General features: G+C 35.4%; 8 protein-coding genes and 5 long non-coding RNA genes across 28 annotated transcripts; 5 read left to right on the top strand and 8 right to left on the bottom strand.

Annotated features, from left to right (window-relative positions):
- Positions 1-70,795: 70,795 nt before the first annotated feature.
- Positions 70,796-78,604, bottom strand: LOC100870968 (uncharacterized). 2 transcript variants are annotated; one of them, XM_031920426.2, is made up of 13 exons: positions 77,070-78,604; positions 76,695-76,883; positions 76,319-76,554; positions 75,983-76,194; positions 75,690-75,766; positions 75,337-75,533; positions 75,089-75,249; positions 74,557-74,725; positions 74,244-74,437; positions 74,036-74,165; positions 73,663-73,852; positions 73,429-73,571; positions 70,796-73,363 (listed from the first exon to the last, which is right to left on the bottom strand). In XM_031920426.2, the coding sequence occupies exons 1-13, from the start codon at positions 78,292-78,294 to the stop codon at positions 71,309-71,311; spliced, it is 5,178 nt and encodes a 1,725-aa protein (XP_031776286.2). In that variant the 5' UTR covers positions 78,295-78,604; the 3' UTR covers positions 70,796-71,308. The 2 variants fall into 2 exon arrangements, with proteins under 2 accessions (XP_031776286.2, XP_086769639.1); XM_086913513.1 differs by having other exon boundaries at positions 76,695-76,880.
- A 4,368-nt stretch (positions 78,605-82,972) lies between these two features.
- Positions 82,973-83,825, bottom strand: LOC105737300 (uncharacterized). Its single transcript, XR_015293744.1, has 2 exons — positions 83,527-83,825; positions 82,973-83,318 (listed from the first exon to the last, which is right to left on the bottom strand). It is a non-coding gene; the product is annotated as an uncharacterized LOC105737300 (long non-coding RNA).
- A 36-nt stretch (positions 83,826-83,861) lies between these two features.
- On the top strand, positions 83,862-90,214 carry LOC100866134 (cytochrome P450 6j1). The gene is made up of 5 exons (XM_003690731.4): positions 83,862-85,593; positions 85,865-86,435; positions 87,688-87,909; positions 88,821-89,072; positions 89,539-90,214. The coding sequence occupies exons 1-5, from the start codon at positions 85,246-85,248 to the stop codon at positions 89,694-89,696; spliced, it is 1,551 nt and encodes a 516-aa protein (XP_003690779.1). The 5' UTR covers positions 83,862-85,245; the 3' UTR covers positions 89,697-90,214.
- Positions 90,215-90,891: 677 nt separating this feature from the next.
- Positions 90,892-102,204, top strand: Pi3K68D (phosphatidylinositol-4-phosphate 3-kinase catalytic subunit Pi3K68D). Of its 3 annotated transcripts, XM_086913491.1 has the most exons (26): positions 90,892-91,287; positions 91,823-92,064; positions 92,185-92,394; positions 92,484-92,718; positions 92,846-92,890; positions 93,183-93,444; positions 93,542-93,762; positions 93,836-93,941; positions 94,028-94,186; positions 94,284-94,513; positions 94,588-94,687; positions 94,778-95,197; positions 95,298-95,499; positions 95,588-95,761; positions 95,822-96,082; positions 96,180-96,368; positions 96,464-96,689; positions 96,785-96,931; positions 97,008-97,256; positions 97,370-97,806; positions 97,888-98,044; positions 98,670-98,905; positions 98,974-99,174; positions 99,962-100,158; positions 100,238-100,485; positions 100,585-102,204. In XM_086913491.1, exons 2-26 carry the CDS (start codon positions 91,823-91,825, stop codon positions 100,756-100,758), a joined length of 5,328 nt encoding a protein of 1,775 aa, XP_086769617.1. In that variant the 5' UTR covers positions 90,892-91,287; the 3' UTR covers positions 100,759-102,204. The 3 variants fall into 3 exon arrangements, with proteins under 3 accessions (XP_086769617.1, XP_086769615.1, XP_086769616.1); XM_086913489.1 differs by lacking the exon at positions 92,846-92,890; XM_086913490.1 differs by lacking the exons at positions 90,892-91,287; positions 91,823-92,064; positions 92,185-92,394; positions 92,484-92,718; positions 92,846-92,890 and adding an exon at positions 92,891-92,947.
- On the bottom strand, positions 99,163-99,755 carry LOC147656709 (uncharacterized). The gene is made up of 2 exons (XR_015293745.1): positions 99,631-99,755; positions 99,163-99,562 (listed from the first exon to the last, which is right to left on the bottom strand). It is a non-coding gene; the product is annotated as an uncharacterized LOC147656709 (long non-coding RNA).
- On the bottom strand, positions 101,509-104,142 carry LOC147656708 (uncharacterized). The gene is made up of 2 exons (XR_015293746.1): positions 103,828-104,142; positions 101,509-103,134 (listed from the first exon to the last, which is right to left on the bottom strand). It is a non-coding gene; the product is annotated as an uncharacterized LOC147656708 (long non-coding RNA).
- Positions 104,143-106,222: 2,080 nt separating this feature from the next.
- Positions 106,223-117,919, bottom strand: cad (homeotic protein caudal). Of its 2 annotated transcripts, XM_031920429.2 has the most exons (4): positions 116,834-117,913; positions 114,260-114,328; positions 108,425-108,570; positions 107,332-107,995 (listed from the first exon to the last, which is right to left on the bottom strand). In XM_031920429.2, exons 1-4 carry the CDS (start codon positions 117,483-117,485, stop codon positions 107,723-107,725), a joined length of 1,140 nt encoding a protein of 379 aa, XP_031776289.2. In that variant the 5' UTR covers positions 117,486-117,913; the 3' UTR covers positions 107,332-107,722. The 2 variants fall into 2 exon arrangements, with proteins under 2 accessions (XP_003690784.2, XP_031776289.2); XM_003690736.4 differs by lacking the exon at positions 114,260-114,328 and having other exon boundaries at positions 106,223-107,995; positions 116,834-117,919.
- A 13,152-nt stretch (positions 117,920-131,071) lies between these two features.
- On the top strand, positions 131,072-136,051 carry LOC100871291 (protein arginine N-methyltransferase 9). 4 transcript variants are annotated; one of them, XM_086913503.1, is made up of 8 exons: positions 131,072-131,210; positions 131,523-131,748; positions 131,813-131,939; positions 132,060-132,461; positions 132,567-133,568; positions 133,689-133,842; positions 134,332-134,394; positions 134,496-136,051. In XM_086913503.1, the coding sequence occupies exons 2-8, from the start codon at positions 131,586-131,588 to the stop codon at positions 134,835-134,837; spliced, it is 2,253 nt and encodes a 750-aa protein (XP_086769629.1). In that variant the 5' UTR covers positions 131,072-131,210; positions 131,523-131,585; the 3' UTR covers positions 134,838-136,051. The 4 variants fall into 4 exon arrangements, with proteins under 4 accessions (XP_086769629.1, XP_086769630.1, XP_086769628.1 ...); XM_086913504.1 differs by having other exon boundaries at positions 131,153-131,748; positions 131,834-131,939; XM_086913502.1 differs by having other exon boundaries at positions 131,153-131,748.
- On the bottom strand, positions 134,849-136,161 carry LOC105737108 (serine hydrolase-like protein). Of its 2 annotated transcripts, XM_086913506.1 has the most exons (2): positions 136,070-136,161; positions 134,849-135,991 (listed from the first exon to the last, which is right to left on the bottom strand). In XM_086913506.1, the coding sequence occupies exons 1-2, from the start codon at positions 136,145-136,147 to the stop codon at positions 135,056-135,058; spliced, it is 1,014 nt and encodes a 337-aa protein (XP_086769632.1). In that variant the 5' UTR covers positions 136,148-136,161; the 3' UTR covers positions 134,849-135,055. The 2 variants fall into 2 exon arrangements, with proteins under 2 accessions (XP_086769632.1, XP_012349754.1); XM_012494300.3 differs by lacking the exon at positions 136,070-136,161 and having other exon boundaries at positions 134,849-135,946.
- Positions 136,162-136,333: 172 nt separating this feature from the next.
- LOC100867035 (polycomb protein Sfmbt) lies at positions 136,334-146,530 on the top strand. Of its 6 annotated transcripts, none has more exons than XM_086913501.1 (12): positions 137,896-138,032; positions 138,541-138,720; positions 138,810-138,869; positions 139,252-139,520; positions 139,627-139,861; positions 139,948-140,147; positions 140,219-140,413; positions 140,577-140,841; positions 140,951-141,687; positions 141,841-142,096; positions 142,431-142,780; positions 142,940-146,530. In XM_086913501.1, the coding sequence occupies exons 3-12, from the start codon at positions 138,851-138,853 to the stop codon at positions 143,267-143,269; spliced, it is 2,856 nt and encodes a 951-aa protein (XP_086769627.1). In that variant the 5' UTR covers positions 137,896-138,032; positions 138,541-138,720; positions 138,810-138,850; the 3' UTR covers positions 143,270-146,530. The 6 variants fall into 6 exon arrangements, 5 of the variants coding, with proteins under 5 accessions (XP_086769625.1, XP_086769627.1, XP_086769626.1 ...); XM_086913500.1 differs by having other exon boundaries at positions 139,228-139,520; XM_086913499.1 differs by lacking the exon at positions 138,810-138,869 and having other exon boundaries at positions 136,334-138,032; positions 138,640-138,720.
- Positions 146,531-148,445: 1,915 nt separating this feature from the next.
- On the top strand, positions 148,446-287,914 carry crp (transcription factor cropped). 3 transcript variants are annotated; one of them, XM_086913381.1, is made up of 7 exons: positions 148,446-148,791; positions 163,507-163,831; positions 283,635-283,785; positions 284,762-285,027; positions 285,276-285,338; positions 285,432-285,730; positions 287,402-287,914. In XM_086913381.1, exons 1-7 carry the CDS (start codon positions 148,709-148,711, stop codon positions 287,730-287,732), a joined length of 1,518 nt encoding a protein of 505 aa, XP_086769507.1. In that variant the 5' UTR covers positions 148,446-148,708; the 3' UTR covers positions 287,733-287,914. The 3 variants fall into 3 exon arrangements, with proteins under 3 accessions (XP_086769507.1, XP_086769505.1, XP_086769506.1); XM_086913379.1 differs by having other exon boundaries at positions 285,276-285,730; XM_086913380.1 differs by having other exon boundaries at positions 148,566-148,791; positions 163,510-163,831; positions 285,276-285,730.
- LOC147656707 (uncharacterized) lies at positions 159,515-160,451 on the bottom strand. Its single transcript, XR_015293759.1, has 3 exons — positions 160,140-160,451; positions 159,962-160,072; positions 159,515-159,875 (listed from the first exon to the last, which is right to left on the bottom strand). It is a non-coding gene; the product is annotated as an uncharacterized LOC147656707 (long non-coding RNA).
- Positions 255,224-256,184, bottom strand: LOC147656706 (uncharacterized). The gene is made up of 2 exons (XR_015293718.1): positions 255,862-256,184; positions 255,224-255,640 (listed from the first exon to the last, which is right to left on the bottom strand). It is a non-coding gene; the product is annotated as an uncharacterized LOC147656706 (long non-coding RNA).
- Positions 287,915-288,358: the final 444 nt, after the last annotated feature.

The raw sequence follows: 288,358 nt of genomic DNA, 5'->3' as shown, positions 1-288,358 counted from the left end.
GGATCTCGTTCGGCGGGAATTTTTTCGACCCGCCATTGGCAATGTAAACTCGCCTCAATCGTGTATTATGCATGCCGGGAAATAGAGCGTGCAGAACGGTTTCCATACGATACGATTTTCGACACGGGATGCATGTCCATGGGATCGGTGGCGGGGCTGCGAATTCTGATAATCACGTTACACCGAACGAGTTGTAAAATTCATGCCTCGTAAATACGAGTTCGGTATTGGCGGCGGTTCGATCCCACCCCGATAGTCGTGCTTTCTTGCCGTTTCACAAACCGTTGAAATGGATTTATTTGCTTTTCCCTACGTAGCTTAAGTAAAAACGTTTTCGATCGTGGCCAGTTATCGATGGAATTTGATGAACCTCGATGCGGATAAAGCTCGAACAATTCCTCGTTGCGACCAAGTAAACATGCGCGTGTAATCGTTGAAAATTTACCGTTGAAACTCGTGTGAATATAACGAATATAAACGTGGTGTTCAATATGCTTTCTTTTTTTCTTTGTTCGAATTCTTGTTCAAATAATTTGCAGTAAGGATGAAATATCAATCGATCGTCGTTGAACAACGAGTTACATGAGATGCGTAATTGACGATCGTAAATAAAAAAAGACCAGGTCCGTATACGAAAAGAAGATTTTTCAAAACAAAATCTCTTTTTCTTACTACACTTCTCGTTGCAAAATCGGGTATTTCGAAGCATTTCTTTGATTAAAGATTTTTAAGGTTAAAGGTTTTAAGCAATTTCTTTCATAATTTACATATTTCACCAGTCGAAAAATCTACGCTTACCTGTCACAAAGCATTTCTTCGCGGATACACTTCAATTTTTCAAGGAAGAAAAGAAACACAGAAATTCGTGGACCGTGAAAGCGAAAACGTTCGATAGAATTTCAGCGGAAACGGCGGTAGAGTCCCGTATCGGGTCGAGGCGAGCACGGGACCGGAATCCATCGTGTCTCACCCGTTCTTTTCTTCGTCCACGCTCGTACGCCTCCTCGTTTCCTTGGCGAGTCGAAAGTCAATAATCTAGAGTAATCTGTCTTTCCGACAAAAGCTATTTTCATTGTACTCGAGATCCGGCAGTGAGTCACGGTCGGCGTGCGTTAATCAACTAAAAGCGGGTAGTCTGAGTTTACACACCGCGTCTCAATAGCTACTATCGTCTATCCCTCATACCGATAGCCAACTTCTGTTGAATATTAGCCGAGCAAGATGCAGATACGATCGAATCGTAATAATCGCGCGATATTAGCAGATTATAGCACGATAAACTTGAATCTTACCTTATGTTATGTTAATCTTTCGTCGTAGAAGTTCGATTTCTTTCGTCGAGAGGACTGTATAACACAATTTCTCGTAATTATCGTTTAAAAATTATCTACCTTTGCGAAATAAAATTGTGGAAAATTATTTCGCGATAAAATTCTTATCATGTGTGTATACGAGTTTCACACCGACTTGGAAATCGACAATAACCGTCATTGCGTATAACAGCAGCGCATCGTTCGATTAATATCCATCGTTCTCGAACGAAAAATCGCGCCTTGAACCGATTTCTTCGTCGTCTCGAAAGATAACCGAATTCTCGATGCCGGACGGTTTGTAGGCGAACGTGTAAATTCACAAGCTGCGATGTAGTGGGTGCGATACTAGGAGGGGGTACGAGATATGTTCTCGAACGAATGCCGTTGTAGAAAGAGACGACGGGGGCGCTGTATCGTGGTGGAGGATACGCGAGAGGAGGAGGAAGGGAAAACGTTGTGCACGCTACCGTAACTTGGCGTCACGGCCGGTGAGCTTCATCGATCACCGGCCAACTCAATTTGTCTCCATTGATACCAATCTGCTGAGCAAGCTCGTTCCCCCCTTCCCATCCCTCTATTCACCCTCCCTGTCTCTCCCTCCCCTCTCTCTCTCTCTCTCTCTCTCTCTCTTTCGCCGACGAAATTCCAGCTCAGGGCGTAACACACGCCTAGACGATGTGGATCTTTGTTGCCCGGCCTTCATTTAACACCAGCCTCGTCGCGTGCGCCTCCACCTGTTTACCAGATCGAGATGTATACTAAGATGAAGCGAGATGTGTCGGTCGATAGCTGTGCAATTTTTTTTTCTTCTTCTCTTTTTTGAGAGAAAAAGAGAGAGATTTCGACAATGACAATCAGTAGTAGTAGATAAAGAAGATAGAGGAATAATTGGATGGATTTGGAAGAATTTTATTTATTTTTTGGGGAGAGAGAAGGAGTAACAAAATAAGATGTTGGAAAGAAAGAAGAAGAGAAGCAAGAATTAGAATCAGAAAGAATTTTCTCTCCTCGTACGAAAGGATAACAATCCATAGTCACCGATATATTTTAGACAAACGAGTTGAAAACATTCGAGTCTCGTCCAACGCTCGTTAAGATTCCGCGATCCATCCGTCCTCTCTCTCATCTTTTGCAAATCGATATGTACATCCAAAGTCTCGGAAAACTTTCCATCGACTTACATGCATAATAAATCGTCATCATCGGAAGATCGAACGAACCACGTTGAATCCGAGTGATCAACGTTAGTGAAAACGATCGAATGTTGTAAAGCACGATTCTTGTGTGGAAATTTCTCACTCGCGGTGGAAAGCGAGCCGCGACCAATCGTGAAAAAAAAACAACGAACGAACGCGTAAGATGGACGCTCGTGTGGAGGCGGATGGATGGGAGAGGAGAAGAGGCGCGAGAGAGCGGAACGAGGATGGGTATCGAAGCGGTACAAGCGCGGTACGAAGCGGGTCTCTATCAAATTATAAGTTGTCACACGGATGACGACGCAGCAGCCGAGCTGACTCCTGGCTTAGCTTTCCCAGTTAACGCCGCCGCCAATCAGACCCACCACCTTCCTTCCCCCTTTCACCCTTTCGTATCCAGAGCAGCCTCTGTTTCTTCTCTTCGCCTCTCCTTCTCGGTTTCGCGGGGTCGGTCTCTCTCCCTCTGATATTTGATCGTTCTCCTCTCGCCATCCTTCTCCATTCTTTTCGTCTCTCTCTCTCTTTCTCTCTCTCTCTCTCTCTCTCTCTCTCTCTCTCTCTCTCTCTCTCTCTCTCTCTCTCTCTCTCTCTCTCTCTCTCTCTCTCTCTCTCTCTCTCTCTCTCTCTCTCTCTCTTCGTTTCCATACAGTACGCGACAGCGCTGTCTCTTCCGCTTCTTGAGCGCCCACACGGAAGGAAGCAACGAACGACTCCGCTCGTAGGCGCTTCACAGTCACCGACCTGGGGGATTTGCATACGAGGAATTTATAATTGGCCACTGTTTATCTTATGCCAGGTAGAGGGAGGGGGGAGGGACTGGCACTTTAACCGTTGCGTGGGCAGAGGAACGTTGATCCATCCACCTTTCGTTGCCTCGTTCGTTAGCTCGAGTTCACCGGTGGAATCGGAACGGTATTAAATGACGAAGACCTTGGGAAGAATTCGTCGCGCCTGGAATCACGGGTCTTAACAAAGAAGGTTATATATATATACGCTGTATGACGTATATATTCGCGTGTTCGTAACGAGGAGAGGAGTTGGAGAAATGAAATTTGCAGATGATTTCCGTGAATCCCGACTGAATATTCATTATTCGTTCGTTCGGGGATAGATATTAACATTCTGTCAATTAATTCTGATTAAATTGTGTCGTTGCGATAACAGCAGGGTGTAATATACGATAATATACGTGGGATCAGTGATTGAAAATTTGTAATCAGAATCGTTTTTTGATTAGGCTCGATTTCCTTTTTGTTTTCTTGTCGAAAACAATGATTTTTTTTTTTTTTTTTTTTTTTTTTTTTAGTAATTTCACGAGAATTGACGTGCGGATCATTATATACGTATATTTGAACAAATCGTTCTCCCACGTCTATCGAATAATAAATAAATTTCTAAAATACTCGATAATCATATCTCGAAAAGTGATCGTCCCAATATTATTCCACTTTTAAAAGTTTTCCACCGATAATACCAAAAAAATTTAATAAGATATCCTCGCGTGTAATAAGAATTTTCACGTCGAATGGGATATTACGCCGGTACCGTGTGTATTCTTTTTAAAAAAAAAAAAAAAAAAAAAAACTATTAGTTTCCCGGAATATCCTAGTTTGCCAAGGATTTTTAGGCGATGTTCCAAGCATATGAGGCTCGAAACGAGCCCTCCACGATTTGGCAGTTCTTCCATTCTGTAGACACACCCATCGGGGGTGAAAAGATATCGCGATATTATACGATGATAATGGGGCCCGTTCAATAACACCGTGAAGAATAATAGCAGCGGCATTGTGTTTAATGGCCGGGGTAGTCTACGAAGGGAATCGAACCTCTCCGGTTTATCGTGACGGGTAGACGTTAGGGTTCCCCGGTGACGAATAGCCACGTCGAATCGGTCTTGTCGGTTCCTCTCTTCTGATTTCGCGACTCGAGTTCACGTTTTTGCGACGAAACATTCCTCGTGCGTGCGCGAGGAACATTGTGGATTGAACGAGTCATCGCAATTAGTACAAATCGACTATCCTTTGTATGTACATTTCTACATTTACCACGATGATTTGCGCAATACGGTATAAATTATACAAGTGTTAAACGAAATACACGACACTTCTTTCTATTCATTAAAATGTATTACAGATCTATCGAAATGAATCCTTTCAAGTGACTTTCAACTCGAAATCGTGGCGTTATTCTGCGAACGTGCATTTAAAAATCTGTCGGGGAAATATCTAATTGAACCGATCGTTCTCACCAGTGTTTCCACTTCATCGAGACGATCGGATCACGAATCGTCTCCTCGTCACGGATAATCTCGCCCGTAATCGGTTGACGATGGAACAATTTCAAGTAGCGAGGTAATGTTTGCAGTTTACCCAACCACGATGGATCTTGGTGGAATGCAAACTCGATGGCCGACGCGGAGCGGTCGCCTAAAACATCGAGGCGGACGACGAGAGCGAGAGAGAGAGAGAGACGTTGTCACTATCGTTGTCAACCTGGCAGCGACCGGGTTAACAACAACCGACGACGGCAACAAGAAGCAGCAATGGCAACTTTGAGGTCAGGGCGTGGATGTAGCGGCGGCGGCGGCGGCGGCACCAGCCTCTACCACCCCTCAACCAACCAGCGCCGCATCAAGTATCACTCTATTTACCCGTCAAATATTTGTGCTTTTACCGTGGAGCGCGTATCCGAGACTCCTCTCCTCGCTTCTCCTCTTAGCTATCTACTCTATCCTCTAGTGCCACTTTGTATACAGTGAACACCGTCGGCTGAATTTCCCTAACGAAAACTTGCCGAAAATTTGCAATTCGTAAAGAGGCAGGGCCGCCCTTCTTGCCAAAGAAACGGGGAGGGGGGGAGGAAAGAAGAGGGAACGAGCAGCTCTCCTCCCGCCTTCTGGAACAGAGGAATCAGAAACGTTCAACGGTAACAAGAAGGGAAATGGAAGAGGTTTAAACGGTGTTTCGTCCGAGTTACGTTTCGTTCGTTTCGAGAAAGTTGTCCACCTATCTCTAATCTTCTCTTCGTTAATATTTTTCTGAAGATAGTTGTTCGATTCATATTCATTGTTTCTTTATATTATATCCGGAAAAGTTCTTATGCATGTTTGTGCAAATTCGAATTTTTTGGGCGCACATTTTCTAATCCGATAGTCTTTGTTTTAATTATTAAACGCGATACTGTTTTCTTTTTTTTTTTTTTTTTTTTAAATTAATTTTCCTGTGTTCCTTAAACAGGAAAGGAGTAAACATTTCCTAAGATGTAACGTTTTTCAGGAAACGATCCCCTCTACGCGGAATAATCGTTAGAAAATGGAATGGCAAGAGAGCGTGTCCCAAAAATATAGATTTCTTTCGCGAAGAAATTAGATGACGAAGAAGACCTGTGCAGCCGGTAGGCTGGTCACGGATGTGACGCACGAACGGGCACCACATAGCCCTTCTTCCTTCTTTTTCTTTCTTTTTTTTTTTTTCCTCTCCTACCTTTTCGTCTTCCTTGGCCCCTTTGGCCATCCACCCCTGGGAATCCTAATATCCACGTTTGACGTCATGCCAAATACGTACCCTTACTCGTCTGGAATAAGTCACGAGCGACGCCGCAATAGAGGATCGAAGCAAACGTCGAGGAGGGAAAGGGACGGCCTGTAATACAGATGTCCAGAATCTTCTTGACGACGTATTGTATCGGTACCTGGTACAGGGCAGTTATCGTTAAACAACCGAAACGTAATAAGTACGATTTCATCCCCACGTGGACACGCGTGGAATTTATAAGCGACCGATGCACGGTTGATCGGGTTCCGTTGAAGAAAATTCGAAGATGACGATAATAATTTCGATAATTAAAACCACAAAAGTGGAAAAGTGGATAAAAAAAGTTTTGTCGGTATTTATATTTAATAGAAAGAATTATGTAAATATTCGTCGTCGGTGTTTGATGATCACAATACAATTGGAGAATGTTCGTTTTACAGAGTAAGATTTGTAAAAAAGAAGAAAAAAAAAATGAGAAACGATAGATTCAAAGAGGCCTCTAATGGTGGAAAAACAATTTTAAAATGCAAGGAAACAGCTGTGATGACGATACTCGTAGTGAACGGGTATTCAGGAAGGAAAGACGGAAATATGGAAAACTCTTTTTCATTCCTTCACATTTCATGGAAAAATTCATGACGTAGACGTAGAATAGAAAATTCTCGTGACGCATACATCATCCATCACGTTGAATACGTTAACGAGTACCGAATACGTAATATTATTCTCAAAAATTAACCTTGTTTCTTTGCAATCTCTTCGGTTCAATTTATCAAAGACGAAAAAAAATATCGATTCAAATTGAGAGCTTATTCGTTAAATCAATGACCAAAAAGATACAATTGCAAGAGATATCTCGACTCTCGTCCTCCCTGGCCACCGAATTATCCGTCTCTCGTTCGACCAGATGTCGTCTTTAACGTTTTTTCTCGATGGGGAGGGGAGGATAAACCGATGGAAGGAGAAAAAATCCACGAAATTTCTGCTCCTCGCCGATGGATGATTTCTCGATAGAAATGGAGAAAATTATCGCGGACGATGGAAATAGATCCGGGTCAGGTAAGCGGAATCGTACCAACAGGCTTTCACGCGCACGAGGCTGGACGCTGGCCCGATTTGAATACATAACTGGCCGGATATAAACGAGCCTATGAATAAAATTTAAATTCCAATCAACGGTTGAACAATGCGACAATACCTGGGCTCGTGTACGGTAGAAATCAAGTCGTATAATGCGCGTCCGCCTGTCTAGACGTACTGTCGTTTATAATCGGACCAAGCGTTCTTTTTTTTCCTTTTTTTTTTTTTTCTTTATTCTTACGCACAAATATATTTGTGACGATTAAAATGCTTATACATCGTTTACTCGTAATTTAAATCGGCAGAGTATGTATTCATGGTGTTTCAAGAGTAAGGTAAATCTCTAGCTTAATCCCGTTCGTTTAAATTTTAATATTACATTTTTATAATAATATACATGCAGCTCTAAAATATTCCAAATTCTCTTCGTAATATAAACTTCACAATCCTTATTGTATCTTTTCCGATTCAAAAAAAAAAATTTACTTCATCATCTATCGAAATGTCTTCATGGAAATCTCGGTAAAGAATTGCCAAAGGACAAGAGCGTGTAATCGAACAAAACTCTTGACTCATTTCCTTTAACCGAAGATGGGAACGTCGAATCCGATGCGGGTTGGAATTACTAACGAAACCGAGGTTATTAACGCGTTTCACGAGCCAGCAAGCAACGGCATCGACGAAAAGCAAACGTCATAATTGCCACGTAATTATGCGCATTTTAATTTGCGAATCTCCCGTCCCCTCGATACAAAATCATCCCCTCCCTACCAACCAACCAACCACCCCTCCCCCCCGGTTACTTTGTTCGCGGTATCACGCGGACACGCGTTGCGCAGCGCGTGCAATCGCAGCAAATTACAATCATGCCTGTTTGACGTGCGTGAGAGTTTGATTTATTAATCATCGGCCCGCAACGGGACAGTTCCCCGAATATTTTCGCCTCCCGCCGTAATTTTCCCCTCCGACCACTGCAAATTTATTTCCGCGCATTATCCCTCCCTCTCTTCCTCTTTCTATCTGTAACAGACACTCTCTTCTATTCGTGTCCCATTTATTCGTTCGTTGTTTGATAGCCTATACCGGGAAATCAGAAATTTTTCTTCCGTCCTATCCATTCGGTTAATATCGTTGGAGAGCATAACGCGTTGAATAGTTTATTCGAGGTAGAAGAAAATATCGGATAAATACTCTACAATTATTGCTCACGAAAATGCATATACTCGATTGAATCGAGTAATTTTTATTGCAGGTAATTCTCTTGCAAGAATCGTCAAATTCGCGACAAGCTAAACACGCCAAAACGCTGGTGAACTGAAATTTTCAACGGGCGTAGATTCTTAAAATTCTCGGGTCGAACATTCGCCGAATTGCTCGCTCGATCTTTTTCATTTCCTGGATCGAGCGATTTCACGCCGCCCTCCCCGTCGATTTCAAACTGGCGGCGCCGAGTTTCAACGTGTTCCCCGTGTTAAACGATTATCTGTATCAGCGAATTTTCCTCGAATTAACGGGGACCCGCGAAAACTCGGGTTCCGGCCACCGCGGCGCGGCCATCGGCGCGACGACAATCGGGGGAGGTATGGACGCCCCCTCCCCCTTCGTTTTCGACTCGACGATTTTCGATTTTTCCCGACGCGGTCGGCTCGGCTCGACTCGAAATTTCACTGCTGACACCGAAACGCCTCGTTAATGTCGATGAATTCGAGAAACGCGGCGGGAGACGGCGTAATGCGGCCCCGGGTATGCGTATCGAATTTGTGAATGACACTAACGAGTAAATAATACGCGGGGGCGGGGGCGTTGACGCTGGCAAACAAGTTGGTTCATTATGCCCGTGTTTTCGCCGTCGTCGGTGTACCGTTTGATTACTAATATTTGATCGATTTCGTTCCATCGGATTGCGTTGAAATTCTCGTCGAAATATTTTCAATTATCGCTTTTGCATTTTCGATCGTTCCGGGAATCGTTTCTGAAGGTTTTCTGTCTCGTTTGGGGATAGATAATCCACTTTTGGTTGTTCAACTTCGTTCGACTCGTAGCTCTCGCGTTTCTTGAAAAAAGGAGGGGGAATTAAAAGATCGATTTTCGAAAGAATTCCACCATTTTATAACAGGTAGCCGCCTTTTCAGCTTCGTTGTATACTCGTCTTGAAATTGAATCTTTCCTCTACACGGAGGAAAGAATAGGAAGGTAAATAAAGATCGAATAACATAGCCGATTGACTACTCTGGTAAATTTTGTTAAACGCGACAAAATGAGAAACAGGTTAGCGGCATTACTTCGAGTCCTGTACTTTCGGTCGGTCGGTAATGAATCGTTTCGGCCACGGTCCGATTCCCCGTTCGCGGTATCCTTTCGCGCTAGTTCACGCGATTTAGATCGAGTATAATAACTGGCGGAACGACGTCACTAACATCGACGCCGGTTAGTTCGAATTTTAGTTTAATTGAAGTTAAGTGTCCATTAGAAACTCTCCCCCGCACTCTCTCACTCTCTCTGTCAGAGCATACCGCCAACCGATGTTGGCGTTACAATTCAAAAGTATCCTATTCGGGGAACCGCACGATGCCCGTCATTTAAATGCGGTCACCAATATTACCGACCGCGCGGCAATACTCTGCCCGCGTTCCATACTTTACGAACACCGCGCTCCGCTCCCCCCGCGTATTTACAAATTTAACTTTGCTCGTTGTGAAATCTACGATCGTTTACCCGTTTCTTTAAATTTCCAAACGTTACAATTTTCTCCTGTTATTTCCCATTTATATATATATATCTGGAAATAGGGATGGGATCAAACTGGATTTGCAAATGCAAATCAAGTTCGATGGATTCGAGCGCTGCAGTAATATTATTAATAAGATGCAAACGACCGATTGCATGTGTATATAACGATTATGAAGTATTATTCCTTATGTATAATGTTGGCGGCCATCAAAATATTTGTATCGACGATGCGATTCCTCGACACACGTAACACACACACACACACACACACACACACTTGGAATCGAAAAGAGGATGTTGTAAGAGGAGAAATAGCAGGTTTCGGAATTGAAACGAAGAGCGTTGAGCAGCAGGATTTCGAGGAAGTCGACCGAGACACGAAGTTAGAGGGGATGGGGCGGAAGCGGAGGAGAATAAAAGAGGGATGGAAAACGAAACAGCAGCCGTTGAGTGGAAGTCGTATACGAAGCTACGGGTAACTTATCACTTTCCCTTAATCCGGATCAGCGGCACGACGATCCGGAACCCGGGCGATGTTCAGGGCTTGCACCGTTAAATATTCAGAAGAAGTCTGGCTCGGTGTAAATCAGAGGAGGCGGCCGCCCTCTTCCAACCCATTCTTGGAACCCGATGCATTGCTCCCACGTGGGATCCTATCCCGCTCACACTTCGTCCCACACCCACGAAACCGACCAATGAGATTTAACTACCGACTCTTGTTATTTACACCGACCGTCCCCGTGAAAAAGGGAAGGGCAACAACAAAGTGCGTGCAATTCGAATAAAAGTACCGCCATTTAATGCGGCCCGGGAGTAATTGTTTAATTCCATCCCCGGAACGATGCCGCGGAGGGGGGCAGGGAGCGGGGATTCGGGGAAAGGATTATATATCGATCGTAATTAACGATGTACAACGAACGTGACTCTTCTTTAATAATTGACACTTGTAACTATTGGTAACTTGAGATTTTTAGATCCAAATTGGGGATATGAAAAGCAACGATCTGATATGTTTGAATGAAGCGTGAAGCGTGCTATACGTGCACGTATATCTGGAAACGCGTGCTCTCCGTTTTATAAGGGAAAACACGATCGAAAGGGATTAGATTATATATCGTATCTACGCCGAAAGCGGTAGAAATCAGCCGGTAGATCAAGATGGAGGGGAGTTCCTTTTGTCTCGCTGCGTTTCCTGCGGATAATAACGTAAACGGTGGTAAATCAAAATGATCGATGTCACATGGCGCACGCGAGGATTCCAAGGATGCGGGTGGGGAGGGGCGGTGAATCCTCTAAGGAACATGGAAAAGGGACTTGGAAGGTGGAGAGACAGTGGAGGATAGCTATTACTATCAATTTGCATGCCTCCGGTCACTCGACCTGCCTTTATCGTCCTTTCATCTTGACGATGCCAGGGGCTTATTTCCGCCTATATATTTCTTGGACCCCAATAAGAGACTCGCAACTACCTTCCTTCACCCCTCCTTCTGCTCCTCTGTCCTTCGCCTTCCATACCACTCCTCGAGAATAGCACGAAGAAAGTTCCTCCTAACCCACCACGAGAATTTCTCGCTCCCCCGTTTCGATTATAAGCTGATAATCTTGAAACGAGTTAACGCATCTTAAGACGTCGTGGACCAATCGTTATTAACCGTAGATCATCGGCCAAGATATAATTAATAATCGTAATAATTTGAAGGAATTTTCTATCCGTTCGTTTAATTAGAAAAAGAGAAATCGATGATTTCGTGGCAAAATTATAACGATTCTGTACAGTTGGATCGAAGAGAAGAAGAATCGCCCCCCTTTTTTCGAGCGAGATTGGGCCGAGAGGCGATGCATGAAAAAGATTTTGAAGCAGCGGGGTGGCCTTTTCTCCGGCTCTGGCTCGGTCAAAGACTTTTTCGCCACGTAGAAGTTGGCCGGTGGAAAATACGCCGGTACGTATAGGAACCACTCGACCCAAAAAGCGTTCGAGGAGAGGAGGTCGTCGACGAAATATGAACGACCGGCATGAATATAGCCCCCGCGGTCGGGATCGGGTTTATTCATTCTCCGGGCCCGGCTTGTTTCACCAACCGCCGCCCGGAAAGAGTGCAAAAGTATGGCGACCTCTTCAAAATCCGCGAAGAGCATCACTCGAAACTTAAAACTCGGGGGAACGTAGCGGAACATGTGCTTCTTTGCCTCACGTATTCCATCACGCGGGGCGAGATATGCGCCTCCCTCTCCGCTTCTGAAGAAGATCTTCCAGTTCCCATGGAACTGCAAACTCGGCTAGGACAACTTCGGTTTTGACCCTGTTTCGCGTTTATACACGTTTCTTTAATACTACGTATCGTCGGTGGCGATGCTTGAACTTTGGAAAGCGTTCCATAAATATCGCTATCTCTGGATTTCTGGGGAAAGTTGCCAGACTTTTGATCAACCAGTTGTTGAAAATTATACCGGATTGAATTAGGGAGTTTATATTCGAATGTAACTATCGCTCGATACCATGTTAAATAATTACACTTTTTCGTAAATGTCGATTTTCCAAGGATCGATTCTGGATGATTAAAAATAAACGTTGTGCAAGCCATTTCATTCTGAAGAATAAAAACAAAGAGAATTTCAAGTATCGATGAGTTGCAGTTTTTCCACTCTCTCGACGGAAGAAACGATTTGAACGAGTTCTTCCATTTTTTATCATCACGACGTGATAAAAAGAATCCGAACAAAGATTCGATTCGTTTAAATGCACGAACACTCGGCGATAGATTAGCACTCGTTTGTCGTCTTAACGTCTGCTTAATACGATTCGTCTGGGGGAAAAATGTACGCGAAGGAAATAAAATAATTTCAAGCTCAAAGATTACGTCGCAAACAATCCGTGAAACCCGACGTGTCAATGGGAGGATTAAGATTCATCGTCTCTCGCCTCGGATACACGCTCACAATGTTTTACGTCACACAGGAGAATGTGGTATTCTGGTTGGCTCAGTCACAGTCCCTGATGACTGTGCAAAGAGCTTCGTATCCATCAACCCACATTGTTTCCCTCGCCCTCCCTTTCATCCCACTCTATACTCTATCACACTTGCCGCCGCCGCTTGCCGTGGAACTTCTTTGTCCCGAAAATGGGATCGTGGAAGCATTGAGAATAGCTGGATCGTTACACATTCTCGCTCTTTAAGCGCAATTTTAGACAGTTAGCCTAAGTCTAAATTGCCACGGATCATCCAATGAAACGATAATCCAATGAAAATTTACGCGTTTGAAAATTTTATTCCGAATTTAATAGACGTGATCCAATTACTTAAATTCGATTCAAATATATTATCCATAAATCCATCTTCTTTACATCAAAAAAGTTATGTTATTATTCGTTGTTTCATTTTTGTGTTAACTCTTTTTTTCTTTTTTTTTAATTAGGCTATCGTCGTTGTGAAATAATAATCATCTCTTGAACGAGTAAATTTAAACTTGAAATTAATACTTGAAAAAAAGAAACGTATTGAAATCTTTCCCGTTTATTCGCGTTTTATTAGTTCCTTTATCGCGAAAGGCTATTGTATCACATCTGAAAGCTTGATCTTGTTAGAATATTCTGGAAATCAAAAGGGATTTCAACGTTCTTTGGCAATTAAGATATACCGTTCCTGAGCAAACTTAAAAAAAAGGGGGGGGGAAGAAAAGGAGAAAAGGAGGCATAACGAATTTCCCAACGAGCTTTCAAGCTTTTCATTGAATATCCAACAAATTTCCGCAACGATCATTATGCCTGTCTACTCGGTCGTGATGAAAATCTCATACCGGATAACGAAAATCATTCAAATTGTATTTATGAATTCCAAAGTTTTTCCGACAAACCACACCAGCCATGTCCGTGTCCGTAAGAAACTTTAAATAAAATTCATTTGGGAGATTCGTGATCCGGTATTACCATAAATTTGCAAGCTACCCACCGCTGACTTGGAATTTATTTCAGCTTCGGCTAGCAGGACAATCCTGAGAGAATCTCGAAATTTTACCTCGAACGCACTTTCGAACTTCTTTCTCGTCGTAATGGTACTTATAAGTTGTTAGACGTATAAAGAAGAACGTTGTTATACGTATACAGGATCGTTGAAATATTCGTGGACATTTTTGAAGAGTCGATATTCGAGTAGACGAAATTTGGCAAAAAATGTCGATTGAGATTTGAACGAGATATATATTATTATTCCGTCTTTACGTATCGTCATAAACACACGAACAGAATGAATGGCAAATTGAAATTTATCAATCTGAATGAGTAATTAAAATTAAGAGCAGGAACAAGCGTGTCCAAAATTGAATTAAATCGATATCGTTGTTTCCACAATATTATAATAAGATTCATTTACATCAACTGACGAAACTCGAGCGTTGCGAGGGGGAAAATTTTTTCCAACCTTTCCATCCTTTCTCTCTCTGTCTCTCTCTCTCTCTCGGGAATGTTCACTTAAAAAAACAAAACTCACGCGCCAAGGAAAAATCTCAACGAGCACCTCGAAATTCAATGATCTCGATCTCGCTATTAAACGCGACAAGGGTCGTTCTACTTGTGCTCGCAATGTCTAAACGCGAGGTCGTGCCCCGGCAACTACATTATCCCCTGTTGCTACATCCCCCTGACCAATTGTCCCGGGCGTAAATTACGAGAGGGGAGGGGGCCAGTCCCCGAATTCCGCGCGGGATTCCTCGTCGTCGTCGCACTTAGTCGCACGTGTGCGTGCTCTTGAACGCGTAAACATCTCCAAGGTGAGGATTATGCGCGTGAATTTGGAAGGCCGCCACTCTCGACGCGACTACTACGACGATACACGCGGCGCCCCATCCTCGTGACGGCGTGAAATAATTTCGCGGGGGTGAAAATGAATTTTTAATCGCATCACAACTATATTCCTTCGCATTTCATTTTCCTTTCTCTCGTCGTCGTCGAGTTGTTATTGTTATCTTATTACACGTTTCTCATTCGTGGAAATTAACGAGTCTAAAGGGGAGGAAGAGCGAAGATCAAAATAAATCGAAATAAAGTGAAATTATAGGCGTGTTAAATTCTCTTCGGTCGATATCGTGATATTTCAAATAAAGGACCGCCATCGTTGTAATAACCAAACTTGCCTGTAGGATGCGCCACCAACTTGGCCAACCACCGAGATAAATTACTCTCCCCTTTTCTTCTCTCGTCCATCAACAACTTCAACACCGAAATGAAATGGAAGCAGAACTCTTTCGCACCTCTTTTTACCTCTTTTTTCGCTTCTAAATCTCTAACTCTATAGATATGTTGCTCCGCGCGCCCGAAACTTTCGACTTTCGAAAGCGACTCGAGGACGCGCGAAAATATTCCGTTCCTTCTCATTTCCACCCTCCCTCCTCTCCACATCTTCTTCGCCCCAATTCGGCGAGGTGGCAAATGGCGGCGCCATTACAGCCGGAGGAAATCAAGAAGAAGAGGGAGGGGAGGGGAAGGGAAGTTAACCCGAAGAGAAACGGAGAGGCAGAAACCACAGCAAGGCTTTAGGTATAATATCTTCGCAACGGCCGAGCCGCGATATTACAACCGCAATGCGTACCGCTTCCTTGCGACGCATGCGCACCCTTAACGGCGTGCATCCGGCCTACGAACTCGAGGCAACTCGAACACAAGAAGTATCGGCTCTGGCCGAGGGGCGGAGGAGGAAAGGAGGAAGCCGTAGCGCAATTGCCGATATATCGTTAGTACGAGAACCGGATGTTAAATGGGGAATTATACCAGGTGTGGAGGAGGGAAGAAGGTGGTTGCATAACCGTGTAACCGAGGAAACGTGCGGAGATTCCGCCGATTCGAGCCGAAGTTTTTTGTTCCTTCCAAGAAAGGAGCGAATGGTTTCGTAATGAGGATGAGAATATTTTTCTCCCTGACGTGTGGATTATTCGCATCGTCGCAGTCTACGCTTCGAAAACTCTTAAGCAATTGTTCGTTTCAACAAAATTCCCGAATAAAATATTCGTCCGCCTATTAGGGAAAAAAGAAAAGAAACGATAAGAAGAAGAGAGAGAACAATTCCACCGCTCGTCTGATATCTGATTACCCAGCCTCGCCGCCTCCTCCTCCTCCTCCTCCTCCTCAATGATGGAGCAATTAACAAACCGGTGAAATCTTAACCGGTGGAGAACGGAGGTGATGGTGGTGGTATCCTCGCAAAACTTCGCCAACCCATCCCCGCTTTAAACTACTCGCTCGATTTCTCCTCCGCGTTTACCGCCGCCGATTATTGTTTCCGCCACGCCTCGGCATATATCCGGCCACGCGTTTCGCGCGGTATTAAGACGCCTATTTCCAAGACTACGCTCCTTACACCCCTAACAAGCAAGCGAGCTCCTCTTCGAGGAGAAAGGGGAAAGAGACGAAGTTGTTCCGCCGCCGTTACGGCCACGGCCCACGACACAACAACCGCCGTGGCCCGTGCGAAACGGAAACGACAACGGGCTTCTTCTTCTCGAAACGGATCGCCTAGCAACTACAACGCGGAGGGAGGGCTTCCAATTAACCGCCCACATTCGAAGCCCAGCTTCGAATACAATAACATAGCCCGGGGATTCCTTCTGCATCGGTACCCCCCCTCCCCCCCCCTCGAAGAAGGATACGGGAGGAAGAGGAAGAGGATCGTGGAGGTTGGAAGGAAAGGGGGAAAGGGATCTCGGCGAAGCCTTTCCTTCTTAATGTAGCTGCATTAATTAACCGCCGAAGTGAGACTTGCCCGGGAATATTTCTCGTGGAATCGTTTCCTGAGAAAGAGAGAGAGAGAAAGAGAGAGAGAGAGAGCGATATCCTGGGGATACCCCGGTGAATTTCCGGCACGAGGCTGGAAAACGTAAATTAGAGGCCTACAGGGATAATTCCCTGTTGTTGGGTGGTGGTACAACGCGTCCTAAGGGGATGCCATGGTTTTTGCTGGAATTGAAGTTAGAAAGGAGGGAGAGGATAGGAGGTTGTGTTGAGTGATATAGGAATTAACGTGAAAGTGAAGAGTTCTATATCATCTTGAGTTCTATATTAATCGTAGTCGATGGTATTTGAAATGGATGATCATGAGAAGTTGAAAGAGTTGTTTGAGTGCTTGAACGATGCTGCGGTAAAATGAACAAATATATCTTTACACGTATTCCAAACTTACCGCCCCCCGTCTGTGTTATTGAATCGTAACTTTTAATTTGAATTTCTACACGAAAATCGAGAAAATACGCAAACGGAATCAATAACACGCCCTACGTCTGATCTTACTTCGAAACTCGTGCAAACAAGGACCACGCAACTTCTCAAATGTGTAGTAGTATAAGAAATTGAGGCAAAGTAGCTGCAAAGTTTCGATCGAAGCGTCGTTAGGTTAAGAAGTTTCATTTTCGATAAACCGTTTATTTCCCATAATTGCGAACAAACGTGTCTGTTCGTATCAGATAAATATCTTCCTCTCCCCTAACACTGTCCATATTCTACTCGAATTAAATTAAAAAATCACGGGCAAAATAACATTATTTTGAACGAACAAATTATACCTACTTGACACTCATTCCAAAAAACACAATGCATATATAATAATAGAAACACCTTTCGAATTTCCATTCATCATGGAAACATTTCTCTCGATTATAGCACGCGGAATATTTCGTGTGCGGTTCGTTCGTTCGGCTTTCCTTGTGACTCGTTTACCTCCGATTCTCGCTGTCTGCCGTTCCCTCTTGATTTTTTCCGGACGAGCCACGAGAGGAGAGGCTGCACGGCAAAAGTCTCGCCCCATCATTCCCCCGGGTAAAGGCATCCTGGACCCTTACCTCTTCCTGAGTCTTCACGTTGCAATAAATGGTTTCATTCTCAGCCTTGCGTCTCGCGATATAAAAATCTCTTTCCCTCCTTCTCGAATGAAGAGAAGCACGGACAGGGAGAGAGAGAGAGAGAGAGAGAGAGAGAGAGAGAGAGAGAGAGAGAGAGAGAGAGAGAGAAAGAAGTAGAAAAGGCAAAGAGAAACTGGAGCAACGGCGTGCGACGATGAACGAATGGAATCAGAAAAATGCAGGCATCTCCGGGGAAATTAACGTAATGAGGTAGTTCGATTCTTCTTAGAAGCCGAACCTTGCTATATCCTCTTTCCTCTGCTCTCCGCCCCTCCCTCCGTCCTCCCCTCCCCCCGTAGTTATCGGTTTCTTCGAATCGCTTACTTCCTTAATTCGTCTGGATCAGCCGGCAAGAGGACACCGGGTGTCTCGTTAAAGAGCAACCCATTTCCCTCATCGAAATTAATCCCACTAATTATCGCGAGGATGGGCTGCACAATACTATACCCCTGTTTTTTAGATGAATTTAGATGGACGGGATGATTAAAGGGGTGTTTTGTTGCAGACCGAAGACTCAGAAGCGCAAAGAAGCGACTGGTAATTGGTGTAAGTCTAAACAATCGAATTTTCGTTTCGGAGATCGATTGGAACAGTTTTGGAGGATTGGAGTGTATACTCTTGTATATTACGCGTATTCTTACTTCTTTGTTAAAGAAAAAAAAAGAAAAAAGTAGTATACGTGTACTTTATAACGCGATGTAATTTTGTAATTTTCCATATGTATATGTATAATGCTTATCAAAAACTTTGAATTGTATCAATAACGAAAAAAACGAAGTGATTGAGTACAGTTTGTTGAAACGCGCGTATATTTCCCGAATCGAGCATGTAACCGCAAAACCCTCCAAAAAAAACGCGGTCCCTTTCACAGTTTCGAGAGCTCGTTATTTCGCGACATATCAATAGCGGTATTTGATATTACGATCAGTTGAACAAAGGTAAACATATTTCACCATCGAATAACTCTCGAAGTTGCAAACTCTCATTACGAACTCTTTTCGATATCGTAACATCCGTTAATTAATTTGAACGATTGCATATTTTTTTTTCCTTCCTTCCTTCCTTCCTTCCTTTTTCCATCTTTTTCTTCTTCTTCTTTTTTTTTTTTTCCTCCTCCCCCCCTCCGTATTAAATCGTACAAAATCGCGACACGAAAAAACTAGTTGCTCGGAGAAAAGGGAACCGATCGACAACAAAATTCGCCCCTATCGATGCACGAATTACAAATTAAACTCACCTTTATTGGCCATTGAAAGTTTGCCTCCTTCGATTCGGCATACGTTAAAGGCAAATGAGATCGGCCATTGAACGGTGGAAACTTATTTGCCAACTAACGGAGAAAGGAGATTTCTTTTCATCGAAGTCTCTCTCCTCGAGTCCGAGCAATTACGCCAGAATAGCTGTTGCAAGAGTCAAGATTCTCGCATCGTTATTCGATCTTCTCCTTGCCCTCCCAGTATCCTATCCCCCTCCACGTAATTCAAGACCGCGATGAAAGAAACGTGGACCGGAACCTTTTCAAATCCGTTAGTTTTGTATACCTCTTTTCCAATCAATTTCCATCACCACCACGTAGAAATCCACCGTTGCGTTTCACGTGGTTTTTTTAAACATTTTTTTTTTTTTTTTTTTTTTTTTTAGTATCAATAATTAATCTTCTCTTATTTGGAACATTATTCCTTACAAAACTTTTAATTATTCAAAGAATTTAAAAAAAAAAATTATACAATTTATATGTTAACGATAATTGATGAAAGGTAAATAAGATCTACAGTAACATCACGTTTTATATAATCATTTTATATAATTAATTGCGTTAATTCTTCGTCAAAGCAATCACGTTTACAGACGATGCGATATGTCTGTATATATATATATATATATATATAGCGTTATTTCATCTCGATTCACATTCACGTTCCTTCATCCGGCTCGAATAGTTGTTTAAGAAGAAACTTGATCCATCCTTCTCCCTAACCCGGGCCCCTCCCTTAAGCTGGCATTGCAGTTCAATTGTCCGGGAGAGGCGGGGGAAGGATTCTATTAAAAGTTGACGACGAGGACGACGACGGACTTGCGAGTTTTAATGCACTTGTTATAATCGGCCCTCTTACCCACCATCGAAATACCGAGGGTGGTGGGTAACGAACACACCTCTCTTTCGCCGTCTCTCCCCTACCTAATTCTCTTCCCTTCGCCTCTCATAGGCATTCTCGCAAATTACGAAAATAATTTACTCTGCTTTAACGAACGAAGGCTCACGAATCGACTCGCAGCCGCCTCTTTTCTTCTCCCTCCCTTTAGTTTCTTCGCCTTAGTTTTCTCCCCTTAAGAAAACGTACGGTTGGAAATGAATTACCATTTACGGGTAATCATGTTTCTCTCTCCAAATCCTTCGTTGATAATTATATATTTTTAATACTTTAACGTGTACGATTGAGGCTATCGTTGTTCGAATTCGTTTCTTGCAAAGAAAAAAAAAAGAAAGAAAGAAAAAGCATCGTAATTAATAAAATACAAATATAACAATAAGTGAAGACACTGCATATTTGTTGTATCTCTAGATAGATAGATGAGTATAAAAAAGAAAGAAAAACAAGATATCTCCAAACCATTACAAAACCGGGAGATATTTAATTTCAGTAATAAAGTTTCCGCATTGCGAAACTCCATAACCTTGCACTCGCTGATTCAGAAGATAAACTCTAACTTTATGAAATTGAAACCGTAAACTGAATCCTGTACACACTTTTGTAGAAACTTTTTGTATCATCTCGCGATATATATATTTCAAAGAGAAAAAAAAAAAAATTGCGCTTGGAAATCGCTTCGTATTTCCAGAGGCACGACGAGATTCGTGGAGGAGGAGAGGGGGAATGAATTTTTTAACAGCGGCAAAAGTAACGGGGGTTGAACACCTAATCTATAAGGAGCAATAAGAGGAGGAGGGTTACGAGAAGCCAGATTAATAATACAGCCCTACAGTATCATTAGCCGCGGTAATGGTGTGAACTTTTAATTAGTTGTGCAGTTTCATTCGGAAACACTTGCACGGGCGGCAAATCCATTGTGTTTTTATTCATGGGCCAAGAGATAGGCAACAGTCCTATCTCCTCCTTGGAACCGTGCTCTCCCTCCTTCCCACTAACCGGAAGCCCCCAGGGCCCGAAACTTGTAACTTTCTTCTATCCTCCTCTTGAGAAAGAGGCGTTACGCGTATTTGTCCATTTCGTAAGTTTAAAATCGATCGTTGAAATCGATCGATTAATCATAACGGAGGAGGACCGAGATTTATTCGAATATATCGCTTTTGGAGAATTTCGATGAATTGCCTCTGAATTCGTGAACAGCGGTAGAAGAAGTTTTGTTGAGACAGGAGACACGATTGTGCGAATAAAAATTGCATTAAATTAATCTCGATTCGTAAACGAACGAGATGTCTCTCATTTATTAGGTTGAAGTCGCTTAAAAAAAAAAACTCGGAATGAGAAAACGCGAGAGATATTCAATGAGCGAACATTGTTCCATTCATCGTGAATACCAAATGGCGGGCCACGGGTTATTTTGCCCGTGATAAGCGTCACACAAGTGGAAGGGATGATCGAAACGATTGAATCGCGTGTTGGAGGGGAAAAAAAAAATTATTAACCAAAAAATTTCGATGTGTAAATATTATCGCGATTACGCAGAGATCGATAACAAGTTAAGTTCCGTGTTCGGCGTCACAGAAATTGGCCATGAACGAACAGATCCCTTTTCCAGATAATGGCCCAGTCCCTTAAAAGGATTCGGTTTGCTAATCCCTTCACGATCCGCCCATAAACCCAAACACTCTTTGCCTGAAACCATCGTGGTCCATCGGAATAGAACCGCGCCGCGTATAAAACGAGTTTGGATGGGTTTAATTACTCAGCTCTCGACCGGCGATGTAAATGATGGCCATTAAATCGCGGGGCTCGATGTTTACCTCGAAACCACGAAAGTGGAGAGCAATACGTACGAGGAGGAGGAACAGTTGATGGTACCGAACAATGGGGCGGAGGGGGAGTTGATGGTGTGGCGCTCGATTTTTATCAGAGCGAGATACCCTCGAACGATTTTCTCGATCCGCGAAATCAATATGAGCAACGATTTCGATTTAAATCGAGTGCCTTTCCCCTCCCTCCCTCCCTCCCTCGAGTTAATTTGCTTAATGGGAGAAGTGGCGGAATGCGCTGACCGGAGCGAGGGAGGGGAGGGAGGGGTGTGCTATTTATCACGATTTTAATTGCCCGCTTACTGCTGGCGCACGAGCCGGCCGGCACATCCACCTGGTAATCCGTATAAATGTACGACTTAGGCTCGAAAGGTTGTGACGATTCTTTCGTCGAATCTCACTTTATACCCTCCTGTTAAACAATTTAGCCGCACGATTTAATGGGAGATTGGATAATATCGACGATTCGATTCGATGCGAGACATTCGTTTCAATTTTTGGTATCCTTTCTTAATTGGACGCATGTATATATATGTACATATATTTACATATATATGTACATATATATGTACATATATTTATTATTATTTCAAATTCGATTATTTCGAAAATTAATAAAATGAAAAGAAGAAAAGGCAAAGATTTACTTTTTTTTTTTTTCAATTATAATATACGTACGTAATAAGCGCGGTAATTCGTGTAAATCTAAACACTTTTCGGAATTGATAACGAAATACCGATATTTAAACGATATTGAATTATTCATCGTATAAATAATTAATTCGAAAACTGAATCGGCCCACGATAATTACGGAAATAAATGGATAGAGGAAACGCGAATGGTGAAATCGGTGGGTCGAAAAATTCTCGATTTATCGGAAATAAGAGGGAGGGGAGAGGAGAGAATTGAGAGGAAGCATCTCTCGGAATGCATAATTCGCGGGTTACAATTTTACGGGATATCTATGGGTCTCGGAACTCCCTCATATTATGCGTGTATCCACTATATATCAGTCTTACAGCACTCCTGATAACAATTTCATACGAGGATTACGGGGACAGGGTTGGCGGGGTGGAGGGGGATGAGAAGAGACACACGCATGAGTGCACCACTCTACCGAAAGCGAAAGGGATAATCCCCTGAATAATGCGCATGCTGTTACTGCAATATTAATCGGTTTCGAAAGGAAAACAGAGAGAACGCTTTTGACTCTCGGCCGTTTATGCAAAAGAACCGCGTTTCACCCTCTTTGAAAACAAGCGAACCGTTCCACGTGCTCCCTAATGTCACGTGCCCCAGGATCGAGAAGACGAGAGTGCAAGTGAGCCGCTAATCTTCTTCGGGATCGATTCGGGATCGAGGGAAATTTAAAGGGAAACTGCTTCGAACGCCGTGTTTAATTTATTGATGAGTAAATTTTAAAATTCATTGTCAATTTCCGTTGTACTTTCGCTGAACTAAAAATTTCGCTGAACCAGCAACGAGATCAATTGTCGAAAAATGGAAAGCTTTTTATAGAAACGATAAAGTTTCGTAAAAGTCGATTTGGACGATACCTCTTATTAAATTAATTTATTTGAGTTTAACGTGCAACGCAACGTTACTTATATTTAAATATGTATATTATTCGGAATGCAAATGGATTTAATTCCAGTATCAAATTTAATGGTTCGATTAATTGGTTGATTAGTTAAACCAGAGAAATAATAACCAGGGGAAGAATTTCATTAAACTCGATACCCCATAATTAGAATTATTATATCTTCTCGTAATAATTCTATAATATTAATAATCCAGTCCTCGATTTCTCGATGATAATATCCTTATTAACTTATTAATCCATTCCCCTCCCCTATAACCTATAACGTTCTATAACAACGGCAAATTGAAAATGTTGCTCAAAATAATTCGAGTTAACGGAACAACAACAAATTCTCCGGTTGAGAATTTACAAAATTTACAAATCGGAACAAAATTTTCATCAAAATACGCTTATATCTTGAAAATCTTGAAAATCACTTTCCACGCACACACACGCGCACACGACGTGGGAATAGCTTGCCTCGATATCGTAATCGAGCCAAATTCTAGGGGTGTGTAGGGGTGAACAGGGGTCGTGAGCTTTTTCACGGTCGAGCCGTCGGTGATCGAATTCGCAAGTCGCAGGAAATGACGGGACCCCTTTATCCAGAGGCCTGACTGGATGAACTCTGAAATGGTGGTGGATTACGATGTCACATGGTGGCCAGGGGGCGCCAAATATATTGTCTGTCGCATGCATCGCGTACGTACGTACAGCCCTGAGGCCAGCGAGCGTAACGCTGACGCGACAGATTGGCTCGGATAAATTAATTTCATTTACCGGTGATTTAGGCGATCTACGAATACAGGGAGATCCCTGTTTCACATTCTACGCGCGCCCCCTCGTTTCGATTCCCAGGAATCCGCGCCTCAACCCCTTTCCAGCCTCGAGTGCAGCCTCCAAATGCAATTTTTCAACCTGCAAACGGTCGAAAGTATAATTTTAATCCTTTGGTTCTGATTGAAACTTGACGATGGAAACCGATGATTGATCTTAATTTTTTGGAAATTCAGGAATTTGTACGAGTCCACGCGATGGATGATAACGTCGTGTTGTTTTGTATAGATCCATTTTTTGTAGGAACGTACGAAAATTTGCTTATAAATTCTGATAGTATTTAGAGTAAAAATATAGCCTCGAGTGCGTCTAAATGCAATTTTCAGCCTGCAAACGGTTGAAAGTATAATTTTAATTTCTTGATCTTGATTGAACACGTGCCGATTGAAAGTTCACAATTGGAAATCGATGATTGGTCTTAATTTTTGGAAAATATATCAAACTTTGTACATAGTCGACAATCACTCGAGTCGAATGTTTTCCTTTTATCTTTTTAGGAGAGTTTTTTACTTTTAAACTCGTGTCTTTCTGTACGATGAATGATCAGTTAGGTAAAATTGATCGATTGCCGCTTTGTGATAATTAAAATCGGTGAATTAGAAACACCGCTTGTTTCCGCACATCATCGAATGCTGAAGGAAACAGTTTGGCTAGCGGTGATCCGCAACTTTCCAGCTGCGCAACTCTGGTTTTAATACAATTAAAAACCTAATATCCCACGGGAATGCTGTGTTTGCGCGTCAAAGATAGGTTTCCAGATCGCGTTGGAAAGAAAATCGGAAAAGCGAGATATAATTAATTCCAAATAACACGTAAAATACGAGTCGAGCAAAGAATCAAATCGTAACGAAATATCTCGATATATCTAGCTTGCCTTAAAATTCGATCGTAAAATAATAAATCATCTCCCCTTAACGTAAACGTTGGAATATCGTGTATCGATACGATAACACGTATTGTCCCAACACCGTAACATTATCCACTAAAAGCTTCCATATTTCTTTCACATTTACTACGCTACACACATCCCATCGCCTCCGTCGTGTGTGAACTCTCGATCGAGTCGAAGCTGTAACCCTCTCGGCAACGAGGCGTGTAAGAGAGCCGCTTCGTATCCCCGCCCCTTGTAAATAGTAAACGGTTGCCTAAACCTGCTTAGAAAGGAACACTCGCTCGCGGAGGAAATCGGTACGAGCGAGAAATTCGTGGGTCGAACGTCTCCCTGGGGACGTGTTGCATCGCCTGCCGGAAGATATGAATTTTTCGCTTCGAGAAAGAAAGGGAGATGGAGGGGAGAAAGAAAAGAACAAGGAGAAAAGTAGCCTTGCGAAGAGGGACGAGGAAGAACAAGGAGGAGGAAGGGGGGAGAAAAAAGTGGATTGTAAGTTGGAGCGATATAAAACTGGGAAGCGGAAACTCCAGACATTGCGTCGTGTAGTGGCGATATTTTAGAAGCGGTCGGATAAAATTATACGGTGGGGGAGGGGGGGGAGGGAGGGAGGCGCAATTACAAGTTGAAAAAGTTTTTTTCGGGGAAAAAACACGGAGTTTAAGAAGCGACATTCGTCTCCCGAAATTAACCCGGGGGTCCCGGGCACGTGCTCCGCGATACGAAATTACGCCGCCACCTTTTCAAGGGCTGGCCGTTCGGCGTGAAAAGGAAGCGAGGATGCAACATTAGGCGGTGGCACAATGAAATAGAGAAGGGGCGAGCGTGCAACATCCCTGACTCTCGACGAGGGGCGCGTCGAGAGATTTGAACATCCGAAAGTTTACGCGGAAATTATCTCCACTTTTCCCGTGGAGAGAGTCCACCGTTGCGCGCGGGATTATATATAATGGACGTGGAGAAAAGTTGTGGAACGGTATGGATTCCACGACGGGAGGATGTAAGTTTAACCACCGTTACTTAACCGTGTTATCTCCGTGGCGCGTAATGCGTGATAAAGAAAAGGGGTGTAACAGGTGCGCGTTGCATAATTTAATCTCTCTCGTTCTGCTTTCTTGTTGCGAGGATCGGATGAAAGAAGAGTTAAAATGTCGATTACGTGATGTCAAATATTATAATCAGAGTTTCGATGAGAGAGATTCTTAAGGAAGAAACAAGATACACGATAATCTCTGATTTTAAGTCGTATTTATTTGAAACGTGACATGATATTTGAACAGTAGAATGGTAACACGAATATAATGCAATACATTTCTTTTTATATCAATCGATCGACTTTTATATCCCAAAAGAACGAAGGGGGGAGGGGATCAAGATAATTACAATTAAACCGGTGTGCAATGACGTAAGTTTGGAAGCTCATTTTATTCCAATTTGGAGAATTTAAGCGGTGCGACCGACTGCTAAAACGGTCGGTATATCCCTCCCCTGGTAGCATCGATCAGGTAGGCCAGAACGGTGTAACGGTGAAATTGGTACTTTGAAATTTCATTAGTGAAGTCAGGTGGCGTCACAGATTCAATTAGCTTTTTATTGGATTTCGAACTGTGCGAACTGTCAAAGCGATAACCGCGTGCCTACTGCCGTTTCACCAACACCCCCCTGCGTTGTATATACGAGTGTAGGAGTATAGATCAGCAGACACCTTAAACGATCACTTTTTCATTTATTCTCCACTCTTGTCTCGTTAATGGCGAGCTTTGATTAGAAAAATAAGATATTAATTTCATGGATGAATTTCGATGATGAATTCGATGATAAATCATTTAGACGTTACGAAAAATTTCGGAATCGATTCCTTGTGAAACTGACATATAGGTGGAAAAATTTGAAAACATTTTGAAATCCTTAATTTAACAAATAAGGATGTTAAAGTTGTCAAGTGTTTAAAACTTTTTTTGGAATTTTTATAATTTCTTTATTCTAAAATTTAAAATTTATTATTACTTATCCTCAGTTTTATATATATTTCATTGGCATTTGTTTTTACACTTATCCATTATATATATGCTCTATACAAATTTTTCAATCAAACACAGTTTTTGAATATAATTTAAAATGAAAAATTATATTTTGACAAAAGATTTCCCGTTGCGTATTTTTATGAAATTTTCAGCCGGTTTCGAACAGAGCATTGGAACAATAATTTTCATTAAAGGGCTGCTCTAATCGTAACGGAGATCTTGTTTGTGTTGGATCATCCAATGTTTCACTTTCTTACCTCCCGTCTTCCGAAGGCAGTTTGTCTAGACAGGAAAAGGAAACTCCATTTCTCGTTAAGTTTCCATTGATAATGAGCGGGCTTCCCTAATTATTCACCGGCTCTAACAGAACGTCTTACAAATAAAACTACTACCAGTAAATCCGTTTCTTTCCTCGTTCCTTTTTTCCCTTCCTTTTTTCACTCGTTGAACGCACGATGCCTTTTCATACAATCCAAATCGCGCTCGTGCAAAAAGCTTCGAAGTATTCAAACTCATTTATAAAATAAGAAATACCATAGTCTTGCGTTCGTGAATAGCCCGGCAAGCATTTGATCACAATTTCAATATTCCATCTCCATTTTAAATTCTATTCAACGAAATAATTAATTTTCATATTTTTCGTCTTAACGTCTATATCCTCCGGAACTTGTTCATTGATCGAGTGCAAAAATATAAAAAGAAAAAAAATATATGTAAATAAAAATTATTATAACAAAGTTTAAAAAGGAGAAAAAAAATCTGTAACAAAAATTAAAGAGATTTTCTTGTGTGAATGTAAAAAAAAGAAAAAAAAAGAAAAATCGCTCGATATATAAATTATCCTCAATCTCGAAAGTATGTTCGGGTCACGGTCGATCGAGCCCCGCGTTCCCCACGTCTTGACAATTCCGTGAAAACGAAAGGGAGAAGATGACATCGAAAACGGCAAAAACTGAAACTTGGCGAGGATGCTCGTGCATCATAGGTTTATGGTTTCGCGATGGCATTTATAAGGTTTGCTCGACTTGGCGAGTAAGTTCCACGAGCGAACTCAGCCCCCCAACGTTTGGGGTGGCGATGCTGCAAAGCGCGTCATTATCGTCGTGATATATATACCGGGAGTGCCGTTAATGCGTCTCGGGTTTCCTTATTGAAAAATATTGCGCTCATTCCGCATTAAAGCAACGGCTCGCCCTCGCCTATCCCATCCTCCTTCCAACTTTTTCCTTTCCACTTCCACTTTCTATTGCTTTGTGGGTCAGCCACGAACCAGTTTTCAGTCTAAGAGGGGAGTACGTTATTGTTTCTCTGCCTTCGAATTTCAACAACAAGCCTTAACGATGCATTTTTCTCTCTCTCTTTTTCTCGTATTGCGCATCAATTGAAACGTCGTTGTCGCTTATTTATGAGAATTTTCAATAATTTCTTTCTCTCTAACTTAATGTTATGGCGACCGGTGACGCGACACTAGCGCCACACGTTCATTAACTTCTACTAGTACCTAAAATATATCACATATACATATATTATACTTTTATTTCTACTTTTCAAATATTCGAGTGAACTTGAAGTGAAAATTGTGGTTCAAATTGCTATAATCGGGTGCTGAATCGGTGATTCCTCGTTAATTTGTTCATCGATTACGACTATAAATTGACGAAAACACCTTGTCTCTGTTTCAGGAAGAGGCAAAAGGAGAAGAGGATGATACGCTATACCCAGACATCGGTAGCGTCGAAGGGTCAGAAGTTGCGATGGAACAACAAACATCCGGGTGACTGCGGGACGCCTCTGATAAATCACGGCGGAAACGCGTAACGCGCTCGAGCAGCAGGCGGAGGAAGACGATTCGTCGCGTGAGGTGGTTCAGTTTTATCAAGCTCTCTTGTGTATATGTGTGTGTATGTATATATATATATACATACACGCGTTACCCTCCCAATGAGACACTAAATTTCACCGGCAAAAAGAATTCCCTGTTTTTATCTCGAAACGAGATGGCGTTAAGCTTAATTTTCTTTTAGCGAGCCGCGGCGGCGGAGAGCGTACGCTTTGAATTTGTGTGCGAGCTTGAGGGAGAAATTTATTGGCAGAAGTAAAGAACTTTCGAAGATTAACCTGGCCGACAGTTGGATATTTATCTTTCGGCAGATTGTTTGCAAGAATGGTATTTCGCTCGTTACGAATACGTTTTATACGAGAGAAGGTGCACAAATATAAATATCGCGAATCTTTTGCGAATTTTTCCGAAATCAAAATAAACAAATGGACAAATAATAAATCTAACTAAAAGCCTGTCGCAAGTATTTCAATTTGCGGGAACGAGTCGGATAGAAACGAGTATAATTCGCGAACGAGCAATTAATTCCATCGTTTCCGTTTAATTCTATCGTGTAACTCGTGAAGGGAGCGTGAAAATATCAAAAACACGTACGGTGTTTGTAGAAAGCGAGCGAGGGAGCGTGACGTTAGATAAAAAGGGGTGAGGAGAGGAGGAAACATCTGTTGCCGTGCTCTATCCCGATTATGGGTGGCCTCCTTGCGCGTGGAGGAACGTGTTATTTGGCAGAGCCCTTTGCCCTGCGCGAGAAGCCGCGAACGCGTTCGCATCGCGAAATTATGTGCTCGTTTACTAGCACGGCCTCCGTTATCATGCGAACAGTTATGACGCCGCGAGCCACGACCCGTGCGGTAAAATTACATTTCCAATTCATGAAACGTCAGTTATACGGGGAAGGGAGGGCGAACAGAATGACTGAACATGGCCCTTCCTGGCAACGCCATCCCGCGAAAAGAGCACGCAAAAGCCAGTCCTCTCCTCCCTCGCCCTCTTTAGGCCACGTGTTTCGAAACAATGAGGTCGTTTAATCGGATGCCTGTCCAATTCCGGCTAGACTGATGTCGCTCTTGAAGTTTCCGAATTAGCTGTTTTGTGTTTCGAATAGCCGTACAAGCGAAATTGCGATGGAAGGGAGGGGGAGGATGATACGATCTCGTTCGATAGGATGGGATCGTCTTTAATTCAAAAATCGTTGTTTCGATTTACGAAAAATTTGTACGTGAGATTTTGCATTCGAATATTGTGAATTGTGTTTCGAAAGGGAGAATTTAAGATAAATTTTCAAAATATTAGTAGGGATTGATTTGTTGTAGGGGGAGAAATATTTATTTCGAAATTTTTACCTCTCCGCGAACGAAAAGGAACGAAATCGAATCTTGGCTTCATCGAAAAGAGGGGAAGGGAGATTCTGGCAAAACGTTTTCAGAAGATAATAAATTTTTCCCTTCTTTATCTTTTACGCATGAATAAAGATAATGATCTCGAGTTATATTGGAAAACGGGGCGGCTGGAGGTGGAAGTTTTATACTCATAGCCATCGATAAGTATCTCGGGCAATATCGATAACTTTTACGGGAAGCAAATTACTGGATGGCATTTTCGGAGATTCGATCATATACCAATATTAGTAATATTTTTTTCTTCTTCTTCTTTTTCTTCTCGAGGAAGGATTCCGGCAAATCTTCTCGAGAGCTCTCTCTCTCTTTCTCTCTCTCTCTCTCTCTCTCTCTTCGTGGTATCGATAAGGTCCCAAATCTAAAGGACAGGAAAGATAAGGCCGCCTTAAGGTATGAATCTTCCAGAAGTCCATTTCAAAGGACTTTTCTCCTTTCCCTATCGAATCGAAAAATGTTAAATGATATCCATCATTTCTGTGTTTGTGAATTTAAGGAAAATCTATTTACTCGAGAGTGTAATTTTTACGAACGAGAAAAATATCTTCTCGATTCGCAGAATTACTACGCAAAAGAATTTGAAGGAGAGAGAGAGAGAGAGAGAGAGAGAGAGAGAGAAAGAGAGAATCGTATAATTACGAGGTCGTCCAAGCTAATCAGCGCCAATTTGTCCGCATCTTGTTGAGATTAAGCCTTAGGAGGAGAGCGTAGTGTCAACTGTTAGTATACACAGGGATGACGGCGTTACCCTTGCGAACCGTCGTAATCCGCAGTGCAAACAAATCCTCGGAATGTTCAACGAACATCCGGTAAATAAGCCGATATATGTAACGTCGGTTCATACGCTTAACCGGTGCTTCGTTTCCACTTTATCCGTGGATGTGGTTACTCCTCGTAATCATCGGCCAGCTTGCTTATAACTTTGCCTAATTACGTTCCATTTAAATCCTCGAGAAACACAACGAACTTTGCCACTTGGCATTATCCGATTTAGAGTTCATCGTTTGTTTTTAATCGTCTTTTCGATCGTTCGAAACGAATTGAAAATTTACAAATTGTCGACGATTAATTATTTTAGAGAAGGAGGGATAATATTGAAAAATCCGTGGCCGATAATATAATAATATCTATGTTTGAAAAGTTTGATCGAAATAATCTTTTATCCGTTTCCTTGAAACTAACCTAAGCCACGTAACTAAGTTCACCTCATCCGACCAATCTTCCGCTCTCCAACCGCGACCAATTTCGTTTTTCTTTGCTCTGCAACCCTCTTTTAAACGGGGGCCATTTAAATAAATCATATAAATACAGCTGCGTTTTCGCCTTCTTTTCGCGCGACCATGGCCGATGTCGTGTCTCGTTTCAACGCATTCGCCGTTTTAATCTAATCTGGAGGCGCATGTAAGAATATATTAAAGAAAAACTTTGCGCAGTGCTACGACGTGCTCTTGAAAATTATACCGTCTCGAGTGGGGGTCGAGAAGTGGGCAGGGAGAAAGAAAAGAAGAAGGAGAAGAAGGAGGAAAAAGAAGAAGAAGAAGAAGAAGAGAAAGAAGAAGCAGGTGAAAAGATGGATGAAAAAGAGAAGAAGAGGGGGAGAAACTAAGAAGGGATAGAATGAAAGAAGCCAAAGTGGTTTCCACATCCAGCTCCACTCCTTCCATAGCTTTAGTTACCGGCCAACTCCAACCAGGCAACTATCCAGACCCATACATTTATTTACATGTAATTACGTTACACCCTCGTCGTCTCGTCGAGTCGCTACAAAACTAATAAACTAATAAACTTTCCCATAATTTATTTATGACGACGTCTGGACTGACTGGTGAAAAGGGATGTATATATTAAGAAATTTAATGTGTCGCGTAAATAATGAATGATACGAGCCGTTTTAACGTCTGGTGAAATTGGAAAATATTTTTTTCAAATCTCCACGATTCCTCTTCCTCTTTCGCATTCGATCGAGATATATAATAAAAAAAGAACATCAAAAATCACGTAAGACTATTCTCTCAAAAATTATAAATAAATTATAAAAATAAATTCTGGTAAGAAAAATTATATCGAACGCGATATGCAAAAACCACGAGGAGAGGAGAAATGTACAATGATAATAGAAAAATTCGCGGGTCGAGAATTTTTGCCTTTAATGCCCTCGGAGGATGAAAGTATTGACACGCGAATACAAGAAGTCCAGATGATGACTATATATATATATAAGCGAGGGGATAAGGCGTCGTGGAGGCGTGTAAGGCGCTCGGCACACGAACAGCCATGCAAGCAGACTCGAGAGAGGGGTAGGGGACGTTAGTAAGCGCGACTACGTGGGTCTGGCGAGACCGGAGGAAAACGGCTGCCTTATCTCCGCGCACCGAGATTGACTTCCTTTCTATCCATTCAACCGCTCAAATGAGTTCCTTTGATAACTGTTGTGTGATCGAGTGTGCTGAATACTGAAGGGTTTCGAGCTCCGGCCCGCGAATCTGCCAGGGATGCCTCGCCCTCTGACTTCACTATCGGAAGCCAGCCTTCGCGAAAAACTTTTCGCCGACAGTTGTCACGCCATCCTGCCCTTGAAATCTCGTCCACTAATCTTCTTGTGAAAACCTCGGCTTTTTCTTATTCTTCTTCTTCTTTTTCGAGATAATTGACGATATATTTGACGAGTGATCAATGACGTCTAAATGTGAATTTTTATGTTAAAGGAAAAATGTGCTTTTGCTTTTTATTATTGTTTTAGTTTTTGAATTAGTGTTTAATTTCTGAATTATTAAACGAATCATTAAACGAACATCTGTTAAATTAAATTTGGAGAAATGTGAAAAATTATTTTAATATAATTTTCTTGTTTTATTATCTAATTCGAAAAATTCGAGCAATTGAAAGCTAAAATTTTTTTTTCTTCTCGTATTAATAATTTTTTTTTTTTTGCAATCAGAAAATTAAAAGTACGATCTTAATTACGTTCGCAATATCATTATGATGCCGTTTTTATGGTAATGATAACCGAATCGTGTACTATCCCGGACTTCGCAACTTTAGCCATTCCAGCCTGAAATATCATGGACCATGACTACTGTCCACAACGTGGGATTTACTGACAGAGTTTATTACAGGGAATAAATCCTTTTGCCGATGCTTTAGTCACGTAGTTGAATTATTATACGTTGGAATTTGAAACGTACAAGACTTACTATGATTTCCTGACGAACAAATCAACCTAATGTTACGAATAATAGTTATTTAAAATCAGCAAGTAAAACTTTCAAGTAATTCAGAATAATCGTGAAAGCAAACAACTATTACACATCAAAACTCGTTTGAATTAATCCAACATTTCATTTCGTTCGATATCAAAAAAATATTACATTTCATAAAATAAAATAATAATTCACCTCGCAGAAAATTATCAGTAATTTTTTTTTACTATCATATCAAGTATAAAAAAATAAGCCAACTAGATAATTGGTATTTTTCCAGTTATTGTTGATAAATACTTTTTTCGCGGACGATACACCGAATACGCGATTGCTGTCTCCGCGCGGAAAATTGCATCCTTTCCAACCCTTAGAAGCTCTTAATTAATGGCGCCGACATGCCAACCGAGGTCTTTCGAGGAGTAAGGAGGGTTTGCGCCGTGGACTTGTAATCTCATGATGCCGTAACTTATTCTAAATGCACTAGTGGGAGCTGCGAGATATCCTTGCTCTTGTCTGAAGGAGGCAAGTTTCCACCTTCTCCCTTTCCTTTGCCTCACCGTTACTGGTCGATGGTTAAACACACCTGACATTCCGGCGGTGCCGGCCAGGAATGCCGTTGGACACCTGTCTTACGCACTCCATTACCGATTCAACTCGCCCCCTAATTAAAACGAACGTGTCTCTCTTAAAAAAAAAAAAAAAAAAAAAAAAAAACAAACAAACAAACGTGCTTATATCTTGCTCGTAGGAAAAGATTGATTTTTCCATGATGGGAATGGATGATTGAGCGACAGATTGAGAAATTTGGAAAAAGTGTATCTCGAGATACAATGTTTTCGGCCATAGATTTATAATTTAAACTCAATTCCATTTGTCCGGTTAATACGTTTTCGTAATTAATTAAAGAAAATAAAACAAATGCTATCCTGTGAGAGGAAAAATTATAATTATTCCCCTTTGTTGGAACGGGGCGTCGTTTAAATTTTGATCAAAAGAAAATATCTCGAATGCACGCCTTTTACATTACAATGCGATTGCGATCAGAGAGACACGCGGAATAGGCGCAATCCGTATACGATGTTACAAGAGCGTGTCACCCTCGAGGACACGCTCGCAAAGATTCTTGGAAGGTCACGCGAGCCCAAGGACCATAGCGAGTAACGAAGAGGTCGAGGGGTGATAATCGCTGGGATACCATGAATTTACCCCTTGGCCCCACGAGGCCGTAGATTACCAACTCTGCCTTCCTTCCGTCTTCCCTTCCTCTCGACCAACCCCTTCTTCCCCTCCTTATTGTGCCCGCTGTCCGCTTAAAATATACATTTGTACGGATGCCATTCTCTCGTCGTCTCCCCCTCCTTCCTCCGACGTTTGATTTATCACGGTGACAATGGCGTTATTAAGTCCGCGGTTAGATAAACGCGACGTTCTTTCGTGGACGCGGCCTTCGTTCAACTTTCTTGCTCGGCGAAACGAATGATATACTCTCTATCTTTTTTTCTCCCCTTCTTGAAGACATTGAATCGAATATCATCGAAATGCGCAGCGCAGGATGGATCGCGTTTAAGAAGCCTTTGTCCTATCTAATAAGGAAAGAATTTTAGTAGTATCCTTATTCTTCTGAAATTTTCACTAATTACATTTTTCTAGACGGTGTCTCGATCGAAATACGACTTTGACGACTGTTCCTGGCAAAATGTCGATCTATTTTTTATTAATGGAACGAAAACTATTTCATAAACTCTCGATTCCATTCACACGCGAAACATCAAAACTGTAGCGTCAATAAGTGACTCGAAACGTCGTCCAAACGATCCCAACACGGGCGATTAATCAACCGCGCGTTGCGTTTCTCCCTGTCGCAATTAACGTTCGTTCGTGTGTTTCACGCTCGTGTGTCTTATATATATATATATATATATACCCAGTTTCATAGTCGTCGTGGCCTCATCCTCCACCGTTCAACGATGGTCGTTTCGACGAAGACAAAGCGCTTCCTCGCAAGATCCACGGCCGTTTTCCATACATTTCCACATCCCTCTTTCTCCTCCTCCTCCTCCTCCCCCTCCTCCCGCGTGTTTCGAGTGCCACCCTCGAGTGGATCGCGAAATGAAATCCTGCGATATCGCGCCGCGTGCCGTTGGGATGGAGACAAGTATCGGATGGAGAATAGACGAGGAGAGAAAGAAAGGAAGAAAGAAAAAGGCGGCCGCTTTTCGTTCGATGTCACCGTTCTCTCTCTCCCTCTCCCTCTCTCTCTCCGTACGGATGGATCGAAGGCATCGCGTGATTCCGCCGCGTATTGGTGGCCGGATATACCGTATGCGAGTACACGATCGAAGGAAGACGTTAGTCGCGGGAACTAAGCGGAAGGATCGCGAGCACGCGTTCGAAATGCCGACAGCCGTATTTATGCCTCGGTAAACGTTATCACCGTTGATGCTGCACGGTTTCGTGTATAAGATGGAATAAATCGAACCGCGGAGAGAAGAAAGTTCATTCTTTATGGGGGAGATGGTGTGGTGTCTGTTTGGCGTGGCGTGTGATAAAAGTTTCTCTCCTAGGAAAGCTTGGAATAACGCGTGTATTTGGAAAATACAGATTACCGATCCATTCATAAAAATGTTGAGATGTCGGAGTTATTTTTTACGCGATCGATAATTATTTTATATGTTTTAAAAGCTCAGTTTTAAAAGTAAAGAGACAATCGAATCTTCACCTTCGATTACGAATTTATTTTCTTCCGATTCTACAAAATTTTTTCTAGATTCAGAAAATATATAAATCGCAAGTTATAAAATCAAACATCGGGTATCGTGACTTTTTTTCTTTCTTTTTTTTTTTTTTTTTTTTTTTGGTTAAAATCAAAAGGAAGAAAAGTCGAGGAATCCACGTCCTCGAGGAAGCATTCTTAATCGCGTCCGTTGAAAATACCAAGACGACCAGGACAAAGGGAGGGTGGCTTGGTCGCCGGCTCATTGAATACAAAGTGCATTACCTCGACGAATGGCGAGGGCGGAAACGGACCAAGAGGTCGTAACAAACTTATATCCCGCGCCTATATTCCCAAAGGCCGTGCGGCCTTTCGATTCGAGATTGTAAATAGTCCCGATGTCGATCGGCCGCCCGCAGGGGAGCCAAGTAATTTCCATCGAATTCGAGAGACGACGACTGTTAACGCGAGAAACGCCCGATCCCGGCGCGGAAATGAAGCTTGTCACTCAAGCGGAGCCAGAAATCGCGAGAAATTCCATCCGCTTCGTGAATTTCTCCGCAATTTCTTGTCGCCGGGCCCGGACCTCCTCCCCACTTTCTTTAACAACGCGTGCGTGCACGCGACCGATATATATTGTGTGCGTTTGTTGTACATCTCGTTCCGATCTGTCAACAGGGATATTAACATTTTCGCCAACCCAGGAACGAGGCGCGAGCTGGGAAATTGGAAATGGCTCGTGGGGTAGGTGATAAGATACGACGGTGAATTGCGCGTGAAGGGAAACGATTGGGGATGATTGTGCGTGATACGAAATAGAATTCAACTTTGAACAATTCATCTTAATATTTTTCCTTTTCTTTAAGATGAAAGAAATTTACGAATCGTCAAATGTCGTCAAGGTGAATAGTTCACGCCGTTCTTCCTGCGAATCACTTATGTTATCAATCAGTTACACAATAGTTCAATTTGAATCAATTCAATTTCCTAAGAGCCTAATATCCCTATCCCCCACTTTCAGGAGTAACCACCTCCGTCCTCCTCCATCTACGAAAAGTACGCACGATCCGGAACAGACATTCACCCTTCACCCTTCAATCAGGCACAATCGCGCGAAAATCCAAACGCGTCCCAACCCACCACCAATTTCACCGTGCTCAACGACCGTCATCGTATAGTACAAGAGAGGCAGGCGAAGGGTGGAAGGAGGCGAACAAACTCCCGGAACAAACCCGAAGAATTAGTAGTTATTAGGGGTTTCTGGATAAAGGCTGTGGGAGGAGGAGAGGGGGCCAGAAGAAGAAGAAGAAGAAGAAGGCACCTATCCATCCATGGTGGCGCTCACTTTGTCTTTCTTGTCTTGGCGATGGTGTGTGCGGACCGGATGATATAGCGCGTGAAATTTGTCGCCATTGTGCCACGGCAGAACTACGCGAGGGTAATGCGGCGGTGCCGCTAACTAGCCCTTGTTATAACGCCGTTCGTTCGTTGTTCGTCGTTCACCGTCCCACCGCCGCCTCCTCCTCCTCCTCCTCCTCCTCCACGTCCTTCCCCCCCAACATCTATCCCGCCGAAGCGGCGGAGGCGCAGTGTTTCATTTTGACGGGCCAGCAGCCAGTGGGGCTGGTCGCCTGTGCCGAGTCGTCGAAACTATAACAGCTGTAAATGCCCTACGCTCCATGGATTTCGCCGAAATCCGGTAATTACCTCCATTCTCGTCAAGTGAGGAAGAGGCGGGGGGGGGGTGGGAGGGGAGGGGGGCGGTCGAAGAGGGTGAGGCGGAATTACTCGAGATCGGCGAAGCTTTTGCCGGCCGCGGTCCGAATTTCACTGAACGAGCAATTTTCTATCGCACCGACGCTCTTCAATGCGAGCGTACACCTATACTTTTCCCTCTCTCTCTCTCCCTCTCTCTCTCTCTCTCTCTCTCTCTCTCTCTCTCTCTCTCTCTCTCTCTCTCTCTCTCTCTCTCTCTCCTCCCCCCCCCCCCTCTCTTCTCCATGTGTGTGTGTGTGTGTGTTTTTTCTCTCCATTTTTCTCCCTTCTGTTCCTCTTTCTCTTTCTCTCTCGCACACAGATTTCATTTCTTTCTCCGCGTTTTTTTTTTTTTTTTTTTTTTCTCCCTCTGCGTAGATATTTCTTTTTGCTCGTTGCTCATTCGTTTTGCACCCTCTCCCCCTTGCACTCTCCCCTGTGAACGTATATGCGTGTGTCCATGCGCGAGGGGCATCGAAAGCCCGTTTACACTGTTGAGTATATCGTTGCCGCGATTCGATGGAACGTTCGATGCGCCTCCTTTATGACTGGTTACTTTTTTTTTTTTTTTTTTTTTTTTTTAGTACCTTTTTTGACTTTGGACTCTTCTTTTTTTTTTCTTTTTCTTTTTTGTTAGCGTTACGATGGAACGATGATTTTATTAAAAGGATTATGTTGTTCGAGGTTTCAACACTTTTGAGATTGGAGGTAAAGGTAGGGGAAAGAAAATAATTGGGAAGGGAAAGAAATATTTATCAAATAGTTTTCGACTCGTTGAAAGAATCGTTGAAAGAAACGAAATAAGATAGAAATTCAGTACGAGTTACGTGGGATTGTTAATATTCTGTCTCGTGATTAAATAATATCTAATCAATTTATTTTTTTCTATATATATATTATTAAAATAAAACGATCGTACGAGAGTTGTAAATTATATTAATGATGGATACGTCAAATCGTATCGTCAACATGCGTGTGAAAGAAATAGAAACTGTAGTGTGACTTAGAAGTGGCGGTACAACGTTTCATATTAAATAACCAGGGACCTATCAGTCCCTGTGTTACTGCAGATGTTGCCAGGAAATATTGTTCCCCGTTTTCGATATTCACTCTTGCATAATTCTTATGTTCTGTCTTACGATCCCTTTATCCTGCCTATATAGGTAAAATATTTTGAATATCTTCGCAGATTTTAAAACGCGTATGCTTTTAAGTGATAAAAATTACAGATATATTAATTTGTATTCATCCAAAAAAAAAAAAAAATTAATATCCTCTTCATTTCGAAAATCAAACGCCCGTTACATCTACTAAGGTAGCAGAAATATTACACGATACTTTTTGAATTTTCACTTTGTCATCCGTATTTCATCCAAAGAATAACTTTAGACCAACGAATAAAGTTAGAAGCAGAGTTGTCCACTTTCGATGAATTGCACGAATGATTTAGCGAAACGGCGGCTGCATGGCAAGATTTAAATGAGCGGGCAGCACCGTGGCGAACCGCTCGCTGTTTCGCTTTGCCGACCGTTTTGAAAATCGGTGAAAATGAATTGGTGTAACTTTTTGTATTCGAATGGATGAATGGAATCGGATCCAATGTGCAGAAAATTCAATATTTCCCAAGGAATAATCTCGGAAGATAGATACACGAAACGAATGAAAAAAAAAAAAAAAAAGAGCCATTTGCAAAGAATCCTGATGTTATTGCGATGCTCGGATTCGGCATGGCGTGGCCCTTTGTCCACAGAAGGCATACCACGAGTAAATCGGTTTCTTTGAGCGATAGGAATTCAGCATACGTCTTCCTTTTCACTAGCCGTGGAATTTCAAGTACAGTGGACAGTTGTTCGGCTAAGAAATTCAAGCTTCGTGCCCTTTGTGAAACTTTAACTCGCTTGAGACAAAGTCCTCAAATGAATCAGAAGTGGGTTGGCCTCCTCCTCGGGAAGGGAGGAGAGGGGGGGGAGGAGGAGGAAAAAGCTCGATGGCCGCAAAAGAGAAGGGATGAAAAGAGATTCGGCCCGATTCCATTTAAAAAATTCATACGGCTGCTTCACGGAGATTTTTGAAGCGGCCATTAGCACGTAAAGTACAATTTTACGGTAAGTGGTTGACTTCTGACAAGCTCTCGTTATGACTGCTTTTTTTACGCCTCGCCATCGACCACGTGTTTACTTTTTCAAACTTCCGCCACGATACGCAATCGCATCGGTAACAAGTCTCTCGCGTACGATTTTAAGATCGAAACTCGTCACGGTGGGAGAGAAGTATTCTAATTAGTAGAATAGTTGAAAAGTTGTAAAGTGAGCACCGTATATTTCTTTAGAAACTTGAATTCCTCGTAGATGGAATAGTAGATAAAGTTTTTGTTATAAATTCATCCGAGGATTCGATTATTTTTTCGCCAAAATCTATTCTATAATTCATATTCCGATTCGAAAACAACAAAGCACGAAGAAAATTATCCACTTTTCACTTGTTTTTTCCATATTTAAAGAATCGTTCCTCCGAAAAAAAATATCCTAGCCCAACTACCCTTTATCTAAATCCTGAATTATGATTAATTCAGGTCTCGTGTCAACAGGGCAGATTTGACTTAAACGACGGTAAAATAAATTATTTCCACGCTGTCGCATAGGGGAAAATGGGGGAGGATTCACGGAGCCGGGCGTGAAAGGAACGACAGAGGAAGCACCATATTGCGTGGCAGCATTGCGAAAAAGCTGGATTTAATGCAGCAGATATTGTAGAACTCGGGGGGAGGGGGCAATAAGATGTCGACAAAAAGTGAACAACCGGTGCATGGCCTCGGTGTTACGTGGGCCAGCAGCACCTCTCCTCAAGTCCGTGGAAGAACAGCAGGGTGACAGGACAATTTGTGCGCATAAATCACCGGCCTGTTTCTTTATATCGTTTAATATGAATCTACCGGCCTGTCCCGTCCCCGTAACGTACGAGGCGTCGAGAACAACGGTTGTGCAGAGATTGATTGCGACTCCGCTCGACAACGCGGCCAATTTGAGAAATCATCCCCCGTGAACCCATTCGTTCGATCCTTCGATCGATCTGCGTCACGTGGGATCCCCCGACGCTTTTCATACATCACGATATTCGAACGGTTAACAAGCGGAATTAGTAAAACGTCAATCCGATTTTTTAGCTTTTGCTCTCCTTGTATTTTTCGAGGCGGCACGGGAACGGACAATTTGTCGAGAAGATAAATTCTCTCGCCGATTTTATCGAGTTTGTCGAAGTATGTTTGTTGAAATGCTTCGATTTTATCACGCAAGATTTTTCCATGCGCACAGTTATAGGATTTTTAGGATAATTACGTTATTTGTGCCAAGTATTGAGAGGGAAAAAATTTAAATGAGCGTTAGATGAATTTTGTGAAAAAAATTAAAGGAATAGATTCGATCAATCTTTGGAACTCGTTAAATCACGATAATCGCTTTTTCGACAAGTTCACCAACGATAAAAGAAAAATCTTCCACGCCATGGAAGATCGAAAGTGCAAGATAAGGCATAAACTCTCTTGTATATTTTCCGTTTTCCTGTTACGTCACGAGTATGGAGTTTAAGGTAGTGGCGGCCGCACCGATTCGGCTCACGTTTACATTTATCCTTTTTGCGAAATGAGTGATAATTCGTTGAAATCGAATTACCAGTCTGGCCCGGCGTGAAAAGCGCCCAAGTTAGCCGCAACGGACGGCGCGCAACGCGTTTTCGAAATTCGATTATGACGTAGTGCACGTGCACGAAGGAGGCTGGCGTCGTGCCGTACATAACTGATACGAATTCGTAAGGGCGCGTTCAGGGTTGGAAAAATGGGCAGCGTGAAAGGCCGAGATCGTGCCTCCCTCGTGTTTCTTGATCGTGTTTTCATACGAAGAAACAACTCTTCTCTTTTCAAACAAATTTCTATTTTCATCATAAAATTTTCAATAATATTGAACAGTGATATTAACTATCTAATACGATATAATTGGTGTTTGAACCTTTTCAATGTAAAAGCATTGATTGTGAAGGAGAAAATAAATTAAGACAAATCAAGATAATTATAACTTACTAGGGATTTACTAGGGAAGAAAATTTAAAAGTGACGCATTTTTTTTTATTATTATTATTATTAGAAATAATATATTTCAAAATTCTCGAATTACGAAATCGAATTACACTTCTTTCCCCCTTTAATCGATTCAATCATTCGCAACTGCGTGTTCGTAAAATCTCGGGCGAGATACTCCCCCTCCTGAACATTATCAAATAAACGAGTCGAAGACGCACGATCGTCGAGTTATCGGGCAAAGTCCCATAAAACGAGAGAAAAAGAGCGTAAATCGGCTGGGGTGTCTCCTCTCGGAGCGAACGATCGCCGGGGAAACGAATTGCCGGACGTTTTAAAGTTGTCCTCCATCCCTTACGTGGCTCGGCTACGAGCGATTCGAATTCGGCGAAATATTCACTTTGCAAGATTGACCATTCGTATAAGCCGCCATAAAACGCATATGCTCTGGATGCACGCGTGGATCGCGCGCCGCTCCGTGTGCACGCACCCTCCTCCGACCAAAGAGAGGAGAAAGAAGGGGATGCAAACTCTGAAAAACGGGTCTGTATATCCCGCTCGGATCGAATCCGGCTCGGAATCCTTGAAAATTTATATCGATTTATGCCGACGATATCGGGACGGGAGCGGGCGAAGGAGGGCGAGGAGGAGAAAGGAGGAGGGAGGGGGAGGATGGGTTGGTATCCGAGACGTCAGTTTGATCCACCCTAACTGCGTCCCCAAGCTCGATTTATTACAAAGACCGATCTGCTCCCGGAGACGCATTATCGATAAGGCGAGAGGCCGGCTTCGACGGCTCGAAAACGACCCGCTGATATAATTCCGCAAGCTCGATTGCTTCTTTTATTTCTTTCGCTTCCCCTTCTCTCCTCCTTTTTCGTCGTTATTACACGAATCGAAATTATTCGACGACGATGATATAGCGAAATTGCGCGAAGTTGGTGTGGGTAAGATTTCTCCAAGGGGGATGGGATGAAATTCTGTAAAGCGTATATACGTTTTATACGTTCCCTTCCTCTTTTTGTTCCTTTTTTGAAATTCGTGAATGCGAAATTCTGGAAAGCGTTGGTACGATTATTTATGGTTACCGAGTGACATAACTCCCTTAAGGGGGAGCTTGTAAAGCTTAAAATGGAATACGCTTTGTGTCGTCTCTTTTCCAAAAATTCGTGAATGGAATTCTTATTGTTGCGATATTTATGATTTATTTATCAAACGGTGAGTGTTCGTCTCTTGGATATAGATAAGCTAGCTCTCTGTTATTTTAAGGAAACTCGTAGAAAGGAAACTTGGATTTCTTTTTTTTTTTTTTTTTTTTTTTTTTTGGAAAAAATTAAATAAAGGGAGCGATTCAAGGGGAAGGAAGAAAGAAACGGGCCATAACATCGAGAAGGTCGATAAATTTGCTAGAAGTTTAATTTCATTTTATAGGCGTGATACTTTAGCGAAAGCACCTTCACTTTACACTAACAGCGCACTGCTACCCATCCACCGCTAGATGTTCGCCCTCCACCGTTGAGCCAGGAATTATACATTACGTCTCGCCGTCTTAAATCATAGCTCAAACGCTACTTCGTGTAATTATATCGTCGTTTTTGAAACCACTCATAATACACTACTATAGGCCGCACGATTCTGCAATTTCTCGAGTATCTTCTTTCCTCGTTTCCCCTTGATTTACTATAAAAGTCTTATGTATGTCTTATTTCTTTTTGCACGTTAAAAATTAGATGCGTTAAAATTTATATTTTTACATATATATATATATATTTTAAAACAAATTCCCCCCATCAATTTTTGCGATTTGAAACATCTCTTGAAATAATCTTTTAAAAATCTAAATCCAATCTAACTAATTCTAATTTATCAACAATCATAAATAATCTTTAAGATTCCAATTAACCATTTTTATTTTTAATAAATCTTCCTCTAAGGTTGTTAAAATTGCGGCTGTTTATAATGAAGCTAGAAGTGGAAGATCGATGCGAAGAAGAAATGAATCCCGCGGCAAAGAGCAATGGCGGACGTGAAAAGGGTGTCTTGAACGAAGGCCCCGGATTGCCTACGAGCGAAGACAATGAATACAAGGAAAAGCAGGCACTGATCAAACACTTGATTAAAGAAAGTTTCCGATAGGTACTCCGCGAGAAAACCGACATCGGCCATGGTGATTGGATAAGGTAAGGCACCAGAATTTTCAGCGGCACCCTTCCTCCGCGCTTCAACCGCTTCAACCCTCCTCGCTTCCCTCCACATCCCCTTATCCCCCGTACTTGAAAGTTTTTCGACCGCGCCAGGAGACTACTCGGCTGTTTTCCCTTCTTGCCAATCCTTTGTTTCCACCCGCTGGAAATTCGTAGTTTCGACGGTGCTTTAATTAAATTAATCTTCGACGCCAACAAATTTTTTTTTCTTTTTTTTTTCCTTTTTTTTTTGTTTTTTGTTTTTCTTCTTCTTCTTCTTCTTCTTCTTCTTCTTTTTCACTCTCTTGCCCTTTACACTTTTCACCCGAACTGCGGAACGGTCGAGGTAAAACAAGCCCACTAATGAGAAACCAATAGCACCCAGGCTAAACTTCCCTCATTTCAACCGTAATTACCGTCGAATCGATGTTATTCCTTGATTTTTATTCCTACAGATTTCAGACGATTTCTTTATTCGCATTATTTATGTTTATTCGGTCTGAAAGTTATAATAAATTAACGATGAGAGTTTTCGTTGTCTCGTTAACGAAGTGAATATTCCGAGAAATAATCTTTTTTTCTTCTTCTTTTTCTTCTTCTTTTTTTTTTTTTTTCTTAAATCCTTACTCTGTTTAACGCAGCAATTTCTCGAAATCGTAGACATTACTTGCCTTAACTTGCCTCCGGCGCAATAAACGCCATCTTCGTTTATGACGATACACTCTGCTCTGTATACGATAGGCTTATAGGATTTCGTGGCTCTCGCGAATTAATTTTCTACTCGATTATCGTCGTCTAAAGAGCTGGCCGAATTGCACGAACGTGGATCAGGGATTAAGTCGAGAAATAAGTTCGATTCAAATAGAAATCGCTTCGATGCTCGAAATTGTTCTAAGAAACAGTAAAGTGCGGGAATCGTGAAACAACATGGAACATAAAATCTGAAAGATTTATTAAATAGGCAGAAACTTCACGAGTGTCGTGTCAATATTTTCATAACCATCAATTTATTAGGGGATTTTATGAGAATTCCAGAAGAGTAAAGTCAAGACAGCATATGTTACAGAAACATCGATGTAAAACGTAGCAAAGTTTAGACAAACCGTAGATAAAGTTTGCGCCTGTGCAAACGACAGACCAATATCGTAATTGACTTCAGAACTGTTGGCACAGAGGTCCTCAACTTAATATCAGTATGTATACATTCGAAGATAGTAGTTCGCAACTTAATTTTATTAGATTTCCCTTCAAATATACATATAATGAGATCAACGTCTGGGAACAGGAAATGAAATATTCCATCGCCTCTTCCGGTTGCTGCATTAGAAAATTAAATCCTATCGCATAGTGGCGTTCGTAAAAAGGAAAGGAAATAAAGGAAGAGGAATTTCTTTTCGATATATCCGAAATAAACGAAGCGATCATCTCGTGTAAATTAATTAATAGTTATATTGTATGATGAGTAATTATTGTTTTCACACATTGCCTGCATTACACTACACCTGTAGAGGATCGATTTTAAAGGAGAAAATGAACGCTGAATTGAATATGTAAAAATATCAACTCGAAGCTTATTATTAAGTTATGAGTTAATTTGAATGGCATCTCATTCCGTCCTGTTTAAATTGCTTATAACTTGACAAATAAATATTTTTCTATACAAATTCGTATATATAACAATATTCTTAACATAACATTTGTTAATATATGCAGGAAATCTTCTTTTTTCAGCAAAGATGTTTCGGCATAAGAAATGACAAATTAAATTAAATTTGCTCGATTTTTATTTGTTTTCGCATACGATAGCGAGTATGCTAAGCAATTGTACAAATATATTATAATTAATATCATCTATCTAATGAATAAAAAATAATTTTAAAAAATTGAAAAATACAATCGAGCGAACGATATTCACATTTGTCGAGCAGCGAAATTATCATTAGTTGCGCATAGAATTTTCGAAACATCCGTTTCCAATACAATACAACATTTTCGGTACGTTTCAAGTAATCAAATTTCAAGACAGTGTTAACTGAATTTCGATATGTCAATAAATGCAATTTCAAGCCCGGACAATCGAATTTCAAGGAAAAAGGTTACCGTGAAAAGGTTAACGATATGCAGATGCGAAAGACCGCAGTTTTTAAATGACCCACCCTTGAAAAAAAAAACGAAAAACGAAGGAAAAAAAAAAAAAAAAGAAAAATAGAAATGAAGCCGAACCCAGCACCAAGAGCGGAAGTGGGTTGGGATAGATGGTTGGGTTGGATGTGGGGGGAGGGGAGGAGGAGGTGGAGGTGGAGGGAGAGGGGAGCGAGACAATTCCGAACGAATGAAATGTAAATCGGGAAATAAAGGTAACGTTGCGGAAAATTAAATACCATTTGAATAACGCAAATGGTAATAGAATTATCGAGCTGATCGATTAAAGCAATAATACTGCCTATCTTCCCCGCTATACTTTTCCATCCACTCCACCGCATCTCTCTCTCTCTCCCTCTCGAAATAGGTCTCCAATCGTGTTTCATTCGTTATATCCTTCCTTCGATCCTCCAGCACGATAAAATAGATACAATTTTACATCGGTAAAATTCCACGTCAACTTAATCGTTTCATACGTGTGTACACGTGTGCTAATACGAAGATAGATCCCGATGATAATGATAACGGATATATCCCAGAAAAAGAAAATTTAATAAAAGGAAACAAATTGGATCTGTCTTTCTCTCCCTCAATTCTTCATACGAGAGGAATACGTGGAAAATCGATTTATCCTGTTTGTTCATGTTCATTCTTTGTGTTGAAAGATGTTTATGTTTCATGTTCAGAAGGAGAGAGAAAAAAAAAAACCAGAAGAATCTAAATTAGGGATAGGGAAAGAAAGAGAGAGAGAGAGAGAGAAAATACGTTAGCCGGCCGTATTAGTTGTAAATAATCACAGTGGGGAAACAAACGTCTTGGTACTCGATGGAGGGTAACTTGACTAGAAGCCGTGAATCTTCGCTATTGCAACGAAGGATGAGGAAACCCTCTCTACCCCACGGCTTTCCTTAACGAATGCCACGCAGGTACGATTGTTTAACGCAGCGAGCGTGAGGAGTGAAGCTTTTAGTCAAGACGAATGAGACGACTAGCTCAGTCTCGGCACCAACAGCAGGAAATTGCGTTTCATTGTAGCGAGACGGTGTTTGCTTCCAAGCTACGATACCTAGCAGCCACCGCTTCGTTCTACTCTACTCTATGCCCTTCCCCTCTCTCTTTCTCCCTCTCTCTCTCTCTCTCTCCCTCTCTCTCTGTCCTTTCCACCTTTCCTTTTGCCTCGTCCTTCGTCCTTCGTCGCGGCTGCTTGGAATAAGATACGAATGACAATTACACCGAGAGCAGATATCAGGACTTGGTTGGTTCGCCTAGAGCCTCGTTTGCAGGACCTTAAAATTCTCCCGGTCGCCCCGCAGAAAACTCATTTCCATTGTTTCTCCCCTCGCTCCCCCACCCTCCAACTCGTCTTACGAGCCAGCCTTACGAACAAATCGATCCGCAATGAACAATCTCCCTCGTATCGACGCGTACTCGCAAGAGATGCCCGTGATCTTTCCACCTACGAGACACGGATCTATTTGTTAGAAAGGATCGAATTGGTTCGAGGGTGCTCTCGAGCTTGTTGTTCTCTACGTTGTCTACTTCAACTCGATCGTATCGATCGAGTGATTTTTATTTATTTAAGAACGAGTATCGGCAAAGAAGTCAACTTTCGTGCTTCGGTGTAGTAACGTGAAGTGTAAATGTGAGAATAGCGGAGTAGTAGTAGTGGTCGAGTTCAAATTCGTAGTGGAATTTTAGATAAGAAATTTCCCTATGGTAGAAAATATCTATAGCTAGTAACATTTTTCAAGAAAATTCATGATATTCTGCAAATAATTTGCCGTTGTCAACTTCGTAAAACTGCAAACAGAGAGGGAAAATAATAACGATCGGCCTATCGATTGTTGCGCAACGAAGGCGCAAAGAAGAAAAAGAAAGCAAACAGATTGGCGGAAGAGAATGGAAGAGAGAGAGCAAGGTATGCGGTCGGCTCTCAGTTATTTATATTCATATCGATGCATGGGAAAAGTTGGCAACCTTCTTGCGCGGCCACCGCCATCACTCCCCCTGCCCTATCTTCAACCCTCCTCCCCTCCCCCTCCTCTTTTTCCACCGGCTTCCCCTCGCCACTAGTCGCATCTTCGCCGGCCATAAATACAAAAAACTCGCAGGGACAAACCGCCCCGCCACGATTTATTGCATATGAGTTCTCGGATTTGTCAATCGCGGCAACGTGCCTCTATCCTGTAACCGCAGACCCACACCTTCCCTCTCGAGCCTCGGTTTCGAGCCCTGTCCGCTCGAGAGGTTCGCGGTCGGGCGCTACTTATTTCCCCGGAACAAACGCCATGAATCAAACTGCCTGCCCCCGCCACGAGTGCTCCTCCGCAGATATCAGAAGCGGATGTAGCGTGCCGGCCATCCGAGACTTCTCGATATCGTGCATTTTCGCCCCCTGGTTTCGATACAGAAGGAAGGAACGTTTCTTTTCTTCGAAAACGATTGAATTATATTTATTATTTGAAACGGATGGTGCTCGTTACGACGTGGAAAGAAAACGAAGAGACGCAATACCTTGAAACGCGCGTAAGGAAATCATTTTGCACGCTTGTTTTGTGGTTTAATTTTAATTTCGACTTTCGAGGTATGCATGAGGAAGGAAAAAAATGGTGGCTCGAAATATCCTCGAGCATACTTCAAGATTATTGAAATTATTGAATAGTTGAAACTTAACTTTGATTAATCGGAGTGATGATAAATAGACTCAGAATTGCATGTAAATATATCGTTGATATATTTCTCGTTACTAGATATTTAATTGCAAGATTTCCTCGAATAAAATTGAAATCATTATTAGTATTATTATCACGTTTCTTTTATTCTTGATTGGGAGGCAAATTCTATCGGTTCTATCTCGCCTCCCGGAGAAAACGTTTTCACGGGTGTCTTTATTTTTTCCGACATTACGTGCACGTCGTGGGATGGCCGGTCGATTTATCAAGCGAGACAATTTATGGTGGAAGCAGCGTGAAGCTTATCTCAAAGCAGTGAAGGTGGTAGATCGAACTTGCGGCCACCCAGAAAATGGAGTGTCCTGAAACGGGCCGAGCGTGTCGGCCAATTTATGACACGTAATTAAAAAGTCAAGCGCCCGCGGCGGCGTCGTTCCTCCCAGGCACACTCTCGATCTGGCGCAAACTCGATAAGACCGATAAGTGGATAACGCCAATTACCAATATTTTGATAAGAAATAAATCAGTAATTCGACGGCCATCCTATGCGTATGTATCCCACATTTTAATTATTCTTACAAAAGATTAGTTCAGTTTAATTTCGCTCTTGGGAGGAGGAGGAAGTGTATATTATTCTTTTATTCTTGAAATATGAAGAAATCGTTATCGATTTAGTCTCGGTTCGTATGATTTTTTTTTTTTTTTTAAGATTTGTATTTTCTTTTTTGTTCGTGAAAAGAAGAAGTGAATTGTATACGAAAGTATAATAACGAAAGTACGATGTATAATCTTTTTGCAGGATGAAAAATCGTTGGAAATTTGTTCGAGGAATCGATTTAGCATTGCATTGATCATAAAATTTGTGTTGTTATTAAACGTAGAAGATATTACGATACAGGTTTAATCGAGCGAGGGCTGTTTGATTAAATTTCATTCGCGCATATAATGGCGTTAATGTTAATATGTTCAGAGGTAGAAAAGAAGGACTCGAGATTGTTAAAGAGAAGAAAGAAAATAGTTTCCTCCTTTCATCATGGCCGGAACACGGTCGAATGCTAGAGTACCATTCCATTGGCAAACTTCCTTGGAAATTCAGGCTGCAAAGCAGAAACTTTTTTTAATTTCATTTACTCTAATTTGTAAAGTAACTTTTCAATAGTAATTCTCTTGCAGCCGCAACGGACGATAGGAAAAGAGAAATGTTGGTGGAAAGGGACAGAGGAGAGAGTAGAAAAGAGTGAGCGACAAAATCAAAGAGTTTTGTTATCCAATCGGATCTTTCTATTTACTTTTATAAAAATAAATAGAATTTAAATATATCCCTCGAGTGTACGATAACAAGTAATTGTAAAAAAAACGAATCGTATTAAGACATTTGTTGTCGGATACGACAAATTAGAAGATAGTGAAAGTGAATCCCTCCGTTGGCAATCCTTCGAAGGAAAAACAAGAATCGGGAGGGAGGTAAAGAGGATAGAAGTGGAAGAGGGATCTCCCGAAATCGTGCGAGATTAATCCAGAATGGCGTGCCGCAGGCGCAATTACGAGCGCAAACAATGGTGCTATGACAGCGTCATTGTCCTGCATATGATATTAAAAAGAAGAGAAAAGAAAAGGGAGGGCAAAAAAGAGCAAGAAGATAGAGAAAAAAGAGAAGAAAATGTAAATGTTCCTTAGTTTATAATCACACGCTGCAAAATGTCCGAGTTCGCTTCGAGTTCGAGGCTATAATTTAAAATGGCGGAGAAGAGGAGCCGTTTATCGGTGTCCGATATCGCGAGTAACAACGAAATAATTACCAACTTCTCTCTCTCTCTCTCTGTCTCTCTCTCTCTCTCTCTCTCTCTCTCTCTTTCTCTCTCCTTCCACTTTTAAACACTGGCTCGCGCGAATTCCACACACGTCCATGTCATTTTCAATTTAGAAATTCAATGTTATATACACAGAGCCGGCACGTTTCGAAGCGCGGAGGAAATTCCGCGTTACAAACGCGGGCGTCGCTTTAACCGCGGAATTATACATTCAGAAAAGGTCCTCGCTGAATTCTAAATTCGTTTGCATTCCACCTTTTATTCTTCCTACGTTCAATATGTAACACGGCGAGATTAAGTCGCGGGAAGAAAGTCGGCCGGGCAAATTTAATCCCTAACGTTTCTTACTCGCGGACCCCTTTTACAACATCCCAGGAATTAATTAATTCGTCTTTAACTAGAAACCTTTCAACGGATGGAGAATCTGCCCCTCTTTCCTTTTCTTTCCCTTTCTTCCCGCTTTTTGTCGGGAAAGCTTCGGCTATTGGTCGGTATTTAATTAATTGAGAATAATCCGAATTCGTCTCGATCCAAGCCAACTACCACCCCATCTTTGTTTCCCCCTTTTCACTTTCTCTTTCCAATTCTTGCGCTGCCTTCCACTAGTTTCTTGCGCCCCATTGTTCTTGTCCCCGGAGCGATCTTCATATCAAAAGGTATTTCATAATTGCGCCGTTTGAAAAAGTATTTTATTAAGTGTCATATACGCTATTATTATACGAGGCTCGTATAATCGAATCGAATTTTGGAGAAGCGCAGCTAAATTGAATTAGATATTGAAATTGGAGGAAGATTTAATGTGGCATAATTATCCTGATAATTATATGACGCTACGAATATACGTGCTACGTGATCGAAGTGGAAGTACGAAGCGAGTTTCACCGGGAAAAGAGAACGTTAAACCGTTCCATTTTGGCCTGATGAAAACACTCGAGTCCAATTGAGCGAGTCACCCTGTTATTTCGAGTAATGGCGTGTGTTTATGCACGCGAAGTAACTAAACTTACTTACCTACTCCTCAAACCGAACGAACCTAACCCTAACCTCGTTTCTCGCAACGATATCCCGTGCCTCTTCCGCTCGTTCGTTTGCGAGTTCCTCCTTCCTACTGTGAATAATAATAAGATTGGACTCGTTAGAAGTTTCATTAGAGCTTTGTTTGTTTATCGTATTTAACTCGGATAGTTCTAGAGATGAAACGAATTGGCAATTTCGAGGCACAATTAAAGAGTAAGAGGATAAATGAATGAAAAAATATATATATATATTCTCAAGAATGAGAAGACGAGAAAATTTTGATAATTTTGATAACTTCAACAAGCCTTTTAAATCTTTTAAAATCATTCATAATGAAATATAATTTTGAAATTAATTATCTTTCCTACTATTTCACGTCTTTTCGTGATGAGTTGCATTATGTTAATAGAATTTGATAATTTCGTACGAAAAATTCATATAATTTAATCATTGTTATTTCGCGTTTATCCATGTGCGATGCGTAATTGCATCAAATCACCAGAATTAATATTTGTACTAAGAATATTTTATCTTAACTGGAATTTCCTTATCGACAAACTGTTGCGTAATATATATTATATTTATGGGATATAAAAATTCTCAGAAAAAAAAAAAAAAGAAAAAGAAAAATTCTACATGTTTCCCTTCCTTTCCACGAGCGAAGGAAACGATATGAAAAGCATAAAAAATTAACTTTGACGTCGATACCAAAGAAGACAATGATTTATTATCCTCTTGAAGTGCTCTTCCCTTTTTTGTCCAGAATTGCGTTTGAATTCGTTTAATTTTAGAGGAGTAATTAGAAAAAGAAGAAGAAAAAAAAAAGGAAGGGAGGGAGAAGGGACGGGCGAAATCAGAGAAGGAGAAATTCGAGCTGGCAACATGAATATCTTTTTATCTCTCGACGGCCGTACTCGAAGCTAGGCGTAAGTGCCCATTCATACCGGCATTCAAATTGCGAGATGGAAGCTCCGGAGCTCCATTATTTTTTATGGTGAATACGAAGAAAGGGAGGTGCTCGCGTTTGTACTTCTCGAAGTAATTACATCCCGCGTTGATCGCCGTGATTTTTTTAATTTCGCAATGATTCGCCCCTCGTCCCTTTGTTCCCTCGTTTTTCAACTGGGCAAGCCTCCTCCTCCTCCTCCTATTCTTGGTCTCCCTATTCTTATTCTTAGAAAAAATTGTTTATGGTGGAAGGATGAATTGGATTTTTCTATATGGAAATTATATCCGCGTTATTTGTTATTTGTTAACGCGGATAATTTCGATCTAGAAAAATATTTGAACTTAATTCTTCATGGTGAAAAATTCGATGAGTTGTTGTAGCATGTAATATAATAATAAAATTAAATAATTAGAGACGAGAAAATAGATATTATTTACACGTATTAACTATCGTTATCCTGCATGTATAAAATTTTTATGAATTTTTGATGGATGGGATTTTCCTGGGATAAATGAGCTCAAGAACCAAAACATCGAAATCCTTTTGTGATATTTCTTCAATACGCATCGGTGTATGCGCACGCTTTGCGATAGATATTCAGAATTCGTTTCTTGACGATAATAACGCAGCGGCAGGCAGAGAGGCATCAGCGCGCAGGCCTTTAGGCGATATAAGTTCTTCACAATGAAACCGGAAAATTAAATTCCGAGCCTGCCAGTATTCAGCAACTTGCTTCTACGCACCTCTGCCCCACTCACGGCGGTGACGTTAGCATGAAAATAGAAAGGAAGGAAAAGGGATCACCTACTTGTTAGAAATCTCCATTGATTTGGCCCTTTGTCAAAGTGAAAATTCATCTGTACGCACGGCTAAACGTATTCTACGTATCAAAGCGCGGAAAATTCGATTTGGAGAAGAACGTAATTGGCTCGCTCCTTGACTTGACGGGGTATCCAAACATTTTATCATTTTTCAAAATACAATTATTTACGCGATATTTTAAAATACTTGAATTTATTCCACGGTAAAATAAAATCAAATATCAACGAAAATAAGAAATCGATTTATCCGATTAATATATCTATATATTAATTAAATGTATTTAAAGGAAGAATATTTAAAAATAATAAAAAACGATTTCTCCGCCGTTGTAGAAAAGAGAAAAAAAAATTCAGCTCAAACATTCCTTCCATCCTGCCAATCCTCTCATCATAAATTAATCGCGCGGGAACAATGAAATTTTCCGTAAACGCGTAAACGTGTCAATTCGTAGAATCGATATCGAGCCGTGGACGCGGTTTAAACGGGATTCGAGACTCGGTACACGGCATTTTAGGTGGAAATCGATAGAAGAATCGGTACGGTGGTAAATCGATTATAGGGGTTGCCACCTGCATCACGCCGTGGGCGTGTTTCAGATAGGAGGGGAGGCACGAGAATGGAAGCTGACTTATTATCGCGACGACTGGGTAGATTGGCCCGCGGTATGAATGATAAATCTCCACTAGGCAAATACAGTAATTTAACATTCGCTAACGAGTCATCTATATGGTAAACAGAGGGGTCCGCTGGCAGCTCACGGCCGCCTATACCGCAACCACCTCTGCTGCCACAATATTAAATACCTCTCGCCCGCGCATGGATTTAACCGATGAGCTAACATTTGGGCGAGTTCCCAAATTCACTTTTACCACGATACACGCCACCGTTGCACGGTGGAAAGGACGTTATTTCGTTCCTCTCCCTGGAATAATATCTATCGGCCTCGGACCAACGAAAACAGCTGGCCTTTTCACCGTTTATTTTGCCCTATAACTTCTCGATCCCTCGTCGCATAGACAAAAATACGTGCAAGATGCTGCAAAAGTTTTGATGGGTTTCGTTCGTTTTCGATTACTTTTCCCTTTTTTTTTTTTTTTTTGTAATGGATAAGGAATTTAATAATAATCGTATTCCCTTTTTTGTACTCTCATTTTTACGAAGGGGGAAATCATTAATTTTGTAAAATATCGAATAACTGGGAAATGGATTGGAATATTTTAATGTGTTCCCTCTATAGTATTAAATAACGCTTTCAATTTATTAAGAAATATCAAATTCTTGAGAGAGGAATTATTATTATCGTAATAATTACAAACCTCGTTCTTTCGAGAGTTATTCATATAGTGAGAAAGCTCTATCATCCGCAGATTCAGATGACAGTATCAATTTTCAAGGTCCAACTCTGGAAAGACTTTTCTTCCAGGAGCAGGAGATGGCTCTTCGATAAAGCTTTATCGAACGAAAGGAAAGCCGGCTAGGTATGCCAGGGCCATTTTTCCATAGCTTGATCTATGGTATCAATTTGACCGCGGCGAATTCTTGGTTGACGTTCGAAATCGTTATTTATTACTCGCAAGTCGATGGAACACTGAGCCAACCGTGAAACGAATCCTACCGAAAGATCGAAAGTGAACGAAAGATTTCGTTTCCGTGCACTTGTAAGTTTAATATTAGCTTTCAAAACGCGTTTCAATTTCGATATTGATGAAATTTGAAAATATAGATTTCAATGCACGAATTTGTATGAATTTATTGGGGGGAAAAAAAAAAAAAGAATTATTGAATATTTTCAAAGAAATTAAAATATAAAAAGTTTTTATTTTAATTTTGGATAAAACCTATTTTTAAAAGTGAAAATTATCGGGATACGAATTTCCTGCGAAAGATTTCAAAATGATTTCTCTTCTAGTTCCGCTCCAGATTGGACATTCTCCAAATTACTACCAATTTTAGGACAGTATGTTGGCACGATGACATCGAATGTGAAATACGCATCTATAGATCCAATTTCACTGTAATATATCCTATATCAAGGAGTCTCATTCCAGAATATTTGTCAAGCTCTCCGCTATGACTACTATTTTTTTCTAAAAACTCGATCGAATTTGCGCATTCTTTGCAAGCACAGACGTGACTAGTAATTATTGAAATTAATATATATTTTCTTAGTTTAAAAAATCCGAAGATTTTTCATCGCTTTCAATGATTTTTAATGATTCGACAAATATCTTAAAAGATACGCGCAAAATTCGATTGATAATTAAATCTCTCTTTCATAGCGTTAATTAAATTCGGGAAAAAATTATTCGTTTATACAAATATTAAGAAAATTATCGGGAAAATCGTGATTATTTTTCTTCTAATAAAAAAATAAACGGTATCGTAGAAACGAGAAAAGAAAGAACTCTGTCGAACCGCTCGCTGCACCCTTAATGAGACTGACATCAAAACTTAGATGTTAGACACGGAATGAGTACGTTGTTAATTCTGCACTACAATTTTCCAGAAGCACCAAGCCTGTTTCCTAGCACTAATTGCAGTTATACTTTCATACGTTCAGGTTGTTACAGCGTTTACCCCTGCCTTCCTTTGAAGTATACTTCACGACCGAGGCACCCTCAGAGTCAAGGTGAAATTTAACGAGACCTCTGTCACGGTGAAGATACAAAAGCTAAACGCGAGACGCATCACAAACCTCATATAATTGGCCGAGAATTTAGCAGGCGGTAAACAAAGCGGATGCACCAGCCCGTGAAACCGCACTGTTTCTAGCTCGTGTGTCCGAGATTAAAGCGGTTTCCATATTCGCCAAAAATTTATTTTAGCCTAATTTGCACCCGCAAAAATATCCTCGTCTCGTTTCCCTTCTCCACGTTTTATAATTAATATTAATATATAAATCCCGCATCTCGAACAGTAGTTGAAATACAATTCGGAATATTTCTTTTTTTTTTTTTACTTTAATAATATCTTTTTAAAAGATCCTTGAAATCCTAGAAAAAATTCAAACATATAGATACGTATAATCTGTATATCTGTTTCTTTCGAAAGATTTTAATGTTATAAAAAAAAAAATCCTTGACGCCTAATCGACCAATTATGATCCAATAATAACTATGGACGCCCTTTCACAAAATGCGGATAGTTTAGCGGATAGATCGAGCAATGGGTTACATCGGTTTGGCCGAGACAAAATCCAGGATGGCGGCCCCTTCTCCAGAAAACCTCAAGAAAGATTTCGAAGGTTGGGGTAAGAGCGAACCGCTGTACCATGCAATGGATCGGATTAAATATTATTATGAGGAGGAACGAGACGTGTCGTGCGCCGACGGTACACCCTTCGTTCCTCCTTAAACCGCCCCTCCTGACCGCCCCTCCGCGTGTCTCCTCGCTCGAAGAAGCTGCGCCCGAGCCTGGTGGAAACCGAAGTCTCGAAAGTTTGGCCCCTTCCCAACCGTCCCGCCATCAACTACACCGCGAGGAATGCATTTTTCATATCCCCGCGATATTATCGCTCCCGTTGGTTGTATTAATCGGTTTGGAAAGGGAAATAACGAAGGGAAAACTTCGCGCGGCTACGAGGTGAATTCCAAAAGAATTATGTAAACGGGAGGGGGGTTGGACGGGGATGGATGGATCGCGTATTAGATCGTGATTACGCCGCTTTTTCGACGGATCATCGTACGAAACGATGTATTCCTCCAAGAAAAAAGTATCATTATTTAATAATTTAGAATACACGATATGAATTATAATGATTTACTTTGTTATATTATATTTTTTTGTCTTTTTTTTTTTTGTTACGTAATTTGAAGTTGGATAGAGGAATATAAATCTATGTTGAGTGAGGAATACAAATGGTAAAAGGAATCAACTCATTGAGTTCTACGTTGAACGTTAAAAAATGTCTATTAGGTGATTCCATGAATAATATCGTTTTAAATAATAATTTCAATAATGAAGTTCTTCTAGAATCATTCTTCTAGAATTTTATATTAAAATGATTTGAAATACAATGTACTAATTTATTGATGCATGTAATATGTTAATAATATGCAAATAATTTTTATAAATATAATTGTACACGTAAAATTCAATTGCAAGAAACGATTGGCACGATTAATGCGGAATCGACTCATCTCTAGATTCACGAACGATGCGCAAATAAAGGTCGTCGACTTCCTAATAGCACAATACGGGGAAAAAGATCGGAAAGAAAGAAACCGGGCTGCCGATCGACAAGTAATTAAAGCTGCTCGCGAATCAAAGAGCGGTGGAATTTAAAGATCTTTTCTTCGCCTTTGGAAACGACTTTCTTATTCATTGGCCGGGTATCCATCGTCAACGACCACGATTACCGATATTCGAGGAGTAGAGAGCTCCCGATTGCTCGTTAAAGAATCGGGGACGATCTTCCTCTCGCGGAAGCAGGCTTCATTCCAGCAACGATAGTCACCCGATAATTCCGTGAAGAGGTCCAATAATTTTGATATGTAAATACAAGATGGTATCCTTGCCTCGGGATATCGACCTGATTAAAATTTCTCAAGACACGGATTATCGTGAATCCTTAGAGGTTGGCCAGACGTTTTATCCCCGCTTACGAATTCTTTCTCCTCTTCCCCCTATATTCTTCTCTCCCTCGTGATTTAAATTTCATTGTCGAATCATCGAAACTTTCCGCTGAACAGGACCGTCTTCGTTTAACGAAATAGAAACCACGCGTTTTATAAAAAAAAAAAAAAAAAAAGAAACAACGAGAAAGAATTTAGACAAAAAAAAAGAATTGATCTTTCAAATCAAAATGAAGTTGAAGCGGGAAAAAGATCGAACGATCCTTTCGAAAGAAAATATCAAAGGTGAGCTCGAGTCTCCGAGTGAAAACACTTATCGAGAAACAGTCGAATAAGCTGTCTCAAAATATGATCTCCAATTTAACACGGGCCGTGCTCCAATTACGAAGTTCCCTGCCCGGCTCGCTCTTTAAGAAAAATGTACAACGAAGTTTTTAATGTTTAACGACGATCTCATAATCTCATTATTCCAACGACGAGCAAGTTTATCGTTTATTATTACTCGTGGAAGAGACGGATCGCGGAAGATCGAGGAACGGAAAATGAAATCGAAAAGTAAGAAAGGAAAGGAAACCGGGAAACGATGAGGCGTGCGGCCCCGATAAGGGGTGAATGAACAATTAATAGTGAAGATGGAATAAGAAGTGCGAGCGGCTCGAGTTATAATGACGAGGCATTAAATAACAACGAGAACCGTTAAGGGATGACGAGATAAAAACCTTGGTGGATCGTTAGCAGGCGTCTCGGCTATTTCTTATTCTCTCCCCGCCTATTCCTCTCTCTCTCTCTCTCCCCCTTCCTTAAATGGACTCCTCCTCCGTCCAACGTCTCTCTTTCTCTCCGCGTACCAGGCCGCGAGATCCTCTTCCACCCTCCCCCCGATCTTGGTCTCTCGCTTCGCTCGAGATTTTCTCTCTTTATCCCAGTCTTCCCGCTCAATTCTCGCGCCCCTTAAAGAAACTTTTAATGTAATTGCCGCGGGACGTGAAAACCGCTGATACCGGTACCCCTGGCCCTGGAAGAAATCCGATCCGTGAAAATAAGTCGAGATAGCGTCCCACCTAAAATCCCACCCACTTACCCTCTTACGCCTCGCCGTTTCCTTCGATCTCGTCTCTGTTCCTTCTCTCTCTCTCTCTCTCTCTCTCTCTCTCTCTCTCTCTCTCTCTCTCTCTCTCTCTCTCTCTCTCTCTTCTCTCTCTTTTTCTTTCTTTTCACACCCTTGGGAGAGGTCTTCTCCACCTTTTCACCTCCCGCCTCGGTTCATCGAAAAATTGTTTCATCCGCGATGCCTCGTTTAATTTCCAACTTTCTCCTTCGCCTAGATAACACCCGAATCGAAATATCCCGCGTCATCGTTTTCTATCTCTTTCATCTCGATAACGGTTTCCTCCATCGTGGTGGAAATATCCTTATCCTCACTTTCTATCGCGTCTCCTTTCCATCGATAACTGATCACGAAGTTGAAAAAAAGGAAAAATATCCTTTCTATAAGTATCCTTGGTATAAATAATCATGGAAGCTGGATGGAAATATTCTTTCTGTCGCGACTTAAATCTTGCGCGTCTCTCTTTCGTCGAGATAACAGTCATCGTCGTTGACGTAGATATTATCCTCCGCGGATCTCCTTCGATCTGAATCATCGCCGATGGAAATATATCCTCTATCATCGTCGATGCACACACGAGAGCATGCATCCCGTCCCACCCCGAAATTGTTGGTCGTCAGTCACTTTGTCGTCAATGACAGATTGGCGGCGCGTGGGTCGCGGCGTGGCCGCTTCAACGCGCTGGAAACAAAACACCCCTACCCCTTGTTTTTCAAACGATTTAGGCGTTGTTTGCCCGCTGTTGGACGCATCAGAGCGCGAAAAAACGGCCCGTTTATTCCGTGGAAAATCTCGGAATTTTCGATCCCGCCGGGAATGAGCGGAACCGAACATTTGACACGCGCCCAGGTCGAAATTGATTGCGTTACACGTATCGTTACTTTCTTCGTCGACCACGTGACGTGTCCGTCATGTTACATCCGCCCATATGCTCTTTGCAATGGAATCATTTTCTTGTTTCTCTCTCTCGATTTGGGATTCAATTTTTTCTAAAATCATTGTACGTCGTTCGATTGCTTTTGTTTCAATAATCGTCGTTTTAAGGCAGGAGGAGCAGAATATTGTTTAAAATTTCTTTTAAAGCGGAAAGATATTTGCGTGAAAAATCTGCGAACGAATTGTATATAATGTAGAAGTAAATAATCACTTATCTTATTCGTTCCATCTTTAAGATGGAATCTTATATACGTCTGAATATAATAATTCATTTTGTAATAATAAATATAATCGATCTTTTATTCCAATTTTTTCTCACGTCGCATTTTAATTCCAATCCAAAATTTAATCATAAAGTTATTTTTCATCGTATTATTCCTTATACATCGTTCCATTCAGTAAAATTATTAGGTCGCTTGGTTGTTATTGGACACTTATCCTATCTCCCTATCTACCTGTTACGTAACGATAACTACAACACTAATTTCCTACATACTCGCCACTTATTGCTCATCCACGAATCTGGATCTAACACGCGCAACACGTAAAACACGTACACGTATATCTCTCTCGGGCCGACGCTCAGGACGTTGAAGTAACGAAAAGAGGCCGGTGCTCGCAACGGCGAAATACCTCTAACGATATTATTACACGGTTCATTTAAGTTAGATAACAACAACTGTATAGCCGAGTCGGTGGCGTGGCAAGGTAACAGGCAGCGTGCTACAATATCCGCTACATCTCTCGCCTGCAGCCTAATTACTTTCCGGCCTCCGGTACCGACGCTCGTAGAACCAGGGCAGAGTTACAGACACCGTTACCTCCATCGACTTACCGCCGCCATTTTCGATGTAACAGTCCACAGTTACGCTCCCAGATAGACGGTCTGCATTCCTCTTGGTGGAAACGTTGGAAGGATGTCGAAACGGAACGCGCATCGATCTTCGCCCCGAAAGAACGATAATCATTCTTTCTTTTATTTCACTTCTTATGCCCCAGTTTAATTAGTTCCCTGATAATACCTTCTATCTCTTCCACGCGGTGGAAGGAAAATAGAATCCTTTCTCCTACTTCTCCTACTCGTTAACCTAACCGTTACTCCATTCTCGAATATTTATTTAATATTTATCTAAGATATTCATGATGAATATAGAATGTTAATTTCTTTTAAATTTTCAATAATATTGACTTTTCCTGAAAAAAAGGATAGGTATTCTTCGACTTTCGAAATATATATATATATATGCGATATAGGCTCAATATCATTTAATGGAATATTCTCGAAGGATTAATTTTAGACATCAAGTGAATGAAGAATGAATCGAAGATGTTCTCCGTGCATACATCTGTAGATACGTAAAGCTTATTTATTCCAAGCCAATTGTCAAATTGTCAAAAAATTTCCAACCCGTGGAAAGAACACAGCGTTTAACGTCGTCGATAATCGTGGAATCGAACCGGTTCGATCCGGTACAAAAAGGGAGGGCAAATCCTGGTCTAGCCGGTGTTGAATGAAAAAATAACGAGTATTTGGAAATCGACGAGTTGAGGGATCGTGGAGTGAACCAGGTTGATGACCATAACTCGCCACGCCGCTGCCCTTCTACACTACAAAGTTTCGTGTCGATTTTCCAGGGCAGGTTTCCAACCAGAAAACGATTCGAGCCGTTCAAGTCGTATGTTTGTTTTGGAACTTGCGCACCGTCGCTTTCCAGACCACCGGCGGCCCCCCTCCTCCCTCCAGCCGCCATCTCGACTCTTCACCCAGGCAACCGGCAATATCTCGTGCCACCCACCCATCCACCCGACCGATGGTGGCTGGGTGAAAGAGCACCCTTTTGGGGTTTGTGATGCGTGCAGATGGCCGTGCACAGGGAAATCACGCGTGGCTGCGCTCAACTGCACGGTTGCACCGAATACATGCCCGACCACCGGCGAAACGTTCGACCGACCAACACCAATTAAGCCAATGACGTTCTCCGACACCGATGATAATGGTAACGCTGCATTTTCACTACCCTGTATCCTATAACGAGACGCCAAAAAATCACTGATACGGGAGAGGGAAAAAAGGTAATAGACGAGAATTTCGGATGCGAAATTCGTTTACGCGCGGATCAAACGTTAACCTTTGGTTAATCGGAATTAGAATTGCTTAGCTGATTGAATCGCGATTCGATCGATTCGGTTATTTCTATATCATCAAATGTGTTACAGATATTTTAACGTTCAACGAGAGATCTCTCAGAAAAGATCCATGATTTAAATATAGCGTTTTCGCATTAATATTTGGATAGGATTGATTAGATAAAGATTTGAATCGCTTTGTATTTACTCGTTACTATTCATTTTTCGCGAATATAAATTTTTAAATAAAATTCAATATCATCGAAATATTCGGATAGCACTCAAATTAAATTTTAAATTCACGTTTAAAAATATTATAATAATACACACATTGTAAATGAAAAATAATCTCTTTTCTCTAGTGTTTATCGTACTGATATCTTGTCCCAAGATGATACGCTTAAACATCTAAGATGCAAAATAATTACACAAGATCGCATTTCGATCAATATTCGTCGATTAAACGTCTTATTGCAGATGTTTCTTGAGTCTTGTACTCTTTCTAATAGACACTCCCTCACCTTTAATCCGGATAATAGTGTTGCTAAGTAATTAAGCTCTTTGTCTTTTCTGTCTTCTCGTATTTAGTTACAAAGAAAATGTCAAGAAGCTTCGTGACTTGTTGCACGAACTGCCATATCATCCGATGAAGCGTCCTGTATAAAAGTTAAAGCACCTTATTCGTCACAAAAGGACTTCCCTTCTTTGTAATAGATCACGAGACCAACCGTGGAAAACACGATTCCTTTCTACCTTTCCAGCTTTGTTTAACTTTCAACCATTCTCGTGAATTATTTTTTTAAAGTTGTTTCTCCGCTATAAAAAAAATTAATAAATTTTAAAAATTCATAAGATTGCTCCCGCCTTGTTTCATCGTGCATGGACGATCAATTTCGAATATTTATTTCTTATTACGTCGAGTTGCCCTAGTTAGAACTTCTGTTCACTGTATTGCATAGCAATAGTTCCCAAAGGAGGATAGTAAAGTAGAATCGCTTCCCTCTTATGCACCATTGGGAATCACGTTGTGTCAATTTGGCTTCCAACATCGTAAACTACAATTCAACGATACACGTTCCTTAATCAAATTTTATCTTTTTAATCTTTCCGATCCTTTCTCAATTTCTCTTTAAGTTATCAATTTTTGACAATGATACAACAACAACAGTTTCGTTCTCGTTAATTCGATCGAATTTTTTTATAAAATTCTCTTCAAAAATTGGTAAAAAAATATTAAAGTACTATCCTAAATTTCCACTATATTTAATAATTTTCAATTTTTATAAGAACATATATATATACACGCGTATAACTAATACAACAGTACATACAATAAGCAGCTACCCCAATAAGCAGCACGTGACTCCAATCAAATATGCAGCTAGAAATCCCTTCATAAATATTTCTATAAACGAGTTAACGCAAGAGGTAACTCAATTTCGTTCCAAAGAAATAAATAACACCTTACTGTTACAAAGATTTAAACCGTTCAACGGAAAAATTAGTGGATCCCACGAGGACATCGATTCATCGAGATGGGTGAAGGGACCGATGCCTTTCAGTGGCAATGACCCGCGAAATTGCTTTACGCAATCGGCCATTATGCGTCTGAAAATTTCGCGAGGCATTCGAGATCAGCCTGCCGTTTGATGTGATACGAATATTATATATTGTTCATTGTCGGCCGCGTTTGATTGCACCGATCGCGCAATTATCGACACCCCTTTGTCCTGTAATAAAATTCAACCGCACGCATCCGCGCCAGAGGATCCGCGTGAACATATCTACGAATAAACTGTTTTCAAGCGTGGAGGAATGCGAGTGAGAGAAGATCGATCGGAATAAGACATAGCATAAAAGATAGATAATTAATATAAGATGGATTTCTATGTTAACATTTATAAGAATTATATTAAAAAAAAAAAAAAAAAAAAAAAGATATAGTTTTCGAGATATTCGAAGGAAATTTCGAATATTAATTGAGTTAAAATTAATCGTATCGATGAGAATTAAAAAATAATTTCAAAATCATAATAATTCTAGATAATCTAGAATCGAGAAATCGGATTTGCTTATGATTCAAAATTAATGCTATTAATTTCCAATGTTATAGTTCTATGAATAGTTTCAGGAGAATCAGTGACATTCTACCTTTCATTTGTGAATACCACTATTATTCGATCCTGAGATGATTATTAATACCCTTCAGCGTTCCAGGATTTCGATTCAATAGTTATGAGCGATTGCATTGTTCTCAAAACGAGCTTTCTCTCTTTCGATCCGAGGTTAGTATTGCGTTCTCGTAATAACTTTGCGTCATCGCGAATCTTTTTTTTTTTTCCATTTAGAATTCTATAAATACGATTCGATATAATGCAGTAATAAAATGTTTCTAAATCCTTGAAAAGATGTGTATCTTTCCTAATGATTGTTTCATAGACACAGTATCCAAGCAAAATACAGCTAAAAATCGGCAAAAGTCTCGTGACTTCTCACTGTTGTCATATTTAAAAGCGTGCGCATCATTGCGTGCGATTTATAGAAAGGGAGAGGGCGGATAGAGTATAACAGAGTGGTTGAATTTGGAGGGGAGAGCACCTTTTAGGAGCTTAGAGATTACACTTGGGACGAGCTAGTAGTAATGCAGAGGTGAGTCTCACAAGAGCAAGCCGCTCATTCCCACGAAGGATTCGGCAGAACTTATAATACCTACGATGTGGGATCGGTTGCGGCACGCTTCTACCACCTACTGTCACCCTCTTGACGCTATCGTTTCGCTTATAGACACCCTTCCTTCCCTTGCATCGCTACGCATTCATAATTCAATGTCAAGCACCACTTATCGGCCTCTTCGACCCTTTAACCCTTGAACGAGTCTGATTTATTCCTCGTTTCTTTTCTCTTCTCTTGACACAGCCTCCATGGAAAATGTATACGATCTCTTACGATTGCGTAAAAATACGATTACTAATCGGAACAAATATTCCACGTTCTTCGAAGTTTTTCACATTTAATATTTCATTTCAATAATTTTCTAGCGATAAAATTTTAAAGTTTCTAGATCAATATACCGAGGACGATAGCGATCCAACTTAAAATCTACTCTTTGGATCGAAAAATTTTAAGTAAAAATAACATTCAGAAAGGATATATCATATCGTTAAATCCATAGCGCGGATATTCTCTCTGGCATATCGAAACGACGATACTCGAGCGGGAAGCGAGCATCGTTGCGTATAGAATATTAGGGATGGGGACAAAGAAAAAAAAAAGGAAAAGAATTAAGTGTCGCATCGAACCGCAAAATCTTCTCCTCGGTTGGATATATACGGAGAACGTCATTTAACGCGAGAAATACTTTGAATAGCAATATCCATTATCGCGAAGTTACACCCGAACGAACACCTCGTTCCGTGGTAATCCGATTAGGCCTTGAAAGACAGAACGAGAGAGGCCATCGAGTTCAAGACAGATCGACGAGGACGCGTGCAGGCGGGAATGGAAGGGACCAGGAGACGATAAACGGATAGAGGATGAAGATGAAAGAAAGGAGAGGAGAAGCATTCTTCAAAGTAGACGAAGTATCGCCCTCGTAACAGGAGAGGGGGGGAGGTATTGCTTTAATCTGCCTTGGGAGAAAATCTTGTAAATAATCGAAGCAATTATCCAACCGATGCCTGGGCGACACGAACACAAAAGAAGCGTGCGAAACACCCTCTCGAAAATAAACGGTGAAATAAAAGTTTTACTTCGTGTTATCAGCGTTATATCGAAACGATATTGATAATATCGAGTAGATGAGCCCCGATGCCAAAACCGTCTCTCCTCGCAATGTTAAGGAGATGTCTCCTACGTGTTTAGCTGTCTCCACGCTCCACGGGAAATTGCTGCGCCGGAAATTGGGTGGCAGACCTCCCTGCGCGAGTGTTTGACGTCGAGCGATAAATTGAAACTTACTACGAACGACTGAGAAAGATCCGCGCGATGATATTTTATGAGCTCGGCGCGAACAATGCCCGTCATATTCTAAGATATTGCTTCTTTCGATTTATAAATAAATTTTTCTATTTAAAATTTATATCGTCGATAAAATCTTCGTATCGAAGAATCTGGATCGAGGACTGGGAGAGAAGTTCTATTCGTTAAATTATTCTTCGAAATAAGTTTTTATTATTAAATTAGAAACTAAACATTTCTGAATTGTTTCAGATCTTTTTTTTTTTAAGAAAAAAGCAAGTCTGGATAGAATAGAAGAGTTGTGCATGGAAAAGAGATTAAATTACAATTAATAAATTATCATACGTGTGTTGTCAACTTTGTGAAATAATTGTAGCAATTTTATCGAATGAGTAACGTCCAATGTGTATTATACTCATAGTTTCAAGTGTACTCAACGTAACAACAACGTATCTACAACCTCTTCAACGTTCTCTCACTTACTTTGCGAGAACTGTTGCGTATTCGCACAACAATCCCGGATCGTGTAATGCGCCGACGAAAGCTTTCCTTGCATGAATACCCAAGTATGCAAATGCCACCACGGCATTAGACGTTTCTCTTCGCCTTCGAACATCACTCGAGGATCCTTTTCGTTAGACGTTTCTCTCCCCTTTTCCTTAGCTAACGGTAACCATACATTATAGGTAAAGACTCTTTTCCTCGAATCGACTCCTTGAACAACAATATTTCCCATCTCATCAACTCTATAACTGATATTGTTCATACGTATTGGTTTATCAAATTGGATCAAAATTAAAACTTGTAGAAAAATATGGAACATTTCAGAATCAACAAATAACAGCACAATATTCTTCTTTTACACTTGAAAAAAAAAACTCGCTGAAAAGTTTGGATAATCGTGTCGAAGTAAATAAATAAAATTCATAGGGCCTCGAATCTTATCGATAAAAATCACGTACGCGGCGATGCGAGAGCCGCAGTCATCTTTCGTCCACTTTAATTGTTCGTGATTAGCAGGAGGCGAAACGTGTTCGACCAAAGTAAATAGGTTGAGTGGCCAAGGAGGCGCCTCTTGCACCGGTAGTCGGGGGCTAGTCGACGACTGTGGCGGAGTGTGGCGGATAAGACAGAGGCGTGCCCCAGGTTCACGGGTGCATCGGTATTTATTTTGGCAAGTACATCGAATACGGTCTCCAAAAGGAAAGCCTGTTGTGTGCATGCTGGAAACGCTACAGGCGCAACTGTAAAGGAACGCATTGTGGAAATCACCGATTTCCGCAGTCTGGCCACGTCGTTCGGTATGGGGAGAAGAGGGCTGTCTCGTGTTTGCACGATCCGCCAGATGCACTGTGTATGTATATGTACATATATACAGGGTGTCTCAGGAGGACTATCGCTTCAAATGATACTTTGGGTTATATAGGTATGATTATAGCAATTGTAGTGTATACAGAGTGGAACGTGTTTGTAATTGGAAACTGTTTTCATTACTGTCTGCGAGTAATGATTTTAGTTGAAAATTGTTTTGGATAAAAGTTAAATAGTTTTGAAGATTTTTGGTTGGATTTGAAATTATCTTTCTTTTTTTTTTTTTTTTTTATATGTGTTTCTTTGTTCTCGCTTGTACATCTCTACAAAGTTACGTATGAACTTTCTAACTTTATCTTTCCAAAATGAAAAATGTGTGGAACTTTATGAAGTAATCCGTTCGTTATTCGCTTAGAAGTTAATTTTGTCTTGTTAAAATTTAATGCGAGAAAGATAAAGAACGTGCAAAGTGGAATTCTTCTGTTCCTCGTGAAACAAGTTCTCGACTGTTAATATTCGAATATCTTTTATATGTAATACATATAAATATACAAAAATAATATTTTAATATTATTTATTTAGATTTTTATGATCGTCTCGACAAAACTAAATATAATTTTTCTTTTTCTACGAGAAGAAAAAAAAACGCTTTCCCTTAAAAATAGACTGAAATGCGCGTAAGAGAATTATTATAGCCATGTGTGCAGCATCATAACCTATCAGTTTAAACGTTATATCTCGAACGAGATATAGTTCGGGACATCATGTACACAGCTGCTGGAATTCGTGTACGTATGTGCACGTGTATCAACAAAGGCGCGTGTACACGTGGACGCGGGGCAGGAAAATCAACGACGATGGGGGAACACGAGGTTCGCATAGCTCGTCGAGGAGGAAAGCGGATAAGCAGACTACTAACGAGACGATGGACAGAGAGATCACATCCGATGGATCGTGTTTTTGACGAAACAGCCGCGATTTCAACATACGTGCCATCAAAGGATAAAGGGAATAAGTCTGAATAAGATTGGAAAATCGTTCGAGGAAGGACTCGATGATAAAATAGGAAGAGACACGATAGAATTAAAAGAGAGACGAATGTTTTTTCGAGAAAAATGGAAAAGTTTTGCGAGCACGTTAATATGCCATTGAATGAATAATATTGATGAAAAATAAGACGAAATAGAAATTCTATGTTGTCGAGTTGGACATTTTTGAAATGGATGTGAGATATTTTTTATAATTAAAGCGTGGATTTATTTTTAAAAATAAATTTAAATTAGAAATAATATAAGTATATAACTGTTATCGTGAAAGCAAAATAGATAAAGAATAAAGAATATTCGAATTTTATCTTTCCTTCTCTGTGACAAAACATTGTAACAATTTAGATGGGAACCAGAATCGTCAGAAGACGAAAGTAATAATACGAAATCGGTTTCCATCTCGAGTCGAGATAAAGGGTTAAAAAAGGATGGTATTCTTGCACAAGTAAACAATCAAAGATTCGAAACACCTGAATCAGAACCGCGGTCGCATTCCTATCTTATGAAGGGTCGTACAGCTCGGATTCTAGAATCTCAAGAGTCCCGTTCCAAGCTTTCGCTCACAGCCACGGCACCGTGGTAGTCCAAACTGGTGGCAAGTGATCCGTGGAAGGTCGTACCGTTCGCGTTTCGACCGTTTCGAATTCCTCGAACGTCCGTGCTCACGATGGCTATGCCATTTTGTGGTTTCATACCTGAGAACGCCTAGGGACTGGAACCACTTATCGAAGTCCTCGAGTATTCGTATATTTCGCGCCAGGATTCTGTTAGATAATTTGATATCACATCGCCCCGATCCATAGCTCCGTTTATACGTATAAATTCCGGCTACATTCATGTCCGGCCTGCGCCGGGACAATTGGGGTTGAAAGATCCACCGGATGGCTCTCATTTGGTCAATTGTTACGAATTATTGAGATGTTATTCAAATGTGCACCCGAGTCTGTCATATTTGCGTGTATTTTGTTGCTTGTACTTCAAGAAAATTAATCCCTGGATCAATTAATAACTTCAATCGAACGTATCGAGATTCAACATTAGATTCACGTGTCTCGATTATCTTCCTCTTTCTTTTTTTTTTTTTTTCTTTTTTGGCAATTCCGTTAATAAAATAGAGAGAGATCTAAAAAAAACCACGAAATTCGATACAAAAGTCAAAATCAAAACCAAATTAGAAGCACAAGAAGCAAGAATTATACATAATTTTTCTAAATCGCAAGAATCTCGTATTCGCTGCGGAAAGTATTAGAAGAGTGCAGAGGAAGGAAAGGAAGGTTAATAAAAAAAAAAAGGTTGGAGCATGAAATACGGCGTATCCATGATCTTTCGATCAATTTAGCTCGAACGTGTAGGCGAGTATCTGATCCATTCGTGGGATGTGTACGTGGTATGAAGACATCGCTGATCCCGTGTGACAGGCGTAAACGGGCCAAGCCACGCCGATCGAGCTTGCGATGCAATGAAAAGCACTGTAAGCGGCCATCTCCTGCGGTCGCTTCCTATGCTGAACGGAAGTAATCCCTACGGCGCTATAAACGCGCGTGTACATCACCCGCCCTTGGATAACGTCCACAACGAGAATCAGCTTGCGAACAAACGGCGGCCATTATGTGCTCGTATGAGCTCTTTACGAGGCCTCCTGTCGTAAAGTAACGACGAGGGAGGGCAATCTTTTCGTTTTACTCTGATTTCATTGCGTTCGGTGATATTCTTTCTTTAGTGAACCAAGTTCTTAGTAGATCGTAAGTTATATGCAAACGAGTATAAGAGTCGATGAAAATTGCTTGGATGATAGGTGACGTAAGAAGACTTTCTTTGAAATTTATTGAGTCGTATTTGTCCTATAATCCAGATGCTGTTTGGATATTAATTATGCTATTTGCTAAACTTTGCTTTTCTTATTTTATCATTTCCGAAAAAAAGATCGAAATTCAAATCGTATGGAGTCGAAATTCTTTGGAATTTCGTTTGTATTTTATCGAACGTAAGAAAGAACAGAATTAATAAAAGAGAATTGTGCGTGATTAAAATTAAGAATTTCAAAACAATATAAATTCACTATGAATATATATATATTGAAATAAAATTTGATTAATTGTGATATTTTCAAAAGAAAACTTCGTTACATGAAGTTTCCATTTCTTCAGAATCATTTTATTATCAATATTTTTACAATGAACACGTCTCGTCAAATTTCAACAACATAATTAAGTATAACGGGATATGGATAATGAACTTTTGTTCAACGAAAAATAGTTTTTTACTTTGGTCTTGTCATTCATCCTTCAACATCCTTTAAAATTTCAACAACTAGAGAACTATAGAGCGGATACAAATCGTTTCTTTTTTTTAATACACGTAAAGATAATACACAGATTGTAAAAGTATCTTATAAATCGACTCGCTCGATACATACTTCTCACAAAGGAACAGCGATTCGAATCGTCGAATCACCAACTTTTCGAAGATTCGCATTCTTCCTTTCAAAATCCGCCATCAACCTTTCTCTCCCATTCGTCGAAAAATTCGTCCATTCTTCTCTGGAGGAGTCCAACCAATAACTTCCCCACGAATAATTTACCTCGTTATAGTTACGTTTATTATCTTTTTTCTTGCTTCGATGGATTTCACTCAAATCCATCAAGTCTCTTCCCTCTCCCAGATCCATTCAGTCTCCTCCAATTTACTCCTCGGACTTGTTTTATAAACTTGCTCGTCCTCGGATGGCCAATTAGACCTCGAGGAGTCCTCCTCGACGTCCGATGATCTCAGGCCAAATTTGTTGCTCTCGAAACTCTTGCTCCTCTCCGTCGACGAAGATTCCGCTCCCTCCGATCTCGAACTCCTCGTCGTGTACTCCTCCGTGTCGCTACTTCTACTGTGCGTCAATTCCGAGTCATCGTCGGGGAACGCGCCTGTATCCTCGTACTGCTCCCCGCCGCCTTCCTTTTTAACCTCCTCTCTCGACGGGGGATCCTCTCCGTCTCTCGATTTCGCCGTCTCCGTTTTAGATTGTTGTTCTTTCGGCTCTTTGATCGTATACGCGGCGGAACCATCCTCCTCGGAACGAGATTTCTGCATCTGCCAAGCCTTCTTGAAGGGATGTTCCCGCTCTTGCTGAACGAGCTTCGGTCTCTCCACCACGAGATATTCCGGATCTTCCTCGCTGGCCTGGCTCCTTATGATCGACTCGCGTTTGTACAGACCCGTGGAGGAAGATCTGGCCAATCCTTCCCCGCTGTCTTGCCTCACAACGTTCCATCCGGATTCCGTCAGATCAGAGTCATCCCGGGACAGCTTCGAGAGATCCTGCAAAGACTTCTTTCTACTGTCCTTCGTCAGCACGAAGTTATAACCCGCAACGTCGCTGTCCTCCTCCACGGAAGTCACCTCGCTGCTGCTCGCGTAAGACGCCCTCATCCCCCCCTCCCCCTCCCTCGGTGGCGGCGCTTGCTCCCGATACTCCCTCCGCCGGGACGTGTACGCGACATCCTCCTCCTCGTCGGCCTCCTCGCTCCGCTCTTGGGACGAGCCGAGGTGGGCGGCGGCGTGCGATCCAACGCTCACCGTCCACGAGTCCATATTATCGTCCGAGCTAGGCTCCTTCAGCAGGGCTATCTTACCCTCCGCCGAGGATCTCCTTCTCGGGGAGCTTAAATCTTCCTCGTCCTCGAAACGATCCCGGATCGCGTGCTTCTCCATAAATTGTTTCCTCCGTATCCTCAACTCGCTCTCCCAATCCTCCTCGTCGCTTATCCTCGGCTCCACGGCCGGATGGAGCCTTTTTTCAATTTTCCTCTGTTGCGAGGACACCAGCTCGTCCTCGTTCTCCGACGAGCGAGCTCTCCCGTATCTCGAGAGTGGCGGTCTTGTTTGTCTTTGGAGCGCAGCCTCGCGCTCCTCCGATTTTCTCGAGAGCCTTTTAGAGTCCGGGCCCCTGGAGGATGAACGTTCCTTGCCGACCAACTCCCAAGAACGATAATCGTCCGATTCCGTAATCACGGATCTCCCTCTGGACCGAGATCTCCTGTACCTCCTTCGATCCTCCTCTTCTTCCTCCTCCTCCTCTTCCTCCTCTTCCTCCTCCTCCTCGTCGCTGCCCCGTGTTGACAATCTCTTAGCGTCGAAACTTCTCGAGAGCGAACGCCTGCCTCGCTTAACAGCTTCTTCCCGCTCCTGTTGCATTCTGGAAAGAGTCGAGGCGTCGTTTCCTTGCTCCCGATAATCCCTTTGAACGCTTCTGCTCCTCTTCCCTTGCTCCCTGCTGTCGCTTGACCACCTTTTGCTCGTTGCCCTGCCTCCTACGATCTCGGCCTCCGCCTCCGAGGTTGGCTCGCGGCTGATGAACGATCTCCTTCGGCCGATCGACGCCTTCAAAATCGGCATGTGCACTTGTTCCTCGTCCTCCACGTTCTCGTTGTACCTTCTATTGCCGCCGTCCACTATGTCTCGTTGCCAATCCCAACCGGTCGACGCCACCTCGTCCTCCTCGAACGCTTTCCTCTCCCGCGTCCTCGCCTCTTCCGTTCTCTCGAGCTTCACCGTTTTCGCCGATCCTTCCTCGGTAGGCACGCTCACTCTCAGGATGTCCGTGCTCTCCATCAACACGTTTTTGATCTCTTGCATCGGAAGATCGAAGAGCAGAGTGAGAACGATCGATATGGATATCGTTGCACCCGCCTCCAACGGATCTAACTGTTAATCGAGATTGTTAATATATTGTATGTTGGTTGAATATTTGGTTTGGTAGAAGTACGTACGAATCTATAAAAATGGAATTCGTTGGAGTATCTCGCGGTTCCAACGTTGTAGAAAAATACTATGAATTGCGTCAAGTATACGGCGTACGATATCCTGCTGAAGATTATTAGCCAGTGATGCGAGAGGAATCGGTTTATTATACCTGTAGAGAATTAAAAATGTGTCGTTGAGTCGAGATTCTACATTTAAAGGTGTTATATTTGATGAAAGTTGGGGGAAAAAAGAAGGCAAACCTCCATGATTCGTGTAGCACGCAAACACGATCCAAGATAAAGCCAAAGCTGACACAACTGGGCTGATCACGATGTAATTAGTTGCTTCTACAACATCGTAAACGTAGTCCCTTCTGGCCAACTGCCAGGGTGATCCTAACGACCACGATGCCAAGGCCATTGCGATCAACCATCCCAAGATCACTAACACCTGAAATTAGTGCATCAAGTTTGCTGATCTGGTCGTGATCTTGGTTGGATTATGGAACGAAAAGTCACGACAATGTACGCTGCGTACAAGAAAAATCATCATATTCGAGAAAACCGAAGTTTATTTGAATAGTCATCTAAATTGAACAATATTCTATAAAAATAATGATTTCCGTGATGATACCTTGGGTATCCTTACTTCTTGCCCGGTGTAACGTAATAGCACACCAAGCGTCACACCAAACAAATATGGCGTGATTCTGTATATAGGTACTATGTAAACTAAATTGACAGTCTTATAAATGTGTTTCAATCTAAAACGAAAGAATTAAATTATTTTTTTTTTTTTAAGTATAAATTAAAAAAAATTAAAAAATATCGTATATACTTACGACATTCCGTGGAAAACAACGATAGAAAGATAGTTACTCATCGTTGTTATGTAACGGAGCGTGGCTGATAATAAAATGAAGAAAAATATTACGAGAATCCCAATGATGGGCTTGCATTGCAAAAAGAATACCAACATGGGTGCTAATAACGATAATTGCACGTCCAAAGCCAAATGATGGGTGTGAGTTGCGCACTATCGGTGAAGAAGATAAAAAAATTGAATTGTATAATAATATATATGAAAAAAGTTGACAATTTTTCTTCATTCAAGTTTTAAATAATTCGTGATAATTAAAAAGGGATTAGAATTACCTCTTCTTCGAAGGGTAAGAAATTTTGTATGTACAACAAATTCATCCACGCGCTGCTCTTGCAAAGATCTGCATTTCCTAATATAATGTCGTTCCATTGTGGTCCCGATCCGGTATGCTCCATTATAAATGCGTACCAAAACACCACTACGAGTAACATTGGGGTGAGTCTGAACAACAACAAGTAACAACGAATAGTAAATCAATATTTTTCCAAATAACGGCAATATGAGCAATAAATGTTCCCTATAAATAAATAAAAATGAAAAATGCTATTACGAATTTAGTTTCAAATTCATATTATTTTATACTTTTATATTACATTTTGAAAAAGTAGAAAAAAAATATTGATTTTTTATCAATAATTAATCGAACGAAAATTCAGTTTACACAGTTTAAAGTTTTCTGCAATTTTTCGTTGTGCATCGTATTCGAAATCATTCTCATCCTTTATTCAAGAGATTACTAAACAAAATGGCTATCTAAAAACTCGTTTAATAGTAAAACTGTCGATTAATCGATAATCAACTTACCTGATGTATCTGGCAATAAAACGGCAAAACCAGCGAATCTCACCTCGTGTTATAAACTCGTGTGCCATGTTGAAAGACGTTAAGGTACCGCTAAGTAATAAAAACGTGTCCGTGTAAAGAAGTCCACCCCTTAGAATGGTAGTTAGAGGATTGTTCGTTATCTATTTCAATATATCAATATTTTATGAAAGATCAAAAAAGTGAACGAAAATTAATCGATTTTTTTTTTATAATTTTTTCATAATTACCTCGGTGAACTCGATTCGATTAGAAAATGGTAGCATCGAGATTGTTATAACTTGATGGGAGATGTAAAGCATAATCGTGATGAGCGATCTGATCCCATGAATGCATGGGATCCCACCTTTGCCCGATTCCTTCTTGAATAAAGATCTGAGCGTTCTCCGTAAGGAAAAAGACATTATTATTCTCTCCGAATAATTTCCTGCAGAGAACCGTGAAGAAAATCAATCGTAACATCCCGTTTCAAACATTCTATATTAATTTCTTTCTCTTTGAATGAAAATGCGTAGAAGCAAAGCTAAATCTTCGTAAGCGCGTCAACTTGCAGAAAAATATATAGAATGTTATGAGAATCTACCTTTTCCTTCCGATACCACCAAATAATCCCTCACGGTCGCTACAATGGCGAGACACACGACCATTGCGTAGAAATATCTGTAAAAGACGAAATAGAAAAAGAAAAAAAGAAATTAGAATAAAAAGAAAATTATATCGGTATTTATATCGTTCCTTCGATATAATCTTCGATTAACAATCTTTTTTTTTTTTCTCTCTCTCTAAGAAAGATTAAAACGAGTCGAAAGCGAATGTTTCTTTTTTTATCATATTATCTCAATTTGAATATTGAAAGTCGTAGATACGGATACATACAAAACACAGATCGTCTCTTTTGAATAGCTTCGTGATTTTTGTTTGACATAGCACATTTTAGGATCGACATCTACTATAAATTGAATTCCTACAGTAGAATTATAGCCGTTCAACGCCTGTTCAACGATGCTTTGGGCGTCCTCCGCGGTGCACGCTGCCGGAAGACACAATGCCCACTTCACGGTCTGGAATCTTGGAATAAAATAACCACTCTGAAAAGTTGAACGTTCGTTACGATACAAGATTCTCAAAAAAGTTTGATCGTTCATCGTTACATTACGGCCGGATACCAGTCTTAGTAATAATAATTAAATTTTCAATTAAAAATGTACTTACATCGTGCATGCTCGCTCTGATAGCGGCACGTGCTTGCATCATATTGACAGGAAGCTTCATGCCTGGATGAGACGGAGACAAATCTATGTACGCCAAGCAATATTTGCCTTGGACTTTTATCGTATTTTCATCTAATTTCACGTGCGCCATTACACCCAAACACTCGTCAAAGTCTCCAAATTGATTTGTATTTCCTCGCAATAGACCCGATGGAATTTTTGCGCTCGAGTCTAGCACTGATTCGTTACAATAATATGATAATACAAAATTATCATTGTGTGAAAATCGTCTTCGTTCAATCATAATTTTTGAAATTTTAGAATTTTCGAATTTAATGTGAATGAAATTTCGCAATGTGATAAAAATGTCGACTTACTTTGCAACGTCCATAACTTGTGGCCCCTTAACTGTCGTAGGAAAATTTTGATATGCTGCTGACACTCGAAATTTTCAATGGCTGTGAAATTTGGCACGAAGGTCGGCACGCGTAATATCGCATCGTTCAATCGAGCCAAAGCGAAAGCAGCATTCACGTGCGTTTTCGTTTTTACTTTCGTTTCATCTTCTATAAACAATATCATAGCCCTTTCATTCTGTACAACAAAAATTAAGAGAAAGAGAGAGAGAGAGAGAGAGAGAGAGAGAAACAACCGATAATTTTTTTCCTCGTCTTCTTAGATAATATAATAATGCATAAATTCTGAAAATCAAAACAGCCAAAAATGAATATTCAATCTTTCACGATACTCACTGTCGGATCGTTTGATTTTTGAGACTTTAATTTGAGCAGATTCAGGACTCGTTGTTTCTTCCTTTTTCGACGGTTCTCGCGTCTTCGACACTTCCGGTTTCACCGGAATTTTCGCTTTTTCCGCCGGTTTCATCTTCAATTTGGACGATTCTAATTCAGGTTTCGTTATCTTAACGGGCTCGATCTTCTTCGTGGCTTCAACCGGTTTCGACAATCCCTCGGCCAACTTTTTCTCATCCGTCTTCATCGTTTCGATCTTACTTCTCGCAATTTCCTCTGGTTTCCTCTCTAATTTTGGTTGCTTAATCGCATCGGTTTTTGGTTTTATCACGTTATCAACTTTTGACTTTTCATCGTGTGTAACTTCCACCGATTTAATCTTATCTTTGTCCGCGTATCTAACTTTTTCTAGTTTTTTCGGTGGAGGAGTAGGAACTACTTCTTTTGATTCTTCCTCTTCGTCTTCGTCTTCATCCTCGTCTTCCTCTTCGTCTTCCTCTTCATCATCATCGTCATCTTCGTCCTTTTCATCTTCATCTTTATCTACCTTGCCTAGCTTCTTAGATCTAATTATCGATCCTTCCTCTGGACTAGCTTCCTTCTTTAAATTCATCTTCCCGCTTTCCTCCTCTTCATCCTCTTCATCCTCCACACCGCTATCCACAATTCTCCTCTTCACCGTTACTCTGCTTACTTTTCCCCGAGAATCCTCCGCATCTTTCTCCTTTTCCTCTTCCCCCTCGTCGTAATCCTCCTCGCCATCATCCTCGTCTCCCCTTTCATCATCGTCGTCCTCGCTCGACGCGATCTCCTCCACAGTCTCCACCTCCACAATCGCCTCCTCTTCGTCCTCATCCTCTACGCTCCGCGACGCCCTGGCATCCTTCATCCCCCCCGCGAGCCCAGTCCTTTCGTGTTTCACGCGCGCCCCCTCCAACCCTCCCCCCTGGTCGAGCGACGACACAAGCTCGGCAGGTGGTTTCCGAGCGATGCTGGCGCGAGTCTGTTGTGCCGTGATGTCGTGCCTCTTGGTCAACGTGATCCTCTTCTCCTGGCATCTACCGGAGGCAGAGGCGCAAGCAGCGCGATGCGGCTGCTCCGCCGATGATGTGAAGGCCGTCGTTTGCCCCATCGTGTGATCGCGTATGCGGAAGGCATAGCAGGTGTAGAGGAAGAGCACAAGAGCCAACAAACCGACGCACTTGGCCGAAAGGGCGACAGCCATATCACCGCAACGTTTCGTATCGTGTTCGTGTCCACCACCACCACCGCCACCACCACTACCACCACCGCGATGATGAATATATGATGTATTATCCGCGCGAGGAAAAAGAAAAAGGAGGATATATCTCGAAAAATATGTATGTATTTCTTTGACGTTACGCTCGAGATCCTCTCTCTTCTTCCTCCTCCTCCTCCCTCGACGAGAGTTTCTTCTCCGCCACGAAGAACAGGTAAGCCGGACAGCTTCTCCGGATACTATCGTATCATCCGCCTCCAACAATGTACCAACCAACGTCCCGGGCTACCGACATCCACCAGCGGCCTTCGTGAAAATTAGAACGCATGGCATCGTCCCAACCAGCTAGAAGTTTTATTTAGCATCAACATCTCGGAAGCTTTCGGCTTGCCGCTCGTTCGTGAGCACGCAGGCGCCTTCCACGGAATCGCCGCGCCATGTGGTCCCCCACGTTTCCGCCAAAGGATTGCGCAATGCTTCCTCCACGACCGTTCACTGCCCAACTTCTCCTCCTCCTCCTTATCAACGACGGATCAAGCGTTCTCAGACCCTGAGCATTTTTAGAAAGATTTTCAGAACAAGATTTCCTTGGGAGTTTTTCTCTATAGAGGAGGAATTTTCAATCGAGTATATTTATAAATTGTTGATATTTAACGAAGTAATCAACAAATGTTTTTTTTTTTTTGTTTTTCTAATAAAAGTATGTTGATTAATTTTTGATAGGTTCGAAGATAAATCGTAAATGCTAGAGATTGTAAAATTTTGTGTTTTGTAAAAAATTTTAGAAAATTTCTAAAGTGGTGCCCCCTTCTCTCTCGATGGCTTAAGCACACGCTTGTTTTACTCGTTGGGTAATCCAGCATTGCGAGCCACGCCACTCCATGAACTCCATCAAGTTTGTAATATCGTGATATTGGAAAGTATCTGTTTTATTAGCTAGGTGAGACGATACAGTTTCTTAATCGATTCATTTGACGAAATCGAATGACGATAATGATGATCGAATCGGTGATTTTATTGTGCATGATTTTATTCTGCATAAATTTTCTTTTTTTCTTTTTTCTTTTTTTTCATCTTTCATTTCGAAAATAATTATAAAGCATCAGGATTGTCTCTCATTGTCACTCATAGTTTTAAATATAACTTGTTATAATATGTTTGAATAGGAGATTACATTTATATGATTTACATCTCGTACGTTATACGCGTCTTTGATACGATGCATCATGGACAGAAGGCTTTAACAAAATAAACCAAGTGGAGAAACGAGGCGAATGCGGCCCGGAGCAGCCAATTAAGCGTCCCTAGTTCAATCTAGTTTTCTCGACCGATTGCCCAGCTTTTCGGATAGAGTTCGAAAATAATGCCCGCTTGCTCGCCCACGACACCACTTGCCTCCGCGAAGGTTGTCGCGATTTTCTTCTGGCATCGAGTCTCGTTGAATTAGCTCGACGCTGCGCCGTCTGGTATGCAACTCTTGGGAATCGTCCAGATACCGAGAAAATCTGATATTTCGATCGAGATCGAGAGATGTTTGATTTATTAGTCATTTTTCCGGGAAGAAGGAATCAGAGGATTTATATTTCAACGGGTTTTTCGAGAACAGTTTTTTCTGCTTTGTATATTTTTTTTTTTTTTTTTTTGATTTGTAGAATTTTTTGATCGAAACCGTTTTTGGCTCACGCCAAATTCGAGAAAATCTATGGTAGCTTTCATCAAAATTAAATTTGAAAATTTATATATTAACAAATATATTTGGATAACATCTATTTAGATATAAAATTATTCTTTTACTTGATTATTAAATTCTTTAATTGTGGAAAGACATTTTATAGTATTCCATTTATTATAAGTAAAATTTTTTCAACTATTCAATCTTAAAATTTTTCAATTTTCAACTGTACGTACCAGTTCTATAAGAATCCTATATAAAAAATAAACTGCACAAACTAATTTCTTTTCCTTTTTTTTCTTTTCATGAGAAAAACATTGCAATTAAAAAATTTTAATTATATTTTACTTAAACGATAATAAAAAAATTAATCAAAAAGAAAATTGCATAAGATGATCGGTAAAATTGGAAACGATACTGAAATGTTATACCGAAGCCCTCTATTAGGTCTATCCTGTACCATAGGTGTGAATTTTCTAGTGTAAGATAGAGAAGGAGAAGAAATAATGAGAAAAGGATAGAGATAGAGTAAAAATATTGAAATCAGCGCCATCTTCAGAGTGCCGCAAATGAAACTCAAATTTAGACAAAGAGCAATAGTAAGAGAAGGATAGAGATAGTATAAGAATGGACTATCAGCGCCATCTTTAGATAATTCCTAAAAGTATTTCCTCAAAAGTAGGATAAAGTAGAGAACAAATAAGAATTAACAGTAAGCGCCATCTCTTGAGAATTTTTGGAAGAATAATTCCAACGAAGTATCTTTAACATATAAGAGATGGCGATAGTTGCTAATTCTTATTATATCTATCCTTCTTCCACTATTTTCTGTCCTTTCTTTACGAGTTTCATTTGCGGCACTCTGAAGATGGCGCTGATTACAATATTTTTAATATATCTCTGTCTCTCTTTAAATATTCTTTTTCCTTGTTTATATGTGTTTTATCTGCAACATTAAAAGATGGCGCTAATAATCAATTCTTATCTTCTTCTTTATATAATGTCAGTGAGATATTTAATAAACGAATTAAATAATTTTATATAATAAATAAATAAATTAATAATTAGATAAATAAATAGATGAATATATAATATATAAATCAATAAATAAATAGATAAAATAATAAATAATTAATAATTATAAATAAGTGAATAAAATATATAAAACAATAGTAAATAATAATAAATAAGAAATAAATAATTAGAAAAAGTAAACAAAATAAATAAATGGGAAAAAATGAATGAATTATTACATAAATCGAAAAATAAGTGAATGAATATTAAACAAGTAAAAAAATAAACGAGAAGAAATAAATAAATTAATTTTAAAAAGTTAAATAATAAATAAATTGATAAAAAAATATAAAAAATAGAAAAATAGAAAAATAATATCATATAAATGTAAATACATTTTTATATTTTAATATATTAATTTTTAATTGTAATAGATCATTACAATCACTTATTAACAATAAAAAATAAAAAAAATAAAAAATAAAACAATAAAAATCGATGAATTATTATATTTATAATAATATATCCATATATTCGAAAAATTAGTTTTAGTATAAACGTTTAACAGTCACCTTTTATATTTAATATGATTTTATATAAATACGAGGAGAGTTACGAGAAAGTCGTCATTTACTAACGAGTTCGCTTCGCGAATAGATCAAAATTATAATACTTTGATTAAATTTTTATAATACAAAGATTTATAATAATTTTTTATCACTTATTATTATAATATTTATTTTAAATTAATATTTAATATTGTTGTAATCATATTGTATATTATTTATCATTTTTATTTTTAATTTATATTTATTTGTTATTATATTTACATATTCATTTATATAAATATTTTTTATTTATTTATTTATTATTCTAATTATTTATATTATTATTCTAATTGTTTATTTATTTACTTTTCATTATTAAATTATTACATAATTAATTTATTTCTAGATTTATTCTTTCATTTATTTATAATTTTTCAACAATTTTTAACAATTTATTTATTAATTTTCTTCTTTATTTATTTATAGTTTTATTTATTCATTTATTCTAGCTTCTATTTAATTTTATTTATTTATTCTTTTAAAGACTTATGGTTATTTGTTTTTTTTATTTATAAACTTATTGATTCTTTTATTTATTATCGTTTATTTATTTATTCATTTAATTATTTATTTAATTTTTTTATCAATTTATTAATAATTTTCTTATTTATTTATTTATATATAATTTTTGTATTTATATTTAAACATTTATTTAAAACAGAAAATCGTTAAAAATTATAGAATCTGTGAAGAAAAATGCCAAATATATTTTTTCGAATGATAAAGGGATAAAATTCTAGGATAAGAATTAGATTGCCATCTCTTGAATGTGAAAAACATTTTGTCAGAAATAACGCTAAGTAAATAACGCTAATATCTAATTCTTATTTTATCTTACCTTATTTTTTGAAAAATACCTCTAATATTTAAGAGATGGCATTGATGATTATTTCTTAACTATCTCTGTCCTTCTTATATTATATATTTTCCTTGTCTATTTGTGTTTCATCTACGGCACTCTAGAGATGGCGTTGATTTCACAATTTTTAACTATCTCCATTCTTTTCTCATTATTTGCTTTCTTTGTTCTTGTGAATTCATGGACTGAAAAGATTGTAGTGATTTTTTGATGAAGTTTATCGTCAATATCCAATTTATTAATGGGATTAAAAATGTCAATAAAATCCATTTCATCTAATTTTTATATTTTCTAGGTATATATATTTTATACAAATAAATTTTTGTATTAATATATAATTTTATATTTCTATATAATATTTCGCATATAATATTTTATATTTCAACAAGAATAACAAGAAAAATAGAAAAATAAAATAAAAATGTTAGACTAAAAGTTTTTACAGGTAGGTTTTCAATACAATTATCTCTTCGTTTGATAAGACATGGTAATTGACATCACTTTTCAAAATTCTGATTTTTTTTTTTATTTTTTTTAGTTTATAAAATATATACGAAAATGTTTTATAAATTCTAACCTAAAATCATTTCTTTATAAAATCTAGATGCATAAATATTAGTATAATAATAATAATAATTATAATAATATTAATAATAATAATAATAATAATAATAATGAAAGAAACAAGTCAAGAATGAAAAAGAATGTCAGGTGTACTGTGCCAACGAATTTTCATTTGCATTGCTTCTATTTTTCTGGTAACCTAGTCTCATATATCATAAGGAGATAGAAGGTAGAGAAAGGCACGCAGGAAGAAGTCGAACGAGCTCCTTCATGCTCTACCATCTGTTTTCATCTAAAAGCATAAGAAGAAGAGTTCAAACTCGCAGTAAAAGTAAGATCTATATTCATTTGCAGCAGATTGCTGACAGATATGCGTCCAAATCGTGACGTAAACCATATTATCTATAATATATAACATAAAACTACATTCTAAAAATCTGGTATGACGTGGAACTACAAATTTAATCTTTTTCTTTTAGGTTTGTATAAATTTCACTCACCATTCCATTTTATTTTTAATACTTATTATTAATCTAATAGTTGATATCTCTTTTCAAATTGATATTATTCATAATTCATCTGATTAATTATACAGCACAATGAATAAAAAAGTACATCTATATAGAATCTAATAGAAAGTTACGAATTATTTTGAAAACGGAAATTTGTGAATAAAATCAAATCAGCTAATGATCTAAAAGGAGAAAGAGAGAAGGAACGAGAAGCTAAACATAAACACGCGACATTCGACCGGAACACGAGTTTGGATACGAACTGGCCGAAGCAGGAACACAAGGTCTCTATAAATGCGTGCGTGCGTGCGTTCATGATTTCCAGTCGGTGGGAGGTCAGCCTTTCGGCAAGAACGATATTCGTTGCGTATGTGTGACGTTCTCTATCCCTCTATTTCTTTCGATCAATTTTCTTTCTCTATCTTTTCTTTTTGTTCTTAAACTTGTGCAGTGTACTTTAATAACGTTACGTCCTTTATGCTCGCGTGTATTCACATATACGTTTATTCAAGAAAAGCATCGTGTTTATGTGTGATAATGTTAATTTCATATAGAAATAAAAAAACATTGAAACGGAACATTATATAAAATGAAAAAAAATTTAAAATTAATGCAAAGTGATAATCAATTATAAACATCTATATCACAAAATTAATAAAAGATCAAGTGTTAAAAATTTATAAAATATAAATTATTGTTTTAAAACAAATTCTTTCGAATATATTCCTCATAGATATTCGATCAAAAGAAACGTCTTAAAACAAAATTCAGAAGAATTTTTCGTTCTGTAAATTTTAATTGTAGAACATTATAAAGAATGCATGCGAAAGCATATGAAAGTTTCTTGATGTAATTCTTCATACAATAATAACTGGCTAATTATTTAAAAAGCACTGTTTTATAGTTTTCACATTCCAACGATCGTAAACGAAAGCGTGACACGCTCATCATCTTAATTAGACGCTGGAAAAATATGCGCGAAATGCGCACTTGGTAAAATGATTAGTAAAGCGATTAGAATTCAAATAAATAGTGTTAAATACAATCATTAACATACTGTTAACATTCGAATATTGAAATTGATGTTTGGTAATCACGTGCTTACACGAAACATCTGCGCGTACAAATCGTACCGCAGAGCAAGAAAATTCGAGCGAACATCTATCATTGACATTTCACCAGGAGAAACAAGAGAGTGCAAATATGCGCGCTCGTGAGTCAGTCTCACCGACAAGTGTACTTCCACTTTTATAAACAGCTCTAGGGATTCGATTGGAATATCGAACTGCGTAATTCGAACCGCGACAAACATCAAGTAATCCTTTGTTTTATTATTACCGTTGACCTCGCATCGATAACGTTGAACCGATATCCGGTGCACTCTGACGTTCCGGTAAAACGTAATGTCCTGTATGTATAATTTTATTTCAAAATGAAAAAGAAAAGAGAAATGATATGTAATAAATTATTTATATATATAGTGAGCTATTAAAAAGAAAAAATTTTATAGTAATATTTATCAGAGTATTACATTATACACATAATCTTTAATACGATACATAATAAATATTACTATTAATGTTAAATAAAAAAAAAATAAATAAAAAATACAACAATCGTGCTGTGATTATAAATATCATATTCAAGAAGATAATTATATAAATACAATATAATAAAAAGTTCTAAAAAAATTCTATCGGGTTCAAAATGTGGAACATAATAAGAGAATTATTGGAACAATTTCTTTTACCGGGATTATTCCTAGGTATTTTATATTGTTTTCTTACTTCCACATTTAACTTTTGGAAGAATCGCGGTGTACCCTTTCGAAAACCCACTGTATTATTCGGAAATTTTGCTCCCATGTTATTGTTCCGGAAATCTTTACCAGAAGGTATAAAAGAAATGTACGAATGGTTCAAAAATGAAAAATACTTTGGAGCATTCCGTGTTAGATCGCCTGTATTGATCGTACGAGATCCAGATCTCGTGAAGAACATTTGCGTAAAAAACTTTACTTGTTTCTCGAATCGTGGTATACCAGTGAACTCCCAGGTAAAAGAAAAATATTTTGCTTCGTAAATGAATTTCGTTGAGAATTGGTTTCAAGCATCGCTGATTTTACATATTAAATATTTAAACCATAATTTTATTTTATTTTATTTTACTTTTATTTTATAAATTACTTTTGATATTAAATTTTTTTAACTAAAAAATTTCATTGTTTAGAAAAAAAATTTCGCTAAAAATAAGTTAAAAAATGTAAAATACATAATGAATAATATTAAAATAAAGCTAATTAAATAATATGTTTTCTTTTTACCAGGATCCATTATCTGCCCATCTGTTTAACTTAGAAGGGAAAAAATGGAAAAGTTTGAGATCAAAATTGACTCCAGCCTTTTCATCCGGAAAATTGAAAAGAATGTTCTATCTGCTAGCAGAATGTAGCGAAGAATTTCAAAAATTAATCGATACATCTTCCGAAACCGATCGGCCATATGAGATTCGCGAATTGGCCGCAAAATTTACAATAGACGTCATTGGTACTTGTGCCTTTGGCATACAAATAAATGCGCTTACTGATGAGGAATCTGAATTTCATAGAGCTGCTAAGAAACTTTCAAAACCAAGTTACAAAGCTACTCTTTGGAGGATGCTCAGAACTGCTATGCCAAGATTATACAAATTTTTAGGGGTTCAGGTGATAGATCCTGAAGTGACCGAGTTTTTTAAAGATGTTGTATCGCAGATGATTAAACAACGTGAAGAATATGGTATTAAAAGACATGATTTTATGGATTTATTAATTGAATTAAAAAATAAAGGTACTTTAGATGAGTCTGGAAGTGGATTGGTTTGCAATGATGAAGACGCAGAAACAGCAGATGAAATAGGTATGTTAATTTTTTAAGCATGTATGCAGATAAATGATAATAGTTCAAATCGAAGAGGAAAAACACGAAAATACTTGCGAAAGTGTTGAAACTGGATAAATTTAGTGTATCGCTGTGCTTGTATCATTTATATAGATTACTTTATACGAAGATAAATTGTACGTTTTACAAGAGAAATGTCGTTCGTTTTAACATGTGGTTTGATAGTGTTGCATTGTTTCATCGTACGGTAATACAAATTTTTTTTCGAAAAAACAATAAATTTCTAATTTCTTGTAATGAATTTTTCTTAAATGAATTTAGAGAAATATTAATCAATATATTGAATATATTATCATTTTTTATTTTCAAATATTAAATATGATAACGAATTAAAAAAAAATTCATCTGATAATAGTTTTAAATTCAATATAAGAACAAAATTAGAACAAAATATTAAAAGAAATAATAATAGATAAAAAATATTAATAGATAAATATTTAAAATATAAAAATTTATAAATTTAGTTCTCATACTATATCACCTTTTTGAAATATTACATATATATAACATTGTAATAGAATAAACAATAATTGCAAATAAAATTTAGAATATGTGAAAATTATTATTGGAGATATACTGGTTTAATTTTTATACTGATTCGCACTGTTTCCTAGTAATTTAATTGTATCAATGAAAGAAGAAAGTTACATAATAATTGATAAGTCTCTTCACTCAATATAAGCTGTTCATTGCATGCTTCAAACAGTTGTAATGATTAACTACAAACGATGCAATTCCCTAACAAATTAATCAAGATAAAATTGACAGTAAGTGCTTTCCATATGTATAGTTGTCACAAGATTCACATAATAGCAATAAAATTGTTAAGTTAATAAATATTTCATTTATAAAACAGGAACATTATCAATTCATAATTGAAACTTGCATTTAATTGCGAGATTTAAATTTTTTTATACAAGAAAAATGGAACAATTTATTAAATATATCATATTTATTTAATTTAAATATAATCAATATCATATATTTCAATAAATAAAATATACTTATATGATTTTTATAATAATCTGATTCGTAACTAATAATAAAAAATTAAAAAATTAAAAATCCATTAAAATTAAAACTTCATTTTTTTCTTAGAAACATACTTATATTTTAGAAGAATTTATGACGTTTAATCATTAAATGAATATATTCTATAAAGAAATTTTATGTTCATGAACTTTATCATATAAGGCGCTGTTATTTATAGAATTGGACGAGAACAGCATTGCAGCACAAGCGTTTGTGTTTTTCGCCGCCGGCTATGAAACATCGTCGAACACTATTGCATTCTGTCTTCATGAGTTAGCGTTGAATACTGAAATTCAGGAAAAAACGAGACGCGACATACAAGATGCCATCGACAGCAGAAATGGCAAACTGACTTATGATGCTGTACAAGATATGAAGTATCTTGATATGGTCATTGCAGGTAAAAATCCATTTTCACCTTCATTTTCTATAAATTATATATTTTGAAATATAATTATATATATGAAATATTCTTACTGATTTTTTTTTTATATCTATTATTCATATTAGATATACATTTTTTATTATATGTTATGATTTCTTCGAATTGTTTGTTACTTTAAACTTCGTAATAGATATAGTGTATGATTTACTCATAGATAAGTTTAAAAATATCATTGAGATTAAAAGAGATAATTTTTTGAATATTGAAATAGCTAATAATTTTTTAATAAAAAATTATATTGATAAAAATTATTTAAAATAAAAATAAAGTATAGAATATATAAAAAAAAATATTTTATATCATTGATATCTAAGTACATATATATATTTTATATTTTATTAAGTTCTTGCCTACTAAGTGAGATGTAAATAAAAATATATTTCATTTAAAGAAACAAAAATATTCTTGAGATTTGCTTAATACTTCCAGATAGAAAGTGATAATTATTTCATATGATGTTTGATATTTGATAAAATAATAAAATAAACAATTTTTTTAAGAATTTTTGTTAATTAAAAAAAATTAAAATTATAAATATAATACAATTTTATAAAATGATGATTTATTATAATATTAACTATAATTTAACCATTTTCAATTAAATATTTTCTTTAAATCTAATTATGAAATTATATACTATTTTTATTTTGTCTTAATTTTAAATCATACAAATAATAGACGATATTAGATTTAAATTCTGCTGAAATCTCATCATCTGAAATTATTATTTAAATCTTTCTTTATTTATTTAATTCTACCTTTTTCCATTACTATGCTGTTTAAATAATATTACTATGGTATTTAAATAATATTAAAATATTATTAATATTACCCAAAAATAATTTAATTTTTCAAATTCTTTTTAGAAACGCTTCGAAAATATCCTCCAGCTTCAATGCTATCTCGGAGATGCGAATATCAATACCAAATACCAAATAGTAAGGTCGAATTACCAGCAGGCATACGAGTAATTATACCGATTTATGGACTTCATCATGATCCAGATTATTATCCAAGTCCTGCAATGTTTAATCCTGAAAGATTCACAGAAGAAAATAAACGAACCAGACATCCATATGCGTATCTTCCATTTGGTGAAGGACCACGAAATTGCATAGGTAATTATCATATTTTAATTCGATTCGTTATAAAAAATAAAATAAATTTCATTTTGTAGATTATTAAAATATAAATAATAATATAGAATTACTTATAAAAATATCTTAAAATTAAAAAGCTACTAAAATTTTATTTCTGTTTTTAAATTATTATATAAATCACTGATAATTATGCATTCAATTGCAATTGAAATTGCTTATGCACATTATTCTTAATTTTTGGTATAAATAACTTTTTATTGTCATGCAATATGATAATATATTATAATAAAATGTAATCTTAAAATATAAATATATTTGTAAAGTTTTTAATCATAACATTTATTATTAATCCGATAAATCATAACTTTTTACAATTTGTAATCATTAATTAATATTAAATGACAGAGATTAAATTGAGATTTAGATTTAGATTCAGAGATTAAATTGTTATTAACTATATTTAATAGCATCGTTTTTGTTCCAGGAATGCGATTTGCATTATTACAAATCAAAGTGGGAATAATCTCGTTTCTTAGAAACCATAGAGTAGAAACATGTCAAAAAACAATTACGCCGATAAAATTTAGTAGACGTAGTCTCGTAACAACTAGCGAAAAAGGATTTTGGCTTAGAATTAAATAATATTTTTAAACTTAAAAAATTTAAAAAAAAAAATTATATAAATATAATATTTATTATGTACTTAAAATACCTCAAAGAATGATCAATATTAATAACTTTTCTGTTAGTATTCTTAATATTAGTGAGGCCAGTAAAAAATTTTAATTTTGATATTTATATTTTATTATTTTTTTTTTTACTTTTATACATTATTGAAATAATTAAATACATTATAATTATTTATTTAAAATTACAATAATTAAAAAATTTCAATGATACATTTTAGATTATCATCAACAATAAATGTATGTATACTTATAGTTCTAAATATATAATTATAAATATAATTAATATTTTTTTGAATTGAATACAATTGTTTTACATATCTTCGTACTTGAGAGTAATTAATACTATTGTAATGTATAAATATTTTTGAAAATGATTCTATTATAAAAATAAAACATTTATATTTTTGTAAACATTTTATACATTAATATAGATTTATATATATATAATAAAATATTTTATAATTAATCTTATAATATACTTCTTAATTTATAGTAATATAATTTATTATAATAATTTTATTCCAGTTATTTTACTAATAAAACATATATATAATATTATATAAAATATTATATAATTTAATTTAGTTTACTAGAATAATCTATTTTGATGTTCTTTTGTAACATAAACTTTTGAAAGAACATCTTTAAATATTTGTATAATATTATCTATTTCAATACAGTCTATTTCATAAAACGTCTTATATTTGATTTTGATTTATTTATATGCGTATTAGTAAAAATTATAAAAAAGAAATTTTCAGTATGTTTTTTATTAAATAATTTACTATCAATAATTTAAACTTTTATAAATCCATAGATTTGTATGAAAAATATATAAATCAATAAATCTATTAAAAATCTTAAATAACATATGATAAATATTAAAAAAAAAATATTCAATACGATTGTAACTATAAAATATAAAAAATAAAACATAAACTTTTGATATAATAAAAACTTTTAGGTATAAAATTAGATTTATAAACTTTTTTCCATGAATAAATATATAATGCATGTTAACACAAAATTAAAATTTCTAACTTTAAGCAATCCCACACGTTTCATATAGGATATAGCTTTAATCAAATAAGGTTTGCTGGTTAAACAAATTAACTATCCAAATAGTCGATACACCGGAAAGAGTTAATGTAACCTAACTGTATACCATCACCACTTTCAATTACATCCGCACTATAGTCAGTCTTTCGTTACATCGTATCGTTGTATTGATTATAAGATGTATTATATATGTATGTATATATAATACAGTATTTCATTGCATATACGCCAGCTATATTTGTTATGTCTTTTGCCAATGCATTGTCTATCGGTGGCAGCAGCTTCAAGTCAGTGCACTCTTCGTAGAGCGATTTGTATATGGGTATTCAAGTTGAGTGTACAGTATACGACAGCTAATTATACGATCGAAAATGTCATTTTCTTAATTAAGTGATAGTGCTTTTTCTTCAAACTGTATTCCTTTTCTGCTTGAAAATTTTCTGCAATATATAAAAGCGAAATACTTCGCTGAAAATAATGCCAGGGTGAGCTATAAATCTGTTTACGTAGATGCATAACGTGTCTGTCAGCTTAGTAAATAGTATAGTTTTAAACGATAAAGTATATGCCAATATTTCCTTCATTTTTCAAAACATGTGCTATGATTACAATCAATATAAATAATTTTTTTATGCACATTTTTTTACTTTTTTATTATAATTTTTATTAATTAAAAATATAATTAATTATAGATTAATATCTTTCATAATTTATTAATAAATTAATAAATATATAAATAATTTATTAATATTAATATTATTTTTATTTTTATTTTGTTTTCAATGTATATAAAAAATTATTACTTATTTTTATGCTTCAAATATAGGTTAAAATGTTCTCTTGTTATTCTCTTGTCCTGTATTTTTAAAATATATATTTAAAATTTTTTTTAATTAGTACCTATTTATATTCATGTCATATTTAAATCTCAAATGTATTTATGTATATATGTATATATGTTTATAACATATCTGCTATTTTATATATATATGTGTTAATTAGCTTTTAATTTAATTATAGATGTCACACTACAATAGAAATACAAATAATCAAAGATCTGCGGTGATTGATTATGAACGTCAGTTTCAAGAAGATTTAGAACGTGCTCAAGCATTAAGTTTAGAAAGTTTGGCATTAGAAAAATTTAAATTACAAAAACAACGATCAGAATTTAATAATATTCAACAACAACATATTGCACAAAGTCATGAACATGGAGGAAATAATAGTTCATCAGACAGAGATAACATACAATTTGAAAAGTAAATAAAATTTTAATATTGTTATCTTATAATTATCTTGTTTTATATTATAAAAATCATATTTATTTTGTTATTTATTTATTCTAGAAGTTAAATTGTTTATAATAAAAAAAATGATAGATTTCAGTGTAGAAGCAGACCAAGGCCTGGTTTCTGTAATACTAATCAATCTAAAAATGCTGTGATATTAGCACCACCACCTGTTCCATCTAGAAGAAATTCAACAACAGCTACAACAAGTCAAGAACATACTGTTGATTTGATTAATTTTACAAGTCCAGTTAAACAAGATAATTTAAATGATTATTGTTCACCTCCATTTCCACCTCTGTAAGAATAAAATTAGTTTTACTAATAAATTACAAGTATTATATAAATATTTTTTAAAATTATAATTATAAATTATATTTTCATAATAGAAAAACATCTCTGGAACCAAAATGGGAAACTCATTCTTCATTGTTGAAAAAACAGGGAAGAGTATCACGTAGCTCTAGTTCTGCAGGTTATCATTCCAGAGATTTTCGATATCAATCTCTTTCTCCAGGCCCTAGATCTTCTACTGCACCTTGTACACCAGGAACTCCAAAAATTAGTCCTATCATGTCAAGATCTAGTAGTATTAACAGTAATGTACCTGATATAACACCACAAGTAAGTAGTATGATAATATTTTTTTAAATATGATAGTATAGAATGTATTGATATATTATTATTTTATTATAGAAGTAATTTTATTATATATAATTTTATTATATTATATATATAATAATTCTTGCAGCCTGCATGGAATCTTAATGATTTTAAATATTATTTTTTTACACAGGTATATATATATGCAAGAATTTTAAATTCAGTTTAACCTAATATCCTAATATTCCTAGTACGTATATTTTCTTTCCTAACATCCTTTATAATATCCTAATAATCTGAAATTTAAAAAAATATTAATTTTAGATTTATTTATGATTTTTTTCTAGAAAAATATAAAATTTATTATTTTTATAAAATTTATTATTTGTATTATTATTATTTATTTTATTTTAAATTTAATATTGTAAAACTTATTATTTGTTAGATATAAAATCAAAAATAAAGTTTCATAATTCGTTTTACAGATACCTCCACTACCTATAAATTACAGATCAAGTATTACTCCATCTATATGTGGTGTTCAAAAATCTACATTTTGTACTGATGATGAACAATTAAATGTATTAAAAGTGATAGAGAAAAAGCCAAATAATAATCTTATAGATTTGAGTTCTTTTGATCAAGTAGAAGATAAAACAAATGTTCGAGTTAGTGTACTAGAAGCATTTGATCCATTACTTGTTAAGACTGAAGATCAAAATGATAATGCACAGGTGCATAAAGATGGTAATATTTTTTTAAAAATATATAATTAAAAATAATTATATAAATATTTTATAATATAATATAATCTCATAATAATATAATTAATATGTGTAAACAGAAATGCAATCACAAGTTACTGGATCGGTATATGACCCATTTGATCCTTTTGATTATATGTATAGCACAAATGAAAGTGTTAATTCAGATCCAGTATATGTTGCTGTTGAAAAATCTGCTAAATCTCCAGCAGTATCTCCAGCTGCACCACCTCCACTACCTCCTAGAAATTCATCAGCTTGGAATACTATTGAAAGAAGAAGAACTTCCTTAGATAGAAGAGTACATATTTTCAATAATTAATTTTCTAAATGAATAATAATTAATAAAAATGTTAATAATTTTAATTTTTTAGAAACGACAAACACGTTTATATGACAATGTAACAGTAAGGAAAACTAGACCATCACTTCGTGATTGCGATCTTAGATCTTTTTATGAAATGATAAAATCTGTACGAAGTTAGTAAAATATAAGAAATTTAATGTTTTTATAACATTTATAATTTATATTTATATATTTATATTTATATATAAAATATGTTTAGGTGAATTTCCATTTAATAATCCTAGTACAAATATTGGACATATAATCAGTCCAATGATGGAGAACTTATATCCTGAAGGCACAAGTATAAAATTAGTAGTACATCCACAATTAATAGATTCTGACGAAAATACTCCGTCCATTTCGTTTACGTGTGATGGTAAGCTTTTATATACAAAAATTTTATAACATAAAATCATTATAAATATTAAATAAATTTTAATAATTTAATGTATAATATACATTTTTTTTTTCAGTAAATTGTAGTGTTGAACATGTTATTCTTAATGTCGCTTGTTCCTTAGAAGATGAAGGCACAGTAAATATAGAAAAATATTGTTTGAGAGTATGGGGTTTAGCAGAATATTTTGCACCTAGTACAACTTTAGCGCAATACGAATATATACATCAATGTATCAAATTAGAAAAAGATATTGAATTAGCTATTTTAACTAAAGCACAAATAAAACGATCAATAGCACGAACAGTAAGTACACGCTTGAATATAAAAATATTTAATTCAATCACTATTGATATTACATTATTCAGTTTTCTTAAAAGCTACAAGATGATAATCGTGATCAATGTCTTAAACTAGAAGATATTCTTCCAAATGAACCGGTACAACCTATTTCATATGATACGCTTCTTATTTTGTTAGGTATCAAAACATTATTTTTATGGAATTATGTAAAAAAAGTAAATTAGAATAATTATAATAATTAATATTTTTATATATAAAAAATTATAGAAACTGTAGAAAAAGAAATGGAACGTATAGAAACTGCTGCTATACAATTAGCAACTACTAATCATGGATCCAGTCTTTTACCACAATTACAACCCCGTGGTGTTGTTCAAGCAATAAAAGCAGTGTGTGCATTAATGGGAAATATAGAAACATTTGAAATCACAGAAGCTGTTGATAATTTCGTAAACGCATGTTGTCAATTTTTACCTCAAGTTCATACAACAAATATAGAATGCAAAAAACCTGAAATTTTACACGAAGATGGAGATTATTCAGTAGTGACTTTAAGAACAAAATTTCCAGACGTTATTGCATCTCATTGTCGAAAAATTCGGAATGCAATTCAAGATCTTGTAGAAACTTATTGTCATGCATTTAAAGTTGATTTTGAATTAAATAGTAAGGGGGAAATTCCAACAAGTAAGAATATTAGATTTATAAATTTATATTCAAATATAATAAATTATAATCAAACATAATAAAACAAAAAGAATTAATTCATATTATGTATTTTCAACAGATATATTAATCTCGTCTGAAGTATTAGATACTATTTTAGTTCGTGTTGGAGCATTGCACAGATTACCGGGATCATGGAAACATGATGATTATATCATTGCAGCTCAGATATTTCATGGAACAAGACCTGTTGGAACTCCTGTTTTATCTGAACCTATGGCAGTCAGTTCTAATTTTTATCCGAGAATTTTATTTAATGCATGGTAATGATTTTAAACATTATTTTAAATTTATTTAAAATTATTTTTTAAATTTATGAACATACAAATTATGTTTTTATGCATATAAAAGGCTAGAATTTCGCGGAATAAGTGTATGTCAAGTACCAAGGGAAGCTAGATTAGTATTGGTTTTGTATGGTCGCACATTGCAACCTACTGAACATGAATCTAATTCTTCAGCAGAAAATACCATGCAGAAAGAAGAATTAGGATGGGGAGCAATTCAATTTTTTGATTATGAAGGGTAATTAATAATATTTATAAAAATAAAAAAATATTTGATTATATCTTTTTTTCATTACAGAATTATGAGCCAAGGAAGCTTTTTTTTGTCACTTTGGCCAGCAATTGCTGATAAAAGATTAGGTCCTGCTCCAGCACCTGGAATTCATCCTCATGGAGATACTCATGCTATTATTGGTGTGGAATTACCTGATTATGGAGGAAAAGTATTATTCCCGACAGAATTACGTGATTATGATGTAGAATCTCTTGATTTTAATTCATTGGATCAGAATACACAAGAATTATTAATAGATATCACACAACAAACTACATTTTCAAAGTAAATTCTTAAATTTAAATATTGATTTGAATTTTAAATATTGATAACAAAGATTATTTATACATATATTTATTTTTTTTTTTTATTAATTAAATAGACCACTTATTGAAGAAAGAGAAATTTTATGGGAAAAACGACATTATTTACATGATAAACCTGAAGCTTTACCTAAAGTACTTTTAGCTGCTCATAGTTGGGATTGGGCATGTTTACCTGATCTTCATGCATCTCTTAGAATTTGGAATCCTTTGCCTCCTGTTCAAGCTTTACAATTATTATTACCTTGGTAATTTGATATTCTAAATATATGAATCATTAATAATTATAATAATTATAAAATTATAAATCATCAATAATTATAATTAATCAAATATATTTTAGTTTTCCAGATATGAAAGTTAGAGAAATGGCAGTTGGATGGATTCGAGAATTGAGTAATGATGAACTTGTAGATTATTTACCACAATTATTACAAGCATTAAAGCATGAAACATATGAAACATCTCCACTTACAAAGTTTTTATTAGAACGAGCATTACTCTCTCCACGTGTAGCTCATCACATTTATTGGTTATTAACCCAAGCATTACCAGGACAAAGTCCTCAAGTATGTAATTTAAATTGAAGTGATTTTTTAATTTCTATTAATTTAAAAAATTAAAGAAATATATTTAGTATATTTTAACATATGTTTATTTTTAGAATTCTGCTGAAACTACACCAGAAGACGATAAAAATATTAGTTCAGCACGTTATCATAGAAGGTTGCAATTAATGTTACGAGCATTACTGGCCGTTATAGGAGATGCATTAAGAAATAGTTTTCTTACACAACAATTACTTGTTAAAGTAAAATTTTTTAACAAAGTATTTATATTATATTTTTTTATAAAGTTGTAAATTAATACATTTCATATTATTACAGAACTTACACGAAGTAGCAGAAAATATTAAGCAGACAAAAGAATCATTACGTTTGGATACTCTTAAAGTTGGTTTACAAAATATACATTGTCAATTAATGGAAGATGATGGTACCTGTTTACCATTATCTCCTAGTAAACAAGTATTTGGTATAAATGTACAAAGTTGTTCGTATTTTCCATCGCTTACTCTTCCTTTGAAAATTAATTTCATTAGTTGTGATGATGTAATTTGTTCAGCGATTTTTAAAGTAAGTTTAATAAATATGTATTGCAATAATTTATTATAATTTTGTTCTATATAAAATTTTATAATTATTTAAATTATTAATGATTAATTTTATATCAAACTAATATATTTAAGGTTGGAGATGATTTACAGCAAGATATGTTAACTCTTCAAATGGTTCGTATTATGGATAAACTCTGGTTAAAAGAAGGTCTTGATCTCAAAATGGTAACATTTGCATGTGTACCTACTGGTCATAAACGTGGAATGATAGAAATGGTTACAAATGCAGAAACATTAAGGAAAATACAAGTTGAATTTGGTTTAACTGGATCATTTAAAGATCGTCCGATTGCTGAATGGTTGGCAAAGCATAATCCTTCAGAATTAGAATACGAACGAGCAGTTGAAAATTTCACAGCATCTTGTGCGGGTTATAGCGTTGCTACTTATATTTTAGGAATTTGCGATAGACATAATGATAATATTATGTTAAAAACATCAGGTCATTTATTTCATATTGATTTCGGAAAATTTTTGGGTGATGCACAAATGTTTGGAAACTTTAAAAGGTATATATATTTATATTCTTATATTCAATATCTGTAAAACTTTTTAATAATATTTTTCATATTTTTCATATTTTTAATTAGAGATAGAACGCCATTTGTATTAACATCTGATATGGCTTATGTTATAAATGGTGGAGATAAACCATCAGCTAAATTTCATCATTTCGTGGATTTATGTTGTCAAGCATTTAATGTAGTACGAAAACATGGAAATTTACTTCTCCATCTTTTTGGATTGGTATTTATTTTTGTATTAAATTATTTATATTAAAAGTCTTATATTGTTATAGTAAAAATTTGTATCGTAATATTATTTGAACGATAATCCATTCATATATTTCATATATTTATAATCCATATATTTATTCATTAAAAAATGATTTATTTTATAGACTTTATTTTATAAAATAATTATTTTTTAATTTAAAAAAAATAAAAAAAAATTATTTTTAACTTGTTAATATCATAATTTAAATCTAATTTGTGTTATGAGAATAACAAAACCATAACGGAAGAACTTATCTAAGCCTTTTATCAGAAAGCGGTTCGCGTATCACGCTAAACTATATACAATGCAGTTAATTAGCATTTATCGTTAATGAATCGTCCTGCAATATCAAATAAGCAGCAGTGTGAAAAGTAAAGCAAACAAGTGAAAACTAATAGATTAATAATAAATAGTTGTTAATTTAATACAATTTTAAGAATTAATATTGATAAAGATGGATGGTTTATTGTCTCAAAAAAATATATATAATATGACTGATTTATATAAATTGCATATTATACAACAAAAGCTTAGTGACATTGAAATTAAAGAATTAGTAAATAAATCTAAAATGAATAATTATACAAATTCACAGATGACTTCATCTGGTATTTCTGGTGTGACTGTGGATGCAGTTAGTTATGTACAAAAAGCTCTTCTTCCAGAGCAAACAAATCCTGAAGCAGCTGCAACATTTGCTCGAATGATAGAAAGTTCACTCAAAAGTTGGTTTACACAATTTAATTTCTTTCTACATAATTTAGCACAACTTAGATTTTCAAATGATCATAATGATGGAACATTATTATCTTTTATACCTCGAACATATACGTAAGTTTAGTAATTTCTTCTTATAATTATATAAAAATTTGAAATTATTTATACATACGTTATTATAGAATGCAACAAGAAGGACAGTTAACAAGCGTTCAAGTACATGGATATCAAAAGCGATACGATCCTGAAAAATATTATATGTATATTTTGCGTATAGAACGGAAGGGTCATGCAGATCCTACTTATTTATTTCGATCATATAAAGAATTTTGTGAATTTTATCAAAAATTATGTATACATTTTCCTCTTGCAAAACTTGCTAGGTAAGTAAAAAATATATTATTTTATTCTTAACAATATAAGATTTTTTATTCTTAATAATTTAAATTTGTTTGTGTCTTTTAATTTTTTATAATAATTACATATATTATAAATGATTTTTTTATATCTATTGAATAAAATATAAATATAATATCATTTGATAATTTACCTTATTTTTATATTATTAAGATGAAGATTTATTTTGTTTGATATCAACATTAACAGATTTCTTAAAATTATTATTTATACTTTTTTGGGATTTATGCATAGCAGAATCAGTTTGTATTTTTCGATAAAATTCAAGCATAATTGATTTCTTAGATGAATTTTTTTGTACTGATATTTGAGCATGAAATGGTTTGTTACCCATTTTTAATTATTTCAAATTTCCTTTAAAAATCAATATAATTAAATCTCATATTTATTTAACATATTTAATTTGATAATAAAATACATACCTGTTTTATTTTTATTTAAATATTTTAAATCAACACTGCAATAATTATAAATATTAAATAACAATACGTTTTATTATTACTTTTGTTTGATTGATATTTTATATTATGATATCAAAAATTGTGATGTATTATCTTATTTCATATTATCTAATCAGATCAAAATTTATGATACATTTTTTTTTTAAAGCTAAATTTAAACTTAGATTAATAATAAATTATAAGATAATAATAAGTTAAATTATATTTCTATTTTCAATAATTATTTTAAAAAATAATTTTATTATTTTATCATTATAAAATAATGATATAAGTAATAATTTATTTTATGTAGCTTACCAAGTGGTATTAGTGTCGGAAGATCTAACATAAAACAAGTTGCTGATAAAAGACGAGCAGATATTGAGAAATTTCTTGTAAGTTTATTCAAAATGGCACCGGAAATTTCTCAGAGTGATTTAGTATATACTTTCTTTCATCCACTATTAAGAGATCAACAAAATGCTGATATTCATTTAAGCAAAGTAAAAGGTATATAAAATATTGATAAAGAAATTCTATAAAATTTATTATAAGCATTTTAATTGTCATTTTTTTCCTTTTTAATTAGTTGGTAATTGGTGGGCTGAAAAACGAGTAAGAGATAACGTACAAAGCGGACAAATTAAAATGTCTCTTCATTATACACGTGGAACATTTTATGTGATGGTTTATCATGCTAGAGGCTTGCCTAAAGTAGCTAATTGTCAAGAACCAAATACATATGTTAAAGTTTATCTTAAACCAGATCCTACAAAGAAGACAAAGCGAAAAACAAAGGTTGTAAAGAAAAATTGTCATCCCTCATTTATGGAAATGGTAATGAATTTAAGTAATTAAGTAAATAAATCAAATTTTTCAAATTTAATATATAAATAAACATATAATTTATAAATAATATATATTTATTTATTACAGCTAGAATATAGAATGGCTTTGGATGTTATTAAAGAAAGAACTCTGGAAGCTACAATATGGAATCACGATACTTTACAAGAAAACGAATTTCTTGGAGGAATACGTTTACCACTTAGACGTTTTGATTTAACAATTGAAACAATTGAATGGTTTTCACTTGGAAGTATTCGATGAATGAATTGTCACAAATTTAAGAAAAGATTTATTAATGTTTATGAATATTTGCTCTAAATAATACGCACAATACTAACTATAAAAATCTTTTTGAATTAAAATATGCACAACTATAATAGTGCAATAAGAAAAATAGAATGATTGACACGTGCTTTTAATATTTAGTGAAGATGCTTCTTAAAAAAAGTTGTAACATTATACAATCTATCATAAAATTACATTCAAATAATGTATACATAAACAAAAGAGGCATATTTCATAAAATTATTCTACCTTTGCAAAAATTGCCAAAGTATGAAAAATAAATATCTCGTGTTTAACGAATCATAATATTGATAATTTTTAATTCGATTAATATAAATGTTTTAATAAAAACTGTAAAAAATTTTAAGTTTACAGTGCTAAATCTATTAATAGAATTTTATAAAAGATATTTCTACTATTTCTTCCGAAAGATAATCTCTAATATTATATAATATTAATATATAATATTAACAGATGTTAAAACTTTGCTATTCTATTCTATTATAGCAAAATAAATATAAGATTTCTTAAATATTTATATGAACAATATAGATCTTTATAAGTGCATAATAGAAATTTTATTCATAAGTTACTTGCTTATAATTATCTTAAACAAAAGGAAAACTTTTTTACTTTCATATAAAAATTTAAAATTATATATAAGAATAATCAAAATATGATTCTATCTATTAAAATAGAAAAATCTATATAAGAAAATTGCATATGTCAATATTTAATAGGAATTTTTTATTGCATGAAAAAGGAGAATGAAATTATGTAAATATGCTTTAAAATTTACAAATGTTTTTTATAATTATTTTATATACTGTAATATTTCATGGCGTTTTTTTCTTGATAAATAATATAGAGTATTATAATAAATCAGATATATGTTAATATATTATCAACAGGTAATTATTAAATTAAATTCTAACTTTATAACTAATGGTTTTTTTCAGTTTTTTCTTTTTCATCTTTAAAGATTTTATTATTTGACATATGTATTGCAAGAAATAGACTTTTATTATCATGATTTTATTATCTCATAAAACAAATAATATTGCAAAGTTGAAACAATATACTTAATTTAGTCTCCTGTTGTTAATATATTAATATAATTAACTTTAACTTTAATTTTTATTATAAATATATATACAATTTAGTGAAATAATTTAATGGTACAAGTTGTATTATTTACAATTGCGTAACTTTTATATTATAATTCTAAGAAAGGAATTGCGCTAATAAATAAATGCTCAAGCTTATTGCTTTTGCATTACAAATGCTTTTGCATGTGCTTTCTACACTCTTTATATTGTGATATAAATTTTGATCATGTAAATTTTAATAACTTATTTATATTTTGGATTTATTTGTGATTTTTCAATTATTTGACATAAATATAGACAAAGATAATTTAAATGTATTTTGATTTATTAGATTTTAATAATTCTTTTTTTGTTTTCAATATTAATTGTTCTTAAATTCCATATTGAAAAAATATATATATATATAGTAAATATTGATATTAAATATTGATATAGTAAATATTGATTTAAATTTTTGCTATTGTTTCATTTCTATTTACTCTAAATTTATACACAATAATAGTTCGAAGTATATATAAATAATGACAATAAATAAGAATATAATAATGTATTATTAAATAATTACTTATCTAATTACTTCATGATTGATTCGATTTAAAAAAAAATGCACGAACAAATTCAATTTAATATGAAATACATGAATAAATGGAACTTTACCGACGAAAGAAACATTTTTGCTATGCCAACAAAAGGAATCCTATACCTGAGTCGGTAGCACGTAAAGTAAGGGCGCACATTACTGTAAAAGGATTTCAGATACATACGTAGAGAGAACGTTTTATTACAGTTTTCATCCGCAGATTAGCCCCTTTGGAACCATCGATACTCAATTCAGAACTTTATTGCCCTCCATAAAAGTATCTATTTGGTGTTTTCGGCTGGACCGACTGGACCGAGCAATTCGAACAAAAAGGTATCCTCCGTGCATCCCTCAGAATTTCTCAGTATACGTGAAACGTTGTACGTTTCAGGGTCCAATTACGTACGGATTGCCGACCGGCATCGTACGCACACACAATTCCAAAGACGTTGCGCATCCCTTTCTTTTTCTTTTTATCTTGATTTCTATCGTCCATAGTGAAACATGCCTAAATATAATACACACTGCTCTTGAGGTTATATTTGTATGTATCCATGAAAAAGCATTTTTTAAGTTTGTCGTGAAGTTTATCCTTGAATACGTTGAGAATTTTAGTTTATACCATTTCAGACGATTTTGTCAGTTCTATGTCGTAAATCGTAGCTAGTAAGAGAAAAGATTGGAAATCAAATTTTTATCGTTCAGACTAGATATTTATACTATTAACTGGAAATTTAGAATCACTATCTTTTCTTTTATTTATATTGAATCTTTTTTATTATTATTAATGTAAAAATAATGTTACAGACATTAATAATTTTTTTATTTAATTTGATAGATTCTTGATAACAGAATTTTATATGATGAAACTTTAATTTTAATTTTAATTTAAATATTTTTTAAGTAAATTTATATTTGAATTTTATAAAATTGGTTATTGATTTCAAACAGTTAACCAATAATGTTATGTATTTAATTATATATTTTAAAATTATAACAAAAATTAATTTAATTAATCATATTCGTTTCTTTTATTTTCAGGTTATATATCGCGATCATCATGTCATAGTAATATTTTTATATTTTATAGAATATCATATTTGAAAAGAATAAGAAAAATACTTTTTACTAAAAAAAAAAGATATTAATGAATTTGAAATTGATGAAATTAAGTTTAATAAAATATAATTGTGTCAATTTTTTAATAATATAGAAATTAATGCAATAATTATTTTTATGTATTTGTAAGAAATTGATCAAAAAATAGCATTTAATGCGAATAGTGAAAGTTCTTAATATAAATTGGAATAATTTTAATATAATTCATTACAATCGTAAATATAATTGTCAAAATACTTGGGAATATTAATACGAAGTTTGTGCGGCCATTTGTGATAATTTAAACATCCTTTTCATTATTTTCGTATTTATATTTTTATTTCTAACAAATTACGCAGTTTCCTTTAGTCTTGATATTTTAATTTTATTGAATTTATTTCTAAAATTTTTTTTTTTGTTTTTTAATTCTTTTATTTTTTTTATTTTCAATTATTAAATATATTAATATATGCGAATTTGAAGCAAGAATTTCATTTTTCTCGAATATTTATTCTTATTTCTGTTTACTTTTTTCTAGCATCTAATATTGGGAATAACTTTTATAATGTTTTTATAAATGTTTACAATAAAATTATGGATAACTGTATGTTTAATACTTATTCATCTATCTTTTTAGGAAAATATTCGAAATATATCCATCTGTGATGTTTCTTATTGACCTATTATTTCTTCTAATGAAATGAATTAAATATTAAAAATAGTGAAAAATTTTGATGAATTTTTATGAATAAAACTTAAAAAATATGATGACGATTGAATATAATACAAATAAGGATATACAAGATTGTACGATAATAAGGGATAATGTTTTCCGGAACCAAGGATCCATTAAAAAAGTTTTTTTTTTTATGAAAAATATTCATATACGGTATTCATAACAATATAAAATAAAATATAAAAGTAATTAGAAAGAATATTTATTAAAAAATATAATAACGCAATTAATAGATCACTTTTTTGATCATGAAAATATATATATAATAATCTGAATTACGATACACAAATTTCTCGATAAGCGCAATAATTAATCAATCTTTTTAGCTAAGCACGTGTGACTGAAATGTGAAAAAGTTTCTAAATATGAAAAATATTTTTATCTACTTGACAACTTTTACAAGTAAAGATTTGGTAGCATTTCAATTATCAAAGATGGTTAATATCTGGCATTAGGTGCCTATCCAACATGTCGCTTAGCATTAGTGGAACTTCTGCACCGTTACATTCTAACACTATCATCTGACAAAAATAAAATTTTATAGAAAGGTAAAAAACAATTATTTCAACTTGGCTTTTTAAATTATTTCGAATTTATTAGAAATTTATAAGTTAGCTTAATCTGATTTCAGTTAATTTGATCAAATATGAAAATAATAAAATTTAAATTTTTTTATAAATTCTGATACATAAAATCAGAATCAAGGTATCAATATTATAAAATGAACTGAAAAAAATTATAGGAAAGAAATCTGATAGAATAAAAAGAAATAAGAAAAGGAAAACAAATAGATATTTATAGAAAAAGTGAAAAAAGAAAAATAGAAGAAAAAAAATGAGAAGATCAGAGGAGAGGAAACTATGTAGAGAGAACTTGGTTGCGTGTAAACAGCGGAAGTTACTTTCAGGGGATAAAGAGAGACTGGGGTCGGACATCGATCTGGTAGTTAAGTTCAGGGCTCTCAAGGGACTCGTTGCTACCTTCGCAGCTTCGTCTCCTCCTCTTGCTTTATTTGCACCACTCTTTGTGTGTATTCTGCAGATACATGTTGGCATCGGTATCGTTTCCTTGCCATTCACATAAACCGCATTACACGTTTTTACATTCGTATTTATGTACAATTTAACGAGAGCCATTCGAGCGACCGTCGCGTTGCTCGAGATGAAACGAAAAATTTTCTATCTCGAAGAAATCGCAAACAAATCGAAAGATCGTAAATGTTATTACTATTCTGCGTTACTATTCTATAGATTTAATCGTATTTCATGATAGTATCTCGATAAATTTTAATAGAATTTTAATAGTTATTGCTTGTCGATTTTTAGTAATTAAGAATATTGTTATGAATTATGGCATCATAAACTTATTTACTATATCTAGATTTAATTATTAATCATATTTCACGATCGAATCTTGCCAAATTTTGATTAATAATTATTATCGATAATTTTCAGTAATTGAAAATATTGTGTACAATTCTATAGATTGATAAAATTTGATAATATGATAAATTATATTTAGTAATGTTTTTATGAAATAGGAATATTATCACTTTATGCTTAAATTTTTATTTATAGTAATTTTTAATAATTTTAATATTTTAATAATAATTTTAACGAATTAAATTATATTACAATTTAAATTTTTAAATTATGTATATTAGGATTCGTATAGGATAATAAAGAGCTAAAGGATTATTATTAAATATAATGCTATCTATTTTGATCACATATCAGAATAATGCTAAATTTAATGATTATGTAACATTTACACTATTATATTATTAATTTGTTACAATAATAATTTACAAATTGTAATTATATATATATATATATATATATATATATATATATATATATATATGTATATATATATGTATATATATACACAATATATCCAATCATATACAAATTCACATGCACATTTTCATTCAACATTTTCATTCATTTATATCTTCATCTATAATAACATTATAATTGCAGTCTATGTATAATATTTAATTAATAACTACGCTTTCAAGGCACGCATAAAACATCAGCAATTTTTTTTTATTTTTTTCCGTCTTATTAACAATAGCGTCATCGTTCATTTCTTTTATTGTCGATTAAAATTTGAAATTTCCATGATCGAAGTTGTTGCAATATATATACACATAAAACATGTTAGAATTATAAAAAAGATTAAAAAGAAAAATGAGTTTAAACGAGAAAATTGAGAATCATAATAAAATAGAATCATAATAAAAGTCGATGATTAAAATTAATAAGTCTAAGAAAAAAAATTACATAAAAACGATACGTTCTATCTTTCATGCTCTTTTGAGGCTTATTATAAATATATATATTTATACAAAATGTTAACATATTCGTGGGATATCTAGAAGGGATAATTTTAGAAGTCAAAAAATAAACACAAAAATCGATGATGAAGTACAAGATGAAGTTTTTAGAAACAATTTAAAAGCACATTAAATAATATGAAATAAACTGATATAGCTTTATTTCCATTATATTATTGCCTAATTGTTTCTGTAATTTAATAAAAATTACAAATAAAAAATTTCTTAAATAAATAAATAAATATCAACACTTTCTATAGTAATTTTCGCGTTTGTTTTGTCTTCTAAAATCAACTTTAAAATCAACTAAAAAGTGTCCCCCGAATATATTAATAGTCTATATAAATGGAATATTTATTATAAATATTTATTTATATAAAAGTAATTTCATATTTTTCTCTCGAGGCGATTTCAATGACTGTATTTAAAGAAAGATATATCGCATTTTTCGATAAAAAATGCATTATGATGTTATAAATTTTTACTAATTTTTCAATAGAATTTGCTAAAGTTAGTATATAATTGCACAACTTTCTTTTAATTTCCTATTAATAGATAGATAGACGTAAAAATTGACAATGATAGTATTGCAACCAGATAATACAATAAAATTACTCATCGTAAATTATAAAAATTATATTTTTATAATTTATAAAGAATAATTTTGTAAACGGATCCTTAGAAATAATTATCATAATATACATTATATTATTTAAGAAATAATTACATATGTACATTTCGATGTTTGTATCTTTAACATATAACTACGAATTTTTCTTTATATAACATATTCAATAGAACCTTGAATCAATCTTATTTAAACTTAAATTATCGATAATTAGACAATAAATTATTTAATTATGAACGAAGAAAAAATATAATTAATTAATAGGAGTAATTATGGAAAGCTATTTTCACGAGTCCTCAAATTATCGTGAGATCATATATCACAATATATATCTATTTCTACTTTTCTTTTTCTTATTCTATCAATATCATTCTTTCTGTATTGCATATATTATGACGGAAAAAAATGCTTATGGTCAGTCATGATTGGACCAAGTTACTGATTGTTCAGGTCATAGATTGTTTGGCATGGATTGCGTCTGTGGGGCTTGCAAAGTAGAGGGTGCGTGGTTCAAACTAAACATCTGTGAACTATGACCCAGGGAAGATGAGCTACCGTTGTGCATCAATCCACCCAGCATTCCTCCAAGTGAGAGACTCGCCATTGCACCGCTCGCGCTTGTAACACTTTCTGCTGCCTTCAACTCTCTTTCTCTTTCCATCTCTTCCCGTTTTTTCATCTGTTTGCGTTCTTTTGCCCGACGATTTTGAAACCAGATCTTCACCTATAACATGATCAACGAAACATTCTCTTTGTAAATAAAAATCAAAAATTTGAAAAGTATAATGTATAAGCATAAAATTTTAGATTTATTAATATTACAATCAAATGAATTTTGCATGAGGAGAATTTTTTAGAAGTTTTAATAAATTTTAGATGATTTAATAATGAAAGAAGAAATAATTTTCAAATAATTTGATGAATAATAATATTTTAATAAAGAAGAATATTAGATGTTTTAAGAATAAAAGTAATTTTCACGAATAATTTATGGAATTATAAATATCGAAAGTGAATTATCAATTATTTCGATTTTTTTCATGTATATTGTCTAAAAATCTTCCTTTTTATTTATCGTTTTCTGCAACTTATATTTCGTATTAATAGGCACATGCTTTGTAAATTAATAGATATATGTTTTCGATATACTCACTTGTCGTTCAGAGAGCGAAAGACTGAGTGCAAGTTCGGCCTTACGGCGGATTGTGATATAACGACTATAATGAAATTCCTTCTCAAGCTCCAGTCTCTGATGATCTGTATAGACCACTCTATATTTATCTTTTGTTCTGGTTTTTCCTGCAAAAAAAAAGAAAAAAGAAAATAGAAAACGAAGATAACAACTGACGTTATTACACATTTAATATCTGCTTCCCTAATTCTCTTGTCAATAACGTGTTTAACAGAGATAACGCTTTTGACGATCGTACTCGTAGACACATCTCGAACAAAAAGGAATTAATAAAGTAAGTAAAACGAGATTTAAAAAATGTTCAATACATGCAACAACGTGTGAATCCATACGAACGATAAATCATGACAAAAAAATAAATAGATACTAATCATTATGTAAATAAATATCTATAATATCTATTAAAATATTATTAAATTAAGGGAACTGAAATATGCGTAATTACTCTGATATCAATTATTAATAACTTATCTATATTAATCGAGAATTATTTATAGAAACAAAAGAAAAAGAAAAATATCAACTCTCTCGAAGTTTTCACGGGGAGAAAGGTGAAGAAAATAGCATGGAATATTTCTTCGCGGATTACGAAGTTCGATGGAGAAAATAGCAAAAGAGAAGCCGACAAGTTGATGTCGATGATAGTGTGAATTCAACGTGGCACTTGAAATGATTGTAATAACAGTATGAAATACAAAATGAGAAAAGGATTGAACACAGTGAAAGAGAATAAGAGAAAGAGGCCAATGGTTGGGAATGGGACGCAACGGGAGAAAGGAAAACGATTAGATAAGACCAGGCCGGCAAGATCAAAGGCGTGCACGTTAATCCACCACTCCTCGATAACAGTGCTCGAGGCCTTCGAGACATCACGAATAAGCTTCGACCTTAGACTTTTTCGATGGTATATAAGTTGAATTCAGCATGGCTGGCACAAAATCATCGAGATTACAGAGAATTTGTGCCAAAGAGAAATCGATTTCAATTAAAGAGACGTCCTTGATAAATATGACAACTTTGTGTTTCGAGTTTTTCTCGTAATATTTTAGCATTTCTGTTTTATCATTAAGCTGTATTAAAGTAGGTATTTAATAGAGATTTGACTATTGCAAACGAATGAGATTCAGAAGATATTTATCGTGTCTGTTCAAATATATTATACGTTGAATTTTGTCCAGATTATAGTTGAACATCGAAACATCGAACATTTTTAACTTTTCACGTCGACGATTATGCTAAAACGAAATAACGTTAAACGAAATAAATTATTGCAAATATAAAATAAATTATGTTTATCGATATCGAATATGGATAAAATTTAATGAGACATTTTGCAAAATTACGAATATAATTACGAATTCTATGAATTTCATTTTATTTTATTTTTTCAACAAGAAACTTCGTAAAATTTAAAAATAATACATATCATCCTTCAAGTTAATATCATCGAGAATTCACTCATGATATGTTCGAATATCATTTCATTTTCAACATTGTTCAGAACCACAAATATTTGTCATATTAAACACGATCCTTGCTGAAAACCGATGGATATAAACAAATGTAAAACATTAAATCTTATCGACAGACGTTTTATCTTAGAAGATTGTCATCAGAAACAAAAACAAAAAAAATTCCAAATTTTATGCGGTGTTACATCTTAATTACAAATCTTCCTATGCACGATGTAAGTATTTGTACATATTTTAAGTAAAATCCCTTGAAAGATTTTATTCAATAAGTTGTTAAAACGTAACGTCTTTGGTCAATTAAATGTTATAAGAAAAACATGAAACTAAATAAATGGATAAAAGATATTAGAAAATATTAGAAAATAAAGATAACAAACGAGATCTGCAGAACGTAGGAATTAATCTGTGTCGAATCATAAACCGATTTCTTTCGTGGCACTCCGATTTTTAACTGTTCAAGTTGTACCACTTGAACTTTTATATATCCGAAAAAGTCTATCGGAATCCCAACGGAGAATGTTGTTTGAAGGGGAGAATAGTCGGTTTTTCGATATAAGAAACGCGTAGTTGTGTGAGTCGGCAAGGATTACCGTCGGTCTTTTTCATCTTTCTGATATCGAAACTCGCACCTACGATTATCCGGTTCTGGTTCCTTGTCAACACTCGATCTACTAGTACTTTGAATAGCGTAATTGTTACACCAGGTCAGTCAAGAGTATATATATATATATAAAATATAAGAGGAAAATATTTTCTTTAAATTTTACATTTTAAATGATATTCATCATTATTTAATTATTTCTCGAAAATTATTCACGAAAATTGTGTAACTCGTATTATAACAAGAACTCCTTCGATAAGAAAAAAACAACGTAATACCCATGAATGTAAATTGTCAGCACGGTGTGTATGTACTACAAATGGAAGAATTTGAGCATTACATAGAAATATCGTGCGATATTTGTTCAGAGATTACAAAGAAACTTCTTTCGAAATACCTGTCTTAGCATCAAATGTATTCTGTCGTTAAAAATCAACATACTCGTAAAAGAATCCAACGCGAGATCAACCCTAATTTTTACATGGAAAATCTTCCATAACGCATCGAATTGGTAGAAAATATATGTCGACTTTTTTTATCTGTGCAGCAATTTCAAATAAATATCTCAAAAAGTCAAAAACATAGTGTATTATATTATGTTAAACATATAACTTTTACACTTTTGCATTTACGCAAATTTTAAATGATTAATCTTACTAGATACTTAACTATTTTCCTGTACGTATAAAATCATTATTAGACATCACGATTCTTGAACTTTAATTAACCAAATCCGTACCACGATTTCGTTCTTCGATATTTTGATAGAACAAGAGAGATGAATATTTTGCGTACGATACAGTAGAAAAGTGAGACAGAGGAGAAGCGAGCAAGGGAGCAAAGAAACAGGACTCTTGGGGCTCGTTGCCACCCCATTATAGCATTTGCTCTTCCATTTCGCATAGCGAAATGGTGAAAGCGCGTGCCCCGTTTTTCCTGCCACTCTCCACCGATGTTCTCGACTACTCTCTGTCACCCTCTTAACCGCGATCCCCATACTCCTCCGCTTTAACCGATGCTTCTGGATCCGCTCGGGTACCATTCGTCAGTGGCATTACCTCTATTGTACCGTGCAACATTTGTATATTGCATATCAAATATCGGACACTCCTTCCTTGATTAAACTTGTTACGTATGAGATTTTTCTGTTAATTTAGTTAGCACATTGTTCAACTCTAGAAAAAAAAACTATGGAAAGCAATATCTATTGAAAAAATAATAGAATTTAACTATTGCTTCAACTACTAAGCAACAAGCAACAACAATTATTAGCAATTAATTTTTCAGCAAAATATTATATTTTACTATTATTTAACATTTTACATTTTTTTTTGCAGGTAATATCATCGATTGGACAGTATAAGTTGTAATTGCAAAAGTAAAGATGACTTTACATAAAAAAAATTCTTTGGGCCAAATTTCTCTCTCGAGTTCAATTTATTCCGTTTGCATGAAAGATTAAATTTTTATACCTAAATCTAAGTTTAATGATCGAGTAAAAACCGTGAAATCATAATGCAATGAAAATAATAGTTATACACTTAAAATTCCTTGACACACATGTCTCGCTTTTTCGCACATGAAGATCAAAATCAAAGAGTAAAACGCAATATACATAGTTTTCTGAATCGTAGAAATCGTTATCTGTAAGTATGAGATATTTATCTTCGATAGCAGCACTTACGCGTGTCACAGCGGTACCATAGACACTAACGTTTACAAAAATCTGATTCCACTGATCCCACGAATTTAATTGAATTGCAATCTCGAGTGCTTCGCGGGTATGTTTCGTAGTATGAATACGTAATACAATGATCCTCCCAACATTTAAAATTACAACGTTTAAAAGTACCAGAATGCAAATTGCAAATTAAAGTCAAAAGATGAGTAATAAATAACGACAGCAAATCCGGAAACAATCCATGTTTCTGGACAAAAGAAACGCAAGAAACAATACAGGGGATTAAAATATCATCGATCCTTTAGACACTCTAAGTGTCGAGAAAAATCCCTACTTTGACCCTCATCTTATTATTATATTACCGTGCAAAGAAGTTTAAGAGTCGGTTCTTAAGTTGTGGCCAAAACCGAGCAAAATAATGTAAGGAGTCAGGTAAGAGAAGAAATGAAGAAATTCGATACCATTTACTGGACTTTAAAGATGTTTTTCTTTTAAAGGGATTAAAGATTAAAATGAATGCCAAATGGTAAGTCTCCCGTCGATTTTAACTGGTGACTAACTTTACTGTTGGCAAAACAAATCGTTCGAAAATATTTTACGATATAATTATATAGATTGATGTTGAATAAACTTGATAATTTCTTTTTTGGCGCGATAAAATTAGTATACGGTTAAAACTAGTCTAATAGAATTTTTGAGTAAATGATTAAATGATTTTTCAAATACTTTTATTATATGACATTAAATTTTTTAAGATTTATATGATCTGTTTTAGAAAAAGAGTAGATGTAAATTCTACGTTAAACTATTAAAAAATTAGAGCTACTTAAATATTTTATATTTCTAATAAAATGATCATATAATTTTGTACGAATATTTCATCATAACTATTATCTTATTATCTTTTGAAGTGATAACTAAATCAAATTTCTTTTCATCCTTCTGTAAAGATTATTACTATTAAAAATATTATTATCCGATCGTTCACCAATCTTTTCACGATGCAACTAAAATGGCTTCAGTAATAAAGTCCGGAGAAATCGCGAATATACCTATTTCTATCGAAGAATCGAGCAAACGCGGTCGTTTCGAAGGACTAATAATTACGAGGAAAAATCGCACATCGACAGGAATATGCGAATACCCGCCACGAAATTGTAATACGTATTCTGAATGCGAGAGTCGTCTTTATACGAGGCAACGGCTGCCTGCAATATAACCATAAAATGCAGATAATAGCCGCTAGAAGGTATTGAAGGGTCGCACGGTTGTGAAACCGTAGAAAAAAGAAAAGAACAGGATGAAATTGAGCAGCAAGAAGAAAACAGGATAGAGCTTTGATGCTCGTCGTTCTGACGTCTTCAACGATTATTCCGTATACATGCTACTACTAACTGTATTGTCTGTATTTGAATTGTTGTCAGTTGAAAATAAGGACCTTTTGTGTTTATATTTCCGTAGACAATTTGAATACGACGGTTTAAAATTAATAGTTTTATGTTTATATACGAGAAGAAGACAGTAGATACGAAAATAAACTAGAATAGATGTTGAGAATTTTTTTCGAATTTTTTTGAAACTGATTGTTGATACTAATAATTCAAATTAATCAATGATTCAATATAAAATTAATTAAGAAATTAAAAATTATTTCAATCTTAATATCATTTCTATCTCGTTAATATCATGCAATTAAAATTTGACAATATATATATGAAAAATAATTGAAGAAAATTGAGAAATATTTGAAATATTTAGAAAAACGTTTATCGTGCTACATAGAGCATCGTCATATATTATATTCATATTATTGGTAAAATAATTTCTAAACAATAAATAAAATTATATAAAACATGCTGAAATTATATAAAACGAGCTTCAAAATACAAAATGATTAACTGATAATTGCTTCAATATAATTTATAATTGTAGCATGCAAATTATAAAATATGCGAGAATGACACATATCTATATGCATTCATATGTATAAACATCTATTTAAATTAAAATAATATAAAATAGCAAACGATATATTATCGTACCAATACTATCAATGATGCAGACTTCATGAACCGTTGAATCTGCATTGTTGTTTATTGTTATGTTGCATGCTGCAATGATAGAAAATATATGACTAAATAATTAAATATTTTTAATCGCGATATAAATATCCTTGGAATCCTAATTAATAGAAAATAATCGAATAATATCGATTCATCAATTATATCGAATCAAAGTTTTATCTTTGGAATCTAACTATTAAAATTATTGAGATCTAAGAGATGTAGTATCTAAATTTTCTTTTATAAATTTCTAATAATTTATTTCGTTCTTCTTTATCTATTAATTTTCTATAAACATTATATTTTCTTCAATTCGAAATTACATCGTAATTTTCTAAGCCATAAATCTTTTCTATCGTAAATAGATATAGTACTATAATAGGAAGTTCAAACGATAAATTAATTAAGAAATCGAAAAATTTAACCGAAATAATTAAAATCCATAATATCGTAAATCAAGAAATATTAATTTCAATATAAAAATTTATAATTTTAAATATAATTTTAAAATATGAATTCTCAAAATTTCTATTCTATTGGCTTGACCTTTTGTTTATTGAATATACGTATCTATATAAAACTTTTATTCGTTACTTGTTTACTAAATTTTTTTTATATAATCTAGTTTGAAATTTTAAAATTCAATTCAATAACATTACTAAAATGTTTTCATTTTAATAAATTGTAAATAAGTTTTTAACGAAATCTTTTGTCATTACATGATTACTGAAACCACCATGACACGAAAGAGTAGCATTCCTGCTTTCGTTGGTCCGGTTGAAAATCGGGGCGACAGCAAGAGAGGACGGAGATTATCTCACAAATATTTGAGAGCAATTAGATGTTTGCTCGTCTGTTACCGTGTTTACATTGTTCTTCGTATCTAGACCGCAGACGTGTTTGTAACCGTGCACGATGTACACCAAGTTCTCCATGGTTATTTCATTTAAATTTTCTTTCATTTATCCGTATATTCGTATAATTAATCAATTTATAATGTTATAAAATTTAATTAATTAATAATTAATAAAAATTTAATTATGTCGAATTTATATTTTTTGTATTATAAAATTTCTTAACAAGAAAAATTCGGCTCAAGAAGAAATTCAAAACATCTTCAAAATATTAAAATTAATCTACAAGATATATACATCAAAAATCAATGTAAGTAGATATACATATTATTTTGAATTTTTTGTTGTAAACAAAAAAACATCGTATTAGTGGACTTAGAAAACTAACGTTCTGCAAAAATTAACGTTGAAATATATTTCAAAGCAAGCAGATACTTTAATAATTATAAAATACGACGTAATAGTTGAAATAAAATTTATTAAGAATATTTCAATCGTTTCTTCGTATATCTATTCATCAATTTCACAGGAATAATATGATTAAAAAAATAAAATTATGTATAAAGTACGCAGAAATGGAAAGATTTTGTGATACGATCGCGACTCCTTAACGCGGACATTTTATCGGTATTAAGAAATTTTCGGTAATATTTTAATGTGGCAATTAGAATTCCGTTCAAAGAATTTTTTTTTTTTTACATGAACGAATCATGAGCAAAATAATTACGCTAAAATAATTATGTAATTTATCAATTTATATATTTATATATTTTTCAAATCGAAAAATTGATTTCTTATACCATTAACGTTGTATAAATACGATTGATGTCGGATTTTATACATCGAAAAGAGCATTAAGATTTTAACGAATGATTTTGTAAAATTTTGTTATCTATCGTTTTCTTTTCATTACGTACTTATATCAATCTAACGAATTTAACAATTCGGATCTTTACACGAATTTTATGGGCAAAAAAAAAAAAATAATTTCGTATCTACATCCATTTCCATTTCTATTATCTCGTCATATGTAGATTAAAATTTAACCGATAATGATTTCATAGAATATTATTTGGGATTTATTTGTATTTAGAGTTTAAAATTTGATTTAGAATTTAAATAAAATAGAATATCAGTAAATCGAATGATTTAATTATATTAGATAGATACATTGAAAATTATGAAAGTAACATTATATATATTTTTCGTTTCTCTATTTGATTTACTAATTCGAGTTTAAAGTAATATTTGGTGCAATTCTTGATGACTTTGATGAATATCTCGACATAATATATCTTACAGATCAGTATTATCAATATTATCAATTATTAGTTATGTATTATTAGTTAAATGTAAAAGAAAAGAAAACTGAACTTCAATTTTCAGACCTTGAACTGAAGAAAAAATAGAATGATCTTATAGAATATTAGTATATCTTGTAAATATGAACATATTTGTTTTTTAAATTTTATTTTTTGTTCTATCGCGTTATTTGTTAGATACTACATCATTATATCGATATCAAATTATTTATTTATTGCAATTCATGGTTTCAAATTTTTAGCGAAAATTTGATCAAAAAAGTTGATTCAAAAAACTATCATAACGAGACTATTACGATAATTTTTTTAATTTAATAAGAAATATTAAATAATTATATTAGTAATTATAAAAATTGAATAATTTTTTTCTTATTTACCTGGATTAGGCTGGCTCTGGTATGATGTCTTCTTCATCCATTCGTATGGACTTCTAACCTGAGCTGGTCTCGGTGTTGTGCTGTTGTTATGCACATTGGTGTTGGTGTTGCTCACGCTGCTATGATGTACCATATTATTGCTATTGTTGTTTCTGTTGTTAGGTGAAATACTATTGTTGCTATTATTAGTCGGTGGAGAAGTTGGATTGCTGGAATTGCTCATTTCGCTTCCGCTGATGGTGTTTGGCGGACTTGTCTCTCCAGCTCCAACCCCTGTGTTTGCTTCATCGCCGGTCCAATCTGTCACTCCGCTTACTTGCGACTGTTGGTATACCGGCTGATGATGCTGGTATTGGAGGTGTGTGTACGCGTGAGCATGATGTGACCAGCTCGGTAGAACCTCCGCCGGATCCAAATACTGCTGTCCAGCAGCCTGGTGGTGTACTCCGTGCGGATGTCCATGGTACCCGTACCAGTATTGTTGGCTACCGTCGGCAACAGATGAATTATTCGCGTGCTGTTGCGTCTGTTGCACTTGAGTTTGTTGCATCTGTTGCCCTAATGGTTGTTGGCCAACAATCGGTTGCTGTTGCCGGTACATTGCGAACGGAGTGTAATAAGACATCATACCGAGCCCGCTGATGTCCGCCATTGAGGTAAGATGATATTAAGCACTTGTACTATATAAATATATATATATATTTATGCCTATCACTAGGCTGTATTAATAAATATCCCAGCTTATCAACGAAGCTGTATTAATAAATATCCAGCTTATGAAGCTGTCGTCAATATAAAAATATTATTAATTGGTCAAATCTTTTACTATTAATTTAATCTTGTGGTTTAAAAGTCTATTTCTATTATTTTTATGGAGCACTGAGAAGAATCGAGAAATATTAACACTTGAGTATATATTTTATATATTTAGCGAAGAGGCTATTTTCCGAAGTGGAATGATGCACGCACGGATTCCCGGGATGCACTACACAGAACGAATGGTACTGGTCATTAGTTAGATGACCGTTGAACACCCGGGATCTTATTGAGATCTTGGTTACGACTGCTTTCTGATTTGTGACCAACGAGTGAGGATGCGACGACTTTACTTAAATAGCAAAGTCCGCCTACAGCGTGCTTTTGTCCCCACCACGCGGTCACTTTTCCGCCAATCGTCATTCGACTCTCCACTCTCCAACCGTAATGGCCGTTCGACCATCGTCCCGACGCCCAAACATGCCGCTATTCGATAAAATACGCGCAGAAGGCGGTCCTCACGCCTCCGAAAACTCGATTCCCATGTAAAAGATGCGAAATAGACAATATTTTTCCCGCTTATCGCACTTTACCAGCACTTGTCCACGTTATGAAAATATATCTTCTGTCTTTGTGTGTTTACATGACCTCTACTTCTAGTGGGAGAATTCTTTTAATTGCATGCAAGAAAGTTAAAATTGTTAGATTTGACTTTCACGATATTATTTTTAGTATAGTATAATTTTAATTTTTAATAATTTTTTTACATTTTGCTTTCCCAAATAATGCTTTCTTATTAATTGAGAAATTTTTTAATATAACTTTTTTAATTTTTAAGTTAGTTTTAGTTTTTTTAATCATATAAATGTATACAACAAAATTGTTACCTTGAAAGTTTGTTATTATGTAGTTATATCACAGTTAATTTCGTTAAATATCATCAAAATATCATATAAATTAAATAACATCATGGTTCTAATCACTTTTAAAGCATCATAATCAACAATTTCGTATTGTGAAAATGAAAAATACAAAATTTAGAAGGAATTTATATAATCAATTCCATGCAAAAAAATAATAGAAAAAAATACATTTATAGTACCTTAAATTTTAATTTTATTTTACTTTTATGAATTGAAATATTTTAAAATTTAAGTGATTATATTATTACAGTAAATATTATAATTGTGAACGATAATATTGAATTATTATATTATTTTATTTAATATTACATGTAAATAAGTATATTTAAATAGTTGATATTTCTGAGCTATATATTTTTGAGTTATATATATTGATGTATGGATGGGAAACGCGTTCGTTGCACCTAGCCAACAAATTAGTATGATATTTTATTGCGTGGTCGTAACAAAATCATATATAATTAAGAATGTATAACAATTATAAATTGCAACAGCTCGGTTCATAAATCACCTCGCTGTGAAAATGATTTAAAGCTAAAAACTTGAATTTGCCGCGAGTATGATTAAGATCGATCATCATCGTTTATTACGTTTACATAACCATTAAATGACAATTAAACATTTGCGCATAATGATTGCACGGACAATCTATATTCAAACTATTTTCAACAATAATATAGATATCCCTTGCTTATCAGTATATTCTATATTTGTTTCCAGTGACTTGAAACTTGTGTTCTTTACGTTTCATTCGTGTATAAGAATATATGTATACACATAAATACACATTTTTCTTAAAATTAATTTAAGCTATATAATTTACTAATAAAATTTATAAACGTAGATATCATATCATTTAAATATATTTTGGAAATTAATTTAAACGCATCATATTGTATTACTTTTATTGGAAATTTTATTAAATGATAAAAAATGATTGATAAAAGAATTTGAAAATCTAGTAAAATTTTTTTGTAAGTTTTTGCAAATACATTTAAAAAATTATCTTTTACTTCTAAATTAATAATAATAATAATAAATTAATAATAAGAATAATAAAAATATGTATATATTATATGATTTTATATCGTTTTATGACTTATAATTAAATTCAAATTATCTACTTTCTGTCAAAATATATAAACATATGTAAATATATTCTTTTTCAATCTAAATTCAATTAAATTTGATTTGATAATATATTAAAAGTTGATTTTTTTTTTTTTATCTATATCAAGTATATTTCCAGAAATAAGATAAGAGAGTTTCAATAAAAATATCTAAGTACTTACTTATTTACATATATTTGATTAAAATATCGATTTTAAACTTTTCTAAAATTTATTTTCTAAAATAGATGAGTAAATAAGTATTTTATAAACTGATTATAATCTAAGTAAATTTTCCTTTTTACATTTCTAATAGTAATTTATCCTACAAATAAATAATTTATCTTACAAATCCTTATTATACAAATTCCAATTATTTGTAAAATTATAGAATTATTTAAATATCAGTGTCTTTATTTAGATCATGAAATATTCAATTAAATTTTTATCGATTAAATTTTTATTTAAATCGAAAAAAATATTTATAAAGAAAATATTTCATGCTTCAGAGGCATATTTGTCTTGATATTCAAGGTCATAATGTATCACGGTCATAGTTTTCTTAAATAAGAATTTTTTTTCTATCATTTTTCATGACAAATTTTAATTCTCAGATAAAACAATTATTAATTTATAATAAATATGTTTTTATTCTTATTATATATTTTTCGATTTGATTTTCTGTTTCTGATTTAAAATAATATATATACTTATTTATCTACTATTAGATTGTTCATCTTTTCGTTTATTTCTTAAAATTTAATTATAAAAAAGTTGTAAAAAAAAAATCTATCCAACAATTCAAGATCAATCATCTATTCTATAATTTATTTTACAATCAAAATTAGAATCAAATCAAAATAATAAATTATTCATAGATTTTCGCGTTTATATTCGAGATATGAAAAATGATATATTTCGCCAATAATGATACGAAAAATGATGTGAATGTCAATAAAAATTCATATAAATATCATAAAAAATCACATCTGACGATGAGGCGTAAGGTAGATTACATTAGCTGTTTAGAAGGCAAAGATAATCTTTTGGTATAATGGCAGCTGGCATAGGCCCACCGACTGCGACGTGTGTCACAATATTGACTGGCATTGCTAGTGCTTACGGTCCCTAAGCTCCTTTCGTCCACCAGTTGGAAATGCTCCGCCTACGGATACCCGTTCCCTCTCTTTCATTCTTTCTTATCCTTTTTCCTGTACTTTTCCTTTTCTCCCTCCCTTTGGCCTTTGTGATTTTTTCCCGTTTACCGACCGGCATTTTCGACCTCCACTTTGCTCTTGTCCTCGTTTCTTCGTTGTAAATACACAAAAATAAATATGCAATGATTATCAATATCTTATAATTTTGTTTTATAAATTTTTTTTTATATTATAATTAATAATTTTTAGAGAAAATTATGAAAAATTGAATTTTAAATAATTGTTAAAAAATTAGATGCAATATTATTTCTTTTGAAAAATTAATTAGAATTGAGACAAAGAAACAACAATTTTCTGATCAATTTTTATAGTTTTCTTTATAATTTTAGATATGATTATTGAAATTTTTTTATTTTTTATGAATGATGAAATTTTATGATGAAATACAATTACTTAGGTAGATATTTGTTTATATATAATTATTGAAATTCTATTTATTCTTCATATGTTTCTTTTTTTTTTGTTTTTATGAATGATAAAGTACAATTATTTAGATAGATTTTTATTTATTTAATGAGATTTTAGATTATTTTATTTTAATTTTAATTATAATTATTATTTTTATATATAATATAAATTATAATTATAATTATTTTAATTTTAATTATTTTATTTTAATAAGATAAAGAGATTTATTCCAATAATTCGAAGAATATGAAATGGTGAAGTGTGTGCTCATAGAAAGTGATTGACTTTTTCCTTTTGCGGTTTTTTTTTCATTTACGTAATAATTTCTTTTTTCTACAATGATCAATGACGTAATAATGTGACAAAAGATATTTGTCATCGTGCCAATGATTAGTGAGACTAAAATAGTTTGTCAAAGTGTCATCGCAATACTTCTTGTAAAGATCCTTTTCTTCAATCCTGCTGTTCGGTACACAAGTTCATAGTAGCTGTAGTAAATTCCGTAATTATTCGGTTAGTTTACTATTTTGAAGATGCGAAAATGTTTACTGACAAGTAAATACACTAAAAAAAATCTTATCTTTCCAGTTACAAGTGATTTTTATCATTTTTTATCTAGTATCTAAAAATTTGACAAATGAAAAGATATTACCAAAAAAAAAAGAAAAAAAAAAGAAAAAAAAAAGAAAAAAAAAAGAAATGATGAAACGATTACGAATTATATTTTCAAATTTAATTTCAAAAAATAGAATAAAAATTTTATTAACTTTATTAACTTTTTGTCTTACTTTTCCTTCGTTATATCGATATTTAAGAAAAGAAAGTTTAAGAAAGTTTCAGTTTTTAGAAAAGTTTCTAGAAAATTCAAAAGGTGCACATTTTCTTCTGCCTTTTAAAAGTAATTTATTAAGGTTTAATTGTATGCACGCTTTGTAACTATTTTAGTAAATATATTTTAGAAAGTAGAAAATTTTTCATGAATATGTCAATATTTGAAAGAAAATTGATATGAATAACGGTACAGACGAAGGTCTGAATACTTCTGAAACTATTCTATTCTATACTATACTTATTTCAATTAGCAATATGTCCAAGTGCAAAATGTGATGGTATTTCGGAGGCAATTTGTCTCTATCCTTTGTCTGCATTATTCATCAGCCAATTTAAAGAAAATAATTACTTCATATTGTAATTTCTTATATTCAAAATATTTAAACCCAACCAACAGGTCATAACCTAATTGCCATAAAGACCTGCAAGAACCTTCTCTAAACAATACCAATGGTCTTGGTTCGTTTCTAATAATAAGTAAAATTTCTACTATTGTTATATTAGGTGCAATAAATATTCATAGAGTAATTATTTATGTATCTCTTTTATAAATTTTTATTATTTATGTCAATTTCTATAAATTTATATTAATTTTCGATGAACGAATAACATGTATAAACAGACATAAAATAATTTCTTGTGGAAAAATAAAATAAAATTTTTTCGTCAAAGACTTCATTTTCGAGAAAATCCAATTTGAAAATTTTTTGATCGAATATAATTTTCAATATGAATGAATTATCGATAAAAAATTATTCTACAAATGAAAATAGAAGTAAAAAAATGTAGAATTTTATTTTATTTAAAAAATAAGAATTTTAAAAATCATTGATCATATAATTTCTTATCTGTATATATCTGTTAATAATCTCGATTTTTTAAAAATAAAAATTTAAAGAATAAAATTTTTGAAAACATATTTTAAACATACTTAAGAATTTTATATTTATTATTATAATTTTATCATAATAAGTATTATTATATAACAATCATTAATATGTAATATTAATATTTTATAATTTTATGACAGTACTATTTATATATATACGCAATTATCCTTAGATCTATATTCTAGATAATATTTATAAAATATCTTTTTTTTATATTTTTCTCTAATATACATTGAAAATTACATAAATATTAAAAATTCGTTATAATTTATAGATAGTTACATGTTATTTTTATAAAAATTTAAAACGGACAACAGATATGTAAATATACAGTTCGTAGGTATATCTAACTAAACGTCGTAACAAATTTTAACTATTATCTATGCCTAGAAATAAAGAAACTTACTGACCCACTCTTCGTGAATTTAATGAGAAGTAATTTCAAAGTCAAAATGTTTGCACTGCAAACAAGCAATAAACACCCTCATAAATGACCGGTAACGTGCAAGAGAAATACTTTTACCTAACTGTCCATATCTTTTATGAGGTTAAACAGCATGTTTCCGAAACTAACTGAAAAGGATTAAAACTGCCAGAAATTAAAAATTTATCATCGCCTATAAAAATGGCGTCCCGAGGTTCGCAAACAATAAAAATTGATTTATATAAGTACAAGTTGTACAATGAAGTTCCCGTTTTTTTAGGAACTTTGAAATTCTTCTTTTGAAAATCGAAAGATATCCATTTAATGGAAAAAATCGAGGAGAAAGAGAACAATTGAAACACACACGTACGCGTACGAGGAGATAAAAGATAAACTGATACGTCACATAGTCGTATCTCTACACGGTATTACGCATGCTTAGGAGAGTTTTCAAAACGGTGACATTTGCGTCAACCATTTCTTTACGCAGATTAAATGTAATCATTGAGAATACAGCGAATATTTGCATGCCGAAAAGCGTGCACTGTAATGACTCGACAGTTTCATTAAAGGCTAAAATTATAATGTATAAAAGTAGAAAAAAAAAAAGTTGCTTTATGTAAGAGAGATCGTAATTTTATGTAATATCTCTCGCTTTGAAAAAATAATGCAAGAATTTCTAAATAACGTATACTTCTATACAATTTTATTGTAACTATTCATATAATCTCATATAATTTCATACGTAATTTATAATTTTATCAAAGTATGATAAAGAATGTTTTTTTTTTCCATTCGTTTTATTAACAAATATTTTTTTATAGAAATAATTGTTTACGTGAAAAGATAAAGAAATCATTATTTACGTCTTATTTTTCTTTGTTTTATTTATCTTTCATTTCTTGCGCGCATCGCTCCGCCGACGAATACGACGATCATAGAGTTACATGAACTCTCAAACATTAATTGACGAACATCTTCGTTTCTTCGCCCAGTCGACTTTAATGATCGGCACCGTAAAAGTGTTTTCTATTTTTATTTTTTTACGACGCCATAAACACGTAACTGATGAAGAGGTATGCACGCGTACGCGCTCGCGAATCCTCACGAATACTCCCTGCGCGATGCACTTTGTTTATATACGGAGTTCGTTGTATTATCCCTCGATATAGTTGAAAATCAAGCGGCATTGTAAAATACTTCATTCAATAAACGATAAATCTGTTTAAAAAAAAAAAATCACAAAAGATTTATAACGAGTTTGTAACGATTACATTATTACTTAATGGCACTGTTCATTGTCTTTCGCAGAGTAAGAGATTGCCGTGATCGAATAATGCGATAAATCAAATGATACCACGATCGAATAATAAATCAAACGAATTTGAGAAGTTTACATATATTTATAGAGATTATAAATTAATATAATATATCTGAATAAAACACTTCGTTCAGCTTGATAAACGATATTTAATAATAGGTGTCTTAACATTGACAATAAAATAAAATAAATAAAGATTTTAATTTACATTTTCTTTGTTTACAAAACAAATTATTATCTAAGATGACGAATATTCTTAAATTTTATATCGCGATGAAATGATAGTATAAAAAAAAAAAAAAAATTAATTAAAGTTAGACGATGGACAGAGTTGACAAAATCTTTCTTCGATATCGAGATAAAAAAAAACTTGTTGACATGTTCGAATGTGTTAGTTACCCGAAATTCCTTGCAGAACATTTAGTTATACTGCAGAGCACAGTAGCTGTGAGTCGCAAACCCTTGATTATGGCACCTGCGGGAAGCATGATAGCACATCAGGGCACTGCAACGTCTCGTAACTTTACATAAAATTAGTATCTAAAAGCCCTTCTCCTTTATGGAGCCCATGAAACAAATGTGTCGAGGCTAGTTATTATACATGTATCTTTACGAAAAATTATTTTATTTTACTTCTAATCGAAGCTAAGCTAATAAAAACAACGTAAACAACGATTCAATGAAAATGTTCAAATTTATATTAGACAATTGCGAAAAATATAAATTTGTTTTAAATAATCGAAATAAATCTTAGATTTTTACTTACTTTCGTTAAATCTATTTGTGTGGATTTTGAATTTATTTTCAATCGATTCAATCGAGAAAATATTATTACGATATGAACAATTTAAGAAACATTGTATATAAATTTATGATTTGGTACTAAAAAGTATCGTGTTTTTACAAAAATGAATTAAACTCGGTATTGAACTTCTAAACAATTGTATATTTTATATAAGAAAATCTTTAACTCTCACTTTTTACATTAGAAACGAAATTTATAAACTTTAGTAGAAACTTTTATTTTATATTTTTAGAAATTATTTGAATCTTTTAACGTATCTTTAAGCGCTAATATTTTCATAAATTGATATAACTCAAGCACCAAATCACAGAAACATATTTTATAAAATTTAATTGCGTTAACGATAAATTGATAGTAACAACATATAGTGAGAACATTTGATACAGTTACAAAGTTTGCAGAAGTTAAATTTTTATTTAAAAATAATATTGTTCAAGTTAATGTCTGAATCAATATTAACTTTTGACTTTTCAATCTATTTTGGATTATAAACAATAATTATGATACGCTATAAATATAGATTAGAAAAGAAGATAAAATTAGATTATATTAACTTAGAAAATAAAATAATTTAACCATAAAAGCTTAAATTTCTACTATGTTGTAATACAAATCGTAAAATTTTATAATCTATCGTAGGTGATAAATAAATAATATTATCGATAATAATATGAACGTGATTGAATAATATGATATAATATAAAAGAATGTGAATTATATTGTCATTTACGATCAAAATAAGAAATCAAAATGGATAAAATATGTAATACAAATATAAAAAAGAAAGTAGAAAAATATTGTAATAAATCATTTTACAAATTTGTTTTCGCAAATTTAGAGAGATTTCAGCGATGAATATTTCTTTTAAGCGAAAATGAATATTTTCTTTTATCAAAAAATAAGGTAGGAAAAAATAAAAAAGAGAAAAAGGAAAGAAAGAAAAAAAGGAAAAGAAAGGAAAAATATTTGACAATGGAAATTAGTAAAAGCTACGTAGTTAAGGTAAAAGATTAAAACTGCTTATTTCAGGCTTAACAAGCCATGTTTCGTACATTTGTCGAAAAATGTCCAAGGATGTAAGTACAGGGACAGTTTCAGCTGCATTTAAATAATATTAATTTTATTGCATGGTAATTTGCAACCGTTGTTGCCTGGATCCGTACTTTCAGTCCCTCGACATTTTCTTATTCTAGCTTGTGCAGGTAAATTTCGAAAATTTTACGACCGGGTTTGTCTAAACTTTGGTTCAAAGAAAAAATGTTTTATGTTGGGGAAACCTGCGCCATATTCCATAACCCGGGACCGACATCATTCAACCATTTTACCTTACCTTATTCCTGTACCTTGAAAGGTACTAAGCTGAAAACGAAGCAGCTAAATGCATTTTATTCCCGAGACAAAGCAACGAACGAGTCGCCGATAATCCTTTGCGTGAATACATCCCTTTGATTTCTCTTGTTTTTTAGCCTTCTCACTACAATTGTGCATTCCAAACGGAATTTCTACCGCTACCGAATGAATAAGTATCGAGGGAAAAAAGAAAGACAAAAAAAAGAAAAATACATAAATAGATATTTCGAAAGTAACGTTTCCTGTTGGATTGTTTATTAAACGTTTGATGAATATTTATAAATACATTTAATACGACATCAAAAATCGAAATGGATCTTCAATGGTGAATATGGATTTTTAATGAGTGCAAACTGATGATAATTTCTAATGTTAAATATATTAAAATGATATTACATTGCGTATACGTAGAAAGAAAATCAGATATGTGTTTTAATATTTTTTTCCATCTTTTACATTTCTTCAAGTAAGTGATGCGATTACACGTATCAACCGTTATAGAAAGTAAGAAATTTATATGATGCGTACGTTTACCCGCATTGAATGTGTTAAAATATTCTATATGTAAGAAATTCTAATTTTAAAAATATTAAGTTTATTTTGAAGATAAGAGAATTTTTTTTTAGATGTTGTAATGATTTTATGAATCATTAGCCATGATGGTTGCTCGAATGAAATTTTCACCCTTTCGAGAATCGGTTCTATTAAATTATTTTATTAAATTAATTTTTTTTTAATGATGTTTTAAAAAAAATATGTTTCAACCAAAGGAAAAAGAAAGATCTATAGATACGAATTAATATCTTTCTAGTACATTTATGAATTGATCTAAAACCCGGAACAAGACTGTTCTTACTGATTTATATCGATATATTTTAAATCTGATTATATATTTTGAATCGACATACGCGAGTTACGATTTCACCATTTGGCTCCGCCTATAAAGACACATATATTAAAGCTTTTGATCCTTTTGAACATTCGTCTGAATGCAACATCATAGGAATTTCCATGATGGGCAGTCCTAAGCTGAAGACATACCCTGGAGCAACCGGTTCGACCACTCTGAAATGAAACCGGGACTCGTCTTTCGAGTAGTATGTATATGAAAAATTAGAAACGACAGATCCAAAAATGGTAGCCCGATCTTGAATCATTGATAGGAATTTTGATAGATTATCTTTTGAAATTTATCTATTAAATTAAATATTAAATTAAATAGAAATTAAATTTTCATTTATGATAAGAACAATTTTCGTCCGATTCCGAATCCAATAATGTTTTTACTTATAATTTACTTTAGAACTGATGCGAATTTTATTAATTTCAATGCAATATTAATAGATATAAATATTATTAATTAAATATTAATTCGTAGATTCATCCCGTGATGAAAATTAACATGCTTTGGGTTATATTTCTAAAAATAAAATATTCTTCTTTATTCTTATTCTTTATTCTATATTCTTTCAAATTTTTGAATTTAATGTTTTTATATTGTAAAATATTTACAATATATGATTGTTTAAATATTTAAAAATCATTTATATATAAATTAAAGAATTAAAATATAATAAGATGTAAATATTTATTTATATGCTATCACGGGACAAATATTTCTTCTAGAATTATAAAAATTATTTGTAGAAAAATATATTTATATTTGTATATTGTAGAAATATATAAAAGTAAAATCGAAATGAAAAATTTATACTTTTTACAATAAAAGTTGAGATATATTATAATTTTAAAAGAGAAATAATAAATATTTAATTAACATTCTATATCTTGTCCATAATCGCGCCTAGAGCAAGTATAAACAAGGAGAACGAATAATGAGAAAAGGACAGAGAGAGAGTAAAAATATTGAAATCAGCGCCATCTTCAGAGTGCCGCAAATGAAACTCAAATTTAGACAAAGAGCAATAGTAAGAGAAGGATAGAGATATAAGAATGGACTATCAGCGCCATCTTTAGATGATTCCTAAAAGTATTTCCTCAAGAGTAGGATAAGGTAGAGAACAAATAAGAATTAACAGTAAGCGCCATCTTTTGAGAATTTTTGGAAGAATAATTCCAACGAAGTATCTTTAACATATAAGAGATGGCGATAGTTGCTAATTCTTATTATATCTATCCTTCTTCCACTATTTTCTGTCCTTTCTTTACGAGTTTCATTTGCGGCACTCTGAAGATGGCGCTGATTACAATATTTTTAATATATCTCTGTCTTTCTTTAAATATTCTTTTTCCTTGTTTATATGTGTTTTATCTGCAACATTAAAAGATGGCGTTAATAATCAATTCTTATCTTTTTCTTTATATAATGTCAGTGAGATATTTAATAAACGAATTAAATAATTTTATATAATAAATAAATAAATTAATAATTAGATAAATAAATAGATAAATATGTAATATATAAATCAATAAATAAAATAATAAATAAGTGAATAAAGTATATGAAACAATAATAAATAATAATAAATAAGAAATAAATAATTAGAAAAAATAAACAAAATAAATAAAGGGGAAAAAATGAATAAATTATTATATAAATCAAAAAATAAGTAGAATGACTATTAAACAAATAAAAAAAAATATAAAAAAATAAATGAAAAGATAAATAAATTAATTAATTTTAAAAAGTTAAATAATAAATAAATTGATAAAAAAATATAAAAAATAGAAAAATAGAAAAATAATATCATATAAATGTAAATATATTTTTATACTTTAATATATTAATTTTTAATTGTAATAGATCGTTACAATTATTAACAATAAAAATATAAAAATCGATGAGTTATTATATTTATAATAATATATCCATATATTCGAAAAATTAGTTTTAGTATAAACGTTTAACATTCACCTTTCATAATATGATTTTATATAAACACGAGGAGAGTTACGAGAAAGTCGTCATTTACTAACGAGTTCGCTTCGTGAATAGATCAGAATTATAATACTTTAATTAAATTTTTATAATATAAAGATTTATAATAATTTTTTACTTATTATTATAATATTTATTCTAAATTAATATTTATTATTGTTATAATTATATTGTATATTATTTATTATTTATTTATTTATTTATTTATTACTGTATGTACATATTCATTTATAAATATTATAATTATAATGTTATATATAATTATATTATAAATATTTATTTCTTGATTTAAATAAAATTTAACTTATAGACAAGGAAAGCAAATGAAAAAGAATAGAAAAATTTTCTTATTATTCTACTCCTGCTTTTGAAGAGATATCTTTGACAGAGAAATGATATTAACAATTTTCTTATTCAATTTTTATTTGTTTTTTTATTTATATTTGAGTTAATTTATGGCATTTTAAAAATGGCACTGATTTCTTAATTTTTACTCTATCTCTGTTTTTCTTTTATTATTTATGCTTTTCTAATCTATGCTTGTTTTACAAAATTTTCTATCTATTATAACATAGATAAGATACAGTATAGACATAATATCTTATGAAACTTTTATATATACTATTATATATTCTAAATAAAAACTAGCAATATTGAAAAAAGACGATATATCTTATTTAATACATAAAAATACAAAATGAGATAGAAACCGTCACCAGTATTGGACGGACTGTCACCAGAGTTAATTTGTTGAAAAAATAATTAGTTAAAAATTTCAAATAGTTAAAATTATTTTAAGTAATTACTTAAAATATTTGAATGTTTGAATAATACTTATTTATAGCTATTATCCATTTTTTTATTGATCCATTGTTTATATAACGTCAATCGTTTAGCATTACAGTTATTTGATGTTTTGAACAAATGATTTGTAGAATGATAAAATTTGATGTTTTAAATAAATTATAACATATTGAAGTAACTTTAATTTTAATTTCAATTATTAAATTTTGCTTATCTATGGCCGTCATATTCTATTCCCAGCTCATACTTCATCTAATACGAATTTAAATTGTTTATTAATTAATAAATAAATCAATATTTTTGTATATTAATTTTTATATTTATTTAACTTTTCTCTAGAATCTTCCCTAGAATCCTTTGAAAATATTCTACAAATATATATATATATATATGAAAATTATAAAAATAACAAAATGATCAGGTGACTTTTATATTTCTATGACAAGCAATATGTATCATATATATTCTGTATATTTTTTGTTTATGATTATGATGAAATATTTTGATTTTTTGTGCGATCAGAATATTTAGGAAAATTTCATTAAATGCAAGTCTATCTTGTATCTTGTCTGTGCCATTAGAATGCAAGATAAAAATATATGGGATGATAGATCTACTTTATATTTCGTCTATGCTATAAGTAATTCTAAAACATAATATAAATTTAATTTTAAGTAATATAAAATATTGCAAGGAATTTGTCACATTATTTCATCGAATCTGTATTTTCATATTAATTTACAAAAGTTAGAAATTATTTTAAGAATTGAAAAATTAAAATTTTTCCATTTTGTCAATTGAAGATTAATTCCATATTATTGGTAGATAGTATACCAATATTTTAACAATTAAACAATTTTCTAAATTATTTATAAAATAATTAGATTATGTATAATTAATTAAATTTATGTATAATTGTAATTAATAAATACTTTTATTTTATTTCAAATAGTAAAAAAGGGTATGTTTCTTTATGATAAATATAAATCAAGAAAAATATTAAATATCATCAAAAATGCAGAAAGAATTAAATAATATAGTTGAAAAATCATTACAAAAAGCTTATGATCATGATAGAACTGGGAATGTAGGAAAAGCATATGCGTATTATACTGTTGTAGCAGAATTATGTCCTAGAAAAAGATCAGAAATTGAAGAAGCATTTGTTGATGTTCTTTGTATGTTGCTATTATATCTATAATTGTTTTTTTTTTTTTTAAATTTAAAGATATTATTTTTTAGGTCAATGGGGAATTCAATTAGCAGGAGAAAATAGATTTGCAGATGTTTTTTTATGTTACAAGCGTTCATTAGATATTTATCCAAATAATTCTCGTATGTTAAATAATTTTGCAGCTCATCTTTTAAGGTAATTAAACTCATTGCTTATGTAAATTTATTATCAGTCAATTTAAAATTGATTTTTTGATATGACAGATATCATGACCACTAAAATTCCTTATAATGAGGAAAAAATATATTGTTAAAGGAATAATGATCCAATAGAGGCAATAAAATTCTTAAAGAGAGCTCTGCAAGCCAATCCTAATTTTTTACCTGCTGAAAGGAACTTGCAAAATGCATTTAGCATGGCTGTAGATAGATGGCATTTTCCAATGTTGAATGATAAACATAGAAATGCTGCATTTGAATGTGTAATTCGTAAAAGAATTGCTCAAGGATATGATACTGTATTAGATGTGGGAACTGGTACAGGATTATTAAGTTTATATGCACAAAATGCAGGTGCCAAAGAAATTTATGCTTGTGAATGTTCACCAGTAATGTTAAAAATTGCAAAGAAAGTATTTGAAACTAATGATGCTAAGAACATAATATTATTACCTAAACTTTCTTCAGATCTTGTAATTCCTACAGATATTAGAGAAAGGTTAGTTTTATAATAATAAATGATTAATTAATATAATAAACAAAATCAAATTTATTTTATGTATAAAAAATTTTAATTTTATTCAAAATATTTTTCTTTTTTTAGAGTAAAATTAGTAGTTACAGAAACTTTTGATGCTGGTTTATTTGGAGAACATGTGATACCATCCATGATAAGTGTACATTTAAATGTTTTAGATAAAAATGGTATAGTGATACCAATGGGAGCTACACTTTATGTAGCTGCTGTTGAATGTGAATATATAAGAAACAAATCAGCTGTGATTTTTGATAAAATAAAACATTTTTGTCCTTTAAACTTTGATAATATATCTGTATTATTAGATGAGGAATACTATGATACAGAAAATTTAAAAAATGTGGATGTTACTTACATAGTAGAACCTACTGCTTTTTTTACTATTAATTTTAATGATTTATCAGATTTACAACAATTTAATATTGATGGCATAAAAAACATAATAAATAAAACATGTAAATGCAATGGTACTATAGATGGTTTAATAACATGGTTTAAATTACATCTTGATGAAGAAATAACAATAGATACCTCAGAAAAGAAATCATGTTGGCAAGTTGCTATTTTTCCTACAATACCAAAATTATTGAAAAAGGATGATATAATTATAATTAAAGGAGAAATGTTAAAAGGAAAACTTAAATGTTCATATACATTGAATAATTGTCAATATGATGATTATGATTATAAATTTTTATACCGTTTACCAAAAGAAGTTGTAACATTTTTAAATGATACTGAATATATAAAATTACTTACTGATGTTAGTAAATCATTTATTAATAAAGAACTACATAGTATTTTAGATACTTCTCCATTTCCTATTTATGGATTAATATTATTAAAAGAAAATAAATACAGTGATGTTTTATATTATAAAAATGAAAATATAATGTTTCAACAATTTATTAAACAAATAGCAGAGCAAAATGGTCTCAAGAATAAACTATGTATTATATCGAAATATAATCATATTAAACATTCTTTAGATACAATATTTATTCATGATTTTGACATTAAAGGAGAATTAAAAGATTATAGTGAAGAACACAATCATGAATTTTTCAGGTAAATTCAAAAACTATACTAATTAAATAAAATATGTAATTAAATATTTGATTATATTTTAATTTAATTTAAAAAAGATCATAATTTAATTGTAAAAGAAAATATATGATATTTTTACAGATGTTTACTTAAACCAAATGGCATTTTATTGCCTGAACAGATATTTTTTGTAGGTCAACTTGTATTTTCGGATGATTTGCCAAATATGGTTTATGTAGAAGATAAAAATTTACAAAATATATCAATTACATTCAATACATCAAATTTTGAAAAGGTATATTTATAAAAAGATATATTTAACAATATTTATTTGTTTCTATTAAACATGTTAATATATCATATATCTAATTTACCATGCTATAATACTTCTCTAGTATGATAGTATGTAATTTCATTATATATCATATATTATTTTTATACTATTATAAATTATTTTTAAAATTACACAATATATCAAAAATATATTTTTTTCAGTAGTGTAAGAATTTTAAAATTTATTTAACTTAAAAAATTATAGAGATAAAAAAATTATATTATTTATATATAATATAATATTTATATATAATTATATATATATATATATATATATATATATATATATATATATAAATATAATATTGATTATAAAATTATATATATTACTATGACATAAAAAATTGTTATGAAAATATTTGCTATGTTAAAATAATTTTTGTATTTATAAATTATAAAAAATATAAAAAATAGTATATAATTATTTTACAATTATTTTCTTTCTTTACAGGAAATTCATAATAATTTTAATACAACTTCTTATGGTATTGCACAATATATTAATGAATTTAAGGTAAAGTACAAAATGTTACAAAAAAAAAACAACTTATAAATAATATAATTTATGAATAATACAATATAACTTATGAATCTACTGTATCTATGATATTACAGATAAATCAAATTTTCGATTTGAATTCAAGTTTATATTTATATGAACCTTTATCTGATGTAAATGTATTGATAGAAATGAGAGAAAATGAAGTTGCTGAACGTGTGATAAATTTTGGAAAAATTAGTGCCACTAATAATAAATTATTGCCAAATGCTTTAGTATGTTGGTATAAAGTTAGATTAACATTAAATCACAATTATGATACAAAAAGAAATGGATCATTTATGAATCATACAGCAATATTATTAGAAGATGAGTTAAAAAATTCTATTTTACAAGGTAATGAGGTATGTATAAAAGTTCAGCAAGCTGAAGGAATAATTCGAATAAAAGTTAAATAATTTAAAATGCATACAATTTTACATAATTATATGTTAATATACTTAAATGTACATTTACGTTTACATACTTCAAAAATTGAAGTACAAACAAAATAAGAGCACAATGTACATACAATAAAATTTATATATATATAAAATAAAAAATTATTTATATCAATTTATCCTATATTTCCATATAATGATATAATACCATCAATTTTTCTTTTTTAAAAATAAAACTATAATTTACTTTGCAAATCATTAGTATTTAGAAATTTACATATATGAAATGCTATTCTTTCAGGATAATTATTATGTACATCATGATTTCCATTTACAAAGATTACAGAAATTTTATTTTTGTCAGAAACATTAAGAATTATTTTTAATAATTTTAAATTAATATTTATATGACTGGAATTATCTGCAATAATTATTAATGTTTTAGTTGCATATTTAATAAAAAATTTCTCTTGTTCTTCTATTGTAAAATATGGTTTTACCATAAATCTTAATCTTGTATCACGATTATATTTGTACAAATTATTAACTTTAGTAACAGCACGTTCAAACATAGCTTCTGCAGCATCTAACTTTAATGTTTCTTGTCTTTTAAATTTTAAAGCATATATTATTTCATCTTTAGTATAAAGTGTTTTAGAGTTTTTACTATAAGCATCTAAATTATATTTATCTTGAATATGAGAAACAACATTCTCAACAGGAGATGATAAAAAACCATCAATTGCTATTATTTTTTCAAATCTTCCAGGATATAAAATATTGAAATGTATCCCAATTTGAGCTCCAAAACTATGTCCTATATATATGCAGGTTTTCCATTTCAATGCATTTAAAACAAGCGATATTGAATATACATAATCAAAAAAATGTAATGGTGTTCCATATGAGAATGGAGATGATAATCCATGTCCTGGTAAATCTACGTTTACATATTGATATTCTTGTGGAAGAAGTTCAACTAACCTATCAAATGATCCTGCATTATCTAAAATACCATGTACCATTAAAATTTTCTTTTCTTTCAAGGGACCATAAACTTTGGCTGCAATATGACCCCATGGTACTGGAAACTTTATTTCCATTGATGTTTTTTGTATTTGATCCATATTGTGATTTGAGTCAAAATAATCTTCGATTATTATTTTATTTTTCTGTAAAAAAAAAAAATTTTATTAAAAAAAAATGAAAATATATTAATATTAATAAAATAATAATTTGTTTTTAATTACAAAATAATTATTATTACAAGCGTTGTAATTATATTTGAAATATACATATACATACATTTGAAATAAATATAAATACATATATTAAGAATCAAAGATCAGAAGAAAAAAGAATAAGAATTTTACAAGTCATTATTAAAATGATGTCATTATTTTAAATGCGTTATATATATATATATATATATATATATATATATATATAAAGTATTAATATATAAATTATTATTACTAATATAATTTTACATGTATTGTTTGCTATCTATATTGATTAACAAATCGAGTCTTTAGAACTAACCAAATAGTTTGACAGATATTACAATTTTAAATATTGAATATATGAAACAAAATATAAAATATTTATAAAATATACTAATCTTTATCGATATAAATTTTGCTATATATTTAATTTTCATGAAAATGATTTGTGTGTGTCAATTTATATTAACATTAATAACAAATAATTCCACGAAATTTGTGAAAATATAGTTTTATCAGAATTTTAAAAGTTATCGTTTTTTTTTAAATTTTGATTATGTGATTTTATTTATTCGATAATTTATTGTGTTAAATAATGTATATAATAAAATATAATATATATAATTATTTTTTTATATAAATTTATATATAAAGTATATATTATATATATATATAAAATAATATATTTATATCAATTTCTATAAAAAAAAAATCATTTTTCAATTATATATTTCTAACATATTGATTATTTTGATTTTAAAATTTAGAAATCAAACATTATAATGTTTAAACTCTTTTTTTAAATGTTTTTATAGATTTGTACATAAAATCTGAAAATTAGGTCATTTATTGTCTGAATTTAATGATTTAAAAATTATTTACGTGTAGAGTGTCGCATTTTTGTGAATTATATGACATATTAAATCTTTTTATTCAATTTGATCCATGATTTAATAAAAATCTCAGTGTACAATTGAAAAATTTCATATGATGCAATTAGTATTATAATATATAATTATTTATTCAATAAAAAATATATATTATCATAAATAATATACAAATTTATTGTTAATTTAATATAAATTAAATTAAAATTTAATTCTCAATCATTATAAAATGGCAATATTAGAACATAATTTAATTTAAATTGATGATAATATATTTTGAATTCTTTATTTAAATGAATTTGAATTTGATACTGACTATTGTTTAATCATATATTAGATAAAATTCCAATATGAGATTAGATAAATTGTAAAAATTTTTTTACAAATATAGATAAAATTTTTGTAATTCATATAATTTCATATTGGAATTTTATCTATGATTAAATAGAAATGTATGATTAAATAGTATATTAATATATGATTAAATAGAAAGTTACAATTTTTTTAAATTATTAAGTTATACATTAACTTTTTTAATTATTATTTTTGAATTCTGGATATCAAAATTTATAAAAACATAAAAATTCAAAATTTTTTATGACTTTTTCTAAAATTTAATTAAATTATATATATAATAATAATAATTATTATTATATTATTATTACAAATAATAGTTATTATTATTATATAAATACATAAATGATTTTATGTAAGATTTAATGTATTAAATAGTATATGAAATATTAAAAAAAAATAGCAGAGAAACAAAGATATATTATTTTATTAAAATTAATATATAAGCAAATTAAATAGAAATAAATTATATTTTGAATAGTAAATTAACCTTTTTTATTTTTAATATAAAAAAACTTAGATATAATAATACATTTTCAGATAAAAAGATAATATATATATATATATATATGTAATATTTAATGTGACTAATTTTTCAAAAACAAATCACTTATTATAGTAATGAATAGTTTACTAATTTTTATTATAATAATAGCTATTTTTAAAGGAAGATATCATTTAATCATAAATCACAGATGGATGAAGATTTAAGGAAAAAATGAAAACAAGAATTTTAATCATTTTCATTGGTATGATAAAAATTATTATAATAATATTATTTCTTAAAACTATTTATAAATTATAAACTGTATACGTTTAAGATAATTATGAATAAATTTGATTAGATTTATTATAAACTAATTTTATCTTTACATATTAATTTGAATTTATTGTTTAAATGATTGTTATAAATGATATTATAAAATGATAAAAAAATATATTTAATTTCAGAAAAGAATACAACTTTAAACAAAATTTATCTTCTATTAAATGTTATATAATTATGTAGATAGTAATGAAATTACAATTTAATATTAATATTAATATTATTAATTATACTAATAAAATTATTTTAATATTTCTTTTTAATATTTTAATATACTATTATTAAATTATTAGATTTTAATTTTAATTATGTGATTTATTATTGATGTAAGTAATTAGTAATTATATTTAAATTTATAATTTTCTTTTATGAAATTTATGAATTTTAAATTAAATAATTGTTGATATATTTTGATCATATTTTTTTCTTAGATTCTTTATATTAGATTTTTGATATGAAATAATAAGAAGTGAAGAATTAAAATTTCGTTTATACCGCCCAGTTTGTGTAATAACAATGATTCATATCAGATGGCGTTGCAATTTGTACATCACTTGAATATACAGGAGTTTTCTGGCTCTGCTTTGTCATGGACATGCAAGCTTCTAATGGTTCGTACTTGTTTTCCTACGCTATGTGATATGTTCGCGCGTTAAATTACATCGTAATTTATGATCTTGGGATTGAATACTTTACACAGGATATGGTGTATCTTCAAAGAGAATCTTCTTCTTTTGAGACATGTTTCCCAGTGGAAAAGGTTGAATAAATGTTGATTTTCAAAGCTTCGGCGTCGCTTTGAGAAATAAATCATATTGAATTTTTTTTTTTTTACATTTTATATTATATAGAATAGATTTAAACAGTATTATCAATTTAAAAAACTGTTTTTGTATTATATATTATATAATGTATTGTCGTTAAATTTTGTATATACTAAGAATCGTCTTACCTATTAAGTATCTTAATTTCATTAAATTTATTATATTTATATAAAATAATTTGTTTCATGTTGAAATGTTATTATTTCAATTATAATAATTCGTTATTTGATACTAAAAAATATTAATGTACATAATCTGTCTAAAAGTAATATTTTAATCATTATGTGAATATAGGAATGGATATTTGTATGAATTCAGTGTATGCTTCCATCCCTGGATTACCGGAATTAGGGATGGTATGGATGGGAGATATGATGGTACATGGAGAACCAACACATGAACTTATGTTGGATCCACGTCAAGCTGAAAGTCCATTCTTTTCTCATGGTTCAAATCCATATGAAGATATTAGGAATCATCAAATTGCACCTACAACTATGGTACGATACCTACCACCTCAGTTTCCTAATGAATGTTCAGAACCTGATGAAGCTATGGAAGCTGTTGATGCCCAAGAAATACAACAGGTAAATTTAATTTCTTAAAATATGATATGCATGTATATTGAACTTACAATATATATATAATATGAAAGTTTTATAATATAAAAGTTTATTTATTATTATTTTCTAGGAATATGATTCACAATCTGAAAGGCAAGAAATGACAGAATATTTGACATTAGAGGATTATATGGGTGATGAAGAACGGGAACAAGTTGTAAACAATGCAGCAACACAAACTACTCAGGACAATCGTAATAGAAAAATAAAACCTATAAAACATCCTGGATTGGTTTTAAAGACACCAATTGCATATCAACCACATACAGATTTAAATTTTATTCCCATTCGTAAGGATGGTATAGGTAAAACATAGGATTTAATACATTATATTTTAATATACATTTTAAATATAAATAGAAATTATGTATCATAAATTATTTTTTTATAGCTGTTTGTGAAAAATGTGGTGCTATTGGTGTAAAGCATGCATTTTACACCAAAGAACGTCGATTTTGCAGTAGAGCATGTGCAAGATCTTCAGAACATACTGCTCCTACTGCTGATTCTACATATAGTCCATCTCATTCAATAGAAGCACCTACATCTCTAAATTCATCATCTCCAAATGAATCTAAAGTAATGAAAAATGTAAGTAGTAATTTCTGTAAGTTTGTAATTGTAATTTAAAAAAATTATATAATATCTTTTAAATTTTTTAGACTGTAGTGAAAGAAGAAACAGATATAAAAGAATCTTCTGAACTTGAAAAAGAAAAAGTTATATCTGAATTAGTAATGCCAGAGGATTTACCTGTAAGAAGAAAAAGAACTGCTGAAATGGCAGGCTCTTACGATTGGACTCCTCAATTAATTGAACCTGGATTTTGTGCTGCTCCAGTATCTTGCTTTAAACATGTTAGTGTTCTACTCAATATTAAAATGATTTATATATATATATATATAAAATTCATAATTTATCTTTTATAATTCTTAATTTGTATGTTTTGCAATGTTTTTCTATTATATTTTATGTATCTTTCAATTTTTTATGAATTTTATTTAAATATTTATATTTTAGGCACCTATATCAGAAATATGGGATAATATCACAGTTGGCATGAAAGTAGAAGTAGAAAATACTGATTGTGATGAAGTATGTGAAGCTTTTCCAGATTCTTTTTGGGTTGCTACTGTATTACGTATATCTGGATATAGAGCTTTGTTAAGGTATGAAGGTTTTGGACTTAATGCTGACAAAGATTTTTGGGTATCATTGTGCTCGAATGATATACATCCAGTAGGTTGGTGTGCAACAATTGGCAAACCTCTTATTCCACCTAATAGTAAGTAGATATCTTTTATAAAATATATTTTTTCACTAATGTTTTCTTTTCTTTTATTTTCTTTTTTTTTTTTTTGTAAAATAATAATAAATTAACAATTTTTTTTCAGCAATTGCTAATAAGTACAAAGACTGGAAAGATTTTCTAATGAGACGATTAACAGGTGCAAGAACACTGCCAACTAATTTTTATAATAAAGTTAATGATAGTATGAAGTCGCGTTTTAGATGTGGACTTCATTTAGAAGTAGTAGATAAAAATAGAATCTCACAAGTAAAAGTAGCAACAATACAAAAAATTGTGGGTAAACGACTACATGTACGATATTATGATTCACCACCCGAAGATAATGGTTTTTGGTGCCACGAAGATTCTCCGCTTATACATCCTGTTGGTTGGGCTAAACGTATAGGACAAACATTGGATGCATATCCTGAATATTTAGAGCGTGTATCAAAATCAAAATTGTGTGAAGATGATGCAACTGAAGATCTTTTCTATGTGCCAAAGAACCATCATGTACATCTTGGATATACATTTCGAGAAGGAATGAAAGTAGAAGCTATTGATCCTCTTAATCTTTCTGCCATATGTGCAGCAACAGTTATGCAAGTTTTAAAAGAGGATTATATAATGATCCGCATAGATAGTTATGATGAAGATGCAAGTGGTGCTGATTGGTTTTGCTATCATTCATGTTCACCTTGTATCTTTCCAATTGGATTTTGTTCTCAACATGGATTACCACTTACACCACCAAAGGGTTATGATCCTACTACATTTACATGGGATGCATATTTAACAGAGACAAATACTATACCTGCTCCTGTGCAGTTATTTAATAGGGTAATTACAGAAACAATTTTAATAATAAAAGATAAATTTTTTTTAATAAGATTTTTATATAAATAAACATTTATATATCATAAATTATTGTATTTTTATATTTTGTATTTGTTTATAAATTTATTTTTAGATAAATAGAAATTTTTATTATAGGAAATACCTCAACATGGATTTATTGAAGGAATGAGACTCGAAGCTGCTGATTTAATGGATCCTAGATTAGTTTGTGTTGCTACTATTACTAGGGTAATTGGAAGGTTATTAAGAGTACACTTTGATGGTTGGGAGGATGAATATGATCAATGGTTAGATTGTCAGAGTCCTGACATTTATCCAGTTGGATGGTGTGATCTTGTTGATCATAAATTAGAAGGGCCCCGTGTACTCAATAAAAACACTAGTCCTACTGGTAAATATTCTTTTCATATTCTGATATTCTAATTTAGCTCAAAACTGATTTTTTATTTTGGTTTTTTATTTTTTGATTTTTTTCTATATAATAGTCATAATTTATGCTATATATAATATGTGCAATTATACTTTGTATAATTATTTTTATATGTAAGATATTTTTCTATATGAATTGTAATATATTTTAAATATAATAAATATAAATTTTAAAGAATTTTTTAATTATAATAATTGTGATAAATTATAAATTAAAATGATAAATGATTTAAATATTCATTAATATTTGAATATATTTATTTTATTTTATTTTATTTTTTTTTTTTTTTTTTTAGTAAAATCACCAAGAGGCCTTAAACGTAAAGCTAAGAGAAAATTGAAGAAAAGCAACAAAGTATCTTGCGCGAAAAACATTCTACCTCGGCACAGTGAACGTATTAGCATGGCTCGCGAACGCGAACGCGAAGTTGAGCCTGCTCAAGGAATAAAAATTGAAAGAGAATGTGATTTGGAAAGTCTACCAGAACAAAGAAATAGGGAACCAGAACCAGCTGAAGAGCCAGCTGGACCTGATCAAACTTTACCTAGTCCTACTACTGGACAAGGTCAAGCATTAAATGATACTCAAAGTGAGATACAAAGTCCTCCACCACCAAAAGAACGAACTGCAACATCATATATTAATGTGAGTATGATTTATTTTTTATTTTGCTTACATATTTAGAAATTTTTAAAAAATTATCAATAAATTTTTTTATTGAGATATATCTATTAAATATAATATCAAAATCTTATTTAATAAACATTTTTAAATATAAATTTTTAAAATAATTTTTTTTCATAGGTAACATCTGCCTCTAGCAAATACATCCCAAGGCTAGCAGATGGTGTTCAAAAAAGTTCTGAATCTGGTGACTTAGTGCCATCTGAGTGGAATGTGTTTGACGTTGCACAATTTCTTCGTGTTAACGATTGTGCAACGTATTGCGATAATTTTAGTAAACGTAAAATAGATGGAAAAACTCTATTGACACTTACTAAGGACCAAATAATAGACCTTACAGGTTTTAAAGTTGGGCCTTCTTTAAAAATATATGATCTTATTCAACAATTGAAAATCAAAGTGAATCCAGCTCAGGAAAGGTTGAAATTAGGATTGAAAAAATTATTATAACAAAGATAGTACATAGTTAATACCATGAATAAGTTCCATCATTGCATACAAATAAACATGGATTTACAGGTAAGGCATGTAGATGCAAATAATTAAAATTCATGTTTCATAATGGTTATATACAGTGTTTGTTATATGCTTTATTATTAATATATATATATTTGTATATGTATATATATGTATATATGTATGTACATGTGTATATATATATATATATATATATATATATATATATATATATATATATATATATATATATATACACACATATATATATACAGGATGTTCGAATGAAATACATAAATTTAAGGAATAATTTTAAAAACTGTGAAACAAATGTAAAAGTTGATATGCAAAAATGTCTGGTAAAATTTATTTTTTAAATTACAAGCAAATTAATTTTGCACTAGATAAAGCGAGATGGAAATAGAGTATGACAAAAATAGAACAATTTCACTTTATGCTTTTTTTAGTACAAAATTAAATTATTTATAACTTGAAAAATAAGCTTTCTTCAACAATTTCTTCAAAAATTTTTGCACATTAATGTTTGTATTTATTTAAGCCTCTAAAATTATCCCTTAAATTTTCTATCTATTTTGTCCAAACATCTTGTATAAATATATGTATAAATAAATATATATACACATATGTATCAAAATTACTAAAAGAGATTTTACTCTCTCATCAATATTAATTTGAATAGCATTCATTTAAAAAAAGAAAGAGATTCATTAAGAAAAAGAGGGAAATTAAGAAAATTAATTATTTTGTTTTGAAATTACATAAATAATTTAAAATTGAGAGAAAGAAAGAGATTTTATTAAAAAATATTTTATAAAACATTTTCTCTTCCAAAAATTTATGTTCAAGATTATCTGAAAATTAAATAGATAAATTTTCTTAATAAATAGCAGAAACACTGTAATATTAAATATATTATTTCTTCCTACATTAAAATAAAATACAATAGCTATTTCAATGCATCCAAATAAATGAATTCTAAAATGAAAAGATTTATATAAATTCATAATTTTATGCAGTTTGACTTTTTAACTTAATATTCTAACAATCTGATAGAAAAATAAAATGAAAATTCGTATTTATATTTATGTAAATTGTTATCTAAAATATTAAGAGGAAATCTGTCATGTTGCATTTACATATTTTGATGTATTAGAAGTTATTTTATTATTCTAGCAATTTTTTACTTTTTCACGACGCCGTTATTTGTAAATCCATGCTTTCACGTTGCACTAAATTGATTGCAGATGCATGAACCACATTTAAAAAAATGCTAATATATTTAAGAATTTTTTTTAAACAAACAGAAAGTTAAAGAATGTAATTTAAAACAAAAATTTTAGGAGTAAATCAACAAAAATATATGAGAAATAAAAATATAGTAAAATGAATCATAAAGTACAAATAACTTCTTGAATATCAATTCATTACAGTTTCAATCATATTTGCCTTAATCATATAATTCGCAATATTAAAATAGTTTTATGTATTTTAATAAATTTGTTGATTTACTCTTTATTGTAATCAAGAGCCACACATGCGTATGTACATAATTAAATAAAAAGAAATGGTCAACTTCTAATCAATCTTGTAAATATAGCATTTAGCACAGTATTAGGTTTAGCTACTTTTTTTGAAAAAGAATGAAGAGATAACCACAGTATAAAAAAAGCATAATTGTTAGAAAGTGGTTGATGCATTTGTATAACAAATATTGTATCTATATGTAGCTTTATAATCATTACAGTAAATCAAACCAGTCGAGCAAAGTCTGAGACTAATTTGCCTTAGGCTCCTTATATGCTATTTTTAGTATGATAGAGTAACATTAGTTACTCTCTTTATTTATTCAATATTTTGGAATCTCATGAGATACCAATTTAATTTGGTTCCAAACATTTTCTTAGCAGTTAATTGATAAAATATTAGATTCAAAACATATAAATGATCATCTAGATCTTATAGTCACGATCATACCAGAATTTGAATTGAAGTACAGCAAAGTATTTTCTTTTGTTATGATAATGAGCGATTTTACATTAGCAATGTAAAAATTTATTAATTCGGAGAATATTATATAGATATATCTGCTGAAGAAAAAATAATGTTTTCTTAAATCATTGTGTACAAATTGGGAGGCATTATAAATAGTATTACAATTAGAAACATACAAAGGATTTGGATTTTGTTTAAAATATATTAATCACACATAACTGTGAGTACAAAAAAATAAAACAATATCAATTACAAATTAAAAAACAAAAATAACAGATTTCTATGTGTTATATCAATCATTTTTCGTTTGAAAACAAAATAACGTCCAGTATAAAATTAGTATAAAAACTAATATAACAATTTTAATCTTTTCAGAGAAAAGCAATGTCTAATTTAAAAATATGAAAATATTTAAAAAAAAAAAACATTTTTCTTTTTAAAAATTGTTTTATAATAATTAGATAATTTAAGATATGCAAACGCACTAATAATGGAAAATTAAATGATACGTGTATTTATGCAATTTTTTTACACGAAACATTGAGCATTTAAATAATACTACATACTAATTAAAATAAAATTGAAAAAAGTCTAAATGTGCACTTCTCTTTTTGAACGAAAATATTTTTTACTCAGTCAAATAATACTGAGTAAATAGCTGTCTTATAATATAGTAGTAAAAATGCTTCATGATTTCATACTTGCATACATGTCATTCCCCATTCACATTAAGAACATTTAAAGATTTAAGATTAAAATAAGATTTATATTTTTAAAATTGCAAATATAAAATTTAAGTTTAAAAAAATCATTTTCCGGATTAATGAATGAAACGAAATAAGAATAAGAAACGAAAAAATTGTTATTTTCATTTTAAACATTTAAGGCGTATTCATAGTTATCTCTTTCTAAATTATAATTGTATGCAATTTTTATTTTATATGGTGTAAAATATTAATATAAATGAATATTAAATAATAACTATGAATACAGTCTCTAAATATTATTTTTAGCTTATATCAGAATATAAAAGAAATATAATTTAATCGACAGTATTTATCGATAGGTTTGAAAGTGAGAATATCTTTATTTCCTCTTTTTATTTGTAAGTTCATGACTTCTATATTTTTTTTTATACAATTAAAGAGAGATTGATTAAAAATAAATGTTTTTCATATATTGTAAAAAAATTTGCAAATGATGAAAGTACATTGTTTATATTAAATCATCTGAGTATTTATATTTCGGTTGTCGTTCCGTTATTTTTAGCATGTGCAATAATTGACCGTTAGATGGCAGTAGCTACACGATTTTTGAGAACTTATTGATTTAAATAACAAAATTAATGAAATTTCTCTGAAAAAATTGTTTAAAAAAATATTTTAACAAAAATTTACTTGAATTCTATTATAAAGAATCAATTATAATAATTAAACTATGTATTTAAACACTTTTAAAAATTATTAATTTTCAGTAAATAATCAAAGCAGATAAAATTCATGAAGTACTTAAATATATGTGGTGTTCTGAAAGTTTATTATTTTTATACTTATATTATTATATACTTATTTTTTTATACTTATTATTTTTTGCATATTATTAAAAAATACATTTTAAAAAATAATCAATTTATAAATGAAATGTATTAAAATTATTTAAAATCATATCATATAATATGAATTAAAAATTTAATATTATTTAATCAAAAAACATATATATATATATTTATATATCTAATAAACATGATGAAATATATAAATCTAGATATTTAGATTCGTAGTTTTAAAACATGAAAACTAAATATTAATTTAATGATAAAATTACATATAAATATATAAATATTACTAATAAATATAATATAAAATTTTTTTATTTATTACTTCATTTTACATACGTATTTTTCGTCAATCATCTTAAAACATATTTATATAAAAATAAGCAAGATAATCCACTTAGGATATCTATATCATATATATATATATATATATATATATATATATAAAGAAGCAACGAATTTTTATTATAGTTTCGTATCATGTAACATTGCGCAGAGAACTTGATGAAGGACCAGGATAAAAGGTTGTGTGCGCGCGCGTCATGGATGTACAGATGACTTAACGTAGTATATGTGCGTTTACTCGCGAAGTGGGGGAAGTGGGGGAGACTGGCGTATTCTATGGGCGGGGCCTCTGCCAGCTGGCAGATGTTTCCCGCGCGGCCGCACCATTCCTCTAGCGTAAACCTACGCGACATGAAAGTAGTCCCTTCTATCGCGTTAAATATTTCTAACAATAGCTCGCTAAGAAGTATCTAGATATACCAGTGATCTGTTGTAAAGCAGTAGGTAGCCTGTTTACAACTACCTGCAGAAAACTGTGGAAACGCAATATGAAACCAAAGATGAGCTGGTGTGGGATTGGTCCAAAGAGAGTCATTGTCCAGGGCAGAGTACGATGTAGAGTTCACCCTAACCGCGTCCATTAAACTTTTCGCGAGTGCCTTGAAAATGGTTTTCGAGCGTTTAATACCGTGAATCTTTGTGCACGTCTGCAATTGTGTACCTGCAAATGTTACTATTGTGTTTTATCAGAATAGAAAATCGAGACAACGAATTTTATTACGCATTCGATTATATTTTCATTTATATAGTTTCACTACTACAGTGTGTGAGTGATATTTCCATCGATAAAGCATCCTGGATAATAATATTTAGTATGTGTCACGTGATGGTTTTGTCGGCATATATGTACAAAATTATCTTATAAATCGCGATGATGTTTATAGGACGATTTATTTGAAATGTAGTACTATTTTATGGAATATTGGACATTATCAATTCATATTTTAAATCTTCTAGTGAAATTTAAGTACTTTGTTAATATTCTTATTTATGCGTATTGATATTAATTCCACTGAACAAATATATACGATTAATTGAAGATATGTTAAAGTGCATACACGATAAAAATAAGTTGTATTAAAAATTGAACGTGTTTGACAACATTTAAAATTTGCAAAGATTTTGTACAAATACAGAGTGACGCATATTTATAAAAGAGAGAAAGGGGCACTGAATGGACCATAAATGGTGACGGCCCTGAAGCCGGTGGCGGAGTGATTCGTGGTACTCTGTGGGGGCCCTCAGCTGTTTCCCGCCAAAGATCGCCATTACAAAACGCGTTCGGGCGTTGTGTGTGCGCCGCGCGGAGTGGCTGTTCCGTGGACGAATCTCGGTGCGTGCCACCGTGGTTTAAAAAATTAATTAACGAGTTCCGGAGAATCCGCGTCATAGGCGTGAGGTGTGCGCGTCATTTTTGTGGAGTGTGCGAGAAAAGCCCGTCGTCTTTTCGCTGCCGCGACGACGGTTGCTGGGACGTGGAATCGCGCGGCGGGATTCTCAGTGTTGCGGACTAACGAGATATGTCAGTGTTTGGTAGTGAGGATCGAATTCTACTTGAAGAAATTGTTGAAACCACCGAGGAACAAGAAACTAATTTGTGCGGGTAAGTTTTTCATAGATTAAACGATTTAAACTAAGCGTGAAAATTTTGAAGTAATCGGAATGTGCAAATGCACACACGGCCATGTGTCGACTCTGAAAATTCGTGTGAGTTACATACGCGTTCGCGTGTACGTCAGCAATATATAGTGTATATAGCAGTTCAGTTTGACATGCCACGTCATTTCTGATTTTAAATATATGGTATAGCGTTTTCTTCGCGAATTCAATAGCTAAGATGACACAAATTTATTGGTAAAGGAAGGCTTGTCCTCCTTATCAAATCATGCCAATTGCGACTGTAATAATGTCTATCACCTTCTCGTTCTATTCGCCATCATGTCGATACCATCGCTAACATCGTCATCACTGTCGACGTCGCGGTGTCATTGGCAAGTCTCGGTAATCGTGACACGGATAAAACGTGTACACAATACAAACAAAATCCTAGTCTCGATAGCCAGCTGTCGTGAAGCCGGCCGGCCGGCCGGCCGGCATAATAGTCTTCATCTTCTATGTGATGCAATTAGACGAGATTATTTCATTCGATTCATAATAAATTTTTTTTTTATTTTTATTTTAATTTTTCTAGTATCATATTTATTATATACGTGTTAATCGGAAGAATATTATTTATTTTGAATTTATATTGAAGATGTGTCAAACGCATATACCATCGTTCACGCCCAAACAAGCATGGCGCGAGAATCATACTTTAATAACTATTTTTTAGCAATAATAAATATACAATTATTTAAATTCAATCGTAGATTTGAAAATGATTAAATTTTATTTTTTTATTACTTCTTTTTCATTATTTATAATATCATAATAATTTAAATAATGTTTTATAATATTTTATTCAATTAATTTTTTTATTATTTCCAATATTCTTGGATAGTCTATTATATCATATTTAGTAAAAATTGTAATGTATTAGAAATTTAATGTTAATTGTTAAAATAGATAGGTATTGCTATTAGTTGTTTATCATTATTTAAATAATTACAGTTATTTAAACAATTAAAATTTAAAAAGCATATATGCAGTATATACCATAATAACATTTATATTCAGACTTTGTATATATTGTATGTATATATTATTTTGTTTTTTTCATAACACAATACTGCTTCTGTCTCTTTCGATCATTTTTCCGTCATGAATTCGTCAATCAACAAAAGTTTCAAAAAATTTTTATAATATACGATTCTTCACAAATTTTTGTTTACTAACGATAGAATAGATGTGGTTTTTGGTTTTTTTTTTTTATATCACTCAAGATAAATGAGAATGTTAGAATTTGAAAAAAGAAGTATTTTACTAAAATAAAGACGGAATAAAGGAAAAAAAAGACGAAAGGACGAGGAAAGCGAGTTCCTTTGTATACGGCCGAGTGACCGACAGACCGGCCAGGGTATACTACGTGCGTTACGTAAAGCCACGTTTGTTGCACAATAATGGGTCTCTATAAATAACTCGAAGCATGCCGCATCGGCGCGACTTCTTGTTTACATACGCTCATCACCGTGCTGCATTACGTTCACTCATACGGGGATGTTTCGATTTATCGTGCCTAGCTTCGTATGCCTACCATTCGGCTACAATCTATCTCACGTATAGACGTGAAATTCACGAACATTGAAACCGTTGACTACTTGTCGATATTACGTATGTAGTTGGTCTCGTATGCTTTCTTTATTCGTCTGGTTTGTTGTTTGACGTGCACGCGATAACGCGTAGGTAATACGTAAAACTATTACTCTTCGCATATATGGTGTAAAGGAACGCTGTACAGTGTACGCCATAATTGATAGAGCTTGAATGAAGCAGTCGCGAGAAAGCGGTAAGAAACGTAGAAAGACATATGCGTATGATTTTACGCTATAAAATTCTCGTTGGAGGTATCAAGCGTAAATTATTACATCAATGTACGCGGCATACCTTACGTTCATGTTCGTATTATATTTATTTATTTTTTTATTTTTATTAATAAGATCAATATGAAAATTTGAGTGAATAATAATGAATATATATTATGCGTATTATGTTATATGAAATGAATTGATTTAATCTTATTTTTTATTTTATTGATTATATGCTTATATTTGAGATACGCTTATTTTATTTTTGTTAATAAAATGCATAATAACATTAAATAGTTAGTGGTATATGTATAGATATAGGATTTGTATTTTGTTTTGTAAAATCTATTTGCAATTTCGGATATATTCTTTTTTTACTAAAATAAATAAGAAATAAACTGAATATCTAATAAGATTAAGAAGTAAATAAATTTAAAATATGATATATACTAGTATAGTATGTATATAAAGAAAACAATATATTTAATTTTTATTATATATATTGTTGTCTTATTTTTATCTTATTATATTTATTATATATATTGTTGTCTTATTTTAAATTTTTGGAAGCAATTTTAAACTTCTTCTGTTTTAATCCAATCTTTTTCCCCTTGAAATAAAAAGAATTGTTCATTTATGATGAGAACATCTGATATGTGTTTATTCTCTCACCACGCGACCTAGTGTATCAGCTGATTAAACGTTCTGCTATTACGTAATCAGACACAATTGATACTTCGCCGATCGTGATAAATTTTCTCTCGTGGTTATCACTGCTTTGCACGGATGGAACGTTTTATGTATATATGTGTATAATGTATTATTTTAGTCATTGAAACGATGCGTCACTAATTTATAAATAGTCGGATAATTATGATCAAATATTAACCATTTTTTATTTTTATGCTGGTATAAATATTTGGAATAATCGATGTAAATTTATATTTACTACATTATACTTAATAACTAAAATTTTTAATAGTAAAAAAAATTGAAAACTTTTTGCAATTTTGCCTTATAAAATTGGAAAAATAATTAATAACATGTATAGATCTGTATACACATATTTCAAAGGTTTCCTTCATTCTTTTTTTATTATCTTATTATCGATTAAGTTTCTTTAGTAGTTACAAACTTGCACGGAACGAATTATTATCTAATCTAAAATTTTCTATATATTTTTGGATTATTAGTTTATAGAAAAGAAATCGAGCTGAGGTACATCCGCCTAGTTTCTTTTTTTTATTACGCGTTACAGATGAAATTACTGTCGCTCGATGCCCTATCGATTTTCTTTCGGTATTTACGTCAGCTATTCCTTTGTCGGTGTGCGTATCACGCCGCGCTTAGTAATTATTATCACCACATCGTTTATCAACCGTTGGAGAATAAAATTCGCTCCGTTGATGGTACTTTTTCGTTCGCTTATTTGCACGACTTAATAAATCGGTCGAGCCAATCCTGACCACGGTCAATGTGGTTGCACCATATTGTACGTCGTTGCCTTTTTACGTATACGTATCTCATACACACCTATAGGTATGCATGTGAATATATCCGTAGCGACTAGTCGGTTGGAGTAACAAAGATAACTAGTTGATGTGCACAGAAAGAGAAAAAGAAGAGAGAGGGCTTGGATTGCGTATTGCATGCACTCGTATTAGGTTAATCTCTGTATATAAGTGCACTTGTACTTAATGTAAGTTTAAATACGTAGTACGAAGTTATTATTATTATTATTATTATTATTATTCTTTTTTTTTTAGTACTTTTTTTGTTTTCTATTTTTAATTTTTGATTTATTTTTATATTTCAATTATACTATAAATATTAACACGATATTGATCGTATTTAATATTGATAAAATTGTTATTATTGTAGTAATTTGAAATAATTCTTGATATTATAAAAAATTATAATGGTAAAAATTAACTCAAAAAAGTGGGATAGAGTGCGTAATATAAAGATTATTATAATAGTATAGTATAATATAGTATTTAATTATAGTATAGTATTTAATATTGATAAAATTGATATTATTATAATAATTTGAAATAATTCTTGATATTATAAAAAATTATAATGGTAAAAATTAAATGAAAAGTGGGATAAAGTGTTTAATGTTTTTGAGATTTATAATTTTTTTCTTTTAATTCATTGTCGAAATGAAATAAAATATTTTTAAATTTATATAATTAGAGAATTATGAAATGGAAAACTGGTATGATTTGGATTTATGATAAACATAAACCACATTGTTTACATTTATCATAAACCCAAACTTGCGTATACCATGATAATTCTTATCATATCTATTAGACTATAGTCTATGTTTTCTAAAATAATAAGAAACATTACATATGAAATAGAGAATATTAGTTAAGAAATATGTTGTAATTACTTTTGACATCATTGAAAGGTTAATATAAATAAAATTTATCTAAAATATTTATTCATTATAGATTTTTAATTTTTACTTGAATGAATATTTCTATCATTCATTATAAATGAAAGAATAAGACAAATATTGGAAAATTGATTAATTTCTCAGATTTCTTATCATTAATTTTTAAAATATAACAGAAAACAGAAAACAATATAATGAAACGAAGAAAATCAAAATATATCGAAATCCGATTAAATAATCTGATATATTTATATATTATATATATTATAATTTGATAAATTATTAAATTTATTAATAATAGAAAAATTATAGTAGTTTTAAATTATCTATTATTTTTTATAGGAATAACTATATAGACATAAATATACAAGTATCTGTTTATTCTTTTTATTCATTTACTTATATGTTTATTGAAGAATATATATTAATTTTCAAAATTTTATTAAAATGTCTAAAGTAAGTTTTGTAAATTATTTTTGATAAAAAAAATATTTTTATATATAAAATTTTCTGTTTGAAATGATTCAAATATTATTCATTTTATTTAAAAAGTTTTGATATTTTTAAACATACTGATTTTTGAATCATATAGTAAATACTTGATAAGAAACTGGAATTCGTACAAAAATTTTTTTGCGATCATGGTTAATTATAGAATTGGGTAAAGTGAGATAACGTGTTTTATCGAGTTGGCCCGATACGTTTTCTTACAAAATCATAGTAGAGTTAAATTTAATTGAAGAAAATGGTTCACGATCTTTTTAGAACAGATAATATTACATAATTCAAATAAAAATTTTATTGTATATTATTAAAACTTCATCAATTCTTTATTATATATTCACTAATGTAATTAAATTCTCATTGATAAATATGATATAATAATAAAAATAATTTCAGAATATTTATAATATGATATTATTAAGATATTAAACAAATTTTCAATCAGGTATTTATTTGGAATATTTTAATAGATTTTAGAATAACATAATTAAATTAAAATAGAAAAAATAATGAAAAATTGAAATAATCATATCAAATGAAATTTTCATAAAATTTTTAAACATTGTTATATAAGATTTGCAATAATAATTAAGTCCAAAATTTCCAATAATTCATAATAAAAATTTAATTGCAAGCTGCGATGCTCATCAGTATTTATCTGTATATGTAATTTCTACGATGCATTTTTAGGATAAAAAAATAATTCGTCGCACATATGATTCCAATTTTTCTGAATAGATTTTATATGAAATAATAATAATGTTGTTCCTCTAATTTGTAAAGAAAAAAAAAAATCACGATGACGCGTCCCGTCATTGCACTGCAAAATCTCAGCACTTGACTGGCCTCGTCTAGGAATGGACTTAACACTTGCTGCAACTGTGCATATTTGAAAATCTCGTTATCTGTCTGTACTTGCGGCCTTAAGGGTTAAGTCGGTTGAACATGCCCTGATATTGATTCCCATATTTTTCACGTATCTCTCACGTGAAAAATCATCGACTTAAATGAAAAAAATGCCGTTATTAGATTACCGAAAAAGTATTTTTCAAATGTTCATATCTTATTTTTAAATTATATTTGAATCACATGAATCGTCAAAATTAGTAATTAAAATAAAATTACCATACAAGATAGACATGATATTTTTATGAATTTTTACCTAGTCGAGTTTTATGATGTTCTTTTATAATACAATGATGTCCTTTTTTTTTTAATCCTTTGAATTTTTATCTTACCATAGCAGACAGTTAAACTGCGAAAATGGTCTGTACAATCTTGAAACGCCTTCCAGTTCTGGAGCTTGCCAGCAGACAACAATGGTTTCTCTGTTGACCTCTTACGCTCCACATACCCACTGTGCACCGCAAATTCATATTACATGCACATGTGTATGTGAGTATTACTCATGGATAAAGTCAAAGGGACCAACCTCAGACGGGAATAATGCCTCTGTCTGACGCTCTTCCTTCTTTCTCTCTCTCTCTCTCTCTCTCTCTCTCTCTCTCTCTCTCTCTCTCTCTCTCTCTCTCTCTCTCTCTCTCTCTCTGAGTACCTACTGATGTAGATATAATGTAGATGTTAATCTCATCTTCGAGTAAAAAAAAAAATCAATTTTATATATATATATATATATATATTTCTCTTTATTTATGAATAATTTGTACGATAATTGTTTGCGTTCTCTCTTCATTGAATATTTTTTATTTCAAATAAAATTGTAAATCCCATTTCATATTTCAATTATTAAACCTAAAGTTAAAAGTTAAATTAAAATGACATAGCTGAGTACAAAAAAGAAAAAAGGAGTTGTAAAAAGATTATAAAAACGAGCCTAGTACCAAATTTTTTTCAAAGTCGACACCACCTCGATACCATTCGGACATTCAGAGATTAGCTTAAGATCATTTCTGTGTATTCAGCTGACCCATTGATCCTTTATAAAAAGATATTTATCCCTATAGATCGCAACTACCTGAATTTTTAACTATAGAATATGAAGCGAACATCCAGTTGCTTCTTTATTCGTTGATTTTCGATGATACTTTCAATGGTTCAAAATTGTGAAAGGAAGATTTAAACGGATCGTAATGTAAAAAGTGTCTATTTCTTTAAAATTTATACGGAGAAAAACATTATTTAACTTTTCTTATTCTTTAGAATAGTTATGAATTCCAATAAATTTTTCGTTTCACTTTTTTCCTTCAGATTCAATCCTCTTAATTTCGAACAAATGAAAAAAAATTGTTTAATTTTTGCAATAAAAATTTTATATTTATTTGAAAAAATATATCTCAAATCCAATAATATTTAAATTGAAAAAAGAAAATAGAATATACAAACGAAAGTAAATGGAAATATTCTTTTTATGAAGTGGTATGAAAATATCTATTAGTAATTGATAGTTGCAATCAAAATTCAACAGTTGATCGACTAACATAATTTCACGCATCAAAACATTTGCATTTCAATCATCATCAATATAAATTATCATTGTTTTTGTGGCAAGTATTACATTAGCTAATTAATGGCTTAATGTATATACATTTAAAGAAGAGTATCGATATTCGAATTAATTCGTCTGAATAATTCATATTATTTTTGAATGTCATTTGAACATTTTTGATGTCACATAAAAATCAAAATTTATACATACATATGTATAGTTTTATTTTGATTAAAAATACAAAAAGATTGTGGAAAGTTTGATCAAAATTTTTAGAATCTGTTTTATTTTATATATATATATAAGAATTATTTTTATCTGAATAATTTCTTTCAAAAGTATTTATTGATGATTATGAAAAATTTTCTTAACATAATTTTTTTATTTTTCTTTTTTTGCTCCTTTTTTTTATTTTTATTTTTTCGTTGAAATAAATATTTTTTACTTTGCGAATATAATCCATTTTTTTTTAACAAGTTTAAACAATAGAAGAAAAACTATCACAAATACAATCGAATACAAATTTGTCGAGCTCACGTTTTATTTCTGACTACTATCTACGGATAATGTTGCGTCATATTACGAAATAATACAAGTATAATTAAATAATCTTCGTTTGTATTAGTCACAAATACCTGACTGTATCCGTATATACGTTGTACCAAATTGCAATTTATCATACATTTATTGCATGTTGACTTGCATAAAGTATCGTGCCAATCAATATAACATTTAGTTATTCAATACTTTATTTTTAACAACTTTGATAAATGTAATTTACTATTTTATTATTATTATTCATACATTTAAAAAGATTTTTAACTCAAAGCAGTAAACTCCTTAATTTTTTTTTAAAACGTATATTGCGTGTAAATTAAATTGCATCATTTTAAAACAAACTTTTTTGCAAATATTTATTTAAAAAAAAACATCTTGTATTACATATCTTGTTAAGAATATCAAATTAAATAAAATATTTATTCTTATCGAATTATCAAGCTGAAAGTATTCGTATTTATAGAATAACAATATCCAACACGGTCCTTTAAGGGTCTCATATGAGATTGATAATATAATATTATTAAAAATATTTACAATAATATTTCCAATATACTTTTACTGTGATATTTTTAATCTGTTTTCCGAGACCGCACACAGATCAATATCTATAAATATTGAAAATATTATATCATGTCAATATACATGGGTGTTGGTATATTCATAGGACTTTAGACAGTTCTATCTTCGTAATATCACTGTTGTTTCTGTCTCGTTTCATATAATACAAACTTAAATTGTTTATAACTTAATAAATAAGCTTCAATCGATATATCATCATTTGTGTTTGTCTTGACTTCTAAAATCAATTCTCCAAAGGGTATATCTTACGAATATATTAATATCATATATAACGTCATACACATCAATATATTCAATTTTAATTTCAACATACATAATATGCGGATTTTTTTATAGCTCTGTCATTTGCAAAGTAAAAAAAAAAAAATTTATTTAACCATCGATATATTTCACGATGAAAACAGTCCTGGTTTTCCTTCCCAAATAAAAGATTAAATGATAAAAATAGAAAATCGATTTGAATCGGTACACATTTCGCGGGTATAGACAGCGATTCGACACTGCAAAGACTCGAATAAACGAAGAAGAGGAGTAGGAAGATGAGAAGAAGAGACTCATGTAGACTCAACGTGGCGCCCGTTGGCCTGTGCCTTACGTCACATAGCTAAATATATGCCTGGCCGTTCCCAATCTCATTCCCATTCTCGTTCTTCATTTCATCCCGTGTGAGCTAATACGACAGCGGGCATCCTTACTCTGGCAAAGACATTCGCGAAATTGGCCCCCATTTTTCCCCTCTTGTTTTGTTCCTCGCACTTCTGTAACCCGATCTCTTTTCTATTTTCTCATTATATTTATATAACGATATCTTCTAATGAGATTTTATATATAATTATTATTTTTTATCTTCACTGGCAAAAATTGATAAATTAAATTCGAAAACGTTTGTCAATTTTGGAAAGAAATAATAAAATGTGATATTGAAAGATAATGTATATATAATATGCAAATAATATAGTTTTATTAGAATAAAAAATAGGAGGTATTATTTTTTTACAAATATTTTTTATGATATCAAGATTTTGGTATTCATGTAAAATGTAAATTTTCTTGTAAATTTTTTCAAATTTTGATAGTTATTTGTCATTATTTTTAAAATATAAAATTGCTTAGAACATCTACAACAGAAATATTTTATTACTTGCATTAAATATTTCTTGTGTAATATTGTAATTAATATTCAAATTATGAGAAGTCCATTCCAAATTTAATATAATGTAGTTAAAACGAAATTTAATTAAATGCAAATAATTAATCGTTGAAATTTAAGAACAAAACGTGGGTTTAATTAAGACTTACGATTACTGAGATATTAAAAGAAAGAATCTAGTATAAAGAGAAGTCATGGTTTATACCAGTCCATTTCGGGGTTTGTTCTTGATCCTGTTAACATCTGTCGTCGACAGCTCCGTTTCCAGAAAAATTCTCGTATAACAGCTGCTGCTGGCAGCAATCTTTACGCTTATTTACTCCTATTTTTTCCTCTGAAACCACTTTGCTCAAATATCTTCCTAACTAACTGTAATTGAAGGAATTGAATACAAAATGATTAATCTTTGAATTGAATTCACATTATGAAACTTATGACAGGATAAAAAATTCATTTTATCTTCAAATATATTTGAAAAAAAATGCATTCATTTTAATTCATATCACATATCTAAATATCAAAATTCGAGCGTTAGTATGTTATTTATTTTAATATTTCTATTATATAGATTTCTCTTTAAAATTTATTTATCTTCAATTTTGCATATTTTCAAGTATGCTTCATCTGTATTATTCATATCATTATATTAAATTTTTCTTATTAAGACATGAGATAAAAAGAAATTGAAGAGAGTTAATCGACGATGTAAAAGAAATAAAATAAAAGGAAAAAAAAAGAAGATAGGTCTCCGCAGTGCGTCTGATAGGCTTCGTTCATAGGGAGGTTGGGAGGTAGGGAGGTTTCCGAGGTTGGGTAGTTGGCTAGGGTGTCCAAACCCCAACATAAACGAACAGACGCACATAAATGCGCAGATAGTAGGTAGAGGCACCTATACAAGTCTGTTTCACGACCATTCGAAGAACGTCGTGCAGTTCCCCTGTTCTACCTAAACTTAGCCTTGGATATGTATACCGGGTGATTTAAAAAAAATTCATTTCATTACTTTTATGCTTATATTTCATATTTGATTGAAGAAATATATATATATATATATATTTATTTATCTTTTCTTATTTTATATTTTTTTTATGAGTTTAATTATATATTTTATCTCTAGATTTATCTCAACGCATAATATACGCAATAAAAAATTCTTTATTCAATTTTTTCCTCTTTTTTTTTTTTTTTTTTACAAAAAACTTGTATGGATAAGGAAAAAAAAAGATAAGAAAAAATATTATGATTTTATTTATGGTAATAGGATAGTTGTTGACACATACTCAAAGTAAAAAGAGAATTATATAATGTTGAAAATGAATAAAATGTTATTAAAACGTAAACAATAATACTAACGGATAGAAGACGGATTATATATTAAAATTCGCATGACGTAAAATTTTTTCAATTATAAAATAACAAATCGTATATGTACAGTAATCTCGATCGCGTATTAAAATCCATTCTTGGTATCCGGAAAAACCAAAATTATTCGCGCAAGATCAGCGTACGCGTATATCGACAAACAAATGGCGTAACATCAGATCGTTGCATCCAGCAATCGTGGAACAGATAGATCCTAAAATAACCAAAGTACTCTATGAACGGTATTCAAAGCGGTGAATGAAACGGCCAAGATTCTCAAACGGTACGAATTTACTCAACTTTTCAATGAACCTTGACCTTTTCCGTTATACGACAGAACGTTGTGGCGTCGCGTAACACGTATACCCAAATATTTCCACCCGGGGAATTACTCGATCATGGGCATGGAATCTGAAGTGAAAACGGAAGCGTGTGATCTTCTTGGTGCGTGTTTCGACTACGTGTTTCATTTATATACCGGACAAGGCGATCAGGTTGGAAGGCTCGAAGGAACGCCAACGCCATCGTAGACGCCGTCGCGTAACCACGACACTTTTTCTCCCGGGTTTTTTTATAGAGCTCGACAAGACGTCCTTTCCGGTCGTTTTCCTAGTTGCTCGCAGCTGATAGGCAGCCAGAGATAGCGAGGCTCGTGCGAAGGCACCGGTAACAACCAGCTGAGTGGCGCCAGCCATCAGCTGTTGGTGACTCACGCGAGCCGACCGAGAGCGGCGCGTCGCCGACACACAACCGCACAATCCGCGTGTCTCTCTCTCGCGGCTCTCTCACTAATACACAGCCGCGCGTGCGCGAGAGCACCTAGCACCGACACACACACGCGGAACGCGGACGTGGCACCAGATTCGAACATCCGTGTGCGCGTATATGGCGCAATTCCGCGGCGTATTTAGCTGTGTTTCTTCGCGCGCGTGAACGCTCGCGCGCCCGCGTCTGCACGTATACCGCGTGAAAACATTCGCACGCCTCCTCCATGTTATGTTTTTCTCGTTTCGTTGTTCGAACGATTGGACGATTCTTTGATTATGTATATCGGAATTTCTTTTATCTTTACGCGATTTATATATTGTTAATGATAGTCGTTGAATTTGATTTGAATTTTTTTAACGTTACATATTTACATATACGTTCGAGAAGGACGTGAGAAGGAAATATTGAATTGGTATAGTTACATAATTCGAAGTTTTCAAAATATTAGCTCAATAATGATAATGTAGTAATATTGTCAATACATACATAATCTCTTATATAATAATAGTTGCAAAATAAATTCTATCGTGAATCGAAATTTTTGAAATTCAATTTCATCATTTTCTCACGCAAATTTTCTACTGACATTCTACTGGTCCAGCATCCGTTCTACGCGAAGAATCTTTTGAAAAAAATCATTCAATTTCAACGTCGCCACTATTATCCGATACGATAACGCTTGTTCAACGAACATGTGTGGTATGATAAACTCGAGTTTCATAGAAAATATTTATCGTCAACTTGAAATCGGAGTAGCGACGTAAACTTATTAACTTACAAAAAAAAAAAAAAAAAAAAAGAACGTCATAGATTATTTTCAGGTAGATCGTACAAAAGCGACAAACTATTTCTTCGTTCAGGGACCGACATTCTTTTCGGATGACGATGGTGTTCTAAGCTTTGAGCAACGTGGGCGATGCGGGTCTGAAATTTTCGTATCTATTAGCAACGGCTCGTTAACCGGATGAATCTTCTTTTGAAAGAACAATACATGTATATGTATTGTGTGTGTATATATATATACATGTAGATCTACGATGAAAAGGAAGGTAGCCACCTACTTAGTCGACCTACTTCTACGGGACTGATCCGAGAGAACTCAGCGGGTATCCGACGAACGAGCTGACGTCACAGCAGCCAACCATCCAGCCAGTAAGCCGTCGGCGTACCAGCTGATCTAATGTAACCACTCGATGGGAGAGTACCATGTGGAATTCCGCAGCATGGACCACGTGTTATTATTCCATATCCTGTAGGAAGTCCAATGACTTCATCAGGCGTTGATCAATAATAGTACCCATTCATATTCTCTCGAGTTTTACATTCATATATGTGTAACATTTTTTTCATTTGTAGTATTTATTCTTATATTTCGAAACGTCTTGTACATGCATAATATTTTTTCTTTAATTTTCGTTTCAATTATTTCGTGACAATCATTGTATCAATCATATCGATATAAATCTAAATACTCAAAGTTCAAAAGATTGTACGAGAGAGATATCTCTAGATGTTTTAAACAATGAAAAATTTTTTGGATGTAATATTGTTACGCCATTTAGATTAAAAAATTATCGCTTGTAAATCCAATTGTGATATACGATACGAAGTATCGAGATAAGATCGTGTTCTGATTTTACGAGTATTTTTATAAAATTATCGTTTCATTACATTATGCGCACGGTATTTGCACTCACACAGTTTTCTTTATATTACACGTATATACGTATGGATATATTCCATTTCTATTATCGGCACGCGCTGAACGAATGTTTCAGAGAGCAGGGCACAAGGTCACGGTCTTTCCCTGCTGACTCATCTCACATCCGCCATTCCAATCTTTTCCCTCTTTTCTCTTTCTCTCTATCGTCTCCGCCACGTCTCCGTGTAATTTTACCAGATGTTTCTTAGTGGAGGCTGCATCACTTATTTCCCGTCCTTCTTTTCCATTCTTCTGCCACCGTTTCTCCAGAGAAACGTTCATCTCTTCGTTTCTAAAGTATTCATTACGTTTACCATTGCAATGATACGTCGTTTCGTTCAATTGTTAAGTTCCCCCAAATGTGCATCTCCCTTTCATTAATAGTGACTTCGTGAAATGAAATCAAAGATATTTGTTTACGTTTCTCTAACATTTCTAAGAATACATTGGTAAACCAAACTCTTCTAACATTGCAATTATTCCTTGTCATATTTAAGTAAATGAAAATAATTATAATTTATTACATAAATACAAATTATGTTTATTTTTATGCAGATATAAAAAAATTCTCAGCCAACATTGTCTCGGATATCTACAATCTCGTTTAATTATTTTTCTTGTACCCATTGTTGGAAAAACATTGGAAAAGGAATATTTTAATCTCGGCAAATCATTGCGAAACACGAAACGTTGACATTGAAACACATACAGTGTGTAGAAATTTTCGTAACACGTTGCACAGGCTTGTAAAAAAAGAATTTAAAAAAGAAAAAGAGATTGTGCAAGGAGACATAGGAGTAATTTTACGTGGCGTGGCATTGCGTGCAGGCTTAGTAGAACCTTTGAAACTTGTAACCACAATGACGTCTCGCTTCATTGACCGCGAATTTAACTGTCGATAAGTCCGTGGCTTCCATGTAGTTGAAACAACGTGATACAAACTGGTAGGCGCTTTCAATTTTCTTAAAAGCCCTTGGATCCAGACAGACAGCCGTTTTTTTTTTTTTTTATATTTCCGTCTGCGCGCTGGTTTCTGCGCGCTGTATCTCACTTTGGTATCTACTTGGTAAATCAAATATTCAGAGCCACCACAAAACTCGGCGAAACATGAACGTCATATGGGGCGTATGCGAGAGAGAGAGAGAGAGAGAGAGAGAGAGAGAGCCGGTTGTTTCAGTGTCCTCTTTGATTTTGTATCTCTTTGGTTGCCATGCCAAAAGAGATTGCAACCGGCGCTTGTTGCGCGCCATCAAACGAACGTATTCATTACAATGTTTGCACAGTGACAAAATTTCCCTCTGACACTTGTTAGTATCCTTTATTTTATATCGCATTGATTTCTACATATATTATATAATTGATATATTTTTTGCAGAAGCATTGGAACAGTGGAGGAGGGCTCGGTGGCCACGAGCGTGACGATCGCCGAGGTCGTTGATTCGCAAGAGCAGCAGCAACAGCAATCAAAGAGCAACGGCGCAGTATCTCGCCGTGTTGCTGGTCAAAACGTTGCGCTGAGCAACGGCAATAGTACCAGCAACGTCGGCCGTGTGACACCGCGAAGCCACATGGAGCAGGAGAAGCGTATGCGGCGAGAAATCGCCAACAGCAATGAACGACGTCGGATGCAAAGTATTAACGCCGGTTTCCAGTCATTGAGGACGTTGTTGCCGCACCACGAGGGCGAAAAACTTTCTAAGGTAAGTGGTTAAAAGCATTGTGTTCCCTCTCACTCGATAACCTACCAATTATTATGCTATATCGGCAATCATCCTTGTACAAAAGTATCATCGTTTTCTCGTTTTCAAATTTATGACGAATTTTTTGAGAAAATTTTGGCATGAGAAGCAAAAGATTCCTATAAACTTTGAAATGTTCGATCAGAATCGAATTGTCTGAACAGAATAAAAGTTAATTTAGGATACTTTTCGTAGGATGGAGGAGAGTGTATGATTGATTTAGTTTATGATCGGTGTAGGTTTTTCCAAACGAACGCATACATTTGTATCATCATCTTTCAGTAGTTTTAGAGGCTTTACCATCAAACGCGATATCTATAACGCTTCCTCCAATAAGTTACCTGTGCTGGAGGAAGAAATAATCTTCGGCTTATATATCATCTCTTTTTGGCTTACTTCATCAAAATAACTAGATTGACTCTTTGAATTCGTAATGGTTATTGAACGTTTGATCCCTTTTTATAGATAGTACTATTATAAATATATATATATACATATATAGAATGAATTCAAAGAGTTAATTTCTCGAATTGTAGTCATATTAGCCATCATTTGCACGTACAAAAAAAAAGGAAGAAGTTGATATTTACAAATAATTTTCTTCCTTTAATTTTTTTTATTTTTATTTTATCTTTTGTTTTTCTTCTTCTCTTTCGTAAAATTAATCATTCACAATTCACTAATTCCAATACAACATATTTTTTCCCTTTATTAGAACGACTAATCCGATTGAATGCAAAATGTGCAATGCGTACAAAAAATTATTCTTATGCTGTACTTTTTGCACGTGATTAAGATTGATAATGAGCATACTACATACTGCACGAGTGATGTACGATTTTTAAATAATACTACTCTGCAACACTTCATTCATCCGATATATTCTTTCATTCGTCATTCTGAATGGTACGTGTTTGATGAGACAATGAGATGACGAAAAAAATTGTTTGTTTAATTTTTAACAATTTATTCATTCAATATTACTGCACTCGATCAAAAATACTTAATATCAATAATAAAAATAAAATCATCACTGTTAATAACCAATAACGAATGAGAAATGAATAATTGATCTAGAATAAAGTTAACTCGATATTGTATATGCAATATTTTTTTTTTTTTTTTTTTCAGTAAGACAAATTTTACGATCATCAAGTACAGTTTTTATCGCAAGTAATTAATAGAGTAGTAATTAATATAATTTTTTTTTCTCTAAAAAATATGATCCAGAAAGAATCGAAATATTTACACGTATATATTTAAATCGATTATTTGCAAGAGTTGTTGGGAAACAACTCTGTTCATATCATTTTCCAATCAAGGAAAAACATATAGTATAGTTTATTGCATATATTCGAGCAATAAACGATCTCATTAGGTACCGTTAAGGCGAGAATAATTTATTTTATGGGCGTAATGTTTCGCCTCGTACGGTCACGTTAGTGGCTGACGATGTGTCCTTAACAGGATGTCGCTCCTACTAAGGTTAACACGTGGACCGGAAACGGTAACCTGTTTCTCTTTGGTAAGGTGAATTCGCCAATAAAGCCCAATCGTTTTCGCGTGAATGTACTAGAATATTACGCAATGCCGACAACGACGGGTTAGCCAGCGGTGGCGGCGGCTTTTACGAATTGTCGCGCGGCGTTGTCCGACTAATTTTAGCATGTGAAAGTCGTCGGCCCGATCCCACGCCGTTAAACTAGACCCGCTCGATCCGCCTCGTATGCCTAGTCATGTCGGTGCTTTAATCGTTTGTCTCGCCCATAGTCCACACCGTGTGACACTGACCGCTTTAGTTTGCCCTTATACGGTTGCTTCTCTATGACGTTGCAAATATCAGCTGACGCCTGTTATCGTTTAATTGGAAGATACACGATGAACTCTACCGAGGCTCTTGGCTCTCCCTCCGTACGTTCGTCTCTCCCTCTCTTCCTCTTTCTTCCTTCCCTTTCGATTTAAAGTTATTATTATTATTATTATTATTATTATTATTATACGGAACGTAAGCAGAAACGTAAGGAGATTTTTTTTTTCGTTCGTTTTATATCAAATGAATGTATATTTTTTTTTATATTTCAGTAAAGCTTGTGACTCATGCGTCTCATTTTGAAATCTCTGTCTCTTTTCTTTTCAACTTTTTAAACTTATGACGGTTTTATCTTTTACACGGATTTTTTTATTCCTTCATTTTTATACATTGTTTGTATTATTTGATAACTTTTTGAGCGCCGGGGCCGATAATTCTTTCCATTCAGGTTCGTCACTTGATATTTTGGATAGATAATGTAGAAACATATGTTATATCGAATGAGTTAATATTATTCAAATAATGGCTTGATATCGAGTAAAAGTTGAAGAATTTTAAATCGTACGGAAAATATTTTTCAAATAATTATCAACTAATTTGTTCGTATCTATTTATGTATCTAAAATCTAAAAATAATTAATATTTTAAGCTTCGTTGGCGTAATTGTAAAATGTACATTTCATGTATGCATAAATAAAAACAATTATCAATTTATTAGCGGAAAAGATACACGTATTCAAAAGTCATTATATCTTTTTAGTATCATTAAAATATTTACATTTGCCTCATCTTGTGACGCGATTTGTCGAAACAATCCAACATTTGTATAAATTTTCCATTTCTGAAAGCAATTTACTCGTTCGTTACGATATTTGAATGCAACGCGTATATAATATACTTGTATGCGGAAAATCAGCTGTTAATTCACAGCAGTAGTTACGAGTCATGCGGCACTCGGGGTTCTTGTCCCGACTGACATACATGCGCATTGTGCGCTTACTTTTAACGCCAGTAATTTATTTCTAATAATTGAAAATCGTAGAAATTTTCGCGCGCCCTAATTATGATCGCGTTTCTCGATACAATTAATTCTCTGCATTCTTTTTTTTTTTTCTTTCTTTTTGATTTCTCTTTTTAAATTTATACGAATATGAAATTGATCTTCTATAAACTTTTAAGTTGTATACAAAATTCTCATTTAAAATGAAAACTAACGCTCGGATAAATAGAATCGGGAACTTTCATATGCACGCCAGTTTCCCGCAGTCTCTCGTCTCTCTCTCTCTCTCTCTCTCTCTCTCTCATATATATATATATATATATATATATATATATATATATATATACACGCTTAGCTTCCTTTTCTCTGTGGGTGTACACGTACTTTCGCAATGCGATATTTCGCGAACCAGTCCTCGGGCCACATGGTTCAATTCCCACGCATTTCTCTTAAGGAGATCGCTCTGCTCCTTTTGTTCTTTCACTCTTTCCTTTTCGCCTCTGCTCTTCCTCCCTCCACCAAGTACTTCACCCTTTTTTGTCCTTTTCCTTGTATTTGGCCTCGCTTCCTTCCCTCCACCGACCGATTCTCCTCCCCATCTTCTTTCTCTTTCTCCCGATACGATGAGACGAAGGCCAAGCTCGGTCAACGAATTTTGGCGAAGCCCTGGCCCACTAACAATCGCGTCTCACGTGTGTACACGCCCGCGAGGTTGCCTTCCCTTTCGCTACGTGGCGAATATTAACGAGACCGGTGTCCAAATACGAACGCATCCCAGTTTCCTTTTTTACCGGCCGGAACTTTTTGCTCGTTACACGCGGCAGCGTCGAAAAATGGACCCTGGAGAACGTTTTCTTATTAATCCACGAAACGCATCGGTGGCCGTGGGTTTCACGTGCAAAGTTTCCAAACGCGTTTTCGAGAAAAAAGAAGGAAAAGAAAAAAAAATAACAGGGGAGGGGAAAAGAAGGGTGGCCTATGCGATATATAGGCGTAATGCATCCCGGTGCTCGTATATACGATCTCGAGTAGTGTCGCGCCTTTTGTAGCGACAGGAACAGCACCACTTTGGTAAAGAAATAAAAAGAAGGAGCGCAAATGAGCACAGACGCCTCGACCCATTTTCATTTAGCGCTCGCCAGACAAAAATAAAAATAAACCGCTCTTCTCTCTTTCTGTTCACGAGGCTTTTAACGAAACTTGGATCGTGCTTACCGCGGTTATGCCCGTGTATTTGTGCCGGGGTTGTTTCGCACGCATAATCATGGCCTTTAATGCCACGCGAGATCGATATCGGATGCGTAATACAGCCTTCGAACGTGTTTTCATTGAAACAGTCTGATTAATGGTAATGACAACCCGTTTTCTACTGTCACCATTTGTTATGCTTTACCGTTGACAAACTTGTAGTTGGGAAGAGAAGGAGGAGAAGAAATTGTACGGATGTTTAAATATCGTGGAAATTTTTTCTTTAAGAATTATAGCAGACACTCGAGTCAAAGTCGAGAGTAAAATATGACAAATAAACAACGGTTGACGGTTCTATTCATTTTCATGAATTTTTAACACCGTTTCGAGATTGCGTTCTATCCTTTCAGATCTGCACAGGTCTTTTCTTCCCTCTTTCTCTCAGCTACGAGAAATACAAATTTACTTTTCCTACGTCTTTTATTTTGCTACTTCTCTATTTTAAACTTCTTCCACTTCTTCGTTTCTTTTTACCACGTTATCTTGTTTTATTCTCGCTTCCTCCTTTTATTCATTCCCTTCTCTCGTATTTTTTTAATTCTCGTTTGTTTTTATTACGAATTTGAAATTTCAAGGAAATACAGCAAGATGTAAACACAAGTGGAATGTCGATTATGCGAATTTCGGTTATTCAATTATCGAATATATATTTAAACTAGCACATCTGAAAGTGTTTACATTCTGGAAAGCACAATATATAGAACCGATTGATTTATTTTTCTTTAATAAATTCGCTTGTCCAAAAGAAATTCGTCGAGTATTTTTATTCGAAAAACGAATATTGGGATTGGATTAAATAACACCCGACGTATCTTCGAATAAGAAAGAAATCGCAGTTTCTTTGCATAGGGTTTTGCAAAAAAAGAAAAAAGAGAAAGAGAGAGAGAGAGAGAGAAATGAAAAGGAAAATTTGTGCAACGAGCAACGAACGTTTTGTTCGTTTCCCTTAGCTCTTTCTCCTCGCATCTTGATCGTATACGTGTGCGTGTTTCGGTTCGGAGAGGAAAGAACGGCGGGAACCCAGACGTCACGTGCTTCACCCGTCGGCAAAGCCTTCTCCTCCTTCCAGCTTCTTTCGTGCCAATAGTAGTAGTACTACCGCGAAACACAGAGGAGAGTGCAATAAGTGCCTTTGCGTCGTTGCCAACGTCGCGTATCCCAACCTTTTTTCAACCTCACTCATTTCTCGCGCCGTACTTTTCCTCCTCCATTCTACACACCGTGAATGTTAAGACTTTTAACCGTCTGAGAAAGAAACGCGTATATATACGTAAGTACGAGCGTACTCGCGCGTTCCTCGACTTGGTTAGCCGGTTTTGCAACAGCGATTCATTCGGTTCACGAGTCATCCTTTCGTTGAAAATCTATCCTCCGTGTCGAATGGCACGGTTCGTTCCTTGCTCTACGGGGTGTTTCGAAAGAATACGAAACGAAAGGAGAGAAATAAACATTTTACGATTAAAATTAATTTATGCAAAAAAAGTATATATTTTACACATCTCTACAGTTTTGTATTTTTAGCAGTAACGTGTAATGGCTAAAAAAAAAAAAGAAATTAATATAATACATCGTATTCACGACATATTTTTTGTATTAAATTAAATGAAAAAAAATTTGAAAACTTCTTGGAAAAAAATCTAAAACGCGACATCTCTTAATCTTTTTTTCGAATTATGAATCGAAATTTATGATCCCGTTTTCAAGGAAAAATTCGGAAAAATGTGGCGAGGGTTTGGAAGAAATTTTTTCGAAGAAAAAACTTGTTTGTATAGCAATTGGTTGGTCGCGTAGCCGGGCCCAAGCGAACACGAGCTGAAATGTATGGGCCCAAGAGCATCTGGGTCACTTTTTCTTTGCTCCGCGGCCCCCCTTTCCATCGGCTCGAACCCTGTTCGTCCCTTTGTCTCGAGCTTCCCTACGGGTCCCTCTTTCTGGTTAAGCCGACCGACAAAGGTCTTGGCTTCGGTATATACCTGCCGCGTCGCGTCGATACAGCCGTTGCTTTCTACAAGGTGTCCCGAGCAGACAGAAGAGAAAGTTGCACAAGATCTTGGACGGGGACCGCAATACCGCGAGCTTTGCCGATTATTTTCTTTCATCTTAAATTGAATTTCGTTTTGCAGTTTCTAATTACGCGCCGTATAAGCGGCTCGGATTATTATTATTATTTTTCCTATTCTGCCCAACTATAGAGAAAAAGCAGTAATACTATCTGGTAAAGAACGTATTCCTCTCGCAAAATCGCATAAACTTTGACATCTTCGTTTTACGTTTAATTGATTTTATGATATACCTTGACACACACGGATGGCCAATACCTGCGTGTGTATAATATATTGTGAATGTTTACATAACGTGTGAAATGTAGAGAAAGCTGAAATGGTTGAAATTCGAATCGGTTCGTTTTGCCGAAATGTGTTTATTATTTTGAATCGGCCGATCGAAAACAATTTGTTGGATCGTTATTCGTCGCGTAAATTTTATTCCTTATTAACACGATTCGCTCGACAAAAAAAAAAAAAAGAAAAAAAAAGAAAGTAATCTTGCAATCTTCTTTTGAACGATTCGATTATAATTTAAATTTCAAAATTCCTTTTCGTACACAGAGGAAGAATTCGTCGCATCGAATCATCTCGTCTGAAGCAAAAATTATCGAGAATTATTTTTCGTTGATGAGTACTGTTATTAAGAAAAATTACTTTAAATTAATTTAAGTAATTTTTAAATTTGATTTGGAGCTTGCAAGAATTTTGCCCTCTCCAAATTCATTCGTTCTTTTATATTAAATCAAATTGAATTGTTTCGAGTAAAAGTGAAGCGACGTCTCAAAATCGATCGGTCGATATGTAACGTTATTTTCCATTTTTTTTTATTTCCCGTGAATAACGCTCGTTGCAACGAAAGCGTACTGCGTATTTCTGCACCGGTCGGTGAAGTTATAACGCAGGCCGTTATACGAGACTGCGGCTTCGGATTTCCTTCTGCATTCCTAGGTGACGAAGCGCGTGCACATTCGTACCAACGACACGCTTCTAAACTACAAGGCCGGAGAGATACACGAGAATCGTTATTATAATGCAATCGCGTTAATTTATTTTCGCGGGTGATTTAATTATGCATATGGCCCTTGTTCTTCGGACACGTTGCCGCGCTTTTACTCTTGTTTTCATAAGTAGAATCGAATTTTCTTTCGATCCTGAATATGAATCCTATATGTTTTCTTATGTCACATTTGTATCAATAATAAAATAATATTTCAGTTTTATATCAATATACCACTTTTATAGTTAAAATTTTCGAGACGAGTGAAAAAAAAAAGGTTTAAGCTTAGATTTGTATTTAATGACGTATACATCAAGTATTGATTTAATAAGAACAAATTTTGCTGCGAATAAGTGCGTTATTGAATGATTTTATTCAAATAAACAGTTTGGTAAATAATAATCTAATAGTAATGATTTTTCATAACTGTTAAGAGAAACACCGCGTTATTTTGACGTTTAATTTTGTTTATATGTGTCGTAAAGTTAATAAGTAATTTGACGAATAAAATTAAATAATATTATTTATAATACACAAATGTGAGGCGATATGTTCGCTAGAATATCCAACCTTGAGATAAAATTCTCTGCCTATTCAACTTTAGATTTGTTTTTCCATCTTTTTGCACGGTTGACGTTGACAGAATTATTTACACGATTCATGACCAGCGCAAGAAACTACGCGCATGATTAATTCCTCCGCAGACCTCGTGTAAATCACGTTTACGCGCGTTGCCTATATAGAAATCAGTCTGTCTTTGCTTTGTCACGTAATAGCGCGAAAAATAGATCGTTCCAGTTATTAAAAGCGCGTGTAAAATTGCATTTGTGCGCTAAATATACGATGGAAACGAAAAAAAATTAACATAGAGAATCCCAATAGAAATATTCAATAAAATAAATTACGTATCGATCGTTGTAAAGAAATTTTTTGTAAGACATATGTTTTCTCTGATTCTGATTTCTAAAAATTTTTTGGATCTGGATAAAAAAGATCATTAGCTTTTTTATTCGTAAAGAATGAAGTTTCTATTAATTCATAAAATGGCAGTATTTTAGTTGTTGTTTATTTAAGAAAAATTGTAATATTTTTGTTTTTTCAATAAATCAATTTCAGAATATTTTCTTATTAATTAAACGCTTATATTTTATCATTTGAAGATATTAATCACTTTTTATTGAAATCTTTAAACGGCAGTTTACGATATTTCGAGTTTTACAATAGGATAAGCTGGTAAGCCAGTTCACACCTCGATCGAAAGAAAATGGATGCAGGTCTTTCTCTCGATGACCTGTCTCCAGACACACCTTGCAGTTAAGAGTCATCGTGCGTATTTATAGAACGTGACCGGTGATCATAGTGCCATTTGTCGTTAACAACTTACCCTTAATGACACCATTGTATGTAACGACTTTGTGTACACCCGTATTTTCAGTCTTACGTACGAACAGATTTTCAAAGGCCTTCTCTGTGCGATATCGATACTTCCTTGCATTGGATCCTTTCCTTTATTCGCTAGAGAACCAATTGCTAGAAAAAAATCCTTCAACATTACAAAATAATAATTTTAATTCCTTCGCGGTTTTGAAATTTTTATTATTTTCCTTATTCTCCCGATTATAAGAGAATAAATTAAAATAATAAATTCTGAAAAGAAGAATATTAGCCTTTGTTTATCCTTATCTCTTTGCTTAAAATTTAAAAAAAAAAAATAAAAATGAAATAGGATAATTTTAATCAATAAACAAAGAAAGAAGAATATCCTATGAGTTTTGAGCGTAGAAAGATATAATGGAGAGACGTCGGGTGCATATAAATATAACGGGGTGGGAAAGAATGCAAGTTCTGCTTTAATCTAACGAGACACAAGTCGAGGGGTGAAAGAAGGAGGACAGTAAAAAGAAAACACACGAGGTAGGCGATACTCTCGATCCATTTGACCGAGTTTTTCTTACGTTGCTTGCCTTTTTGCCCGATCTCCCACTCGTAGCACGAACCCGCCTTACGAGATCGTTGACCGAATGACACGGTGAGCAGAGTACGGACTCACTCGTTCACTCGCGACGTCGTTAAAGCCAGAGGAAACAACTGACTTGGTTTTATCGGCCCACGTGGGACAACCTTATCGGATGCACATCCGCTTTGTGCACGTGCATTTATCACTCTTGGTCGTTCGATAAAAACTGCGTGGATGCGTCTCGTCTAATATTTCTCAAAAGGAAAAGAAACGAATGGTGGAAAAATTCGAGAAATTTGTTAATCGAACGTCGATATAAATTCTATAGAGTTGTCGATTTTTTTTATTATTGTTAGTGAAACTCAATCGAAATTTGTTTGTACGCGAGTATTTTGCAACGTTTGAATGATTGTGTAATATATATATTTTTTTAATCAATTCATTTGAACAATATTAATACGAAAAATACATTTGGTAATTTTCTGATCGATTAATTAAATTAATTTCTTTTATTCTTTTCATAGATAGTTTTCATAGATAGATAGTTTACGACGACGTGTAAATTTATGTTGTAATTTTGTAGAATTTTTTCCAATTCGGTTTCGTCATTTTGTGGAAATGTGAAAGTTTAGTGGTGTAAATAATTTTAGCATCACGTTAGAAATCTTACGAGAAGGAATGTTACGCAAAAAAATTGAAAATAGTATTCTAAGAAAATGTGTTGAAATCCATAACTACGTAAACTTAATGTGTAAACACTAGGTGAATGAATCTTTTTACACTTTCGTAATTGAAATATTATACTAATACTTGTTACAGTATTTCAAAAGATAGAAAGTTACAAATTAAATGAACATGCGTATCGTACACAATATTTTTTTTTTTTTTGCTTTGAATCCAACTTTCGACGTTATAAGGAAAAAAATAGAAAAAAAAGAGAGATTCAAAATTAAAATTGATTAAAATAAAGTATTAAAAAAAAAAATAAATAAATAAATTTATTTCGAGTTGTACGACAGATTATCAAGAATATTCGTGTATTCTTTAAAATTTTTTTCAACTTCAACGATATAAGATCGGTAACAACGAGTCGTTTTCTAGAGTTTGAGAGTTCTTCACACCGAGAAATACGCTTTTAATATCCACTGGTGAACATGTCTCGGTAAGTTTGATGATTTCTTCCGGCATTTAAGCGGACAATATGGCCTCCGTTCGGCCACGTTACCGCAGATTATTCCCCAGTCAAACGAGTGGATAATTTCGCGGGCAAAGAGGTAAACAGGCCAATAACTCGCGTCTGCGGTCGCTTTCTTTGTTTTCTGCGGCTTTTCTTTCGCCAAGTCTGGTTTTTCTTATTTTTTTATCCCCTTAAATCTGCTTGAGATTTTCTCTCGGACGAAACAACTCTTTCTTCCATCGCTTTCGAGTTTGTGGATAAGATGGCGTGGCCAAAATCGTTGACCATAACGATTTCGAAATTGTGCCTTTTCAATTACGAATATTTTTAATCGTGGCATAAAATATCTTTGGACGATAATAATTTAAAAACGCACGCGCCATCTATAATTATTATGATTACACCAATCCTCGATGAATTCGAATCGATGTGCATATTTTACAATAATTTTACAATAATTTTATAGAAATAAAAGTGGTTTTGCATTGTAGTTAAATTATCGCTGAAATTTGTCTTTAACAATCATTTACGGCTACAAATAAGAATATTTGTAGTTTATTGCGAATAAACAATTATACGAGACAGCGAAATAAGCAAGGAAACGTAAAAACGTTGTTACGTAAACAGATGTCACTAAATAATTAAAATTATAGCCGATTAACGAACAATAATTTGATCATTTATTATCGGCGTATCACCGATAATTACCAAGTACAGATAATATCAATTGTTTTTTTTTTTTTTTGCATAAAATATGATTATTTATCGAGCGATTGAATTAATTGATTGAAGAAAATCTTCGGTTCGATAAAAAAAGAAATATTATAGTGAAAACATTAATAATTGATTTTAGTGAATTGCATTAGAGTATCTGAATCCATCGTACGAGGAATTAAATGGAAAAAAGAAAAATGAGCAGAAAAGAAATTATACAACATGACTTATATACCATGCTATTTTTACGAATAATGAACGAAGATTGTATTCGTAGAATCTTATTAATCTTTGATCACTGAATACATTATTCACCGATTTATAAAGAATGCATTGTTCTATAAATAATTATTAACCTTCAAAATTAGATATTAAAAAAAAATAAATAAATAAATAAAATACCATTGAAAAAAAAGTAATTATTTTAAATAAAAATGTTCGTCAATCCATAGATTCAATTATATTTTATTACAAAATTACTCGTAGATTCTCGATCCATAGTTTCCTTTAAATTATCCGGTGAAACAATGACAGAACGTTTCTATTCTTTTTTTTCGCACAACTTTTACGTAAGAACGTTTTTTTTTTTTTTTCTTCTTCTTTTATATAACACTGCGCCAACAAAATTGCAATAAAAAGAGAAGAAGAAGAAGAGGAATGGAAAAAGAAGAAGAAAATGTTAATGCAATCGATAATAAATCGTATAATTCGTCACGTGTTAAATCGAAACCAAAACGAAACGCATCTATCTAACCGTGTCTATCTTGTCGGTCATCGATAATTAGAACTCAATTAGAGTTCGACACGGTGACATGTATGAATGTACATGTGGAAATGTTGCGCGTTATTCAGCCATGGTGACATGCATAAATACATGAGAATACTCGCATGATATAACTATACAGCACAATATAATCGTTCTTACGTACACGTGGCAACACGAAGGAGCAGGACTTCGACATGGCGCCAAGTCTCGTCGCGTGCGACGATAATGACACCGTATTACGTACACTCGTTTATTCGAAAGCGGAGGCATGTAAAACGACGTTCCTCTTCTTTTTTTTTTTTTTTTATTTTTTTCTTTCTTTCTTTCTCCTTCTTTACCCTACACTTCAACTCCACTATCGTTTGTTCGCGCGTACGCCGTGTCACGAAAGAACCACAACCCTAGAGGAGCGGCTCTCTTCGTGACACAGTTGGGCAAACTTCCATTTCGCAAACACGTGACCGGTATGATGTAGGAATTTCTACGTATCTTTCGACAGAATTTTTAGTTTTTTTTCTTCTTCTTCTTCTTTCCCTCCTTTTTACATACACGTCGAGGAAAAGGATCGATACTTGGTTCGATCCAAAGATGGATCTAGAGATTGGTTAATCTTGATTGTTATTCATAATGGGTATGATTTGAAGAATTTCTGCATGACGTGCGTATCGTGTTTGTTTCTCGATAAATCTTTCTCATTTTTTTCTTTTTTTTTTTTTCCTTTAAATCGACGTTGAGGAAAAAAATTCGATTCGAAGAAGGAAGGCGAACATCGATTACCAATCATCGTCGGTACGATTTCGAAATTCCTGCATATCATATACATATCGTTTAGATCTTCGTCGTCTCTTCTCTTTGATCTTGAGAAAAGAAAAAGAATCCGATCCAAAGGAATTGATCAAAGAATTTGAATCGAAACGAAAAAACTAATAGGCGAAAAATCAAAAATTGTTGTTTCGTTTCGATCCATCGATTCGCAATTTTATTTTATCCCCATCCGTTTTCCACGCTTCGACATTAGTCTGGAGGATTAGTTTCCGAGAGAACATTGTGCCCGTGACGTGGCCATCGTAACGCGATAAATGTCGAAGAAGAACGGCTGCAATTTTAAATATTCGTGCGTGTTACGAGCGTGGAGGCTCGGTTATACGAGCATACCTTCGACCACCTCCAACGGGGCAGTCATAAAACGCGTACGCGTGTAACCCCTTGAAATCCTGTTGTGAGAAAACGTGTACAAGCTTGTGCAACTCCTTTCAACGACGCCTCAAAGGAGAATCTTCACGTGCCTTCGAACCGCCCCAGCAACAATTTCAATCGCGAAATGCATTCATTAACTATGAAATATCTATGTAATAAGAGGCAAAGCGGTAATTTCGTGAAAGAGAAAAATAACCGATTGAAAGATGAGTTTATTGCTTATTTGTACAGTTGGCCTTTAAATGACGCACAAGTTGATCAACAGTGGTCGAGAATCCAATTAACAAAATAATTTTTAAATTTTTCACCACCCGAGATTTTTATACTCTACTAAATGATTTTACTTTCGAGACAAGCAAGAAAAAAATTTTTAAAATTACCATTTATGAAATTTAATTTATGACGTATAAACATTGATATTACGATAACGATTGTGAAATCTGTTTGGGAATTGTTATTACGGAATCCACCTTTCATATCGTTCTTTGAGAATCAATCGTACATTTATTATAAATCCACATTTCTCTACAAATTGATTATTGACATTCCTCTTTTTTCCTTTGACTTTTTTCTTATTCTATTTATTAAAAATTAAATAAAGCAATCTGAACAAATTATCCTCGCAATTCATCTCTCCCTTTTCTCGCGCGTGATTAAGCGAACATCGTTTCGAGATGGACAGAACGAAAGAGCCGCAGCAAGGGTTGCAGCAAGCCACAAATCATTATACGACGTTCAGTTGTAAGTCGTTTCGGGACGTATTTCCTTCTTTTCTCGTTACATTCGAGATTGTATTTATAATTTACATCAATAATGGACAGACATTCGCGACAAGCGACGTTACTTCAGGTCTCGCACGATTTCTTTGTCTGTCTTCGTTGATATACCTCTACGCCATGTTTCGTTCCCACAGTGATAAATAGAACCGATAACACGAGCATTCGTGTGATGTGAAATTTGATTAGTAATCAAAGTATGAATTAACTGTCGTATTGAATTAACATCGTGGACAAGCGGAAGAAAAAAGCGGAGCGGTAATAAGATTTGATAAATCAAAAGATACAATTATCTTTTCGTAAATTGCACGTATATATTCTTTTATAGATATCGATCATAGATACGTTTACATAAATTCGAATATTTAACGTATATTCTGCTAAACTACAATTGTGTATCTAATATTTGCGAAAAAAAAAATACATCTGATCGTATAAAAAACTTCAATGAAAGAAAAAAATTCAAGGATGGTTAACAAATGGCACGAACTATGGAAGATTAATTACCGTAATTGACTCGTTGCGATGTTACGAGTCATCGTTGATTCATGCATTCCTCTTGCTCGTGATCTCAAAGGAGGATATTTTTCCAAAAAAAAAAAAAGAAAGAAAGAAAGAAAGAAAGAAAAAAAGAAAAGAAGGAAAGAAAATGAAAAATGAAAAAGAAGAAGATCGAGTTGAATGATCGCGGACTTATTCGCTTGGCAAACGTAATGGAGGGTGTAATGAACTAGTCTGTTCGTTGTTGACAAACATTCTATTTACAAATAGCGAGATCACACGGTTCTTGTGCTCGTTTGCGGCTTGATGTACGAAAATAATTACTCAGATTCCGTAACAGATGCCAAGGGTTATAAAGTTTCGAAGCACCGACTATGTAAAACCAATGGATTTATCTATGGTAGTATATTTTTTTTTATTCCCTTCGTTTCTCATGGTCGAGAATCGAAGATACTAATTGAAAAACAATGCTAAATCTAATACCAACAACGATCTATTATATTCGAGAGCTTATCCAATGCTCATTTAATAATTTCAACCCTTATCAATACACATGATTGAAATATTTTATTTTTCTATCAAAATATTTTTAACTTTAGACATGTTTATCTCGATTTAAATTTCAAATATAGAATTTCATTATCAAAAGAGGAAAGAAACCAAAATCGATAGAATAAAAGTTAATTTTGAATATTAACATGGAGATATTTTAAAACAGATATAATTTCAAGAAGCTATCTCTTCGATAAATTATCCCTTAATAATTACGAATCGTACGTTTTATCAGATTAAAAAAATCCTTTTTATCGTCCCTTCAGAAAATGAGATTGCCGCTGAAGAAAATTGAAAGAAACTCGAAGTTTCTTATTTATCGTGAACCGATAAACGAAAAGAACAAACGAGCAAATATTGGAATTGGGCCTTTTTATCGGAATGCAATTCGTTCTCGACCTCCTCGTGGGCATTGCTCGCATTGTTCCGTACGTCTCGGTGTAACGTAACGTTGTTGTAGTCGAACCGCAAGGAATTCGCGGTTCAACAGTTCGATCTATGGATCGATCATCCATTCCACGCACTCGAAGCTGCATTTACGTGCACCGAATTTCGCGGTACAATCATGGTATGTCGCGAAAGTTTATGTATGCCGGCCAGTTCGAGGTGAACGAACCCGAATTCTCCTTCTTGTTTATCGTAAAATCAATTTATAATCGATGAACATTTCTTTCGTCGTCCCCGATCATCGATTCAATTTCCATCATTTAAAGATCTATCCTGATAAAAAAAAATATACTGGAACTTATATTTCTCATTATTAATCCATTCCCGAGGAATGAATTTCCTTTAACAAAAATTTATCGAAACTGTGCTGATAGATAGTAAAAAAACTTTTCGGCAAATATTTGTTCTTTAAACGGATATAGATGTTTCGCCAAAATACGATACGTGGTCTTAATTTTTAAATCGACGTTTAAAAATAACAGAAATATTTCACACAGCGATTGTATTATTCGATATAACTTCTAATATATCTTGCGTAATATCTATTTAATCGTAAGACAGTCACTAATATTACCCTCAGAACAAACAACTCGATAAAAGTGTCGACAATCGCAACATTTTCCATTTCTATCTCCCCGAAATAATTGGCTTGAACTCGATCGTGATATAAACAAGTGTTTACGATACACTTGTTAATTTTCGAGACGAGATTCCAACGCGCATTCCTTACGATATGAAATTAGAAGTAAAAAGAAAAAGTCACACGTAACTGTTCAATAATCATTAAGGTAATGAGCGTGGATCGACTTAAAAAAATTTCTTGCCGTTTTCTATCTGCTTTCAATGTGATCGATCGTCACATCGAAAACGTATCTAACGTTAACACATTATCGATAAAATCCGATAAAACGATGGAACGATGATATATCGGTATAATATGTAACGTAGCGCAAGCATCGATATCATTGCGCGTTTTCATCGGACGCTATAATCTGTAAACATAGTACAATATTATCTGATATTTACACGTCGATTCGTCAATATCGGGACTGTCTCTAAGATAACTCAATATCTCGAAGATAACGAACTAATTTGCAGCTAGTTGCGTATCGGGGAGAAAAAAATTTCTATCGAAATCTGGGTCATCTCAAGTACACGAGCGGAATATTTGAGTATATATTTCATCTTTCTTTTTTTTTTTTTTTTTCTTTAATTTATTTTTTAAGATTAGATATGCGAAATCTATCTCAAAGTATATTTTCGCGTCAGATATATTTTTCAATTTTCCAAAGAAGCTCGTGGAATCGTGTTGGTTCATGCAAAAGTTCTTTGAAAAGTATCTGTCGCTAAAAAAAAGAACGGTCACGTGCTGTAGTAGTAGCTTTTTGCATCAGTCGATAATCGATTTCCTCTGATTTATGATGATTGGTTGCTTCTTGCTGGTGGCTCGAGTATGATCAATACTTTCTCAAGTTTACGATTCGAAGGAAATGAGATACTCGATTCGTCCGCTTAACTATAAATTCTCCCATAAACGTCTCGAAATTATAAAAGAAGTTAAAACATTTTAAATACATTTTTCTTATTACAAAATTGAAGTTTCCGGAGCGTACACACGAATATATTGAACTCAACGAGTATCTGAATTATTTTGTACGGATCATCGTATCGTCGAAATTGTAAAAAAAAAAAAAAAAAAAAAAAGATAAAAATAAAATGAACGAACGAATAAATAAAGGGAAGAAAGAAAGGAAAGGAACAGATTATAAGTAATTTAACGAAGATACTATTAACGTGTATACTATTTATTCAGCTCGTGCAAATACACCTTGCCACCCTTTGCAGTAAAAGGGTTAACCTTATATCGCGGGTTTCGCTCCGCAGGGAGAGAGCTAAATAGGGGAGGAGGGCAACAACTGACGTAGAGAAATTACATAACATTATTAATTGTAATTAACGTTGCGTTACACGCTCACGCAATAACAAGTTGATTATAGACGAGAGATCGTGTTCACGCGTGCATGTTCGCGAATCTTACACGCAACACAATGCCTATATATATATATATATATATATATTCTTTAGACATTAGGCGATTTTAGCGAAGTCCTCGACCGTAGCCTGGCATTGTAAGTTTCCGGATTAAAGCCTTCCTTTTGGAGCAAGTAAATTGGTGGATGCTTCGAGTAGAAAAGCTTCACGTTATTCACAGTTGAGGAAAATTAGATATACAGTTGTAGCGTAAATATCGCGCCACTGGGATAAATAGTATTACTTACTCATTCTTGTTTTCGTGCGCGAAACTTCTATTTTAGAAATCTTTACAATTTCTACAATTCAAAATGTAAATAATTCCCTCTTGTTATTCGTCGTGTGTTCTAATCTTGGAGTGGAAGTTTATTTCTTTGATTCTCCTTTCTTTTGACTGTCATGCATTCCCTGAAAAACGAAACACAACTTTGATCGATCCTATCTTACGATCCTAAAAATAATCCGATCGACTTTTGCGAAGAAAGAATTTCTGTGCATCGAATTTTTGATCATTCTCTCTCGCCCTAAAATTTCGACAAGACGAGAAAATCTTGGACGAGTTCGATCGTATTATTTTCAACGGCTAGATAAGCTTGGTTATTAAAAGAAAGGGGGATTTACGTACAACGTGTCGACGTTGTGGGTTCGTAGCCATCGCTGTTCGCGATTGCATAAATTCAGTGCATAGGCATGAAGCGTAGTAAGTAATAGATATAGTAGTACGCGGAGCGTACTATGAGTGGCCACTAAATGGAAACGTGAATGAAGCTCGGTGCAACTGTTTCTGCGATTCAAAGCACGGATAAGGAAATGCGCTGATTACGTGGACGGAGGAAGGAGGAGGAAGATGGTTGCCTATTATTATGTGACATTACATGCGTGCTACGTCTTATCCTAATCTGCCGAACCGACGAGCAGGCCTTGATAACATCTCTTTTAGCTCTCGTTTTGCGTTGTGTATTCGCAATGTGTCCGAGCCATGTATTTGCGTGATTCGTCCAGTCACTCGTTGCGCGATGAATGAAACGCTTTCAACGTTGGCGCGACTGTTTCGCCAATAAATTCGTCTTTCTTTTTTTCCCTCCCCCCCTCTCTCTGATAACGCTTCGTATATTTGTGTATACGAGCGAGTGAGACAGTGTAGCTATGATATTTCTTACAAAAATGGAAACAAACACACGAGATTTGATATTGTTTGTTCCCTTCTATGCGTTGCCATGCGATAGAAGTCGATAAATTAAAGAAGGCCGATTAAGAATGGAAATTTTTGTGAATGTATAAAAAAAAAAAAAAAAATTTGCAATGAAAATATTCCGCTTTTTTTTTCTTTCTCCTTCTTTTTATTGGATCGTACATCAAAAGGAAGGATGGATGGTTCGTATAAAATTTCCATTGAGTTAATTCGAGTCGTAGAATTGCTGATTTATGGAGAATAGGTCTTACAGACCAGTTTCGCTATGGATAATGGATAGCTTCTAATTGGAAAAGAAAGTTCGAAGCCACGGTTCTCTCATTATCGAAGAAATGTGCGCCTTAAATGACATTTAACATTGGGATTACAAGATCGTTTCATTGATTTATAAAAAGATTTATTCGCGAAAATTACATGTAAAATTACAATAAACAAGCTTCTTAACCTGTTACGTACATGGTTTTATCGAAACCATCACCAAAATTAGAAATTTATATAAACGATACGATGGATATCTCCGGTTAAATATATTGCCAAATTTAATAACGAAATTTCTAATTTCCATTCGAGTTTCAAGAATATCGCAACGCCAAAATACTTTAATCGTCTTTAAAAATATTCCACGTTTCTTTGATTAATCTGTTGTAAATATCATTGAAGAAATTGTCACAACGATAGTGCGAAAATTTCATTTCATATCTGTTAAAATCTATTCGCTACATCTAGTATACGAAAATACGAGGAAGGGAAAGAATGAAAGATGTGGAGAGGTAGAGTAGGAATAAATAGCCGTGCTCGATTGACCCGAATCTTTCGTGTCGAAATCGATTTGTTTTTTAACGAAGGATATAAGAAGATACGTGGAAATCCGGAATGAATTTGACAAGTTGTCTGTGCGGTCATTTTCGCACGATCGAGGGAAAGCTAAGACGGCGGCTTATTCGATTCTTAACGAAGAAACTAAAAAGTCGGTGCAACCGCGTACGTCATCGTGAGAACGTTCCTTCCATTCTCGGGTTCAAACCTGATCCGAGAGAAAGCTGGTTTGAAAATGCGATATACCAGACAGCAGCCGTAAACTGATTGAATCGATGACTCGAGGCAATATTATCGTGATCCAATATTATCGTTTTAGACGTTTATCGTATACGCTCGAATCTCGGTTCGGGATTGCCAGTATCGATTATTTGATTTATTTGTCCTGATATTTTTAACGTGACGTACGCTCTCATTCATAAGTAACGTAACCACCGTGAATGGAAGCGATACCGAGAGGTCATAAATTAAAACGTTAAACGGTGACACCAATTGATCTAGCTGCATTTAGAGCTGTTATGTATCTTTATTGAGGAAATTCTTTATCCTCGATTTAGATATTGTATTTTCTGTTTTTCGCTCGCGAGAAGAACGAGGAGCAGAGAAAAGTATATGTCGTCCATTAATAAGCAATATATGTATGATTTTTTCGCACGTAGATGTAAATTTTCAGCTATGTACGCCTTCTTCTTTTTTAGGATGTTATACTCATTCTATTCGAAACAATCAATCTTTCTTTCACGAGACTTCTCTTCAGAAGATTAAATGAAAAGAAATTATTATTTGAAAAAAAAAAAAAAAAACTAGCTTTTGAATAGCTTATTTTCTTCGAAATTTTAATATCTATCGTTTCAATGCATATTATTATTTTCTAAACTTCTTAATTTTTACGTATTGTGAAAAATATTCTTGTACATACGATATAATGCTTGCAAAAATAATCATATTGGGGATAAATGTATAAAATTATTCAATATAATACCATTAGACATTTCACAGCAATAACAATTTACACAGAACTCGCTTTTGAAAAGCTGCTTACGTACTTACGAACAGGAATGTATACATACACGATATGGAGAAATTTATACGATAAGAAGATATACATACGATATCATATTACAGCTCGAACGATTTGACAACTAAATTCAATTGCACGCGACTACTTTTTTTTTTTTTTTTCCCTCCTCCCTTTTCTCGAACACGTATTAACGAGCGCGTTCCTTCTTAATTTGATAGATACGTTTAAAATTGCACGGAAGAATGGAAAGAAGGAGAGGTTACATTACAGAGATTGGCTCGTGATATATGCAAAACAGGGCTTTGGATAGGTATCGGTCGACGGAACGTTTACAAAATATTCTTTGATCGAGAGCGTTGTCCAGGCTGGCGTTCCCCCGTGTATACGACATTCCAGTGGACGTGGGCGGGTCTACAGCCGTGTATTTCGCGAATATTATACGATTACGTTCTCCCGAGCCATTAGGCTCGCCGCGAAAGAATGCAGAAGGGAACTCGTTAGCTGAGGAATGTTGGTTTATTGATTTTACAACGACCATTATCGGAATCAGATGCAGTTGTTGCACGCTCGCGTTCCATGTGTGCATTCTACGAATGTAGATTACAGTTCGAAATATTCTCTTCGCGCGAAACGAATACGAATAGAAATATTCTCGATTGAGAGAAGATAGTCAAGGTAGTAAAAATTAAATGCTGTGTAAAAATTGCAGGAGAGATAAGATTTATGTTGGACGAAAAATAAGAAACAACGATTTTTTTTTTTTTTTCTTCAAAGTTTTTTTTTCAAAGACGTAAGATGATACAAACGCTCCTCGAAATTTGAAATTAGAAGAAAACGATTCGAAATATGACGAATAATTGATACGTATTGATACAATAATCGGGCAACATTCTCATACATATAATTACACGCGGGTTAATCCTCTTTCACGCGGCGAGATAATTTCCGATTACGCGGGGCCCGTTTTACCGTGGCGGTTAAGAGACGATAAAATTGGATTATAATCTATGGAGGAGAACGGAATGTGCATTTACGGCGCGTTAAATGGTCGGCTCTGATTGTACAGTCACTCACCCTCGTTTATTGCGGTCCGTATCGACGGCCAGTCGTACAGAGTCCACGGCAATAACATCAACAACAGTAGTTATCGTGGTGAAAATAGGGTCAAGTACAAGTTTTACGAGCTAGTCCGCAGACAAGACTCGGGATTGTTTTGTATCGTACGTGCTCTCCCTCGGTTCCATTAAATAACCTTTCGAACGAATTAACGGCTCTACCGCATCGGGAACTTTAAAAAATCGATTTCAAGTCCTTTCATCTCTCTTTTTTTCCTTTTCTCTCCTTCCCTTGAATCTTCCATCCTCCTCCTCCTCCTCCTCCTCCCCCTCCCCCGTTTTATTCACTTCCCTCTCGCGAAAACGAAATGTGTACCGTTTTATCGCGTTTTAGTCGGGAACCATTTAATCGAGCGGAGGGCGAGAGATTCGATTCTGTTAATTAAAAGATCAGTTATCGGGATATCGCCGATCCAAGACCAATTTCACCCGAAAAATGCAATTTGTTTTGCTTGATTGTTTCAATACACTGTTTCGCTGCGCGATGGATATGGCGAATAAGAAGATATTAAATCGTGGCGCATGAAATATGCGTTTGCCTCTTGATAATGGAACTTGGTCCGATAGAAGTAATCGTTTCATTTGTGAAACGAATCGATAGAAGTTCGATTTTTATGGATAAAAAAAAAAAAAAAAATTGTGTACTTAAAACTTTGATAATCGTTTTTCAAGTTAAATATAAAATGCAACATTTGGATTTTGGAAGTGTTAATATTGCATTGAATTTTGTTTTCATACGGTTTTTGCACAGCGTGAATGATGGAAATCGTGTGATAAATATTTAAACAAGAATAGGATTATTTTCATTAGAAAAAGAAAAAAGAAGAAAAATTGATCGATATCTCAGTTCATTGGTGTTATGTTATAGAAATACCATTGAAATTTGGATTTGTACACACCAAGATAATAATATACCTTCCTAAAATTTCGTCTTTTCGTTTCAAATCATCGTAATCCAAGAGGCCAACTGTACCACGAACCGCTCGAATATTTTTATCACGTTTTCTCGAGACTTTCACAAGTGTAGCCATCTTTTTCGCGGGAACGATCGGTTGACCACAGCGTGTTGTCTAGGTTCTCGGATGTCTCGAGCTTCGTTAGCAGCGTTGCATTTCGCAATGGTGGCCTGGGGGGAGGGGAGTGTGCAAGTGATTTTCTAGTTGTTTTTTCTTTTTTTTTTTTTTTTCGATAATGTGTTTATTCTCTCGATTATAAATTGTAAATTGAACTGTACGGATCGTGAAAAGAAGTTGAATTTAAATTTCGATTTTCACGTATTTCAAAGTACGATTCCAACGTTCCATCGTTTTTTCCTAAATATACCTTGCTTCCTTAACTGCATAAAGTACATTTTGCAACTTAAATCTCTTTCGCGGTGTTCGATAAAAAATTCGATAATATGAATTTCCTCGAATCGAAAAATTGTAACTTGACAAGCGGACGTATTTCAACACGTTCAAAGAAATTCAAATTGCATCGTTGAAAATAAAGATTTCTTAGAAGCGATCGCATTGTATCATAATGCATACGAGAGAGAGAGAGAAAAAAAACAGAAAAAAGGAAAAGAAAAATGAGAAAAATCGTTTTCGTGAACGATCGAGATTTCGTTTTGATCACACCTCCGGTACACGGTGATCGTGGAGAAGAATTTGTATTCGAATCGAGAAATTCAATCGACGATGACGACGAGCGAACAACAACCGACAACGTGAAGCAAAGACAAAGAGTATAACGCGAGAAGAGAAAGATGGCCGCTGTTTCAGTGGTGTGTGGCGCGTATACGGTTTCAGATCGACGGATAGACGAATGAGAAAGGACGGACTGACAAACGGATAAACGGACGAACCGACTGGCGGGAGTTGGAGTACAGACGCCACATAGCCAGACAGTGAGTGCCGTGCTATTTTCAGGCTGCAGTCGTCTACCACGCTGCCAACCTAACCTTACTTAATCCTAACCTCAACCTTACCAGCCGACCGAACTCTCTTTTCTCTTTCTATACTGTACGTGTATGCCGCGTCCACAGTCCCACTCCCTTGCATTCTTTCTCTTTCTTCCTCTCCGCTCGGTGTTTCCTCTCTCCAACGTTGTCTCATTTTCAACCGTTCCTCGTTTCTCCTCCCCCCGCGACTCGTGCCGTCTTTCCTTTGCTTTTCAGACCGCTTAATGTTGCATGTAGTCTCTTTTCTCCCTGCTCCCTGTTATTCTTATCTGTCGAACAGCCGTTTTTGTTACGGATTCCGCAAATTTTTTGGGGACCACCTCTCTATGCTTTTCCTACGATTCATAGACACGATATTAATATTTCTCTTTTTACTTGGAAATCTCGAATGTTATCAATGTGCCCTTGTATTCGTTTCGAAAATATTATATCATTTCGAAATACGTAATAATCGATACGATATGGATAAACGAGTATGGATCTTTTGTAACGAGATTTATAATTCGCGTGGCCGATGCATCGATTGAAATTCGTAAAAAGAAGAAAACGGAAATGATAAATTATATTTAAATCGTATTTAAATCGTTCGTTTTCAATGACGTTGGTGATTTGCATCTCATTGGACGTTTGACGCGTTTCGCCGTGTCGTAAATAAAGTTATTGCGACTAAACGACATTCGACAGTTTTGGTCGGGCAAGATTTATTGAATCGTCGCGCATAGCCGGACCGAATTATCCAACTGTCGACTACAATCGAGAGCAGTTTTCGCGCGCGAGAAACACTGCTCGTCGAAAGAAGACGACACCGGTATTTTCTTCTTGTTCGTTGTATGGTGAAAATTATCGTGATGATGATCACCGGCCGGGCCATCGGATGTGTTCAACCCAGGCCCGCGATGATCGTCGTAAAAGTAAATTGGAGTGCGGGCAATATAAAAATAAATGGGAATGATGGTCAGCCTCGCCAGAATTTTTGCATAATTACGCTGGGTCCCCCGGAAGTAACGAATAAGTACGCTCCACTGTTTTGTAATATTATCTCGAGTGATGTTATTCCATTAACATTTTATTATACATCACAGTATTATGTCTTAAATTTTCTTTTTTATTTATTTATTAGATAATCCTTATAATCATATCCAATATTCTCTATAATTTGAAAAATTTGAAATCAAAGTTTTATTTATTCATCGTAGTGATCAACGAAAAATCCTCGTAATTAGATGATTTTTAATTTCATCCTAAAAATTCGAATTAGACACATACATGCTCGACGTGACAAGTTTGTATCTTGTTACATAAGCATAGCAAGTGTTATAAATATTTTTCAGCGTTATTTTTACTGCAATATATTTATTTCCTCGTCTTATATATTATGTATACCTGTTTCATAATGCCTTCTAGTTTTAACTTCTACTTTATTAATTTATCAAACGTGAAACATATATATATATATATATATATATATATATATATATATATTATTTTATTTCTTCAAAAAACGCATTTTTCACGCACGCTTTAACAGTTGCAGTTACGTAAAAAGCTCTTGACGTTTATTTCCGGCAAATGCCGTCATTCTTATTCTTACTCCATAGTTAGGGACGCTTATGAATGAGTCGTTTGTTTTACAAATTCAACGCGAGAGTGCTGCGTCGGGTTAGCGACTCGTGGAAAGCTCTACTATTAAGGTTATCGATTATAAAGTTGATGATCGTGCTCGAGTAAATTGAGAGCGTACGAGAGAAACTATCGTCCCATTCTTAACGATAGAAAGTCCCTCGTAAAAAATTGATTACGCTCAGTTACCAAAGATGGCCCATCGTTAAAGGATACTTTTAATATCTCTATATATAACAGAGTAGAGCAACTTGTACCAATCCATCGACAACTTTCGTTCTTCCATATTCAAATAATGTTATACCGGATAAATAATCGCCACTTCTTGATATTTTCAAAATTCAAACAAAATCATCTTGTTTAACAAGATATGTCACGAAATTATTTTTATTCAAACATTAATTGAAACATTTAAATATTTATATCGGCGTGTACGTACGTTCGAAGAAAATTGTTGCCAATATCCATCGAATTTACCGTAATATCCATCACCGGTGTTGAACAAGAGCGCACACGCTCGTCTCGTTAAACCGTTTCACTATATCACCCCTTTAGCCGGGCGGAATTTAATAGTCGCGTTACATCGGTGTCCCGGGGAAAATGTCGGAGAAGTACCCACGTCGAATAAAAGAATGGGGAGGAGGGGTGAAAGAAGAACGGGGAGAAGGTTAAAATACCAAGGAGGCGTACATGAACGAAACCGGTTGGCCGGACTCTCTCTCTCTCTCTCTCTCTCTTCCTCTCCCTCTTCTGTGGATGTGGTCGCAGAGGGACGAAACCGTCGCCGGTCGTGCTCGAGTTCAGATAACGAGGTTGCCGGTGCAGTTTTGCAAAACTGGTTTTTCGTGCAAGATTTCTGGCCAATGGGCCAGCGGTTCTCTCCGCTGCTCGGTCCGTTGCTCTACCATCGCTGCCTTTTCGAGTTCGCGTTCACCACGGTGTTCGCGTGTTTAATTCCTCGGGGGTCGATCCTTGCCTCGCCGAATGGAACAACCGTGAGAAGAAGGGGGGGGAGGACGGGGTTTCTAGTTATCGTGTTATATCTGCCGGTGGGTGCCGTTGCGGTTGCATTTGCGGCGTGCCTCGGCTTTTTATACGGCCTTGAACGCGGCCGATCGGAAACCAGGACGAGAATACTCGCCTCTGCCCCGAGATAGCCAGCTGTCTCGATCGCGCCTAGTCTTATTTCCCGGCTCCGCTTAATAATTCGATACGCAATCGGTTCGCGACTCTTCTCCACGGCTACTGGCCGATTCCAGAGTGCGAGGTGTCGGGTTGCGCGAAAAGCCGTCCGTTTCTCTCGAGTTTTTTTTGCGTCCTCTAGACGCGAAAATATTGGAGGGGAAGAAATTGGATCTTATTTTAATTGGATCGACGGTGATCGCAGAGACCGGGTGGAGTTGTTCGCTTGAAAATTTTCGATCGGATCTAGTTTTCTGAAATATATTGTTATTTATTTTTTTTTTTTTTGTAATTAATCTTTCAATGCAATTTTTAAAATTTCCGAAAAGAAAGGACAACATATCTTTGGAAAGCAGATTATAGTGATTCGAGGCTTGCATAAGAATCGCGCGTCACGTGTAAGCCCATCGTGCTTTAAGCAGATTTTTATCGAGATCAGAATCATTTTCTCGTATCGCGATAATTCAATGCACAATGTCTTTGGGACAAGTCTAATGACTTATGATATCTCATTTACCTGTTCTCTAAAGGTTACCGAATCGTTTCTTCTCGATTTAAACAGTTCAATGTTCATTTATCGCGTGGAATTGTCCATGTATCATGGAACATGACAGCCAATTGTCGGTTCTTTTCTGCCAAGGTTTGAAATACCTTGTTTAGGCGAGCGTGCGCTTGTCTTCGTGATGGTTGAAACGTGTACACAGTCGTGTTGCTCTCGTCGAGACTATTGCCACGAGAGGCATTGGGCGCGGCGAAAATGTTTAATTGCAACGATCGTATTATCCTTTTTTTTTTTTTTTTTTTTTTTTTTTTCAATTGAGAATCACGAAGTCGAATGCACTTATCTCAAAAGTGTGACTTGCCGGAGCGCAGTTTCATAATCAACGGGAAGAACAACAATTTTCGCGAGACGCTCGAGACTCACTAGTAGAGGCTCTAGAACTAGATGAAACGACGTTATTTCTTTTAAACTTCCTTCGTTTATCGTCGAAATTCTCGTTCCTCTCTCTTTTTTTCTCTTTTTTTTTTTTTTTCCATGAACGGTAAATTATGACTCTTATCGTTTCTCTGATATGAAATGTGTATTTCGAACGGAAATTCTTGCTGATTATTTGCGACTGTTGCGAAAATATTAACATCGTGTATCGGCAAAACAGAAAAAAAAATATTTTACGGATCTCTCTGTTTCTTTGTTTAATTAATAAGTTTTTATCGATCCCGAGGAAGTAGGGTAAAAAAATATACATATTTAGACAGATTACTCTACGTTCAAACGTATTAAAAATAGTATAGATTTTATTCTGTAATTTCTAAAAATATTTCGTATATCTCTTAAATAATCTGTGTACCCTTAATACCATTGATATTCTCTTTATAAAATGATATTTAAAGCCAAGACAAGACAAGAATCTGTAAAGACTTGTGAAAAATCGTATTCATTAATAACAGAATGGAACGAGGAGTATGACTGTGATTTTCAGAAATAAGAATTTGCGAAACCATACTTGAGAATGGTTGAATGGCCGTCGTAACATCTCGTTTGTAAGTAAATATACATACAGATACGAGTATAAAAACTATTCCTCCATTGGATCCATTGGAATATTTTTTAATTAAGGAAAAATTATTCTCTCCACTCTTGCTTGAACCCGCTCCCAAATATTTACACTGTTTCCGTTTCCAAAAACTGCTCAGTCAATTAAAGAAAATTCATTTCGACCACGTTTCACCAATATCGATCTTTCCCTTCTGACCAGTGACCGTTAATCCTGGACTCGAAGATATTTTTCGGCCGATCGAAGGATTCGACCGATCGAATTATTCCCTTTCCAGCCGGCTTGGACTGGACTGTTTTACTACCATCGCGCCTATATATAACAACAACCGACTCGTCGATCGGTTGCATTACTGCATTACAATTTCGGAAAATAGATAATGATAGCGCTCGTTCGATACTGTAACGGCCGGGAAGTACGGTTGAATTTACTATGGGTTGCGCGCATCGATAGCGATCAGCCATTAGCACACAATTTCTCTCCTGGCGCATTAAAGCGGGCGCGCGCGTACAGACAGGAGGGAGGAGGAGGAGTAGGAGGAGGAGGAGGAGGGTGGAAAGTGAAGAGAGCGGTGGTCGAGCTAAGTTTAGAGATTGCGTATTTATGCGATATAAGGAGTCGTGTATTCGTGTAACGTTGCCAATTGGGATTCGCGAGTGGATTTGGCGGGAAATCCGAGGAAATCTGGAATTCGGAGAATGCTTCAGATGGTTGTTTGTGCGTTAATTCGTCGAACAGATCTGTCTCAATTTCTGAAGATGCTCCGTAATATTATTACGACGTATACACGTATCTTGGTGGATTTAGATTTCGTTGTAAACACGTGTAAACAACAGGTACGCGCAATTAAAACGGAGCAAGTGTAGTAATTATACCTTGCCTCGACGTACGTGCAATATATTTTACGTTACGATAATTGAGTCGAGTAGAATGAATCGAAGCATCAGGATCGACACGTCGTAAAATTATCGTTCGAAAGTCGGGTGGAAAAATCGACTCGCGATATCGGAAGATGGATATGTTGATCAACACGCGAATCGCTTTTGCGAACACAGGAGGGAAAATTAGGTGAATTTTCGTGTAATTGAAACGTGTAATTTTTTTCTAATTTCTCTTTCGCTTCTTTTTCCCCGTAAAATTATTTCACGTTCCACCGAGAATATGGAATTATATCTCGACGATATTATTTCGAATTGTTACGATTTTTAATTTATAGCGAATTCGCTCGCGTTAAATTATATTCGTGTTTTCTGTGGAAACTAGATTAAAATTAAGGATAACGTATGGTAGTAATAAAATTACTGCGCTCAGGTAGAAAATTGCACGTTAATTCGCATTCGCTCTTACGAGACATATGTTAAACCCGTGTTGAACAATGCAATCTTCTCAAGCATTTCTTCCACACGTTGTTACGTAAATACGTTAATAACACAGTTTAACAAACCAATTAAAAATCTTTTAAATTGTACAAACGCTAGGCAATCATCATTACGAAGTTCTATCTTTCAAGTGCATGTCAATTAATCTTGACACGTTGTTGATAGTAAACCAGTCCGTATATTTTTTTCAAACGTCCGGCAAGCGATAAATTAAAGTAAACGTATATTTTTCTTCTTAAATATCTCGAAATTTATATATATCGTGCAACGATATTATATAATTTAGATGCCTCTTAGAAGAGAAGAAAAGAAGCAATTTTTTCTTTTTTTTAAATTTTAAAATGTCCCGAAATATCATCGCATCGTTGTTTATAAAACGAACACAATCATTTATCAAAATTAAATTATCACCAATTAATCGGATCCACTCACAATCGTTAAGCTCGCTTCTCTCTCAACGTGCATAGTAGATGCACAGAAAATATTCTGTCGCATCGTTCTCTCTGCAGTGCGCGTAAGAGGAGGAACGGCCGCGAGAAAGAATACGCGTTCTGCTCGTAAAAGGCCAGCCTGAGGCTGGCAGGGTGCGGCATACGTCTCTCCCTCTCTCTCTCTCTCTCTCCCCCCTCCCTCCCTCTCTCCCCGTGCTCGCTTACTTTTATGAATGAATGCAGTTCGAGTGGGTGTGCGTAGTTGTGACTGCGCCTCCGTGCTTCCCGCCGCCTCGGTGTGCGTGTTCCCTGCGTGTTCCTTTCGCGTGCACGAGGTGCGTACACGAAGGCGACGATGATTCCGGCCTGGACACCATTCCGTGGTCGAATGCGCGGCTTCAAATCGTCGCCATCCTCGCGTTTCCACGCCCGTCGATCGCTTCCAATCGTCGGACAACGAAGCACGTTTACTTACATCCACTCTGTATGTTATATTGACGTGTTATACTTGTTTGGGAGGGGGATTGAAAGCCCCTGAAAACGTTTCTTTCGATGATGAGAAAAAGGAAAATAAGAGAACGAAACGTGGATCTTGCAGACTCGTAAATCGATGGCGGGCTAAGGAAAAAGATGGAACATCGTTGGAAAGTTTCGATCCGAGAAAGGTGTGTTTTGCCAAGCCGTGTATCGAGATGATTTCTTCTTCCCCGTGAGAAGAATGTCTCGGAAAGGATCGACCGCCCTCGCGGCCCAACATCTCGTTGCACGCTTCGAAACGAGCATCGTAAATCACCGTTGGACAAGCTTAAAAGTCTTTTAACTCGTTGGCTCGTCCAGCTTGAGCCGGACGTGTGGGCCCATCTCGCGGGATCGAGATCGGTTCACTTTTCGTGCCTCGTCGCTCTCCACCCACCAGAGCGTGTGCGCGCACGTGCTTCGTGCTGAGGGTGTGTATATATATATATATATATATATATATATAACTGTACCGTGTGGACACACCGTTCGTGGAAACACGGTTCGAGGCCTGTCTTTCACCACAAATATAGCGCTGCGAACGATCGTGTTTCGACGGGTGGGAAAATCGAGTAGGGGAAGGAAAAAAGGAAGGAAGAATTATCGATTAAAGTGGAGAATAAATAAATTTCGATCGATGATCGATCTTGTGCGATGAAATTTCCAAAGATTCCCAATAACGCTTCTTTTAAACGTTTTTCGACACGCTTCGGTCGAGATTTCTTCGAAGAAAAGAAGAAAATAAAGTGATATTCTTTCATTTCTTCCCCTCTTCTTTCTTTTTTTTTTGTTTGTTTGCTCGTCGGATTGAACGTTTGATTTGATCGAATAAATATGATACGATTTTCTCTAAATTTAATCTATTCACAATACGCGTTTTTGATCTTGTTTAAGAAGCTAATATTGCCTTTAGATTATTCTAATTCTTCAATTAAAGTGTGAATTTATTTCTAGAATAAAATTAAGTTAAACACATCATTAATGCAAACACATTGTTTGAAAAACTTGTTCTTTTCTTGTATTAATCGAAAGTAGTTACGAATTGACTAAACGAACGAATAATTTATCGTAGAAAGATATTTTATTTCTTAAAGTATCCGATAGCGTAGCTCGATTCTGATCTCGGTTAATTTCCATTCCTCTTTTACCTCGAAACGGCCGAAGGAAATCTAATCTTGGTGTAATTGAAAGTTAAGGTAACGCAAAGCAAAGCGGAGCGATTCATAATTCGATAATACGTAATAACAGTAAGTGGAACGGCGCTAAGATTCATAAGCAGTGTTCAATGGATACCACGTTTCGCCTGGAAGATTTAAACTTTTTAACGAAGAAATTATCGAGTAAAGGTCAACGTTTTCTTAACAGAATATTTCCCTCCCTCTTATTTTTATTTACACATTTTTCTTTTTCCATAGAGATAGATTTTGTGAGATCATATCAATCTTTTATATAATATTTTTCCCTCTTCAAGAATTATCGCGAAGATAATATAAAATCTAATTATTATTTCAAGATAAGGAAAAAAAAAAAACGAGAACGAATGCTAAAAATAAATCAACCAGTTCGATATCTGAGAATAATCTGAGAAAGTGGAATTCCTACGAAAAAGTAAGACACGCATCGAAATGCGCGGAATGGTATACAAGACGAGAATCGAGAAGGCATCGATGCATGTGGTGGACAAGATAAATAGTCGCTGATCAATTAGCGCTTGAAGGATAAATAATGTATCGATGCGCGATTAGATCACGCGTCGCGTTAATTGGGCCGCTAATTAATCGAGGTCGATTACTTACCGCGAGAGTGAAACGACATTCGTTGAATCCAAGCCAGCTCCCTTTTCAGTTCTTTAAAATTAATTATAACTCGTATAATCGGTTCGATGGGTTTTCAATTTTTTGTACACGCATTTACACGTCGATCGATTAACCGTGTAAGTTACGAATTGCATTTATTTGTCGACAAAAATAGTATCGGTATTTTTCTTATCATTTTTCTTCCCGTAAAATAGAAATACGCGCTTTACGAAGCGATGGAGCGATAGAGGATAATTTTCCATTTATTCTTCCGGTATTGTTACATCACGTTGCCCCATTATTTTTAGACAGAAATGGAAAAAAAATAGCAACGTAAATATACATCAAGTTAAAAAAGAGAGAGAGAGAGAGAGAGAGAGAGAAAAGATTTACCTTATAGTACTACAGGCTATAATGAAATCAAAATGAAACTATACAAGGTAAAAAAAAAAAGGGAGAAGAGGAAGATGTATTAGAGAAAGAAGCGCGCTTCCTTGCTCATGCCAACAGCGAAATTACTGTTTCTCTTTGTTCAACGAGACGGTTAATAATGCCTTCTTGCGGCACACCACCTTCTTTTCTCTCGGCAGATTGGCTTTGCCCCCTCTCCCCCCCCCCTCCTCCCTCCGTCTCCCCTCGCTTTTTATCCTTGCCTATCATCATTGTTTTGCCCGTCTGCCTCCCGACCACTGCTGTCTGCCACGTATCTTCGTAGTAATTTGCGGCACTCTGGAATCCAGAAATTCCGTTCCGGATCGTGGACTAGTGTGAATATCGCCGCGATTCCGCGCAAATTGTCTTGTTTCCGCGCTGATTTCTTCGCCGTCCCCCCGCGGATCAATTGTTTGCTCGAGGCCCATCTCAAAGGGATTCTTCGTTTCCTGTTCCTCGGCTTCGAAAAACTTGATACGCTGGATATTTCATCGCGGAGACGGTATTGTATCGCGTGCACAACGTTTACTTTGTCATTGAACTTCGATTATTCTATGTAATAAAAGCTCGACGAAATTACGTAAAGTTGGAAGTTGGAGAAAAGTTGGAAGGTAAAAAGATGTATTTTTTCGATCGTAATCAACGCGGTCGATGTTGCATTACTTTTATATTTTTTTCCAACTCGAATTATCTGTATTTCAATTCAAGAGGTATAATTGATTTTCGTAAGTTAATTGATTCTTGTAAGTTATATAAATATAAATTGGTATAAATAATTGTTACATTCCAGAATATTAAACATCTAGAGAAGTATTTCTAACGTATTCTCGTCCATTCTTACTTTATTCCAACTTTATAATTTATAGAGTTGATCACCTTCTAAGCGGCATAAATAGCATTTTTAACATTTTTCGAATACGCTCAGGCCTCAGAATTTAGTCGTGCGAATATAATAAATTCGCATTTCCTACGTGTTTTATTATTATTATTATTATTCTGAAACCTGAACAGTTTTTTCGATATTTCCGTCAACCGGCTCGTTCGATCAACGCCTGCTGAACACGTTCCAGATATAAATGTCCCTCGAACAGCGCAATGATCTAAGGAACATCGATATTGCGAGCCAACTTCCGGGATTCTGATAGAGATACAATTCATGGGCGATTCGTAGGCGTGGGCGATACGCATAACTTCGTGAGAGCCTTTTGTCGGATAATCCGTGAGCGTAGTATACGCGTGCAAACAAAGAGAGAGAGAGAGAGAGAGAGAGAGAGAGAGAGAGAGAGAGAGAGAGAGAGAGAGAGAGAGAATCAAAGCGTCGATCTTATCGTTCCTCTGTTACACGTTGCGATTAACCGTGGGGCACGATCTGCCCGATGGTTCCAGGAATTTCGCTATTTCTAATAACAAATCGTGTTGTCTTATCATACCACGGGGCCCCTCGTTATTGACCGGTCAATTAATTTTTGAGAGTCGCGTCACGCGTTCGAGAAGAAGTTAAATATTGGAATAAATTAAGTGTATCCTTTACGTTAGCAACGGTCTGTTGGGAAGGGTGATATTTTTAATTCAGTCGTTTGAATTAGTCCCTTTGCGCGATAGAATTTTTAGAAACGAATCGACAAAACTGACTGAATGGTGTATTCTTAATATTAAAATTATTATAAAATTTTATAATCCGTGCAGATATAGTATTTTTTTCTCTCTCTTCTCTCAAGTTTCTTCTGAGATGGATTTCAAGTAAGATCGAGGTGAAAAAATTTTCTCCCGCCAAAAAAGTGGGAAATTGATAACAAATTGGTATCGTTTAAATCTTTTTTGAAACGCTTCCGAGGCGAAACGAGACAACAATCTGGTTTTCTCCGGGGAAGTTAAAAATCCGGCAATGAGAGCAGCCTCATCTCATCAAGATATCGAGTCAAAGGGGATCTTCATCTCTACGTTTGAAGCGGACCTGAACATAAAGTTGCACTCTGTCGAGCATCTCGTCCAAGTCCGGTCCAATATTCAAAGTATACTTTCCAACGACAGTTCCAAGCCGGTTACTTCAAGGCTTTCATGCTAAAAGCGGCCTCTTCTCTCCCTGTCTCCTTTACATATATATATATATATGTATTCTTGTTTTCTCTTCTACTGGCCATCGGTACACCGCGATCTCTTCTCACCCTTTGATAAAATAATGCGGAAGTGGTCCCACTGTCAGCCGCCTCCTTTTGATTTTGTTCCACTCGCCTTTCACAAGGCGTTTTCGACTGTCTTTAATAATAAATATCCATAATACGATAATTGGTGTAAAACTCGGATTCCAAATACCAAAAAAAGAAAAGAAACATTGGATCTCGATATAAAGTGATATAGAAAGAATAATATATGTTAAAATTTTGGATAATTTTTCCGTTTTATATATATATGTATGTACGTTTTAAATAATTCAACAGTTGTCGCATCTTTAACAAGGCGAAGGGTGATAAGTGTGATAAGGCTGGACGATAAAGTCGATAGGTGAACATATGTAGAATGGTTGTTGGAAAAGCCGATATCAGATGTAGAGTGAACCGCTACCAGCATACCACGAGTCATACATCCTACGTTCTACCACGTATCGGGATATATCATTTTGCTTCGACACTCGTTTATGTGGGATTGGCATTGCTTTCCGCGTATTAACTGCGGAAAATTCTAACTGTTGATGAGAAATAATTTTTGCGAAGAAAATATGTATGTCGATGATCGGTGAACATGGTTAAAATTTTTTTACAAAATTGTTCATTTTTTTTTTTTTCCCTAAGATTTTCCCATCTTAAACATCATTGGAAAACAATCTAAAAGTTAAATTAAATTAACGATTAAATTAAAAAAATAATCTGATTTTATTTATATGATTCAAGAGTGCGGGTAATGAAAAGTTTTATCCTTTTCTTTTTCATTTTTTTCTATTCTTGACACGACGGATTCGATGTGCAAAGTCTTTATAGAGATACGTTTTTATAAGATAATCGATGCCAAGCCAGACAAAAGGCTAGAAACGATTTAGTTCCTTTCTAGACGATGGTTAAATGTTTGCGATGGACTCGTGATTAATTTATGCATTCATGAAGCGCAACACTTTTCCTATCGTTGCATCTAGGGTCTCTCGATGAACGTTGTTGAAGACATTGAAAACTATGCAAGGTGAAACTGGAATATACGATTACACGTTGCACAGCTAAAATATATATATTTCGGCAACAGGTTTTTACTATAAACGACAAACTTTGAAGGAAGAATCGAATTTTTCAATATTAATTAACTTGTTGACTTAATTAAACGAATCTTCTCAAGTTCGTATATCATGTATATCATATATTTCGAAAGATTATGTAATGAGATGGGAAGAATTCGATGCAATTTCATGGCAAATTAATTATTTTCAAAGGATAAATTTTGAAATGTGAAATTATTCTAATATCACGTTCTTTTTTGCAATAATTCTTCCTTTTTTTAGAATCGCATATTTTCACATTATTCCAGAACAAAGAACAATGCATATAATTGCACGTACGTTTAATAAAATTAACTCTCCTCTTTTTCTTCCGCTTTACGAATTTTCTAAAGAATTCCTTTTAACAAAACGTTAAAACGTCATGATATATTTTCATTCCCTTTTTTTTTTATTAACCTTTTATTCTTCGGCGCGCATAACAGTCGTTTGACCAAATATAAAGCCAACTGTTGGAAAATTTTGTTTCTTTTTATTCTACCATCCATTGTCATCCGCGCTCGATAATATCCAATAATCTCACCGCCAATTCTGGCCAAACGTTGTATTACACATATTTCGAATATAACAAGTACGTTATATTTTCCTCTCGAGGATTAATTTGATCAGATTTCATGGTCTGTCGAATTTTTAAAACGAACGAAATTATTCGTAAAAAAATATTTAATACGAGGCGAAGAAAGAAAAACTAAAAAGAATCGTACTGTTCGCTCCCTCCCCGTTTTAAATATCGATGTTACGAATACGAGCCCCCGACAACAGATCCGCGCAACATCCACCCCTCCACCAACAATGCGACCAATAAACTACGTTCTAGGCAATCTAACATACAATGAAGCCTCTAACTCCCCGACCACAACTCTAGAGCCAATCCCTTGCCCCTTATTACACTTCCACGAACTTTGTGGAACCTCGCCCGCGCAGATATACATCCACCACAAACGACGTTACCTTCGTTATTACAATTCGGATAGCCGCGTCTAAATTCGGTCGCTCGACCTTTTCGATCGGCCGAATGCGATCGTACGAAGGCGACAAATAGGCGGTGGAAGCGTGGTGGAAGGTCGTGGAAGGTCGGGCTCGGGTTGAACCTCCTCTCGCTTCCGGACTGATCTTTGGTCAGAGCATTCGGTCAGATCTCAGAATGGATCTCGGCCACTCGGCCGGGTCAGATCCTTTGAACTCGTGTACACCTGTACGCTCTCTGATCGAGGAAAATGGAAGGAACGATATTGGAGTCCATGCTTGGAGTCGTGCACAAGTCGCGCAAGTTTCACATCTGTAAAAGCGTGTATCATGTATGTTGTACACAAAAATGATCGTATTATAAATTGGAAATAAGTAGAAGATTTCGAATTGTTATTATCGTGCGTAGGTTGATGTAATAGGTTATGCATGGTAGTTACGGATAATTACGGATATCACTAGAGTTTTTAATATTATTATTATTTTTTTTTTTTGAAATATAATTTAGTAATGGTACGAGATAGAGGAGAATTTCATGTTATAAAATATTCAAATTTTTTTAATGCTCTGATATACTGTGCGTTGTAAAAAGTAGTTTCGTAATAAAATGAGAAACAAGCTTGATTTTACGCGCTCAAAGAGTTTTTGTATCGAAAAATAAATTACTCCGCATATAACCTATTATATTCCCATATACACAAATTTAAAAATGGACGAATTTCCTTATAAAACAACAGACTAACTAGAGATTATCTAATAATTTAATATTTTATTATAACTTTCAATATATATATATATAAATTTTAATATTCCATACGACAAGTTTTTCCATTTTTCATTGAATCGTAGACGCCTCTATTATTCATCGAGAACGTTAACGAGATTCCATTTTTGAGCGAGTTCCTCGTCTTTGATGTTCGGCTTATCGAGCCGGCTCAACTATCGATTCGGTTTGCGTTTTGGATAGCCGCGAGTGATAGAACCAGAAGGTTCTACTATATTTTTGTACGTACGACTGGGGGATCTGACGATGAACCGAGAAAGGCTAATGACACGTAATAATTTGTTACGAAATTTTCTTTTCTATTGCGTTTGATCGTGACGTAATTGATCGACGAATGAACATAATTTCGCTCGTCTGATATGATAGTCTCGTACGACTATCAATTTTTTAATAACGCCGACAGTGTAATATGGAATAATAGAATATATCGTATTGTCATGCGTGGAGTCATTCCATGGTAGAGCAAGAAAATCAATACTGGGTATGAATATTTTTTAATAATGAAAAGATTTTATTTAATTTTTAATATATATATATTTAATCTATCTTAATTTGATCTGAAAACAATTAATTCTTTAAGAGATTCGAGGTAGTCGAAAAAATTGGTTCACCAAACTCAGACGACACTTTGTTTCTCTATTAGAAATTACGAGTAGTGAAAAAGTGTCTCGTTTTACGAATCGATTAACGAAGGGATCAATGATCATTTTAAATTAATAACGACAATAGGAAAAAAGAAAAACGATAAACAAGCAATTGAAACAATCTTACTAATTTCCCATAATTTCTTCGCGAAAAATCCTCGAGGAGGAATTCAATAGTTTTTGACGAGTCGTATTGTGCGAAGAGCACGTAATTATAGGATTGAGAAGAGGGGAAAGAAAAGTTGTTGAAATCGGCCGATGTATCGATTCAACTACACCTCGCCCGCCCCACGAAACATCGTGGTGGAAGCGTGGTGGAGGAGGAGGAGGGGCCGGTGAAAGAAATTACCAACTATTATCGGCGGAGGTTCATTGAGAAAAATTGGTTTGTATTGGGAATTGCGGAAGGGGATCCGTATCGTGGCTCGTTAGAAGCTCCGCATTCAGGGCCGAGTTTACGGCGCATCGAGGTTTACGAACTCTCGATGCCGTGGTTTCAGAGACGCGAAACTTTGCAGTTTCTCCCCGGCTTTGTGTCGGTGCGCACAAACACCACGGTTTCGTCTCGATGGAAACTGATTCTCACGACAAATATTTCCTATTTTTCTTTCGAAAAATTTCCCCTCGCACGAATTTAAAACGCACGAATGGAAACGTTGCGCGAAAAGATAAAAAGAATCTCTTCGTATCTCTTTTTAGTCTCTCTGGATGGATGCTCGTCTCTCTCTCGGTTATTACACACAACGTTTCATTTGTAAATAGGGAAGAGCCTTAAGAGAATTAAAAAATTGAAATTCCTTTGATTTTCGTGTACGCAGTTTCTGTTTCTCCACTCGTCTTTGGTTAAATTATTTTATTTAAATCGGTTTCGCCGAAGAATTTTCGTGCTACGGAATTCTACTTATCGAATAACAAAGGCGAACGATATTAAATAAAGTTCAAGGAGAAATACACGCCCAATGAAATTTACCATCCCTTAACGCGTTTATCCCGATCGATCAATCCCAACGAACAATCTATTCCCGAAACGAGGAGAACCCTATTCGACCCCTCCCTCCCCAACGAAAGGGAAAAAGAGAAATCGATCGACAAACGCGCATAACCAGACCAACGAGCGTATAACCAACGACAAATACCGCGAGATCAGGTGGAAAAAATGGCGGAAAGCGATCGAGGTCTGTGGGCCAGCCACGGCGAGATGAGAAGCTTTTCGGTCGGCCGAAAATTTCGAAAGGACGGAAGGATGTTAGAGGGAGAGAAGGCGGCACAGCATATCCGCGTAACATCGCGTGGATCGAAGGATCTCGAGGAAGGCATTGGCGGCCCAGAAAGCCTCGTTGGCTGTTGTAGGAAGCGCAGACCGAGCATACCAGCCAGTCTGGCCGCCTGGCTGGCTGGCTGGCCAGCCGGTCGATCAATATTGCCATGGCTACGACGTGCAACGTGGAGGAGAAAGAAGAGGAGGCGAGTAGGTGGCGGCTGGCTGGCTGGCTAGAGAGGACTGGTGGAGGGGTGGTTGCTCATATTCCGGTTACACACGAGAGGGTTGAGAACCAGGTCTGATTCCAGAGCGGCAGAACGCCGGTTCAGACTGGACGGGGGAGGGGGAGGGGCGGTGGGGGTGGTCGATGGATGGCGCGGCGGCGGTGGAGGGTGTGCACACTGGGCCGCCGGGATGTACGGAGGTTACAACGTAGTAGTAGAGAAATACGTACTACTACGTCACGAGACCTACACCTTGCCCCACCAACCCAGCCAGCCACCACCGAACCGTTCTACTCGAGCGATTCATGACGACGTAGAAACTGCTCCGCTTCTCTCGCTTCAACCGGCGGCGGCGACGCGGCCGGCTACGTTGCAAAGAAACGCTGACACGGCCCCGGCCTTTCTTCCGTCTCCTCGCTTCCTCGAAACCCGATCGCGGAGACACGTTTTACGAGTGGCAATTCCGCAAGCTTGTTCAAACACGCGGGAGGGAACGTGCGCCACTCCTGATCGCGTATTACCTACAAGATGTTGCAGCTACCGCCCCCTATTTGCCCAATTTTCCGGATAGATTATATAATGTGCCGCCAATGCCTGTGATCGCCGATAATCAGGGATTCGCCTCCCTTCAGCTTCGTATTTGGACCCGTGAATTTGGAATTTTAGAAAATGTGAAATGTTCGAAGGGAGTCATACGCACGCAATTCGAGATTGTTGCGGTGGAAATTTCTACCGCAATTTGTAACCTGTTTAATGGGTTTGTGCACGGCTTTCAAGAGTAACGCAGTAACGGGCTACTTCGTTAAATATTATTTATCGTTTCAATTTGGCCGCCGGTTGTAAATGTATCACGTTTATAGCTTTCTAGAGAGGCAAAGAAAGCGTATAGTGGTGTATCGAGTTGCGCACGCGCACAACGATTCTTCAGCCACGATAATATTTCGCTACTTTGCGGCGAATAAAATTGCAACAGCCTCTCATTTATACCACGGCTGAAAGTTGTTGCCCAAGTTGTCCGTCCATACTCGGGCGACACGCGGCTATTTTTCTCGTTTCGCTTCCGCATAGGAGAAACGAACGACCTAGACGTAATCTACGCGATCTACCGAGATCCGATGATTCAACAACTATCGTATGATGTATCGTTGCTGGAAGCAATACAGTCGAGTTAGAAACTAATCCCTTAGGTGGCGGTACCGATTCATACGGCAGAATTATCTTACGCGTTAGTTTTACAAACTAAACCAAAGCCAAGATTTTCGAGATTTATGGAATTTTTCATTTGTTCGATAATAAAATTCTAAGCCTGGAAATCGATGTGATAATTATATCCGTCTCTGGATTTAAAAATCTGTTTAAAACCTTTGAGAAAATTCTATTCAACCGTGATGATGGTAAAGTAAAATTAATTGCCTTTTAATAATGTCGTATCTTCAACCAGCTATGCGTATTTACATTCGTCCTCGAATCGATTCGTCGATTGAACAATGTTGATTGCTGCATTGTCTTCCGGCGAATGCTCGTTGAAGAGCAGGAACGAAAGGGGAGTTTTCGAAGCTGGATTCGCACTCGTGACTGATATCCATATTGCAACAATATAAAAGGAGAGAGACTTTAGTTTCTGCACGCGGGCTGGCGTGCAAGAAATTCCTCTTTTCCGTTCCTTGTGTTTTGTAGATGTACGTACACGATTGCTGCATTGTCTGTCGACCTGTGAAAAAAAAAAAAAAAAGAAAAAACAAGAGTAAAAGAAAGTGGATGAGATGGCAAAGGATAAGGGATGAAGCGAAATTTAAGCGAGATTAATTTTTTTTCGGAATATCACTACTCGAGGTGTACTAATTTAACGATAGAACGATAAATATTATTAGATTGCAGAAACATTCAACAGTCAAAGTATGATTTGGAACAAGATTGAACAAGATTTCGCGTAGATTACTCGTAAATAAAATACGAAACGGGATTAGATTCTACTAAAGTTTATTTTAGATTCGTTTTATTTTTGTTCTAACTTTCCGTAAAATTTCATAAGAGGGAAGACATAACAAGGAATAAGTTTTCACTGTGTGTAATAAAATACTCTACGCTCCATTTCGAGGCACCGCATAGATGATGCAAAGTAACTGTGTAATAATTTCAAGATGGACACATTCCATGTTCTACACAGGGCTGGAAGTGCATATGCCGTGTTATGGCTACAGAAGGACTTCAACTTCCTTTGTTTCACGGTTGGTTGGGCCGTGAAAGCAGTTACGTGCAACATTGTAGTACAAGCTGCACGAAAGTATACGTAGGCCGGCGAGTCGATGAGCGAGAAATCGATTGATTATGTAGCAAATGTGTAGCATGCAACTCATGTGCCGCAAACCATTTGCGATCGATCGATTCTTTCCTCTTGCAACCCACGCCAAGGCTTTGCAATTTGTCTCAGCTGACGTACCATCAACCTGTTTTGTTGTTGTTGTTGTTCTCCTTCTTCTTCTTTTTTTATTTTTTATTTTTTTTGTCAAAGTGCATTCTCTTAATTCTTCGAATTTAAAAAGCAGCCACGATACGACCGGTTGAATAATTGGAGAGCAATCAATAGAAAGTGGAACTATGCTGTAATTTCATGTTATTTCAAGCTAAAATGGTAAAAGGTTATTTCAAAGTACTGTAATTTCACGTTATTTTAAGCTGCTACCAAAGATTATTTCAACTAAATTTAAACTCGACACGACACATCGTATGTGTAAAGATCTTTAAAATTCTTTCTTTTTACGATATCAATTGAATACGAACGATTTACAGTTCTATGGCGGTGAAATCATTTCGATGAAAGAACATTTAATATATGACTGATATTTTCCGACGATTTTCTGAATATTATCGAACAGTTGCCCGTCGTACAACAAACTAAAGAGAAACATGAATTAAATATGAGTAAGAAATGATTAAATGTTTCTTTTGCATAATTGACGAATAAGAGGTCTCTTTTTCTTTTGCATTATTTGAATAAAATATGTTTATTCACCGATTTTCATGCAATATATTCTTAATTATTCAAAATTATATACCCTATTATAATATCATTAATAATTTGAAATAGGGAAACGTTAATATAAAAACGATATTTGTTTCGATTAAAAGTAAATTTAATCAATAATGCGCGATTAATTTAGTCAAGATTAATATTATTAATTAAAATGTTGTAATTAGAACGTTAAACGTGCCAATCAAAGATTATTTCATCCTTTGTCGCGAAATGTCTATAAAATTGTCGAAACGGTATTGTAAGTGCGCGTAAACTTTCTCCCGACTCTTGAGCGCAAATAACGAGTGTTTGGAATAGAACAAGTACGAGTGGCTGCTTGTATTTGAATAGATTCCAGAAATGCACTGTAAAGTTTCGAGTACAAGAAGATACATAACACGAGATAGTTTCAAGAGCCCGGTGCAATCGAGCGAACGAATTTAGTCAGTTTCGAGAGTTACAGAGTTTAATCAGTCCCCTATCCTACGTTTCCACGACGCATCGGAACATCGTTAATTGTCTTGTTCTGTGGGATGTTCTCTAACATAAAATTAGAGAGAAAAATTATTTTTTTTAACTTGCGTACACGGACATCTTTTCTTTCTTTCTTCTTTTTTCATTTTTTTCATACATACAGTAAAAAGTGTGGACGAATCGTAAGAAAGAGTTCGAAGAATTTCTCTTTGAACAGGACGTTGTTTTTAAAAAAAAGAAAAATCGTAGGATCCTTCTTTATACGATCCTTTTTCATCCTTACTAGAGGGTAGTAAGAATAAACTATGCTTTTAAATTTTTCACTCGTACAAACTGTTATTTTCTCTGCTAAAGAAGAATAAGTATTAAAGATCATTATTTTTTCTTTTCTTTCTTCTTACTCCATATGATCAACGATTATTTGAATCGTCGATATAAAATCTTCGTATTCAAACATTACTACACGCATGCCATATATATCTTGTTTTCGACGATTTATTACAGCAATCGTAATAGATAATCTACCGCTTCTGTCGCTTCTATTACTTAAGAAGCCGCGTGTCACGTGTCATAATTCCCATGTACGTGAACGTTAATGGTCGACGACTCGACCGAACGTTCAATCTACGTACGCGCTACATGCAAAATAGATATACGTAGACTTTCGAAGAATCGTATAGATACTAAAGATCGACATTGCTTAAAAGAACCATCGCAATCCATTACGATCCTAATTTTAATACGAATCGAAACGAAAACAAAGACAACAGAAGAAGAAGAAGAAGAAAGGAAGCGAGAAGACGATACGATACGAAATGTAAAAGAAAGAAAAAAAGGAAAGAAGAAAGGAAGGAAGGAAGGAAGGAAGGAAAGGGTAAGCTGTGACAGCCGAGCTAATTCGAGGCTGGTTACCGTAGCAGAAACAAGGTGGCAGGACGCGGTATATCGTATCCCTCTCGGCTCTGTATACACGATATACACATTTCACGCGTACATGGCCGCCACTCGCGGCCGAGTACACGGTAGTTGGTGTTGGCGTGTGTGGTGTGCATTATCGCGGGCAACACGAAGCCGGGACGGGCACTCGTCGACGAGGAGAGCGTACGACGAGCGTCGACGACACACGAGGACCGCGGGAGTTCTTAACGTGCACGCAATTCAACTCGAGTCGAGTCGAGTCGAGTCGAGTCGAGTCGAGCCGAGCCGAGCTTGACTCGATACGCGCGGCGAGCACTTTCTCGTTAATGAAAACTTTGCTCCGGTTCCCTCGTGTGCAACGCTGTGTACGACGACGCGCGCCACCACGCCACGACGGCGTGCGTGAACGAGCCAAGGCTACCGGCTACGTATGCACCAGCCACGGCCATTCTGTTTGACATTTTAATTGGATCGGGCGTCTTTTTAATTGGGCCCCGCTAATGCCGCGATTCGTCCATCTTCGGATTAAGTTGCCATGAATGGATCGCCGATAACGTTTTCGAAAAATTAATCGTTGTTGAGACACGAATGATTTTTTTTCTGAAAGTTTCTGGATCGGACGAATCCACGGTTTTACGAACCGTTTCGAAGTCGCTGTTTGTTTGCTTTATCCCTGTTATTATTGTTATTATTAAACAGACAAAGGCAAAGTCTTTCTCGTAGCTACAATGAGAACAAGTTATTTTCTCGAATGGAATCGATAAGGATTTAAAATTTGGCCGAAATAAATTATGCACGGCACGTGACTGGTTCGGGGACGGAGAAAGAGAGAGGCTGGCGAAGAAACACGAGTACAAGTACAAGGAGAGGAATACAGAAGGCGAAAGAGTGAGCGAACGATCAAGGGGAGCGTAGACTACCGGATGTGACGTATGTACTCGGCCGTCTAAACATAGATACACGCCACGCAACTCTGCCTCCTCTTCATCGTCTGTTGTAACGCCTGTTTGTTCTGCTCCGCTCCGCTCCGCTTTGCTTTGCTTTGCTCGGTTCGGCTCGGCCCGGCTCTGTTCTCGGTCCCTCCACTCTACTCAAGGCTACTAGCACTGTCATCAGGAAACCAGGGCCGTGAAAAAAGACGCCAGCCTACGTCCTCGGCGAGCAACGAAATGTATATATATATATATATATTTTCGTAAGTGAGAGAGGTTGAGAGACGTAAACTTACGAATATTTTCTTTCTTTCTATTAATATATTTGTGGACAAAATTCGTATATTACGAATTTATTTCGTGATTTTTTTTTTCTCTCTCTTTTTTCGAAGCTGCAAATTATTTTCGAGCGTTCTAATTTTAAACGTTTTTATCAGATTATAGCTTTGAAATCGTGAAAAAAAAAAAAAAATATGAATTTTCGTTTCATACGATACGAACGAGATAGGAACGGAAGAGCAAATAGTATTGAGATAACAAAATGATGAAACTGGAATATTTTGTGGAAAGTTTAACGCTGTTTCGTACGTGTTTAATAATCAGGTTATCAGCTCGATGCGCTGTGTATACCGCCATTCAAACGCGTACACTTTGACTTCGCGTTAATTTCGTTGGAAATTCAGAATTGTGAGAAATTCGATCGATCGATCGATCAACTCCGAGAATAAGAGAGCGAGTAAAATATTTTTGTAGAAATGCCAGTTCAAATCTTCGAACACGAAAATAACACGACAAGTCTCACCTCATTTTCCAAAACGTATCGCACAATATTTCAAATTTTTTTATCTTTTCAACTAAAATTAAAAATGCATAGATTTAAAAAAGAGCAGTCTACTTCATCTATCCTAAGAAGAACAAAAAAATAAAAAATAAAATCTAACAAGATCTTTTGCTAGGAATTAAAAGCAGAATATATAAATGCTATTTTTCACAAGTCACAGGAATAAAAATCATACCGAATTTTGCTGAAAAGCAAGAAACTCGTTTCTCGATGATCGTGAAAAATGCAAGCCGTACGTCTCCATTCCGTGCACGAGCTTTTTAAACGCCACGCACGTTAAGGCAATCTACGCGCGAACCTTACGTTCCTCGTGGCGTGCAGCGCGGCGATACCTCGTAATGGCCATTACTCATTTCCACTTCTCTCGTGGAACACACGCAGAGAGGTAGGTTAGGGTCCATAGAGGCGGCCGGCCGGGGTTCGTCATTGCGCCTATGACGAGAATTACGCGAGAGCCGTGCATGTTTGAAAAAAAAAATGCGCGACGAACAACGTTGGAAAAGAAGCACACGCGGCTTATAGATAAAACCGCGGCACGAACGTAACTTCTGATTCATTCACCGAACGTTACGTAACACACCGTGCCGCTGGTGCTGCTGCTGCTGCTACAATGAATAACGCTTGCAAGTATGTTATCGCTCCGAATGCAGCGCCGATCGTAACGTCACCGCTCTACCGTGTATCGTTTAACTTTCTTTTCTCTTCTCTTGCCGGCATTCGAAGCAATGAGAATTTGTGTCGTTCTCCTAATATTTTAATCCTTATTTAAGCAAATTATTCGAAATTAACCGAGGATTTTTTTATCTTTGTGAATGAAATTTTGAAGGTTGTTAAATTATGAGGGATTGTTGAATTTTCATTCAGGGAACGTTAAAATTATGGATATATATCGTGTCGGGTAACGAGCGGTCGGTTAAGAGTAATAATAGGTAATCTTTTATTTAAAAATATAGGAATATCTTGGTTAACAGGCTGCTTTCATAATTTCGCGGAACGCTTTCAGCAAGTTTCAGCGGGATATAACCGATATAATGGATTAAAAGGTAGTATACGAGGACTTTTGTGGGTCAATTCCATTTCGTTTCTTCACAATCGACTTAAAATTTAAATACCATGCTCAAAATTAATGTTATTTTGCTTTTAAAAAAAGGAGAAACCTTTATTATTGCCACGTACGCGGAATTTGTAATCATAGATCGTAGAACAAGTGTATCTTATTCCCCATTTAAAAACAATAGGGATAGTTTCTTGGAATTTTCATAAGTGAAAAATGCATGCGAGGTATAAAACAGTGGAGATAAGACGTAAGCAAGTTTCGTAAAATTCTCATATTAAATTGTATCCATATTCTCATAGTAACGTGAAACTATGCGTGGAATGTTGGTTCACAAGTATGGCATCGTAAATTAACGCCATTAACGTTACAACCCTCGTAAGAAACGCACGTTTCCTCGAGAGTCTACGATACAATAATGTTGTACCATGTTTATTAATATCATTTATAAAGAAAATAATTAATGGACTGTCTTCCACGTTTATCGTGTACTCTGGTACACGACACGTTGTTAAATCATTTTAAAAAAAGGAACACTTCTTTTTTTTTTTTTTTTTTTTTTTTTATACAAACTTTACTTAAAATTTTAGAAGATATTAATTACTTTTCATTTCCAATTTTCTCTCTCTCTAATAAATTCTATCTTGATACTTTTCAATACAACGAAGAATATTTCCACGAATCGCGATTATTCGTTTCACTCGTGCGAATACACAGATTTTTCGAAGATCAATTATTTAAAATTAATTTACATATATATATATTTCCTAATATAAATTTTCGTTAACGAATACATATTCTCCAAGTGGAATTCGATCGAAGCGTGGTACGGCTCGAAGCAGAGAGCGATCGCGTCACGACTGTATAACTCGATATTACAGAAACTTGATCAGGCCGGATGTTATTTTTCCCCTCTCTTTCCTTCCGCTCTCCCGCGGGTGCGAATAATTCGATTTGTCAGCGTCAATGATGAACCCTCTCGGTGCAGACGAACCTTCTCCGCAACACCTTTCAAGATTTGCACCGAAATTACTGCTCGCGCGACATCCGTAACGCGATTTCACATTAATCACATTTACCTTCAATTTTCTACCCATACGCGTAATCGAAACGTTTCCCTCTCAATTGTTGTTTACACGCTCGAATAAATTCATAAATCAAAAGGAAACAACGTATCGTTCCACTATTTTATCATTCCGTTCAAAAATCACGCCGATGAATTAAAGCAACTGACATTTGCTCGTGAAAATTGAATATGGAGGAAAATGTACAAAATACATATCGTTTGTCGAAAAATTTGAGGAAAAAATTGTTAAACTCGATACATATAAGAAGTGAATAAATGCATGGCAAATGAAATCACCGCGTTTTTCCGCGTTCCTCTCCCGGTTGTCACGATTGTGCCAACACACCCTGGAAATATAATCGAGAGTGTGCGTGGGTTTATCGCGTAGTGGCGAGGGTTATTGACATTTTCCACGGTAATGGCACGTGATCGAGTTCTCTAGCAACGACAGGCGGAAGAATGCTTTCCACGGAGTATACGTGACTCGTCGCGATCGTGGTACGTGGCAAGGGTGCGAGCAAACGAATAAAGGCATTTGTCACATGTGCCCTTAAGACTGGGCTGGACTTCCCATCCCCTGGAGGACCGTAATACCGTACAATGGGGTCCGGTTGAATGGCTCGATGGTGGAGGAGGCTCGTCCGGCAAATCCAGCGGAACCCTTCTTCACCGGCTCTCCTTTTCCTTGTTTCCGGCTACGTCTCGTGGATGATCGTCTCTCGATTTTTGCGAGGGGAAAAAAAAAAAAAAAAAAAAGAAGAAGAAGAAATGGAAGAAACGCACGCCTTTTTCCCGCCCTCCACGCCCTCGCGTCGGCGTAAAACGCACGGCGTAACGCGATACGATGAATCATTCATGAATCGCTCGTTCGAAAAGATTACTGTCATCGAGGAAAATTATAGCGCGATGGATTATCGACTGGGAAAATTGTTGGTTCGCGTAACGTGTGTAAAGTTCTTTGCGGGGAAATTGCGAGTCGAGATTTAGCGGGGATTAGGATAAACAGTCCAGTTATAGGGGCGATTAATTAACTTCTCAGCAATTAGGAGTAGTGGAGTGATTCTATTCTAGCTAAGAATGTTGCTTCCATAAAAATAACGTAAATCGTTTATTTTTATCGTAAGGAATCATTTAGAATTTAGATTGGTTAATCATCAGAGATTAGAAGTATTAAGATTTTATATCACGAGAACGGTAAATGATAAGAGAATTTCAAAGACCATTCAAATTGTCTTAATTCATCAAATTCTCGTTAAATATTCAGCTTCATTTTACCAATTTACTGAATTCAAAAAATTAAGAATAACAATTTACCAAAATTGAAAGAGAAGCTTGTCAAATCAGCACAGGGCACAGCCTTTCGTTATAAATACGATACACGCGTTGAAATTTCCTCGAATTTAGCCGGAAATGAACTTGATCCTCCCCCGCTCCATTGACTCTCTCTCTCTCTCTCTCTCTCTCTCTCTCTCTCTCTCTCTCTCTCTCTTCCATTTTTTCTTCTTCTCCTTCGAGAAAAGCAGGCCGGTTCTTTCGGCCGGTCGTTTTTTTTTTTTTTTTAAAGGCTGGCGGTCGAGATTCTCCCCGCAGGAAAATAAACGGGGAGGAAGTGAAACACGGGGGGGAGGGCGGGGGGGGGGGAAAGGCGAGGAACACGCGGCGGAGGTCCTTACGGTCGGGAATTCTGCACAGCCTCCGCCTACAGGAACCTCAGACGGGAGCATCGATCTGGGCGTCGGCCTCAAGACTAACCCCCTCCCGCGCTCCCCTGCCTCTCCTCCCCCGTTTCGGTCGCGCGCCACGGTTAGAAGATCCGTCACCCCTTTTTATCTTTTATTCCACCACGGAAACTTTGCCCAAAGTGGACCAATTGTCCCGTTATTGTTTTATTCCGCTCCCTCCCCCCTCCCCCCTCGTCTCCTTTCGAGTATTTACCGGTGCGCCGAGGATCGCGTTATTATTGTGTTTTTCTTCCTCCACCTTCCCTCCCTCTCGGTCGGCGGGAAACTTTCCGTTTCTTTTGTGCCATCCTCCTCCTCCTCCTCCTCCTCCTCCTCCTCCTCCTCCTTCTCCTTCACTTCCACCTCCTTTCACGGCTTCGTGTCACTTGTCTCGCCGCGTTTCTTCTTATCTCGCGACGAGAAATTTTAAAGAGTTTGTTTTGTTTTGTTTTTCTTTTTTTTTTTTTTTTTTTTTTAATCCGGTAATTTACGGTATTTATTACGAGAAGGGGAGAGATTTTGGGGAGAGTAGGTAATCGGAAGTACAGAGTTTTTTTTTTTTTTTTCTTCTGTCTTTTAAATAAAACCAAGCGTGGCGAAGCGTGGATTTCAAATCTGTGAATCGTGATTGTAAAGATATCTTTTAGATCGTATGTTTCTTCGTTTAATTGAAAAAAAAATTGGAAACTATTACTTGGCAGAGTGGAAATGCGAATTTTTCAAATTTTAACACGGAAATTTCTTTTTCTGTATACAGGAGGGAAAAAAGGTATCGTTGGTTTTAGATTAAATTTTTTAGATTTAACAATGTGAAAAAAAAAAAACTTGATTTGAACTTGACGATGTCTCGATGTCACTGTTGTAACGTGAGCGCAATCAAGAACTCATCTCCTGTAAGGAAGAAATAGTCTCTCTCCTCTCCTTGGTGGCGTGCGTTCGTCATTTGGCGAGGTTGTCATCATCGGGTTGGCGGAAACGCGAGTGATTGTGAGTTCTCAGATTTGCTTCATTCCACGCGCGATTTCCTATCTTCTTCGCGGTGTTCATCTTCTCTTTTTCAATCTCCTTCCGATAATTGCGAAGAGATTACGATTAAATCGGTCGTTTTTTTCTTTTCTTTTTTTTTTTTTTTTTCCCACCAAAAAGAACCTATATATTTATACTTAATTCGACGCGTATCGACGCGATAATAATAATAAATTTCAGATAGAAAATAAGTTGAAAATTCAATAGCTGAGCTGGTGGGAAAACTCGTGTTATTAAATCCACGTTCAAAAGGAAATTCGGATATGTTCGACAATTCTTTCGCATTTCTTGGAGAGACGACCATGACGCGATTATTGCATGCGTCACCTGCCGTAGAGTAGGAAATCCTCATCATGCATATGTTCACGTCACTCTTATTGAATATGTTAATACGAATTACGTATGTATATTGTTTAGCACGAGAACGAGATTCGAACGAGAGTCGACTGAAAATGAAAAGTGAAAAGTGATGAAAAGTTTAGAAGATTTCAAACAACGTAGAGCTTAGGAATTTTTTTCTAAAACTTTTCTTTTACATCGAGATTTGTAATAATTAATATCTGTAATATATAGTTATATGTATATATATATATTTTTATTCTGAATAAAAAGGTTTGAAAAACGAGAGAAATATCAACGAGGATATAAAACGTAGGAAGAAACGGTAATTGGAGATTGGAGAAATCAGCGTGGTCCATCGAGATCCACGATTGTCGTATTTTCTCAGGGGGAGGGGGAGCTGATAAAACCAACGAAGAAGTGCTGAACGTAGTCACGTCTCGGAGCATCATCAAGCGTAGCTTCTCACGAAGCATGTCGAGAAACGTGCCCTTCGAACCTCCCTTAAGTAAAAGGGATGTACAGGGAAAGAAAAATTTCATCAAATATGTCCTGGAGATGAATCCGCTCGATACATCTATCCGAATTTTCAACTTTCCCTCTCTCTTCGTGCATACCTATATGAACGATAATATAGAATGCAAATTGAAAATAAATATCGGTGATATCTACTTCGTCACAAATGTCCGGACGCTTGCAAAGAGATCGATAGATCAGAAATTAAAATTAAATTAATCGCACAGTGATTTTATTCTTTACATATCTACATATCTTGATTTTCTCAAAATTACATTCTTCCTTTGTATCTCTGCAGTGTATAACGATATTCATTTATTTATACGCATAAATTTTCTTATGAGTTGATTAAATTTCCTTTTTAAGATATTTCTACATATGACACTGAAGGGGGGGGAGAAATTCTTCACAGCTATACACCATAAAAAAAAACAATCGCTGAAGCGTCATCATCGCGCAAGATTCTCCTCTCCGTATTTTCTCGGATACCGATCATAATTTCCCACCATCCGTTACCCACCAAACGTTATTTCCTTGTCACGGTACACGAACCGTGCGATTTGTCTCCGTCCCAAGCTCGGTTTTCTTCCGACGTGGATCCATCTCGATCGTTCGATCTCCCGCGTCTCGATCGTATCGGCGATCATATCGCGAAAAATAAAACGACGGTGTGCAACTATCCAAGCCTGGATCGAATACACTCACGTTCACCTCGCGAGGTTGTAACGAGGAAAAGGGGAGGGAAAAAAAGAATGGAGTCGATGGAGTTGGAATACGTACGTACGTACGCGGGAACTCGGTCGAACGACCCTGGAGAGAACGTTCGTTCGCCTCTCCGTCGCTGTCACAGCCGTCGACGTTGTTGTTGTTGTTGTTGTTGTTGTTATTGATTGCACACAGGTGACCGGTGGATCAAACGTGTCACGCGCGTACATGGAATCGGTGTCTCCTGGAACCCGGTTAAGAATTGCGTAACGCATGCCATCGCTCTAGGGTCAATTACCTCGGGCGTTAAATGCCATTGCGGCGAGGAGAGCGCGTTGCAAAGCGATCTCGTTACAAAATGTGCGTACAAAATACATTGCTTTGCTTCGCCTCGCGCGATACACACGCCCGCCCGTCTTATCTTATTAGATATTTTGCAATATTCGTGTATATATATACAAGAGCGTAGTATTCTCGACTCGGTCGGCTACGACACCGTATTATTATATTTAGCGCGCCTCTTTTATTGTTGCTCGCGGATATACTCGAAATTGTATACTCGATCGGGTATCCCGACTTGTATTATACGCAGCGAGATATTCACTCACGGATATTCGCTTAATTTAGATCCGAGTGTAGAGTATAGAGAGTCAAGGCTCCCTGTCGTATTAATAAATTTACTTAGGTGTATATATCCCTCCTTGTCTTTTTAATCCGGATTCAAATATACATAGGAAACGTTTACACTCGTGCACGAATCGGAAAGAAGAAGATTCGAATATATCTCGGGATATATTTGGGATCAAGTTTTATTTATACCCGTATCTACGCGTATAACGGAGGATGTATAGCGAGAGATGAATCAAGCCATCGGAAGAATATGACATCGAGCTTCGGGATCTATCACTTTTAACGTACAACCATCATCAAACAAAAATTCTTCCACACTTCGACTCTTATCGCTCCTTCTTCTATACTTTAATCCTTATCACTCTCATCCTTTCATCGTGTTACACGCACATCGACTCTCCGTCTTAGGATCTATCTTTAACGATCATCAAGAAAAATTCTCACGAGTTCTTCCATACTTCGACTCTAATTCTCCTTAGGATCTATCATCTTTAACGATCGTCAGAGAAAAAATTATCGATAACTCTCTCGAATTCTTCTATACTTTAATTCTTATCACTCCTCCTTTCATCGTGGACGCATCGATCAAGCGCGGATCATAAAGCAGATCGATTGGCTTCGGCTCGGGTCTGCATCTATCTTCACCCTCGCTGAATTGCACAGCTGATAAGCCCCCTCGTGAACAGTGGCCACACAGATTTCGAAACACGGTGCGCGGGGAATGTTATTCGGAATTCCGAGCGATCCTATCTGTTCCGGGTAATTTTGACGGTTGTACGTTAAAGGCGATTAGTCGGCGGGCGACACGATCTCGTAATTGTTCCGTGGTAAAGCGGCAAGAATGCCCCCGCTTCCTCGCAGAGATACCACCGGCCGATTATCGACACCGGTCTTATCGGGGATGTATCGGCCGAGATGCGTTGATAAGCGTTGATACGAGGATCGTCGAATTGCAACAACGTGTAATAGAATTTTTTTTCTCCCCTCTGATTATATTGAGCCGAATAGAGTGGATTACGTGTAGATATTTCAAAGTATACCTGCTTCACGTATCCGTGAAATTCAGGCAATGATTGTGATCTCTCTCTCTTTTTTTTTTTTCGAAAACGCGTAAATTAAAATCAAGAAAAGAGCGAGAATACACATCTATCGTAAATTTGAATTAATCGTAATGAAATGGCGTTACGTTTTGTACAAATTGTTGTAGTTGGAAGAAATAATTAGATCGGGAGAAAAGGGGACGATTTTCACAATTTTTCAATTTCCATTGCTTTGTATAAAAGAAACGGATTTCTCAAATTTTTCAATTTTTATGACAACAGTCGTTTATCGTTCCAAATTTACATTTTTTTTTTATTATTTACCTACACGAAATTCGATACATCCTATTACATGTATCCAATTTTTGATGTTTTTGATGTTTCATGATTTTTGCGTGTTCTCGTGATTTTTTATTATTCATCCGTACGTAACCTCGCACACTCGTCGAGAAGATTTTTCGAATCTTGGAATAGAACGGTGTGAATATTGATGCAAGATGGGACGAGTGCATTTTTCGGAATATCACTCTTTCGAGATATCATCCTCCATTTTTCATCCCCTCGTTTCGACGCACATCTATTGGAATCCTACTTTTCTAGGCTGGGCCCACACGCCTAATGGGGACTTCCGTGACAAGGCCGAGATTTGTTGCCCTCCCCTGTATAAATGAGAAGCAAGAATTGCGAGATCCGCGCGATAGAAACGGTGTCGGCCTCGAACAACTCTGGCAAAAGCTTTTAAAATCGAGATCGTTGGACACAGAAGTTTGTCTCCCTGCTTTGATGCCCCTCTCTCTCTCTCTCTCTGTTCACATTCCTCCACCAGCTATCGGTAAAACGGAATTCGTGACGATCGGATGATATACCCGGTCTAGAATTTCCGTTTCATTAACCGATCTCTCTAAACAGAATGCAGGAATCTACCTCTCCTCTTTCCTTTATTTATCTTTGCCGTTTATATTCTTCGCTTCGATTCGAGTGGAAGAGAAGCGCGTCTAATTTGATAAACGAGGAAAATGTTTGGCTTCAATTTTTGATCGCGATAAGAATAACAGAACAGAGGGGAAAGCTATTACGAAGAAATATTAAGTAACCTAATCTATAAATAAAAGATCGAATGAACACTGGCTAATAATATACCAGCCAATCTATATATATATACATAATAAAGTATCTATGTAAATTCCATTCCAGTCATCTCCATTGGATCCACAGAGATTCAAATTTCAAGTTTATACCGATTGAAGTTTACGATCCGATCCTTCGAACGGATCATCCTTTCGTCTCACGTTTCGTAAACTTGCGACGAATAAACTGTGAATCGATATTTTTTTCCATGTTTATTTTTGCCCTCTCCACAAATGTATCGACACGGAAAAAAGAAGAAAAATATCGGATTCTATAAACCCGTGGGCTAATTTCTCTTTCGTCCCACACGCTTCGTCACCAGCTTCTTCACGCATCCCCAACCACGGTTCGGATTGTTTCCATCATCGACGATCGCGCACGATACGATAAAGAGGCAGCAGAGTTCTCATATTCGCCGGTTAGAGACACGCCAGGGCGCCAAGTCGTCGCCGCGTCAGCTTGGCATCGCATCGAACCTCTCCGCGATGAGATTCGTTTGGCATTCGTTCGTCTCGATTTTAGACGAATATAGACACCAATAGTCAACAATATATATATACACAGATTTGTGTAGGTCGAGTAGTACTCGTGGGAAATCGGCTTTTGTCCCCCATGGTTCGGCGTTGTCGACTTCCTCCGCCGGTGTTTCCTCCATCGTTAACGAGCGACCTGATAAAACCATGGCAAGTCCGTATCTGTCTATGTAGCGGCAATAAATCAAGTACCATCGCCGCTCGGCGCACAGGACACTTCGTTAATGAGCTCAACACTCGGTAGGTCGAGAAAGGCGTTGCCGCGTGCCGCTTTCACGAACCGTTCGCCACGACCGAGTCGGCCAACAAAAATTCTCACCCCGTTTTTCTTCCCTCCTTTTCCATCTCGGCCCACACTTCTTCTTCTCCTGACTGAAACTCATCGGCCGGAGAAGAAGAAGAAGGTGTTTGTTTTCGTCTAACGAAGAAATTGGATAAGATTTTCTTTGTTTGTTTGTTTGTTTAAGGTTTTGTAAATGAGAGAGAATTGATCGAAGTAAGTGAGGATACGTGTCGAGTATTGAATAAGTATTGGATAAATATTGATAATATCGATAAAATATAAATGTAATAATATTTGGCCTGAATACGTAATCCAGATAAGATCGAATCGCGTCAATTAGGATGAAATGATTGGACGAGAGACAAAGATTAATATCGAAGGAGACGATGGGGAGGATGGTTGGAATAGTTCCAAATTTGGAAAGTTGGTAACTATCAATTGTATATATTTTTTTTTATATTTATATTCTTTCGATTATAACGTTTTTTCTTAATGTTTAAAAAAATTTTTTTTTTTTTATTGTTTGTCTCTTTTTCGTTTGCGAGATTCCCAATTGGCGAAGCAAGCTTTGATTATCAAAGCAATTAAAACGTGAACAATATCTCGCGTTTCTGAATAGGACATTATATTCCAAATGAAATATTCGATATTAATAATTATATTATAATAATTGTACGTACCTATAATATTCGTTATTTATCGTGCAAATTTAATAATCATGTTGTATGATTGAAACAAAATAATATGTATTGTAAAACAAATTTTATCGAAAATAATTGTCAGTGAAAAAATATTACATCAATCACTGCCGGGGAAAATATAATTATTCGTAAATCATATTATCGATTAATACTTCGGGCAAAATGTTACATTTTGTATTGATTTAAAAGATATCCAATTTATCGATCGAGAAATGTTTATTAATTTCTTGTTAATCATATCATTAATAAACAAATTATACCTACTTTTCATAAATATTTATTATTCAAAAATATTTCCAATTATTTCTCGATTCATTTCTTAATCCAAAATGTTTGTCCACAACGTGAAATTTTTAAAAACTCTATAGCCCGGTGTACAGTGAATAAATAAATCAACGCAATAAAACAACCATAAGTTATCTATATCTTGTAAAATAATCCTTTCACATCTAGAAGAAATATCTTCTATCAAGATATTTTCTTCTTCTTCTTCTTCTTCTTCTTCTTCTTATTCTTCTATGACAAACTTTTAAAAACTTGATAAATCTTACTCTTTCCAACAATTCGCTCGAATTTGATCAATCGTGGGCGAAAAAAATAAATCGGCTAAAAGCGATCACGACGAGGCGAACAGATTCAGCTTTCTGATCAATTCTCACGGGCGGGCTCGTGAAAATTGCAGGAATTGTTTCGAAGAGCGACCCGGTCGTGGACGTAATATCGATGGATGTAGAATCGTTATGGGAAAACAATAAAGCCAGATCACCCTTGTAAGCCCCGCGCTACATCCTACAGCTTTCTCGTTTCTATCGTTGAAGCATCGTTGGTAGGGAATTCATGGGAATGGCGCGGAAGAGAAGCGTGGCGCGCCTTTTACGTATTCGGATAAAACGACTCGTCATCCACGATATTTGAAATAATATCACGAGGCGTAGGATCTCGAATCGTGGATGTACGGCACGTAGAAACTTTCCTCGCGTATGAAATATATCGCACTGCGCAATTCCATTTGCCTTTGCCGCGCTTCGTTTAATCGAGAGAGGCCTTTTCACCGATCTCGATAATCCCACCTACGTTCAATTATTTCATAATTATCTCATTAATTGATCAGTTTCTTTTTCGCGAAAATTATATTTATAAAAATAGATTCTTTGATTCTTTTCCGATTAATTTATTATATTCCAGTCGTATGTACGTACGCGATTCATAGAAAAAATCGTTAATTTGATTAACGATTCTTTTTTTCCTTCCTTTATATAAGAATTACGGTGGCCTTTCAAATTAAATTATTCGTATTACGAGCGTATGATTCGTAGAAAAAAATGAGCGAGTTGGTTTTTCAGTGTTTTGAAACGTTGAAGTTATTGACAGATATTTCTTTTTCTGTTTCAGGTATGTATTGCAAATCTTGGAAACATTAGCATAAATGAGTCACCGATATAAGATGAAACTTGCATTATTTGTTACAAGGTGAGATTTCCTTTTCATCATTCCTACCTATTTCCGAACAACGTTCACGTAATATTTGCAAAATGATCACGATTAAGCTCGAGCAAATTCGTGGAAGTTAGGTAACATCGATGGAAATTCTTGTTGCGAAATCTTCTCATTCTCATCACTTTTCTAAGAAATATTTTATATAAAAGTATATCCTTATTTATTTATTAATATATCGCTATTTCAATTTAATTAAAAACGAACAGCAAATATGAAAGCAACGCGAAAATTATTATTTTCCTTTCCAATAAGTCGAGTTTCTAATATGTTAAATAATCAATTACGAGATAACATTAATTCATTATGTAAATACTATTAAATGTCTTAAACCGATATTTTTAAATTAGTTCCTTCTTAATTTTTAATACATTTTTTCCCTCATCGTTTATTTTCAAATTACACTGTTCGTTTTTAATTACAAGAAAAGAAGAAAATTAATAAAATTACTACGATACCTTTTTTTTTCTTTTTTGAAACATATACTCGTTTACATCTAATTAAAAATATCCCGCCTGAAAATCTAATATCGACAAATTCGTAACTGCCGATATAATCCAATCTGTGCCAATGTTATCCAGTTTACGATATACCGACGTATCGAGAAATATTGTATCGAGGTAACGTGTACGCAAACCGATCGATCGCTAATTGACAACGTTCGAGAAAACGTACACGGCGAGCAGAACTCGTGTTACGAATTCGCGGGTCGGCTTACAACTCGGTTTTACTTTTAATTAGCGATAAAACGTTAAACGTAAGACTTTATTTCTCTCTCTCTCTCTCTCTCTCTCTCCCTTCCTCCCTCTTCTTCCTCCCCTTCCCCTAAGGAAAAGGTGACACCGAGGGCCTCGGCGCACCTGTGCAATGACACTCGACGACGTATACTTCCTCCTCGTTATGTCCGCACTGTTATACACTTTCTTCTGGTTTCGAGGTGAAACGATCGAGAGGCCATTCCACGCTTCCGTTTCTTCTCGTTTTCCCCCGATTCGAGTTTCACGGCGGTGGGAATATTTGTAATCTTCCCTTTTATAATTTTGTTTGCCCTCGTGTTTACTCCCCTCCTCCCCCCCCCCCCTGTAATTTCTATTATTTGCGTTCAATCGTGTGTGCGCATTTTGATCCGAGGCGGAGGAGGAGAAGGGAAAATAATCTTTCGCGCGCGCGAATTTTTCGATCGATCGAGTGAAAGCAAGCGTATTGTATTTGCGATCGATTAACTCGTTCTCTTGAAGCCGGTTCGCGTTCTGCTAGTTCGTCGAAGTAATGATCTCTCGTTGAACAACTCGTAACCGATTAAATATCGATCGATTGATCGAATTTTAAATCGGCGGGGGGTCACTCCCATTCTCATTCTCTCGAAGAAAAATAATCGAGTTTATTTTGTTCGAACGATTCGATCGAGATTAAGAAGTTTCTAAGTTAATTTAAAATTGAAATTAAAATCTTCCGTTTAGCGATGTTGGAGAAAGATGTTGAAGTTGAATAAAATAAATGAAAATAAATGAAGATATATATATATATGTATATTTAAAAAAAAAAAAAAACTTGGAAAACTCGTTTAAGAGACGGAGAAAGAAGAGAGAGTTAACTTGATATCTCGAAACGAGTACAAGTAAAACTGTTGATCGAAACCGATGGTGTATAAGAAGTGTACGTATACGTTTTATCATGTTGTAAAAATAGCTATATAATAAAGATGAACGAAACGAAAATGGGGATTATTTAAATTCGATTAAGGAACGATCGAGGAGGAATTATCGAATCGTATCTATCTCCTCGATAGACACGACCACACTGTCAAGCTGTCAATCAACTATTCTATTTGTGGAAAGTTACTGCACATTCGTGAAAGCGGACGGGCTGTCGATAAAAGGAAACCGAGACTGTGTAAACAAATGCGGGACACGCGTGTCTCCAATGTACACGCGAAAAACGAGCACCGTTATTATCTTTGGTGCACGAGCTTTTAAGCTCAATTAGGAAATTCTTTTTTTTTTTTTTTAACGTTGATGCCACTTGTTCGAAACGATTTACCTGCCACGACAAATTTATCACGGATAAATATATTTTGATATTATGACATTTGTGAAATGAATGAAAAAGTTGATGGAAGTTTTTGTTAGTTAAACGAAAAAAAAAAAAAAAAGTTTTACGATATAATCGAAATCGAATCAATCGAGGAGAGATCGATTACATTTCTTGATGATCTCTGGATGATGAACCGTAATTTTATTTACAAATCATGTATCACTGGAAGGAAGAAAATTTTTATCTCGGGCGCGGCAGTTTCTCGAATCTTTTCAGACGAGAAACCTCGGAGCAGAATCGTCCATTTGTCATTGTCAGATTGCACGGATGAATTTTCCATTCGTCAAACATTCTCTCAGGCAAGGTTTCGCGATTCTGAGATGCATCGCAAGCTCAATCGATCATAATTAAGAGAGTAACATAAATTTATGGGCATAATAGTTATTTTAATTATCTCGTTGAGATAACTGATTATTTCTACGCATAAGCTATGCTTCCGATAAAAGATAAAAATTGCACTTATCGTAAATGAAGTTAATATCGCTACATCGTTGATCGAAAATAACAAAGGTATCGTTGGTATCGTTGAATCTTTATAAAAATTAAAATTATGTAGAAAAAATTATTATTCAAAATTTATAGGTATTTAGAAATCATCAAAATTTAGAACATCTCGTATCATATATAAAATTGACATCATTTTTCATCCTTCAATTATTCGATGTACACCGCTACGATGTATACAAAAGAATCATTTGTCAATTGGACCAAATTCTCTTTGATCCACAACGGGTTTATCGAGGTTACGTCGGTGGCCATATTCCGAAGCCTCGTCGATCGCATGATCCGGTATGAATCATTCAAGTATCAAGCCACGTAAGTATCGATGGCTCGCAAGAAAAAGGTTTTCCGATCAATAATCTGTTCTCGATAAAAGTGAATTACGATTGATGTCATCGACCCATATATATATATATATATATATAGAACGTGTAGAACAGGAATTTTCTAAATTGTAACGAGGCCACGTTTTCGTGACGATCGATCTTTTACATCGTGTGCTCGGATTCAAGATGTCATTAACCTAATTAATTCTGTGCTGTTGGGTCGCTGGTAATTCAGGGAATCGCGTGTCGCGTATCGTTTCCTCGCCTCTGTGAAACGCGTATTGTTTCTTTCTTCTTCTCCCTTCTTCTCTCTTTTTTTCTTTTCTTCTCTCAGGGACGGACTCCACGTGTTGCGTACGTATCCCACGTGCATAGTGAATTATTTAGAAATGATATGTGTTGTTCGTGCTTTCGCTCTGTACGTTCATTATTTACATTGGTGTAATAGTAATACAACACCAGACTCGTAGATTTATTATTTGTTGATCTTGTTAACAGCGTTTGTTAAACCGTGTACTTCTCTCGCAATATTTTTAAGAGAGTATATTTATTACGCAGAAGTGAGATCGAATAGCCAACTGATTTTTAAATAAAAATAGTCTTCGAATATATATATATATATATTTCTGCTTATTCAATTGTATTCGTTGTATTTTTTTCGATACACAGATCCCTGTTTTTATTTTCTTTGAACGATCGTCGAATATATATTTAAGAAAAGAAATGATGAATCGAAACGAGTCCGTTCATACTAGAATTTCCGTTCCACGTGATATCTCGCAACCCGATGATTAAACCAAATAGTTAATTGTTACTTTTAACGCTAATATCGGGTGTGAACCGTGTAAAGTTATAAATTATCGTTGCACTTTTCCACGCGATAGAGCTGTGTGCTCGCGAGTGTGTTGAAACGCGGCATTAACCTTACGAAGCTAACTGTTAATGTTTTCATAGAAGATCCACGCGGGCACGCGATATTTTAATGGCAGAGCTAGGCCATCTTAAGGTAAGAAGTAGCGAGCCGGGGGAATGGATACGGTTGTCTCGTAATTTTCAATTCATCGCGTGATTTTCTAATAATTATCGTTAAACGTCGTGTTATAAATCATACATCGCGTAAACGGAATATGTACGTACCCCTCCCTCCCCCCTCTCCCCTCCCCCTCCCCGCCTCTCTCGTCTTCTTCTTTCATTCAAAATCGTACGCGTCCTCTTCTCGTGTTCGTTAACGACGTTACGAACACGTATACAGAGATGTATGCACGGCCTTGTTTGCTTGAAAAATTCTTCTATAAAAATTAGAAAAATCCGGATAATTCGTGGAACAGAAGAAAGAAAAAGAGAAAGAAAGAAAGAAAGAAAAGAAAAAACGTAATTTAACGTAGCAACAGAATATTGGATAAAATTATTTGAAGAAATAAATAGATATTTAATTTCAGTATGCACTCGCGTACAATATATATATATATATTTGTATATGTATATATATGTATATATGTATGTACATGTGTATATATATATATATATATATGTCGCATCTGATATTACTATTTTATTACTAAATTTCAAATAATTATTATAAAATACACTGTTTCATAGCGATCCGTAATTATAAGTGAGCCATAAGTTTCAATCGTAAATTATCGTATATATATATATATACATATATATATATATATTCTCCAACCTATCCCACACTCACTTTCTCATTTCATCGGCGAATTGTTATACCGAGCGCTGGTGCCATTAGCATATTTAAATATTTACCGATATTTCGTCGACTCCCCCCCCCCCTCCCCCCTCCCTCCCCCTCCCTCTCGCCATTCCCCGTGTCCCGGGGATATTCCATCGTGGAAAAGAAGATGAACAAACAGGGGGATGGAGGTATATATATATATATATATATCCTCCGTTGTCCGGCGTGCAACACGAGGCGGGGGGGATGGAGGGGGTGGAGAATACATAATAAACGCGTTTACTTTTTCTCACTCGTCAAACCAGAATTGCGAATCTTGTTGTTGGGTTACCCTCTGTAATAACCGCGACATCATTCCTCGGCCAGATTTATCGTATCCGTTTCCCTCTCTGTCTCTACCCCCTCCCTCCATTCATCCCTTCTCACTTACCCACATTTATCGCATCCCTCTCGTTTTCTTTGCGTTCACCTCTTTTTACACTTCTCCCCCTCTCTGTTATCTTTTTTCCATTTTATTATCTTTGCCTATTCCCCTCTCTGGGGAGGCTGGCCCTCCCCCTATTTAGCGAATTCACTCGTTTCACTCTCTTTCTCTCTTTTTCCTCGGGTTCGGTTCGAGCGATCGTGCGACCCACGAGGGCTCTCTCTCTCTCTCTCTCTCCCCGCCCCCCTTTCTCTCTCGGTGCATACGTACACGCAGAGAAAACAATTACGGGCACGTACATCCATGCCACGAGATAAGTCGGTGTCATAAATTACGGAATACAATATAAATGCAAATTTAATGTCGGCTAGCCTACTGCTATTTGTGTTTACTCTCTTTCTCTCTCTTTCTCTTCGTCTCACCCTCTCTCACCCACTCTTCTTTTGTTTTTGTTTTTTTTTTTCTTTTTCCCCCCAAATCGAGACTCGAATACCCATCACTCTTTATCTTTATCGTTCGATCCCTTTATTTTTTGCGATCATTAGACGATCACGACGACCACGGTCCCTTTGGTATCCATCGTTCTTTGTATCCAAGTTATTCTCTTCGTTTAAATAATTGTAATGCAAATGCGTGTATCGGATCGTTTATCAAGGATACATTGGATACATCGTCGTGCATTTGCTGGATGAGCGTCCAGTTTTTGAGGATGGTGGAACATTCGAGAGCGTGTCTCTTTCGGATGATCGGGAGACGAGAAATGGGGAAAAGTTGGCTCGACGAGGAGAAACGGGGCTTAACGATCCTTTGGGTGATCCGGGTGCCCCGTTGCTCGTCCGGTTAACGTTTTAAATACACTTTAGTATGCGGAGGCATGCGCGTGCCAGACGAATGGCGTAAACATGGACACAGAAACTCCGGTTTGCGGTGTAGAGCTAAAGAGAAGACGTCTCGTGAGCGAGCATCGGTCAACTAGGTATGCAGGCAGGCGTAGGCGTTCGCACACGTGTCAAGAGTTAACACTTTCGCACACCCAACCGCCCAATTCCCTTTTCTCCCTCCCTTTCTTCTTCTCCTCCCCTTTTTTTCTTCCTCCTCCTCCTCCTCCTCCTCCTCCTCTTCTTTCGCTTTTTCGTTCTTTCTCGCCACTTTATCGTAATTTCCTTTGTTCCGCATAATAAGCGATGCTGATTGGTTACGTGACCTGGCAGCTTCACGCTGTGTCTACCGGCGTCGGAGACTTTGAGACAACTTCTCTTTTCTTTTCCGCTCACGACTGCTCGTTTGTCAATAGGCAGGAACCGTTAATAGCCGTGGAATAATAGTCAACTCTGGGAACAGTGATTAAAAATTGTCTTAATCGATGTACGAATTTTATTATTGCCATGAATAGAGTAAAGTAAATGAAATAATTAACAGGACGGGTGGTGATACGGTGATGTTTTGATATCGCGTGTATAAGGTATATTAGGAGGATTAGACACGTGTTTGGAAAAATATATATCGTCTTAAATTTTTGATCGTACCTTCATCTTAATTTGTAGATTTTTAATCGTTTAAATTTTGCACAATATAATCATAGTTGATATTTTATTGACCCGTGCAATCGATCTTATAATTTCGATTATCAAACGTGGATACACAAAGTGATTCCACTTCTATTTTTCCGTGAGAGGAGATAGTAAATGAACGTCTTAATTTAATTTCAGTTGTAACAACATGTTGACTTGTAGATAACTTGAAACAACTTCTTTTACCTTTTCTGCTCGGTGCCCGTTTGTCAATAGAAGAGAACCGTTAACGAAGAGAATAGTCAATCCTGGGAAGAATAATTAAAAATTCATTAATGTCCTCTTTTATCGAGTGTGTGAGTTTCCTTTTTTCAATTGCTTTACGCTTCTCTCCTCTCTCTCTCTCTCTCTCTCTTTCTTTCTTTTCTTTTTTTCGTATTCCCTCTTAATTAGCTAGCGGTTGTGAAGAAAACGAAAAAAATTTCGAATGTAGCAAACCGAGTGGAATGTTAGTTGGTCTTTGGCACACAGCACACATTGAGGATAAACAAGTCTTATTATAAAGTGAAATGCGAAGAAAGATAAGTACGTACGTGTAATGGTTATTAAAATAATGAAATATTTCTGTCTATTCGAAAAAATAATTCTCCGTATAATTCTTTGCAATCTTAAACACAATTGTCTTGAAAACAAAAAATAGAGAGGAAAAAAATTTTCAATTTCCCGAAATCGTTTCAATCCCTTTTCGATTAGATGAATAATTTCATAATTTTTGCTTTCGAAAAAGCCTTTCCTAGTTTCTTCCTACATTTCAAAAGTAACTTATAAATCGTTTAATAATTACTTTTGACTAAAATGCTCTTTCTCTATTTCGTAAAATTTTCTAAGAAATCGGAGGGAAGGGAAGAAAATTGAAAAAAACAATCGAAGGAGTCGCAATCGCATTCATCCCAACTATATATATATATATATTCGATCAGCTTTGACTCGCGTTCTTGACCGGTTACGCGCTTCTCCCATCCCCCGATCCTTTCTTTCTTTCCACAATTTTATGCGTCTACGTAATCTCATCGACCGTTACGGCTGGTTTATCGGTGCCTTTTATTACCTGTTCTTGACAATATCACTTGGTATTAGTTTATTCCCCGTCATGGTTATTAATCTCTCCCAATAGCCACGTGTAATTGCTTTTCCAACGTGCAGAACGAGAGAAGCAGGCTCGATAGCAGACGATTCGGTGGGAAGCATCGATTGTTATTCCGTTTAAACCGAGCCTTCGTGTCAGAATGCGCCCCGTGCGCTATCTGTTCCGTCCACCATCCGTTTCAACCGGCGTTGCTGTTCAATTAACACAATATTGACGCGACAACGAAGAAAACTCGTCTCTTAATCTTTATCCTTCTCGGTTTAACATATTGTTTCGAGTAAATTCGAAATTTATTTCTGCGGAGACGTTGACGGAGAAGGAATTAAAGATTTCTAAAAAAAAAAAAAAAAAAAAAAGTTGACGAGAGATCGTGAATAGAAAGATATGAAATGGATGGAAAGGAATTTTTGAAAGGAATTCAAACGGATTCCATTAATAAAAAGAAATTTGATTTACGATTGATGTACAACATTGCCATTTATTGACCGTGCCATTTATTCACGGGTTTGATAGCTTAATTACAAACTAAATGAAGTGAGGAGGAATAAAGGCGGAGCAGACGTTGCGTTACAAATTAATCGTATGCAGTAAATTGATCGTACCAAGTGGTGAAGATTATCTTCCACGCGATATATAACAATGATAACGTGTGCTTGACGATAATATAAACAAATAGTTTATAATATCTCGACTCTTCTTATTGCATTCTTCATTTTGTGGATCGGAATGAAAGGTATTTCGATCACTTTGTTGCAACTTTGTTATGAAGAACGTTACGTTACGTCTCGATGATTAGGAGAGAGAAAAAAAGATAATCGTTTTTTCCATCATTCACGTAAGAAAATTTCTTAAAAAAATCTTACGGAGGAAGTAACACAACTTTGACAAGCTCACCTAAATATCTAATAATCTAATAACATACTGACACACTATCGCTAATTACAAACATCATTCTTTCAAAATGTATTCTACATCTCGTTGACTCTTGATGCAAAGATTTTGTATGTCTTTATCAACGAATAAAATGAAGAATCGTAGAAAGTCGTCTTTCCAGTACCCCAGAATCCTCGTTTAAATATGATATCTCGCGATTTCCTTTTGCTTTTTTGGTTTTTGCACCATGAACGTTTCATTTAAAACGCGGAGTAATCCAGGGCGAAAGAAAACATGACGAATTGAATGATCGAAATATTACAATTTTATGCGTATTTAATCTGTGTTTAAAAAAATTTAAAAGAATTTCACAACAGAATCGATCAAGTTGAAAATTTACAAATTTTAGGGATTGCTTTCAAGAATTATTTCTCGAATTAAATCACCAAATTTTTAATTTTGTAAAATCATTTCGAGAATTATTTTATCGCGATAATTTTACCGAACGTTATCAAATATATTTTCGCTCTTAGAAATATGATTATCGCGTGGATAATCAGATCTCTATTAGATTTTTTTTAAAGAAAAAGTATGGAAACTTTCCTCGTAAACGAGCGTACCTGTATTTTGCAAATTGGGGGGGAAAGGGAAACAAGATCGCGCGAGTTATCTCACAATGACTCACTCTTCGGTCCACGTGGCTCTGCGTAAGAAAGTCAATGAGTTTGTTGACTCGTCGCGCCGGCAATCATTGCCAAGAAACACCGGAGAACCCGTGTTGCTTTACGATTCTGATGCAGTGTTTACGTTCCATGTAGGATATCGTACAATTTGCACGATCCTCCACTGTGAACGATAAAACGAGCAGAGAGAAAGAGAGAGAGAGAGAGATGATTTCGTTTCAAAGCACGATATCTGATATACACAGTCTTATTCCTCTTTTTATTGCAAAGTTAACAATATATTCGTAGAAACGAAAGAAAGGAAAAAAAAAAAAAGAACCGGTATACGAATATAAGTATAAAATATAAGTATAATAATTTCAACATATTTTTCTAAATTGATTCGTAAAAATTAATGTATGGTTTGTAAAAAAAAAAAAAACCCACAAAGTAACATAAAATATGCGAGACGCGCGTAATACACAAGAAACTTGTAGTCTACTCGCATCCTCTGCTCGCAAGATTTTTTTTTATCATCGTTCCTTCTTGCAATTCTTCGTTCGAGAAAATATGTCGGAATTTAATAATTTACGCGTCGTTCGTGACTTCAAAAGCACGTAAAAAAAAAAAAAAGAAACCAGCATCGAGGAGCATACAACAACTTTCTCGAGTCGAGGCGAGCAATCGTATCAGCTGTTCGATATAACAAATTTCTTCTCGGTTTTTCCCCTCGGTTGGCAGCCGTGTGTCGTTCGACACAGGCCTAGAGAAAGGGTCGTGGCACGGAGAGGCAGACCTTGCCTTATGGGGATTGGCGCCACTCGGCGTACCCATAGTCGTCGCATGCATTAACTGCACCCATAATACGCGCGATCTTCCATCAATCCTCGAACGGTTATTTGGGTTAAACACGTAACAAATTAATAGCCGGCCATCGAGCATTTACATGTTGAGTCACGCGCGCGATCTCTCGCGATTATTCCTGCCACCTTTTATTCCCGTATTTTAAACCGTGCGCTTCCTTCGTCTATTCAAAATGCGCGCCTCGAATGATTTCCATTGTCTTTTTTTTTTTTTTCTTGTTCACAACCTTGTTGGCAACTTGGAAATTTATTCTCGTGAAGTATTTTGCGAGTATTTTCTTTTTTCCCAAAGATATTTCTTTGGGAATAAATTCTTGGTGGATGATCGGCGATCTTGAATCTTAGATTAGACTCTCTCGTATTTATTCTTAGTTCTGTAACTCATAGAAGTGGAATTGAGTGCGCAGGCAGATAATGCCTGTATTTACCATTTGCAATTTATGACGCTGATGAAACGTTGTATTATTTTATCCGTTGAGGATCGGAATGATCGTAATAAATTCTTGGTTGAAGGAATTTCTTGAACGGAGAATTTCGAGAATTCTTATTTAAATCTCGCGTGCACGCGTTATTTCTCCTTTCGTTCGTTCCTCAAACTTTTCACTGCTAAAGTATAGAAAAATAGGAGAAAAAAGATAAAAAGAAAAGTCTCGTTATTATTAATATCCTAGGAGCACTATTTACGAGTGGATCTCAATTCATCTCTTCAATTTTCTCCTCACTTCACCCCTCCGCCCGCTACAAATTCCAGGTAGCAAGATAGAGAGAAATCGTTATCGTGCGTATATCGGGCCCCCATAGTATATGCGTGGTCTCGAGTTCCATCGCCCTCAATGCTGATATCTTATCGAATACGCGACTACGCGGAACACGTACCACGCGTTTAATACTCTTACGTCGTATCGAGTTCTTCGTGCACCTCATTTCCGTTCTTCAACCCTGTTTAGGCGTTAATGCGAATGACATACATATTCGAGGTGTAGAAAAAGAAAATGGAAAAGTATTTCCACCTTTTTTTTTTTACCTTTCGTTCCTTCAGCTTGGACGATGATCCGATCTCTTTATTTAATTAAAACGTCATCGTTTCTCATACCAGTAACCCGTGTATACATCGAAAAAGTAACAAATAATGGAAACACGCTCTAAAACTCCGGAAGAATTGTATTCCTCGCGAATAGATATTGCGATAAGAGGCATTATCCGACGATCAATTTCACGTCTACAACTTTTCCTCTCGACTTTTGTTTAAGCCTCCGAATAAACCCCTACAGGACCCTCGAGGAACACATTAATATTCCGGCCGTACGCGATTGTTTGGAACGTGTAGCGTGTGAACGTGTAGAAACAGTGGTTATTTTCACTGTGGTAAAAATGATGATAAAAATGGGAAATATTTTAGCACGGAATTCCGTTCCGTGGCAAGGAGAGTTTTAGAGGCCCGATCCAGGTGTTTCCCCCTCCTCCATCCCTGCACCATTACCCGTTATTACGCCGTAGAAGAAAAAACTCTCGCGTGTTTTTTCTTTTTTTTCTTTTTTTTTTTTTTTTTTAGGCAACCAACTTTATTAACCCTTTCGCCTACGATGGGCCGATTATAATGGTACCACCACGAAGCGATCTTCATAGCGCTATGGTCCGGTAACCACGGGCCGATTCTCGTGTATTAGGGGTTGATTATGGGGGTCGTTGAAAACACGCTTCCTTCTTTCTTCTTTTACACAGAGCGTGAAAGAAAATCGGTGGAATTTATATGTATGTTTGTATATCGCTCGAGGATGGATGGATTTTCGCTTTTGAAAATTTGATGTTTAACGGTTTAATGTTATTTTGTTATTTAAGCTGGAGCAGAAGATTGGCAACACTCTGACAATGATTTCTTATTAAGATTTTGTACAGACTTGGTTGGTTGTACAGCGCAGCGAACGTGTATGATCACATTGCTTGAATAAACGAATAGATAAGATTAGATTGGATTAAAAGTTTTAGTTCTTGGAAAGATAAGGTGGTCATGATACGTCACAATGATAAACGCAAGTGATAAATAATGTAATAATACGGATATACCTGCTAAATATACACTTACCTACCAAAAGTTTGGGAAAGGATTTGATATAAATTTATAAAGTCAAGTTTTTGAGATTAGATTGAATTCGTATAATTCGCCCGTTGTGCTCTGTAAACTTAACCCAAACCTAAATCAAATCAATCTTGTAAAATGTTTACAAAGTAAAATACGAAAAGTGTTAAAATTTTTTCTCTCTAAAATTAAAGCATCGAGATATAATTATTTTATCTAACAGAGATATTTCATATACTTCGTTGAAACGTTAATTTCAATATTAATAGCAGAACTTATTAAGAGTCGAGCTAGAAAAATGATTCCAAGCTTTTGATATACGCACAATATATGTGAAAGGAGAGAAGAAGAAGATATGTAATTTTGCGAGATCCAAAGCGAATAAGAGTTGCGACAATGCGTGCCAGTTGCGTGCATTTATATTTATATACGCGTTGCATTGTTACGTTATTGTGGTATCTCAATTGCTTCTATAATAGCCATATTATTTATATACACACGAGTTTACTTACCCGCTCGTCGAGTATTGTTCTCGCTCGAGAAACACGCTCGTTGAACGCCAATCCAACGCTTCGATTTTCTTCGTCAGAATTTTTTGATCCGACTCGAGAATAAGCGTTTTATTAACTCTGTAATATTAGGAAGTGGTTCGTCCGTTCTTTTCCTTTTCCTTTTCCTTTTTTTTTTTTCTTTCCACGGGTTAAGGTGTCAGGTTGAATCCTTCCCTCGAGGACGATGAACCCGTAGACGGCGTTCAATGAATGCCGATGATGTTGCAAACGGAACATTTCTCGTCGAGGATAATTATTATCCGATAAAGTGGGTAGAGAGATAGAAAAATAAATTTATTTTCTTTTTCGAACGAAATTCTTCTTCCCTCTTTCCATGCCTTATTTCAATAATATTTGTGCAAATATTTTTCTCGTTCTCGTTTATTTTTTTTAAATAAAATCTTTATAGTCGTCATCGAGAGGAAAAAAAAAAATAATTAATATAGAGAGAAACTGGTCGAATGATTTTTCGTGATTCCGTGATTCGAGACATTTCATAGGTTAATACAATTACGCGCAATGAGAATTCGTTGTGACTGCATAGTACAAGGCATTCCTACGCAAATAAGATTTCATCCGTTTACGACTTTCAGCCGCCATATTGAGAATATTGCATAGTGGAATTCGCCACTTATTCGTCGTGGTTATTATGCTTTTAATAAATATATCATTATCTTTCCAATGATTGAATTGGCAAGCTTTTGTAACGCAATACGTAACCACGTTAGTTACATACATGCAAACAAGCGAATTAATCCTTCTTTTTCCTTATCTATAAGCGGAGAAAACATTGAAAATTAATCTTAAGCAAAAGAATTTTGCTATACACGTTCCACGCTATTATATTTTTATATAATTGAAAAAGGTAAAATACGATTCATAAGATCGCAGAATTGAAAGATTAAAAAAAAAAAAATCTATCTTATCGTATTATCCATTTCCACGTGGCAGAATCGTGAAATTTCATCCTTTCGATTCTAACTCAACGTACCAACAACTTATAATTTATCCTCGGACAAAGACAATTCGATCGAACGAAGAGATAGAATCCGCGATAGAAATTAAATCCACTTATTATATACGGAAAGGAAGAAAGAAGGAAAGAAGATAGGAGGGGGGAAGAAGTAATGAAAAAAAAGAGAAGAAGCGGCGCAGACAAAAGAGAGCAAGGATAAGAAGGAGAGGAGGAATGGTTAACCCAATTTTCTCGTTAATTTTTCATCGTCGGCAGCATTCCATTGGCTCGGTCGTGGCTTCTCTCTCTCTCTCTCTCTTTCTCTTATCGATCATTCGCTTCCTCCTCTCGCGGGTCTCTCCACGCAATTCTCCGCGCCTCTGGACCACCTCTGGACTCCGTTCCCCGTAATCGTCTTGCTCGTCTTATTACTTTTCCCTCCTCTTCTTTTCCCCTCGTTCTTCTGCCCGGCTCTTTTTCTTCGGGCCACGTAGGCCTCCTCGTTGCATTCCAGAGAGGCGGCGCGCGAGTGGAAGGACCTCGCCAAGGTAAGCGGGTCCGTCGTCCGTTCTTGAATGCTGCTGTTTCGCGCGCTTGCTGCAACCACTCGACGACCGCCCACCAATACCAATCTTTCGTGCATACGCGCCAACTTTTTCGTCTCTCCTTTCTTTCCTCCTTCTTCTTTTTTTCCTCCTCCTTCCCCTCCATTCTTTCCCCCCTTTCTTTATTTCCTCGCCCGTGATTGGACGCCACGCACGTCTCTCTCCATTGACGTGCTCCCTCCTCTCCTCGCCGCGCGTGTATGATATGATGCACCGCGATGCACCTGCCGTGTCGACCACCCTTCGATCTCTCCACCCGTGGTGGACCATTATCGAGGGGGGAGGGCGTCACGTCTTGGTATTCGGCCGTGGCCGTCGCAGGTGGTCCTCGTAAATTTAGCCCCTCGAGGAGACGAAAATTCCACGCCTTGCAATCTTCCAACAAAGTTGCACAACCCCGCTTTCTTGCTCCTCGCCTATCATCCTCTCGTCACTTTGCTCGCGAGCAAACGAAGGAGGAGCGAGTGAACAAAAGTGAACAGAAGCAAAGAGGACGAAGGGAGGAGGGAGTAAACACGTATGTTAAATCATTTCTTTTTTTTTTTCTTTTTTTTTTTTTTTTCTTGAAATATTCTCATCACGATGTTTTTCCAGAGAGAGAAATCTTCGTTCGAGAAGAGGTGATCGAATCATCCGGTTTATCGAAAATAGATCTCTGCTTCGATTACGAGAAGAATTCGCATGTATCGTGGTAGCTGCGACTCGCGGAAGTTGCACGGATTCATAAGGAGGAAGGAGAAGGAAGGTTTCGCGATCCTCCTCGCTCCGTTATTGGTCCGCAGGTGTCTCATTAACGCTTCGCTGTTCACGGAGCTTGCCTCTATCTCGTGCTAAACGCGCGAGAAATAATCCGTGGCGTTAAGTGAAACGGACAAGAGACGGTAAACGTAACTGTCCTCGATATTCAAAGGCGGAGGGACGAGTGTTTGCCAGGGGAACCGGTAAAAAGGTGTTAAAATTCGCGAGACATCCGCGCGCATCCTCGAATCTCTCTCCCACTTCTTCCTCCACCATTTTCTTTCCACCCGTCGTCTCGAGCCGTCGTTGGATATTTTCTCTCGTCGCATCGCTGATTCCTCGCCAACTCTATTATGTTCTATTAAAACTGAATAGCAAGTTTAGCTAAAGTTAATTTCGCTAGTTTCGTTCCTAGTTTTCTGCCAATATATGTATATACGTGAGACGCTTTTGGAAAGTTGATTTTGGAAGCCAAAAAAATAAGTGTAAAATAAACGAGAATATTTAAATTCCTTGTAATTTAAGTAAAATAAACGACATTTTTTATTCTTTTTGCATTTGTTTTCTTCTAAATTGAAAGATACTCCATGAATATATATATATATATATGTAATCTTCACGTGTTCACAAACAAGACAAATAAAAGATTAAAATCAAACTATCGCGTAAAGTATATATATATATATATTTATATCATTTTTTATCGTAGATCCAGAGATTGTAAGTTCAGGCGTTGTAATCTCTTCTCTCGACGAAATTCTTATTCCATGTAGGTATGCGTGTTATAAATGCAGCAACGATTCTCGATCGGACACATTGTTATTCGAGGATTAATTGGACGATAAATCGTGGAAATTCGATATCTCATTCGCGACGTGAGAAACGTCGCGTTAAGGGCAGCTCGATCGAGGAGAGTGAAGGAGAAGAGGACTGTTTGGGTTTGCCAACCCGGGGGTTGATTTATGCTCGACTTAGAGCCCTTCGCTGCGAAGGAACACGACGAGGACGAGGACGACGACGTTTCGGGAAACGGACGTAAACGGAATTGCCGATAAACCTGCATTAGTTTCCACGATCGAATTGATGGATGATCGAACGCTGTCGACCTTTCCAACTTTCACGCCCACGTTGTTTCCATTTGTTGACTTCCGTTTCATTGGCTTCCTCCTCCAACGTTAAAAGTATTATTCTCGCTGATGGGGATCGATGCTTTCGCACTTCAATCTTGTTTAGATGCTTTTATCGCTCGCGGAGCAGCGTATAATCGAGTAATGGAATTTCTCGAGATACATCATCCCCTTGAATGAAAAATGATATTTGTTAGACCGTGAAATTGACTAGAAATATATTTAGATTACCAAAGTTTTCTGTATCATAAAACTCTCTTCTTACGTGTATTATTTTATTTACAAAGAAATTTGCGTAATTCCAAAATTTATCCGATTTTTATGACATGTGTTAAATGTATTATAATTAAACATTTTTTTATATCTCGATTACGATGCCACAGTAAGAATATTTTACAAATGCTAGAAATCTCAATCTTTTTTATTGAATATCTCGTATATCCTCCATAATATTAAAAAATGCTTAGAATAAAAATTGAATGACTATAATCTGGTTCCCTTATTTTTTTCGTCAATGGACTCAAAAAACTTCTCAACTTAGTTTTATTTTTTTAAATGGCATCATATACCTTTCAATATACCAACCTGTGTGTCTTGGCATTCTCTACAAAATTGTATAGAACCATTTATAGTAAAAAACCATTAGTTTACAAATTATTTAATTAAATTTATTTATCGTCGGAACTCTAAGTTTTTTGCTATATACAGCTTAATACTTTTTTATAGAGAATGCTAAGAGACATCAATTGGTGTAAGAAAAAATGTACAGTACTATTTCAAAAAGCAACATTCAATTCTATAAATCTTTTACCCGTCGACATATAAAAAAATAATATGATAGGATAATGTGTCCTCTTCGAAACCATATAATTTTTATTTGAAACATTTTTTAATATCTTCAAAAACAAGCGCGATACATCAGATAATATTATTCGAACACTCGGTATAATATATTATGTCAACGATTGTTAAAAAGAAAAAGATAATCCAAATAAAAAAAAACGGTGCTTAAATTTCTTAAAAAACTAAAAAAATTATTAAAAAAACGCAGTTTTCATGATAGAATATAAGTATGCAACAGATGAAAATCTAAATTTATGTAAATTGTGAAAAAAAATATTTTAAACTTCTAAAAAAATGGCAACACCAAAAGAAATGATAAAAAAATAAATAGGAGAATGGCACATGTATGATAAATGCGAAAAAACTCCTTTCAAGTTATGTTCTCCTAGTAAAAAGTCGAATTTCTGGGCCGACAGTTTCGTTCGGTCGGAAATTTCCAAGAATTTGACGTCAGTTCCAAGAATTTTAGAGGTACACAGAACCTGGCCCCAGTTCCAGGAATTTTAGAAATTCTAAGAATTTGACGTCATTTCCAAGAATTTTAGAGATTCCGAGAATTTGACGTCATTTCTTGGAAAAATTTTTCGATCGACCTCCTGTATTATCATGTTCTCCTGATACAAAGTCGAATTTTTGGACAAAAATTTTCCTGTCGCTCAGGGAATTTCGTCCTTATTCTTTTTTATTAAATCTCGCTTATTATTCGTAATATTAAAAAATGCTTCTAACAAAAGTTCAATGGTTTCGAAAGGGCTATATTTTGGAGACCTCAGTTTTTTCGCAGGTGTCCCCATAAAAAACTTTTCGACCTCGACGTTATTTTTTTAAATGACACCATATACATTTTCATACACCAATCGACGCATTTTGGCATTCTCTATAAAAATGAATAGGGGTATTTTTTATAAAAAACGATTAGTTTAGAAGATATTAATTATTTTTTAAACTATAAGTTTTTTGCCATATATGGCTTAGTACTTTTTTATAGAGAATATTGAGGGGCAACGATTGGTGTATCAGAAAATGTATAGTCCCATTTAAAAAAACCGGATTCGCGTTTATAACTCCTTAACCCTTTTGTTTGTAAAAAAATGAACAGCAGCAGTACATGCGCCCCTCGAAACCACGTAACTTTTATTCGAAACATTTTTTAATATCTCGAAAAATAAGCGAGATACATCGAAAAATGTCGAACTGTTGTCGAACATTTCCGAAAAATTCCAAGAATTTGACGTCAGTTCCAAGAATTTTAGAGGTACACAGAACCTGGCCCCAGTTCCAGGAATTTTAGAAATTCTAAGAATTTGACGTCATTTCCAAGAATTTTAGAGATTCCGAGAATTTGACGTCATTTCTCGGAAAAATTTTTCGATCGACCTCCTGTACTATCATGTTCTCCTGATACAAAGTCGAATTTTTGGACAAAAATTTTCCTATCGCTCAGGGAATTTCGTCCTTATTCTTTTTTATTAAATATCTCGCTTATTATTCGTAATATTAAAAAATGCTTCTAACAAAAGTTCAATGGTTTCGAAAGGGCTATATTTTGGTCATCTCAGTTTTTTCGCAGGTGTACCCATAAAAAACTTTTCGACCTCGACGTTATTTTTTTAAATGACACCATATACATTTTCATACACCAATGGATGCATTTTGGCATTCTCTATAAAAATGAATAGGGGTATTTTTTATAAAAAACGATTAGTTTAGAAGATATTAATTATTTTTTAAACTATAAGTTTTTTGCCATATATGGCTTAGTACTTTTTTATAGAGAATATTGAGGGGCAACGATTGGTGTATTAGAAAATGTATAGTCCCATTTAAAAAAACCGCATTCGCGTTTATAACTCCTTAACCCTTTTGTTTATAAAAAAATGAACAGCAGCAGTACATGCGCCCCTCGAAACCACGTAACTTTTATTCGAAACATTTTTTAATATCTCGAAAAATAAGCGAGATACATCGAAAAATGTCGAACTGTTGTCGAACATTTCCGAAAAATTCCAAGAATTTGACGTCAGTTCCAAGAATTTTAGAGGTACACAGAACCTGGCCCCAGTTCCAGGAATTTTAGAAATTCTAAGAATTTGACGTCATTTCCAAGAATTTTAGAGATTCCGAGAATTTGACGTCATTTCTTGGAAAAATTTTTCGATCGACCTCCTGTACTATCATGTTCTCCTGATACAAAGTCGAATTTTTGGACAAAAATTTTCCTATCGCTCAGGGAATTTCGTCCTTATTCTTTTTTATTAAATATCTCGCTTATTATTCGTAATATTAAAAAATGCTTCTAACAAAAGTTCAATGGTTTCGAAAGGGCTATATTTTGGTGACCTCAGTTTTTTCGCAGGTGTACCCATAAAAAACTTTTCGACCTCGACGTTATTTTTTTAAATGACACCATATACATTTTCATACACCAATGGATGCATTTTGGCATTCTCTATAAAAATGAATAGGGGTATTTTTTATAAAAAACGATTAGTTTAGAAGATATTAATTATTTTTTAAACTATAAGTTTTTTGCCATATATGGCTTAGTACTTTTTTATAGAGAATATTGAGGGGCAACGATTGGTGTATTAGAAAATGTATAGTCCCATTTAAAAAAACCGCATTCGCGTTTATAACTCCTTAACCCTTTTGTTTATAAAAAAATGAACAGCAGCAGTACATGCGCCCCTCGAAACCACGTAACTTTTATTCGAAACATTTTTTAATATCTCGAAAAATAAGCGAGATACATCGAAAAATGTCGAACTGTTGTCGAACGCTTCCGAAAAATTCCAAGAATTTGACGTCAGTTCCGAGAATTTTAGAGATACACAGAACCTGGCCCCAGTTCCAGGAATTTTAGAAATTCTAAGAATTTGACGTCATTTCCAAGAATTTTAGAGATTCCGAGAATTTGACGTCATTTCTTGGAAAAATTTTTCGATCGACCTCCTGTACTATCATGTTCTCCTGATACAAAGTCGAATTTTTGGACAAAAATTTTCCTATCGCTCAGGGAATTTCGTCCTTATTCTTTTTTATTAAATATCTCGCTTATTCGTAATATTAAAAAATGCTTCTAACAAAAGTTCAATGGTTTCGAAAGGGCTATATTTTGGTCATCTCAGTTTTTTCGCAGGTGTACCCATAAAAAACTTTTCGACCTCGACGTTATTTTTTTAAATGACACCATATACATTTTCATACACCAATCGATGCATTTTGGCATTCTCTATAAAAATGAATAGGGGTATTTTTTATAAAAAACGATTAGTTTAGAAGATATTAATTATTTTTTAAACTATAAGTTTTTTGCCATATATGGCTTAGTACTTTTTTATAGAGAATATTGAGGGGCAACGATTGGTGTATTAGAAAATGTATAATCCCATTTAAAAAAACCGCATTCGCGTTTATAACTCCTTAACCCTTTTGTTTATAAAAAAATGAACAGCAGCAGTACATGCGCCCCTCGAAACCACGTAACTTTTATTCGAAACATTTTTTAATATCTCGAAAAATAAGCGAGATACATCGAAAAATGTCGAACTGTTGTCGAACATTTCCGAAAAATTCCAAGAATTTGACGTCAGTTCCAAGAATTTTAGAGGTACACAGAACCTGGCCCCAGTTCCAGGAATTTTAGAAATTCTAAGAATTTGACGTCATTTCCAAGAATTTTAGAGATTCCGAGAATTTGACGTCATTTCTTGGAAAAATTTTTCGATCGACCTCCTGTACTATCATGTTCTCCTGATACAAAGTCGAATTTTTGGACAAAAATTTTCCTATCGCTCAGGGAATTTCGTCCTTATTCTTTTTTATTAAATATCTCGCTTATTATTCGTAATATTAAAAAATGCTTCTAACAAAAGTTCAATGGTTTCGAAAGGGCTATATTTTGGTGACCTCAGTTTTTTCGCAGGTGTACCCATAAAAAACTTTTCGACCTCGACGTTATTTTTTTAAATGACACCATATACATTTTCATACACCAATGGATGCATTTTGGCATTCTCTATAAAAATGAATAGGGGTATTTTTTATAAAAAACGATTAGTTTAGAAGATATTAATTATTTTTTAAACTATAAGTTTTTTGCCATATATGGCTTAGTACTTTTTTATAGAGAATATTGAGGGGCAACGATTGGTGTATCAGAAAATGTATAGTCCCATTTAAAAAAACCGGATTCGCGTTTATAACTCCTTAACCCTTTTGATTATAAATAAATGAACAACAGCAGTACATGCGCCCCCCGAAACCACGTAACTTTTATTCGAAACATTTTTTAATATCTCGAAAAATAAGCGAGATACATCGAAAAATGTCGAACTGTTGTCGAACATTTCCGAAAAATTCCAAGAATTTGACGTCAGTTCCAAGAATTTTAGAGGTACACAGAACCTGGCCCCAGTTCCAGGAATTTTAGAAATTCTAAGAATTTGACGTCATTTCCAAGAATTTTAGAGATTCCGAGAATTTGACGTCATTTCTTGGAAAAATTTTTCGATCGACCTCCTGTACTATCATGTTCTCCTGATACAAAGTCGAATTTTTGGACAAAAATTTTCCTATCGCTCAGGGAATTTCGTCCTTATTCTTTTTTATTAAATATCTCGCTTATTATTCGTAATATTAAAAAATGCTTCTAACAAAAGTTCAATGGTTTCGAAAGGGCTATATTTTGGTGACCTCAGTTTTTTCGCAGGTGTACCCATAAAAAACTTTTCGACCTCGACGTTATTTTTTTAAATGACACCATATACATTTTCATACACCAATGGATGCATTTTGGCATTCTCTATAAAAATGAATAGGGGTATTTTTTATAAAAAACGATTAGTTTAGAAGATATTAATTATTTTTTAAACTATAAGTTTTTTGCCATATATGGCTTAGTACTTTTTTATAGAGAATATTGAGGGGCAACGATTGGTGTATTAGAAAATGTATAGTCCCATTTAAAAAAACCGCATTCGCGTTTATAACTCCTTAACCCTTTTGTTTATAAAAAAATGAACAGCAGCAGTACATGCGCCCCTCGAAACCACGTAACTTTTATTCGAAACATTTTTTAATATCTCGAAAAATAAGCGAGATACATCGAAAAATGTCGAACTGTTGTCGAACATTTCCGAAAAATTCCAAGAATTTGACGTCAGTTCCAAGAATTTTAGAGGTACACAGAACCTGGCCCCAGTTCCAGGAATTTTAGAAATTCTAAGAATTTGACGTCATTTCCAAGAATTTTAGAGATTCCGAGAATTTGACGTCATTTCTTGGAAAAATTTTTCGATCGACCTCCTGTACTATCATGTTCTCCTGATACAAAGTCGAATTTTTGGACAAAAATTTTCCTATCGCTCAGGGAATTTCGTCCTTATTCTTTTTTATTAAATATCTCGCTTATTATTCGTAATATTAAAAAATGCTTCTAACAAAAGTTCAATGGTTTCGAAAGGGCTATATTTTGGTGACCTCAGTTTTTTCGCAGGTGTACCCATAAAAAACTTTTCGACCTCGACGTTATTTTTTTAAATGACACCATATACATTTTCATACACCAATGGATGCATTTTGGCATTCTCTATAAAAATGAATAGGGGTATTTTTTATAAAAAACGATTAGTTTAGAAGATATTAATTATTTTTTAAACTATAAGTTTTTTGCCATATATGGCTTAGTACTTTTTTATAGAGAATATTGAGGGGCAACGATTGGTGTATCAGAAAATGTATAGTCCCATTTAAAAAAACCGGATTCGCGTTTATAACTCCTTAACCCTTTTGATTATAAATAAATGAACAACAGCAGTACATGCGCCCCCCGAAACCACGTAACTTTTATTCGAAACATTTTTTAATATCTCGAAAAATAAGCGAGATACATCGAAAAATGTCGAACTGTTGTCGAACATTTCCGAAAAATTCCAAGAATTTGACGTCAGTTCCAAGAATTTTAGAGGTACACAGAACCTGGCCCCAGTTCCAGGAATTTTAGAAATTCTAAGAATTTGACGTCATTTCCAAGAATTTTAGAGATTCCGAGAATTTGACGTCATTTCTTGGAAAAATTTTTCGATCGACCTCCTGTACTATCATGTTCTCCTGATACAAAGTCGAATTTTTGGACAAAAATTTTCCTATCGCTCAGGGAATTTCGTCCTTATTCTTTTTTATTAAATATCTCGCTTATTATTCGTAATATTAAAAAATGCTTCTAACAAAAGTTCAATGGTTTCGAAAGGGCTATATTTTGGTGACCTCAGTTTTTTCGCAGGTGTACCCATAAAAAACTTTTCGACCTCGACGTTATTTTTTTAAATGACACCATATACATTTTCATACACCAATGGATGCATTTTGGCATTCTCTATAAAAATGAATAGGGGTATTTTTTATAAAAAACGATTAGTTTAGAAGATATTAATTATTTTTTAAACTATAAGTTTTTTGCCATATATGGCTTAGTACTTTTTTATAGAGAATATTGAGGGGCAACGATTGGTGTATCAGAAAATGTATAGTCCCATTTAAAAAAACCGGATTCGCGTTTATAACTCCTTAACCCTTTTGATTATAAAAAAATGAACAACAGCAGTACATGCGCCCCCCGAAACCACGTAACTTTTATTCGAAACATTTTTTAATATCTCGAAAAATAAGCGAGATACATCGAAAAATGTCGAACTGTTGTCGAACATTTCCGAAAAATTCCAAGAATTTGACGTCAGTTCCAAGAATTTTAGAGATACACAGAACCTGGCCCCAGTTCCAGGAATTTTAGAAATTCTAAGAATTTGACGTCATTTCCAAGAATTTTAGAGATTCCGAGAATTTGACGTCATTTCTTGGAAAAATTTTTCGATCGACCTCCTGTACTATCATGTTCTCCTGATACAAAGTCGAATTTTTGGACAAAAATTTTCCTGTCGCTCAGGGAATTTCGTCCTTATTCTTTTTTATTAAATATCTCGCTTATTATTCGTAATATTAAAAAATGCTTCTAACAAAAGTTCAATGGCTTCGAAAGGGCTATATTTTGGTGACCTCAGTTTTTTCGCAGGTGTCCCCATAAAAAACTTTTCGACCTCGACGTTATTTTTTTAAATGACACCATATACATTTTCATACACCAATCGATGCATTTTGGCATTCTCTATAAAAATGAATAGGGGTATTTTTTATAAAAAACGATTAGTTTAGAAGATATTAATTATTTTTTAAACTATAAGTTTTTTGCCATATATGGCTTAGTACTTTTTTATAGAGAATATTGAGGGGCAACGATTGGTGTATTAGAAAATGTATAGTCCCATTTAAAAAAACCGCATTCGCGTTTATAACTCCTTAACCCTTTTGTTTATAAAAAAATGAACAGCAGCAGTACATGCGCCCCTCGAAACCACGTAACTTTTATTCGAAACATTTTTTAATATCTCGAAAAATAAGCGAGATACATCGAAAAATGTCGAACTGTTGTCGAACATTTCCGAAAAATTCCAAGAATTTGACGTCAGTTCCAAGAATTTTAGAGGTACACAGAACCTGGCCCCAGTTCCAGGAATTTTAGAAATTCTAAGAATTTGACGTCATTTCCAAGAATTTTAGAGATTCCGAGAATTTGACGTCATTTCTTGGAAAAATTTTTCGATCGACCTCCTGTACTATCATGTTCTCCTGATACAAAGTCGAATTTTTGGACAAAAATTTTCCTGTCGCTCAGGGAATTTCGTCCTTATTCTTTTTTATTAAATATCTCGCTTATTATTCGTAATATTAAAAAATGCTTCTAACAAAAGTTCAATGGTTTCGAAAGGGCTATATTTTGGAGACCTCAGTTTTTTCGCAGGTGTCCCCATAAAAAACTTTTCGACCTCGACGTTATTTTTTTAAATGACACCATATACATTTTCATACACCAATCGATGCATTTTGGCATTCTCTATAAAAATGAATAGGGGTATTTTTTATAAAAAACGATTAGTTTAGAAGATATTAATTATTTTTTAAACTATAAGTTTTTTGCCATATATGGCTTAGTACTTTTTTATAGAGAATATTGAGGGGCAACGATTGGTGTATTAGAAAATGTATAGTCCCATTTAAAAAAACCGCATTCGCGTTTATAACTCCTTAACCCTTTTGTTTATAAAAAAATGAACAGCAGCAGTACATGCCCCCCTCGAAACCACGTAACTTTTATTCGAAACATTTTTTAATATCTCGAAAAATAAGCGAGATACATCGAAAAATGTCGAACTGTTGTCGAACGCTTCCGAAAAATTCCAAGAATTTGACGTCAGTTCCGAGAATTTTAGAGATACACAGAACCTGGCCCCAGTTCCAGGAATTTTAGAAATTCTAAGAATTTGACGTCATTTCCAAGAATTTTAGAGATTCCGAGAATTTGACGTCATTTCTTGGAAAAATTTTTCGATCGACCTCCTGTACTATCATGTTCTCCTGATACAAAGTCTAATTTTTGGACAAAAATTTTCCTTCGCTCAGGGAATTTCGTCCTTATTCTTTTTTATTAAATATCTCGCTTATTATTCGTAATATTAAAAAATGCTTCTAACAAAAGTTCAATGGTTTCGAAAGGGCTATATTTTGGTGACCTCAGTTTTTTCGCAGGTGTACCCATAAAAAACTTTTCGACCTCGACGTTATTTTTTTAAATGACACCATATACTTTTTCATACACCAATCGATGCATTTTGGCATTCTCTATAAAAATGAATAGGGGTATTTTTTATAAAAAACGATTAGTTTAGAAGATATTAATTATTTTTTAAACTATAAGTTTTTTGCCATATATGGCTTAGTACTTTTTTATAGAGAATATTGAGGGGCAACGATTGGTGTATCAGAAAATGTATAGTCCCATTTAAAAAAACCGCATTCGCGTTTATAACTCCTTAACCCTTTTGTTTATAAAAAAATGAACAGCAGCAGTACATGCGCCTCTCGAAACCACGTAACTTTTATTCGAAACATTTTTTAATATCTCGAAAAATAAGCGAGATACATCGAAAAATGTCGAACTGTTGTCGAACGCTTCCGAAAAATTCCAAGAATTTGACGTCAGTTCCAAGAATTTTAGAGGTACATAGAACCTGGCCCCAGTTCCAGGAATTTTAGAAATTCTAAGAATTTGATGTCATTTCCAAGAATTTTAGAGATTCCGAGAATTTGACGTCATTTCTTGGAAAAATTTTTCGATCGACCTCCTGTACTATCATGTTCTCCTGATACAAAGTCGAATTTTTGGACAAAAATTTTCCTATCGCTCAGGGAATTTCGTCCTTATTCTTTTTTATTAAATATCTCGCTTATTATTCGTAATATTAAAAAATGCTTCTAACAAAAGTTCAATGGTTTCGAAAGGGCTATATTTTGGTGACCTCCGTTTCTTCGTAGGTGGACTCATAAAAAACTTATCAATCTTTACTTTATTTTTTTAAATGGCATCATGTACCTTTTAATGCACCAATATATATACATCTTGACAGTCTGTACAAATATATAAAACTCTTTTACTTAGAATTGTATTTAAAAAGAAAACACCGTAACTGCAACGATTTATTCAATCTCCGGGTATCTATATATACGGTGTCCTTTTTTTTCTCGTTCTTTCCGAATCCTGTTTCAATATATGCGTACATCGCCATATGTTTCGTCGTATCACTTCGGAAAGGTGATTGGGATGAGCGGAAAGGGAGAATATCGATAAGGCTAGCCAGTCGAGACGATTTCACGCTCGGGAAATAATGGTTCGTGGTACTCGTAACTTTGTCTTTAACCCGATTCTCTGGCCATTATCCAATGTGGTCGGTCTATACCATTTCCATTACGAGCCCGAGCAAGAGTAACGCGACCGATGCGACAATAAACCGGCGGAAGTTGAGGAAATCAAATTCGCCGAGGGAACGTGTTCCGCGCAAATAATACCCACCATACTTTTGAGCGTGTGTGTCTCGAGTATCGTTCTGAGCTCCCCCCCTCCCTTCCCCGCTATGTCGAGAAAATTTCCTTTTTCGAGGGGGGAAGACTGGGAGAAAATATGGTACAGTTAGTGAACTAGTGACGTCATGGCCCGCGTATCGTAGCCAAATGGAATCGCGAGAGGACAAATAACGGATGTTCCATTGTATAATGCGATAGGATTGTATAATACAATGGAGTATACTCGTTATTCGTTCCACCATTTCCATTTGGATATAGCCTAAGTCGTGACATCATTAGTTCATTAACTCCTCTTCGCACACTGCTTTCTTTCGCCATCTTTTTTTTTTTTTTTTTTTTAACAATCTTGACTATGATCGTTCGCAGCTGCTTGAGAATATACACATATAAATTTTGAAATGGTAAAAAATTTGAAATCTCAATCTCATTTTCTAAATAATTTTTATTATCATTTGAAATCGATACAGATATACATAAATAAATTTCGCTTCGCCCTTACATATTTTACCTTCGTGAAATTAATTTCAATTATTTCAAGCACAAGCATCCTTCGGCAATAAATATCCGATAAATAGAGCGTCGATAAATATCACGACGGTCCACGATGAAAAAAAGAAAGAAAACGAGCCCTATACTTTCCAATGGTCAATTGAAACAGGCTGGATTGCAACCAGCCTTCCCTTTCGCCTCTGTCTCGAACGAATGCTCGCGATCCTTCGCTCGTCGATCCCGATTCGCAGCAGGCAAATTGTCGGGGCATTAATCATGCGGCCACGCCATGCCGCGCAGTCCTCCCGTCTCGTTCCGATCTACGCAACTCCGCGTCGAGGAGGAGCAGAAGAACGAACGAAAGAAACGATCGAAACGAAAGACGAAGAGAGAGAAAGAGAGAGCTCGTGCGTAGCATGAGTTCCGCGTGAGAAGTGCATATTTATGAACCGGTAATAACACTCGATCTACGGCGACGAGCAAGCAGCGGATGAACCACAGAGTGGTTTCATTCTATCTTCCTGTGGAACAATGTTGGGCGTGGTTCAGTGCTCGTCCGGCGTGGCGCGGCTCGTTCACTTGGGAGATAGAAGAAAAAGAAGAAAGTCGTATCGGAATCGGGGGGAGAAAAATCGGTGTAACCCTTTCGCCGTTCGAAGCATCCATCCAAAAGTCGGTTGCCACGTATATCCGACGATATCCCTTTAAATCTTTCGTTTACCACTTTATGGATCATGATTTCTAATAACAAGTGTTCTTCCAAATTTTTTTTCTAATATTTCCAACAATTTATTGTTCTACGCAAATTAGAAAAATGCTACTTTCTTCGAATCTGAACGAGAAGATAGAATTTATAGAATTTTGAATCTATTCCTGAATAGAATATTTAAAAATGATCAGAGAGTTGGATACTATAATAATCGCGATAATTTTAATCAAAATTAAAAAAGTTTCATCGTATGGATGACACTTTTATCATTTTTTACTTATTTCCATTTATTTCTGATTTTTTTTTTAAATCTTTTTCTAATCTAAATTCTTCGGATTATACATACGTATATACGATCCGAGCGAATCGTTGGCTCTGGTTACTCGAAATGGATTGGCATTCCGCTTCCTTAGGACGGTCGAGGAGAAACCGATTAGCTGTCGACATATTTCACGTGAAACGGGAACTGTCGCGACACGAATGCCGCTAGAAACCTTGTGAGAAGTTGTATAACTTCTGCTCGAGGCGATTGTTAATTGAAGTGAACCGTCGCAATATTTTCTTATGTATGAAAAAGATAGATAAATAATATTAACGTACGTGATCCGTATTGGATGGATCCCCAGATTTCATCCGTAAATAAGATCGTTTTTTTTTTTTTCTGATTCGTTTCGTTTTCTGATTTATCGTAATAGCGAAAGAATTCGAGGAACGAAAAACAGATTTTAACGTGATTGATGACTAAGATACAGAGGACGATGATGCAGTAAAATATGTTAATATTATTTATTAGAATTTAGTTGCCAATTGGCAACCACGAATCGTCTCTTAATCCAGAGAAGAAAGTTTCGTTAACGTTCTTGATTATCCGGCACCTTGTTCAGATCCAGACACGTTGACCTACTCCCATTCGATTTAGGATTCATGTTCGGCAAACTTCGGCATTCGGCATCTCCAAATAAGGATTAATGCTAGATTGAGAAAGAAAATTATTGTTTCTAACGGATTTGCAAGTGAAACGGTTAATCATCGCTATTTATATATATATATAAAATTTGAATTATAAAATACATCTTTTTTTATCGAGTCTAAATTAATATTGTTATTGGACAAGTCGATAACAAATAATTAATAGAAATTTATGAAAAACGGTATTCGTTATATAATTAACAAATAATATTAACAAATACATAACCGAAACACTTAATACTTCGTTTGAATCGTTGAAATATTCCCTCGATATAAAAAGATTATTTCAGGGGGTATTGAATGGAATTCCATCGACGTGACATCACTCTCTTTATCAACAACGTTTCAAATTCTCGTCTTTATACTCGCGTTGCATAACGTGCAACTTTATTTTCAACGCGTTCATACGATTCTTCCTTTCGTTTCCTCCCTCCTTCCCTTTCTTCTCCTTTCTCTCTTATTTTATATTTTTCTTCTTCTCCTTCGATCGATGAGGAATTCATCTTTGTTAATTCGCGCGATCACAGGCATAATAATATTTATTTGAAGAGAGAAAGAGCAACGACACGAGAGGTGTTGTGCACAGAGAATGCTCTCTCTCTCTCTCTCTCTCTCTCCCCCTCCGCGAGACTCATAATTTACAGACGCCGTGAGTAACGCAACGGCTTGCAATCTGTTCTCGCGTGATCAGTTTTTGCGCAGCTCCTATATACCGTCGCCCGTGCATTCATTCACGATTATACAATTGCAATCATAATAAATAGCATTAACAAATTTCTCTTCGTTATCCACCACTTCCTCTTACGTAATCTTGCTCCGTTGCTTCGTTTCGCTATTATTTATTAGCTGCATCCTTCTCCTTCTCTCTCTCTGTGTTTTAACGAATATCAGAGCCAGAGCCTTTCAAATTTATCGAATTTTGTGTTGTTTAAACAATTTACGAGACTGCCGGGCGTAATGAAAATGTCAAATATCGTTTCAATAAGTAAATAAAACTACTTGTGTGCGTTTAAGAGATATTTGGAATTCCTAGGCGATAACTCGAACGATTGTTTTCATCTGTTTTAAGAATTTGCAATTTCTTTGCATAAACAAATCCTCGGTCTAATAATATCATTATCTTTTTTTTTTTACCAATAATAACCCAATGCAATGATCTATGCAAATAATAAATATGCATGACAGCGAATCTATCTATCCTCGACAATTTCTTACAATTTTTCTTTTTTCACTTTCGAGACATTTGTGATGATATTTATTATTTCTACACACTTTTTTTTTTTCTCCTCTCCTCGAGAAATCGCTCGGTCAGGGCACACGACTGAACGTTGGAAATGCGTCTTAAGCATTTGCACGGTATACGTTGCAAGTGACGCAACGCGAACGCGATGTCACGTGGACGCGCATCTCTCGGTAAAAGCGAGCTGTGCTCTTTGCCCGTTTAAGCGAACGTTTGTCGCGCTCGTTGCAAATATTTCCCTTTTTTTTTCCACGAACGGGCGATGTGGCCACGGAATTGCGCCGAGTGGAATTCCAGCCGAGTGTTGCGCACGGGTCATGCTCACGCGAGCGCTAAGAATCGAGGCTCTTGCGAGGCCAAGTTTTTCCACGAGATAACTTTATTTATCGATCGGCGCCCCTTATTTATACTCACTTGCAAATTCCTTTAATCTCGCGTGGCCGGAGGGGGGGGGATGCTTTTAAAGGCCATCGAGGGCCATGTTTTTACTCCCGAAAAAGTCATTTTTCCTCGACGATAGGAGGAATAGAACTTTCTTGCCTCGTTTAATGGATACTTTCACGCTTGGTAATATCATGGTAATATATATTTTTTAAATACCGTATTATGCATTTTAATTGCTCGAAAGATCGGGAGAGAATGGATAATCGTTGATCCCGCTCGAAGTGGAATCTGATCCTCGTTGAAATAGATCATTCATCGTTTAATTTATTTCGATGAACAGTATTTAAACGATTTTAATTGTGTATTAATAATATATACTGCGCAAGTGGATAGGAAATGAATAACGGATTAAATCGATTGTCGAAACGATGAATTATGCTTGCAAAATCATTTCGAAATAGTATCGAAATGACCACTTTAGAAAAGAATGTCGCTTAAATTTCTCGTGCGTAAACTTGCATTAACCGAACGAAAAGTCGTAGAGGATTATTTAAATTCTTCTATTAAATAGATAATCTATAAAGAGACAGTTCGAGAACTTTCGGATATTTCGTAACGATGTTCGAACGACTTCCTCTTAAGCTACGCGGTCTCAGACGCGTCAGAATTGAAACAATTAGACCGACACCTCGCTTCGTCGGCCGTGCAATTTTTTTCGTGCTTGCAACACGTCGTCGTTGTCCACGAAATCTCTCTCGTTCTCGCGTTCGGATCCAATGGTGCGTGTCCGGCCGATCGACTTAGAGAACGAAATAAAACGAACGTGGCTCGAATCGAATTAACTGCTCGCCACTGAAATCACTGATTTGCGATATACGACGCGTGATATAAAAAACGTGTGAGAAAAAAGAAACTCAAGGTTGAGTCGGTCGAGGGAAAAACAATAATAAAAGAAATCGAACGGGAGCGAGAAAAGTAACTAATATCGAATGATAGGAAATATATTTTTAATTAAATCTACGTGAATTTATGAATCTATTTTCTTCAGAATCGATTGAAAATTTCAACGGAATAATCCATTTGTCTAATATCCTCCTCGTCACTTCCAGAATTAAATGGTATAATTAAGAAAGTATACACAGCGCTTTTCCTAAATAGAATAAAATCCGCCGATTCGCATCGTCCTCCTTCGCAGCAAGAAAATGAAAAACCAGGCGACCAGAGGCCAAAAGAAAAATAGAAAGAGAGAAAAACGAAAATACTCTTATTCCAAAGCAAACGTTCGTTTCACAAGGTACACAGTACTCCAATACTCGAGACGCATGTCCATCTCGTGCGCATAATACTCCCTCGAAAGCTCGCCTCGCTCGTTTGCCTCTATCGGCTTTTCAGATCCGCATACCTCTCCCGTGAACCTTGACTGTTCTGTTTGCAACACCTCGCGCCGTTCCTACCTGTCTTTCTTTCTTTCATTCTTCTCTCCTCTCCGCCACCCGTCTCGCCACGCTTTGTCTATTTATCTCCCCTATTCATAGCAACGATCTCTCTTTCTCTCTCGATCAATCTCTCCTCTCTCGCGCAGCCTACCGCGTCGCTCCCGTTTTCTATCGCGGCTGGTTTCCAGGCCACGGCTTTGGACAGGATCTCTCCTCCTCCTCCTCCTCCTCCTCTTTCTCCATTCTTCGTGAGTATTTACACGGGGACACGTGACCGATAGATACGTAGCACTGGTGTGCATGTAGCAGTTAGCGCGGAGACTCGTAAGGAGCACTCGCACTTTCGATTGATTTCTAAATATATCCCAGCCGGCCAATTAACTTTTTCATCGAGCGAGCACGCACTTTTACGGGAAATTTATAAAGATAGCCTTCCATGTCGGCGCACCTCGGCACACTTCGATGTTTGCGTAAATTCTTGTCGTGTCTCGCGTTGAATCGCGAAGATTGAATAAATACATATACATGTATATTTTATTTTTTTGAAAATTTCACTCGCTTATTATTATGTTAAAACAATTTTTTGGAAACATCATAGCTCCCGTTAATATTTCATCTCGATTAACAATCATCGTATCGATATAGACGGTCGATCACGGAGAATGATTTTTCGTCACGCGGACGACATAAATATATTTGAAACGTTACGTGGAAAAGTTTGCATATTAAAATGAAACGTTGGTTCCATCAGCAACGTTATTATTTTTCCCCCAGCGGCGCGAAACATTTTCTCGGGAGCCGGCTGAAAATAGACACCGGACGCCGACACCCCGGCGTCATTAAAAATATTCATATTCGCGTTGACGAATTATCGAAGCGAGTCGAGGCGCGCGGCCATTTCCTGGAAAAGCGTGTGCCGGTTCACCTTGTGTGGAATAATGATCGGTTACCGATCGCCGCAAACGTACTTGACAAGAATGCAGTTTCACTCGGCGGTGCGCGGCCGCCGTTTTTCCGCAGCCATCGACCGCGACCAATGGCGGTTTAAGATCTCGGCGAAAGGATTTCTATCTCCGTGGAATTACGGGAGAGAGAGGGAGAGAGAGATTGCAGCGAGATCTATCGCATCGTTTGCTCTTCCACGATAGAAGAACTTCGTTTACTTCTCGCTGAAAGTAACATAGATATATCATTACAAGCGATTACATTCGATGCGATCCAGTGTAATTGGGGTGATGTGAAAAGAATTTGAAATGTAAGGAGTTACGAATAAATCGATGGAGAAATAAATGCTTGAGAATTGCTTGAGATTTTAGAAAGAAAAATATGACGAGGAAATAAATTGCTTGTCGTAATTTGAATATCAACAGGACAGGAGAAAATATCGGAGAAATTTTGGCGATACGAATCTTTTTTATTCGTAAAATATTTGAATGAAACAAAGATTGTATTAGATTCTTAAAGATGATCTTCGGCTCTTCCAACTGACGAATCTATTCGTGGAAGATCATAGGGGGCAGTTTAATCCGCTTCCGAGAAACCTTCCGTATTCCCATCGAGTCAAGTTCGTGATTAGATTCGTTGGATATCGTGACCTCGATGCATTTGTAGATTCCAGCGTACGCGCTGGATGACATTGATTAACGGCCATCGCCGTTTTCGACCTTTTCCTCCTCCTTCGGGATCCAGCCGAGAGGGATCCACTCGGTGTCCAGCATTTTTCCACGAGCTCGAGAACTTTGCCAAGATCGATTTATTTATCCCCGAAACAAGCGTGCTCCGTCTCGTGTTCGTCCTTAAAACGGGTAATCTGGAAACAGTGAGAAATTATAAATCTTAGCAAAAGTTTGATCCTCTTGCTAAAAATACTCTCAATTCCTAACACGATATTATTCAAATTTTCGTACGTTCAATTTGTTTCTACTTATTATTATTATAATACTGGAAACGAAAACTGGCAACACGAAAAACGGAACGAAGCTAAACTTATCACGAAGCTACGACAAATACTCCTTTCGTCCACCTTCGTACCTCAATGCTTATTTATCTTCTTCTTTCACATTCGTACTTCGCCAATATGTACATTGAACAAGCGCAACGAGAATTTGAAATTGGCCTCGAACGAGTCCAAAAGCCTCTTCTCCACGGCCTCTGCCCATGGATTTCCATACCTCTTCGCATTCTTTCACGTTCGACGATCTATGAATAGATCGCCGCCGCCGGTTCTTCTTCTTCCTCGTACGTCTACGGCCGCGCACCACCACGGTCGATCCTTCCTTTCCCTCTCTCCCCGGTAGCTGCTTGTTTCTTCCCATTTTCTCGTTTTCGCGATACCAACAGCGATAATCCGTTGCCTGGTATCGACAAGAAAGCGATAGCACGCGTTACGAGGGGGGGGACGGCGTCTCTCGTCGATCGATTCGGTGGATTGCTCGACGAAGCGTAAAGCTTGAAACGGCCGTTACGGGACAGGCTGAAAAGCCTCGGCGGAGAGTCGTCGACGACTACTTCGCCACGACAACAAAGAGAAATTGAGAGAGGGAGAAAAGAATGTCCATGCATGATCCGCGGCATTATCCGCAACGCTCGTTTTTCCTTCGTGCTTTGCATATACTCGGTGTTCGCCGGTGTGTCGCTACTTTGGTCACTGGAGTAAGCCGAAAGGTCGTTGACTTTTGACACGCTGAGCCGAGCTTTCGCGCAACGATTTGCAATTCATCGCTCGCCTAATGCGCTCCACGACGCGGTCCACGATGATTGAATTTCGCCCCGTTTCGAACTGGCTCGTCCCTTCGTACTTTCGAAAGATCGTGGAATGATTTAACGAAGCTAATAGACCGATGCTTTTCGATTTTTCATTGGATATAAGAGAATGGTAAAGTTCCTTTACATTTTCTTTATATTTGAGAAAAAGTGATCGTGGGTTTAGATAAGAGGGACGTTCTAACGAGAATGTCGGATTCTTGCGCTAGTAAAACTGTAATTACTTTTCTGGGGATTAATCGTGTATGATTTCGATTAAATATAAGTGTGATATAAACGTTAGGTTGGAAAGGAAATATTTAATATTGAAATATTCGCGATTCCATCCCTAGTTCACCGTGAAATAACTGTATACAAAACTCGAAGCCGATCGAACGTATTAACGCGTAAAAATTTTCAATTTACATCGCGGGATTGGATTGATCGGTTCGAGTTACGCGATTATCCCCTGATTATGCCGACCGATGTATTATCCCTGCACGAAATGCACGAAATTTCTGCGTTTTTAAACGCGGATCGGAAAAATTGCAAACGTGCCTATCCAAATGATGTATTAACCTCGTTGAAATAATTGAAATCTTTATCCGTATAACCGTACGGAAATCCTACGCGATTCTATAATCAGCTAAACCAAATACGCAAACACGTAGGAAGTTCCATGACAGCGAACTCAACAGCCACGCCAATCTACCTCGACCGCCATAAATCAATCACGATTATTTACAAACAAACTTTCCTTCCTCGTCATGTATATTTCCATTTTTCGAAATTTCTTTGCGCAATCAAGACCTAATTCTCGCCACCAACTCTATTCCCCCCTCTATTTTCGAGTTGATTAATTAAAAAACTAACCGACAACAACCGATACTCTCGAAAAATTCTCGAGTCAATCACCGTTCCCAGCAACCGCGTTTAAAACCTCGTGAAAGGAACGGAAAGACAGAAGAGTAGAAGAGAATCCCACGCGACTCTCGGCGAGACCGCTTGTGTCGGTCGCTCTACTCTCGTCGTCCCGTTAGCATTTCGTTTTAAGAATCGTCCCTCTCCTCCTTTTCCTCTCTGGTCGCGAAACAGGGGATCGTCGTGTGGGTTTCTAGCACGGCCGTTCTAATTACAGGTAAAATCAGGAAGCGGAAGGTTAGTGGTACGTGGCGATGAATCATTCGATCGATCCCCGATAATGAGTTTCGTCATGGGCGTGCTTTATCCGTGCCACCCACGTGGGCGCGCGGGGACGCGAAACACGTGAAAGAGAGCCGTCAGTGTCTGGTGGTACCAGGCGAGTTGTGTTGCCGCGTACTGCGTCTCTTTGCTCGTTCAATCGGATGCGTCACAGGAAGCCGAACGAACGAACGAACGAACGGCCTGCCTTGCCTTGCCTGCCTTGCCTGCCTGCTTGCCTGCCCGACCGGCTGATGCTCCTAACCTATCGTACGGCCAATTCGTTTTATTCTACTCATTTATCGCGTTAGCCAATTGGCGTACTTTGCGGACCCGTCTGTTTCGAGCTTGGCCACTGTACTCGTGCGTACGAAGGAGAGGAGATCGTGCGTGTGTGTGCGTGCGTGCGTGTATAGATTCTCTTCGTGTTCCCAGTGTGTGCGCCACGTCGCTCAAAGCACTCAAAGCACTCGGCTGGTTAGGAGCTGCCACGGTAGAAAGCCGATTTGCGTCGATCCACGTACATTCTACGTCGTAAGCCTCGTCCGGATTCGAGTACCGTCTCCACTATGCAAACCGATGATTTTCCTCCGAATGGTAGATTTAACGTTTCTAGCCAGGTTTATTTAGGTGGATAAACATACTTCTTTTCCTTCTCTTTCGTACGTCTCCTCATTTTCGTTTCTTTTCCCACCCCCCCGTTTCGTTATCGTTCTTCCAGGACGTACAGCGTTCTGGATCGCTGGATCGTCGTGAATGTTGTACATCCAGAATTCATCCCTTTGAATGTGTTTTTTGAAAGTTATTAAAGATTAAGTTATTGAGATTCATTCATAAAATATATATATTTAGCGTGATCTTTCGTTGCATTCAAGGTTACCGATTATATACGAGCGAGTCTGAGGTCCCGAGAGAAGCCGTATCGGATCCGGGGGAACACTGGATGTCGCGCTGGTAAATGTGACGCGTGGGTGGACTTTTTTTTTTTTTTTATCCAGAGGCAGAGATTGGAATTTCGAATCGTTGCACGCGCACGTTCTGTACGTGAAAGTAGTCGCGTACCGGATAGACGTACGCGACCGATCGTAGGCAGTCGATCCGATCGCGGAGATACGCCCAGGCGGAAGGCCGCCAGGAATTCATAGACAATGACTTCTCTTTTTCTCTCTCTCTCTCTCTCTCTCTCTTTCTCTTTCTCGTTCGTCTCATTCTCTCCGCGGCATTCCACTTCCGGGTCGAGCCAGACGGCCGCTACGTCATCCGTTTCCTGTCCCTGCCACCGCTAAAACGGCGGGAAATCGCAATCGAGTGGATATGAGAGGATACGTATGCGTGTATCGAGATATAATGCGCGTGTATCGAGGATGTATCGGAGGTTAAACACGCGACTTGGAATCCGGTTGATCGTTGCAACGTCGATGTCGATGTACGTTGTGACGACTGTATTTCGAACGGTTTGGAGTAGAGATGAAATATTAATGGAGTTGTGCGCGTGTGGTGAAGATTTTTGATTAAGATTCAGAGGATAGATGTGTAAGATTTTTCTGAAATAAGATTAATATTGGTGGGGGAGGGGGGAAAGAGAAAAATCGTGGCGTATCTTTTACGTCATACAGACGTATATAAGTATTATTAATTACTATATGCATGAGTCAGCTCTGATATAAAATTTAAATCCGGTAATAAATATCGCTTTTACAAATGAAACGCCAAATCGAAATTGTGAATTGTATGGGCTGAGTGATTCACGGTGAAAAAGTATCGATTATTCAACGGTAATTTTATTTCGTGTTTCGCGATAAAATATTAAAGAAGAATTGAAATTTCATCACCGTTGAATAAATCAAATTTTGTATCTCGTATAAATCAATCTTAAAATAAAAAAAGAAAAAAATTAAACCGTTAAAATTAATGGTACAATTTTTCCGTTCCATCTATGGTGTAAAAAATAATAATACCAAGGTAGACGAACTGAATGATTTTTTCAAACGTCGTTTCATCTCGACAAATTCATCCTCAAATTATCGAACTTCTCAATAAGTTACAACAACTCCTTGTGAAACCGACAACTCCTTTCATCCAGAATACAACATCCGGTAGAAAGAGGCCGAATAAATAAAATGTTGAAATCCTCGAATAAGCTGCTCGGACGGAATAACAATAAAAAAAAAAAAAAAAAAAGGCTCTATTAAATGTATCGAGTTTCGAAAAAAGAAAAAAAAGAAAAAGAAAAAGACGAGCATATCACATATCTCCTTCAGTCCATACTCTGGTATATAAAACGTGGAAAGAAGACGAAAGAAGAAAAAGGAGAAAATAAAAATACGCGTTTTAGCATGGCCGCATACATAAACGAAGCCGCATGTGGCGAGCACGTTTTCGTCCGTGCAAACAGAATGAGGAAGACCCGGCGCGGAGAAGATCCGGGAAGACGGGAGAAGCTGGTGGGGTCCACAAAGCTGGGCGCACGGTTTGCTCTGCGCGGAAGCAGCAGCTGACGCGTCGCGTGACGTCACGGTTTGCGTGGGTCGGCGTCCCGACGCCGGACGTCGCTCGATATCCCACTCGCCCGGGCAACGCTCCTTTCTACTACGCCGCTCCTACACCCCCTGTGCTTCCCTCTTCTCCTCCTCTCTTCCTCTTCCTCTTCTGCTCTCTCTACGCTACTCTCATTCTCTTTTCATTTCCGTTTTCTACTCGACAGCTTTTCCTTTTTTTTTTTTTTTTCTTTTCTTTCATCCTTCTCATCTTTCCTCGCTGCGCATACACGCGCTATCGCTTTTCTTTTTCTCTCGTTTTTCATTCGTTGCTAGCAATTTTATCGATCATCGTATCTTTCAGATTTTCTTTATATTTCGTGTATCGCTCGTTTTCTTTATCGTCACACGTGGGGATTTACATTTATTAAACGTTTATTTCATTCTCGCTTCTTTCTCCGTTTCATACTTTCATTCCTTGCAGTTTTCCCGGGATCTTTTCATCTCGCCACGCCTCCACCAGCCACTCTCTCTCTCTCTCTCTCTTTTTCTCTCTCATACGTATCTTTCTTCCGTGTTCATCCTCTTTGTCTTTTTATGCTCGTTCTCGTTATGTACCTGCCAGAGGCTCTACCACTCTCCGCAGCTGGTCATCTTTCTTTTAATCGCTCGCTTCACCCTTTTCTCTCGCGCGCTGCAAGCGTGACGTCATGCCCTCGGTTATCCCGTGTCGAGCGCAGCAGCGGGCTTCTGGAACTCACCCTGGCTGAGGGGCACCGAAACCAAATAACCCCTTCTTGCGGATGCTGCACGCATCGACTGGCCTCCGGCGAGTTCATTGCCTCGATGCGCGGGTTCAACCCTCTTACCTAGGGCGACAAACCGCTCCTCCCCCTATCCGTGTTCTCCACGAAATGATTTTTATTCGTGTGGTTCTCTTTTTCCTGCCTCTTTCCGATTAAAATTTACGACGATCGATCGATCGTTTTTTTCACGTACACGTACGTAGAAAATGATATTGAAACTAGAATTAGAAATTTTTAAATTCGAACGAGTTCGAGATTTTGTTGTAGTTGTTGTAAGTAGTTAATTGAAAGTAGAATAGACAAGATGATGGAACGGATTATTTCCTTTTAAATCGTATTCTACTATTGTACTCGCGCGATATATTCATTCAATTCGTATTTTCTCTTTTTTGTTACAGGTATGTTCAAAGAGTGATCTAGAACAACATCTTTGCAACGAAATTACGTATTAAAGTTTTAAAGCCGTCTACTCGAAGGTGAGATCGATTCGCTAAGGCAGTTCTGTCACTACACCAAGTTCTAGTTCTGCCCGATTGTGAAACGAAATTATCCAAGTTTACGCGTACTGTCCCATCTTTGTCGGTTCATGGTTTGTTCCCCGTGCTTTTGCAAGTGGCCCATTTACGGGTCGGCACAGTTTCGAGAATCAAGTTCTCTTATCTAGTAAAAAGGGGAGGGGGACGAACAGATCGACGTGTACGTTTCTCTATAAGCCTGTGTGTGTGTGTGTGTGTGTGTGTGAGCGTTCGCACGCTCGTCCGTGTGTGTAAACGTGAAATCGGGTCGAGCGAACAGTTTATTGGGGATGACTAGCGCGAATCCTCTGTCCGCTTTTTTCTCGTTGCACAAACTCGCGAATTCATCCTGTCGAATAGTAAAACGTGATGATATCCATCCAGATATCAGAATCTCTAGCTTTCCCTTTTATTGTGAAATTAATATTGACTCGAAAAGGGGTCGAAACAAGCATCGATAAAATCTTGGAAAAATTCTATAGAAGAAGAAATGCACGATAAAGTAATATTATAAAAAGTTATAAAAAACGAAAATTAACACGAAACTTTCTCTATCTTCTCCATTAACCGTGCCATTAATCGCTTAATTAATTTAAAACGTTAAAAGTTAGACGTATCGGAATCAAAATCCTGAAACACAGAAGCATCGGACGATCTTGTGGCGGTGATGATATAATCAACTTTCGAGTGATACAAAGGAGGGGAAAATATCGAGATTTTCCAGCGAAAGATATCGGGGTGAGGTTAGCGCGCGCTCAGCATGCATCGCGAGCTCGGTACGATTCGGCGCGACTCGGTTCGATTCGGTTCATTTCAGTCAGCTGGCTGACAGGGCGTTGCCCCGCGCGCGATGCACCATTCATTACCGGAGTGCTGCAACCAGAGAACCGACCTAGCGCGACCAGACCGAGCCTGCACTCTCCTCCCCCTCTCCACTCTTACCTCCACCCCTTGCTCACTCATTCCCTCCGACCATCCACCACCTACCCAGTCTTGCACTCCCTCTCAAACCCCCTCCTCCCTCGATTCTGCTTCGGCCACCACCTACTACTACTATTCGTATTACTACCGCGCGTACGAGACGTTACTACTACTACTACTACTATTACTACTATCACTACTACTACTACTACTACTACTGCTGCTACCACAATACTTTTTTATTATCACGACCACCACCATCAGTTACGATCGAGGCCATACCTAATATTTGCCAGAGGATTCTGTCGCAGCTTTTAATGGTTCCGTTACAATTACAACCTGAACTTCGCCAGCAGTGGGTGGTAAGCGGGAGAAAGAAAAATGGGAACGTTTCTACCCTTCGCCCCACCGTGCCGCGGCAACGTTCCGCCATCTTTTGCCTCATTATCGACTGAGGAGCCTGTGTCTACGGCCGCGATGAATGACGGGGGGGGAGGACCCACGGTTTTTCAGATTCGCCGTATTGACGGATCTTTCGAATCGGGTGGGGGTATCGGTGTGCATCTGGTCACAAGAATGCACCGCGAGAAGCTTTTCAATGAGCGGACTTGGACTGTGTGCGCGCGCTTAGTCTGTGTACGTACACACACATTGGTCGTTGGATCGCGACGAATCCCCACACGCCGGGCATCATCGTGCTTCCTTTATCGGCGTGCGTTTTTTACGGCTAATGAGCGAGTCTTCGGTGCTCTAATTACCCCGGCTTTTTATATAATCCATGGTATGGAGGAGGATCGAGAACAATCGATCGTGGATTATGAGAATGACGATGGAGGAATCGAAGGGTTTCGTTTATTCATCGGGGAGAGGGAGAGAAAAAATTTTAATATGATATGCTCATATATATTCGACGTCGTGTTCGATTCGTCGCGTATATATTTTTATTTGTATCGATAGTTACTTTTTGAAAAAAAGAAAATACGAATAAGAATAACGCGAAGAAATATTATAATTATCATCGATTATCTCTTGATCAGATTCATATTTTAATTATCATGTAATTATTAAATTGTTCATAAATTATTATTATTATTATCATCATCATCTCGTGATTGATATTCGAATATAGCTTCAATTTGTAAATAAAACTATGCAAAGTTTATGCGTGTATCAGCATTGCAGATATCGACACTGAATACATTGATTGAAGTATTGACACGAGTTACAAATGATTTCGTTAATAAACCATCATTCACGTACTAATCGATTTGCAAGAAATATGATTACCAGCCATTGTCAGAGAAAATATGGCACGACGGTTGTTTCGTTTCTCGACTTAATCATAGACGATTTTCTTCGGATCAAAGTCGTACAAGTGGGAACAATGTAAACGTTACATCGATGCTTATCGAAACAACTGTAATTACAGTAAATTATCAAGCGATGTGTACGAGAACAGTGTACCTTGTTTACTCGTCAACACTCGTTCCTCTTTCTTCCCTCGATCGATTCTAATCGCTTATTTTCTTCCTTTCTCCGCACACGAAAATTATCCACGTTGTAATTTTTCTCCTCCTCCTTTTATGATCGTGATTTTTTTCATTTTACATCGCGATGTAATTATCTATCGAATCGATACGATAATTATCCCAATTCGTGATGATGAATAACGCTCGAAGAATCTTACAATTTGTCTCGATCCATTACAAATTTTCCATTTGTATTTCTTGAATAAGAGGAAAAGAATTTTTTTTTTTTTTCCTTTTTGCCTTCTTCATTCAATTCCAAGATAGAATTTTCGATAGAATCGAATCGTTAGAGATCCTCCTCCTAGAGAAATTGCACGCTGTCGCAGCAAACAAAGCGGGAACACGCATCGAGTTTGATACGCCCTATTAATTGCCGTTCTTTTTCTCTCTCTCTCTCTCTCTCTCTCTCTCTCTCTCTCTCCTCCCTCGACAACAAAGAACGCGTTTATGTAACTATCCGCGCTCGTGCATAATTATGCGAACGGTCGATCGTAGAAAATGAGCAAAACCATCGGCTATCTCCTCCTGCCTTTTATTATAATTCGCTCGTAATTATGGGCAAGCGATAGGCAATGAAGTCGAGTCTCTCACGCCTGCTCGACGTAAACGCGATTACTCTGTGCCACTGGGTCAACACGCGCACACCATGTTTCAGGTTGTGATCGCAGCGTGGATGCGTTTTCTGAACGAATCGACAACGAAAAACAGAGCAATCGAATGGATTAATCGATATAAATTGACACGCATTTCCCTTTCCTCGTGTGTCTTCTCCATAAATATCGTCTCGAATCGAAAATTTTTATTAATTCACCGATGGCATGGAAAGATTGAATCAACTGATTATTAATCCATGCCCTTCTTAAATTCTAGAAATTCCAAGGAAAAGGGGGAAAAGAAATTCTTCCATTCTTCTTTCCAAATATTACCACTTTGTTCGATTCACATTTTACCCAACTAAAATCGCTTCAAAAATACCCGTAAAATTAAAAATCTAAATACGTCAAACCCTTACGCTTATATAGCGCATAAAATGAGAGAAAAAGAGAGAGGGAGTCGAGGGGACGAAATAAAAGCGATCGGAGGAACGAGAGGCTGAACAGGAGTTGAACGGAGCGAAAAGAGGTGACGTTTCAGATATGAGTTTCGCGGTGAACCATAGTCGGCGGTTGGCGAGGTCAGTGGCGTTCTGTGGAGAGCGATGTCGTCTCTCTTAGAAAATCGACGTTAAAAATAACTTTTCACCGACCGACAATAGAACACGCGATTCAACGGATAGACGCGTCCGAGAGTGGCTCGTATCCGTTTCCTCCGTTGCACGTTCGCACATTTGAAAGGATCGATTCCCCCCTGCCCTCCTCCTCCTCCCATTGTCGCATTTATTTCAACGCTTTCGTTAAATCACCGCTTTGATCGGCGATCGTTTTCGATTCATCGAAAATGAACGTGTATAATTCATGTGGATCGAGTTATAGCGTTTTCTCTTGTGATAAACGCAACGATTATGGGAGTCACGATTATTCGTTCATTTGTTTTTTTTTTTTTTTTTTTCGTTTAATTGAATCGATGAAAAACGAGTTGTTTGCGTTTGAATTTGCGAAGAAATCGTGGAAAATAGTTATTAAAAAGGGAGAAATCATATATATATATAATGATTGATGATTGATTTAGAAGAATTAAAGATTTGACAAAATGTTAGATCGTAGGAATAAATCATTGGCTTAGTTACTTAAAATTTCATTAGCCTCTCTGGTGTTAATATAACATCTCTGGAATAAAATCTCTTATAAAGCGTGTCGTTTCTTGTCCGCGCTAAATTACAGCTTCTTTAGCAATGACTATGCAATTTATTTCTTATGGCTCGCTTGTTTGTAAGTCATTTATCATTCGTGAATATCCGATGTTAAACATCTCACGGTTTATTTTATCGTATTTCTGTTATTTACATTTATTACAAGATTTATTTCACTTTAGGAGGGAAGAGGAGGCGTAATGAAAAAAATATAATTGGAAAACTTGATCATTTTGCATAATATATTATAATAGAATTCACGCATTGTGACAAGCGTTTCTTTCTTTCTTTCTTTCTTTCTTTCTTTCTTTTTTTTTTTCTTTTTTTCAAATTCATTCATTCGTTTTACAATTTCCATATATATTACAATTACACGCGCGCACAATTGTATCATAAACCATGCGCGATGATAATGATCAAGCCAATCCTATTCAAGTTAAATGTCCAATGTTTCATAATTTCGTTTGAGAGATATATGACCGGAATTAAAGAGGAAATAAGATTTCACAGCGATCGGTAATCAATCTTACAATTAGTATGCAAATATTTCAGGCATGGTTAGCTGCATTACGATGCAGTTTTGTAGAGAGATATCATCTTCGAGCAAACAGATATCACACGTACGATCCTAGTTTTTTTTACTTACAATTAAAGCGATTAGCTCGTTCCTTCTTATAGAAATGTTTTATGAATGAAAAATATTCGACGTATCTTTTTCAATTGCGCAGAATCATCATCGAATAATAATAATAATAACAGTTGATTAACGTTATAATAGCAATTTTATAACGTAACATGACTCATACTTTAAAATTCGTTCTTTCTCAGCAAAAGTAAGGAATTTCAACATACGTATAGAAATTACCTACATACATGGGAATGTTATTAGTGTAATCACCGTATGTACGCATGCTTGTATAATAGCATGCATGTATACACATATAATTCACCGTCGTTATGTTAATCATTTCATCCTCGATTTTAACGAAAATCTATCCTTGCCGCATATCCTTGCCTATCGTTTTTTTTTTTTTTTTTTCTCTTCATCCAAGTATACACACTCGTTCTTTTCAGATACAAGAAATCGTGTGAAGTTTTCTTGTCGCGAACCTCCACGATTGCAAACTAGGATTCGATCTCGCATACCCCGACTCTCAGAACTGAATCCATCATTTGTAAAGGAGCGCCACTACGCGTTCCATTCCGTTACGACAAAACGACTTTACAAATCTTTTGACATTTATAATACGTAACGTTGCTTAATACTAACGTTTCAAAATAAGATTTATCTCATTGGCATTTTACTCGATCCAAAAGTCAATTTCATGCTGTCAATGATTATTTCATATATTTGTTTTTAACTAACGAAGCAATTAATCTGTAAAAAGAAAAAAAGAATAAAAGATAAAATTGAACGATTCTATCTCGTCAACTTAAATATTATCGAATAATATTTGTGCGTTGTTAGAAGAAAAAAAAAAAACATGGCACGTTGAATCGTTTCCGGGTTCAAAGCGTGAAAAGAACTCGTCTCGAAAATCTCGATTCTCAATCGCGTTAAGAGTATACACGAAAGGGTATAAGGATAAGGGGAGAGGGTTGCGTCTGTACAAACGATTTACCGTCGAAACGTTATGGAGAGATAGGGAAGAGGCACGTGAACGTATGGGCGGTCGGTGGATTCGAGATGAAAGCAAGAGGGATGGAAAAGGGTGCGGGAAAAGCGGCTGCTAGACCGACGATGGGGGTGGTGGTCGCGTGGAACGTGGCGATGGAATGACAAGTAGCGGTTTGAATCTTTAATCTTTCACGACGTGGGATATTAAAGTTTCTCGAGAGTTCGGCAACTACTTGAAATACCATGGTGAAATGGAGTTTAAGTTTCGGCTGTAGCCAACGAGACACGGGCCGCGCCGCCCTGGAATGGCAATATCGATAGATATCGATTGGCATCTTTAATGCATAAATAAGAAGGAAGTCCCTTCCCCTTCCATTCGATCGAATTCTTTCTTTCTTCCTTCCTTCCTTCCTTCCTTCCTTCCCCGACACCATCTTCCCTTTCTGGTCTCCGATCTGGAACTCGTCGCGTGGCCGCTTCTTTTCTTTCCCTTCCCTTTCCTTCTCTTCTGGCTTGTCACTCGGACAAGCATTCGCGCGCATTCCATTCTCAACATCGCTACGAGTCCATTGGTTCATTCGGCGATTTTAATCTCGATGCGTGGAAATAACTCTGTTGTTCCATGCGAAAAAAATGGTAACTTAGCTCGTTGTTTAATAATATTACCAAAAAATTTGGAACTAGTCAACTCGATTTGTTGAGTCTAAATTCTATCTAAAAAAAAAAAAAAAAAAAAAAAATGGAGAAGAAGAAGGAGCAATAAATGGTTAAAGAAATATTATAAAATAAATGATTATAGAAATGTATTACTATTAGTTAATGGTCAAGTGTCGCGTGGTAATAATGTTGAACGTGTCAAACGTTGTGAATTCACTATTACATTTACCGCTGCATATTTATCGGCAGAAAATATCCCTGTAAACTTTTCAATCCGTTCCAACAACCGCGTAGGTATTCTCGCGCAATTTATTATTATTCCTCTTGCAACAGAAATAAACTCTGGAAACTACACTCGTAAACTCGCGCGTGGCATTATTGCACGATACAAGAACAGCGACAGGAATTAATTGTTCCTGCGTGAGAAACGAAAAAAAAAAAAAAAAAAAAAAAAAAGAATCAAAGCTCACGTGCCCCTCCTCGTGTAAAAGTTCCATATGTAATTTCTATTTGCAGAAAGCAAACGTTGATCGAAAGCAGCGCGATTCGAGTTTCAATTCGATTCCGCGCGATGCTAATACCCCTCTCCTCCCCTTTGTTGTCGCGGAAAGGACACGCCACGCCAGAACTTAAAGTTCATTATTCGCCGGCCCGTTTCAATGAAAACGCCCACACACAGGCGCGTACGCGATCGCATGCGAATGAGGAAATATGCAGAGCGGATTCGATCGCATAGTTAATGCGACACGCGTGCATACATACATAGGAGGACGGTGTCTCTTTGAGCACCCGCTGCTTAAATCGTGCCAGCGACCGTTAAACCATTCATTTCGTAGTCTTATCGTTAACGTGCCGCGCTAAACGAGTTGTCGAAACCGTGAATTATTCAAAGCTTTTTCAAGACTCGTAGATAGACCGATACACCCTACTCGCTTCGAGGGTTCGGATGGAAATTTTTTCTTTTTTTTTTTTTTTGCATCGACGTTTGATTAGATTGGATGTGGAATCTTGTATGGATAGCAAATGCATATTAGACGAAGAGAGTTGATGATTATTTTTAATCGCGACGATATCATTTTTCTTTGTTCTCTTTTACTCGAAAATTGCATCTCTTTCTTTCATGTTCTGATCGATTTTTATCAAATTCACTCGTTGAACGAATCAAAAGAGCGAATATTTATAATTTTATAAAGGATGTCGCACGAGATACGATCTCGGGAAGGAGAAGGAAAAATAAGTTAAACGGAAAAGAGAGATAAGTTGGTAGACGAAGGGCATCGAGCTCCATGCGCGACGATAATTTCCATGGAAGACTGACGACCGCTTCATGGTCGCGGAATGCAAACAAACCATGTCCAGCGACGGCCAACCCGTCCCCGGCGCGCGCGTTTCTCCTCTTTCGCGCCGTGCAACGTGGCGCGTGTACTCTCTCAAACCCGGTTCACACGCGCCTCGACGCCCAACAACGAATATTCTCGTCCCCGAGAACGTGTTGTCCCTCGGATCAAGTTCACCGATTTATCGTACCTTTCACAACCTCGGCCACGCTTCAGGTTCATTTTTCGAAAACCTTTCCACGCCACGCTTATATCCAATACTTGTAAATATATTTGTCGGATCGAGGAAACGAATCGAGGAACTCTGTTCTATATAAATATGATTTCGACGCGTATAAAGGATCTATACGTTGATATACGCGCTACGCAGTGATTTTCGAACGAGAAAATCATCTTCGTTTCACCCAAGACTTCGGCCCCCCTTTCACGACTTTCGTAACGAGCAGATCAATCGTGGCCGATGTAGGTCAAGCTCGGTTGCGTCTGCCATTTAAAATCGCCGACGATCCAGAGTCGTCGTCTCTCCTCGTTGCGCGATACTGTTGTGAACGGAGCTGTACGACATTGCGTCTTGCTGTCCTTGTCCAACAGTCAAGGTCAGGGTCGTCCACACGTCCAGTGACTCGACTCTCCAGCTTGCCATCCAATGGGCATCGCGTCTCCCATAAACGGCCACGTGCTGTTCAACCAGGCCTCGATTTAAAGTGTGCATGCCGACTTCACAAAGACGGCCACGGGAGGAACTACACGGGCTATCTGGTTATTTTCCCTGTTTCTTCAAAACACCGATCGTGATACGTGACGTATCGAGGCCTCCAGCTTAAAAACGACTATGATAAATATCCTGTTTGTACGTGATACTTGTTAAAAATCGAAATAACGATGTATATATACCGGCTTCCTTTTCTGTCGTTCTTCTGCATACACATGCGTGACGTTATTTATTAGTTTTTCTATGAAATTTATTCGTATTTATTCGACGTCATAGTTAGAGAACGATTGACTTTTTTTTTTTTTTTTTTTCGTGTAAAATCAGCATACAAGCAAATAAATATTTTTCACTTTTAGAAGACAATAGTTAGAAAGTTCGTATGAATTTTAGAGGTATTGCGAGAAGGGACAAGATAAACGAAAAGAAACGATGTTTCGAAACGTTAAACACACTAGAAGGAGGTATGTCGAGGAGAAACAGAGACGTTTCCACGCCATGAATCTCCCTACGGATGTTCCCATACTCCACCTACGCATAATATCGCGAACATCACATTGGCGCCTTCGTGCGGTAACACTTTGTTATTTATAAACGATCGCAGGAAGTGTAGATCTCGTTTAATTAACGCTCTCGTTCGCTTATTGCGTTTCGAATCATTTTCGATCGCGTAGAATAAAATCTTGCAACGTTGCAAGGATCGTAAAGAAGGAAATTGGATATTCAAAGATTTCCTATTTTAATTTAATGTATAATAATAAAAGAAATTTTTAACATCTATTCAACATCTATCACAACGATATTCAAGTAACAATGTTCCAGATAATTAATTCGAGTCAATTCCGCGATTGATTTTTCTTATATGTTAAAAAGATGGATAGTATTTGAATATTACTCGAAAATTAGAAAAATATAATTTGATTTTTTTCCTCGCTGAGGATTTGATCAAATGTCAACGACATGGTTTCAGCCATGAGAACGGATACGAGGTAGACGATGCGTTCGATCGACACAATCAGTGTAAAACACACATTGTGGCTCAAAATTATAAGCTGCCAGTGCTTGTTCCATTTTAAGAGCCGTGCCTTATCTGTCGTATGCACGATCCCTGCTACCGCGTTGCTCTCTCAAGAATCGACGGTCCTCAAGTTTCTTCTCGTGTCGTCTCGTGTCATGTCGAGATCGTGTAAAATTCGCTGCCATTTCTTGGAAATTCAAGAAATCGACCAGCTCCACACGTTCGTAACTTCGAAATAAACTTATTTAAGGCTTCGTCTTCAAATTGCCCTTATTTCTCTATTTTATTTATCGCACGGGATCATTGAATTCCCTTTATTCTTTTACTCCGTTATTATCGTTTACTATCGTGTAGATTAATAAGTTAATTTCGATAATAAGCGTGTAATAATTAAAAAAAAAAAAAAAAAAAAAAGAAAAAAGAACCACAACGAAATCGTAAATTAAAACGTCAAATTATAACACCAATTGATCTAGCCGCACTTAGGTCTCCTTATCTCCCCTAAAACGTCTCAAGTTACATGTTTCGGTCTTCAAACATATAAACTATAACGCTTGACCGATTTTACGACCAGGCTATATCGCTTCCACCGGTACTTAAGGTTTTTTCACAACAAAAAAAGGCAATACAATACAATTATAATGTGGTGTCTCGAATATATGACCACACAACTTGGGATCGTGGCTGACCATATATTGAAGAGGGTGTGAGGATTTCTTAGAATTGATCCATGTTATCTGATTTCTGCTCACTCTATCGTGTGCGCGTTAAGATTAAAAGTGAGAAGTAGATAGGCGCTAATGAGGCAGAATAAATAGAATGTACAACAGGTTATTTTGTAAAAAAAAATTTGTACTTTTTTTTTGTTCCAGCCCAATTAATTAAATCGTGTAAACGCGAATCATAAATAATAACGAGATTCATTTCAAATTGAAGGATTATTAGATGTATATTCGAAAACATTATATATCTATTTAACTGTATTCTTCAAGAAACATTCATTCAAATACATTCTTAAAAATAAAAAAAAAAAAATTTATAATTTTCATAGACGCGCTTAAAGCAAATGTAATCATATCATATTGGATGATCGTTGAATCAATTTTATTTAGTTACGTTGCTTCTTCTGTGTCTCTGTTTCTTCAAAAACAAGAGAAAATAAGAAAAAAATTCAAAGTGATCCGCGTCGATTGATTCAAAGTGTTATTTCCCATTACACGTAGACAGGGGGAAAGAAAAAAAAAAGAAAAAAAAGAAAAAAAAACATAAAGAAAGAAAATAAATCGGAAGTTGTTTAACCCGAGACGAATTGGCAGCTATTGCTTAGTTGGCTTAAGTGGCACTGACGTCGTTACGTTCTCCAGGGCAGCCACAACCGAGACGAATTAAATCTAGTTTACTGTTGTGTACATCAGGAACCGAAGGTTGCGGTTGTGTAACATGTCGATTACAAAGTTTTACTATTCTATCCATTCAGAAGTTGCTCTTCTGGAATTAGGTAATTTTAGGCGAAAAAGATTCAAATCGATATTGTTTTAATTAAACAAAGTCGCGTTATCGCGATCGATATCATCTTTATCTTATAAATCTAAAAGTAGTAATAGTAATAGAGAATAATAGTAAGTAAAAATAACGGATGGATAAATCGATGAAATAAATTTTCTTACCCTCTTTCTTTAGTCTTACGAAGTTATACTTAATTAATGTTCTTTACCTTCAATTTTCTAAAAATATTCATCTTCTCTACACCGCTCGATTATACATAGAAAGGAAGATACTAACTGCAAAAAAAAAAAAAGAATAAATAATTAATCAATCTTTCGTTCGCAAGAAAAACTGTTTCTCTTGAACAGTTCAATCGGACGCGTGCATTACGATTCCGGTTGATATCGGTCGCAAAACGGAAATTGATATAATTGCGTGAAAGGTCGCAGCTGGCCCACAATACAATAGGTGATGGAATTCACTAGACGACCTTGACCATGGCCGTGAATCAAGCCGCATGAATCGCATGCATCCGCGGTCAGGCTGTCAGCTTATCTACTCAAACATCGAATCTGGAGCACGTTAACTAATTACCGGCTTTTCCATGGCTCGGGCTGAAGCCGGTAATTGCATGGCCGTTGCTATCAGTGTTGACTCTCCTGGGAATACAGTTGTCCCACCGCACTCTCTACCGGATTAAAGTGTCAGGTATATTTCTCATCCCGCTGTTTTCTCTTTTCATTTTCTCACCCATCGGCCCTTCGTTTGCCGATTTTTCCACTCCTCCCTCTTTCTCGTTCAAACGAACGTTTTACGAGAAATCGCATCGCGCAGATTCGTGCCGTTTATTTTGACGACGAATATTCGAAGCTTATGTTTCGTCCTTTGCGAAGAAAAGAGGAGGAATTTTTATCAGTTAAAAAGTTCGGTGTTCGAACATCGTGGAAAGATGGATTTTATATTTTTTCTGGAATTAATTTGTTCGAGATTAAAGAATTATTGCCCCGGAATCAATTTGTATAAATTGACTCTTTAAAAATTCTTCCTCTCTAAAAATATTAAAAATGGATATCGATATTTGCCTTCGATGTTTGTATTGTATAAAATTTTTTTACTTTTAAAAATCCTGATACACGTATGTGTGTATACGTCTGTTGTAAATAATGTTTTTAACAGTAGTGAAAATGTTATCGAACACTGTCCACGATTTCAAATATAACAAATGAAGCGAAATGACGATAAGTGCGTAATATCCGAATAAAAATATTTTCAAGAGAAACACGCTGTCGATTTACGAATTTCAGAGTATACGACAGTATCGCGTTCACGGCACGATGAATCAATTCAACTCACCTGTATCACGGTTGTTATTTTTTTGTCACTCGCACTCTTCTCTCATACCGTTACTTTTCTTTTTTTTTTTTTTCTTGTTCAAATTTTTCTTCTCAATTTCATATTTCGAGCTTCTTATTCAATATACTTTTCTCCCATGATAATTAAAAAAATATTTTACTCTGAAATTAAAAACTCTGAAACTGTATTATTCCAAGTATGGAAACTTGGATTTATGCGAATAAAGAAATATTCGTCGATTTAAAAAAAAAAGAAAATATCTCTTCACAGGAGAATTTCTCCTTTCTCCAGAAATTTTTTCCCCCCTCTCCTCTAACAATAAACACACTTCTTGCACTTCTCAAAGCTGCATCGAAGAACTCGAAGAAATTTCACCGTTATCTTTCTCGGTCGAGAGATTGTCTTTTTCCTCCGTAATTAGAATATTCCATGACACTTTCGAACCGATCGATCGCTTCGATACCGTCGTGCGTCTCTAGGAGAGATATTTAAATCCAGGGAATAATCCATCAGTCGAAAGACCTTGCCGTGATCCACTTATTGTTTCTTGAGAGTGTCCTATTTCTCGTGAATTTTAATCGCCGATATTCCCCTCCTCTGAATTCTAATTTCTGATAACAAACTGCCTGTTTTTTGTTTTCTCTTTCCAATCGTCTCAACAGGATAAACACGTGACGTAATTTTGAATTAAAAAGACCGATCGCGTGCAGGTCGAATAATAGTAAGGTAAACTGAAATAAACTTGATTTCTTGATTTCTCACAAGGAAGCATTAAAATCTCATTAAATGAGCAGTTAGCATAAACGAGCGAAATGATTAACGTGACAGGCATCTTCTCTAAACGTAACATTAATAATACAACAATTTCTTATTAATGTAAGATTTAATCTTAGATAAGCGTTACACGCGTTGAATCGAAGTAATTTTATTAAAATAACGCATTTAAACGCATTAGATGGTTTCGTAGAAATCATAATATCGTTTAAAAATTCTAAAATTGTTGTTCTAAAAGTGACATTTCCATGCTTGAATTTTAATTTTTTTCAATAACTCATTCGATTCAAGCGAGTTTTTAAAGTTTCTTTCTCAGATATACTTCCTTTCAATTAAAATCTCATAAAGAACGGTGATTTATGCGCATTATTTGCATTCTCAAAGATTATGTTATATTAAAAAGTTTTAACGATTCTTTATTATAATTGAAATTGTATTTTTAAAATTAGTTACGGGTCAATTTAATATATCCAATACAATTTCTATTCGAACTATGATAAAAATACAATAGTTTCCCGCTTTCATCATCTGCAATTCGAGATTGAATCTAAGATTCCCTCGCCACCGGAGGAGGTGACCTCTGCCAAGTCATCGATATGCTCGAAATAATCGATAAAGATCGGTGTCAACCTTTGTTCACCATTTTATCTCTTTCTCGTTTCGAATTCATTCCGAAATTCCATTTCCAAGAATTGGTGAGGCTCGCGATAAACAACGCGTGGAACAAATAAAAAAGAAAAAAAAAAGAAACGTTTATCAAGTGAAATAGAAAAATTCCTCAAATTCCTCCAAAAGACACACTCAGACCGCCTTTCGAATTCCGAGTTAAAAATCATGGATAGATAACTTCATCATCCGGTTGAATAGACGAAAAAAAAAAAAAAAAAAAAAAAAAAGTTAATGCAACGGTTCAATCAAAGGCGAACGATCGATTTGCATAATCGAGAGAAGAAGAAGAAGAGTTGGCGGATGGAAAAGAAAAGAGGCGAGTTCCCTCGGAGGGGGGAAGCAAAACACGTAAAGACTAATGGTTTTTCGAGTGTTTAAATAATGGAAACGATCAGAGTCGATCAGCCACCACTCTCGGTGTACACCACTCTCCTTTCGCCGTCCCTCTTTCCCTTGCACCTCCATTCCCACGCGCATTCCACACGGTTACATTTTATAGAGTCAGCAAGCTCTAACGGCCGCCACTCTCGGGTATGTTGAACCACGCCGCGAATGTTGTTACGCGAACGTTATGTATTTATGTTAATGAACCCTTCTAAGACGATCACGGAGCCGCGTGCAAGGTCGAGAATGGATATAGCGCATAATATGAGTACCCCATATCGTGTCTGGGAACGTGTCTCGGTGCATTCCATTGCCTTTTAGACGATGATGCGTTAAATGGTGGAACGTTAGATTCCTGTTAGTTTAGTATTAACGGTAGAATTTTGCGCGAATTGTTCCTACGCACTTCTCACATATATTTCTCTGTGTGCTCTTATCATTTCTTCAGACACCCGCTAACTGCTCCAGTCCCATGAAAATTATATTGTATACGTAATTTAACATATAGGCAAACGTTCATTTCTTACATTTTTAACATTTTTTCAATGGCGCAACAATTTTTCACAACCATTCCATTCGATATTTTGAAAATTTTGACTAACTAGGATAGCATTGAAACTCTCGTCGATCAATCCAAATCCGCTATGAAATATATTATAAATAATATGGATGATATAAACAACTATCCCGTAACTAGCTCACTCAAACTTTAATTTAAAAATTTCAAAAAGGGAAATGAATCCTCCTATCCTTTATTACGATCTCATCTCCACGCCATCGTGGACAAAGTGGAGGCAGGGCGTTTAAACGGCGCCAGACAGCGGAGGCGAGTTAAAAGTCGAGGAATCGGATGGTTTGGCAGGGGCGGATAATCGAATTCGGCGGTGGTGAAAAGTGCATCGAACCGCTTTCGAAAGAAGGTCGCGCATCGATTCCGGGACGATGCGCGCACCGGTTCACCAGATATTTTGGCCATCGTCGCAGTTTCCCGGTGTTTTTGGATCGGCCAGTGGCCGCCGCACAGCTCCGAAACGGGCTGCGGACTCGCCGCCACGCAGGGAGTAATGTCCTCGAGTGCACGTATGCACGAGAGTACGCCACGTTCAGAATGCAGTTGCATAACGTTTTCCCCCCACTGTAGTCCGGTTCTCTGCCAGCCACACACTCCCTCCTTCCTTTCTTATTTCTTTTCTCGCACATGCATATACCTGCACACCGTTCTTCCACTTTTTCGCGTCCATTTTTCTCCTTTTCCTTAAAAATCGGCTTAGAAGTCTGATTTTTCGAATACCAGGAATTGGATAAGGGAAAGAGTTTGTGATGAGATTTCAAAACTGAAATTTCAAAGATTTCCTTAAAACTCGTATTATTAATCAGCCAAAATTCAGTTGTTTTATTCGATAAAATTTAAAGAGATTATATGTGTATCCTGTCTTGAGAAGCAAGAGAAATTTCTTGATCGATTTACGAATCGAAAGGAAAAGATGAGTTGAAGAGATCGATGAGAATTATGATTAATTTCTTTCGTAATTTGCATACCTTGTTCCTTGTCAAGAAGTTAAATGTTAAATGTTCAAAGTGTGGATAAGTAGAGGAGGAAAAAGTGTTTGGAACAGGCACAAAGAAGGAATGTGTATATTCCTACACGCTTCCGGTCGGCGCTGGAGCACGAGGTGTGCCGCATTTGCGGCATCGTCTGGCGGCGCCGGGACGCTTGACCGCAATGTGCCATGACAGACGAACGAATGCAGGTAATTTGCAATTCTCGTTCGCTTTAATAGACCATACAGTGGCGGGCAAAGCGTTCACGTTAGCTAAGCAAGATTGCATTTCAAACCAGGGGATCGTATTTTTATCTCCTACCTGTTATTCTCTCTTCTCCATTGGCCAGCCTCATTTTATTTCAACCCAAAGTGTATTTCGTCTGTCCAACAACACTCCTCGTATATAATATTTTTAAACTCGGTTTTTATCGAGTCGAGGTGGAAACGATTGGTGGACCCACGTATACTACGTTTCATACTACTTAATGTGTCAAAAATAGAGAAAAATGGTATCGTTAAACTTACAACGTTCTGTGTCCTTCAACAGATTTCCAAATTCAATTAAATTCGTTCTTATTTAACAATCGATTTACATCTCAAAATTTTATTAACGGAGAATTAAGATTAAAAAATATAGCTTGGAACCATCCACCAGCCCGTATCTCGATCGTAAAAGCGTCGAAACGTTTCCGCGAGATGGCGAGCCCAGGCCTGGAAATTTACGGCTAATTGCGAATCCACGCATTACGGGGAAATTAGAGGTTCACCGAGGAGCATGAGAAGAGAAAACGCAATGAAATCTGGCCGGCCGTGGCGCGGCGCAGACCCTGTAAAACCCCCTAAAACTACAACCGCCGCGGTTATGAATGGCCCCCCAAGAAAATGTTAATTTTATGCGGATCCTTTGGTATCCCCACCAGTTGAAAACGCGTTTGTAAACCGTCTATCAAGGAAATTACGACGTGTTGTAAGAAATTTGGACGGAGATGGCCATTTCGTGAATTTATCCGTTTTTTTTTCTCCCTCTCTTTTTTTTTTTTTTTTGCCAACTTCCTCCTCGACATTCTGTCTTTCAAACGCAAAATCGACAACTCACGAGGCTCTCCTTACACATCCTTAATACCTTGCGATCTCACAATTTAGTTTTTGCAGGATCATTGAATCCTGGATGCGTGGTATATTTGACGATATTTTTATAACAACACTATAGAAATATCTATAGAAGATAATTCGATTCTATCTTATTACGCGTGACACCAATTCTCTCTTGTGTCGCATTTTTAAAAGATCAGGCGCACATACGCAATATATATTCTCTCCACACGTGACATTCATGCGTATTCTTAGAATTACATTCACTCGTCATATCATTTCATATCATATCCATCGTTCACACCTGTTATGCGAGATTCCATTTCTTCATGTGCACGTGATCGAAAATAAATAATTGGAAAATCGTTATATGTATATATATGTATCTACTAGCAAAAGAGCATCTCTCCTTCGCATCATTTTTCGAATTTTTATTCGCGTAATATCCAATATCCATCGTTTTCCTCTCAAACTCGCTCGTGTGTCGTGAAACTACGATATCTAAGAATATACGTAATAATAGTAATCCACATTTTTGATATCACTGCGAGTTTCACACTTTTTTCCCCAGTTATCGAACTGGCGGGAATTTCACGCGGCAGAATCGGATGTCCACGTGGAAATGATGTCGAACAGGTAGGGTCACGAACTGTAACCCATGGATAACGTTTTACGGCTGTGAACTTTCCTTTCTTTCGATCGCCAGCTGCACGCCGCATTATACCCTCTCTAGTCTTTCGCCTCTTATCGATCGGCCATGTCGTCAGCCCATTCAGTCACGGTCACAGCTGTCGTATCCTGATTTTTCCAGCACGCCACCAGGCCGGGAAAATAGGCGATTTACGGCGAAAAATTGCCGACCCGATAAAACACATCCCAGCTGGGATGTTTAACACGTGTCGTACGTGAAATCTTGATACGCTCGATCGAAAATTCGGATTCGATTTTTCGCACACGATTTCAATTTATCTGCGATTATGAAAATTATCCATCTCTATGTTTCAATTTATATTTCATTTAATTGTACTCTTGCCGATATTTCTTACGAGAATCTAGATAACGAAAACCCTTGATCTATATGGATATTTAAAGGGTTAATTTTACAAATATAAAAAATGCCTAATTTAAATTACGAGTGATTTCTTCTAGAATCGATAAAGATATTCTGCGAATACTTTCGTAGCATTTTAATCGTGCAATAAAAATTTTAGCCTCGTAGAGAGGTACATCGACTGTATATCTGTATAAGATTTTGCTTTTTGCATCTCGATCGAGGTCGAAAAATTTTATTCGCATGAAATTTTCGAAGCGGATTTATTTTAAAAAAAATTTGGCCAACTCGGACCGGCCAGTCTCTCTCTCCAATGATAAATCGCTATCTGTGCCCGTTCAGGAAACAGCTCGAGGATCGACCTTGGCCCGCCACGACTTTGCAGAATAGTATATTAACAAGATTTCGGCACGTGCGTCGGAGCTCTGGTCGAAGAAACCGTGCACATGGCCTTCCGGCCTCCCTAATCGTCGTAGAAGCCGTTCTCTCCTGCCTCGTCGCGTTCTTGCTCTCTTTCTCTCTCTCTCTCTTTGGACGAGCAAACGTCTTGTCCTCGTTTATTCCTGCGATTATAGTTAACCCCTCGTTGCTCGCCACGATGGTCACGCCAATCTAAAACAATAAAGCGAGCGTAAAACCGCGATTCTTAAACTGTAGAGTCGAGTTTCTTCGAGAAGAATTGTAGATATGTAAATATCGAGAGAGAGAGAGAGAGACAGAGAGATAAAAAAGAAATGGCGATAAAAAGAGGAAAGATTTTTGTGAGGGCAATAACTGTACATTTTTTCTTTTTTTTTTTTTTTTTTTCTCTTTTCTTTTTGAATAATAATTCATCATTTGTGCGGTGAATTTAATTTTTAAATACAATTTTAAATCAAATTCTCTCTTTGCTTCGTCCGAATCATTTACAAAGTAAGAATATATTTAAATTAAAGTCGTGTTTAAAATATGATTGATATTCAGAGTTCGACCTCGTTTACAATTATCATATATATCGTATCGCTTGTATTCGTACAATGACATGTTCATCGTTTAATAAAAATCCGTAATTATTTTAAATAGGCATCCGTGCCTCGTCCTTATCAAGATACATCTTAGAAAGAAAATAAAGTTATACAGACGATCTCGACGATCTCTAGATGAAAATGGAAAAATTACTGAAAATTTATTTATCCAAATACAAATATTATTAACGATATAATTTACCTTCTTAGAGCTATAAAATGTAAATTACTAAAGAATCTTATAAGCTGATCGTTGAATACGAAAATGCGTATCGACACGCAATAATACGATTTGGTCCGCCATTATGCCTTTGAAATTGAAGCCCGATCACGCTGTTCTTGAAAACACATTGGAAAGAACGACAAACATTTCTATACCTTTCCCTTCGCATTGCCAATTGTCCAGAGGTAAAAAACGACTCGCCTCGAATTTAAACGATCGAGTCACGCGATACGTAATCAAACTACTTTGGTGTTCCACGAGCATTAAAGGTAACAGAACTAATAGGGCGGGAAATTGGAATGATGTATATATATATATGTATATACACATTTGAAAAAAATTGTGATCGAGATTCCTTTTACGTTTTTAATCTTAAAATTTTATTATATATTATTTGCAAAGAGAGTGTCAAATTCGCGATGCGGATTTGGTTCCATCTGGATTATATTTCCGCTCGCACACTTTCATCCTGGATTTTTAATTGCACGGTCGCAGAACAAAAGAGAAACAAAGCAGGGGTAGCGTTCTTTTTTTTTTTTTTTTTTTTTCTTTTCCGTTCAAATTTTTTTTCTTTTTGCGTCCACAACAGACGCCGAGTGCGCGTTTGCGATTTTGCTTCTAAGATCGATCTTGCGTACACGCAAACGCAATAATAAGAGAGCCACCGTACACCTCGGTATCCGGTTCCTTTGACCGATGATATTATTGTCGAGACACCCTTCCTTCTTTTCATCTTTCTCTCGTTAAAACTCCTCCTTTACGCCTCTTTCTTTCTTCGTTGTTCTTTCTTCTCCTTTTCCATCCAAAGCTCTCAATGCAATACATTCGAAACTTTTACTCCCCAATTTTATTTTATTTTATTATATTTGCAGTAGTGGTTATTGGAAAGATTTTTACTTTACAATAATACACGCAAGAAGAGAAATTTAATATGATTTTTTTTTTCTAAATTTATTCGAAATTTAATCGTGGATTGATTGATAAATAAATAAATCATAAATTTCTGATAATTATAGCTTTTCCCGTAAAACACAATCTTCGCTTCTTTGTCACACAGATGACGTATCCTTTCTCGAGAGATTTCCTCTCCTTTTCGTTCTCTTATTCTAATCTCTCCGTTTCTCTCTCTCTCCTGAGACATCATTTTCCATTTCTCGCGCAATATTTCCCTTCCCTCGTCTCCTCCCTTTATTGAATTCCATCGTGGACCGCTTCTTTCCCCTCCTCCCCCTCTCAAATATTCTCCATAAGAGGCTCCACTTCAATCTATCTCGTTACTCTCGTTTGACAAGTTTCCTTTTAATCTTATCCTTCATCAAATTTCTTTTGTTTCTCTCTCTCTCTCTTTCTCTCTCTCTCTCTTTCTCTCTCTCTCTCCCTCCCTCCCTCTATTCTTTTCACTCATTTTCCATGCATATTTATACATCTTTTACGTGTGACGATTCGATGATTTTCTCTCTCTGACGCGCTTGACGTCATGCTACTTTTTTTAAATTTCTTCTCCTCTTTTCGATTCGTTCATATTTAGACCGTTACTCGTTCTAAAACCAGAGATTTAACCGATGATGTCAGAAGCTTATTGTGAATGTGCGTGATTCGCAATGTGATACGTCGTCAACGCATCGTTAAGATTTCCTTCATCACGTTCACGCACTGTGCTTGATACTATGATTTCATACTAGTAGATTCAGATAACAGTCTCATAGTTAAACTTAACCAATTTGATATCCTGGTAAATCACGATCGTTGAAATCAAGAAGAAGAAGGGAAAAAATAAGCTTGATCAATTGATCTCTAATGAGGACGTGTACAAAATAAGAACGATAAAAAAATTCTCATCCACAAAAGAAATATACAATCTAATTAAACATTCCTTGTAATCACGAAAACTCCACGAAAAGTGGCATAAGGCATGTGCGTATTTTTTAAATGCGCATATCTCCGGATGGAAGAACAGGAAAGACAGTGGTGCATCGCGAGGAAGCTTCAGGGCCAAACAGGAGCATCTGTTCGTTGACCACCTGTCGGCAGGTGCAAAACGTACACATAGCCAACCCGTTACCTTCGGCTTCGGTATCAATTGGCCCTTTTGTTTTCGCCATGTTTTACTACGACGTAGTACGTGCGTACGATGCGTGTAATATATATGTAATATATAACATGTACGTCGCCATTCTGGATTTTATTACAGAGAAAATCCCCTTTAAACCATGTAAACAGGAAGTATCTTTTACCCCCCCTCCCTTTTTCTTACCTTTCGATGCATGTCGTTTACGGAACACCTGTATATCTCATTAATCTCGATTCTTTTTAACATAACACGACCCAGTTTTCGTTGCGTTTCTTTTTTTTTTCTCTCTCTCTCTCTCTCTTTCTGATTTCTTATTTCCGAGAAAGATCACGTGGGAAATCAGAAACTGTTCTGTTTTTTTTCCTTTTTCTTTTTTTTTTTTTGAAAGAAACCAGGCGGGAAAACGTTTTGACTTTCGATCAGATTTCTTTTCAGCAATCACACATCTCCATATCTGAAAAAAAAAATGTATACTTTTAAAAGAAATATCTAAGACTTGCAAATATATAATCAATGTTATCTATATATATATATATGTATATTTTAAATAGAGAATTGATTTTCGCCCGTATGTGTGTTGTGTGTGTGTGTATAGAAATTATTTAGTAAGCATCTGATTTAATATGGATGGAATGGATATCGATGCGGAGAAAATATGTATGAGGATTATATATTATTCAAATAATTTATTAAATTCGTCGAAGAATCTGTCTGGAAGAGAAGAGAGAGAGAGAGTAGAATGTCAATAATTTAACAAAATAATTGAACCAAGGATTTAAGGGAAAGTATTTTAACGTAATAAAATAAAATAGTAACGAGAACAGTAAAAAAAAAAACTATTATTTTTATTTCAGGCTGCGATACTTCAGCAGACTGCCGAATATATATACCAGCTGGAACAAGAAAAGACCCAACTGTTGTCACAGAATTGTCAATTGAAACGACTGGTGAACCAGCACGAGGGTGGCGATGTTCCGATCAAGAAACGCAAACCGGATAATCAAGGTGAATATCTTTTTAATCCCTTCCCACGGGAAGATAATTGAATTTTGCTCGTGACAACTCTAACAAGCCGTCAATTAACGTACATTATATAATCCCTCGAGACGATATATTGAATTTTAAAACGAATGAAAAAGCAATGAAATAAACGAATCAAAATTAATTTCATACTTACGCTTAATCATAATTTATGATGAATCGTAAAATCGTACTTTCTAATCTTAAAACGTAATAAAAATGACGGGCCGCATGAATAAAGTATCATCGTAAAAATATTCATTAATAATAAAATTAATGATAAATGTGATGAGCTACATAAATAAAAAGATAATCATAGGAAAATTTTAAATAACGGAGTTTATTTAAATGATCGTGCCCACGGTCGTAAAAAAAAAAAATATTATTGTATTCCCATCGAAAGAAAAAAAAAAAAAAAAAGAAAAGAAAAACGCCGACAGAACGAACGCATCCGCGGAATCATCACTAATTTAGCCGCCGACTCGCGCGAATAACTTACTTTACGATACTGACTCATCGCCAAGATTTCGTAGGGGAATTTTTTAATTTGTTGGTCGACACGTTGGCGAAAGTTAATATAGAAGGTGTCGTCCGTCATTTTCGCGCGAGTAATTACATTCCATCCAGACTCTGCCCGGATATTCTATTCCATGCACAAGAGGGAAGAAATCGCGATCCGATCGATAGAATCGAAACTTGCCTCTCCTCCCCTTTCCATCCTCCGCGATCCGATTAAACCTTCGAGTTAATTAAGTCGAATAAAAATAGAGGAGGATCTCTCCTCGTATCAAGCTTTTCCAAGTAACGAATTATTTCGGTTTAATAACAATGATCACGTTTGAAATACGAGACATCAGATACCGTTCGTAGCTAAGTTTGGCAAAGTGATAATTATTATATAGAAAAAATTGTTAATATCGTCTCATCTTTTGATCGTGAATTTTTCTTCTTGCTGTTCCAGGAGGTGTGGTGGTTAGTCTGCCGATGCACGTTAGCGAGAGCGGTGACGAAGGTTTGGGCAGCATGTCCCCTGAACCATTGTCGGTAATAACGGTAACCACGGAGGGACATTCCGTGGTGAACAACGAGGTGGTAGAGCTGAGGCGACAGTTAGAGAGGGAACGTCACGCGAGGTTGCGTCTAGAGAAGCAAATGAGAGTTATACAGAATCAACTGTATCCGGAGAGATTTAGAGATAATCAGCTAATCACTTACCAACCGCACGAGGTATTCTATAATATTTCGCTCCACACTCACCTTTACATTGCATCGTGTACACTCTGTAACGAGATAAATTTAATTACACCTATTTCTAGAGCTTCTCTTGCTCCTATTTCAAAATATATAATCGTAGCTATAAGAAACTCCTTTGACATAAAAAAACGGAAAAGGAAAAATTGCGAAGAAAATATGCATAATAATTCGTTGGCACGATTGTAGAAGGAAAAAAGAAAAAAATTTCTCTTCCACACCAGGTGATCGAACACACGGACAACGTGATCGCTCAAGAAACGGAGGATGCGGTGGCCGCGCTTCAGGTAGTTTCCGTGGTGTCTTTGGCACAGGTTGGCACGACGCAGACCGTGGAAACGTCTAGTCCGGATCCAAGTTCACCGCCCCTGTCTCCACAGCCCGCGGACATGGTACCAGAGGAGATCAAGGAGGAGGAGTCAGGCCCGGGCTCGCCAAAGATCGTGACGTTCGGCCAGAACCAGGTGTTCTCGGCGATCGACGAGCAGACTACCGGCGACTCGTTCTCCTCCTCGAGTCGTGTCACGTACACCACGAGTACGGGGGAGTTCAAGAACGCGTCACCTCAGTACATCACCACCAGCCCCACCAGACCGTTCTCACCGGCAGCGGAACCGCAGCGGCTGCCCAGCATCCTCGAGGCCGCGATGAAAGCGGAGCCGAAGGTCGAAGTCGAGAGGTAAGTACGTTTTTTCTTTTTTTTAAGGTCGTCGGCTCGTTTCGACTCGGAGGATCGACCATTTGATTGGCAACCGATTGGCATTGGATTAATGTAATTCGTACACGAGGTATATGCAGATGAGCGATTTTCGTCCTTGTAATATCGCCACGATCTTACGTTTTTTTCTTTTTGTAAGATAGATGTATGTATATATATATATAATCTCAGAGATATCGCAAGGACAAAAGTCGCTCGAGGGGCTCGAGAGTCCACGAGACGAGGATCGATGCGTCTTTCCTTGTTTTTCGAATTGGAAACAATGAAGACGATGAAAAGTCGGTCATGTCCACTGGATCTGATATTTGCACAGATATTTGGTTTTAGAAAATGGTTTTAGATTATGTAGGTGAACGTTTTTATATAATAGTTTATATAAGAACCGTTCATTTACTTTCCAATTTTTGAATAATCAATTTTTACTCCAAATTTTATCAACGAGGATTACTTCATTCATCCAGAATTCGTAGTATATTCGAACGAATCGTTGCTCTAATTTTTTTATTCCATTCTCAATATGGAATGTTTGGAGATGAATTTTCTTTAAACATTTTTAGAAACTTTTGACTTTTGATTAATGATTAACGATTTTGATTGGTCCGAGACAATCTATTTCATATGTATACTAGATTAGTAATATGCATCAGATTAGTACATATCTGTTTTTGAAAGATGAAAAAATTGAATAGAAAGGAGATGAGTCGAGACAGTTAAAACGGTAAGATATATTCTTCTATGAGGAGATAAATATGAACGCTTGTTTTGATTCATTCGTACACAGCATGGTGAATGTTAATCTATGGTCTGCAAGATCCAAGAGTCAATAAATGAGAGATCGGCGTGTGATTTTTTTTTTTCTATGCTAAATATAAAAATATTTCTTCTAGTCTGATTTGAATTTCATTATGAAAATTATCGCGTTATTCTAATTTATTTAAATATTTGATTAATCTGTGTAATCATCAAATTCGTACATAATATCTCATGGGAATGTTTCAATGAATTTCACATTATGTAATAAAGTTAATATCGTCTCGTTTATAAGATATATAAGCGTTTTAATTTTACGATGAACTTTACATGGTATACTTATATGGCTTGCATTCAATATGTAGGGTAAATGTCAAGGTAAATAGTAATACGTGTCTTTGTCTTATTAATGTTTTATCAAGCGCTGGTAACGATTCTTCTTGCGAATATTATCCCACTTGACTGATAACGAGACACGTATTAACAGACGGTTTAAAGGTCACGTTTTATCGAATCATTTTTATGCAACGTTACCAAATTACTTTCGACGTGAAATTTATTTCCACCAACATACTTTTCTCTCTTTCAATTTTAACCATTTTTAATTTAAATTATTTCTCCTTATCCAATCTTTCATTGATCTTTCACTTTCAAGTATGTAGACACATACCGTAACACATATTCTAATATTATTAATATCCCCCCAGAATCATAACGATATACATCAACATTTAATTAATCAATCATAAACACGTTCGAGTATCCGCACTCGTCTATCTGCGATTCGACGTAAAAAACATAAAAAAAAAAAAAAAAAAGAAGAAGAAGAAGAAACAACGTTTAATCCTACGTAGAAAATGAAATTAATCGTTTCAATTTCAGGTTGCCGTCTCCATCGAACTCGTTGGACGACGGCTCCCCACAGGCGAGACTCTATCTGGCCAACACGTCCAGACAGAATCTGGAAACGATCGTGGAGGCGATACGCCACCTCGAAGGAGACCATCTGTTCAGCGACGAGCCGGCCCAGGATGTGCCGTTGGCGTTGACCAACAAACAAACGGCCATCGCGTCGAGCAAAACGTCGACGACGTCCGGCGCGTCGCCGGCTGCGTCCGCGAAGCAGCGACTTCTCCAGGCCGAGTTCCTCCAATTCCACAGGCAACAGCAGACCCAACAGCGGCCGGGCGTGATCGTGGTGAAGCATTCGTGATCGAAAGGCGCGTCGCGATCGGCAAACTGAACGCGCGCGTCCGCCGCGGCAAACTCGCCTCCGCTCGAGAATTAAACGAACAATCGAAAAATCCCGCGACGCGATTCGAGACATCAAGAGGAGATTTGCTTCGAGAAAAAGTGTGCTGTACACGTGAGAGAGAGAGAGAGAGAGAGAGAGAGCGTGCGTTAAGTATAGAAGAGAGAAAGAGGACGAACAAGATGAAGATTGGGGAGAGCGAGAGCGAGAGCGAGAGCGAGAGAGAGAGAGAGAGAGAGAAAGAGAGAGCGAGTGAGAGAGAGAGAGAGAGAGAGAGAAAGAAGAAACAAGAATCTTTTCAGCGACAATGTTTCACGCTCGAGCCGGAGGCTCCGTTTCCTCGAAGAGACGCTCGGGAAGGTCTCCTTGCGTTCGATGTTGCAATCGTCGACCGACCATTATTAATTATCGGTGTTGCGTTCGGTCGACGTTTCCGTATGTTCCTACTGCCCGTCGTGTCCGCCTTCGTTTCGATCCCATCCGGAGATCTGCGTCAAAAAAAGGATTGTTGTTATATGTTCCCGTTCGATCGGGTCGGATCGCAGAGGAGCACGTGCGATCGTTCGTCGGTTTTAACGGGGATTGTC

The sequence above is a fragment of the Apis florea genome, unplaced genomic scaffold, assembly GCF_048593485.1.
Source record: "Apis florea isolate Af1SG1 unplaced genomic scaffold, ASM4859348v1 contig_3496_pilon, whole genome shotgun sequence".
NCBI lineage: Eukaryota > Metazoa > Arthropoda > Insecta > Hymenoptera > Apidae > Apis > Apis florea.
Note: the sequence above shows the minus strand (reverse complement) of the source record. Positions and strands in the feature narration are given on the sequence as shown.

Bases quoted from the DNA above. Each gene is read 5' to 3' on its own strand.
- LOC100870968 (XM_031920426.2), bottom strand. From the start codon at position 78,294: ATGGCTGTCGCCCTTTCGGCCAAGTGCGTCGGTTTGTTGGCTCTTGTG. The intron at 76,555-76,694 runs GTAAGTCGACAT...GTAACGAATCAG, and splicing joins CAAGTTATGGACGTTGCAAA to TGCTAGACTCGAGCGCAAAA. The intron at 75,767-75,982 runs GTATGTATCCGT...CGTCTTTTACAG, and splicing joins AAAGAGACGATCTGTGTTTT to ATATTTCTACGCAATGGTCG.
- LOC100866134 (XM_003690731.4), top strand. From the start codon at position 85,246: ATGTGGAACATAATAAGAGAATTATTGGAACAATTTCTTTTACCGGGA. The intron at 85,594-85,864 runs GTAAAAGAAAAA...TCTTTTTACCAG, and splicing joins GTATACCAGTGAACTCCCAG to GATCCATTATCTGCCCATCT. The intron at 87,910-88,820 runs GTAAAAATCCAT...AATTCTTTTTAG, and splicing joins TCTTGATATGGTCATTGCAG to AAACGCTTCGAAAATATCCT.
- Pi3K68D (XM_086913491.1), top strand. From the start codon at position 91,823: ATGTCACACTACAATAGAAATACAAATAATCAAAGATCTGCGGTGATT. The intron at 95,500-95,587 runs GTAATGATTTTA...TGCATATAAAAG, and splicing joins AGAATTTTATTTAATGCATG to GCTAGAATTTCGCGGAATAA. The intron at 98,045-98,669 runs GTATTTATTTTT...ACAAATTCACAG, and splicing joins TTCTCCATCTTTTTGGATTG to ATGACTTCATCTGGTATTTC.
- cad (XM_031920429.2), bottom strand. From the start codon at position 117,485: ATGGCGGACATCAGCGGGCTCGGTATGATGTCTTATTACACTCCGTTC. The intron at 114,329-116,833 runs GTAAATAAGAAA...CTATCATTGCAG, and splicing joins CCAGAGCCAGCCTAATCCAG to CATGCAACATAACAATAAAC. The intron at 108,571-114,259 runs GTACGATAATAT...TTTTTTTTGCAG, and splicing joins CTGCATCATTGATAGTATTG to GAAAAACCAGAACAAAAGAT.
- LOC100871291 (XM_086913503.1), top strand. From the start codon at position 131,586: ATGCAGAAAGAATTAAATAATATAGTTGAAAAATCATTACAAAAAGCT. The intron at 133,569-133,688 runs GTAAATTCAAAA...ATATTTTTACAG, and splicing joins CACAATCATGAATTTTTCAG to ATGTTTACTTAAACCAAATG. The intron at 134,395-134,495 runs GTAAAGTACAAA...ATGATATTACAG, and splicing joins AATATATTAATGAATTTAAG to ATAAATCAAATTTTCGATTT.
- LOC105737108 (XM_086913506.1), bottom strand. From the start codon at position 136,147: ATGTATTTATATTTATTTCAAATGTATGTATATGTATATTTCAAATAT. The intron at 135,992-136,069 runs GTAATTAAAAAC...TTTTTTTTACAG, and splicing joins CTTGTAATAATAATTATTTT to AAAAATAAAATAATAATCGA.
- LOC100867035 (XM_086913499.1), top strand. From the start codon at position 138,002: ATGAAAACAAGAATTTTAATCATTTTCATTG. The intron at 141,688-141,840 runs GTAATTACAGAA...TTTTTATTATAG, and splicing joins CTGTGCAGTTATTTAATAGG to GAAATACCTCAACATGGATT. The intron at 142,781-142,939 runs GTGAGTATGATT...TTTTTTTCATAG, and splicing joins CTGCAACATCATATATTAAT to GTAACATCTGCCTCTAGCAA.
- crp (XM_086913379.1), top strand. From the start codon at position 148,709: ATGTCAGTGTTTGGTAGTGAGGATCGAATTCTACTTGAAGAAATTGTT. The intron at 163,832-283,634 runs GTAAGTGGTTAA...TTTTTATTTCAG, and splicing joins AGGGCGAAAAACTTTCTAAG to GCTGCGATACTTCAGCAGAC. The intron at 285,731-287,401 runs GTAAGTACGTTT...TTTCAATTTCAG, and splicing joins CCGAAGGTCGAAGTCGAGAG to GTTGCCGTCTCCATCGAACT.